This window comes from Manis pentadactyla, chromosome 1, assembly GCF_030020395.1.
Source record: "Manis pentadactyla isolate mManPen7 chromosome 1, mManPen7.hap1, whole genome shotgun sequence".
Lineage (NCBI taxonomy): Eukaryota > Metazoa > Chordata > Mammalia > Pholidota > Manidae > Manis > Manis pentadactyla.
The window spans coordinates 83,100,047-83,343,839 of NC_080019.1; the positions used below are offsets into that span (position 1 = coordinate 83,100,047).

The 243,793-nt window shown below is 42.2% G+C and overlaps 3 protein-coding genes and 1 long non-coding RNA gene across 4 annotated transcripts; 1 reads left to right on the forward strand and 3 right to left on the reverse strand.

Moving 5' to 3' along the window:
• Positions 1-17,491: 17,491 nt before the first annotated feature.
• Positions 17,492-35,413, reverse strand: SIAH2 (siah E3 ubiquitin protein ligase 2). Its single transcript, XM_036896371.2, has 2 exons — positions 34,703-35,413; positions 17,492-19,060 (listed from the first exon to the last, which is right to left on the reverse strand). The coding sequence occupies exons 1-2, from the start codon at positions 35,126-35,128 to the stop codon at positions 18,503-18,505; spliced, it is 984 nt and encodes a 327-aa protein (XP_036752266.1). The 5' UTR covers positions 35,129-35,413; the 3' UTR covers positions 17,492-18,502.
• Positions 35,414-43,135: 7,722 nt separating this feature from the next.
• LOC118917992 (uncharacterized) lies at positions 43,136-241,484 on the forward strand. The gene is made up of 7 exons (XR_008996665.1): positions 43,136-43,236; positions 64,172-64,304; positions 169,450-169,510; positions 211,720-211,827; positions 228,388-228,518; positions 231,214-231,308; positions 241,459-241,484. It is a non-coding gene; the product is annotated as an uncharacterized LOC118917992 (long non-coding RNA).
• MINDY4B (MINDY family member 4B) lies at positions 129,480-164,292 on the reverse strand. The gene is given in 13 exon segments (XM_036896372.2): positions 129,480-129,622; positions 131,173-131,353; positions 142,324-142,485; positions 143,071-143,143; positions 144,716-144,786; positions 150,311-150,376; positions 150,938-151,103; positions 153,125-153,216; positions 153,929-153,994; positions 153,996-154,045; positions 160,990-161,161; positions 162,833-162,860; positions 163,093-164,292. Coding segments are annotated over 13 exon segments (1,383 nt in total). The 5' UTR covers positions 163,206-164,292.
• On the reverse strand, positions 183,494-218,402 carry CLRN1 (clarin 1). Its single transcript, XM_036896373.2, has 3 exons — positions 217,822-218,402; positions 196,664-196,843; positions 183,494-184,475 (listed from the first exon to the last, which is right to left on the reverse strand). Exons 1-3 carry the CDS (start codon positions 218,072-218,074, stop codon positions 184,210-184,212), a joined length of 699 nt encoding a protein of 232 aa, XP_036752268.1. The 5' UTR covers positions 218,075-218,402; the 3' UTR covers positions 183,494-184,209.
• Positions 241,485-243,793: the final 2,309 nt, after the last annotated feature.

Below are 243,793 nucleotides of genomic sequence, written 5' to 3' on the forward strand. Positions count from 1 at the left end.
TGGAGGGGATACATACCCCTAAACCCTCTCTCCTCCCTCACTCTCATCTCCTGCCTGTTCCTGCCAGAGACCAATCCATTTGGAGGCTAAAGGACAAGGCAGTTAGGTGGATGCAAAGCACAGAAGTCAGCCTGCCAGAGCTCAGAGCGGGCTGGAGGGTGGGGATGGGATGGGGCAGGCAGGGGAGCCTGCCCAGCACAAATGCCGGCTAATGTGGCCTTTACTGCTGAGATTATTACAGTAAATCTTGTAACGTGAGGGCCTGACTGAGCTCCATTCCGCAGAAGCAAAACAGCCCAACACGGGAGAGCTATCAGACAGCACAAAGGTGAGACATATGGTAATCAGAATGGCTTGTCTTACACTAGCTGGTCAAAATCCTGTGCAAGTAGGGACAGAGGCTTTTTCTGCTTTGTCTCCTGGGTGCCCAGCACAGGACCAGGTACATGTCACTGAGGGCTCTGTTGGGCCATAGCTGAAGGAAACTGTGAGAAGCATCAGGCTTTTTTATTTAAACTGCGAGCTGTTTGATTCATCCTAAAGCCAATAGAGAGGATGAAAAGTCTCATAACCAATGTTTCACTGTATTTATCTATTAAGATTTATTTTACATACTCAAAAAGTGCCCTTTAAGTCCCCCCCATCCCCCAGGTAAGTTTAAAAAACGTATAACAGCAAAACTCATATAATCAACTGTGGCCATGGGGTTTTTATTCTGCTCTGTCAGAGTAGATGGCCTCCTGTCAGAACCAGCCAGTCCAGCAGATAGGTGGAAAAGCAACTTTGGGCTCAGAATGCTGAGTCATGGAGTGTGGGTGCTGGCTGCTGGCATGAGGTGATTACAGAAGCAAAAACGCTGAGTGTGTGTGAATATTGACATGCTGCACATGTCAGAGAGAGGAAGTCGAAGGTGTTGCCTGGTTTGGGTCAGAGAGGAGGCCAAGCCCAATCCTGACTCTTCCCCAGTGGCCCTGCTTGCTCAGCCCCATTTGTGCCAGGCCCTGGGCTTCCCCCATCTCACCAACTCATTACAAGGGCTCTATGGAGCTGGTGCCTGTTGTCCTGGTGAGCACACTGAGGCTGTGTTCAAAAAGCCGGTGGTCATTAGGAATGTCTGAATTGGCCCAGGTGTGTGTCTTCACAGCACTGGTTCTTAGTCACCTCTTTGGTATTTCCCAAAGTGTATTCATTGCAGGCCACCATTAACATTTTTGCCACTTATGTGTATTAAGTGAATTATCATTTCTTAATGTTTTTTTGAAATCGACTTTTTTTTTGTACTTTGATTTGAAAAGGAAATTGTATTGCTACCATAAATGGAGAGCTAGATCACATGCCATAAATAAGGTGACCGTGAACATAAATGCAAAGGAATTCCTGCCCTGCAGTCTGTGTGACTGAATTCTAGAGCTGAATGATTTCAAAATAACTCCATTCCTTTCAATTGATTGGTTGTCCTGAGAATGTCTCTCGCCTCTATTTTGCTTGTCAGTAAGATCTGTAAAAGCTGATTTGAAATTGGATTGGAACCAGAGAGCTGCTGGTAATGAGTAAATGTTTAATATCCAGCTCACCAAAAATATATGTAAACACACACAGACATAATATACTTCTTACTGATACCAATGACCTGTAGTGCACAATTTACAAATAAAAAAATATATGGCATGCTTTATTGTAAATTCTATACGGCCAATTGATTTCCTCAGAATATTTGCACTGCTTTTTGCCAAATTAACCTATCTGTACCCAATCTGTGGTTGAAATTGATGAACGAGTGTAGTTATGGCATGAATGATGTTGATACCAGTAAAGTTAAAGTGAAGCCCAAAAGACATTTGTCAAATTTCACTACTTCATCAATGTCATCAATGATATGAGTGACTTCTTTGCTAAACTGGGAAATAGTTTTCAAATACTGGAGAAATATTTCCTCACGTTTCTTGTTGTATTTGCAAAATAGTGATTCCAATTATGACACACTTTTAAGTTAAAGCTGTGCTGTTAACATTTTCTCCTTCACTTTAAGCTGAGACAAGAAATAACACAATACATTAAGCCCTACTTTGTAGCACTGGCTGATTTCTTTCGCGTAAATACTCCTCATGGCTCATGTCGACTCACCAGTGTGATCTCCCTGAGTGCTGGGGAGTTGGGAAGAGAAGTTCAGTTGTTCACCTTTCATAGTATTTCCAGCACACACATGCAATAGACAAAAGTAACCTTAACAATCTAGATAATAGTTAAAGGTAGCAAAATAGTTGGGAAGGTGGAAGCATTTGATATTTTTGTTTTTAATATAATTTCTTTAATTGTAAATTTACATAATTTAATTTTTAATAATTGTGTTTATCAACTAGATTTCCAGAGTCTTCAAAAATTCTCATGATTTGTATATTCTGAGTAAATAGATGAATGAATGAATGTCACCTCAAGTCCTGGAGGCACCAGGTTGCCAGGGGGGATTTAGTTATATATATAACAACAGCTTTATTGAGATATAATTCACATACCATACAATTCACTGATTTCAGGTATGCAATTCAGTGGTTTTTAGTGTATTGAGAGTTATGCAACCATCACTAATACAAATTTTAGAACATTTTTATCATTAACCTAACGCAAAGTCATAAAGATTTATGCCTAGGTTTTATTCTAAGAGTTTTATAGTTTTAGCTCTTACATTTAGTCTTTAATCTGTTTTGAGTTTTAATTTTAATATGTGATGTAAGGGTAGAGATCCAACTTCATTCTTTTGCATGTAAATATCAAATTATTCTAGCAACATTTTTTGAAAAAGCTGTTCTTTCCCCATTGAATTGCCTTGCATTCTTGTCTAAAATAAGGGGAGATTTATGTGATTGGAGTTGCTTCTTTGTGATTTATTTTCATGGAAACATTGAGAATTCTAGTCGAAGTCTACTCACACTAAGGCAGGAAGTCCATTCAAACTGGTTCAAGAATAAAGGGAATGCTCCTAATGCATAGACTGTGATTTTTAAATAATGTTTTAGCTGTCTTTTTATTGAAGTACTTCAGATTTACAATGTAATGTTTTGATAGTTGTATACATTGCAAAATTATCACCACTTTAAGTCTAGATAACATCCATCACCATACATAATAAAAAAATTTTTTTCTTGTAATATGAACTTTTAAGATTTACTGTTAGTAACTTTCAAATATGCGATACAGTATTACTAACTATAGTCACCATGCTGTAGATTACATCCCCATCACTTATTTATTTTACAGCTGGAAATTTGCACCCTTTGATCTCTTTTAAGCATTTGCCCATCTCCGCAATTCCTGCCTCTGGCAACTGCCAATCTGTTCTCTGTATCTATGAGCTTGGTTTTTTGTTATTTTTTTAAAAGATTCCATGTATAAATGAGATCATAGGGTATTTGTCTTTCTCTGTCTGATTTATTTAACTTGGCATAATGCCCTCAACGTCCATCCATGTTACAAATGATAAGACTTCTTTCTTTGTTGTGGCTTTTAAAAATTCCATTGTATATATGTACCCTATCTTCTTTATGCATTCACCCATCATGGGCATTTAGGTGGTTTCCATATCTTGGCTATTGTAAATAATTCTGCAATGAACATTAGACTGAGACTGAATCATTATTTCTCACTCAAATAAACCAAGTTTCCTTGGAGACATGGCTGATTCTAGATCGAGGGCAGGAAATAAACAAGATGAGCCTGGAACATCAAAGACTGTCTGTGGTCATGTCAAAAGGCCCCAGGCTGGATAAGCATTCACAGGCCAGGATGGAGTGGCACAAATATCAATGTGGAGGGTAACTACATTGGATAAAAAATGTTTAATTCCATGATTCATACTGGTATTTTTTTATTAAGGTGTCACTGATATACATTCTTATGAAGGTCACACATGAGCAACATTGTGGTTTCAACATTCACCCATGTTATCAAGTCCCCCCTGAAACCCTATTGCAGTCACTGTCCATCAGCATAGTAAGATGCTACTTTACTTGTCTTCTCTGTGCTAATACTGCCTTCCCTGTGACCCACCTATATTGTGAATGCTAATTATAATGCCGCTTAATCCCCTTCTCCCTCCCTCCTCACCCGTGCTCCCCAATCCCTTCCCTTTGGTAACAGCTAGTCCCTTCTTGGAGTTTGTGAGTCTGCTGTTGCTTTGTTCCTTTGGTTTTGCTTTGTTGTTATACTCCACAGATGGTACTTGTCTTTCTCCACCTGGCTTATTTCACTGAGCACAATACCCTCCAGCTCCATCCATGTTGTTGCAAATGGTAGGATTTGTTTTCTTCTTATGGCTGAATAATATTCCATGTGTATATGTACCACATCTTCTTTATCCATTCATCTATTGATGGACACTTAGGTTGCTTCCATTTCTTGGCTGTTGTAAATAGTGCTGCAATAAGCATAGGGGTGCATATGTCTTTCTGAATCTGGGGAATTATATTCTTTGGGTACATTCCTAGGAGTGGAATGACTGGGTCAAATGGTATTTCTATTTTTAGTTTTTTTGAGGAACCTCCACATTGCTTTCTGCAATGGTTGAACTAATTCACATTCTCACCAGCAGTGTAGGAGGGTTCCCCTTTCTCCGTGTCCTCTCCAGCATTTGTTGTTCCTTGCCATTTAAATGTTGGCCATCCTAACTAGTATGAGGTGGTATCTCAGTGTGGTTTTATTTTGCATTTCCCTGATAATTAGCAATGTGGAGCATCTTTTCATGTGCCTGTTGGCTATCTAAATTTCTTCTTTGGAGAAGTGTCTGTTCATATCCTCTGTCCATTTTTTTAATAGGATTATTTGCTTTTTGGGTGTTGAGGCATGTGAGCCTTATCAGATGAGTCATTTATGAATATATTCTTCCATACTGTAGGATGCCTTTTTGTTCTAATGATGGTGTCCTTTGCTGTACAGAAGCTTTTTAGCATGATGTAGTCCCATTTGTTCATTTTTGCTTTTGTTTCCCTTGCCTGAGGAGATGTCTTCAGGACAAAGTTGCTCATGCTTATATTCAGGATATTTTTGCCTGTGTTTTATTCTGAGTTTTGTGATTTTAGGACTTACATTCAGGTCTTTGATCCATTTTGAGTTTACTTTTGTGTATGGAGTTAGACAATAATCCAGTTTCATTCTCTTACACGTAGCTGTACAGTTTTGCCAACACCATTTGTTAAAGAGGCTGTCATTGCCCTATTGTATGTCCATGACTCCTTTATGTTTGGCCGTATATGTGTGAGTTTATATCTGGGTTCTCTATTCTTTTCCATTGATCTATGGTTCTGTTCTTGTGCCAATACCAAATTGTTTTGATTACTGTGGCTCTGTCGTAAAGCTTGAAGTTGGAGAGCATAATCCCCCCAGCTTTATTTTTCTCAGGATTGCTTTGGCTATTCAGGGTCTTTTGTGGTTCCATATGAATTTAAGAACTATTTGTCCTGTTCATTGAAGCATGCTGTTGGTATTTTGATAGGGATTGCTTTCAGTCTGTAAATTGCTTTGGGCAGGATGGCCATATTGACAATATTAATTCTTCCTATGTATGAGCACAGGATGTATTTCCATTTATTGGTGTCTTTAATTTATCTCACAAGTGCCTTGAAGCTTTCAGAGTATAGGTCTTTCACCTCTTTGGTTAGGTTTATTCCTAGGTATTTTATTCTTTTGGATGCAATTGGATTCATACTGGTATTTTAAAAAACATTACTTCATTGGTTACTTTTGGAGGATGCCAAGAAATCACCTCATTATTTTATAAACTGATGAAGGAAGATACTCAAGCATTTCTCTTACTTTGCTCTTGTAAAGTGTACCTCTGGGCAAACAAATAGTTAAAAAGTAGAAGTTTCTTACTGTGTAAGTTCACCAGCTAATAAAGAAGGAATGACATATTAAGAATATTATTCTGTAATCTCTAATAAATGAATATGGAACATCAGTGACTGGTAACATCATCAAAATAGAGGGAGACAGAGAGGGAAAGAGAGACAGAGATTTTGTCCTCCTTGTAATGGAAGCACAGAATACCCCCACCACCTATGAAGCAGCCCTCTTAAAAAAAGTCGAATCTGAATCTGATCAAGCCTCATGTCTTAACTAATTTAATAGCAATACATGGGGAAGAGAGACATACTAAATGATATTCTCAGGATGAGATGAAACTATAGGAAACTCTGTTCAAGAAACCTAGGTTCTTGAGTAAATAATTTCAAGGAAAGAAAAGAGATGGAGGGAGAATGTATGATTAAGAAAGATGTAACCATTTCATCAGTAACAGTGTAAGGATCGTACATGGATCTCATTCAAACAAACAGAATACACATCAACCAGAAAAATATGAACACTAACTGGATATTTGATTATATTAAGGAGTTATTTTTATAGGTGTGATAACAGTATTGTCATATACATTAAGTTCTAATCTTTAGATATTCTATGCTGGAATATATACAGACAAAATGATATAATGCTTGGGATTTGATTTAAAACATCCACACATGGATGCCGGTTGAGGGTATAGATGAAGCAAGATTGGCCAACCTTTGAAGTTGGTGCTGGTATCTGAAATTCATTAGGTCATTCTCCCTTCCTTCTTTTGAAAATTTACATAATAAAAGGTCTAAACATTGTAAATCCTGACAACAATAATCATAGAATTCTAATCAAAGAGAGCGAGAACGCTGAAGTGTGTTGCTTCCTTCAACTTTGATGGTGGGAGTCAATAAATAAGGTCTAAAATTGAGAAAAGGAAAAAAGTAACAAATAGAAGTTAATTGGGAAGGTACAACAGGCTGTCTCCCAGACACGTCAGAACAACAAAAGGAGTGTCGCTGGGCCTCCTGGTTGGACTGGGACGTGGGTGGGTGGGGCGTGTGGCTGCCCCCGCCCCCTCCCAGGTCCTCCTGCTCCCCGGTGACTGCCTTCCACTCTCTCGAGAGAATCCAGTCGGTCACTGCTCAGCCAGAACGGGCCAGCCTGCGTTAGGCCATATTAGCTGCGCTTTGTGAGTTTGTGGGTATGTGAATTACTGAGGATTTGAATGGAGTTTTCCAGAAATTCTCTAGAAGGAATAGGTTTCATTGTGGGCAGGGTTGGCTATGAAACTTAATCAGTATAGGGATGGGTTAGAGAAAGGAGCAACTAAAATTAGGAGAATAGACTGTTGAACTCAACGAATACTCACTTGGCACCTGGTATGTGTATGGCCTTTGGTTGGGTGCTGGGGATGTAGGGAGAAAGGAAATGTGAAAGGTGGAAAACGCTGTCTAAAGGGGATGGTGTAATGGACTAGGCTCGGTTTAGGCACTGAGTAGATTGGGGTTGGTCACGAAGAGGCTGCTCCATTCTCTTTGCACATCTTCCCAACTGCCTCAGCCTGTGAAATTGTGCCCAACTCTCAAAGCCCATGGCACACATCCTCCTCCAAAAAGCATTTTCTGATCCCTCTTTGAACTCTAGCAAATTTGTATGTCCCCTTGCCTTAATTTGCTTTGTAGTTAATATGGTTCGTGTATCTGTATTGCATATTTTGTGTTATTGTAATTTGATAACAAGGATGTAAAAGCACAGAGCAATTAATTGATGCTTATTGAATGAGGAGAATCAAGTTAGGCCTTGACAGGTGAGTAATATTAGCATAACAAAACATAAGGGAAAGAAAATTCCCTTCCCTTAGGGTTGGTGAGAGGGTGGGCTGGCTAGAGAGAGGGACAGAAAGCATACCACTCTGGAGGGTCTTCTCTTCAGGTTGTCAGCAGACGCCACTGTAATTCTAGGACTCAGGTAGCCCCATGCATCACCTGATATAGTGGAAACTGCTGTCTAAACTGCTTACTTGACATCACTGTCCCAGATGGGAGCCAGTAACTGGAGCAGCTCCCAGGGCTTGTCTCTCAGGGAGATGGAGTCGCACAGTCTTCTGGGCAGCATTCAACAGCTCACCCCTCTCCTGGAACCTGGCATTTTCTGGGGTGGGGGTGGGGGCCTGGGGGTGGAAGGGGATGTGACACTACATTCTGTAGGATTTCCCCCACGTTGACAGCCACCCCTAGAAGTCTCATTTCTGGACTTTGATTCCTCACATGACCTCTAAAAGGTTGGCAGTCCTGGGACATGGGCCTTTGTCTCACTCTCTTCTCTGTCCAGATATTCCCCAGGTTTCTCTTCCTATGCCACAGTTTAAATACCATACATACAGTGATGGCCCCAAATGACACCCCCATCCAGGCCTTCCTCCTCAGAATTCCAGACTCGACTAAACAACCATCTGCTTGCTGCCTTGGACCATGTATCTCTCTGGATTCTCCCCTAAAGCTTCTCTGCACAGTCCCTTTCTTCTCAGTCAGGGCTACTCACCTAGTTACTCAGAGTAAAAACCTAGGAGTGATCACCTTTGGTTCTTCCTCTTTTCTTATTCCTGTAACTAGCATTGCATCCTGCCTTCCTATCCAATCCTTTAGCCACTCCTGTCACCTCTACTTTTAAACATAGCGCAGTTTTGCCCACTTCTGTTAAGCTCTCCTGTACCCACCCTTGTCCAGACCATAGTCATGTTACACCTGGACTAATGCAGTAGCTTCTTCAATGCTCCCATTCTTGCCCACTACAATCATTTTTCTTCCCTGAGCAGCTACAGCTAGTTTAAAAAATTGGAATCAGATCATTTACACTCCTTGTTGAACTTCTCCAGTGGCTTCCTATTGCACCTGGAAAGAAATCCAAACCCATAGCTTTGGCCTTACGGGGCAAGAATCTTGCTCCTTCCTGACGTCCCCTGATACCATTTCCCCATGTCCACCGTACTCTGGCCGGCCACACTGGTTGGTTCTGCCTCAGGCCTTCTGTTCCCTTCCTGCTGCAAAGCTTCCCTGCAGGTGGCTTTGCATTCATTCCTATTCCCCAGCCTTCTCTGGCTACTCAATCTAAAGCAGCCACCTGGTTATTTTTAGCATATCAACCCACTTATATTCTCTGCAGAGCACTTTTTACTCTCTGGTATTTTCTTGTTTATTTTGTCTGTTGCTTGTCGTCCCCCCTTGAATGCATGTTCCTTGAGAACAGGTACCAGTCTGTTTTTGTGCATTGCTTTTTTCCTCAAGAGCCAGAATGAGGTCTGGAACACACTAGGTCTGAAATTTGATTCTACCCAGCCAACAAGCCAGTAAGTTAGCCTTTTACTATTCCATGGATGCTGCCGGAGACATGAGACTTCAGGGTCAGAAAAAAAGGACTTTATTACTCCCAGGACAGCAGGCAGCATGAGCATCAGCATGTTTGTGTCAGGTGTCCCTTGCCTCCAGTTCTCATGGGGGAGACATGAAGTTGGCCAGAGGGAGACTACAGGCATAGTGGGTTTGTGCTACAGGCGAGGAGCACTGACCTTGGGGAATCCATGACTTTTATATTAAGCAGTAAGCAAGCCTGCTCTTTGTCTCTAAGGAAGACATTACCTCATTCCTCAAGGTTGCTTGCTAATGACAACACAACCCCAAGAAATGGCCCAGGTACAGAGCAGTCAGGCCTTGTATACCCAGTGTCCTTCGCATACCCAGTAAGGTTTGTAGGAGCATGAGAGTCCCATGGAGGAAAGTCTCACCAAGAGGTATGTGGTAAATATTAGCTGAATGAATGAATGAAAGAAATCTAGTCTAGTGATTAGGTACCAGGTTGTAATGCCTGCAGATGGATTCACCTGCAGTCAACACCTGCTGGGCTCCGTGCCTATCACTTACTCTGGGATTCCCTTCTCCGTTGCTCTTCCCAGCCACCATCATGCCCAACTCCTGCCTGCACTGAGATACCGGTCTCTTTTTTTAAATGCTTGCTGAAACTGTTGCATCTTCTGTCACCGCCTGAGCTAGATAACACTTTCTGCTGCTGGGTGGGGTTTCCCCTCAGTTTCTGGGGCTGGGTTTGTCTTGTTAGAAACCGCCCCACCCACCGTCACATCATCACATCGCATTGCTGTTAAATGGTGCAAAACTGGCCCTGCCCCAACACAGGATGTGAGGAATGTTGACAATGTGCTAATGGTGGCATTTTCTGGGACACACCGGATGTGTAAGACCAGGGGTGTCTGCTGCAGTCCTCTCACCCCTTATCTAGAAAATATTCCATGGGATGGCATTAAATGGACCTTTCTCATAATCCAGAGTCCAGACTTAAGGATTTGGAGAGTTCAAACTGACAGTGTCCTGGGTTGACATAATTTAGTGATGCTGACTGACTGATAAAGCTTTTAGAGAGTGAAGAAGTAATTGGAAAACCAATCAGTTCAATTAGAAAGGTCAGATAGTTGGAACATTTACAGTGGCCTGCCCAGAACATTCTCACCCTGTAAGCCAACTGCATGGGAAGTTAATTGTGTTTGGAAAGTTGTCTGGCAGGCACAGAATCAGACCCCACACTAAGAGGAGCTGACCAGCTGGTAGGGAGGTGAAATGGCAGCCTGTTTTGGAAGCCTCATGCACCTGTCTTCAGAACAGAAACATACCTGTCAGCTTTAGCCTTATGGTTTACCCTGAAGAGTTCTTGGTTATAAGCCAGTCTTTGTCTCTTGGACTCTCCCTTTTCACTGTTTCTAGTGTTGACAATTCTCCCTTTTTGATAAACATATTCTTTTTCTTTCTCTGGATTATACTTCCAATTACTTTCTAGTCTTTTACTATACAAATATGTGAATACATTTTGTTAAAGATTCAAGCAACACGTACGTATACAGGGAAAAAAACACATGAGAGTTGTCTGCCACATCCCTCCACCATCCCCCTTCCAGCGGGACACTGTGGGAGGAAAGGTGCTGGTGTGTGGAAAGAACTGGACAAGACCTCAGTACCTATCAGTGATTTTTTTCTGGGAGAGGAGTTGGTGATTTTCATTTTTTTCTTTTCTTTTTCTGTATTAAAAAGTTTTTTTTTTTAACTCGTATTATTTCTATGACAAAAAAAAGGAAAAAAGAGCATCCCACAGACATGGTGTGGATGCTGGCTGTAGTCCCTTCTCTCTCTGGCCACATACATGCCACCTTACCTCCTCCAGCCTCAGTTTCTTCATCTGTAAAGAATGGATGTAACAACACCTCCCTTCCTTACAGGCTGTTATGAGTAAAGTATGTGAAAAAGCACCTGTCACATGATTGTCACTCACAGAGTACATTTCCTTCCAATATGGAGAAGTGCATGCTGCCCTGGGACCCCTTTGCTGGTCATTTCTAATTTTAAATGTGAGATGTTCCAAAGCCACAATGCATGTGTGTGGGCGTGTGCAAGAAGAAAAGGAAGGACATAATAAAACTCTTAAAAAGGGCACAACCATGTGAATGTACTTAATATCACTGAACTCGTACATTAAAAATGGTTAAAGTGGTAATTTTATAAGTATATTTTACCACAAAAAAAGCTTAAAGAAAAACTGCTAAAAGGAGAGTGGGAACACTGCTTTCCTTTCCCACACCCTCTGCATCCTGGACTTTCTCAGATAAAGATGCAAAGCCACATTTTGGGTGTTCTTGCAGAGCTTCAGTCATGTAAAGGCATTTCTCCAAAAGAGAATTAACAGCCTGTGTTAATTTTGCTGTTCTGGTAAATACAGGTCAAAATGCGGTGTGGAAAGTGTTTTTTGTTTGTGTGTTTGAACAACTCTAACTCAGTGATTATACATCTTGGACTGTAAGCACAAATGGTTCTTCGTCAGGGCAGCAAGTTGTCCCGGGGGAGCGGCCGGAGCTGGGCCCGGGCCAGGGCCAAGGTGGGGAGCACCTGGAAGGCAGACCTCTTGACTTCCTTCCCTGTGGACTCGCTTTCAGCTGCTGCTTCTGCCATCTCTTCATCGCAGCCGTCAGCACACTGGCTCCACATGTGGCGCATGTGCCGGGTAGTAACTATGCTTCCGCCGAGAGCCATCTGCTGCCCCAGTGAACTGACTGGGGCAGGGGCTCTGCCACTGTCAGGGCCCTACTGTGCACGAACGTTCTCTCCTCCCAGCATGACGTATGTGTCTCCACAGTGATCCTCTCTAAGGAAAGTGTTACCCTCTCCATTTTATAAATGTGCAAACTCAGGCCCAGTGAGGCTAGTATTTGCCTGAAGCCTCGCTATGAATAAGTGGCAGGATCAGGATCCAAATCTTGGTCTGTTTAATCTGTGAAGTCCACACTCTTCTCATTAGAGTTGGTTGGTCACTTCACTTGTCTCCACTGCAGTATAAAATAAGGGAAAAATAAAACAAGGCAGGGGGGGCTGGGTTCTGTGTGTTGGGCTCTCCCAGGAAGCTTTAAAAAGAACCCAGAAGGCCTGCTGCCACAGATTCTAACTCAGGTCTTGGTATGTTTTTAAACTTTCTAGGTGATTCTAAAGGTTAGGTGGGTTGACAACCCCTGGGCTACACCAATGCTTCTCAAAGTTAAATGGCATCCAAATTCCCTGAGATTGTGTTAAATGTCGATTCTGATTCTGTATGTCTGGGGTGTGTTCCTAACAGGCTCTGTAATGCTGATTCTGCTGGTCCATGCACCACACTTTGAGTAGTGAGGGGCTGAATGATCTCTAGCTTTCTGACCCCATCAAAGATGCTGACAGTGGAGCAAACAGTTCTAAAGCACAGGTGTTCTGTATCCACCAAGCATCCTGCATCCCTACGTCCTGTTCATCCTTATCTGTTACATGTAAGCAGTATTTCTGTTGGGGTCAAAATATTTGAAAGGCAAACATCAGTCATGATTCAGCATATAATCTGGTGAAAGGGGTGTGGACTCTGCAGTGTGTTCATATCACTGTTCTCTTGCTTACTGGCTGTGTGAGTTTAGGCAAATTACTTAATCTCCCTGAGCCTTAATTTCCTCTACTCCATATTGAGGATAATAAACCCATATCCCACTGGGATATGGGAAGTTTAAACAGGTTAATACAAAGCACTTTGTACCAATAGATGCTCAATAGATGGCAACTGCTGTTATCTTGGTGGACTTTGCAAGCTGATCTAATCTTATAATAAAGAGGTTAAAGGAAACTTAGTATGTGCCCTTTGCAAGATCATCAAACACAGACAGAGTCTGCCTTTGATCTGAATGTCAGGTGACATTAGGGCATAAGAAGTTTCAGAGCCTAGAGCCTCAGGCCAGTGTTTCTGTCCAAGGCTAGAGAAGGACAGGAGCAGAGAAGCCCTTCGTTGTCTCCTCCCTTCTCTGGATTGTGAGATTACCTCTCCATCTCCATTCCCTGCCTACCTGCAGCAAATTCCACAGTGGTTCTGGGTATAAACAGAGAGATCAGTAACTCTTAAGGTGTTGGCTTCAATGCTGTTATTAGACTAACCATTGGTAGTAATTTATTCAGTCAGACTGTAAGTGGGGGCCCAGGTGCTACGGAACAGAGATGAACAAGAATATAACAATTTTGTTATGTTCAAGTTTGTCAAGGGGAGGCAGACATTGAACAAGTAAAATATATATCCAGTGGCAATTGTGAAAAGTGCTATGAAGGAAAATAATATAGGGCATCCTAAAGAAAATACCAAGGATCTTGTGACATCGTCAATTTTCATTTAAAGAGCCTCTGACTGCCAACATATAGAATGGACTGGAGCAGGGCAAGAGGGAGGACAAGCAGTTAGGAGCTTTCACAGTGCTCAGGCCCAGATGGTGGCAGGGACCTGGGGAGAAATTGATGGAATCAAGAGGAGCAAATTCCCTTCCTTTGCCTTGATTATTATAAAATGTCAGCTTGTGGTTTTAATAGCTTTACAATTTTTTCCCTTTTTCTCGGTACAGAAGATACCATGTCATTATCACAGAACTTTCTAACCAGTTGTGTGGGGTTGGGACAGTGGCTTTCCCTCTGTGTCTTATTCATTCACTCATTTTTCATTCTGTATAATATTAGTGGTAGTAGCAGATGTTGATGTCAACAAGGTCGAACCTTTTTCCTTGCCTTGCCAGTTGGGGATTCCAAGATAACCCAAAGAATTCACAAATATGAAATTTTAAGCTTCAAATGAGTAGCAGAAGCAGAAGGTTTAACTATACAGAGCTACATTTCCTATTCTTTAAGAACTCTTGACTCCCTTTCTTCTAGGCCAGTACAGATCAGTGAAATTATAATCAGACTTTAAGTACAGGCTTCATTAGTGACGAAGGGTCAACACTGGAGGCCTCTCCAGCAGAACTACAAAGCCAGACTGTGCCCGGGCACCATCCCTAGCTCTAACCATGGGAATCTGAGAGGCAACTGGAGGGTGACTCACCTGCTGACGCTGACTGATGCATGCTGGGTCACAATGACCTCAGAACTGCCTCATACAAACCTGGCTACAATTACTTATACACCTGAACTTTAAATAGCTCAATTGACTTACAGAAATTAGTACTGCAGTAAAAACATTAAGAAAATAAACCTTCAAATGTTGCAGGTTGGGAAACTTGGGACCAGAGGGGTCAACTGGCCAACCTACGGTCACACTGCTGGTTATTTGGCAAGACCCAAGAACCTAAAATCAGGTTCATTTCCTTGGACTGGTATTGTAGGAGAGCTGCCTGACTTTGCTGCTGAGACGAGGTACTCAGCCATTAGTCTGAGTTTATTGGTAAAGTATGAGCTTCTACTTGGTATAATTCCAAGATGGTTGATGCCTCAGTGGCTTGTCTGAAGTTTTGCATAATTTGCACTGGGCAGTTCACTATTAAGGACTCCACACTCTTAATCCTCTAAATCTTAAGGATTCAGGGAAACCAAGACCAGCTTTTCCTCACAGAAAGGTTGGGAACCTCTGATCTTAAGTTTGGCTGGTTTTTTAAAACATTTTTCAAATATAGGATAATGCAAATACAAACGTAACATACACCCAGGTTCCTGCTACCCAGAATTAATGACTATTAACATGTTCTTCCAAGGTATCTAAAGAATCTTTTTTTCTTTAGAATAGCTTAGCCATCATAAGACAAGGCTGAATTTACCATCTTGCTTGATCAGCTAGATTTCTCTCCAAGTAGAAAATAGCACTAGGACAGGAAAGAGAAGAAAATTGTTTTTTAAAAAAGTTGTACATAAGTGGACCAAGTGATGAGTTTTGACAAATATCTATCACTGTGTATTAAATTGCATGTCGTTTGGAACTACATAAAAATACATGCTAATTTACATTATCTTTTTAGCTGTTTCACTTCCTCATAAAATGGGAATAACCTGGGGGTTTTTGTTTTCTGGCAGAAAATGCTTAGTTTCAAAAAAGAGAGTAAAAATTAAGTTTACAGGTTTCCAGTGGCAGAGATTAAAGGGAGCTAAATAACTCTGAAGAGTAATAATTCAGTTTTGTTGCCTAAAATTTGATTTTCATTTTGTTAAATTCTAGAAACATGTATGAATCAGAAGTCAGGAAGTCCGAATTCTAGAATCCGTGCTGCCACTAAGGCACCACATGGCTGCTGGCCCATCAGTTTACTGCTCGGGCCTGAAAACCTAATGTTCTATGCTTTGGGAATAGTTTGATTCCACTGTCTTCAAGGTGGCCTTTTAATTATAGCTTTGTCCTTTGATACCTTATAGTCCAATCAGTCCTGATTTCCTGCATCACATATAACAAAAACAAAAGGGTATGGACATGAGATAATGATGACAGATGAGGCTTGTTTATGCACAAAAGGCTGCTTTATACATAAAACACATCGCCTGGGTGCCATGCTTCCACTGGACGGCCTTATCTAGACCAGCTCCATCCCTGAGGGCCAGAGTCACCTGCTCCAGGATCCTAGTTTCACCTCCATGGAATCCCTTATATGTTGGCTTGAAATGTAACTTTCTTGATGTCAGGAGTTGTGGTTTTCACTCACTGACCAAATATGTGATAAGTACCTTCTTTTTGTTCGGGGCACTGTTTTTCCCCTTTATTTGAAGAACAGCCTAGAAGGTAAGTTATTTTAGCAATTCCTGAACTGTGTCCTGTATTTTCCCTGTAAGTGACTTTGCTGTAGACATCTTTACTACAAGCGTTTTCACCATAAAATTGGCCAGGAGGCAATTTTGCCATAAAAGATAAAATAACTGGTTTCATTTTTCCATTGATGAATCAGCTGCCTTCGGCAGAGTTAATATATTGAAGCTAGTTGCCCATTTGGATTCATTTCTCCATTGACAAAGTTCTCATTTTTATATTATATAAATCTTAGCTACTCCTCATGATGGTCTATGTAGTGGTGAGTAGAAATAGTGGTCTTAACAATAGTAGAGAATGACTATGTATATCGACTTCATAGAAAATTTCAGTGAGAAAACTTACTGGAAGAGTGAAATAAGAGAGTGTAAAGCCAAACCACATACTATACTAGACTAGAAAATGGTAACATGTCATTACAATGATGACAAATTTTAGTTACAAATGCAGCACAGCCTTAGCATTTTTCTACATTTGCCATAGAACACTGGAACATCCATGGACATATGACAATGTGCCAAGACAAACAGTGTAGAAAGCTGTCACAACACAATACAAAACTCAGCTACAAATGTGCATCCTAGGGTTTGGAAGCTGATACCTCTTTTAACGAAGGGAGGAATTTTAATGAAAAAGAAAAAGTGTGATGCCAAATGAAACAAATCAACAAGTAAAAAAATGTGTATTACTATGAATGACTTTGAAGATAAGTGCTTATTTTGGGTACAATTCACAAAATAAAACCAGTTATCTGCACAGTATTGCCATAAATTTATGTATGTTTAAAATATATTCAAATATTTTTTTATTTTGCAATAAAGTCTTTTAAATCATGTTATTCATTTTTCATGTTCCATTATGTCCTTTTAAATGAATGTCCCTCTTTTTTATGATTTTATCTTTTATGGAGAAATTGCCTTATGGCCAATTAGTTATGCAGTGAAAACATAGCAAAAATGCTGGTGTGGCAAAGATGTCTATGCAAACATGCTTACAAACAAAATGACCTAGAACCTTCCTTAACTGCCAGGGCTCTATCCTGTCTAAAAATTCAGCACTGTATCTCACCTAAAAAAACAAAACAACTCTAAAGGCATCATTCCAACCTGATGCTGCCCTCATGCCTTCAGGCTGCAAGGTAAGCAGTCTTCATTAGTCTCTGAGCATACAGGGCTAATAGTCTGAGTGAGAGTTTAGGGTGGGGACTGACGGAGTGGGTCACCCTGGCTGAAACCCCATACTCTGGACATTGGCTCTAGTCAAGCCTCTTCCTTTGGATTCTGGAAAACAGGAGGAACACTCTTCTTCCGCAAGTACTGGCACTGTCAGACAGGAAGGACAGCTTCAAGGAGGAGACCTGCACCTCCAAGGACAGTCCACAGCTCAGAGAAGTGAGTTGGGACCCTGACCTGTGCCATGACCTTGGACAAATGACTGTTTCTTCATGTGAAAAAGTGAGAGCTCCAAGCCCAAGGTAGTGGTGAAGCTTCATGTACCTGTACACAGTAGGTATCTAATAAATTTACACATTATTCCACCTAGAAAATGAAGCATGATATTCATTTTTGGAAAATATTTATTAAAAAACTAAAGTGAATATGGCAAAAAAAACCCAAAACAAAACAACACATACCTTTAAATAGCAAGCATATGACACTGGTTATAAAGCTTTTCCAACTCTACTGATCTAGTCTTTCCCATCATCTACGGTCAAGGAGGGCCTCCAGAGGAAGCCATGTGTAAACAGGACATCTGTACTAGTGATGAGCAAAAACTACGAGAACTATCAATGGCCATACGGCTCGCTTTCCTAGGCAGTCCACCCCAAGCACAAGAGTGACCAAATCTCAGGAGTGTGTTCATGGGGGTCTGTAGTTCTAGTTTTAATTTGGGGGTAGGGAGCTGTTGGGGGATAAAATAGTAGAAGGACAAAGAGTATCAGTAGAGGGCAATCTTAAAGCACCTTTAAAATCTGGACCCTTTTCCACAATATAGCCCAGTAATTCTCAAACCTTATTGTTGAAAAAAATCAACCGATGAGACTTAAATTCATAGGCTCCCCAAATCTGCACGTTTAAGAGAAGTACTCCAGGTGATTCTATGCATATTGGTTAGCCATCCAGTTTGAGAAACACTGTTTAAAAGGCATCAAAACAATTCCTATCCCCTAAAAACAAAACAGAAGTCAAGAAACCTGTTGAAAGTCACTGTGCTTTTGCCATCTTGGAGGACCCAGTACAGGGAGGCAGGTGGGCAGGAGCCTCCAGCTCCGAGCGTACTGGTGTGCGGGAGCCCTGAGCAGCCTGTCAAGTGCTGTTCAGGAAGTAAATAAAATTTAATAGTAAAGGTGATTTTAGATCACAGAACAGCCAGCATCCAGATGACTAACAGGCCAACCCCATTCATCCCAGTTTAATGAACTTTGTTGGGCTGATGCCAGATGGGAAGTTGCTGTTCAAAACAGAACACAGGGTGGCTGTGGGTCTTGACTTGTGAAGACATAGTGAATAAAACATCTATAAAAACCTTTATTAACCATGGAGCATGATGCCCAAATAATTTCAGGGCATCATGGACAGCATGTAGAAATAGTCACATTGATTCCAAGGTTCCCATTATCTGCAAAAAGGTGTGCTATGGCTGTGTCAAAAACAAGGCAGTCGCTGTTCATGATGGCCGCGGCCACGCCGTCATGGATGGACCGGGGCGTGGCTTCCCAGGTCAGTCTCCGCCGGTTCCCATTCAATTCCAGTCTGTAGGCAAAGTTCTCGGCTTGCTTGCGGGTGCCGATGAGCAGAACGATGGCGAAGAACTGCTGGTGGCCTTCGTACTTCTCTTGTTTCTCCAGCACCAGCATGAAGTGATGACCAAAACAGGACTGCATCATTACCCAGTCGACAGCCCCTGGCAGGTTAATGTCTGTAGCTAGAAAGACAATGTCTTCTCCCTGAAGTGTGGTAATGCTCTTGTGGGCATGCATGAGATGGGACATCACAGCTTCCAGGGACCCCTGCCACTTGCAGGAGGCACCAGGACAAGGGCAGGAGTAGGGACGGTATTCACAGATGTCTTCATGTTCTGGCTTCTCTGTGTGGTGCAGAGTGAGCGAACAGCCCGTGGTGGCGTACTGCAAGGACGGAAAGACACACGTTGAGCCACACATTGAGCACCATTCTCAAAACGTACTGGTGCAAACCTCTACAAGCATTCACCTCTTAGGGTTTCTAGGGGTTAAACTCTTACTTCAACTACTTTTGCTCAGAATGAGTTAAATATTTACAACTCCAAGTCTCAGTACCTATTCGTCACCATTATTACTGCACATAAAATCATGAACCAGAAATGGGCTGCATTCTATGTCCCCATTCCAACATTGTTAAAACACGAGAACTAACGTGTTCTTATTCTAAACATCTCAGCCAGGTTCTTTTGAACCAGCCCTATAAAACCTGGCCTTCCCCTGAATTTCTGTGAATTTAAAGAAATTTTAAAATAATTTGAAATTGCTTAGGGGTAGGGTTAGGCAAGGAACGTATATTACCTCCAGACTAGTTTTTACCTAAATACAATTTTGAAGGTGTAATTGCTCTTTGTTGTCCCCTCCACTTCTTCCTGGCTCGGGCTGGTGACTGGCAGGCCAGCTGTGCAAAGGCGGCCCTTGGTCCCTGCTCGTGCCTGCTGGGATGACCAGCGGAGGGCAGAAGAGGCTGGAAGCCCCTCACGCTGCTAGAAATGCTACCCCACCTTCTTCACCTTTTAACCCCATCTCCCAGAGGCTCTGGACTTACTTTTTGGGTGAAAGGAAGTCACCTCTGAGAAGCTGCGTATGGAACTCAGGAGACTGCTGGTTAGTTTCCTTCCAGCCAGTGGACGTTAGTTAGTTAAAGTGAGAAGGGCCTCACGCCTCTCTCCCAGCCGGCTGGGCTCTCCCAGCCCACTTCCTTGAGTCCAAGTGCACATCTTTTCCTGACCAGGTATGTGAGGTCCTCATGACAGGCCCAGGAAGAAAGGGAACTAGAGTGGGTCCACAGAAGTGTTTGTCCCAGAAGTGTTTTCTGATGTGGTCGGTCTGGCCCACAGACACTGCCTTACTAGGGCAGGAACAGAACCTTTTCTCCCCCGCACTCGGATGACATTCCTGATGGGTCAGTCACACCTATCATGGGAAAAGACCGCCCTGAAAGGAATGAGACTTCTGTTCCCAACTTCACAAGAATGGCAGTGTTGACTCCCAGGCACCAGATGGAGAAGCAGCCCACAAGCAGACGCGTGCCCACTACACTGTTGTCTTGTAAAGAAATAGGAATCCTTAACCACCTTTTCCTGTGAAACTCGTTAGCCTCATCCCCACAGGCACAGTGTAGCAGGCAAGCAGTCTGGGTTACCCCACTCGGATCCCCCCACCTCACACTGAGACAGTGAAGATGACAAATGAGGGAGGGCAGGGCTATGTCATTCTAAGACGCTGTGTCCAGTTGCTAAAAAAAATGAAGCAAAACAAACCCTCACAGCTGTTTTTGCTTCTCTCTACCCTGCCTTAGGGAATAAACTCATAAACTTTGAGTTAGTCAAATTGTAATCCATACAGCTGAGTTTATCACTAGCAACAAGCAGGCACAGGACACCCCCTCCATATAAGACCCTTATAGTGACAGAGAGGATACAGAAGCAAAGAAGGCAGTCTCCACTCTTAGGGAGATGAGTCTCCCCTAATAAGGAAGAAGAGGTGGCTTAAGGAATGAACCTGCAGCTCATGTGGATTACAGAAGTCTTCAGTAGAAATTAGTGGCCATAGTTCACTGTTCTTTACTTTGCCCATAGGAATTCCTTATTCATCTTTTTAAACCATGTGCTAACTTAAAAAGCACGGGTATAAAAAAATTTAATCAGAAGGAGAAACAAACTTACTTATCCATATATATTTTTGTGTTCCTAACAAGGTAAGGCCCTAGAAAACAAATCCCTGTTAACTGTATTTAAATCTATGGTGTGGCTAGGACCAGAGAGCCTACTGATGTTCTTCTGTGAGTGGTGGGTGGGGCATTTCTGCCCAGTTTAAAAACACACACACGTAATAAAAATAGCAAGAATTAGCCCAGAGCCTGGCAGAGTCTCTGGCTGAAACAAGCCCTTAATATTTGGATCTAAGGATGCTTCAGAATGGGCTGTTTACCACAGCTGGCCAGGAATAATTCCAGGAACGAGACGAACTCTGGCGGAAAGTGTGCAGGAAAGTACCACCTGTACCTCTTCCCCCACCCAAAGCCCAAAACCACCCCACATTCATGAACTCAAACGTACAACAAATATTTTTCATCTAGGAATAATTTCAGAACTTTTTCTTGTGAAGCTCAAGTAGGACTATTTATACTCTGAATTATTTGGTTTTCTTTGCAAATCACCCACTCTACCTTCAACCTAAATATAGAAAACAGGGAACCTCACCAAACTACACAAATAGAAAAGGTACTACTTAGCATTTGTGTGGACAGTGACCTTAGGCAAAAAGCTCTTGCTACAGCCTCTATTAATGTAAATAAATGCATTTTTAGGTGCTTACTCTGGTTTTTCTAAACAAGCTGAACTCTACTGCCAATCTATTCCTTCTCTTTTCCATCATGGGTGAGGGTGTGTCTTCACGACCACTGGTGCCACTCTTATGACGACTGGATTAGAGATGATCTCTAAAAAGAAAAGATCTAAACTTTAAATATGCGTGCACTCATGCACACACATGCACACACACTCTTATCCACGCTTCATACTTGTAACAGCCTTGTCATTGATGTGGAATGACATCCAGAGCACTACATTAGGGGCTTTCATCCGGGGGTCAGGGGGGAGGGCTTTAGAGTTGTGAATTCCCCCAGACTGTATATCACAGTGTCTCAGTGCCTCTGAACAGCAAACCCAAATTGCAATGTGCCCTTGGACTTGTGTTTTCCTTACAAGCTCCAAGGGTTTCTAAGGGTTGCCAACCTGTATCCTAGAGCACACGGAGGGCATCAGCAGATCCCGCCTTTGTGGTGGATCCTGTTGAGAGAGGACCATGCAACAAAGTACAACTCAGTACATCAGAAATACAGAAAACTATGCAAAGGAAGGCCAGTGGGGCGATAGGTGATTTAAAAGTGGGGACAGGGTGAAGAGGAAGGGGTAAGGAAAGTTTTGCTGTGGACCAAGTGGATTGAGGCTATAGAGTTGTTCCATCTAGCACAGGGTGAGTGGAGTGAACGGTTAGGATAAAACCTAAATGAGAAGGCAGATCTAGCTTCTGTTCAGGGCTTCACTGACAATTTAGTTTTTTTCAGGGTTTCTCTACAGTGGTACTACAGGCTTCCCCAAGAAGGAATTAACCATTAATCTATACAGAAAAATTTTTGAGTGTTCCCAGACCCCACAAATAACCTTTCTTAAGCTTTTTGACACTGTAGGACACAACTTGCAAATGGACACATAAAGTAAATCAAGATAAAGCGCAGATGCTTGCAGGCACAGCTCAGAGCTCTGGCGGCTTGATGCCAAGATGCCCAGTGTAGTTCCAGGGAAGGATTTGCTGCTGCTGAGGATGCGAGTTACCTCTCTCAGGGCTCGCTGCAAAACAAATGCTGAAGGCCTTTGCACTTTTTGACTTTTTTTGTAAAAGCAAAAATCTTCTTCAGATTTCTTTCAGTTAGTGAAGACAGGTGCTAATATAGGTCTTCACAAAAATGTAGTGGCAGAACTCAAATTTTTGAAAAGTGGGGGATACAAGCATTGACATATTAGACCACAGAATTCCCTGTGCTGTGCAGCATCCTGGCCTTTACCCACTAGATGCCAGGAGTAATTCCCCCACTGCCACCCCTGTGGTGACAACCAGAAATGTCACCAGGCATGGCCAAATGTCTCCTGGGGGCAACTTCCCCTGGTTAAAAGCCACTAATTTTGATGAATGACAGAACCTGGCCAGGCAGCCACAGTCATACCTGTGAGGAGGGGCCACACCAGCAAGCAGGTCGGACCGGTCAGTGTCCTGCCCAAAAGGCACCACCCGCGTCAGGTCAGGAATGCCAAGCCCGCACACAACTAGAACTTGAAGGTCTGCAAAGCACGGAGGCAGCTTAGGACGCTGGTTCTACCCGCTTGACAGATTGACAGACTCGTCATGGCCATGAGGTCATTTGCGGCCACACCAGGGGCAGAGCCCTGCATCCCTGAGCTCCTGGAGCGCTCTTTCACTGCAACAACAGCTCAGGACTTAAAGAATATTTTGAGAAAAAGAAACAATTTATATCTGCCTTGACCTCCACTCCTCAGCCTAACACTCACAAAACCCAGGGTCCACAGATAGCTTGCTTCTGGAAGTGGGTTCTCACATTACCTCCTTCCTTGGTTTGCCAGGAGAAAACCAGCCCTGAAAGCACCTCTCCCTATGGGAAGGGGAGGAGCAGGGCACAAATGAGAGCAGCAATTAGGCCCTCCCACCTTCTCTGACATCGCACACCACCATCCTGAGGTTTCACTTTTCTCACTCTGACTGGGGCTTGCCCCACTAAACCTGAGGACTTCAAAAAGGCCTGCCTGCCTTTAGAGGGTGGGTTCTTAGGGGCACACTCTTGCTCCTGAGATAAAGCACCTGGGCTGGTTCACAGAGGGCTGCCAGTGTATCATGGGACCCATCCCCAGCTATAAATGAGATTTCTCCACGGGGAAATACCTGCTCATTTCCTCTGGGGATGGGGTGAGGTGGGAATTTGCGTTAAGTAAACCTCTTTAAGGAGGAGTTGGGGTGGGGCACACAACCACACACAGAAGTCCAAAGCTAAAGAAGAATGTATGGAGGGGGAAAGTTGACCCAGCAGAATGAGAAACAAAGAAATCTTGAAATAACATTTCTGACTTCTCTTTAGGAGCTTTTCACAGTGCAGTGGCTTTAAAGGTCTTGTGCAAACATGTTCTGCCATGAAAGGCAAATGAGCGGCCTGGTGTCTCATCTTAAAAGTTTTTGTAGAAAGCAGTAAACGGTGCCAATTCTTTCCCTGGGCATAGGGCTGAAAGGTTGTATTTAAGTTGGAATTTATGCAGGGTGTTCCCCTTTTTGGCACAGAAACTCACTTCCACACAAATACAGATACATCAGAAACATAGTAAAACACTAACACCTGTAATTACCTAATAAACACAGTCATATTATATTGGTTTATGGAATGGGTATATAAACAGAATAACTCTTCTTAGCCAGGGTTAGTAGAGTTCATATATATCCTGTGACTGGAACAGAATAAGTCATTTAACCTACTGAATTAAATGTGAGTTCATGCAATTCAACAATGACTCGCTGAACTCCCAGCAGTGAACAGTCTCCTACAGCGGGAGGTGCCATGAGCTCCAGGCAGATGCACGTCCCCTCCTGGGTACTGTGAGGTACTGCCCTGCCTCCACCTGCTCCTTACTTCCTAGGAAACAGCGAAATTCATTAGCAAAAATATCATTAGCAAAAATACCTGCACCTCATGTGAGAATTCTCAAGAAAAACAAATCACAATCGCTATTTTGTTGTTGATACTCGTAAACTTTTTGTATTAAATCCAAGAAATGACCTTGTCTTGCAGTAAGCTAATGGAAACTTCACTTTCTTTCATCTAAACAAGCTGTTACCATCACAAATGACACTAATGGCATGACCCTGATTGGGAAACCAAAATTGCTACAAAGGGCATAACTGCGTCAACAGCTGAAACTTGAATATGGACCATGGATTAGATAATAGTATCTATGGCATGTCACATTTTCTGGTTTTGATAATTATACCAGAATTATGTAAGAAAATGTCCTTGCTTTCAGGAGAAACACAGTGAGGCTTGTAGGAGTAGAGAAGCAATATGCCTAAATTCTGTATTCAAACAGTTAAAAAAAAAATAGGTATGAGTGGAGAAAGCACAAACGATAAAGCAAATGGGCAAGAAGGAAATAACTGGTGAAAGTGGAGAAAGGTTACATGGGAATTTTTTTGTACTACTGCAGCTGTTGTACAGATTTGAAGTCATATAAAAATAAAAATGTGTTAAAGAATCCAGAGTCTGAGTTAGCATATTTATCTTTTATGGGATAGAGATTCCTTTTGCAGAGTTGGTTGAATGAACGAAGTTTTGTTATAATAGTTTTTTTTTAAAGAAAATACACTTTTAACTACCTATCTACATGTAAATGCAACTAAGTAAATAGTTTTTCATTTACTAGAAGCTCTTGGGACTCATTTTAGTCAGTCAATAAAATTTTGCAATGAAGACATTAATTGTTACAATAACCAACACTTCTTTGATCCTCATAGAAAACATAGCCTTCTTTATTGCTCCTCTGATCCTTCTGAAGATTTCTGGGCACCTGACATGTTTGTGGCCCTGAACTAAGTTTCCAGCCACCACAGTTTCATATCCACCATGTTCAGTAGTACCAGGTAAACTCCTATTCAGTGTCAGACTACATCTGAAAGAGGAGCTCCAGGAACTAAACTTACCATGCCCCTTTCTCTTACACAGGTAACCCCTTTTGAGCACTGGGGTGGTGAACCCAGAAATGGAATCAGAGTTATATGGGATCTGGAGGGATCAATTCCTGGCAGTTTACTGATTATGAATGATCAGCAATAATTAGGAGATGACTGGTTGAAGTCCCTATCTTCTTAACATAGTCAGATACATCTGAAACATAGTCAAACACTAGATACCCGTAATTACCTAATAAACAGTTGTATTATATTGGTTTATGGAATGGGTATATAAACCAATATAAACCAATATATAGAGTTAGACTTACTCAAATGGGAGTAGCTAAAACCTAGTATAAGACCCAAATCATGGTAAAACTTAACATTTTAACCAGTTGAACTTAAATTTCATCATTTTTTAAAAGAATTTCTAGCAATTCAAGCTAGCTCCTTTGTGACTAAAAATGTGTTTATCTGCTCCAAAAATACCAATGAGTGATCACAGGTTATTTTTCAGTTAGTTTATGGGTCTCTTAATTTTGATAATTGATTTACTGATTTTATTGCCTGATTCCCGCCCACCCAAAATATGTTGGTAAACAAATAAATATTAGGTTTATTTATTAGAAGATGATTGTTCTCCACCATGTTAATTTTACTTTAATGCAAACTCTTACTGTGGAAACTAGAATTAAAAAAAACACTCAATAGACCTTGAGATCATGTAAGGAAAAATGCTTATTTTGGACTTCAATCACTATATGTTTGTTATTTTTGATTAAGGCTTTTCACATATTTTGTTTACATACACTACCTGGGTTGGATGTGTTTATAGTTTTTCTGAAACCTTACATAGATGGGGAAACAACCACACAGTTGTCATTTTGATGGCTATATGTCCTTCTTCCTTAAATGTATTTAAAACCACTGAGTTCTTAAAAATGATAAGAACTCAAGTACGCAGTGCCCTGTGTGACCTTGAATTGAGCCTACCATGTCACTTCTGAGTAGGTCTGTCAAACTGTTTACAACTCATCCTTTGACTATTACTAACAGTGGAGAAGTTCAGACTTGGGCAACAGGAGAAAGTGAAACCTCTTCTTGTGACTTGATTATAATACTCAACCTGTACCTGTCTAGCATTTTTCCTCTGAGAACCTTCACAAATTTTCACTTAACTCAAATGACAAATTTCTCACCTCCACTATGAGGTAGGGCAAAGAGATAATAATTAACCAATAACACAGAAACGGTTTCATAGATAATATGAGAAGCGAAGCCAGTATCACTTAGAACTGTCCAACAGTGGTGAGACTAAGGAAATACTGACATTTAACTTTATAATCTTTCTTCTGGAGAAGGCAATTCTAATTCAAATTTGAGCTCAACAATTCCTCTTTTTGCCTAACAAACCCCATGTTGCAGACAGCTTTCTTACTAAAGGTCGCTTGATGGAAGAATTTGGTGTAATATTATTGCAGTAATCTGAGAACATCCTGCTACTGGGGAGGGGGTGCGTGTGGCCTTACAAAGACGCCCAGCTGGCAGGGGTTTATTTTCATCTTAGAAACTTTAACCAAATGTTATCTTTCACCAAGTTTGCTTTTTATCTGACCAGAGTTTGCAGGCAGCCACACATAACTGGTTCTTGTCTCAGAGAACCAGTTGTGTAAGGCCCTCAAAGTGAATGTTCAAGCAAACAAAAGCGTCTTGAACTAAGCCAGAGTTAAAGGCTTCATGCCGTACTACCAGGACCTTGTTCCCAAGCCCCCTTTTCAGGACCCCTCCCCTCCCATGCCAGGCTGCATAATCACCTGCATAATCATATTAACTGCCCTGACAACTCTTCAAACAGGGCTGCGGCCCCTCAGCAGTCTATTTCTTGACTAAAGCAACTGAATTCACCAGAAGACTTAAGTGGTTAGAAGATTTAACAAATAAAAATACACAATGTCTGTTTATGTCCCAGGCGATATTTGTATTATACTTACACCAAAAAAATTATCTGAAATTCAAATTTAATGTGGCATCCTGTCCTTTACCTGGCAACTGAATAAGGGGCCCTGGCCCTTTCTGGTACCATTGCCATCCCTCCGGAAGCCACTCTGTGTCTGGAATGGGAAGAGGGATGACTTCCTCAGCAGGGTGCAGTGGGTAGCAGAAGAGGCAGGATGTTGAGGTGGGAGAGACATTGTATGTGTAATTACAAGGCCCATTCTGCGCTTTCTGCTCCCTTAACTTACAAACTGTCTGACGTCTGGTAAATCCCTTGGGGGTGGGGCAGTTACTAACAGTGTCCTAGTTCCTTTACTGTGTATAGGAGGAGGATAACATGAGGTGATAAACCGAGTTCAGACAAGATAAACAACACTGTCCACAAGCAACTTCACTGGACCCCCCCATAACGCCCTTGGGATCTTCCAGCCCCTCTTCTTAAGGGGCAAAGCCACCCATGGTCCATAACACCGCTCTACCACCACCCCTGCGGGCAGGAATCCAGACTGGGTTCCGTTGCTTCAGAAGGGCTCTGTGGACACCTCCTTCTCTCCTCTTAGATTCAGAGTGTCAGAAGAATGGGGAAGGAGCCATTGGCTGGCTAGGCGGATGGTTTGAAGGAAGAAGAGAGTTTAGGGCTTCTAGAGATTCCAAAGCAAAGAGTGGGCATGATGAAAGGTTAATGGCTAATCAAGAGGAGCTGCCTTTGGCTTGAGGTTACATCAGGGAGAAAAGCAGGCAGGAGCATTAAGAAAACAAAAGGGTAACACCCATTGTTGGTGATGCTAGAGGGAAATGGGCACTCAATTGTAAATGAGTCTAAGTGAGAAAGCAATCTGGCTCTACCATCAAAAGCTTCTGATCTCTACTTATATCCTTTGGCCCTACCATCCAACTTCTAGGAATTTATCATTAGGAAATAAATGATTTTCCTATGCACAAGGATTCAGTTATAGCAGTATTTTTTAATTTAATTTTTTAAAATCACAGTAGGAAAATAGAATGGTTTGTGGTCATTTAAACAGGAGCTTGATTAAATAATTCTGGAACTGTTATGGAATTGCAATACTATATAGCCATGAAACATGACCTTGAGGACTATTTATCAATGTGGAAAAGCAGTCGATGTATTAGATGAATAAACAGGTTATGAAAGAGGGTGTGGATTCCCCATCTTACCTGCTTTATTTTGAGTGGAAAAACTACTGATACAGAAGTAAGTTTACAGAAAAATAGGTAGTGGTTATTTCTAGGTGGGGGGATTATAGAAGATTTTAATTTTATATTACTTTCAGTATGTCTACATTTTAAAATAATCATAACTTTTAAAGATGTATAATGTGTAAAATAGAATACACACATTAAAAAACGTTGCCTAATCTAACTAGGCTTTCCCTTCTAAAAGCATTGAAATTAAAAAAACACTATCATCACTGAAAAACCAATGACAGGGCCAACTTATCCAGCTCTATGAAAACCTACACGATTAGGAGTGAGGAAGAGAAGCTCAGTGGGAGAATCTATGGGAGAAAATAAAGATGATTCCTTTTTTTATTTTTAAAGTTTATGCCTGGACCTGAACTCTGACACTGGCCATTTGCTTCCTATTAGCTTCTAACTGTCCCGTTTCCTTAGTGCCTTCTCTGTGCTGGGATTGTGCTAGGACTGTGCGTGAATTATTACTATATTTGATCCTCATAACAACCCTCACTCCATTTCACCAATAAGCCACTGAGGTTTGGAAAAGTCACCAAACCTGTCACAGTGGGGATGGGATGGGGATCTGGGCCAGGAGGCTCGAGTAGGGCCTGCCCTCAAAACTACCAGAGTAAGAGGCATCCTGGGGGAGTCAGTGACCCAAAGACACTACCTTCATTGATTCAGAGTCTTAAAATAGGGCCCAGTCCCACACATTTAACACAAGTGTATCTCCCATCCATTTCTGCAGTGTCTGTGGCAACCTTTTATCTCAGAACCTACACAGTTGAAAAAATCATTACATAAAATCTTAACCCAACTGGAAATGAAAATGACAGTTTCCCAATTTTTAAGATACTAGTGGAGGAAGATGGGCATCTGTGGCAAAAGTGATCAAATTCTGTTAGGGACTTTTCAGAATCTCTCATATGCCTTAGAAAGTATACTCTTAAAATTTAATATAAAAATAACATGAGGGAAACTTTTTAGCTTTTTATTTTCCTTTTTAGGATATCTAGAGTGGAATCACATTCTAATGCCCCATGTATGATCATGTCCTTCATGACTCACCAACACACAAGGGCCCTGAATGCTCGTGTTCACTTTAGCAGTTGTGTGCCTACTATGTACCCCCTTTCAAGAAGTGGGAACCTTATGGTCTGTATGAGAAATGCCAGCATTCACAAATTTTGTCAGATGTGTAAGTCTGGCTCTTAAGACATTTTACATTGACGTCCTATTATAGTTTTGTATATAGGCACTTTATAAGGGTCTTCAAAAAAGGGCTCTCAGGCAGAACAGGAGAATGTAGTCCAGTCTCAGGCTGGGGACTTTGTGGGCCAGACTTTTGGTTGTCTGCTATGCTGGCTGTCCTAAAGATCAACTTGGACTAGCTATGAGTTACTCCAGTTCCAGGCTTTGGTTGACCTGTGAAAAATTTTTAGCCAACTATGTGTAGAATCAGCATTATACTTAAGTACTTCAACATAGCATTCTAGTGCTTCTGTTCTTAATTTTACACTCAAAAGCTATATTGTCAATTTTGTTCTTTAAAATCTTGAGCCACATGGTCAATGTATGTAGACTCTGGTATTTCCCAGAACCTGCTTTTATGAGTCAACCTGGTCAACTTCAGTGAGTAGTGAAGGCCACAGGGACAAATTCCAAAGTAAATGATTGATGTCTTCGGGGAATTTTTGAGGTTAAGAAGAGATCTTTGAAATGGTTTTGGCAAATTGACTTACCCCCTCATACTTCTGGGTGATTGACTACCCATCACCTAACAACCACCTGAATACCACCCATCTTCCATTTGCTATTGTAAAGCAAAAGGCCTCTACGGCACCTCTAACTGACCTCATAGTGCCCACCAGCTAGGTGTAATCTCTGCTCTTCTTAACTGATGAACAAATAGGCTCAGGGAAATATGTGACTGGACTGAGGTCATACAAAGCCAGGAGAACTCATTCTGCCTCCTGCCTACTTAGCTTTCCCCTTAGCTTCCTAGATGCCTACATTTTAGGGCAAAAAAGATTTAACTCTTTCTCCTAAAGATAAAGACACTCAGGTGCAAAGAAATAAACTGACTTTGTACAAAATCAAACCTCTAGTCACTAAGACAACAGTTCAGGTCTCCCAGTGGCCAGAATAGAATAATCTTTTGGCAAAGTATAGATGGAAAGAAAATACGCTATAAAATCATCTACAACTGGGACCTATCAGAGTTCCAAAGTTCACATATGTAGGAGTTAAATGAGTTGCAGGCTCACTGAATACATTCTAAACAAGAAACCAGATCAGAGGTGGAACACTGGCAGCTGGAATTTGGTCTGCAAACATGGTGGGAATTTGGCCCGCAAGTGCTGGCTTTAAATTTCAATTTGGCCAATGTTAAAAAAACAAACAAAAAAATTGAGATGTTTAACATTTTAAAAATCCAGGTTTCTGTTTTTTTCTTGAACAAATCTAAAGGTCTGGCAGGTCTGCATTCACATTCCGAACCCTGCCCATCAGCCAGAGCTGAGCAAAAGTTTCCCTCTTGGAGGTGGCAAGTGGTCTCTAGTCCCCAGACCTTTGCAATGCTCTTGGAGGCCTCCCACCCCTGGGGCCACGTGTCAGGAGACGCTCTGCCTGGCATTACCTTCCCCTGCTGGTGTGTAGCGCTCGTCTCCCCTGGACTAGATGAGTCCACACTGAGGAGGTTTTAACTTTCAATTGGATTATCTGACTTTTCTTTTTAAGGAAAGAAACCCCAACACTGTCAGAATCCAACTACAAGGAAGACTTGTCTGACCAAGGCTTTCCAGGTCAACAATTAGTTGGAGCTATGGTCCTAAAAACTTTTAGATAAGACAAAGACAAAAATGGAAAGGAAAGGTATTATAGCTTAAGTGGGCTGCAGTGGTTTGGCATTTCCCAGAGTTGTGGAGAGAAATACTTGGCTGATATTAAAATATACTGGTGACTGGGGCACAAATGTGTCAACCTTCACTTCTCCCCCTACACCCATGCTCCACGGAGGTGGTGGGTTTGAGATATGGGAACAGGATGTCAAAACTTCTCAGGCATGGAACAAGCTATAGAATGGACTAAAAATATCACAAGTGGAAGAGAGCCATATTCTGAGATCCTTTCTTTAAAAGGAGACCTGAGCTAATAATGCATGTGGTGCTCTCTATCAAAGGAGCAGGCAGCACTCTAGCCTTTAATTAAGTGGCCCAACACCTATCTAAGAAAGCCATTTGGTAACACATCCATCTTGGGGCCAACTGAAGCAGGAGCAGTTCAGAACTGTGACGAAATCCCCGCAAATACTAGGTTTGTAGGCTCTTCCTCCCCTGATCTCCCCACCCAACCTGCCCTACAAAATTCCTGCCACGTTGTTTCATTGTGTGAATATATATGTTGTCTCATTAGGATGTTCCCATCAGAGGCCCATCTGGTGAACTCATCTAGTCAGATGGTTTTGTTACTGGTGTAAACCTTAAGTTCTGATTTGGAGGCTTGGAGTGTGTGCTCAAAGTCCCTAGGTAGTGAGAGTACAAAGGATGTGTGCCTTTCAGATGCAGCGTTCATGGACTGGTCCACTATGTAACCTTGACAAGTCACTTAACACTTAACCTCTCTGTGGGCACTCGTTTCCTCAAAAAAAGGCAAATAAAAGATGACCATGCAGCACAGCTGGCACACATTCCAGTAAGCATTCCACATCGCCTCCCTTCTCTTCATGGAATGCTAGAAGCTCCTTAGCAGTCAAGCAGTGGGTCCCCACAGATGAGGAAATCAAGGCCCCCAGAGGTGGCCTCTCAGGCAGCGCAGGGCAACTCTTGAGGCCTGGGCTCTGGTACTTTACCCAACACTGGTCTTCTCACATAAGCCAGACCATGAGAGAGACTGGAGAGCAGGTAGGGACAGGGACAAGGCAGTCTCTGTGATTCCAGGAGCAAGTGTTAGCCAAAGGGCTGTGGTCAGACCTGTTTTGTTGAAGCCTGGCATAGGCGTTACACACTCTCATCCTCCCCAACTGTATTTTGGTTGTCTGCTAAACCTCTGTAGACATCCAGGTTTGGTTTATCCAAACTAACTGGCTGAGCGGGCCTGTCAATAGTTTCGATTATTGGTCAACTAAATTAAAGCATACACACTCCATCCAGCTTTATAAATCTCACCCAATTGCATACATACAGAAGTGACTCCAAGATAATTTCTAAGCTTGATTTCTGGTCCTTAGGAGAATGGTAGATAGACCCTGTTTAATATCAGCTTTCAAAGTGATGGCTTTTCCCAATTGCATTCATACAGAATAGAGACTTGTGAAATCACTGACATGTACAGAAACCCTGGGTACCTGACTCCTAAGAGAACTATTCTTTAAGAAAGACTTCTCTAGCATGTTACACATTAGGAAATATATATGCTTCAACAGGAACCAGGGTTCTAGATCCTGAAGGTGAAATTTCACATGTCATATAGTATAACTGTTTCCTTTTCTATCTTGGGAGCAACTCAGTGTTCTTATGAGATTTCTTTTTAAAAATAAATTATAGAGTACTTATTTCTATCAAATGTTCATTTGTGGTCTGAAATTCACCTAAAGATGTTTCTTCTGTTAGCCACAAAGTTGAGGGACAGTGAAGGCCTCCCAAGATGGCTTCCCAGAAATGCTGTGGGGCATCTCCCCCATGATATATCTCAAACATAGAATATTCACTGTCATGTCAACCATCACCAAATCTCTTGATCACTAGACTGCCACCTTCTTCATGACCCTAAGAAATTATGGAAATATGTTGTCTAAATTTTATGAGAAACAACTACCAGGCTGGGTGGCTTAGTAAGCATTATATGAGCTGTGACTGAAAGCAGAGTAATTTATTCAGGTTGACTGAAAACCCACAGCCCAAACATAGATTCAAACCCTTATCTGAATATGCTATTTTAAACTTGATTTGTGGCAGGGCACAGACCAAATTAAATCACTCATTTTACTGACTTGAGTCCCAAGCTTCAATTCTCTGGTGGATTATTTTTAATTTAAAAATAAGTTCTTGCCCTATAAAAATAAGCAGCACCAAGGAGAAATTCAAGATAGCCTGATCAGCCCAAGAGGCAGAACAGTTACTTTTATTAAAAAAACTCAAAAGTACTAAGGACATTATTTCCATTTCTGAGTTTAGAATATGAACTTTATGGTACAACTCTAGCTTATAATGCAGTAATATAGACAGGTATGTCTCTGAAACTGCTCCTGAAGATTTTTAAGTGATAAATGTAGGTCAACAGATGTTACAAAATGACCACACAATGCAATACTATGTAGTCATTGAAAATGCAGTGAGGTAGAGCTCAAAGGAGGTGAGAGGTCTTGGCCCTTCGCTTGACTTTCCTGGTCTTAGTGGTTCGCATTTTTGCAAGAGCATTGCTAACTTTCTAAACTGAATAAAGAAATTAAGTGATGGGCTTTAACAACAGCTCTCCTGCCTGCCCTTCCTGTTAAATTGCAGATCAACTCTTGTTTTCATGCCACTTAGTGAAAAAACACAACTCTCCAGTCCTCAGAAGGCTGGGAGGGAGTAAAGGCGTGGCTTGCAGGGTTTTCTAGTCGCTGAAGGAAAACAGGCTGTAGGCGCCCTTTTTTTTAGCTACACTCCCAAGGGCTCCCACGTGTCAGGGGTGAGCAGAAGGCAGGCGCGGGGTGAAGGAAGAATCCATACCAATCCTTCCTAGCCCAGTGCTGGTAAAGGGTGCATTTAGCTTTCCCATTTCCTCCCTCCTCAATCCCCCATAGTCAGCTTCCCGGTTTTACTTGTACCTTACCGAGCACACGTCTGCAGAGTATGCAGGCACCAGCGGGGAGAGACGTGATGTGTTCTAACAGCGATCGCGTGCCAGTTAGTCTGGGGTCAGTGCTAGGACAACTGTCAGCCTAGAGCTACTCCCAAAGTGGACAGGGGGGCAAGCGGGAGGGTGAACAAGTGTAAACAAAATTCTTTTTTATTTAAATAAGCGAGATGTCACCTGCCTCTAAGAGCCTAAGAGTGGGCCGGGGGACACAGTAGTTGCTGGAGGTTGCCTGGGAGAGATGACGTGGGTGGCACCTGGGCTTACCTTGCAAGGAAACAGGACTGCCGAAGCCACCTTCTCCATAGCCAGATTCCTGATGCTGGGCGTCAGGGCGCCCCTGCACGTCGGGCAGCAGCTCAACTTCTGGCGGCATTGGTTACACACCAGGTGCCCGGCCTGGCACTGCAGGATGGGGGGCAGGACATAGTCAAAGCAGACCGGGCATTCGAAGAGCGACGTCAGCTCGTGGTGCTGCGGGGACACCGGGCCAGCCCCGCCGCCGCCGCCGCCGCCGCCGGGGCCCGAGATCACCGCCGCCGCGGCGGGCACCGCGGACGAGCCGGGGCCCGCAGCCGAGATGGTGGCGGCAGCCGGGGGAGCAGTCGGAGACGGAGCGTGTTGGGGCTGCGGCGGCGGCTGCTTGCTGCAAGGTTTGTTAGCGCTGGGGCCGGTGGAGGACGGGCGGCTCATCGCGCTCCGAACCAACCATGGAACTGTCTGCCTGCCGCGGGGTCGCCGGGGTCAAGGCGGTGCGCGCCCCGCGGGCGGCGGGCTCCGGGGCAACGCCACCGCGCCCAGCCCGGGACCCGGCAGCGCAGACGTCCGGCGTCCGGCAGGCGGGGCGCTGGACCACACTGACGATCTCCGCGGCCCACGGCGTTCACAACACCCCTCTGCGCGCCCAGACTCCTCCTCCCGGCGTCGTCGCGGGCTGCGAGCCCGAGTGGCGGGCAGAACCCCGGCCCACCAGCGTCTGGAGCGGCAGCTGACGCAAGCCCCGGGGACGCGCGCGGACGTGACGCCTGGACACGTGTGCGACCGCCCAGGCGCGCGGGGACTGGCAGAGCCACCCTGCGCTGGGGCGCCGGCTCCGCCCGACTCCGCCCGACTCCAGCTGGCAGCGCAGCGGGCCGCCTACTGCCGGCGTTTCCTGCCGGGGCTGTGGGCCCGGCCTGCGCCAGTGAGCATGCCCGGCTCTTCGTGGCGGTGCAGGGTCTGCTTTTCTGGCTTGGGGAGGAGGCCGCCGTTCGGGAAGGCGTCGCCGAAGTCCTCAGGCCACACCCGCGAGAGCCAAGCCGAAGCGTCCCCCGGGCGCAAACCAGAAGGACCACTCAGGCGGGGCGGGGGCTTGGGTAGTGGGCGGGGTCGAGCTGTGGCGGCCCTGGACCGGTCGGAAAAAACCGAGGGGTTCTCTAACCAGGTTGAGTCACTAGCGCACGAGGTCGCGTGCTGTGAGGCCAGCCGGGCTCTTAGCCAGGAACCCGGGGTCAGGACGCGGAGCTTTGGGCTGCCGCGGGGCAAGGGGTTCGGGTTTGGTCTGCAGCCGGCACGGGACTTAGGGTTGGGCTGTTAAGGGTGGGTTAAGGCCACTTCTTGGTCCTGCTCCCCAGGGTGGGGAGGACGTATACTCTATTCCTTTACCAGCGGACCTAGCGAAAGCTTCGTGGAATTGAGCGCCTCTGACTTGGATAGCAGGCCAGAGGGAGTTCAGGGACAGAGGTGGCTGAAAGGAGAGTTTGAGATCACCTAGGAATGCCAGAAATGTGGGTTGGGTTGTGAGGCCCCAGGAAGAGAGTGGGTGACCCTCCAGTGCAACACACTGCTTCGCTATCTCGGAGATCCCGCTGAAGCCCAAGGCTTTGATACAAGTGTAGACACACCCTGCACACCCAGCAGAAGCCCTAGAAAGATGACAGCATGAGTGAACCACACGTTTTATTTATTGTATGCAGTGTGCTCAGAGTTGCTTTTCCGCGTCCTTTGAGCAGCTGATAGTGGAATTAAGGGGAAGGGGCTAGATGGGGATCAGATGATTCACTGTAGGAGAGACAGTGGTGAGGAACATGTCAAGACTGGGTGACTTCAGACAAGTTATTTAGCTTCTCTGCATCTCCATTTCCTCATCTGTAAAAGAACAAGAACAGTGTCTATCTTATAGGTGGGATAGTGAGGATTAATGAATTTGATATATGCCAAGAACCTGGTTCATCATTAGAACTACTTAGCCCTTAGATGTTATTTAAAAAAATATATATATATATATACATATATATTATTAGTGAATGTTTAATATCAATGAATATCCATGAATAAAATCTAAGAAATATACTGATAGATCCCAAAAGAAGTAAAGTTTAATCTTATAAAGGGCATCTAGGAAGACTGTATACATGGAATGGTGGGATTTGATTTAAATCTTGCAAAAAATTGATGTGATATGATGTCATTCCATCATTCACTGAATGTTTCCTGAGCATTATGTGCCGCCCACTGTTTGGGTTCTGAGAATGGTTCTCATTTAGTTTACATTCTAGTAGGGGAGCGATGCCAATAACCACTCATGGAAGAGGATTTCAGTGGAATAGGTGGGGTGAGGGCAGGCATAAAGAAAGACATTGTTGCTGGAGCCGAAGCACAGTGAGATACGGATTTGGGAGTGCACTGGGATATGGGGGAGAAAATCAGGTGATGCATGGGATCCTCAGTTAGCCTAAGACCTTTACCTCAGTGACAAGGGGTAACTACTGTACTGGGGTAACCACTGTAGATTTCTGAAAAGCAGTGTAACATTGTTGGATCTGAGTTTTGGGAAGGGTGCTCTGGGGGGATACAAAACAATAATAACTAATATTTACTGAGTGCCCACTATGTGCTAGACATGGATAGTTCTAAGGACTTTGCAATGACCCTACATGATGGGTACTATTATTATCATCTCAATTTTATAGTTGAGGAAACTGAGACAGGAAAATTCATTTGCTCAAGATCACAAAGCTGATAATGCTGGGATATGCTTCAGAGCCCTCCTTAACTACTAGTCTATATGCCTTTCCATTACGCTTGACTCCTTTTTATACTCTGGTTAAGGAGTTAAACATACTCAACACAGTCAGAAAACAGTTGCATAGCCTGTAATAAAGCACTGAATTTTGTAGGCACCCTTTACATAAATTCTTTCCTAGTTGGTCTTGAGAAGAAAAAAATTAAATCGTATTCTCTTCATCCTATTTTTACCTTTTTATAGCATAAAGATCATAACAGTGACAACAAAATCACCCACAGTTTCACTTTTATTGGAGAAAATAAAATACTTTCCCCTTTTAATTTGAAACTCAAGCAAGTGGAATTTATTACCAGAATTAATTTTCTTTCCCTCCACCTCTGGCCTCTCAATATCCCCCCTCCCCTGTCCCCCAGGGCTTACTAGCTCTCACAGGAGAAGCAGGGTCCCCACCTTGCCAAGTTGACCTGAGTTTTCAGTGTTCCAGCCAGCTAGACCCTGGTTGTTTAAAAAGCAATTTGGCTTTGGAGGTGTTGAAACAAAGAACAGAAAAGCAATTCTCTGTAGAGAGAATATGGTTTATTTTTCTAAAAATACTCCTAACTTATCTAGTCTTAACCTAGCAGATGCCTCCCACGGTATGGAGAAATTTCTCCTTGCTTGCTCCTTCATATCATTGCACTCATGGTTAGGTTGACCAGGGTAATTCAAGAACAAAAATTCTCTGGGCAGTTGCTGCTGGTAGGTGTGCTGTTGACTCACATCAGTGACCTCTCCAGGCTGCCAGGCTGGCCTTTCCAGTCTTCCTTCTTCCTTGGGAATTTCGAATCAGAAAAAAGGTGGCTTTTGCACACTGGACATCGCAAACTAGATCACTCTCTACCAGGAGGGCCTGCGAGCTGAGTTCAACTGTTTATTTGCCCTTTAGAGTTGCTGCTGTTTCTGGGCATGTGTTTAATGGAGGACTCGGTGGCCTGGGGAGCTGGGGGAGGGGACTCCAGCCTTTTGTTACGTCCTGATTCATGACTCATTTACCACAACTGCTGGATTACAGTTTGGCCTCCTTTCCCCCACACACCCGAGTCCTGAATTGTACAAAAGGGACAGACCACCGCTCCTTAACCCATCTCCCACTTTGCACTATCCTTTGAAGACTAGGGGTGTAATGAGTAACCTTTCTTTCCTTAAAATATCAGGGTGAATCTTATATTAAAAAAACCCCTCACAGGTGAGCCCCTTATTTTACTTAAACTGCTGAGCACACTGAGAAATGCTCCAGCTGGGCAGACAAGCTCTTGTCCTTCTTTCTGTAACTTACAAATTGTGTGGTTTTGCAAATTGGGTAACTTCTGCAATCAAGTGAATGGTGTGCATTTTCAGGGCTTTTTCTATTTAGATGTAGAGATGACTCAGGAGTGCACTGGAGCTTGCTGCCTGGAAATTTCTGATAAGGGGAAAGCTTGTGGGAAATTTAGAGGTGACAGTGAGGCCCCTGGTAATTATGGTAGGAACTTTTACCTTTATAAAGTACTTTTGTTTCTGGGGTAATTTCCACATGCTCAAACTTCTTTTGAGTAATCATGGGCCATTTCAGGCAAGCATTTCTTGAATAACCACTATGTACTTACCTCTGTGTATTGCAGACAGTGGGTATATGCATTCTTTTTGTACCCATACTTAGCTAATATTTCTCTAGTGCTCACCCTGTGCCAGGTACTGTTCTAAGCACTTTACATATTTTAATTCTTTGAATCCTTACAACGTCTTCTATAAGATTGGTGTTTACAGATAATAAAACATTTAGAGAGAGGTCAGGTTAATTGTAAACCTTCAAAATGGCTCTGATGATCCCTCCTCCAGGGTTCTTCCCCTTATGTAATCCTCTTACTTCAAGTGGAAGCTGGACCTATTGACTTCCTTTAAATGAATAGAATATGGCCAAAGTGATGGAGTGTCACTTCTGAGATTAGGTTACAGGAAGACTAAGGTTTCTGTCTAATTCTCTGTCTCCTTGTGTGTCTGTCACTGAGCTCTCTCTGTGGGTGAAGCCAACTGCCCCATTGCTAGGAGCGCTGTGAAAAGCCCCACACCATGAGGAACTGATGTCTGTGGCTAATAGCCAACAAAGACCCCAGGCCTGGCTACAATTTAACCGAATTTGTGAGACCCTGAGCCAGAGCACCCAGTTGAGCTGCCATACAGAAACTGCAAGATAATCAATGTGTTACCACTAAGTTTGGGGGTAATTTGTTACACAGCAACATGTAACTAATACACTGCTCAAGGCCCAAAGTCTTATATGTAAAGAGAAATGCAAAGTATGGACCTTCTATTTTGTTTCTCTTAAATTATTTTGTTATAATGCTACTTAAGTATTATAATGCTACTGAAATCTAGAAGTAAAATTTTTATGATTATTATATACAGCTATAAAAACAAATTAGAATACCAAAGAGTTGAGAATTCATCCTTTATTTCTCATTGTTATTTAAATTCTTATTTAATAAAAATTTAAAAATGATAATTTCAGGTGATGGAAGATGTACTAAAATGAAATCATTATTTAGTTTGGGAACAACCTCAATGTCCATCAACAGGAAAATGAACTATGTAAAGCCATCCTACAAAATCCTCTGCAACTTGGAAAAGGTCTCTAAGACAAATTGCTATATGAAAAAAGCAAGCTGCAACCAAGGAACCCCCAAGCAATCCCCTTTATGTAAAAAAAAAAGCAAGCAAAACGTAACTGTTTCTTTGCATCCTTAAAAGAGCACAGAAAGGTCTGGAAGGAGAAAGCAAACTGATGACAGTGATGGTTTCTGGGGAGAGGAGTATGAATGGATGTCAGGGAGCTATTTGTTTTCTCTATATTTCTGTCGTTTCTTTTTTTCTTTTTCTTCTTTTGTTTTGCAGTGAGAATGTATTCATGTGTTTCATTTGTAGTAATAATAATAAAAATAATGTTATGCTTGCCTTTCCTGGATTATTTTAGTGTAGACTTTATTTAGCTGTAGGCTTGGTGCCAAAATGAGCAATACATAGAAGATCGGCCAGCCAGCCAAGAAGGGGTGGTCCTTGCATGGAGCTTCAGTCAGACCTTTGGGAGATGGCTTGTTGAAATTGGTATTTTAATAAGAGTAACTCAAAGGCAGTGTGTGAGCAGAATTTGGAAACCCTGGAGAGAAGGAAATAGGCTGGGGGGCCTGGTACTCTAAGGGAGTGTCCCTGGGACAAATGGAAATTCAGTCTTGGTGCAAAGGTGAGGGTGGAGCTGTGAGCCAAGTAGTTGTGGCCATCAGTCAGCTAACCAAGTGCAAAGATGTATTTAGCCAATAATGTCATGTTTGGAGGCCAAGGGGGAAACAGGGGACATGGAGGCATGGAGCTCTTAAAACCTTTATTTACCCTGGAGTGTCTCCTGTCCTCTTCTTTATGTGCCACCCCAAATCAGACTCCTGTTGTCCTCGTTCTGAGCTAGCTGTTGAGGTGGGATTGCATATCAGGCTGCTCTCCCAGGGCTGTTTCTTCTTAGATCTCTCCCTTAGTGAGACAAACAACCTTTAGTCCTTGGTGAGAAGTGAAGAAAGGCAAGGGGAGGAGAGAGTCCTGAACACTCTCCCCCTTCTCCCTGCATCCCCAGGTCTGATCTAGGATTCCCCCTGAGTCTCATCCATGAAGGGCCTGATGCAGGATGTGGATCACTGAAAACCAACAAAATTGATATAACCTTGAGGCCTCAAATAATACATTCTTCTCCTTCAACATCAATTTTGTCTGATTAAAAAATCCAATAACAGGCTGTCATTGAGTCTGAGAAAAGCGATGGTAATAAAAGGGAGAACCTGACTCGATAATGGAAAGCAGGTGATTTTAAAAATTGGTTTCTCCAACTCTCTGTGCTATAGCAATTCAGAAAAGGTAGAAAAGCCTCTGCATGTGTCTTTCTCCCCAGCTCTCCTCACTTTCCCTCAGACTCACTCCCCCTGCTGTCTTCTTGGACTTGGTGAGTGGCCCCACTATTGCCCCTACTGACCTGGCTGAGACTTGGGGAGTCATCCTCATTTCTCCCTTCCATGGGCTCAGCCTAATTCTGTCTCCTCAGCATCCCACAACCTGCCCCTCCATGACATTCTTGCCGCCCTGTCTTTTCCAAGGCTTTGCCTAAGTCACGGGGGACTCTGCCCCCTCTCACCAGCCTCCCTCTACCAGCACCATCACTAAAGAACAAATATAAGAAACCCTGGCAAATAAATGGCTGGATACTGTGTAATGAGTAATAACATTTAACCTTAGCCTTCTCATCGCAGTCACCAAGTGTAAGAGCTTACTTTGTACCCTGCCTTGGGTTAGGTCTGCCTAGGTTCTGTGGCTTGCAGAAGATAGAGTTTAGTTCAGATGAATCCAGAGGATCTTACATGGAAATCAGGGTAGGCAGTGCTAGCAGGCCTTGACTGGAAATGGGAACTGGAAAGCTTCCAGGAAGAGGTAACTTGTACTCTCTAATTCTTCCTCATAAAGAGTCTATTTATTTTTCTTCCTCTTTCTACAAAATGGCTCTCACTGTTTCCTGGAGCCCAGGGTCAAAATTTGAGTCTATGGTCCTCTCTATTGCAGCTCCCTACCCTGAAGAGGAGGTACTGCCAGATCTCAGCTTCTAGCCCAGGCAATGCAAACATGGCTGCTAGTTGTCCACTCTTGTAGAGGTTGGAAAGAATTCTGAGAAGGGGAGTTTTGGGCTGGCCAGAAGCTCCAAAAGTAGTCTATTAATGTGTTGTAAGGAAAACCATGACCTCTAGCTTCTCAGCATGTAAGCCTCATTGGGGGAACTGAGTAGTAAGTTGGAGTTACTTCAAAAATAAAATCTTTGATTTTGTGAAAGAACTTGGAGTTTGTGATGGAAGTATTGATCTTAACTTTAAGGAAGCATAAGGCTTTGAGTTTTGGAGAGAATTGTTTTTTCAAATGAGAAGATGAAGGATTATTGGTTCCCAACAGGCATGAGTAAGCACAGTAAAGATTCCTTCCTAGGGCAGATTCAGTTTGGAATGGTGAGGTTGAGATTGGGTTAGTAAAATGGGAACATTCACTGAAGGGATTTAAACACCAAATAAATACGCTTAAGGACAGTGAATCGGGATGGTTAAATGGACACTGAATGTGTTCGAGAATTAGACCCTTCTGCATTTGATTCTGTCCCTTCTTGTAGTTTTATATGATTTAGGCACATTCCTTAACTGCAGAATCTCAGTGTCCTTATCTAGAAAATAGGGCTAATAGTACTGACCTGTAGTGGGCATCTGTAGGCATCATCTGTTGGTTTTGTCTGCACAAGTTCCATTCCCACCCCTGATATATGCTCCTCAGTGTCACTTCAGGGGACCACCTTGTGGTTTGGGTAGGACTGACCCCAACTCCTAGCTCAGGATGGACACATGACCCTGGCCAGGGTTTTCCATACAGCACCTTCCTCAGGGTATTTTACTTATATCTGTTGGAAATTGTTGTGATTCATATGCAGATCTGTGGCATGTGGTATGAATGGTTCCTCCTTACATGGTGCTTTGCGTGCTACATAAGCTGCTCAGCTGTGTACAGTTGCTCTGATCCTGGCCAACTAAAGCAGTCTCCGCCCTGGTCACAGCCCGTGGTCAAGGAAAGGGGGATGAGCCATGCCCAGCCAATGGGAGGTAACTGTACCACAATAAAGAATGTGTCTGAGACTAGTACCCACACAGCAGAGAAGAGAGCTGAGAGATGGAGAGAAGCATAAATGCATCACGTGAGCTCCCTGACCCAGGTATGCCTGAAGCTGTAAGTTACTCCCGTAGAGGAATTTATCAGTTACATTATCTAATAATTGCTGAGATAGACAGCCCTCCATGGCTCCCTTGCAATCCTATACACATTTTGCTGGTTGTACCAAGAACACAAGGCCCTGACCACTCTTTACTGGACCATCTCTCTTAGTTCTGTTTTCAGTGAACAACCTTGAAGGATGAGGTAATGTCTGCCTCCAGGATAAAGAGCAGCTTACTGCTTGCTAGAAAAGTGATGGATTTCTGTGCTCAGTGTTCCTCAGCTGTGATGTGAACCTACTGTGTGCAGAGCATTCATCTGAGCCAGTTCTGTCACCCCAGACTCAGGGTCAAGGCAACCAAACTAAATATGCTGATATTCATACTGCTTAGTGAGCCATGAGTAGTAAAGTCCTTTGTCTCTGATCCAGGAGCATTGTGCTTCTGCCAGCACCCATGAGATAGTAACATGTTGACTTACTTGCTTTTAAGTAGGATAAAATTAAATACCAGGCCTGACCATGATCGTAACCTCATTTTTGTTTCTAAACACAGAAAGAATTGAAATTCTGTCACTTGCAACAGAAAGTTCTAACAAATTATTTCCCTCATCAATTGAGATAATATATGTGAGAACATATATACTGGGCTCCCAAGTACATGCAGTTCTATAATAGATTGTTTTGTTAAACAACTATATTGAGGTTTAATTAAGTAAGAAGCCACACATATTTAGGAGTACATTTGATATGTTTTGACCTGTGTATGCACCATTGAAACTTCACAACTAATGTTACTGGCTGAGATGCTGGTTTTCGCAGGATTGTGTCTCAGAGGCAACAAAGAGTGAAACCAGCAGACAAGAGTTGCAGCAACCAGCAAAGTGTTTAACGAGGAGTAAAAAGGAAAGAAAAAGACTCCTGCAAATGGGAAGGGCTCCAAGGGCAGATGCCGTTAAGGCTGTCAGTGTCTAGGGTTTATAAGCACAAAAACAGAGGAATTCACGTGATTGGTTGGAGTTTGTTGCAGTGGCCAAGCGAGGATCGAAAGAAAAGAAAAGCTTCCTTTTTTTCTCAGGCTGAAGTTTCTCAGATGCCCAGTATGAGGTTTCTTATTTACTGAGAAGCCTTGAACCTAGTTTCCTTCTGCCTATGCCTTACTGGACCTTGAGTTCTATCTGCCTGCATCCTGCTAACACTTGCTTCACTAAGATAATAAACCTAAATATAGGTTATTTTTCCTTTTATCACACTTATTTTTAACACTTTATTCTGGAAATATAAAAACATACACAATATTAGAAAAACAGGATAATAAACTCCCAGGTACCCATCACCCATCATATTGACATTCTGCCATTTTTGTTTCATTTATCTCCCTCTTACTTTTTTGCTGCAGTATTTTAAAGCAACCTGCAGACATACTGTTTTACACGTAAATACTTCAGCACATATCTTTAACAGCTAAGGACTTCTTTCTTTAATATAACCACAATAGCGGTATCCCATCCAAAAAAATTAACAGTAATTTTTAATATCATCTAAAAGGCAATCTCTCATATTCAGTTTTCCCAAATGACTATAAGAAAATCTTCATACAATTAAAATTTTCAAATCCAAATTCAAACAGGGCCCGCAGACTGTGTTTGATTAATATGTTCCTCAAGAATTCTTTGCTCTATAAAAGTTTCTCCTTTTTTTCCCTTACCATTTCTTTGTTGTAGAAACTGAATCCTGCATGTAGAATTTCACAAATTCCAGATTAGCCTATTTTCTTCTTTGATGGAGAGGCGCATTCTTCTTACATATTTCCACAAGGCTGGGAGTTACTTCTAGAGCTGTACTATCCAATCAGCAACCACTAGCCAGATGTGGAGACTGGGCATTTGAAATGTTAATTAGTGAACTGAAGTGTACTGTATGTGTAAAACACATACCAGATTTAAAAAACTTACTATGGAAAAAAAAGAATGAAATATTTCATTAATATTTTAATATTGATTACATATTAAAATGACAATATTTTGGATATATTAGCTAAATAAAATATATGCAAAAATTCATTTCACCTCTTTATTGTTGCTTCTTATAATATGGCTGCCAGAAAATTTAAAATCATATATGTAGCTTGTATTATATTTCTATTGGGCAGTGATGGTCTAGAGGCTTAATTCGATTCAGGTTTGGTGGTTTTCCTTTTTGCCACGAGTACTTCTTAGGTGATGTGGTATAGCTCTTCTTGCATCACATTATCCAGCTGCCCTGCTTTTAATGATGTTAAGATAGAACAGTGGTGGGAAAGGGAAAAGCAGGTCTGAGGGGAGTAGGCCTGGCGCTCATGGTTAAAACCTTGCATCACCAATGTCACAGAATACCAACATTATGCAGGACCACTCTGTGACTGCAATGGAGTAAGAGAAAAACATGACGACTCCATGATCACACCTGAGCGTGTATAAAAAGAACAGTAGCGCGGGAGCGGGTGGGAGCCGTGTGGGCCGAGAAGCGGTAGTTCCGAGACCTCCGGAGAGCGCGGGCTCCCCGTCCGGGCGCCAGGCGTGACGGGCGGGCGCTGGAGAGACGCCTTCCCCCGCGGCGGGGCCAGGGCAGAGGGAGGGAGGCGAGAGCTGGTCCCTGCGGCCGTGCGAGCGCTTCGCGACTGGCGCCTGCGGAGGAGCCACGAGTGCAATGGAAGCACGCTAGGCCGCCGGAGGGGAGCGGCGGTCCCGCGAGGGTCCGGAAGAGGGGTCGCTCCCCTCGAGGCCTGGCGTCAGCTCGGAGGAGCCCTCCGTTAGAGGTGGGCGTGATAAACACTGTATCCACTCCAAAGGAGGAAAGGCTTCCAGACCTGGTAGAGCTCCGGGTATCAGAAGAGGTCTGTCGGATGTATTATACCCATCTTTTCAGTGAGCGGTAACTTGAGGAGAAAAATTTGACTACTCCCAGGTTGCTGCACTAAAATGAACTAGAAAAAGTGGTACCAAAGGAAACCATGGTATTATTTAACTGTAAGTTCTGGAGTGGAAATATATTACGTCTTCTATTAATCACTAAAGATTATTAGTCCATACAAGAAAAAAAGAACAATGTCAAAATCACAAATCTCCTCTCTTCATGGGCTATTATGAGTGGCTCTTGATTCTTTACCAACAACAGCTTTAGCTTCACTTTATTCCCTCTGCTTTTTGGATGAGACTTATTAAAATACCCAGTGGTAGAATCTGCCCAGTTCCTGACAGTATACAATTAAGAGCAAAGCCCAAAGCATTACCAAGCCCAGGTTTTATAAGTCCTCTCTAATACTCTCTTACTGTGACCTCCGTGGCTCCCTTTGCTGTGCATTCTCCCCTGCCACAACAAGACAATAAGCACAGCTTTGTGGACTGCAGGTGAGCTCCTGGGAGATTTTGGATAGAGCCAGTTGACTGTGGTTTTAGGTTGTGTCAATGTGGTTCTTCCACTATCAAGTTTCTTGGGTACCTTATTTTATTATTTTATTTTATTTTATTTTGATATCATTAATGTACAATTACTTGAACAACATTATGATTACTAGACTCCCCCCATCACCAAGTCCCCACCAAATGCCCCATTACGGTAACTGTCCATCAGCATAGTAAGATGCTATAGAATCATTAGTTGTCTTCTCTGTATATACTGCCTTTCCTGTGTCCCCTCCCGGTACGTTATGTGTGCTAATTGTAATGCCCCCTTTCCCCCCTTATCCCTCCCTTCTCACCCATCCTCCCCAGTCCCTTTCCCTTTGGTAACTGTTAGTCCATTCTTGAGTTCTGTGAGTCTGCTGCTGTTTTGTTCCTTCAGTTTTTGCTTTGTTCTTATACTCCACAGATGAGTGAAATCATTTGATACTTGTCTTTCTCTGCCTGGCTTATTTCAGTGAGGATAATATCCTCTAGCTCCATCCATGTTGTTGCAAATGAGGATTTGTTTTCTTCTTATGGCTGAATAATATTCCATTGTGTATATGTGCCACATCTTCTTTATCCATTCATGTACTGATGGACACTTAGGTTGTTTCCATTTCTTGGCTATTGTAAATAGTGCTGCAATAAACATAGGGATGCTTCTGTCTTTTTCAAACTGGGCTGCTGCATTCTTAGGGTAATTCCCTAGAAGTGGAATTGCTGGGTCAAATGCTATTTCTATTTTTAGTTTTTTGAGGAACCTCCACACTGCTTTCCACAATGGTTGAACTAGTTAGTTTACATTTCCACGAGCAGTGTAGGAGGGTTCCTCTTTCTCCACATCCTTGTCAACATTTGTTGTTGTTTGTCTTTTGGATGGTGGCCATATTAACCGGTGTGAGGTGATACTTCATTGTGGTTTTAATTTGCATTTCTCTGATGATTAGGGATGTGGAGCATCTTTTCATGTGCCTGTTGGCCATCTGAATTTCTTCTTTGGAGAACTGCCTGTTCAGCTCCTCTTCCCTATTTTAAATTGGATTATTTGCTTTTTGTTTGTTGAGGTGCATGAGCTCTTTATATAATTAGGGTGTCAACCCCTTATCAGATATGTCATTTATGAATATATTCTCCCATACTGTAGGATATCTTTTTGTTCTACTGATAGTGTCTTTTACTGTACAGAAGCTTTTTAGTCTGATACAGTCCCACTTGTTCATTTTTGCTTTTGTTTCCCTTGCCCAGGGAGATATGTTCATGAAGAAGTTGCTCATGTTTATGTCCAGGAGATTTTTGCTTATGTTTTTTTCTAAGTGTTTTATGGTTTCATGACTTACATTCAGCTCTTTGGTCCATTTTGAGTTTACTTTTGTATATGGGGTTAGACAGTAATCCAGTTTCATTCTCTTACATGTAGTTTACATGTAGCTGTCCAGTTTTGCCAACACCAGCTGTTGAAGAAGCTTCCATTTCCCCATTGTATATCCATGGCTCCTTTATCGTATATTAATTGACCATATATGCTTGGGTTTATATCTGGGCTCTGTATTCTGTTTCACTGGTCTATGGGTCTGTTCTTATGCCAGTACCAAATTGTCTTGATTACTGTGGCTTTGTAGTAGAGCTTGAAGTTGGGAAGCGAGATTCCCCCTGCTTTATTCTTCCTTCTCAGGATTGTTTTGGCTATTCGGGGTCTTTTGTGGTTCCATATGAATTTTAGAACTATTTGTTCCAGTTTGTTAAAGAACGCTGTCAGTATTTTGATAGGGATTACATTGAATCTGTAGATTGCTTTAGGCAGGATGGCCATTTTGACAATATTAATTCTTTCTAGCCAAGAGCATGGGATGAATTTCCATCTGTTAGTGTCCTCTTTAATTTCTCTTAAGAGTGTCTTGTAGTTTTTAGGGTATAGGTCTTTCACTTCCTTGGTAAGGTTTATTCCTAGGTATTTTATCTTTTGGATGCAATTGTGAATGTAATTGTTTTCCTGATTTCTCTTTCTGCTAGTTTATTGTTAGTGTATAGGAATGCAACAGATTTCTGTGTATTAATTTTGTATCCTTCAACTTTGCTGAATTCAGATATTAATTCTAGTAGTTTTGGGGTGGATTCTTTAGGGTTTTTTATGGACAATATCATGTCATCTGCAAACAGGGGCAGTTTGACTTCTTCCTTGCCATTCTAGCTGCCTTTTATTTCTTTGTGTTCTCTGATTGCCTCCAGAACTATGCTGAATAAAAGTGGGGAGAGTGGGCATTCTTGTCTTGTTCCTGATCTTAAAGGAAAAGCTTTCAACTTCTCGCTGTTAAGTATAATGTTGGCTGTGGGTTTGTGATATATGGCCTTTATTATGTTGAAGTACTTGCCCTTTATACCCATTTTTTTGAGAGTTTTATCATGAATGGCTGTTGAATTTTGTCAAATGCCTTTTCAGCATCTATGGAGATGATCATGTGGTTTTTGTCCTTTTTGTTGATGTAGTGGATGATGTTGATGGATTTTCATATGTTGTACCATTCTTGCATCCCTGGGATGAATCCCACTTGATCATGATAGATGATCTTTTTGATGTATTTTTGAATTCGGTTTGCTAATATTTTGTTGTGTATTTTTGCATCTATGGTCATCAGGGATATTGGTTTGTAATTTTCTTTTTTTGTGGTGTCTTTGCCTGGTTTTGGTATTAGAGTGATGTTGGCCTCATAGAATGAGTTTGGGAGTATTCCCTCCTCTTGTACTTTTTGGAAAACCTTAAGGAGGATGGGTATTATGTCTTCACTAAATGTTTGATAAAATTCCACAGTGAAACCATCCGCTCCAGAGGTTTTGTTCTTAGGTAGTTTTTTGATTACCAGTTCAATTTCGTTGCTGGTTATTGGCCTATTCAGATTTTCTGTTTCTTCCTGGGTCAGCCTTGGAAGGTTGTATTTTTCTAGAAAGTTGCCCATTTCTTCTAGATTATCCAGTTTGTTAGCATATAATTTTTCATAGTATTCTCTTATAATTCTTTGTATTTCTATGGTGTCTGTATTGATTTTTCCTTTCTCATTTCTGATTCTGTTTATGTGTGTAGACTCTCTTTTTTTTCTTGATAAGTCTGGCTAGGGGTTTACAGATTTTGTTCATTTTCTCAAAGAATCAGCTCCTGCTTTCATTGATTCTTTCTATTTGATTCTTCTCAATTTTATTTATTTCTGCTTTAATCTTTATTATGTCCCTCCTTCTACTGACTTTGGGCCTCATTTGTTCTTCCTGTTCTAGTTTCATTAATTGTGAGTTTAGACTGTTCATTTGGGATTGTTCTTCTTTCCTGAGGTAGGCTCGTATTGCAATGTATTTCCCTCTTAGCACAGCCTTCGCTGTGTCCCACAGATTTTGTGTTGTTGAGTTATTGTTGTCATTTGTCTCCATATATTGCTTGATCTCTGCTTTTATTTGGTCATTGATCCATTGATTATTTAGGAGCATGTTATTAAGCTTCCATGTGTTTGTGGGCTTTTTCATTTTCTTTGTGTAATTTATTTCTAGTTTCATACCTTTGTGATCTGAGAGGCTGGTTGGTAGAATTTTAATATTTTTGAATTTACTGAGGTTCTTTTTGTGGCCTAGTGTATGATCTATTCTTGAAGATGTTCCATGTGCACTTAAGATGAATGTGTATCCTGTTGCTTTTGGATGGAGTGTTCTGTAGATGTCCGTTAGGTCCATCTACTCTAATACACTGTTCAGTGCATCTGTGCCCTTAACTTATTTTCTGTTTGGTTGATCTGTCTTCTGAGTAAGTGGTGTGTTGAAGTCTCTTGAAATGAATGCATTGCATTCTATTTCCCCTTTTAATTCTGTTAATATTTGTTTCACATATGTAGGTGATCCTGTGTTAGGTGCACAGATATTTATAATAGTTATATCCTCTTGTTGGTCTGACCCTTTTATCATTATGTAATGCCCTTCTTTGTCTCTTGTTACTTGCTTTGTTTTGAAGTCTATTTTGTCTGACACAAGTACTGCAACTCCTGCTTTTATCTCACTATTAGTTGCATGGAATTACTTTTTCCATCCCTTTACTTTCAGTCTGTGTATGTCTTTGGGTTTGAAGTGAGTCTCTTGTAGGCAGCATATAGATGAGTCTTTTTTTTTATCCATTCAGTAACTCTATGTCTTTTGATTGGTGCATTCAGTAACTGAATTGAGGAGGTAATTGCTGAAAACTTCCCCAGTCTGGGGTAGGCGATAATCTCTCAAGCATGGAGGTGCACAAATCTCCCAACATAAGGGACCCAAGAAAGACAACATCAAGACATATAATAATTAAAATGGCAAAGATCAAGGATAAAGGCAGACTTTTAAAAGCTGCCTTTTATCCATTCAGTAACTCTATGTCTTTGATTGGTGATTATCGATCGGTATGTACTTATTGCCATTGTATGCTTTAGATTTGTGGTTGCCAAAGGTTCAGGGGTAATTCCCTTACTATCTAACAGTCTAATTTAACTCACTTCATATGCTATTACAAACACAGCCTAAAGGTTCTTTTTTTTTCTCCTCCTTTTTCTTCCTCCTCCATTCTTTGCATGTTATGAATCATATTCTGTACTCTTTGTCTATCCCTTGGGTGACATCTATTTAGCCTTAGGAACCTCCATCTATAAGAGTCCCTCCAAAATGCACTGTAGAGCTGGTTTGTGGGAGGAAATTCTCTCAGCTTTTGCTTATCTGGAAATTTTTTAATCCCTCCTTCAAATTTAAATTATAACCTTGCCAGGTAGAGTATTCTTAGTTCAAGTCCTTTCTGCTTCATTGCATTAAATATATCATGCCACTCCCTTCTAGCCTGTAAGGTTTCTGTTGAGAAGTCTGATGATGGCCTGATAGGTTTTCCTTTGTATGTGATCTTTTTTCTCTCTCAAGCTGCTTTTAAAAGTCTGCCTTTATCCTTGATCTTTGCCATTTTTTTTTTTTCTCTCTCTCTTTTTTTTTTTTTTTTTTTTTTTTTTAGCCTAATTTTTGTCAGTCTCCAATCTTCTGAGGCATAACAAACAAGTTTTTACATGTAGAACAAATTCTTACATAATGAATAAGTTACATAGTGAACAGTACAAGGGCAGTCATCACAGAAACTTTCGGTTTTGCTCATGCATTATGAACTATAAACAGTCAGTTCAAATATGAATACTCATTTGGTTTTTATACTTGATTTATATGTGGATACCACATTTCTCTCTTTATTATTATTATTTTTAATAAAATGCTGAAGTGGTAGGTAGATACAAGATAAAGGTAGAAAACATAGTTTAGTGTTGTAAGAGAGCACATGTAGATGATCAGGTGTGTGCCTGTAGACTATGTGTTAATCCAAGCTAGACAAGGGCAATAAAACATCCACGTATGCAGAAGATTTCTCTCAGAACGGGGGGGTGAGGTTCTAAGCCTCACCTCTGTTGATCCCCAATTTCTCACCTGATGGCCCCCCTGCGACTGTGCCTGTCTTAGGTTGTTCCTCCCTTGAGGAATCTTACCCGTCTCTGGCTAACCAGTCATCTTCCGGGGCCATACAGGGAAATGTGAAGTTGGTAAGTGAGAGAGAAGCCTTATTGTTTGAAAAAGTTAGCTTTTTACTTCTTTGCATATTTATGCCCTGTGGCTTCTATGCCCAGCATTTGTCTTGAGGTATCTTTACCACTTGGAAGAATTATGATACTCGGTAAATTTGATATGAGGCACGAATTCTATTTAAGGGTTGTAATTAGGAAGGAAGAAGAAAAGCTATAGAAGTAGCAGGCGGAAGAAAACATGGGAAGATTGATTATTTCTTTGATATATCTTCTTGTAGAGTAACTTCAGCATGTATAGGTTTTAAGCTACTACTTAAATTGCACACACACATTAACATAATAGGAGTATAGTTACATAACCAAAGCATATCTGTAATTACCAGCCATCTGCAGTGAAACCAAGAAAACCAGTTAGGCACCTTAGGCATTTGTGAAAACTTATCTATGATATGGTGGATATTGTCCAAATGAACTTGAACAGTCTGAGAGAAATCAGACAAATTAAAACAACCCATTCCTGGGGACTGTTCACATGCCATATGTTCTTTTAACAATAAATAGTTTGTAGTTGTAAGACTTTGGAGCGCTACAATTTGCACTTCTCCAAATTCTTGGTTGAGTTCCAACAGTATAGATCCAGTCCAATTTTGTTGTTTTACTGTATGCACAGGCCAGCTTAGATATCTCCTTCCTCATTCCCATGGCAGGTCCAGGAACTGGTGGGATGAGTGCATCTACAGCTGTAGCAGTGCATGGATCTTTGTTGGGGTTTTTTGATGATCATCTTCTGGCATGAGTCTTCCAGAGGGTGCAGATGTTGGAAGTTCTTTTTCATATCGTATCTTAGTTCATTTTCGGGGTAGCCCAATTAGGCTTTGATCCTCTGTATAAACACAAACAGACCCTTTGCCTACACTTTTATATGCCCTTTATACCCTTGTGTAGAACTCGTTGGAGGTTCCCACACAGGAACTGCCCTTTTTTTTTTTTTTTTTTTTTTTCTATCACTAATCTACACTTACATGACGAATATTATGTTTACTAGGCTCTCCCCTATACCAGGTCTCCCCTATAAACCCCTTTACAGTCACTGTCCATCAGCATAGCAAAATGTTGTAAAATCACTACTTGCCTTCTCTGTGTTGTACAGCCCTCCCTTTTCTCCTACCCCCCCATGCATGTTAGTCTTAATACCCCCCTACTTCTCCCCCCCTTATCCCTCCCTACCCACCCATCCTCCCCAGTCCCTTTCCCTTTGGTACCTGTTAGTCCATTCTTGAGTTCTGTGATTCTGCTGCTGTTTTGTTCCTTCAGTTTTTCCTTTGTTCTTATATTCCACAGATAAGTGAAATCATTTGGTATTTCTCTTTCTCCGCTTGGCTTGTTTCACTGAGCATAATACCCTCCAGCTCCATCCATGTTGCTGCAAATGATTGGATTTGCCCTTTTCTTATAGCTGAGTAGTATTCCATTGTGTATATGTACCACATCTTCTTTATCCATTCATCTATTGATGGACATTTAGGTTGCTTCCAATTCTTGGCTATTGTAAATAGTGCTGCAATAAACATAGGGGTGCATCTGTCTTTCTCAAACTTGATTGCTGCATTCTTAGGGTAAATTCCTAGGAGTGCAATTCCTGGGTCAAATGGTAAGTCTGTTTTGAGCATTTTGATGTACCTCCATACTGCTTTCCACAATGGTTGAACTAACTTACATTCCCACCAGCAGTGTAGGAGGGTTCCCCTTTCTCCACAGCCTCGCCAACATTTGTTGTTGTTTGTCTTTTGGATGGCAGCCATCCTTACTGGTGTGAGGTGATACCTCATTGTAGTTTTAATTTGCATTTCTCTGATAATTAGCGATGTGGAGCACCTTTTCATGTGTCTGTTGGCCATCTGTATTTCTTTTTTGGAGAACTGTCTGTTCAGTTCCTCTGCCCATTTTTTAATTGGGTTATTTGTTTTTTGTTTGTTGAGGCGTGAGAGCTCCTTATATATTCTGGACGTCAAGCCTTTATCGGATGTGTCATTTTCAAATATATTCTCCCATACTGTAGGGATCCTTCTTGTTCTATTGATGGTGTCTTTTGCTGTACAGAAGCTTTTCAGCTTAATATAGTCCCACTTACTCATTTTTGCTGTTGTTTTCCTTGCCCGGGGAGATATGTTCAAGAAGAGGTCACTCATGTTTATGTCTAAGAGGTTTTCGCCTATGTTTTCTTCCAGGAGTTTAATGGTTTCATGGCTTACGTTCAGGTCTTTGATCCATTTTGAGTTTACTTTTGTATATGGGGTCAGACAATGGTCCAGTTTCATTCTCCTACATGTAGCTGTCCAGTTTTGCCAGCACCACCTGTTGAAGAGACTGTCATTTCGCCATTGTATGTCCATGGCTCCTTTATCAAATATTAATTGACCATATATGTCTGGGTTAATGTCTGGATTCTCTAGTCTGTTCCATTGGTCTGTGGCTCTGCTCTTGTGCCAGTACCAAATTGTCTTGATTACTATGGCTTTATAGTAGAGCTTGAAGTTGGGGAGTGAGATCCCCCCTACTTTATTCTTCTTTCTCAGGATTGCTTTGGCTATTCGGGGTCTTTGGTGTTTCCATATGAATTTTTGAATTATTTGTTCCAGTTCATTGAAGAATGTTGCTGGTAGTTTCATAGGGATTGCATCAAATCTGTATATTGCTTTGGGCAGGATGGCCATTTTGACGATATTAATTCTTCCTAGCCACGAGCATGGGATGAGTTTCCATCTGTTAGTGTCCCCTTTAATTTCTCTTAAGAGTGACTTGTAGTTTTCAGAGTATAAGTCTTTCACTTCTTTGGTTAGGTTTATTCCTAGGTATTTTATTTTTTTTGATGCAATTGTGAATGGAGTTGTTTTCCTGATTTCTCTTTCTGTTGGTTCATTGTTAGTATATAGGAAAGCCACAGATTTCTGTGTGTTGATTTTGTATCCTGCAACTTTGCTGTATTCCGATATCAGTTCTAGTAGTTTTGGGGTGGAGTCTTTAGGGTTTTTTATGTACAGTATCATGTCATCTGCAAATAGTGACAGTTTAACTTCTTCTTTACCAATCTGGATTCCTTGTATTTCTTTATTTTGTCTGATTGCCGTGGCTAGGACCTCCAGTACTATGTTAAATAACAGTGGAGAGAGTGGGCATCCCTGTCTAGTTCCCGATCTCAGAGGAAATGCTTTCAGCTTCTCGCTGTTCAATATAATGTTGGCTGTGGGTTTATCATAGATGGCCTTTATTATGTTGAGGTACTTGCCCTCTATTCCCATTTTGCTGAGAGTTTTTAACATGAATGGATGTTGAACTTTGTCAAATGCTTTTTCAGCATCTATTGAGATGATCATGTGGTTTTTGTCTTTCTTTTTGTTGATGTGGTGGATGATGTTGATGGACTTTCGAATGTTGTACCATCCTTGCATCCCTGGAATGAATCCCACTTGGTCATGGTGTATGATCCTTTTGATGTATTTTTGAATTCGGTTTGCTAATATTTTGTTGAGTATTTTTGCATCTACGTTCATCAGGGATATTGGTCTGTAGTTTTCTTTTTTGGTGGGGTCTTTGCCTGGTTTTGCTATTAGGGTGATGTTAGCTTCATAGAATGAGTTTGGGAGTATCCCCTCCTCCTCTATTTTTTGGAAGACTTTAAGGAGAATGGGTATTATGTCTTCCCTGTATGTCTGATAAAATTCCGAGGTAAATCCATCTGGCCCGGGGGTTTTGTTCTTTGGTAGTTTTTTGATTACCTCTTCAATTTCATTGCTGGTAATTGGTCTGTTTAGATTTTCTGTTTCTTCCTGGGTCAATCTTGGAAGATTATATTTTTCTAGGAAGTTGTCCATTTCTCCTAGGTTTCCCAGCTTGTTAGCATATAGGTTTTCATAGTATTCTCCAATAATTCTTTGCATTTCCGTGGGGTCCGTCGTGATTTTTCCTTTCTCGTTTCTGATACTGTTGATTTGTGTTGACTCTCTTTTCTTCTTAATAAGTCTGGCTAGAGGCTTATCTATTTTGTTTATTTTCTCGAAGAACCAGCTCTTGGTTTCATTGATTTTTGCTATTGTTTTATTCTTCTCAATTTTATTTATTTCTTCTCTGATCTTTATTATGTCCCTCCTTCTGCTGACCTTAGGCCTCATCTGTTCTTCTTTTTCCAATTTCGATAATTGTGACATTAGACCATTCATTTGGGATTGCTCTTCCTTTTTTAAATATGCTTGGATTGCTATATACTTTCCTCTTAAGACTGCTTTTGCTGTGTCCCACAGAAGTTGGGGCTTAGTGTTGTTGTTGTCATTTGTTTCCATATATTGCTGGATCTCCATTTTGATTTGGTCATTGATCCATTGATTATTTAGGAGCATGTTGTTAAGCCTCCATGTGTTCGTGAGCCTCTTTGCTTTCTTTGTACAGTTTATTTCTAGTTTAATGCCTTTGTGGTCTGAAAAGTTGGTTGGTAGGATTTCAATCTTTTGGAATTTTCTGAGGCTCTTTTTGTGGCCTAGTATGTGGTCTATTCTGGAGAATGTTCCATGTGCACTTGAGAAGAATGTATATCCCGCTGCTTTTGGATGTAGAGTTCTATAGATGTCTATTAGGTCCATCTGCTCTACTGTGTTTTTCAGTGCTTCCGTGTCCTTACTTATTTTCTGCCCAGTGGATCTATCCTTTGGGGTGAGTGGTGTGTTGAAGTCTCCTAGAATGAATGCATTGCAGTCTATATCCCCCTTTAGTTCTGTTAGTATTTGTTTCACATATGCTGGTGCTCCTGTGTTGGGTGCATATATATTTAGAATGGTTATATCCTCTTGTTTGACTGAGCCCTTTATCATTATGTAGTGTCCTTCTTTATCTCTTGTTACTTTCTTTGTTTTGAAGTCTATTTTGTCTGATATTAGTACTGCAACCCCTGCTTTCTTCTCACTGTTGTTTGCTTGAAATATGTTTTTCCATCCCTTGACTTTTAGTCTGTACATGTCTTTGGGTTTGAGGTGAGTTTCTTGTAAGCAGCATATAGATGGGTCTTGCTTTTTTATCCATTCTGTTACTCTGTGTCTTTTGATTGGTGCATTCAACCCATTAACATTTAGGGTGACTATTGAAAGATATGTACTTATTGCCATTGCAGGCTTTAAATTCGTGGTTACCAAAGGTTCAAGGTTAGCCTCTTTAGTATCTTACTGCCTAACTTAGCTCGCTTATTGAGCTGTTATATACACTGTCTGGAGATTCTTTTCTTCTCTCCCTTCTTGTTCCTCCTCCTCGATTCTTCATATGTTGGGTGTTTTGTGCTGTGCTCCTTCTAGGAGTGCTCCCATCTAGAGCAGTCCCTGTAAGATGTTCTGTAGAGGTGGTTTGTGGAAAGCAAATTCCCTCAGCTTTTGTTTGTCTGGGAATTGTTTAATCCCACCGTCATATTTGAATGATAGTCGTGCTGGATACAGTATCCTTGGTTCAAGGCCCTTCTGTTTCATTGTATTAAATATATCATGCCATTCTCTTCTGGCCTGTAGGGTTTCTGTTGAGAAATCTGACGTTAGCCTGATGGGTTTCCCTTTATAGGTGACCTTTTTCTCTCTAGCTGCCTTTAACACTCTTTCCTTGTCCTTGATCTTTGCCATTTTAATTATTATGTGTCTTGGTGTTGCCCTTCTTGGATCCTTTCTGTTGGGGGTTCTGTGTATTTCCGTGGTCTGTTTGATTACTTCCTCCCCCAGTGTGGGGAAGTTTTCAGCAATTATTTCTTCTAAGATACTTTCCATCTCTTTGCCTCTCTCTTCTTCTTCTGGGACCCCTATAATACGGATATTGCTCCTTTTAGATTGGTCACACAGTTCTCTTAATATTGTTTCATTCCTGGAGATCCTTTTGTCTCTCTCTATGTCAGCTTCCATGCGTTCCTGTTCTCTGATTTCAATTCCATCAATGGCCTCTTGCATTCTATCCATTCTGCTTATAAACCCTTCCAGAGTTTGTTTCATTTCTGCAATCTCCTTTCTGGCATCTGTGATCTCTTTCCGGACTTCATCCCATTTTTCTTGCGTATTTCTCTGCATCTCTGTCAGCATGTTTATGATTCTTATTTTGAATTCTTTGTCAGGAAGACTGGTTAGGTCTGTCTCCTTCTCTGGTGTTGTCTCTGTGATCTTTGTCTGCCTGTAGCTTTGCCTTTTCATGGTGATAGGAATAGTCTGCAGAACTGGGACGAGTGACGGCTGGAAGGACTTCCTTTCTTGTTGGTTTGTGGCCCTCCTCTCCTGGGAGAACAGCGGCCTCTAGTGGCTTGTCCTGCGCAGCTGCGCGCAGACAGGGTTTCTGCTTCCTGCCCGGCTGCTATGGAGTTAATCTCCGCTGTTGCTGTGGGCGTGGCCTGGCTCGGGCAGCTACTCCAAAATGGTGGAGTCGCGTTGGAGCAGGAGCTGCTGGGAGGCTATTTATCTCCGTAAGGGGCCTCCCTGCTCCCTGCAGCCCAGGGGTTAGGGTGCCCAGAGGTCCCGGATTCCCTACCTCTGGATTAAGTGGCCCGCCCTGCCCCTTTAAGGGTTCCAAAAAGCACCCGCCAAAACAAAACAACGACCACAAAAAAAAACAAGAAAAAAAAATTTTTTTAATTAAAAAAAAAAAAAATTTTTTTTTTAAAAAAAAAAAAGGTGGTCGTTCGTTTTTCTTTATTCTCCGGTGCCAGCCTCAGGCCTCTGCTCACCGGTCTTTCTGCCCTGTTTCCCTAATATTGGGGTCCCTGTCCCTTTAAGACTTCCAAACAGCGCTCGCCAAAACAAAGCAGCAAAAAAGCAAAAAAAAAAAAATGGTCGCGCGCTTTTCTTATGTCCTCTGTCGCCCAGCCTCCAGTGCCTGCTCACTGTTCTTGCTGCCCTGTTTTCCCAGTATCGAGGGCCCTACACTCTGGCCCGGATGGCTGGGGCTGGGTGTTCGGCAGCCCTGGGCTCCGTCTCCCTCCCGCTCTGCCTGCTCTTCTCCCGCCGGGAGCTGGGGGGAGGGGCGCTCGGCTCCCGCGGGGCCGGGGCTTGTATCTTACCCCCTTCGCGAGGCGCTGGGTTCTCTCAGGTGTGGATGTGGTCTGGATATTGTCCTGTGTCCTCTGGTCTTTATTCTAGGAAGGGTTGTCTTTGTTATATTTTCATAGATATATGTTGTTTTGGGAGGAGATTTCCGCTGCTCTACTCACGCCGCCATCTTCCGCCCCTCCTCATCTTTGCCATTTTAATTATTATATGTCTTGATGTTGTCTTCCTTGGGTCCCTTATGTTGGGAGATTTGTGTACCTCCATGCTTGAGAGATTATCTCCTACCCCAGATTGGGGAAGTTTTCAGCAATTACCTCCTCAATGACACTTTCTGTCCATTTTTATCTCTCTTCTTCTTCTGGTACCCCTGTAATGTGAATATTGTTCTGTTTGGATTGGTGACACAGTCTCTCAATATTCTTTCATTCTTAGGATTTCTTTTTTCTCTCTGTGCCTCAGCTTTTTTGTATTCCTCTTCTCTAATTTCTATTCTATTTTCTGTCTCTTCTACTACATCTAATCTGCTTTTAAATCCCTCTATTGTATGTTTCATTTCAGATATGGAATTTCTTAATGATTGAATCTCTGACTTAAATTTGTTCCTGAGTTCTTGAATATTTTTCTGTACCTACATAAGCATGTTTATAATTTTTATTTTGAGCTCTCTTTCAGGAAGATTGGTGAGTTCAGTTTCATTTGGTCCTTTTTCTGAGGTTGTGAGATTTTGGTCTGAACCATGTTCTTTTGATGTTTCATATTCCTGTGTGGTGCTCACTAGTGCCCAGAAGCTCCAGTCTCTGGAGCTGCTCAGCCCCTAGAGTGAGGTTGGGTGTCATAGGGGAGCTGAGCGGGTACCTGGGGGGAGGAAAGATCTGTTTCCTGATTACCATCTGTGGTGTCTGTCTCCAGTGTCAGAGCCAGTGGGCCAAGCACACAGGTGTCAGCCTCTCTGCTTTGCGTCTCTAGCTTTTGTAGGCGGGGCCTCCCTCTCGCTGGCCTGATGCCAGCACAGTGACTGCTGGTTTGTGATCCGGTGCCGGCAGGCTAGGAGGAAGGCGCAGCAGGCTGCCTGTCACAGTGGGGGAGGGGGGCCTCGGACCTGAGTAGCCAGCCAGGGGGATGGGGCACCTTAAGGTCCTCAAAGTTCCCAACCAGCTGGGCAGAGTGCACCCAGACAACCTTGTCCAGCTCTCCCCTCCCACCGCAGCAAGCTCCATGCGAACCCCACCCCTTTAACAGCCCCCTTGCTACTAGGAAGCCTCTCAGACCACCTGCCTTTCTTTCCTCTGACACAGAGCCGCCGGGTGTGGATCCTCTCCTCCACAAGCGGCCGGAATCTCAGTCTAGCGGCCGGAATCTCAGTCTCTTAAGCACTCCACCTGTTTGAGTTCCCCAACGTCCAGAGCACCACACAATATAGGTTTCTGCTCCCAAAGCAGATCTCCAGGGCTAGGTTTTCAGCAGTCCCAGGCTTCCACCCACTCCCTGCTCAGTTTCTCTTCCTCCCGCCCGCGAGCTGGGGTGGGGTAAGGGCTCGGGTCCTGCCAGATTAAGGCTTTCGTACCTTACCCTGTTTCGTGAGATCTGCTCTGTTCATTAAGGTCTGTATGCAGTCTGTTTCAGCCTTCTTTCTTGTTGATGTTTTAGGGTTAGTTGTATTAATTAACTATATTTTCATACTATTTGTGATTTTGGCAGGAGTTCTCTATCTCACCTCTCACGCAGCCATCTTGAATCCTCTGTTGGGTAGCTTTTTAAGCATGAGTAGCTTTCAATGCAATTAGATATTTTTGGAATTAGTAGCTATTTGTAACCCTTGTGAAACTGGACTTAACAGTCCAAACAATTATTGAAGACTTGTTACAAATAGACCTAAGCCTATTCTGCTACTATATTAGTTTGCTAAAGCTGCTGTAAAAAGTAACACACAGGGTGACTTAAACAACAGTGTTGCAGTTGGTTCTAGAGGCTAGAAGTCTAAGTCAGGGTACCAGCAGGGCTGGTTCCTTCTGAGAGCTATAAGACAGAAGGTGTTCCTTGCCCAGGCTTCTAGTGGTTTGCTGACAATCTTTGTGTTCCCTGGTTTATAGACACATCACCCTGATCTCTGCCTTCATTTAACATGGATTCTTCCTATGTCTGTATCTGTTTCCAAATGTCCGTTTTTTATAAGGATACCAGTCATATTGGATTAGAGCCCATCCTAATGATTTTATTTTTAACTTGATTACCTCTGTGAAGATCCTGTCTCCAAATAAGGTCACATTCGGAAGTCCCGGGGGGTTAGGACTTCAACATCTGAATTTTTCAAGGATACAATTTGACTCTTAATAGTCATTCACAGCTGTTAGACTCTTTCTGGAAAGTGTCAGTAGCCACCGGTCTCAGAGGTAAGTGACAGTGGATACTTCCTAACAATCTCACTATAAGTAGTTTATATTCAAAGCTGTCTTCAGTGAAATTCTGCACACATATGGACACCCATGTAATAAATATGCATTAGTAAGTAGGCTCGGGTACAGTTCACACAATGTCTTCTGTAATTGTAGCAAGTCCCAGCTCTTCTCTTTAGTTGCTCTAACCACATCTTGTATGAAGGGACACAGATAATTCAGCTAGAGACAGGATTCAGTTACCCATATAGTGGGATCAGCCAACTAGAATTCTCTGAAAGCAGGGCTGGACACAGGGCTATTTCTGATTCTAGACCTGAGTGTCATCCTTATGGAAAAAGGTGAAGGGTTCACCTTGATTGTGAAAAGGTAAGGAGCATCTCTAAAAACATTTTATCTTGAACAGCACCAATTTTACCAATGGTAGTTCATTTATAGTATCCATTATGCTAATAAATGTGTCACTAATTTCACCAAGGAAAGGCTATGAATAGCAATTATTGTAATTAGCAAAGCCTTTGGTGTTGATTGAAGGTAGCTAAGCCTTGTGATATTCCTCTCTGGTATGTGGCATTTTGATTAAATGCTAGCTGTGAATTCTTGATTAGGGCAAGCAATTGTCCCTACAGTGTGCATTGAGACTGACAAACACACACATTTATATCACACCATCTGAGCTGAAGTATTTAAAAATGAACTGTAGACATCATAACCAGGCCACACCATTTTCAGAGTGTGCTTGAGAGGGTGTGTAATAAATGGGTGTATGTTGGGGTGTATAGACCATGGCACCAGGTTTTGTGTGCCCTTTATCAGCTATCTCTGTGAACTTTAGCAAATCATTTAAATTTTCTGGGTTTCAGTTTCTTCATCTATAAAATGAAAGGCTTGGATTGAATAATCTTGTAACTTTCCTTCAGCATTTAAATTTTACAATTCGATTCTAAGAACTAATAATTCAGCAAGTATAAAATAACATAATATAGACTGAATACTTGACTGCTCAGAGGAAATAGTATGAGAGACTGGATTAGTCAAGGAAGACTTTTTCCAGGACACAGGGCAAAACCACTTACTAGTGAGTTATTTCACTTGACAATGTGTGTGTATATGTGTATATAATTTTTAGTTATTTAATTTTACCTGTAAGCCCATTGACCTATGTAGATTAAAATGATTCTTGGTACTCTAAGACTTAAACTTGGGATATTAGATATCCTTTAAGGTGACTTCATTTATTTGTACAATTTGTGGTTGGTAAGGAACAGGGTGTTTTTTTTCAAGCAAGCAAGGGTTTTGCTTCAAACTCAAGAGTCATGTGTCTTATCAGTTAAGTTCTGTACCTCCTCTCATGAGACCTGGAGTGAAATGGATACTTACATTACTAATGTCTAAACAAAGACGCACATGCCTTTCTGGTCAGGAAGCAGAGGGAAGAACATGATGGTTCCATATACCTTGATTAAAGTAGCATTCAAATCCTCACCATTGCCACTGGCACACAATTCAAATGAACCTCACAGGCAATCAGCGGGACTTTGACAGTGTGTGTTTCACAGTGCTCCCTGGACTTCCTGCCCAGGGATGCTAGAGGAGAATGTATCAGCTTCCCTTTGGAATGAAAACACATGCTGGGCAGAAGAGGGGAGGGACAAACTGCAATGTTCACAAGGGCCAGGCAAGGGGAGTCAGCGAGCTGGCTGATATAAGTCAGTAGGATATGATGCGGCATGCCTGGCCCCTTCAAAGACGGAGAGCCACCAACCTGCCCCAGTGCACAATGCCAATGGCCCTGGACATCCAAGGTTGCCAGATATTCCAGCACATGCAGATTTGCTAGATTGTGCAATATTTTGTCTTCCCTGACAGCTAGAAATCCAGATTTTTCTGTGATGACTCTTGAATATTGAATGTTTGTAATGAATACAACCTTTTTAAAGCGTTATAGGCTGAGCAAAACATCTATCTGTGCAACATGGACATTTAGGCTATTGGTTTTTCATGGAAAAAACAAGGATTTTAGACACACCTGGGGACAAGTTTCAGCAAAACCACTTTCTGGCTATGTAGCATTGGGTAGGTATTTAAGATGTCTGAACCTTATTTTTCTCATAAGTGCAAATGAGTGTTTTTGTGTTTTTTTTTTTACCTCCTTGGTAGGGTTAATGGTGACTGTTGAATGAGAGGTCTTTAACAAGGCATGTAAATACAACTGGCATTTAATTGAATAAATGCAGTATTGTGTTAATTCTTTTCAGATACCCTTTGTACCAATCGTTACCAATGGTTGCCCACAAACCCCTTTTGAAAAATTGAGATAAAATTGACATCTAACATTATATTAATTTCAGGCATAATGGTTGATATTTGTATATACCATGAAATGATCTCCACAGTATGTCTAGCTAACATCCATCACCACACATAGTTACAATTTTTTTTCTTGTGATGAGAATTTTTAGATACAAATCCTTAAAAAAATTTTTTTTTGGTGATTTTTTTTCTCTTAGGTTTTTGGCATACCCTCCATCATTCTGCTTACTCTCAAGACTGAGCATAACCAGGGTAGCTTGCCCAGAAGAAATACAGTCTTCCCTTCTTTGATAGCTATGAACTGGCTGCATTTCCAGATGTCAATTCATTGTAAGTATAGTTAGTAATGTCACATTTGAAGGAAGTTATTATATATATATTTAATATAAAAATGTATATACTGTATTAATTATATATAATTAATACAGTATATGTAAATATATATTTATACTTGATCATATAATAATAATTATACTTGTTAGATTAATACACTGCTTCAGAAACTGTAAGCAGCTACCACAGTAGGTCTAAAACACAGGCATTGCCATGGGGCCGTTATTTTAATCCTGCCGTTGGTTATCAAAGACTTTGCTCTCAGCCTCCCTGCCTGCATGTGAATACCCTTACACTTGACTTTCTTAATTTCTTTATTACCCATCAATGTCCTCTATTTAAAGAGCAAAATTTCATGGCACTTTCATCTCTGCACTACGAAATAATTACATTGAGGGCATGTAAACTTAGCTGTTAAATGTGGGACTAGACAGTTTATCGTAACCCCTCCTTTTCAAAATTTTACAGAGCATATTTCAATACTCCCATGTCGTTTGAACTTCAAAACAACTCTATTTCTGTCCTCACGTCATGATGTGAAAAGTGAAATGCAGTAAAGAAACAAGGCTTGCCTATGGCTACAAAGCTCATAAATTCCTTTTTAGGGCAGCCTCCCAGGACTGGAATGTCAGCCTCCTTCCTTGAAATGAGGCGTAAGCTCTTCCATTGGTCACTGTCCTCACCAGTCTGCTCTGTTCAGTTTTGCTGCCTCCTTGATCCCCTAGCCATCTGAGTTTGTGACACCAGCACATAAGTATTCACCTGAATGCTGTGTGGTGGGCATCCAATCCCTACTACATCAAACTCCGTTCAGTGGTAAGAAGCTTGATAATGATGACTGTGGAGAATCAACAGACATCATCACCTATACAGAGACTGGCCAGGGCAATCAGGATAATAGCAAATTCCACAAGAGTGTCATGTTTTAGACTTTTCTGGCTTCTGCTTCCCATGATATTTAAAAATACTCTAGTAGATTTTTTGTGACTTCAGGTGGCCATGGCACCATAGGCATAAATTCCCATTTTCCCAGCATATTCTGTGCTAAAAGCATGATATAAAAAAATCCAGCAAAGAATGTTTCCTCTATTAAGTAATAATTAAAAGGATATGTCTCAGGGGTTCAGGGAATATCATAGCTTCCCTAGGAAATGTCTGTGGAAAGACTTCCCATGGTGGTGTGACAGTAGGTGGTATGGAAAGGAATGCAGCAGCTGTGAAAGTATGCGCAAGTCCCAGATCCCAGGCCTCAGTGAAATATAATGGTCGCCTGGTGGATCTTAACATTTTCAAGCCTGGAAAACTGTGATTCGGGGAGTTGTAAGTGGTTTATGCTTCCTACGGTAGAGCTTGCAATTTGTCTTTGGGGTGATATCAATTAGTGTCATTTGGTGCAAACCAAAGAAGCAGAATTTGGCTGATTTAGCAAAAGGAGTTTATTGGAAGGATATGGGGTAGCTAAGAGAACAGGAATAAAAATGGGTGAGCTACAGAACTAGGAATCAGGTGGCAAGAGCCACCAGACAGTCTCTTGGGGACTGCTTTTTTTAGTGTCACTGACCATTTTCAGCCTCAGAGTCACTCAGCTCAAAGTTTGAATTCTTGGGAAGAATGTTGGATTTTGTAATAGTACTCTAATTCAAGGAAGTGAGTGGAAGGAAATGCATTTTGATTCACAGTCCCACTGTGACTGCCTGCCAAGGGGCTGGATAGTCAAAATCAAATTCTGCTGCTGATTCCAGAGATGGGAGCAATATGCCAGGAAAGCACCTGCCCCAGGGAAGACCTTCTCTCTGTTGCAGGAGGGACAACTTCCCCAGACATATTGGTTATGCAACTCTAACACAAACATCTACTGTTTGATGGCAGGCCTCAACCAGACCTGTGTCAGATACATAGGAAAGAACATCCAATTGTCTAAGATTGTGTCAGATGTCAAGTGACCCGCTTTGTTCAGGGTCACTGCTGTAAGCAGCATGTTCCCTAAACAGGTAAATTGAGTGAGTAATTTTTGTAAGCATTTTTGTAAATGGTAATAAACTCAGCATATTTTCAATATTAATTCACTTATACGAAGGGGAGGAAAAATGAATTCTGATTGTTGAGACCGAGAAGGAGCTGGACATGCAGAGTTCAGCCTCCCCTTTCTCTCTGGAAGTCAATGGCAGGAAGGAAGCCGAAGTGAACCTCGTAGCACATTCTAGTGCAGAGGCTCTTAAAGTACAGTCCTCAGAACACTGGGGATCCCCCAGACCCTCTCAGGGGCTCACCAAGGTCACAAATATTTTCATAACAATGCTGAGATGGTATCTGCCTCTTTTCACTGTGTTGCCATTTGCAGTCGTGGTGCAAACCCGAAGGTGGGTGAAGCTGCTTTGTGCCCTAGCACGCATCAGGGCAGAGAAGAAAACCTGTACCACTGTTCCTAGTGTTCTTTCTTGCCACACACTTGGGGGAAAAGCAAGAAAAAAGAATTTTATTTAAGAACGTCTCTGATGAACATTGTTCATTTAATTACACTAACCACTGAGTACATTTCTGCTGCATTCTGGAATACAGTAGTATCTGAGGAAAAGCACTTGTGCTGTTATTTGAGTTGTGAGCTGAGCTAGATTTTTTCCCACTAGAAATGCCATTTTACTTGCCAGTCATTACTGACAAACTATGATTATTGAACTCAGACATTTGGCAAACATCTCTGATGAAGTGACCGCCACTTCAAGGTAACTGGCAGCATTTGTTGCTGATAAAATTAGTGCTTATGAGCAAGAATGAGAGTTTAAAAAAATTGTATCTACCACCATGGGCTTGACATCTGTCCAAAATGCTTAAAGTCTTTTCTGATGATATTGGTTGTGGTATTAATGAATGTGGTTTTGGATACTGTATAATGAAATGAGGCAACATGCGGAAGATCTGCTTGACTCAGTGAACCAAAACTTCCTAAATATTCAACGCATGGTGTTGAAAGATCCATCCAAACTGTGAGATAGGTTAGAGAATTTTAATGTAACAAAAGTTTGAAAAGTTCACTGATATGGTTTTGGGTTCCACATAGCAGTTAACCTTTAAGGAACTACTGCTTGTTGAATTTTGGTGTAGTGTCAAAGCACAATATCTACAATTATCTGAAAATATTAAAATATTCCTCCATTTTCCAACTGTATATCTTCAGCCCAAATGACATATTGCAAAACAAATCAAATGCCCAAGTAGCTGTGAGAATCCAACTGTAATATCCAATTGTAAAAATATATATCAGTTACACTCATAATTTTTTTAATTTTGGAAAATAATTATTTTTCACAAAACAAAGTAGTTATATTACTCTTTAATGCATTTATTATTGTTATTTTAAGTGAATTAATACTTAAATATTTAAAAATTTATCAGCTTTAACTTCTAATGTAGTAAATAGTCATAGATATAATCCAGATAAACAAAAACTTTTAGGAATCCTCAATAACTTTTCTGAATTTAAAGGGGTCCCATGACCAAAAAGTGTGAGAACTTCTGTTCTAGTGGGATTCCTTTTATCTGGGAGGAAATATCAAGAGTAGGAAAAAAGTTTTCCCTCTAACAAATAAGAAGCCTATGGCAGGAGCTGTTTTGGAGACACTGCTGATTGGCCCCTGAGAGTCAATCACATCTCACTATAGAGACTAAAAAACCAAATATATACTTTCTAAACATCCATTGTATCTAGAGGCAGCCACGTGACCTAGTTTGGGATCATAAGATTGTGGAAGATGCTGTTGGTGGCCCATCTGGCTCTCCTTTACTGGGATGGTGTACCTAGCCCCCCGCTGCTGTGACCCCCAGCCTCAGGGAGTGTCCTTGTTTGGAAATGACTGACACACTCTGGTGGCGTGCAGCCACTTACGGGCTAACATAGCGATTCGAAAGCCAGAAGTCCTTGCCTCGTTGTGGGATGGCTCTGTGGTGGGATCAGGCTGAGGTGAGATGTCAGCAGAAACCACACCTGTGCCTAGTTCTTCCTTCTGCCCTATGCTGCTTTCTTTACTTCCTTTAAAGTTTTACTCAAAACACTCCCACCATCAGTCATTCACATGAGAATCCTTATTACAGGTTCTAGAGAACTCAGCCTAAGACAGACATAAGCAGTAGTCAGTGGGAGTGCCTTTCTGGGAAAGCATTTGCTTTCTTGATTAAAAAAGGGAAAGGGGAACACAGGCAGTGGGCATGGCCCTTCTCCCTTCTTCTTGCCTGGGGAACATGGCTGTGATGTCTGGAAACAGCTCCCATCTTGTGACTAAGAGGCAATAGACAGAAAGGAAAGGTCAGGAGAGTCCTAGAGCAAGTGCCAGCAACTCCTACCTCCAGACATTTGTATGTGAGAAAAACACATCCTATTTGCTTAAGTTAGTGTTTCTCTTATTTGCAACTGAACACATTACCATCTGATTTAGTTGTTATGAGAATATAATGAGAAAATAAAAGGCCTAGGAGATAACAAACACTCAAAAAAAAATGGTAATTTTCTTTCCCCCCATCCCTTCTCAAATTAATTTCCTTGGCTGGAGTTTATGGAAGGCCAAATGAGACTGATTACACAATACCTTTGTATATTATATGTCAAGGTTAGCCCTTGCTGAACTACTTTGAACCAATGCCCTGATTAAAAGAGGGGTACCTACATATTGGGAAGGAGCCATGAATTTGTCTTTCTTGCCTTACATTGCAGCAGTGGCTGGTCTTGTGTGTTGGGAAGGTTGACCCAGCTCATTGCTTTAATAATCTCCTAAAAATCCAAGGAAAAATACCTTTAAATTTTATAAAAACATGTTATTATTTTGGGCTCATGTTAGCTAACCCTTCAATTTTATAATAAAGGCACCAATATTTGTATCAAAATAGAAGAATATGTATGGTTGAGTAGCTTGGGTGTCAGGAACAGTAGGACCTCTGTTTGGATTGTGATCCCACTTACTTATCACAGCATCTGTTTGTCCTGTGGACCACCAGTCTTGCTCTGTATATATACTTATTATTTATGGAAGTAAAGCTTGTTTTTGGTGTAATGATCTGCTGGTGACAGGGACATGTTGTTTGAAATGCACTGAATGACTCAGGTTTACATGCTGTTAAGCAATGCAATTCAGCCCAGTTTCACAAAAGTTTATTGAATGCCCACTGTGTGTTAGGCATGGTGAGAACTGCGATAATGAATCAGTCAGGGGCTGCCTTTTGGAACCAAGATCTGTGGGGTAGCAGACATATACACAGGTCACCTGGCTAAAGGGTTGGTGCTACAATAAAGATGCTAACAAGGTCCTGTGAGACTTTTGAGGGAGGGGAGGAGGGATGCCTTTCACTTTCAGGGTAGAATAAAGGCATCTAGATGTCAGTGAGAAAAGCATATAATCTCTATGCTTGTTATTTTCTTTCAACTATTTATACCTTAAGATTGTTAAAATATAAAATCTTTCATGTAGCTTAACTTAAATGAGTGTTTATACCACAACCAGGAGGTGGGTTTGTCATGAAAATTTATACATAAAGGGGTAAAGTGAGGCTCTGCAAAGTTAAAGCACTCATGAGGCTTTCAATGATGAAGAACCCAGGTATTCTAACTCCAGACCAGTGGTAGTTTACAGTCTACAGCATTGGTTCTCAAACTAGGCTGCATATTAGAATCTCCTGGGAGGCATTAAAAATCCCACATCCAAACTGTTCCAGACCAGTTAAATCAGACTCCCCAGGGGGTGGAAACCAGGCAGCAATGTTGTGATTGTTTTTTAAATCACTCACTTATTTTTATATTGTGGTAAGATATCCATGAAATTTGCCACCTTAACCGTTGTTCAGTGTACAGCTCAGTGGCATAAACACGTGGACGTGGTCGTGCCACCATCACCAGCCGTCCACCTGCACAGCTCTTTTCATGCTGCAAAGCTGAGCTTCTGTTCCCGTCGAGCAATAACTTCCCCCAGCCTCCGGCAACCACCATTCTGCTTCCTGCTTCTACGAATTTGCCTGATTTAAGTACTTCATATAATTAGAATCATCCAGTATTTATCTTTCTTGTGACTGGTTTATTTCACTTAATGTAATGTCCTGAAGGTTCATCCATGCTGTACCATGTGTCAGAATTTCCTTCTTTTTAAAGGCCAAGTAATATTGCCTTGTATTTTTATACCACATTTTGTTTATCCATCCATTGTGGATAGACACTTGGGTTGCTCTCACCTTTTGGCTATTGTATGCTGCTATGAACAAGGGTGAACCTATTTTCAATTCTTTTGGGTAAATATCCAGAAATAGAATTGCTGGATCATATGGGAATTCAAATTTTAACTTTTTGAGGAACCACCATATATTTTCCCATTGTGGTTGTATTGTGTTTACATTCCCACACACAGGGCATCCGTGTCTTTTTTTTTTAAAGCTCCGTAGTAATTTCAGTGGGCCACCCTGGCTGAGAACCCCTGCAGTGGACTGGCCTCCTTGAGGACAAGACTCTTAATTTATTCACCCTCGTAGCCACAGCAGTCTGCACCATGCCTGGCCAGTGGCACCACAGCATTCGCAGTGAGTGCCATTCCTCCACATTTGCTCATTTTTATTGCTGCATAACTTTCGCGCATCTGTGGCCAAACCAGCTTTCCCTATAAGGCAGATACATTGACAGGCCTCTGAAGCTTTCCTGTTATAAATGTATATTTCTGCCTCAGTCACATTTATCTTTGGTTTGCAAGCACCAAGCATACAGTAGAAGGAGTTGTTTTTACTAAACCAAATGGAAGAAGAGAAATAAAACAAGAGAAAGGCAGGTTTCCAGGTTTTCTTCAGGTCTGTAGCACGTGGACCCTCTGTTGTCCATGATTAACTAAAGATCTGCTAGATGTGACTTCTTAAACTTCTGCACCAGCCTCTCCCTATTGCTGGTTCTTGCAATTCAGGAAGGAGCTTTAATTACTAAAAACAAATTGTGTTTTCCTTGTTGGAAACAGATAACAATCTCTTCAAGCTAAGAGAAAGTTTGGGGACTTGATCTATAATCATCTCCATAGAGCCCCCCACCCCACACACCTCTTATTGAGAATGAGAATCTTTGAGTGTGTGTAGGAAGGAGAGGCACAGAGGAAGAGAGAGATACACAGATGGGGAGGGGAGGCCAAAAGTCATTGCATTCAGTGTCTTTGTTTTCTCTTTGGTTTGTTGTCAAGAATGATTTATCTAATCATCTTGATTTAGAAGACTTTTAGTGTCAGTAAGCAGTCTTTTTTATTACTTCTGTCTCCTGCTGGCCTTTCTTGGGCCACTTACACTTCCATTAGGCTATTGGCATTCTGTCTGAATCAATAGTAGGCAAAGGTCTCTTTCTTGGATATGCAGTGCAGTGTATTCTACCTGGGATCAGAGATGAAGAATTATAGTTGTTTAGAATTAAGAGAGACTTTGAAGATGGGCTTCTGGCCCAAACTGATTTTCATTTTGGCCACACTGCCATGTAGCTGTTTAGTGATAGAGTCGAGACAAAAATCCAGGTCTTCTGTCACTGAGCTTATTACTTTTGTCATATTCTATGCTCGTATTCACTCATTTTTGCATTCAATATTTATTGAATATCTGTTATATTTTAGACATGGTTCCAGACATATTTTCTATTCTTATGATCTTTAGTGGAGGAGACACCTCATTAATCATGCAGTACAGTACAAAGGGAGAACCACCCAGCTTTTGGTGGGGGAGATCAGGGAGGACAGCCTGGAGGGAGTGATGTTTAAACTAAAAACTGATTAGCAAGTAAGTTTGCTAGGGGGAAGGTGGAGGGGGGTCCCAGTAAGAGCAAAGAGTGCATGCAAAGACCCCAGATAGAAGAGTGCTGCATTTGAAGAACTGAAAGAAATTCCATACAAGGGAAGTAAGCAGGGCCTAGTAAGTCCTTGCAGGCCACTCAAGAGTGGGAACTGCATTCTGAGGGCAGTGGGAATCTGTTGGAAGGCTTAAGGAGGATTTTCACATGATCAATTACATTTGAGAAGGCTCCCTTTCACTGCCACATGGGAGTGGGTCAGAGGTGGGAAGGACTGGGTAGGGAGAGAGACCAATTAGGAGGCTCTTGTGATAATCCAGATGAGAGAGGGTGATGGCTTGGACCACGTTTGGTTCAGAGGGGATGGAGAGAAGGAGAGAAGAGAGCCTGTGATGGATTGACCATGGGAGGTGGTGAGCTGAATGGGTGCCATATCCTGGGGAGGTCCCATGGACAGAGGATGAGGTCTGAGAAGTGAGGATGGAGATGATGGTGGACTTGTTGATGCGGAAGTGCCTTTTGGGCTCACATACAAATCTTAAATTGATATACCAAGTAGATGCCTTTTATGGGCTGAATTGCATTCTTCCCAAATTTGTATGTTGAAGCACTAACCCCCCAGTATCTCAGAATGTGACTGTAATTGGAGACAGGGCCTTTACAGAGTGACTAAATTAAAATGAAACTGTTACGGTGGGCCCTAATACAACTTGACTGGTGTCCTTCTAAGGAAAGGAAATGCAGACCCACAAAGAGATACCAGGGGCATGCACGCCAGAGGAAAGAGCATAGGAGGACACAGGGGAGAGGTGGCTGTCTGCAAGCCAAAGAGGCCTCAGAAGAAGCCAGACCCGTTGACGCCTTGATCTTGGACTTCTGGCCTCAGAGCTGTGAGACAGAAAGTGCAGTGTTTAGGCTATCCCTTTTGTGGCATTTGTTATGGCAGCCCTAGCAAGTTGTTCTAATGTCTCAGACAAGTTAATGATTTATCTCCCCTTCCAACTAGCTCTTTTTAAATGGAGGTATCATAGGCAGTTGGATATAGGGGTCTGCAGAGAGGGCCTAAAGTTAGAGCTTGTCATTCCTCTGCATACAGACATAATTGAAGCTATGAAAGGACAGGGTCATTCACAGACATGGATAGAGAAGAGAGGAGGGTGTAGGCCTGAATGCTCAGGAAGGCCCTCATTTCAGGACCAGTCCTAGAGGGAGGGGGAAATTCAGATCCCCCAGGTTGCAGGAGCCCAGGGAAGGGAGTGGTGAAGGGTGTCAGAGGCTGAGAGGCCAGGGCAAGTGAGCAGATAAGCTTGCAGGGCCCTTTCAAGGGACAGACGGGAAGGGAGCCAGATGCCAGGGTTGAGGAGTGGGAAGTGAGGAACTGGAGATGTTGAGATAGACGAGGCTTACAAGACATGTGGCTGGGAGGGAAGACTGATATTCAGAGCAGAACCTGGAGTGGGTCTAAAAGAGGAAGAATATTTTTAAAACAAAAACAAAAAGAACACGAGACACTTGAGCAGGCCTGAAAGCTGATTAGAAAGGGGTAAGTTCACCGTTCAAGTGAGAGGGGATGATCAGTGCTGCCCAGTCTCCAGGGTCGTAGCTGAGGCTCCACCACCCTGGTAGGAGAGGCGTCAGGAGGAGGGAAGGCCCAGGCCAGGTGCAGAGGCGGCAGGCTGAGGGGCCGCCTCTGGCTGCCGCCGTTCTCTCTGCGGGTAAGGAGAGGTCATCTGCAGAGAGCAGCGGGGTGCTGGTGAGGGGACATCCTGCCACAGATGGGCAGAGTGTGGAGACCGTCTCCCTGAGTAACACGCACGGTGGAGGGAATGCAGACCCCCTTATGAGCCAAACCACTGCTGGTGTTTTACAAACACTATTGAAAATAATCTGATGGATAAGATTATCCCTATTTTGCAGATGAGAAATCAGGAGCTCTAGAGGTCAAGATCTGCCCAATGTTACATAATTTGTAAGGGCTCTAGGCAAGATTTAAACCCCAAATTCTTAAAGCCTGTGCACCTCAGGTCAGTGCCCTCTCTGCCCTGGACTGCTTCTAACTAGTGGATGCCTTGGCAAAAAATAATTTGTCTACCTTTTAAACCCATATGCATTTGAAATTTACTCCAGGTTTATTTGGAGGAAGGTTGAGTTCTGTGTGCAGGAAAAGCATCTCAAACCTGCACTCTCATCTCTGTCCAACTAAAGGCCTTGGGGTAATTGGACCCGCTCCTCCTGAGAACGCAGCTCACAGGGTCTCCTTTGGGATTTGATGCCTGGCTGGGGACGGGGGGCTGGGAGTGGATTTTAAGGGTGGGAGGGAGTGGAAGACCTTCATACTCCCTCAAAGTAGTGGCTTATCAAATTGCAGGTGCTTCTTTATTTTCAACTGGCTTAGGTTTGAAAGGTAGTTCGTAAATCCACTGGTGTGTACGTCCAGACATGCCCTAGACAAGCCACCACCACACCACCAGTGGGCTGATGGTTCTCTGACATGTAACTTTGGTTCTAGCTGCCTAGGGAAGATTTAGGGTAGCATTTGTATTTCTTCCAGCCATGCACAGTAACCCCATTGTTCCTGAAAAAATCCCATTTTTTCCACCTTATGACACTTCCAGTGATATTTTAGTGTGTTTGTGATATTTGACACTATTGGTGTGAATTGGATGTCTGTCCAAACTGCCTTCCAGGCCGGATCTGGCCATGCTTGCCTCCATTCCTCCAATTGTCAATAACCGACCTGACTTGTTATGTGTGTATAGGTGATTCATTGCTGAAATCCTGTGAATCTCATGCTGGAAGAGCTCATCAGAGCTGCCATACCCATGTTTCGAGGAATTACTCATGATTTGTCACCTTGATTGTGTTTGAGAAAGTTTTCTTTTCTTGCCAAGGCTATTTTCACTGAAGTAAAGTCCTCCCTGGTTGTGTCTTGCTGGCTTTTAGGTTGATTGTGGCAAGTAGTAAGTGTTGCAGGCCTAAAAGAAATTAGGCAGGAAACCACCAAATACCTCAGAAAGGGAAAACTAGTCCATCAGTTCACACTCCTAGTGCCTTGAGAATCTGTACTGTGCAGGGGGCTGGCATACTGTTGGGTGACCAGCCCTCTTGTGTTGCCCTCACTAACTGGTTTTCAGTGATGTCAGACTTTCAGCACTGACACTGGGAAGATCCGGGGCAAACCAGGATGAGTTGCTCACCCTTTTTTTTTCTTTAAGTAACTTTTTGTTATGGAATAGTTCTGGATCTAAAGACAAATTGCAGAGCTAGAACAGAGAGCTCTCATCTACCCAAAACAGTTTCCCCTACTATGAATATCTTATATTAGTATGGACCATTTGTCACAACTAAGGGACCAGCACAAACACATTATTATTAACTAAAGTCTGTACTTTATTCAAATTTCTTTACTTTTTATTGAATGTCCTGGATTCCATCCATGACACCACATTCCAATCAGTTGTCATGCATCTCGGGCTCCTCTTGACAGTCTTTTAACTTTCCTTGTTTTTGATGACTTTGACAAATTCGAGTAGTATTGTGCAGGTATTTTGTAGAATGCCCATCAGTTGGGATTTGTCTGATGGTTTTCTAATGATTAGTCTGAGCTTATGGGTTTGGGGGAGGAAGGAGCACAGAGGTGATGTGCCTGTCTCAGCCCATCCCTTCAAGGCTATGTTTTATCAATGTGACTTGTCACTGCTAATGCAAAGCTTAGTCACCTGCTTTAGGAGATACTTGCCAAGTTTCTTCCTTGTAAAGTCTCTTGCCAATGGGTTTCAGCCCCGGACAAGTTCGCTATGGATTCAATGTGACCAAAGAAAATGACAGCAATACATTCTCGGGTTATACCCAACTTTGTTCTCACAGTGGCAGGTCAGTCACTAAAATCCCATTCACTCAGAGCGAGTCTGCATGCAGCAAGCCAGTCTGGGCTTCTCTGCACAGCTGTCCTGCACAGCCATCCTCTGGGCCTCTGTCCTTGGCACTGCCACCACTCCAGCCTCTGCTCTGCTCTCCTGTAGCCTTGCAGCCCTGCCACCATGTCACACCCAGAGCACTGGGTGGAGCTCTTTTTATAGAGTCAACAGCCATGTATTGCCCATAGGTGTGCAGTGAGCTAGTCAACCAGGGCCAGGTGAGAATCCTGGCCATAGGAACTCTCATTTTATCCGCAAAAGTTACATATCCTTTCTCCTTCCTTTTCATGCTGTGCTCTTTGGAAGGAATTCACTATGTGCAGCTCACAGGTAAGGACTGAGAAGTTGTGTTCTATCTTCTGAATCAGGGAGTATTTACATAAATTATTTGAAATTCTTTGTCATGGAAAACTATTCTCCCCAATTTATTTATTCCATCATTTACATATATCAATATAGGTTCATAGGTATTCATTTTATACTTGGGGTTATAGTCCAATGCGACTTTATTTATTGTATTGCAATTCCCTGACAACAAATGATGTAGAGCATCTTTTCATACACTTACTTGCCATCCATCTCTTTTCTTCGGTCACATGTCTGTTCAGATCTTTTGCTCTTTTAAAAATGGGGTCATCCTACTTTTGAGAGCCATCTGGGACTTGAGGCCAGGTGTGGTGTGGTGTGTGTGTATGTGTGTGTGTGTGTGTGTGTGTGAAGACTAGGATACTCTGCTTACCCTAGCTTTTGCCAGCTATGGCTTCTGAGACCCTTCTTCTGGAGGCTCAGCCCACCCACTCCTGAGTCAGATCTGCCCAGAGCAGGGTGGGGGTTGGTGGTAGATCTGGAGTATATTCAGCTGTGGTTCCACCCCTCACCAAGCACTTCATGAATTAGATGGGACTAAAATATGTCACAATCCCACAAACTCCCATTGCCTTTCCCCACCATTTAGAACTAATTTAGGCAGTATTAGCCACAACATATGCAAGTGTTACAGGACTGTGAAAAATTCTGGTTTCTAGTCTTTCCCCTTCTCTGTTTCACCTTGAGTAAGGTGGGTTTGGATGGATGTGTGGACACAAGAATACTTTCTTATGCAATTCTTTACTCCTTTCTTAAAAGGCAGACCTCGAGGCTTTTGTATCCTGAGTTTACCGTCACAGGAGAAAATCAGTTCAGGAGAAATGCCATGCATTGCTGTCACGTGACAAAGGGTTGCTTATGTTCTTTAATGTTTAGGCCTCTCTGGCAATTTCTCTGAAGTTTACTTGTTTTGAAGACCCTCAAAAGTCAGAGGAAGTCAGAGACCCGTTACTGTGGTAATTTACAGATAGCAGTTTTTCAAAGGAAATGCTGTTTACCTGTCAGTGATTAGAATTCTGGTAAGCCGTCAAATAAAGGAAGCTCTCCTGGGCCTGCTGAAGATGCTGTGACCACTAGGGGTCAGACGATGTCCTGATAAAGGAGGCACAGTCTCGGGGAGAGAAGGGGCGTGGAGGACAGTGCCTGGTCAACTTGCCTTTTCTAAGGGAGCGGTGCACCATCCCTGGATGGGGCTGAAATGTAGGCATTCTAAGCTTTACCAATAAGGTGGCTTTTTCTCCTGGCTTGAAAGCTAATTCTCTGAATAGAATCATATATTTCATGTCTGTCATTTTGTCTACAATTTCTCTTCTCTGCAGATTTTCAAATGTCATTTAATTTCTTGTTTATCAGCCCTATCTGGCCATTTCTAGTAGATTTAGGATTTCTCACCATTTCCCATAACATTTGTATTCAGGTGAATTCTGGGTAAATGAAAATGTGTTAAAGAAGGGGATAGTCGGAGAAGGAAGGGGACCGAGGGGTGGGATTCCACTGATGCCAGTACCTCAGTGAAGAGGAAGGACCTGGGAGCGGGGAGAGGCGAGGAGGATGATGTCTTCCTCCTGCCCAGATCAAAGAGCCCGGGCATCTTGGAGCCCCTGGTACCAATTCCACGCTCTTCCCACTCGGGGCCAATATCAGGGTCCTGTAGCTGGGATCTTGGTCCTCTAGATTCCTGTTCCCATGGCACACACTGCTACTCCATCTTTCTTCTCCAGTGAGCCCTGCTCAGCCTCAGAATGCTTCTCAGTCCAGTGCTTCAGGCAGCCACGGTCAACTTCGCCTCTGTTCCAGGTCTGGCAGTACCTTGGGGTCCAAAACAAGTTCACGTTGAACTTAACATTCATGTCTTCTGCCCCTGTGGTGGTGGCTATTGTGTGCAATTTAGATGTCTCTGGAAGTTTTTTGAGTGTCTTCTTTAAAATGTGGTCAAGGTGTTATTGTACAATGGCCAAACCATGAATTTCTTTTAGGCACTAAAACTGAAACACTAGTTTCAGGTTTCTGGTTAAAATGGTGTTCCAGGTCACAGGTAAAGGTTATTTCTCTAGCGATTTAGTCCAGCTCCTCCAGTTTTCTCATGAGCATGTTGTCTCTCCAGAGTAAAAGTCTAACCTATTAACTAAAGTCTACTAAAGAGTGAGATGAATCACCTTACATTCAGAAATGTAAATTAAACAATGTGAGATACCATTTTTTCCTCATTAAGTGGCCAAAAATTAAAAAGGTTAATAACATAAAAGTGCTAGCGATAAGTAGAAAAACTATCTCCTCATATATTACAGCTAAAGATATAAATTATTACTGTCTTTGGGATGACAGCACAACAATATCTATTAAAAAATAAATATTTTTGCCTCAAATCTCATTTTGGAGAATATATTCTTCAGATATGAAAATCATAGAACCAAGAAATAAATACACAAGGATGCTTTTGGCATACTTTTTAGTGGCAAAACAAAGCATAACTGAAACATTGCCTGATGTCCATCAATAGGATGTATTTAGGTATAAATACAATTTGGTATATTCATAATTTCAATTTAAGGGAGTATAAAAAAAGGACTGGGGAGGATGGGTGGGAAAGGAGGGATAAGGGGACTAATAATTAGATCCATATGAATTATTGTAGAGAATATCCATGGTAAATTGAAAGAAAAAGGAAATTGTAAAGTTTTGACCATAGTATGATTCGGTTTCTACAAGAACAGAAGTTTAAACTCTCTAAGGAGGAATAAATGTTTGTATGCAAGCAGGATGAAAGGTTCAGAAGGATAAAAAAACTCTAAGGAATCCACTCCAAAACTACTAGAATTAATAAATGAATTCAGCAAAGTTGCAAGATACAAAATTAATGCACAGAAATCTGTTGCATTCCTATACACTAATGATGAACTAGCAGGAAGAGAAATCAGGAAAACAATTCCATTCACAACTGCATCCAAAAGAATAAAATACCTAGGAATAAACCTAACCAAAGAGGTGAAAGACCTATACCCTGAAAACTACAAGACACTCTTAAGAGAAATTAGAGAGGACACTAATAAATGGAAATTCATCCCATGCTCTTGGCTAGGAAGAATGAATATTGTCAAAATGTCCATACTGCCTAAAGCAATATACAGATTCGATGCAATCCCTATCAAAACACTGACAGCATTCTTCAACAAACTGGAACAAATAGTTCTAAAATTCATGTGGAACAACAAAAGACCACGAATAGCCAAAGCAATCCTGAGAAGGAAGAATAAAGCAGGGGGTATCCCAATTCTCAACTTCAAGCTCTACTACAAAGCGACAGTAATCAAGACAATTTGGTACTGGCACAAGAATAGACCCATAGACCAGTGGAACAGAATACAGAGCCCAAATATAAACCCAAGCATATATGGTCAATTAATATATGATAAAGGAGCCATGGATATACAATGGGGAAATGACAGCCTCTTCAACAGCTGGTGTTGGCAAAACTGGACAGCAACATGTAAGAGAATGAAACTGGATTACTGTCTAGCTCCAAACACAAAAATAAACTCAAAATGGATCAAAGAGCTGCATGTAAGTCATGAAACCATAAAACTCTTAGAAGAAAACATAGGAAAAACTCTTTTGAATATAAACACGAGCAACTTCTTTATGAACAAATCTCCCTGGGCAAGGGAAACAAAAGCAAAAATGAACAAGTGGGACTGTATCAGACTAAAACGCTTCTTTACAGCAAAGGACACCATCAGTAGAACAAAAAGACATCCTGCAGTATGGGAGAATATATTCATAAATGACATATGTGATAAGGGGTTGACATCCAAAATACATAAAGAGCTCATGCACCTCAACAAACAAAAAGCAAATAATCCAATTAAAAAATCGGCAGAGGACTTCTCCAAAGAAGAAATTTGGATGGCCAACAGACATATGAAAAGATGCTCCACATTGCTAATCATCAGAGAAATGCAAATTAAAACTATAAGGAGATATCACCTCGGGATGAACAGAAGAGGACATGGCTGTTCTGTTAGGATGGCCAATATCCAAAAGACAAACCATAACAATGTTGGTGAGGATGTGGAGAAAGGGAAACCCTCCTACACTGCTGATGGAAATGTAAATTAGTTCAACCATTGTGGAAAGCAGTATGGAGGTTCCTCAAAAACCTCAAAACAGAAATACCATTGGATCCAGGAATTCCACTCCTAGGAATTTACCCTAAGAATGCAGGAGCCCAGTTTGAAAAAGATATATGCACCCCTATGTTTATTGCAGCACTATTTACAATAGCCAAGAAATGGAAACAACCTAAGTGTCCATCAGTAGATGAATGAAGAAGAGGTGATACATATGCACAATGGAATATTATTCAGCCTTAAGAAGAAAACAGATCCTACTATTTGCAACAACAGTGGATGGAGCTAGAGGGTATTATGCTCAGTGAAGTAAGCCAGGTGGAGAAAGACAAGTACCAAATGATTTCACTCATCTGTGGAGTATAAGAACAAAGCAAAAACTGAAGGACCAAAACAGCAGCAGACTCACAGAACCCAAGAATGGACTAACAATTACCAAAGGGAAAGGGACTTGGGAGGATGGGTGGGAAAGGAGGGATAAGGGGAATAAGGGTCATTACAATTAGCACACATAATGTAGGGGGGACACGGGGAAGGCAGTATAGCACAGAGAAGACAAGTAGTGACTCTATAGCATCTTACTACGCTGATGGACAGTGACTGCAATGGGGTATGCGGTGGGGACTTGATAAAGGGGGGAATCTAGTAACCACAATGTTGCTCATGTAATTGTATATAAATGATACCAAAATAAATAAATAAATAAAAAAGAAAGGTTCAGAAGGGTACCCATTTGGCTTTTGCCATTTGGGAGGTTGGGATGAGAGGACTCTCTGTGTGTGTGTGTGTGTGTGTGTGTGTGTGTGTGTGTGTGTGTGTGTTTCCATGGGTTGGGAGTACTATGATTTTTTCTTTAATGCATTTTAAAATAAGATGCATGTGAGTACTTTTAGAGTAAAAAAGAAGTGGATGAGGAAGTGTGACCCTTAAAAAGTTAAGGCCATTGACCAATGTCTTAATAACCTGTTAATTGCCAGGCAGGGGCTATTGTGTGTATCTGCTGAGCCCAGATTCTCTTTGTTCAATCCCCTGCACAGGGTGCTATTAAAAAAAAAAATAGATGGCAAAACCCCTTACTGCTTCTTCTGTTTGATGTTTTTGCCCCTCTGCTTCCTTCTCTAATGAATAACCAAGCTAACAGAATGAGTGCTTTTAATTGTAGCCATATCCTCTTCTGTTCATCCTCAGGCAGATGCTTTCCTTTTGACTGGATAAGTTAATTTCCCTGACTGGGTTCCCTATGGAATGGCAATCTCCAGAGTTAAAAGGATTGAGGAGGTGACTGAAGAGTTATATATTTTCTCACTGTCCAGTCAAGATGTTCTCCTTGATCTGACAGTTTTTCAGAAGCTGGCATTTTATTTCATTTCTAGCTTGACATAAAAGTTATTGTGTCTTTGGGGTTATGAGAAATATAATCTCACCTGTGACCTCCCTTTCATACTGCAGGGTCTCCAAAGACTCCATGGAACCTGTGCCATTTAATGTAGGCTTTGCTCAGCCATATTTTGGTTAAAGTTAACCAGTGGACCCTTTTTAATAGTTCATCATTTAATCCAGGGAGAGATTGTTGCTCATCAAATGTAATACATTGCTGTATCCACTTAATTTTTCTTTTTATTCTTGGAAAATACTTTTTTCCTGACATTCTTGACTCTATCAACAGTTTGGAAATGTACAAGCACACTGTGTGAACTTGGGCCTGAAGAAATTGGGGCAGTGTGGTAGGCAGAGTAATGTCCTCCCCAAGCTGTCTGCCTCTAATCCCTGGGGCCTGTGACCGTGTTATCTGACATGGCAAAAAGGACTTCACAGGTGCGCTTCAGTTAAGGGCTTTGAGATCCATTAATGGGCTGAGCCCAATCTAATCACACGGGTCTTTAAAAGCAGAAGCCCTTTTCTGGCCGTAGTGAGGAGGAGATGGGCTATGGAAGAATGGTCAGAGAGGTGCCACATTGCTGGCTTTGAAGATGGAGAAAGGGGCCATGAGCCAAGGAATGCAGGAGGCCATTCGACCGTGGGAAAGAAAACAAACAGAATCCCCTCCAGAGCCCACAGAAGGAACACAGCCCTGTGGATATCTTGATTTTAGCCTGATGAGACCCAGGTCGAACTTTGAGAGCCATGGTGAACCATGTGTGCTATAGTGAGGCTTCTGACCCTATTTTCCACTCTTCTCTTGACCTTTCCCTCTGCCATGTGGAAGTGTCCTCAAGCTGACTTTCCCCTGTGGTAGCCAGATGATGATCAGCAGTGACTGGGCAGTAAACTTCCTTCTCACATCTGTGGGAAGGAAAAGAAAGCCTTTCCTTTAAGCACGAAATAAAGTCTTCCCTGCAGTCTGATGAGGCCATTTGGATCACATGCCCATCCCTGAACCAGCTACTGATGGGGTAAGCCTGGGTCCCTAAGCCGGTCCCTGGCAGGGGCAGAAGATGGCTGTGGTGCGCATGCCAGGAGGAGGGGAGAGCCACGGAGGAGTAGGAGCTATGGCTGGAATCTTTACCATGGCACATTTGACTCGCCCACCTGAGTCTCGCTGGGTGAGCTGATAGAGTTCCATGTAATTCAGGGCTGTTGAGCTGCACTGCTCTGTTGCTTGTGGCCAGAAATACTCCAGTAGCCACGTGCTGTCCATACACAGAGGCCCCTCTTGCCTACGCTGTTCTTTCATGGCACCTGCCTGCCTCCAGATCTTTCAGTTTCTGACCTTCGGAACCTGACTTCATCTGGTAAAACTCAGTTTTCCTCCTGAGAACTGGCTCCCAGGCCCAGGGCCAGCAGTGCTCTGCATGCTTGCTGCCTCTGCCCATGCCTCCGCCCACGGCTGGCATTGCCAACTGGTCCTGGCTCTCCTTCTGGCTGAGTCACCTGTGGCCTCACGACATTTGGCATCACACTCCAGGTAGCCACGACTGACTGACTGGAGTCCGCACAGGGGATGGGCCCGGTTTTGCACATTAGTGTAACTAGACTTCTTTTCTTTTTAAGTAGTTACTTTGCCTTGTCAATTCATAATGAAGTAGTGGCCAATTATAACTCTTAGTCCTCTCTCATTTGTATGTCTCCATATTTCCCTAAGCCTGAGGTTGGCACAGCCTGTAAGGCAGCCAGCCAGAGGTACCAGGACCTCAAATGTAAGTATTAAAACTTGGAACTCCACTGCTAACCATTTTAATTTAAAATATTCTTTATTTAAACTTAATTTCCCTACTCCTAGCCTCTTAAATGTTTTATATTTTTGTGGTATCATGCATTTTATAAAGAGAACATAATTCACTAGAATTCCACCTTTGGGGAGTTTTGCTCCCTTTGAGAAAAATGATCAGAACAGGAAACGTGTGGCAGGTCCTGGGCAGGGTGGTCACTTACCTAGCTGCATGGATTTGGGAAGAAGACAAGTGCATGAGCAGTGCCTCTCAGGAAAGAAGAAACAGGAGAGCAGCTTGGTGTTGCAGGAACCACATGGAGGACAGTGATGAAATTCCTAACAGCTGCTCAGAGGTAGGCTCTTTGGCAATGAGATGCATGAAAGAGGGCTTTTAGAGACCCGTCCTGCTGTCCTGTGCACGATGCTTCTCCTTATCTCCTCAGAAGACCTACAGAAAATACTTCTACTTTTTTCTTGTCCCATTTAGTGGCAAACCTTGGTTTCTTCTGCATGCATCTCCATGCTATTCGCCCTAAGGTTGGAATGGGGAGGCCCAGTTTTATTTGGGTTGTGGTTTATTTTATGGTGTATCTTTTACATATTTGAACCTTCTTATTCTATCTGTTTGTGTCTCCATAGTGGTAGCTTCTTTTTGAAGGGTACTAGAACATGCCACCCCAAAATACGCCACTTTGGCTTAAGGATTATTTTGAGCAGAAGGCAACTGAGAAGCAGCAAATAGGAGAAAAGCTCCCCTATTTGCCTAAAAGCAGAACATACATTTGTAAAGTTGACCCCCTCATCCCTATCTACCAGAAAGGACAGCAGTTTATCACTGAAGATAACTCTAGACCCTGACCGTCCGAGAGGTGGCATCAGAAGAGTCTACATAATAAACCCTACTAACTAGTCCTCATTACCATTAGTTTCCTTCATACATTTGCCTTGCCACAATTTGAAACTCCAAGTCCTTTTCCTTTGTCTTGTCACTTCTCTAAAAATGTATTGTTCTCTTGGTAATATCGTATATAAGCACAAGTTCTAGCCACATTTGAGTTACGCATCACTGAGCACTCCCACACATGTGCACAATGCACATGTTTATAAACTTCTCGTTGTTTTTCTCTTGTTAATCTATCTTTTGTCAGACTGACTTGCAGGGCCTGGCCAGATAACCTAGGAAGATAGAGGAAGAAAGTCACATTTTTCCTCCCCTACACTTTTCTTACTTTATACAACACTTTTTAAACTCAAGTTAACATAGCTTATATTTATTTCATCTCATTTTTTCTTATCACTTTTATTTTTGTTTTTCCCCCTCCATTTTATTATAGTTTTTAAAAATGATATTTAACCCTTTTTTAGATTTTTCCTACCTTTTTTTTTAAATTGTCACATTTCAACTCTCTTGGCTTGTTCAGTGGCAAGCAGGAAGGGGTGGCAACAGGGTGGCTGACCCTGAAGAATCTTTGAATTCCTCTTGGTCATCTTATCGTTTTCTCCATCAGCCTCATTTAAACTTTGGTCTGAGAATTCAGGAAACACACTAAACTCCTCCCCAACTCTGATCATGAAGACTGGTATAAACGCACATCTAATTCTGGGATGGAGTTTCCATCTCAGATCAGGCACTCTTTATCTTTTCCTGTGGAATTAACTTAGGTATTTGGAAGAAGATTGCCGTCAGAAGGTGGGAGCTCAAGTCACAAGTAAGGACACACAAGGAAGAAGTGGGGCTATGGGACTGGCCAGCTCAGTGGTACAAGAAAACAGCAGGGAGATCACCCCTGGGCCCAGGGCACATTCCAGCAATATTAGACATTTACCTTGTGGCCTGTGACCGGCTTTGGGCCCCACGGGACAGTGCACATGGAGCTGCTGTTTGTTTTCCGCTCAGACGTGGATTGGCTCAGGGCCTTGGCCAGGTTTATACTGTGGGTGAAGAAGCCAGCAGGGGGAGAGACACTTACCCCAACCCTCTCAGAGAAGGGCATATTTTTAGGGGGTAATTCTGTTCTGTCCTTTCCTACCTCATCTCGGGCTCCCTGATGCATGACAAGAAGGGAATATGGCTGCTTGCAAGTTAGACTTTGTAAATAGGAGGAATGCCTATTATAAGAAGCTGATCTCTTATAGGGACTTAACAAAGCTATAAGTAGAGGGGAAAAAAACCTTCGTTGGGAATTTTATTGTTGTTTTTTGTTGAAAAACTTTAGAAAGGCTTTCCTGCTTTGTCTGTAATCTTGACTCACAGTAATGGCACCTTCCAACTTGGTCAGTCAACAACTGCCGCCCAGTTTCCCACCACTGATAACAGACATTTTGCTATCTTCTACTTCTTAATTTTGGCAAGAAGGAATGTTGGCCAAAGGACTAGCTTATTATTCAGCTTCTTATGCCAAATATTTATTAAAAATGATGTGATCAAAATTAAATGCAGAACTTTAGTGTATCTTCATCTCCATAGTCACCCCCAGAAAGATGGCTGAATTTCAATTCCTCTGTGCTTGGAGCAATTGAAACTAACAGTGAAACTTGCAGGGACTCCCTTTGTCCTTGTTGTTAAGAGGTTTGAAACATACTGTAAATACCTTGGGCCAGCTAAGAGAACTAAAGAGAATGAAGCTCTGGAACTGCCGCTGGGTTGCTGGCTATTTGCCACCACACCCCGATTTCTCTCAGAGACTCACTTGGGTCTCAGTTAAAGCCAGCCTCTGTTTCCTCTGTTGTCACTACTGTCAAGTTTATGGAGCTAGAAAGATGTGTTTAATGCAGTAGCTCTTGGTCATTTTGGGAGTAATTCACTTTTTGAGGATTTCATGAAAGCTAACCTTTCCCCAGAAAAGTTCACAAAATGTATGAACATTCCAAATCCTGCCCACAGTTTCAGGCTCTTTCCTGACCCTTGAAACACATCCTGTGACCTCAGGTTAAGAACCATTAATAAAAGATGAGGCTGGGCATAATGTTACTTTTCTTAGGTAGTGTAGCAAGTGGGATTAACCAGAGAGACAGAGGAGTAGGATATGTGTATCAAAATGTTTATTGCATGGGTTGGCTTATGTGATTGTGAGGCTAGCTAGCAAATATATAAGCTGACTGTTTGTGTCCCTCCAGAATTCATATGCTGAAACCGCAGGTGATGGTGTTTGGAGGCGGGGCCTTTGGGAGATGATTAGGTCATGATAGTGAAGCCCTCATGAATGGGGTTAGAAACTATTAAAAAAGACCCCAGAGTGCTCTCTGGTCTCTTCTGCCATGTGAGGGCACAGCAGCAAGACAGCCTCTGGGAACCAGAAAGTGGAGTTCCACGAGACACCAAATCTACAGGTGTCTTGATTTGGACTTCCTAGACTTCAGAACTGTGAGAATTGTATGTTTGTTGTTTAAATCAGAGTCTTTGGTATTTTTGTTATAGCAGCCCAAGCTGACTAAGATAGCATGTCTGAAATTCTTAGAAAATGCTATCAGGAAGGGCAGGTTAGAATCTTGCTTGAGTAAGGGTGAGGCTAAAGTCTGTAGGTGGAATTTCTTTTTACCAGGAAGCCTTACTTCCATTCTTAAGTCCTTCCAACTGATTGACTCAAGCCCGCAGATTATCTAGGATGATCTCCCTTATTGAAAATCAGCTGACTATGAATTTTAATCATATCTACAAATTATCTTCATGGTAGCACCTAGATGAGTGTTTGATTGAATAATGGGACTGTAGCCCAGACAAGTTGACACATAAAACTGATTATCTCAAGTATGGTTATGTGGAAAAACATCTTTGTTCTTAAAAGGTGCATGTTGAAATATTTAAGGAGAAATATGATGCCTGCAACTTATGCTCACTTAGTTTTCAAAACAGGTATAGGAAGAAAGTAAATATGTCAAAAGGTTAATAATTGTACATTGTAGATGGAGGGTGTATGAGGGTTCACTGTATTATACATTCAATTTTTCTGTATGTTTGAAAGTTTTCATAGATAAATTTATGGACTAAAGAAGCCTGTGGGGCACAGTGCCTGCTGCCTGTAGCATATGTTCATTAAGTATTCTATAAATTAAATGGATAAAGGGCAGCATTTCATCCACAGCCAGAGGTCACCAAGATAATCTGGCCAGAGTTGTGATAAGAGATGTTCTCCTGCTCATTGTCTATCCTTGTTCATATAATTCCACTGATAAATAACTAATAGCTAAGGCATTTTTTGAGGTGAGTAGAGGCTGCATAATTTAGCAGAAGAAATACTAACATAGAAGCCAGGATGTCTGTGTTGAGTTATAACCGCAAGCTGTGTGACTTTGGGTAAATTGCTTACCTACTCTGAATCTATTTTCTCATCTGAAAATGGGGATAATTATTCCTGCTTTTTTTTTTCGGGTTGTTCTGAGGAAGAAATTCAATAGTGACTATAAAAATGCCCCATAAACAGCAGAGCTGCAGAGCACACATTCACTATTGCATGCAGGATCTGGACCCATATCTTTTCACATTTAACTTCTCTGAAATGGTAGGTGTTGTATAACTGATGGAGCAGCATAGTATAATTGGCAGCATTTTTTTCTTTCTTAATGATATTTAAAATAATTCTAGTATCTAATCTCTGATGAAATACTATGGTTGGGAGGTGTTAGGTAATAACTTAAAACCTTTAAAAACTCATAGTTTTCCTCTCTGCCTTGGGGATTAGGGTAATTTATATGGTTGTCATGAAGATTAAATAAGGTCAAGTATGCAAAGCACTTAGTAAGTGTTCAATAAAGAGCAGTACAACATAGTATTATTGTACAAATCTATGTTATTATCGCTTAGTGTAGAATTTATGCAGTGTCTAAAGATCTTGCCCATGGAATCTACCTTTGCCACCCTATTTCTGAAGAAAAAAAGTACAACCTTATCAAGTTTACTTTGAAAAAAATGACCCCAAATTAAATCTAGATGATTGCTTTGAGTGTTAGGGCTAAAGAAATGGATCTGAGTACAAGGTATCAGGACAGCAAACTCTTTTTGTACCTTTGGTTCCTGCTGTCTGAAGGTTGGCATTGTTTTTGCAGTTACATTTCTGGGGATTCCTTTAGACTCCGACCCGGAGGGGTTCCTACTTCTGTTCCCACAGAAGTCTTGAGAATGTTGAAATCAGCCCTCCCTTGGGCGAGCTGCACTGCAGGCTCCGCTCCACAAACCTCCCAGGGGTGGCTCCTGCTTTGCTGGAGCCGGGCTCTGAGGCCTCCAGTGTCCAGAAACCTGGGTTGGTAAACACGTTACCTGTAGTAAGGCTTTTATTTTTGTTGACTCACAGTGTGGGGGTTTAATTTGCCTGGTTCCTCCTGTGGAGGGAAATGTGTGTGTCCTGCCAGCCCCTGCAGCCTGTGTTAAGTGCTTCCGAGCAAAAGGCACAAATCAAATCCTGCTGCAAATGCTCCGGCCTTACCTTCTCAGCCAGTGTCCTGTGCACAGACTGGGGAGCAGATGGGAGGAAAAGCATCCAGCAAGAAAGCAAAGCTCGAAGGAAAAAGTTGTTCCAGGGCAGCTGTCAAGAACCACTGATTCACCTGTAGCCGCAGAGTCTTCCTTTTCGAAAAAATCTGGGGAAAGGTCAACGCAACCCTTAAAAAGGTTTTCTTCTTTATTAGTCCTTCCTGGGCCTTCCTGGTCACTTGCTTTCTACTGCTCCCCACCCCCAACTTCTCTTCCCTATTTCCTCTCTCAGCAATTGAATGGTTCATATTCATGTTATTCTTTAGGTCTTTTATTTGTTATCCTTCTAACTATATCTAAGGTTTTTAAACTTTTCTTTTTGAAGTAACTTCATCCCCCCCAAAAAAACTGCAAAAAAATAGTACAAAAAATTCTGATTTACCCCTCATGCAGATCCTCTGAATATTAATGTCTTAATAATCAGTCTTTTTAAGTTAAAAGTACTTAAACAGATAATGCATTCATCTGGCTCAAAATGAAGACAATCTAAGATCACGATCTCACTCTTACCCCTGTCCTCCTCCCTCCTGTCCTCACTGTCCCCTCCTCTCTGATAGACACCTGGAAAGCCTCTTTGGTCAGCTTTCAGTGCTTTTAGGCAAATAGTAGCAAATGGCACCTTTCTCTTCTTACCCAAGTGGCAGCATTATGTACACTGTTCTATACTGACTTTCCTCACCTAACATGACATGTCAGAGATGTTTCCATATCAGTATGTAGCATCCTCATTCCTTTTATCAGCTGTGTAGTTTTCCCTTACACAGATGTCTGGGTCTGTTCAGAACAACTGCTCTAACAAATTACCAGAGACAGAGTCACTTATGAACAGTAACAACAGAAATTTATTTCTCACAGTTCTGGAAGTTGGAAGTCCAAGATGGATGTACAGATTGGGCTGGATGAGGGTCTGGTGCCAGGTCACAGATTTCTCCTCATACTCCCATGTGGTGAAAGAGGGAAGGGAGCACTCCCAGCCTCTTTTGTAAGGCACTAATCCCATTCGTTAAGGCTTCACCCTCATAACCTAAGCACCTCCCAAAGGCCCCACCTCCTGATACCATCACCCTGGGCATTAGGATTCCAACATATGAATTTGGGGGAAACATTCAGACCACAGCACTGGCTGTATCTCAATTTACTGATGATGGTGCTGTTTGGCAGTTTATTACTTGTGATTGAATATGGGCAGGTTCAGTTCCAATCCACCACACTAAAGCAAATATTGCAATAAAACAAGTCAAATGAATTTTTTGGTTCCCTGGTATATATAAAGTTATGCTCGCAATATTGCAATATACAGTATTATAGTCTATTTAGTGTGCAATAGCATTATGTCTAAACAACAATGTACATACCTTCATTAAAAAATACTTTTATTGATTAAAAAAATGCTAGTCATCATCTGAGCTTTCAGCAGGTTGTAATCTTTTTGCTGGGGGTGGGGAGAGGGTCTTGCCTAGATGTGGATGGCTGTTGACTGATCAGAGTGCTAGTTGCTGAAGGTTGGGTAGCTGTGGCAATTTCTTAAAATAAGACAATGAAGTTTGCTGCATTGATCAACTCTTCCTTTCATGAGCAATTTCTCTGTAGCATGCATGCCATGAGGTTTAGTAGCATTTTACTCACAGAACTTGGAATTATTCCTCTCAAACCCTGCTGCTGCTTTATCAACTATGTTTACGTGATATTCTGTCTTTTGTTGTCATTTCAGTAATCTTCACCAAGAGTAGTTTCCATCTCAAGAAACCAGTTTGTTTGCTCACCCATGAGAAACAAATCCCATTCAGTAAAGTTTCATTATGACATGCAGTAACTCAGTCCCATTTTCAGGCTCCACTTCCAATTACAGTTCTCACTATTTCCACCACGTCTGTGATGGAATCAGTGACTTCTTCCACTGAAGTCTCGAACCCCTCAGAGTCATCCATGAGGGCTGGAATCAACTTCTTCCAAACTCTTGTTCATATTGATGTTCTGATCTCTTCCCAGGAATCATGAGTGTTCTCATTAGCACCTACAGTGGTAAATCCTTTCCAGAAGATGTGCAGTTTACTTTGCCTAGATCCGTCAGAGGAATCACTATCCATAGCAGCTATTGCCTTACAAAATGTTATTTCTTAAGTAGTAAGATTTGAAAGTCAAAATGGCTCCTAGATCCCTGGGCTGCAAAATGGATGCTGGATTAGCAGGCATGAAAACAGCATTAATCTCATTAATCTTCACCAGAGCTCTTGGGTGCAGGCGCATTGTCAATGAGCAGTAATATTTTGAAAGGAATCTTTTTTCTGAGCGTTAGTATCAATGTTGAATTCAAAATATTCCGTAAACTGTGTTGTGAACAGATGTAGTGTCATGCAGGCTTTGTTGTTCCATTTATAGAGCACAGGCAGAGTAGATGTAGCATAATTCCTAAGGGCCCTTGGATCTTTGCAATGATCAATGAGCACTGGCTTCAACTTAAAGTCACCAGCTGCACTAGCCCCAGCAAGAGAGCCAGCCTGCGCTTTGAAGCTTTGAAGCCAGGCATTGACTTCTCCTCTCTACTATGAAAGTCCTGGATGGCATCATCTCCCAATAGAAGGCTGTTGCATCTACACTGAAAATCTTTTATTGAGTGTAGCCGCCTCCATTACCTATCTCAGTTCCATCTTCTGGATAACTTCCTGCAGCTTCTCCATCAGCACCTGCTGCTTCTTCTTGCACTTTTATGTTATGGAGACGGCTTCTTTCCTTAAACTTCGTAAGGCAATCTCTCATAAGCCATAAGCCAAGGCTAGCTTCCAACTTTCCTTTTGCAGCTTTTCACCTCTTGGCCTTCATAGAATTGAAGAGAAGCAGAGCTTTGCTCTGAATGAGCCTTGGGATTAAGGAAGCATTGTGGCTGGTTTGATCTTCTATCCAGACCACTAAAACTTTCTCCATTATCAGCAATAGTGTTGTTCAGCTTGCTTGTCATTTGTGTGTTCACTGGAGCAGCACTTTTAATTGTCTTTAGAACCTCTCCTTAGTACTCACAAGTTGGCTAACTGTGTTTGGTGCAAGAGGCCTAGCTTTTGGCCTATCTCAGCTTTTGACATGCCTTCCTCACTAAGCTTAATCATTTCTAGCTTTGGATTTAAAGTGTGAGACATATGACTTTTTTACTTGAATACTTAGAGGGCACTTGTGGGGAAAATGGAAGTTCCTATGGCCAAGATCATGGTCGTATGCCAGGAGCCTGTCAGCTTTTTTACTGGCCACACCAGGGAATTAGAAAGGCTATGGATGGGCTGTATGATACCCACTCTCTACAGCTCTCAGAGGGTTTCTACAATCTCTGCATTTCTGCAATGGTCCTTGTGTGAGAAAACTGAAACCTTGTAACCAGATTCTACAACAGCAGCAGAGGGTAACAACAAAAAATAATAACAGTGGTCCTCAAGCCTGAGAAGATAGATTACTACCAAATAGTCGTTCTAGCTGTATTCAAACCAGTTCCAGTTCATGATTTGCACTTTCCATGGGAGGTCAGTAGCAGAACTGATAGAGAGCTCTGTGCACACCCAGCAAGCAGACGTTCTGGCAGTTTTTGCTAGGGTGTGCAGCCAATCCACAAAGACATTAGAGGAGATTAGCCTTAAGGACTAAAGACACATGTTTTAAGAATACCAACATAGGCAAATCTTGTCCATCAGGTAGGATGCATGCAAGAGAGTGGTCTTGTGATAGGCCCATGGCAGGAAGGGGGTCCCGTCCAGGGTCCTTTACCACTCTCCCTGTCGGGGTTGCTGAAGGGTCTTTGTATAGTGCTACTGGAGGTGCATGCACTAGACATAAACATAAAAATAGACTCTCCGGTAAGATGCTCCTAACTTCCGGCCTTTTAGGGTACACTACCACGATCTTTGGGGACTACTCTGCCATTACTCCAGGCCTACACAGGAGGCCAGACTCCACACCTTGTCCTCACAGTGCCAGAAGAGCCAGCCATTGCTGATCTGTGTGTCAAAATGTCCCAGGACACATCCACTGAATGTAGTCTCCTGGGTTTATTGTAGTCAGTGCTGGCAGCAAGATATTATTCTGGTGGCCAAACCTGACTTCAAGAATTCCTCCTTGGTTTGTGCTTGCAGAGGTACAGGGGAGACAGAAATGTGTGTTATCATGTCTACAGGGCTCAGTGCCCTCTTCTGGGACTTCTCGTTCAAATGCCATAGCACTTTCCATAAGTGGACTCTCCATCCCTTAGATTATTAGTATCTGACTTCAGGCCAGATTTTAATAAACCACTGTACTTCTCTATTATGCCTGCCCCAGTAGGGTTATATGATACATAAAACTTCCACTTTATCCCTAACTGTTGCACCCATTCTTGTAATGCATGTCCATCCAATAAAATGGTGCCTAGATTGCTCTCAATTACCTGTGGTTGCCCATAGTCTGTGAAGACACTCTAGGCCTCTTTTGGTCATTTGCTGGTCTGTTTAATGCACAGGAAAAGCAATCAGAAGCCTGGTAGCTGTGTCCACACCAGTCATGACATATTGGTAACCTTCTGATACAGGCAGAGGCCCAATATAGCCTATCTGCCACCTAATGAAGGGTATCATTAGGTGATAGGTGACCTTAACTATTGTCACAGGTTGCTGTGGGACTCGGTGTAAGTCCCTTTTAGAGCATACGATGCACTCCTTTTGGGCTCTGCTAACTTCTTCAAAGGTTAATGGCAGGCCCCACTGATAGGCTGTAGCCCACATTGCACATCAACGTACGTAACAAGTGTTGATGTAACCATTGGGCCACATCAGAGGCAGGCTTTCCTTCTAGCCAACATACCAGGGCCAATTCATCTGCTTCATCACTTCCTGGGGATGCCAGCAGCAAATGACCTTTCACATGATATACTGTAACCATTTTACTCTGACCACAGGCCCAAAAGTCTTGCCACAACTCTTGCCCCCAAAGGGGTTGGTGACCTACCAGCCAGTTGGCATGGTACCATGTTAGTAGCCACAGAGTGAAACCTCACTAGACAGCCCAGCTGTCAGTGCAGACAACTATAGGGGAGGGCTCCTAAAGCCACTGATCACAAGCCACATTGACCACAACTCTGTCCATTGACTGCTCTTCCCCTCACCACCTTCCATCCATATTATCTCAGTCTTATGTGGAAAGCTATAGCCCTCCATTTTGGGGGCTGCCCATGGCTTGAGCTATCTGTGTACCATGCATCTTCAGATATAGGGGTTCTTCCCTCCTGATAAGGGCTCTCTCCTCCTGCCCTTCACTGGTATATGTCACTGGCCCTAATAAGCACTGAAGTTCTCCACTCAAGGGGCTAGTAGAAAGGATGCTACACTGCTGTAGGAATAGATCCCACTTGGACAGTGTTGGCATCTGTGCCACACCATTTCATGGCTTTTGGGTCCAATGTCATACCTACCCTGTGATAGGATGGTGGTTATTACCTTTATCGGGGCTGTTCTGGTGATGGACTCCATAGCCAGCAAGGTGAGGTATCTGACAGCCAATTGTTTCTCTATCGATGTGCACTGTACCTCTGTTCCTTTCCAGAGTTGTGACCAGAATTCAATGGGTTGGTGAGTTTATTCAAGCTGCTGCCACAGACTCCAGCCATAACCGTTTTCATTCACATGAACATCCAGCTCACAGGGCCTTGATGAGTCTATCACATTCAAGGCCTGCACAGCCTTGACTGCCCATTTTGCAGTAGTAAAAGCAAATATAAATGTTTCATCTTAGTCCCACCTGGTGCCTGTTCATACCAAATAGTATAAGGGCTTCAGAATTTGTGCCAAGTGTGGGATAAACATTCTCTAGTAGCCCAAAAGACTCAAAAACTCTTGCAATAATGCCACAGTTGTAGGGGTAGGAAAGGTCTTGACGTTATGACTTCTTCTGGAATAACTTTGGTTATAGTCAACCAGATAATCCCCAAGAATCTGACTGACAAACTAGCTCCCTGAACATGGTGCTGTTCACAGCCCATCCTTTCTCCTGTAGATGTTGCAGCAGTCCAGGTGCTGCACCTTCTAGGTTTGTAAGAGAATCAGAAATAAGCATGACATCACCAATATGGTACAGCCACACTGATGGTGGTTTCCCCCATGCTGCCAATTCCTGGGCCACAATTCCCTGACAGACAGTGGGACTGTGGAAGTACCCCTGTGGAAAGACAGTGAAAGTCCTTTGCCATCCTTCCCACATGAAGGCAAACTGTTCTGGACTTTCCTGTGCTCTATCAATGGAAAAGAAGATGTTAGCTGGATCCACAACATAATATGTTCCTAGTTCATGACTGAGGGTGTCCATGAGGGCTGTAATAGATGGGACAGCAGCATGCAGAGGGGGTGTGACTTTATTCAATTCTCTGTAATCCATGGCCATATACCAGAAGCCGACTGGCTTTTTCACTGGCCACACTGGGAAATTAAAAGGGCAATAGGTGAGCTTTATAATACCCACCCTCTACAGCTTTCTGAGGGTTTCTCCAATCTCTTTATGCTTTCCAGGCAATATGTATTGCTTGGTATTAGTCACCTGCTGAGGCACAGGCAAAGCTATGAGTGGGTGCTTAGTATGTCCCCTCAGAACTACCTTCACCATATATATCCTCAGTCTGAATTCACCTGCAGTGGTCTGCAACCATAGGCCCTGCAGGATATCTATCCACAAAATATATTCAGTGGTGGGAGAGATATACACAGTATATTCCTTTAGGGATAGACACCCTATACTCAACAGGATTTGGGCTTGTTTCACTCCAATAGCTTTACCCCTGTATCCATCTATAACAGTGGGGGTCCCAGGAAACTTCTCAGGGTTGCCATAAATCAGTAAACATTTGGCTTCTGTGTCTACCAGAGTCAGGATACATTGTATCTTCACTAGAGACCAGTGAATTGATATTTAAACATGTGGCCTCCTGGTGGGTGCCTTGACCCTCCCTTCAGTCAAACCATATCACCAATCATCTTCCTGTGAGGGTCCAGGCAAGGCTGGCTCACTCTCTAGCAGGAAGGCCTGCAGGCACTTAGGCTGGACTTGTGGCTTTGTTTCTAGCTTCCATTTCTAGGTTCTCATCTTAGCCAATGGCTGAAACTGTTGCTCTGGCTTCAGTTGTAGCCACAGCTCCAGTAAAATTTTATTTGACTTCCCATCCAATTTCTCTTTGTCTGCTCCTGCCTTTATCAAATCAACGCACATCTGGGTCCTCCTGACCTTCATAGGGCCCTTTAAACCCTTCCTCTCAGTAGCTAACCTCAATCACTTCCATGCCCACATCACTTCAGCCTCCCCCAAATCTGCCACAGTATAGGTAACTTCATTTATGGGCTGCCCTAAGTGAGGAAGAAGAATGGCCACCAAGGGCCCAAAGCAGGACGAGGGAGCTGTTTGCACACTGTATCCCTCATCCCTATAGTAAACAGCTCCTCATCTGGGTCATAATTTACTGGGTTTTAAGTGACATTTTTCATGCCCATAACACCTGTTGGAGCTCAGCATATGTCTGCCGTCTAGCGGGGAAGGATGGTAACTCACCCTGATTGGGCCATACAGTGTGAATAACAGCATTCAGCCATTCAAGAAATGAATGATTTCCTGGGGTCTGGTGTGCATTCTACAGCTGCTGCTGCAAGGCAGGATGAGTTGTCAGGAAAGACAACTTTCCCTTCTCTGATCCAGACAAAATGATCCTATCCACTCCTACGTCCCAAAGGCACAGGAGCCAGGCTGATATGGACTCTGAGGAATTCTGTCAAAATGGGGAGCCCAATCCACCAGCTCCACCTGTGTATGGGACAGAATGTGGAGTCTCCACGACCTGGGGAGGGGGATGAACATCTCTTGGAAGAACCCACTGTTGCTGCATCTTTATTTTCTTGATTACAACTGGGCAATATTTCAATTGAGGAGGGGTTGATGCCTCTGGCACCACCTCCTTGTTCTTCTCCAATGTATCCTCCACCCCTTCTGGGGCTGACGGCAGCTCTCTCATCACTCCTTTGAGCATCTCCACCACTACATCCTTTCCCTTCTCTACCATGCATAACAGTGACACTATCTCAATCTTAAACAAATCTCTCATGTCCTCTACAGTACATAGTAGCTCATGTTCTCCTGCTGCCTCTTCTTGTGCTTCTGGCAGTACATCCTTCTCTTTCATAGACTTGACCTCTTCCACAGCACATTGCAGTGATGCCATCTCAGTCTTCAACAAATCTCTTACCTCTTCCACAGCACCTCGTAGTTCAGTAAAAGACTTTCAAGCGTAAGACTCATAGTTCATATTCTTGTGTTGCCTGTTCTCATGCTTCTCACAGGAGTGCATCTTTATCTGCTCCTGCCTCCTCCACAGCACCTCAAAGCTTGTGTTCTCACCATGCCTCCTCTCGCACTTCTCACAGGAGCTCATCCTTCTCATCCATACCCTTTTTTAACACTGCGAAATAGCCAACCCACAGCTCCCACATGGGCACTCTGTTTCTCCAAGGATCTCCTAATCTCATGGAGGTCTTCTGTCACTGTTCCAGGCATCACCTCCACCTCCCCCGAGTCCTGGAAAGGACCCACTCCTCTAGGAAGAAAGCCACCTCAGTCCACATGCCCACTGGGGATACCCAGATATTGCCTCCTTTATAGGGAGTTCCTGCAGTATTTCCCAAACCATAAGGGCGGCCCACTGAAGTATGCCTCCCATGAGGGCAGCTTATTTGGTTTTTTTTTCGGTCTGCAGCAAATCCTCCTGATTACTCCAAAATGTCATGCTGTTGGGTTTCAGCTCTGGGCAAATTCACTTTGGATTCAGTGAGACCAAATAACAACAGAGAGTTGGAGGTAAAAGAGTTTATACCAAACTTTATTCTTGCAGTGGTACGTTGAGTAATAGAATCATGTTTGCATCTGGGAAGTCTGTAATCCATCTCTGTCTCTGCCTCTGGGAAGAGCACTGGGCGGAGCTCTTTATATAGCAACACAGACAGTAATGGCTCATTGCCACCATGTATGTAAGCATGCGCCTATGCAGTAGGCCAATTACATCAGTGCCCACGTGCAGTGGGCAAGTAGATCAGACTCAGATGAGCATCCTGGCCATGGGAACTTCCATCTTCCCTACACCATTGACTACTTTGAAGGTGACATCTAATATTTTCATTACAGATTTATATAAAAGCAAGGATATAATTTCTGGCATGTAGTAATTATTATTTATAATTAAAACTGATGTACTGATCTTTTAAATATATCCAATGGAATCTAAATACCACACTGATTTGATGCCCACTCTTATTATTTTAAAAACACATGAATAAGCTTTTCTTTCCTGTAAAAGCTCTTCTGTAATATTTACAGTAGAACATTTTATTTCTCTACTTTTCCTTCTTGAACTTTCATTTCCATTTCACTTACCTTACAGAACTTTATTCTAGCATAAGATAGTCTTATGCTTGAAAGTCTTTTACTGATTGCTCTACTGTGTTTTCTGCAACAAATATACATATGTAAATAAAAGTTTTATAATTCGTTTTATTCCCTGTTACCTTAAGGATCTACATGTTAAAAGCATTGTTTAGATTGGGTTAACATTGTGGTTATGTTTCTGTGTACAGTTGATCATGATAATATAAATGTGTATAAATTTTAATATACATGTACTAAAGAAAAATTAAACTTGTATTAGAAATATGATTTTTGAAACAAATTCATGTATCTGGACAAATACTGTTTATTTCTAGAATAAGACCAGGTTTAGCATCACTTTCCCAATTTTATTTTTATTGATAGAAGACCTGAGAACACTCGTTCATGCATATAAGTTGATGAGGGCGAAAAGAGTCTTGCTGTAGCAATTCTTTTAACTCCACACATTTTGAGGGCTATTATGACAACTGTTGAAAAATAACTTGTAAACTAGATGGTGAAAGCAGTAAGGTCATTGTTTAAATCACAGGACCTGACAGAAGTGATTTATCCAGCCCACCTGGCCAAGAGCCATGATTAACCGAGGTGTTTGCGGAGGGCAATGGGAATATGAAAAGTAAGAACTGTAAATTCATGCCCAGGTACAAATGTGTAATCGTTATGGATATTTCTTATTTTGATATATATCAACTCAATATTTTTGGTTTTCCTCCCTTGTCCTTTTCTCATCGAACATAAAATGTCAATAGTAGTTAGCTTTGTATCTCAGTGTGTAAGTTACAGGATGGCCAAAGGGGCATGTGAATCAAATAGGAGAAGAATGATTATCACCCAAGTACAGAAAAGGGACTTCGCAGTTCCCCTTCAGGAAAGAGTGTATTCTGGGTTGTGCGTTGTATAGTTATATCATGTTAAGCAAAAAAAGCATGGCTTTGTTTCTGTCTTCATTTGGAGATTAAATGTGGTTTAAGGGCATGTCTGAGTTTCATGTTGACAAGGGGTAGGCTGCTGTGGCTTTCAAATGTGTCAGATCAGCTGGGCTGGAATATATTACCTCCTGTGTGTTTGCTGCTGGGGTGCACCACAGAGGAGATTCTTGGGCCTTTGGCCGTGGAAGTGAAACAGCAGCCATTTGTAGTTCACACAGGTGGTTATTTATCTGCTGGTTCACTTCGTTGGCAAGAGGCAGCAGCTGGGCCTACTTTAGCTTTTCTGACTCCTGGGCAGGTATGTGTGTTTAGATTTGTGATGAAAGGCTGTGGCTTCTGCAGGGCACATTAAAGTCAAAGGCAACAAGAACTGATGCAGGTTTGTCCACCCTTGGGGCCTCCAGGTGGTGCATGTGGGTTCCAGCTTGATTTTGCTCTTCCTCACTTTACATCCATCTACCCTTTCTGATTGCCTGTCAGCATCAGTCGGGAAGACTAGAGCCTTACTGTGGTGGTTAATTTTACGTGTCAACTTGACTGGGCTAGGGGATGCCCAGGTATCTGTGTGAACATTATTTCTGGGTATGTCTGTGGAGGTGTCCCAGGGAGAGATTAGCATCTGAATTGGTGAACTGAGTAAAGCAGATGGCCTCTCTAATGTGTGTGGCTTGATCCAATCCATTGAGGGCCTGAATAGAACAAAAAAGTTGACTAAGGACAAATTCACCCTCTCTTTACTTGAGCTGAGACACTCATCTTCTGCCTTGGAATATGGTGCTCTTAGTTGTCAGGCTTTTGAACTTACATTAGGACTTACACCATGAGCCCCAGGTTCTCAGGCCTTTGGACTCAGACTCAATTACACCTCTGGCTTTCTTGGTTCTCCAGCTTGGAGATGGAGAAGTCATGGCACTCACTTCACAGCCTCTGTAATTGTGTGAGCCAATGCCTATAGTAAATCTCTTTCTCAGTGTTCACGCATATGTGTGTATGTGTGTATCTGTGTATCTGGAGAACCTTGGCTAATACACTTACAGAGATTTCTTAACCAGCTCCTACAGTTGCATGAAGTCCAGTTCTGGCAACTAATCCAATCTTAGTGGTTCTTTGATAGAACCCTGACTAATTGTAGTAAATTATAAAAATAAAATCAATATGCTATTAAAAAAAATTTATAATGATGCATTGCAATTTATGGCTTGCGTTATAAGTTATTTTTCTGTTGAAGCCAGTTGTTTGATAAAGGCATGATATTCCTCCTGTAAGTGAACGTGGGAGTATATAAGAACTCTGGTGCTCTGTCTTGCAGAATAATTATATTAGAATTTAGCATAATAATCAGAAATAGCTTTAATAATTTTTTGGACACCATAGTCAACCTTTTCTAATTTATTTTATGAAAAAGAAGGGTAAATATCACTAAAAACTAATTGGTTTAACAGCTAACATATAATTTTGTTTTTTATTAATAGGAGATTAAAAGGATTAAACATTTTATAAGAGAAATGTGAGATTTTAATCTAATTAACATAAATGTTTCATGATATAATATGTTTTAACTGGACTATTAACAATATACACTGAATCTAAGAAAATAATTTCCAGAGGTTAATTCCAAATTGTCTTGGAAATCTGACCAATCTGGAAAATATTCTTATTACACTGAAAAGAATCAGCATCACTGACATCTACTGCTTTGGCTGCTTAAAGTTTTTCTCTTTCCAGCTGATGACAAGTTCTAGGTATGAATATTGAATAGCAGAAAATATTTGCTTGTGTTTAAATACGTGAAAAAAGTTATTTTTAGCATTCAGTTTCTAATTGGTGCTCTCTTTGTTTTGCTCTCATGAAATTCTCCCTCAGACGATTCATCCTTTGAAAATAAGACAGGCTGATTAAAAATAATGGACATGAGATGTGAACAAACAGTCACAGAGGGAGAATTGCAAATAGCTTATAATCACGAAGAAAAATGTTTGGCTTCCTTTAAAATAAGGGAAATGCAAGGAAAACTTCACTGAGAGAAGTGAAACCCATGGAGAGACCTGGGGTGTGTGACGAGTTAGAAGGCAATGGAGATGGGTACATGAGATTCAGAGCTGGGGCTTCAGGAAGGGGGGAGGAACACTGGCCTCAAAGTGGCAGTGCCAAATCACGAGCACACCTTCTCCAACAAAGAAAACAGCCACCACTTGAGAGGCTACAGAGAAAACTCAAAAGAAGTAAAACCTAGTAACCATTCTGCTGAGGTGTAAAACTGGCAGAGTATCAGATGTTTTGACAACTCTGTTGACAGGACTCTGGGAAACAAACTCTTTTATATTGCTGGCTGGAGTGTAAAATGGTATGGAGGGAATTTGACAAAAATCTAGCAATATTATATATGTATTTATCTACTACCCCAGCAATCCTACTTCTAGAAATCTGTTTGAAAGATTCATTGGCAGAAATATGAAAAAAAAAAATACACAAAGACTCTTCATTGTAAGGGCAAATGGAAAGAATGCAAATGTCAATAAATAAAGGACTAGTTGAATAACTGGCATACACTTATTGTGGAATACTATGTAGCTATAAAAATGAAAGGAGTTCTACAGGACAAATCTGTCCATTTCTTCCAATAAATAAGAAGCAGGAATAAACAAGAGGAAAAGGAAACAGTTGTTGGTTAATATAGACTTAATGCAGTCAAATGCAATACATGGACTTTGGGTCCTAATTATAACCAACGGGAAAAATGATATTTTGATAATTAGGAAAATTTAAATAGGGCCTAGGTATTAGATGATAGTAAGGAATCATTTTTGTTGAGTGTGGTAATGATATTGTGGCTATATTTATAGGAAGGTATAAAAAGTTGTATCTGTGGAGCTATGTACAGAAATTGTTAAAGGTAACAAGATATATAAGTGTCTTGCCAATGGGTTTCAGCTCCAGGCAAGTTCGCTATGGGTTCAATGTGACCGATGAAATTGACAGCAAAACGTTCCTTGGGGTGAAAGAGTTCATTATCAGGCTTGTTCTCCCAGTGGTAGGTCGAGCACTAGCATCTCTGCCTCTGCCCAGAGCACTGGGCCGAGCTCTCTATATAGAGCAATAATAGCTTATTGCCTAAAGGTGTGGAAGCGGTAGCCTAGCAACAGGCCAGTTACATCATCATGTGGTTCAAGTTCAGTGAGGATCCTGGCCATAGGAACCCCAACTTCCCCACACTCCACTCCTCCAGGATTCTCGCCTTATAATCTACCCGCCTTCAATCTTCTGCAATTGTCCCTTTGTGAGAAAGCTGGAGCACCGTAACAGATTCCACAACAGCAACAGAGGATAACAACAACTTAGAGATAATAACAAAAATTAAGATACAACAAGATTTTGATACAGGTAACAAAAATTATAATAATTCTCAAGTCAGGGGTGGTTCCTAATAATAAAAATTATAATCCTCAAGCCAGAGGAAGTTCCCAATCCACAAACACTTTGGGGGCAATAAGATGCATGTTTTAATGACACCAACATAGGCAAATCTTGTCTATCAGGGATGATGCATGCAAGAGAGTGGTCCTGTGATAGGACTGTAGCAGGAAGGGGGTCCCTTCCAGGTCTAGTATACCATACTTTTACTCCTTTCCCTGTGGGGGTTACTGAAGGGTCTATATATAGTGCTACTGGAGGTGCATGCACTGGCCATAATGATAAAACAAAACTCCCCAATAAGATGTTCCTACCTTCTGGTCGTACAGGATATACTACTGTGATCTTTGGGGGCCACTCTGCTGTTATTCCAGGAATACACAGGAGGCCAGCTTCCAGGCCTTGTCCCCAAGGTGCCAAGAGAGCCAGCCATCATTGGTCCATGTGTCCAAGGCCATGTCCACTCAATGGAGTCTCCGGGGTTCAGTGCAGTTGGTGCTGGCAGCAAGATATTATTCTGGTGGCCGAAACTCAGCTTCAATGATTCTTCCTTGGTTTGTACTTGCAGTTGTATAGGGGAGGCAGCAATATGTGTTAACATATTTATGGGGCTCAGGGCTCCCTTTCAGGGTCTCTCATTCAAGTGCTGTAGCATGGTCCATAAACAGACTGACCATCCCCACAGACTATTGATATCTGACTTTAGTCCAGATTTTAACAAGCTGTTGTGCCTCTCTATCATGCCTGATGCGATAGGATTGTATGGCACATGAAACTTCCACTTGATTCCCAGCTGTCGTACCCATTTTTGCAGTGTATGTCCAGTAAAATGGGTGCCCTGATCACTCTCAATTACCTGTGGTCGGCCATAGGCAGCAAAGAGATGCTCCAGGCCTCCTTTGGTCATCTGCTGGTCTGCACAATGGGTAGGAAAAGCAACCAGAAGTCCAGTAGCTGTGTCCACACAAGTCATGGCATACTGATATCCTTCTGACACAGGTAGAGTCCAAATATAGTCTATCTGCTGCCTGACAAGGGGTATAGGCCCCTTAGCTATTGTCCCATGTTGCTGTGGACCTTGGTGTTAAGTCCCTTTTGGAGCACAGGACACACTCCTGCCAAACTCTACTAACTTCTTCAAAGGTCAAAGGCAAGTCCCACCGACGGGCTACAGCCCACATTGTCTTTTGCCCCACATGCAACAAATGCTGATGTAGCCATTGGGCTACATCAGAGGCAGGCTTTCCTTCTACCAATGTATCTGGGCCAATTTATCAGCTTCAGTATTTCCTGGGGATGCCAGTGGCAAATGACCTGTCACATGGTATACTGTAATTATTTTAGTCTGACCATAGACTCATAAGTCTTGGCACAATTCTTGCCCCCAAAGCGGTTGGTGACCAACCAGCCAGTTGGCATGGTACCAAGTTGGTAGCCACAGGGTCATGCCCCAATAGACAGCCCAGCTGTCAGTGCAAACAACTATAGGGGAGGGCTCCTAGCTGATCACAAGCCACATGGCCTGCAACTCTGCCAATTGGCTGCTCTTTCCCTCACCATCTTCCATCCATATTGTCTCAGTCTTAGGATGGAAAGCTATGGCCCTCCATTTTGGGGGCTGCCCACTGCTGGAGCCATCTGTGTACCATGCAACTTCAGGTATAGGAGTTTTTTCCTCCTGATAGGGACTCTCTGCTACTAATGGTTCAAAAGCAAGTTCTTTCTGCTTTTCACTAGTATATGTCACTGGCCCCAATAAGTGTTAGAGTTCTTCACTCAAGGGGCTACTAGAGAGGACACTATACTGCTGTAGGTGAGCACCTTACTTGGCTAGTGTGGGTGTTTGTGCCAAACCACTCCTTGGCTTTTGGGTCCAGTCTTGTACCCACCCCAAGGTGGGATAGGCGGTTATTACCTTTATCAGGGCCATTCCAGTGATGGGTTCTGTATCCAGCAAGGCATGATACACAGCAGCCAGTTGTTTTTCTATCAAAGTGTATCGTACCTCTGACCCTTTCCAGAGTTGTGACCAGAATCCAATAGGTTGGCAAGGTCGTTCAAGCTGCTGCCAGAGACCCCAGCCATAACCATCTTCAGTCACATGAACGTGCAGCTCACAGGGCCTTGATGGGTCTACCACACTCAAGGCCTGCAGAGCCTTGACTGTCCATTTTGCTATAGTAAAGGCAGATGCACATGTCTCATTCTAGTCCTACCTGACGCCCTTTCATACCAATTGGTATAAGGGCTTCAGAATTTGTGCCAAGTGCAGGATGAACACTCTCCAGTAGCCTAGAAGACCCAAAAACTCCTGTAGCAATGCTACAGTTGTAGGAGTAGGAAAGGCCTGGATTTTATCTATAACTGCTTCTGGTATAACTTTGGTCTTACCCAACCAGACAACCCTCAAGAACTTGCCAGACAAACCGGGTACTGTTCACAGCCCATCTTTTCTCCTGTAGATGTTGCAGCAGTCTAGGTGCTGCACCTTCTAGATCTGAAAGAGAATCTGATGTGAGCATGACATCATCAATATAATTGTACTGTCTCACCATTGGTGGTTTCTCTCATGTAGCCAAGTCCTGGGCTACAAGTCCATGGCAGATGGTGGGGCTGTGGAGGTATCCCTGTAGAAGGAGGGTGAGAGTCCATTGCCTTCCTTCACACATGAAGGCAAACTGTTCCTGACTTTCCTGCTCAATGTCAATGGAAAAGAAGGCATTAGCAAGATCTACCACATAATGGTATGTTCCTAGTTCATGGCTGAGGGTATCCATCAGGCCTGCAATAGAGGGGACAGCAGCATGCATAGGGGGTATGACTTTATTCAGTTCTCTGTAATCCACAGTCATACGTCAGGAGCCATCTGGCTTTTTAACTGGCCACACTGGGGAATTGAAAGGACTATGGGTGGGCTTTATAATACCCACCTTTTCCAGCTCCTGGAGAGTTTCTTCAATCTCTTTATGCCCTCCAGGCAGTCTGTATTGTTTGGTATTAGTCACCCGCCGAGGTACAGGCAAAGCTATGGGTGGGTGCCTACCATGTCCCCTCAGAATAGCCTTCACCACACATACTCTCAGTCTGAACTCACCTGTGGTGGTCTGCAGCCACAGATCCTGCAGGATATCAATCCCCAAAATATACTCAGGGATAGGAGATATATACACAGTATACCTTTTTGGGGGTAGATACCCTATTCCCAAAGGGATCTGGGCTTTTTTCACTCTGATAGCCTTACCCCCCATCCATCTATGATAGTGGGGGTCCCGGGGAACTGCACAGGGTTACCACAAATGAGTGAACATTCAGCCCCTGTGTCCACCAGAGCCAGGACACATTGTATGTTCACTGGGGACCAATGGACAGCTATTTCAACATGTGGCCTCCAGTCCCCCCCATTCCCTCAGGGCTGATACCTTGACCTTCCCATCAGTCAAACCATGTTCCCCAGTCACCTTCCTGTGTGGGCTCAAGTGAGGTTGGCTCACTCCCCAGCAGAAAGTCTTGCAAACACACAGGCCTGACTCATGGCTCTGTCTCTGACCTCTGCCTCTTTGGTCTTAATGGCTGGAACTGCTGCTCTGGTTTCGTTTGTTACCATAGCTCTAGTAAGATCCTGTTTGACTTTCCATCTAATTTCCTTCCATCTGCTCCTGCCCATATTAAATCAACCCACACCTAAGTCCTCATAACCTTCATGGGGCCCTTTAAATTCTTCCTGTGTGTAGCAGACCTTATTTCTTTCCATGTTCTCTTTGGTTCAGCCTCTCCTAAGTCTGCTACCGTACATGTCACCTCATTTATGGAATGCCCTAAGTGAGGGGAAAGAATGGCCACTAGAGACCCAAAGAGGGATGTGGGAGCCATTTGAAGCACAATATTTCTCATCCCAGTAGTGAAAATCTCTTCATCTGGGCCATAATTCTCTGGACTATAGATGGCATTTCTTATGCCTAGCTCTTGTAACACCTGTTGGAACTCAGCACATGTCTGCCATCTAACAGGAGAGGATGGTAGATCACCCTGATTGGGTCACACAGCACAAAGTACAGCCATAAGCCAATCAAGGAGGGAGTGACTCCCTGGGGTCTGATGTGCATTTTGTAATCGCTGCCTCAAGGTAGCCTGCACTGTCAGGGAAGCCAGCTTTCCCATCTCTGATCCCAACAGAACAATTCCATCCACCCCTAAGTCCCACAGGCACAGGAGCCAAGCTGATATTGATGCCGAGGGCTTCTGCCTAAACCGGGAGCCCAAATCCACCAGCTCAGCCTGAGTATAGGGGCGGAAAATAGAGTGCTCCACGACCTGGGGAGGGGGCTGCTCCTCTCCTTGGGGAACTTTCAGCTGCTGGGTCTTTATTTTCTTTACACCCACTGGGCATGCTTTCAATACAGAAGGGGGTCAGTGCCTCTGGCACTACCCCTTCATCCTTCCCCAGCTCCTCCATTTCTGGGGCTGATGGCACCTTTCTCTTCCCTCCCCCCAGTGCCTCCTCTGCTACAACGTTTACCTTTTCTACCGTGCCTCGCAGCAATGCTAGCCCAGTCTTCAGCAGCTCTCTTACCTTCACCTCAATGCTAAGCTGCTGGCATTCTTGTGCCACCTCCGCCTGTGATTCCCTCAGGAGTTTGTCTTTATTCTTGATGGCTTTTTCCTCCTTCAGAACACCTGGCAATGCTGCCGTCTTGTTCTGTAAGGAATCTTTTACCTCTTCAATGGCACTTTGCTGCCAGCATTCTCATGCCACCTCCTCTCTCATTAATGCCATTCCTTTCTTCAGGGAATCCACAGAAGTTTGCAGGTGGCATTCTTGTGTCACCATTTCTTGGGTCTTTTTCATGAGCATGTCCTTCTCTTCTGTAGACTTTTTTAATACTGTGAGAAGCAGTCAACCCACAGTCCCCACTGCCTCATGGGCACTTTGTCTCTCAAAAGACCTACTTACTATACCAAGGGGTATCCATATTGCCTCAGGAATCACCTCCACCTGCCTCCAGTCCTGGGGTGGGGCCCAGTCCTCTAGGAGGCAAGCCACCTCAGGCCACATACCCATTGGGGGACAATCCACTGTCTCCCCATTCACAGGGGCAGCCGCTGAAGCACCCCTCCCATAAGGGCAGTCTGTCTTTTTCCTTGGTCAACAGTGAACCCTGCTGACTTTCGCCAATTGTCTTGCCAATGGGTTTCAGCCCCAGGAAAGTTCGCTATGGATTCAGTGTGACCAAAGAAATGGACAGCAAAATGTTCTTTGGGGTGAAAGCGTTTATTATCAGGCTTGTCCTCCCAGCAGTAGGTCGAGCACTAGCATCTCTGCCTCCGCCCATCTCTCTATATAGTGTAATAATAGCTTATTGCCTAAAGGTGTGGAAGGGGTAGGCTAGCAACAGGCCAGTTACATCATTGGGTGGTTTAAGTTCAGTGAGGGTCCTGGCCATAGGAACCCCAACTTCTCCACAGTAAGATACAGTATTTGCTTAAAAATATCCCTCCCCTACTGAAAAAAGTGTGTTTGTGTATCTGCATATATGTGTAGGGAAATAGGTGAAATAAGTCTGGCAAGATGCTGATTATTCAGGGTGATGGGTACTTGAGGGTCTATTACTATTCTGTTATTGTATGTATTTGGAAATTTCCATAGTATGTTAAATGTTTTTTAATTAAAACAAAAGAGATACAGCCTTGTTAAATAAAAATTATTATTCCCCTCACTCCATTGTACCATATGCAGTTTTACCTCATGTTCTGAGGTAATGTTCCTATGAAACCTCTTTTTCAGCTGAAATAGCATAAAGCAAAAAAAAACAATTACCATTAATTGATATGGAAAAATGTGTGGGCATTTTCAGTTCCTAGACCTAACCAGTTCCTAGACCTAACCTATCTTAGGCTTTTCTGACACCGTAGGACAGAATTTGCTAATGAATGCACAAAGTAAGTCAAGGTAAAGCCCAGATGCTCGCAGGCATAGCTCAGAGCTCTGGCGGCTTGCTGCTGAGATGCCCAGTGTAGTTCCAGGGAAGGACTCGCTGCTCTGGGGGTGAGTATTACCTCTCTCAGGGTTCACTGCAAAACAAATGCTGAAGGCTACTTTTGCTTTTTGACTTTTTCCATAAAAGCAAAAAGTCCTCTTTGGATTTCTTTCAGTTAGTGAAAACAGGTGCTGATGTATGTGTTTTGTAAAAGCAAAGCAGCGTTTAATGCAAGCTTCTGAAAAGCAGGTAATACCTGTATTTTAATTCACAACCTCTCAATACAAGCCAAAATATTCAGTTACATTTCAAAATTTTAGTTATATTTAACAGAACCTCCAATTCATCAGCTTTTACTGTTCTGAATTTAGGGTACCCCAGCACCAGCTGGCCTGTGTTAATGCTGAGTGTCACCTTTAACAGAACGATGTATAAGAAAGAAAGATTGGGTGGGTTATGGGTTCCCCTTTTATGTCCTCAGAGGCTCTTCTACTGTGAGGCAACACAGCTGCGAGATTTGGGATGGCACAGGGGTGGTGTGGAAGAGGGCTATTATGAAGGCAGTCCCCTGTCCTAGGTGGACTGGTTTTAGCAGAGCACACGTAACAAGCATAAGGTCTGGAAATCAGGTGCCTTAAAACAATCCATGCTTGCTCTAGTGCCTCTGGGGAGGTCTTTGTCTATTTGCAAAGGTCCACATACTCATGTGAAGACTGCCTGTCTATGACTGGGCATAGGTTCCAGCATCTCCCGATGTCCTGCAACTTCAGCCACTGTCAGGGTGATCTCGGGCTAGGTCTCAGCAGAGGGTGGCAGTTTGTATCCTGTACAAAAGCACCAGAGTATACAAATGGGGAGGAAGTCCACCCCAGGCTTGCTAAGTCTGTAGCCTGGCGAGGAAAAGCATCTTCATCCTTTGGGGAGTTTTCTCTAATTTACACAGAGCTCCCTGTGTACTAGTGGGGGCCCTGGCCCTGGGTGTCCATTCCTAACCTTCTTGCAGCCCCATCACCTTCCCAGTATCAGGGCTTTAGGCCTCTGCTAGTTAAGAATCAGAATCATCCACGGTTTTGGGCTTGAGTGACTTTGTGTGATTGTAGAAGTGGGGGGTCTTTCTCATATAGTCTACTCAGTCATGTTCAGAAGGCAGCAAATTTTGGAAACACAGGATGTAATGTAATCCTCCTCTTGTTCTCTCTTTTCTCCTTTAAACTCTAATGCCCTCATTGCAAACTTAGATGCTTTCAGCATCTTGAAAATTTTAGATATACAATTCTTGATACAGAAATATTTTTAGAATAACATTTTCCTGATTGTAAAAATAATACATGTTCAGTATAAAAAAAACTTGGAAATTTTGTGAATAAAGATGAAGACATTCTATTACTCAGAATAAGTATTGTTAACACTTTGGTATTTTCTCTCTTCTTTTTATGCATTGATCTCTGTGGAGCTATATTTGATAATATTGGAAATAACCTACATGGACAGTTTTACATCTTGCATTAAGACTTTGGACACATTTTCCGTTTTTATTTTTAATAGTTGAAGGGTGTAATAGAAAAGGTACTGTGCTGGGCCGTGGGTATATAACATGTGTGTGTGTGTGAATTTGCGTATGCATGATTATATTTTCCAGCTTGTTTCCAAAAGTAAAGAGGCAGTAGATGTTATCTCTGCCCTCCCAGACTTTCCAATCTAGAAGAAATAATACATGTACATAATTAACTTCAGTACAGTGGCAGTGTATAATAAATCATGAATTCCTTAGAGATAACTTGGAGATGGGATGAATCTACATATGCATATTTGGGGCATTTTCCTGTTCTAGTAGCTGACATTGAAGAACTATAACAATGATCTTGAAGCTCCCCCCAGTCTGTGAATGAACAATTTCTGCTCTTCAAATGCAGAACTCATTGAAAGCTCATGACAGAGGGATGTTGGAATCAACTGAATTTGTCTCCTTTTCATTGTTCCCCACCTCTGAAAGGTCACACTGCCAATGCTGTTTTGTCAGAGGCAATTAGAGTCCTGGGTAGCTATGCCACTGTCTCTGGAATGTTTTGAGGGTGAGGAATAGATGAGCCATTCGAAGAGTGAGAAATTTTGCTCCTCCCTTCTTGGTGTGCCATGGGAAAACCCTCATTTAGAATAATTAGATGTAAGTAATGGAGAAGCCATAATGGGACATTAGCCATACATGTGACACAACAGAGATTGCCCCGCTAATGAGGAGACAAGACCCCTTCTCCGGTAATTCAGAAACTAAACTGTGAATTCCCACATGACAAGTTAGACGTTCAGATACAAAGGGACTGGAAAATCAGAAGTGAACTTATGATGGGTGAATGTACCCTTTTCAGAGGCAGGGAATTCCCAGGTTGTGTGTGTCTCCTGGTGTGTTTCATGTCATTTTCTTCCATGCCTGATCACCATTATTTATGAATTGTAGAATCCAAAGACCAAGGGGTTTTCTTCCAGCTGAGTCTCTGCAGACCTAGGTGGTTACCCTTCCAGAAAACTGAGGCAGTATTCCACTGCTTTGTTTTGTCTTTCCTGGGAAGCTTTCACGGTTTTGGTGAATTTGCTTACACTCACTACCCATGGAGAAATCCCATTAAATCTTGGTTCCTGTTGATTTTATTATATTTCAGAAAGAAATTTCACCCCATTTTCCAGCAAGGATCTACATATGCTATTTATTCTCCCTTAGTGCAGATATCCAGATATTTTACAGGAAAGTGTGCTGACCTAATTTGGCATTCTTTATTTAAGGAAAAGTGCTACAATTTTATTGATATTCTCCATTTGTGAAAGAAGGAAGATCATTACATGACAGGGACTGGGTGGTCCAACACCAGGTGGAGATATTTCAAAGAGTTCCCCACAGGGGCAGGGTTCTCCCAGACCTCTGTCCAATATACTTGAGCTTCCAAAGGACGTAAACAAATGGGCAAAGTCCTAAGGATTTTTCTGATATGCTCGCATGGAAAAATCAGGCCAAAACTCAGGTTTCATCTGGAGAGGAACTTCCTTGAATTGACCCCTGCCTGTGAGGGAACTCTCATGTAATGGCTTAACCCCATTTAGGGGGAAAATGGTCATCTGATGAAAAGTTTTCTTAGCAGAACAGGCTGTGGATATTTAGGTTGTTACAGAATAACAAAGGCAAAAGTAGTAATAAGCTTTCCTTTTAGACAGAGACAAGGTAGTGAGGCCCCATCAGAGCCCCTGTCAAAGGTTGTGAATTGTCATTACCCAGTAGGTAATCTTACTCAGTCCACCCATTTTCATCATCTACAATTCCCACAAGAATATTTGTCTTGGGAGTGCAACATGTGTAATAATGCTTTTCTTTGTGCAAAGCCGAGATTCATCTAGAAAGAAAGCCTGCCCCCTTATGACCCATGTGTCACTCTGCTGTCAAATTGAGCTCTGGAAGGCAGAAATCTATCTGACCATGTCAGCTTTCTGCTCAGAATCCCTCAGGCTTCAGGATGAAGTACAAACTCTTTGATGATCTGGTCACAGACTATCCCCCAGCCTCATCTCTGATAACTTTTCACATTGCCCTCTGGGTTCCAGTCATGCTTTAACTACTTCTTTTCTTTTTTTAAGCTAATTTTACTGATCCTGTTCTGTACCACAAGTCAAACACTGTGCTGAGGATTTTCACATGGTTTATCTCCTTGACTCCTAATGGCAACTCTAGGAGGTAGACATGTCAAAGTTAAGTAACTCTCCTAATGACATATTGTGGATAAAATGAGAATTCCTGTGGTCAGGATTCTCACCTGGTGGTTGACTAGCTCACTGCACACCTGTGGGCAATACATGGTTGTTGACTATAAAAAGAGCTCTGCCCAGTGCTCTGAGCGTGACACAGTGGTAGGGCTGCAAGACTGCAGGTGAGCAGAGCAGAGGCTGGAGTGGTGGCAGCGCCGAGGTCAGAGGCCCAGAGGCAGAGACTGGCTTGCTGCATGCAGACTCACTCTGAGTGAACAGGATTTTAGTGACTGACCTGCCACCTGGAAATAAAGTTGGGTATAACACTTTCACCCTGAGAACATTTTGCTGTCATTTTCTTTGGTCACATTGAATCCATGGTGAACTTGCCCCAGGGCTGAAACCCATTGGCAAGACACATATAGACAGTAAATACTAAACTAGGATTTGAGCCCGTGTGGTCTGACCACAGGGCACATGCCCCCAACTGCTTGGTTCCACTGCTTCCCCATCTGCAAGCATCACGCTCTCTCATGCCTCACTGTCTCTTTATGGTTGCTTTGCTCTTCATTCCTCATTAACTCCTTTACCTTGTGTAGAAATCAGGATGGACATCACCTGTCTCCAGAAGCCCTCACCCATGAATTCCCATAGCACCTATAGTTAATTCAGTCATAGCAGTTGCTGTGTGTGTGTGTGTGTGTGTGTATGTGTGTGTGATTTTTTAATCTTTTTATCAACTCTCCTAGGGAGAGTCTTTTTATTTTTTTTAATGACTATTTTTTTGGGCAGGGACTGTATCTTTTATCTCCATATCCCTACTCTGAGTTCCTAGAACTTAAGAGCCCTAGTACAGAGTAAGACAGTCAATCCAACATTTTTCTTTTAGGTAACAAATGCATGATATGTCCCTTTTTCTTACCTAACTTTCTGGAAATAATCATCCCAGGCTGGGAAAGCAGTACTTGGGGGAAGGGCCTCAGGATCCTTCTACCTTTTTGTTCCGCCATCCCTAAGGTGCTGCCTAGGTCCATGGGAGCCTAGATGGACCACCACAACGTTCACCCACATTGACACCAGAGGGAAAGAGAAAAGCATAAGGGGACCACCCACTCTTTCCCTTTAAGGAGCCACCTTGCTATTTGCACTGCTCACTCCTACTCACATACCATTGGTCAGAACTGAGTTATGGGACCACGCCTTGCTGCAAAGGAGCTGTGGAAATGTATTCTGGAAGGCCGTGTGCCCAGAGAAAAACACTAGTACTACTGTATTGCTGCAGAAGAAAGGGAATGGATACTGGGGGGTAACCGTCAGGTTCTGCCACAGTGAACAAGAACTGCAAAATCTCTATGGTGTCTATCTTGGGTATATATTTGTGCTGTGTTACATAAAACTAACATGTGAAGTGTTGGATTTTTAGTTTACTAAACAGTAGTTTATTTTTTAGACTCTAAAGCCTTTAAATTGAGAATTTTCTGGCTGGAATAATTTGTCAGTGTATGCATTATTAAATGAATCGGTTTAGTGGAACTATGGGGCAGTGGCTTGTCAGGAAGCTTTCCAGGAGAGGAGTATCTGATTTGATTTTTGAAGCGTAGGAGTTAGCCAGGTAAAGACGAGCCCATGTCTCCAGGTCCAGTGGCTGAGGTGGTGACCGGCTACGCATGAGCCACCACCAGCTTCATGCAGGTGCCCTATGATGGCCCCTCTAGCCTTCTGCCCTGCGGCTTCCCAGAGGACGCCGGGCATGGCAAGATGTGGACTTCCCTTCACTGCCCACACATACACAACCGGAAGTGCAGGGCAGTCACCCTATGGAGCAAACCTTCAACCTGAGATGAGGGCTGGTGGATAAATTTGTATCTCTCTCTCTCTCCTAGGTGAATGGTCCTGAGACATGTTTCAAATGACTTCTCAGGAGTGGCGTAAGGTCAAGCAGTCATTTGCACTCTGTGTGTTGTACCCTTGCATGGCACGCCCTCCTTCCTCGCCTCTCTCCCCTCATCCCTCACCCCTGCTCCATGGGGTTGCCATCTCTAATAAAAGAGAAATTCAGAAGCCTTCGCCTCTCAGTCTCTGCTTTCTGGAGAACACTTGTTTCCTCAAATCCCATTTCCCATTCCATCAGCAACATAAATCCATTCTCCTCTGTGTTATCTCTGTGAAAAGGCCGAGGTGCACAATACCATCCATGTGACTATTTCCCTTCCCTTTCCCTGAAGGAGATTCTAAATTCTGCAATGACTTAGAGGCACAGGACATTTTCAGAAAGCCATTCAACCACACATTTCAATTTAGATCTCATTGATCCCATGTTAGCATGTAGAGAGAAAGTTATTAAAGTCTGCGGTTGAGTGGTTCCTGCCCTTGCCTCTGTCACACAGGAGCTTGTCACTGGCATGAGGGGGTCAGGGAGGGGGAGCTGCAGGCACCAGGCATTCCTCATGCCTTTTGGAAGTTGGAGACATCTCTCTCTCTAGAGTCAAGTTAATCTTGGGAGAAAAGTCCTCTTACCCCCAATTCATAGCCTCAAAATATTCTCCCTCAGAGACCCAGCAAGGAATAACAGCACAGGAGTCTCATCTTGACTCTGGAGCCCTACTTTAAATTATACTCAGAGGAAATCTTATTTATTTCCTGTTGACCAGTCTTGTTTTGACCTTTTACTTTTTTAATTGTAAGAACATGACATTAAAGAAATTGAAGGGAAATATACAAGGTCAGCCACAGTCCCACTCACCTAATACCATGCCAGGGGCATGCTGGGAGCAGCTGGGGTAGGAGACTGTGGATAAAATGAAGGTTCCTGTGGCCAGGATTCTCACCTGGCCCCGGCTGGCTAGCTCACTGCACATGTGTGGGCAATATGTTGTTACTGACTCTATGTAAAGAGCCCTGCCCAGTGCTCTGGGCAACACGGTGGCACGGCTGCAAGGCTGCGGGAGAGCAGAGCAGAGGCTGGAGTGGTGGTAGTGCCGAGGACAGAGGCCCAGAGGATGGCTGTGCGGGCAGAGAGGGCCAGAGGCAGAGACCGGCTTGCTGCCTGCAGACTCGCTCTGAGTGAACCAGATTCTAGTGATTGACCTGCCACTATGGAAATAAAGTTGGGTATAACCTTTTCAGCCCAAGAACGTTCTACTGTCATTTCTTTGGTCACATTGAATCCATAGTGAACTTGCCCAAGACTGAAACCCATTGGCAAGACAGTGAGCTTTGTGGTGTTGCCTGCATCTAGGATTCTGTGGATCTTGCCTGTGATTGTGCTTCTCTTCCCTGTTGTGCTGTGGCTGGTGACCACCTGTCACCTTCCCAAGTGAGCACACAGCTGAGCCCCCATGCAGCCCTTGTCCACTGTGCCTCGAGTGGCATGGATCCTGGAATGGTCTGGAGGTGCAGTCCGGTGGTTCCCCCTTGCAACCCTCTGGATCTGGGAGCAACTTCCTGCCATTAGGAGGAATTGAATGTTTTTGATGCAGTAGCAACATACATGGACTTGGGCTTTACTTTTCTTAAATAAATGTAGAAAATAAAGTGTAAGGAAGAAAGTCATCCACAATATCACCATCTCATGGTAATGATTCTTACCACTTAAATAGGTATTTCCTTCTATATATACATATAAAATGTTTTCTGCTTATCATGTGATTGCTGGAGCAACTATACTACCTCGCTAGCATGAAGTCCAGCTTCTCCCTCTTGGATTCAGTTCTGCAGGAGGCCCCTGCCCCTGCTGCAAACCTGGGATAGCGTTTAGCCTTGCTTTCAGAGGCCAGGCATGGGGAGCACCAGAGACAGGGACTGCTCCTTCACCCCTCCTCGCCTCAGAGTATTGATCTTGAAGACCAATTCTGTGCTGTTGGACACATGACTTTGGTGTTCTCTGAAGCCTTACAGAGGCACTTCACATGTTAGCTCAAGTTCATGGACTCCCAAAGTATGAAATGGCTGAGGAATGACACAGCTGGGGACTGTATAGCTCTCTCTGAAGCCCTCAAGGCCTTTGTGTTGAGTCTGGACCAGATCTAAAGTACCCCTTTTCCTCAGGGTAATTATTTATCATGACCACATCACCCTGGGCTAATCCTGGGTCTTGCAGGGAATCAAACCACAATTCCTAATAGAATCTCCCTAACTCAAATTTCAGTAAGCAGGGTTGGGCATTTCATTACCTTCTTACCCAGAAGGAGTCTGGGCTCTTTAAGCAAGTAGATGTACTTGTCCCCACAACCTTCCAGCCCTACTTCCCAAGGGGAGGGAGAGCTTGTGCTAACTAAGCTCCGCATAAGAGAGCCCCATTACAGCCTCTTGTCCAGGGCTATGGATGGCCAGCACTCATTTCTGTTATGGAAAGGATGCCTCAAGCAGTGGGGTGCACTGGCAAATGTTTACCCACCAGAAGTCTGAAAAGATGAAAAGCCCAGATATTTTGTTTTTCATTTTCTGTGATGTAAATACTCTTACCATGGCCAATTTCAACCTACCAAGCTGACGCCGCTGGACTTGGAGCTGGGAATTGAAGCACAGAGTCGGCACATCCTGCTCTGGGGACTCCAGCCAGTTCCAGGACGCCACTGCCCCAAGTGACCTCATGTGACAGAGATCCGCTCTGGGGGGACCTTTCACCTGTGCTTACCAGACAACCACTGGTAGCAAGTAACTAAAAAAAGAAATAATTAAAGCACATTCCATTCTACACTTAAAAAATGCAATCAGTTTATTGAACAATATATTATCTAAACATTATTGAAATAATGGTTCTGTGATTCAGGGTTTTTCTGTGTGTGTTCATCAAATACATTAGAGAACCAGGTTAATTTTTTTTGTGTGTTTAATTATTAGGTTAAAAAAATCGTGCCCATCACTGAAAGCACCTCTTTCCTAACCAGCTTCATCATCTTTGCCTCTTCTTGCTCCACTCCCCGCTCCTGCCTGCCTTCTTTTGTCACTGCTGGAGGGACTGACACACTGAGGAGCCAGGTCCACTGTGCAGGCAGCCCTGGACTCCATTCCTGGACTCCCAAGACTTGGACTTCACCTGTTGTTTAAAGCTGTGTGATATTTCAGTGAGGAACCTCTTGTAATTTATTAGATATTAGGCCAGAGGTTGTAATCAATATCTGGTAGCATCAGTTTCCTTTAGGGATCTCAATTATAAATTATGGTATTTGCCTTAATATCAAAACTTACAGTTTCATCACAAAACACTATTTTTTTTAAAAGAAGCAAACTAATACTAAGTTAGAGTACCGTCAACCCCTCCTCCTTACAGTGGCTGCTTTGAAGGGTGATTGTTGGCACTGTCTGGGTCCCTTCCCACCCACCACCTGTGCCCCGTAACTTAGGATGGCCTCTGGCGCAGAGAAGGGCCCCTTCTGGGGCAACTCCTTCCCACCAAATTTCCCTTATCTTTTGGGGATTTTGCTCATGGCCCTAAGCACACGTGGTGGAGATGTAACTTAGAATAGGGGAAGTTTATAGGATCTATGTATTTATTCAACATATTTTTATTCAGAGTTTGCATTGTAGCAGGCACTGTATTAAGTGTGAGATTTATCAATGAACAAGACACACAAAATTCCTGTCCTCCTGGAACATATGTCCTAGTGAGGAGGGGGCAGGCAATGAACGAATGAATGCACGAGTGACTGCTGCGTAAACAAGAATCAGTGGGCTGCTGGGGCAGTATTCACTACAAGAAACAGAGGAGTCCTGGGGTCTTTCAGAAAGTCTCCAAAACTCAGTTTTCCTGCCATGGACTCTGGAAGGTGCTCTTTGGGGTCAGGGAGATGGCAGAACAGTGCTCAGCTTTGAAATGACCCTTTGCATCACCCCTCAAGACTCTGGCTCAGAGGTTTGGGAGCATCATCTGGCACCCTGCTCCCAGGGCCCTTTGATAAGGCGGGCTGGCTTCCCCTCCTCTAAGCCCCTGCTCACCCCAGGAGCCTCACAGGTGGCACTAATGTAGCGTGTATGGGTGGCAGCGGAGGCAGGGGTAGTAGGAGCCTGGGCAGGCACCAGAATCCCCACCTTCAAGTACTGGCCTTGCGATTTACTGGAGGTAAGACTTCAGACAGCTTGCTTACCTTTTCTGAATCTATTTTCTAACTTGGAAAACAGGCTACTAAATCCAGTGTCAAGATCATAATGACACTTACAATAGCCGATATGTGGGAAAGCATGTTGCAAACCTAACACACTGTTTAAATACAGTCTTTTTACATTATTTTAATTTTGAGCTAAAAAATAGAGTGACAGAGATAAGTCAGTCTGGACATTTGTCATGTGCTTCCCTTGTGATTCTTTCTCTTGCTATATAAACAGCATTTACAGTACAAAACCAGATACTGAAGATCTACAAAATTAGATTCTTAACTGGGGATTTAAATCAAAGACTAAAGAAGCAGGTTCCATAGCTGGAGGTGGTAGTGTGAGACTTCTATTTAAGTGTGAACCTCCTCACTTGCAGCAGAGGGCTCTTGGGGTTTGACCCAATAGGAAGGTTGCAGTGGATGCTTCCTGGTTCCTGGTTGCTGAAAAGAAAGGTTGAGGGGCTCCCAGGGTGGCATGGGGCTCTGAGGGAGCTGGGGTGGGTGAGAGGACAGGATGTTCAGGTGCAGGAGGAGTGCTGGGAGAAAGACTGCCTCAGTCAATGTGGACAGTGGCCTCCTTGTATGTCTAAGCCGCTCTCTCCCATCTTGCATCAGATTCTGTTCTGCGGACTTAGTGAATTGCACACACAAGGTGACCCTTGTTGTAACTTCATAACAAACTTAATTTTTGGTCACTATTTGCCTCACGCCACAGTGCTACTGTCATTTCTTAGGCAGCCCTTTTTTGGTCACTCTTGGAATGTTAATGTTGCTTTTAAAAAATCCAGTTTATGTCAAGACATATGCATGAATGAAATGATTATGTAATAAAACGATTCTAAGAGAGAGAGAGAGAGCAAGTGTGGACCCAGGCCAAAGGCAGGAATCATTATCTGTGCTTTTTAATACCAGGTCTTTTAAGTGAGTAGACACATTGTGTTTAAAGCCTTGCCAGAATCATTAAACTTCAACTAAGGTTTGAATCAGTTTTTTCTTTCCTTGGTGATTGTTTCACTATTGTGTGAAGAAGATTAAAGTAGTTAATGAAATTGCTGTTGTTCTAATAGTTTTGGAAATAGATTTGTGGGTTGTTGTTATTTAAAAATAAAACTGAAGCTCAGGGAGGGAAGACTATTTTTCTATGATACAAATGACAAGCCAGCCTTATTACAAGAAGTCGGCTTCTCTCACCAAACAGGTATCTGTTATGACTTCCTATAACACATGTGCGTGATTACGACACGGACACGGCATTGTTCTCTCTCTTCTCAGTCCCGCACCCTGGGCAGCTGCCTCTTACCAGTCTGTCTTGAGATAATCTGGAGGTCCCTCTCTCCCTCCCTCCTTCCTTCCCTCCCCTCCGCTCTCCCTCTGTCTGTCTGTCGGTCTGTCTCTCTCTCTCTCTCACACACACACACACACACACACTAGCATCAATCCTGCTTCACTCTCTATTTTTTCCGTCAAAGAGGGGAATTGTTTGATTAGATCACTAGAAGATACATTTCTATCAACACCAAAGTACCAATTAAATTATTTCCCAGACCAAATGATGACTCACACAGCAGTTAGTGAAAAGGAATAGCAGAGAAAAATGGAAGGGAATGGATGGTTTTAATTAAGTGTTTACTCTGTAGCACACTCCATGTAAACAAAACTATCCAGAGCTCTTCTGAGGATTTCTGGGAAGAAGAATCTGTTAAAAACCAGCCAGGTGTGGCCAGTTGGTTGGAGTGGCATTTGTTCAGACCAGATTCTTTGGTTGTCCCAGGAAAGGCGTACTGCGTTGAGGCCCGAGAAAGGAGATCCATCATACCCTATACATCCTTGGATCTGTTACCTTCTTGGATAACTATTTCATCCTTTCTCTTATGTTAGCAGCCTCAACCTGAGTATGCAGGGCAAAGTGACCCAGATCATTACAAGGAGCAAAATATTTTCCATGATGTACCATTTCTTTTTGAAATAGGAAATCTCATTCCGTGGAAGAAATTCCAAATTGGCTTTTCATTTTACATGCCAATAGCTGGGGCAGCTACAAACAACTTGAAAGTAGTGATTACAGCCATGTGCTCCTAACAACTATTTGCCTTCTTATTACCCTGGAAATTTATGTTCTGGAGTATACCTGATGTTATTCTGAACTGGATTCACAATTAGGAAATGATTCATAACATGCACCCTTGCACACACCTGACACTGCTTGTGTTCTGAGACCGTCCTGTCCAGTGAACCACCCAACAGCAAGGGGTTATTTTATTTTCTACAGTGGCAGTTGAGTTCACTCAGCCAGCTCATTTGCAAACCTCCTTTCTCCCCTGTGGTTTTCATTGCTTAGTTAGTGAATCTGTCTTATTTTTAAGTGGCAGTCAAGCAGGTTGCTCACCTGCCACTTTCATTTTGCCTGTCAGGTCCTGTCTTTCTGCCCGGTCAAGTCTGATTAGTTCTTGCACAATGTGGCTGGTTGGGCTGCTGCAGAGTAACTTGCATGCTGCCTGACACACATCCTGGGTTTGGTGCTCAGCCATTCAAATACTAAGGGGAGGAAGGAAAGGAGGGCAGGGAACTTGGTGTCCTCTGGGAGAGGAAGGGGCCAGTTGCACCTCATGTGGGGTTCATGCAAACTAAAAGCTAATTAGAGGTGAAGGGACTTGATCAAGTAGGGAGGACTGGTTTCAGGGTGTAATACAGGCCAATGAGGGACAGTTATGCCTCTCAAAACATGCTGGTCAGAGGAAAACATTTTTTAGTCTTTGCAAATCTATCAGTTCTTTATTATTTTACTATGGCCCCTTTCAAATGAATGGTAAAATAGCTATTTTTTATAAACCCCTTAAAATAGCTCTTTTTTTATAAACAACTTTTTCGAGAGATAATTTACATTCCATAAAGTTCACCTGTTTAAATAATCCTTAGTATATATATACAGAGTGCATAACCATCACCATAATCTAATTTTAGAACATTCTCATCATCCTGACAAGAAACCTTGTACCCAATAGCAGCTACTGTCTATCCTTCTGCCCCACCTACCCTCTCCTTCCCCCAGCTCAGAGCAACCACTGACCTACTTTCTGCCTCTATAGATTTGCCTGTGTTGATCAGTTTTTATAAGCGGGATCATACAATATGCAGTCTTTTGTGACTAACTTCTTTAATTAGTATAATTTTTGGAACTTCATTTATGTTTTAGTCAACTATGATATAGTCATATTATGTATGCCATTCCTTTTTATGGCTGAATAATATCCACTGTGTGTGATATATATATTTTATTGATCTATTTCTCAGTAGATGGAATCTTTGGGTTGTTTCTCTTTTGACTACTGTAACATTTGTGTACAAGTTTTTGTGTGAACATATATTTTTGTTTCTCTGGAGCACATACTAGGAGTGGAATTGCTGGCTAATATGGTAACTTTATATTTAATATTTTGAGGAACTGCCAATTGTTTTCCAAAGTGACTCTCCAACTTTACATTTCCACAAGCATGGGCTCCAATTTTCAGCATTTTTACCAACACTTGTCTTTTTGAATATAATTGTCCTAGTGGATATAAAGTGATATTTCTTATGGTATTGATTTTCATTTCCCTAATGGCTAATGAGGTTGAAGACCTTTTTGTGTGCTTCTTTGGAGAAATGTCTATTCAAATCACTTGCACATTTAAAATTAGGTTGTCTTATTATTGAATTATGAGTTCTATATATATTCTAAATATACGTCTCTTTTCAGATGAATGATTTGCAAATATTTTCTCCCAGTCTGTGGGTTGCCTGTTCTTGATGGTGTCCTTTGAAGCACAAAAGTTTTTAATTTGATTAAGTCCAACTATCAATCTTCTCTTTTATTACTTGTGCTTTTGGTATTATATCTAAGACATTGCCTAATACAAAAACCACAAAGATTTATTTCTCTGTTTTCTATAACACTTCTAACAGTGTTACAGTTTAAGCTTTTCACTTAAATTGATGACCCACTTTGAAGTTAAATTTATGTGTAGTCTGTGGTAGGGGGTCCGTCTTCATTTATTGGATGTGGATATCCAGTTGTCACACCACCATTTACTGAGAAGACTTCTTTCCCTCATTTAATTTTCTTGGTCTCTGCCAAAAATCAGTTGACCCTGAGATTTAGGGTTCATTTCTGATCTCAATTCTATTCAAGTTATCTATATATCTATCTTCAAATGTCCTATTTCAGAAAATATTTTTATTAACTATAATATACATGTAGGAAAGAATATAAATTTAAACATAAAATTTTGATTAATTTTTGCAAGTGAACACGACTCCTAAACCAGCAATAGGTTTAGAAATATAACATTACTAGCGACCCACAGCCCCCTTGTGCCCCTCCTAGTCACTGCCCCCAAAGGAGCCATTCTCCTGACATTTCCACCACATAAATGGATCCATGTAGCATGTACTATTTCCTGTCTGCCTTCTTTCTTCAGCATTATGTTTGTGAGCTCCATCCATGTTATTGCATGTAGCAACAGTTTACTAAGAACCAATGTGATTTTTGTTATATTGTATTATAAATATGACATTTAATGACCTTCATAATTCAAAAAACTAGTATTTTCCAAATGATTAATGCATGGGAAAGATCCATTTAAAGTGTAGGATACACCAATGGATTTTAATGGAACAAAGTTTGGAAACTTCATTGATATGGTTTTAGTTGTCACATTGCAACTAATCCTTAAGAAATGACCACTAGTAGAGTTTTGGTGTAGTATCAAAGAAGATTAGCCACAAAGCTATTACATTTTCTCCTTTCTTTTCCAGCTAGATATCTGTATGAGGCCAGATTGTCTTGATGTATCTCAACCTAAAAACATATCACAACAGATTGAATGTAGAGGCAGATATAAGAATAGAGCTGTCTTATATTGTCTGGCCCTTAAAAAGATTTATAGAAATGTGAAATAATGCCACTCTTTAAACTAATTTTTTTCTTTGGAAAACACAGTTTTCATAAAACACTATCTTAGGTAGGTTAATATATGATAGACTTTATTTTTGTTATTTTAAATGAATTAAAAATACTTAAACAATTTTCAGTTTTAATTTCTAATAGAATAAATATTAATAGATATAACCCAGATAAACAAAAGCTCTTTGGGATCATTGATAATTTTTAAGAGCATAAAGAGGTGCTGAGACCAAAGAGTTGAAAAAACACTGGTCTAGCCAGTATTTGGGTATGAAACACATATGCATACAAATAAGTACATAATTACAAACAATGGCTAGTGATATAAAGGAGAAGAACAAGGTGCTAAGAGAAATGAACCAGGGAGACCCAATGGCCTTCCAAAAAAGTGATATTTCAGCAGAGATCTGAAGAACAAGATAAGGGTGAAGATCATTGCCGGGAGAGGGAACAGTACGTGCAAGGCCCCTTAAGTGGGGATGAGAGGAACTTGCCTTGATAGGAGCACACTGGTGAGAATGGCAGGAGACAAGTCAGGAGCTAAATCCTAGAGGCTTTTGTAGATCAAGTTAAGATTTCAGCATTTTGTCCTAGGTATGTAACAATGACTGATATGAATTATTATAATATGATCAGATCCAAATTTTAAAAACTGATTGCTGTATTGATAAAGGATTTGAAGGAGACAAGAGAGGTGAGGGGAGCACTTGGACAGCTAGTTTAATGGTCCAGGTGAGAGATAGTGGTGCCTGCACCAGGAAGGTGGTGGTTCAAATGGAGTTATTTTGGAGTTAACATTTATTGTTCTTGCTGCCCCCATTAGAGTGGAAGAGGAAGGCTCCTTGATTAGAGCAATTCTACCCATCATGCTTAGTGATACTGATTCTAAGTATCGCAAAGATAAAATATCCATTACATCAATTCTGCAATTATTTATGGATTTTTTGTGTGCATGACTAAATTGCCCACATTTACGTGATAATTATATTTGATAATGAGATTGAAAAAAGTCACTCTCATAGCACCACCATGTGGACAATAGTGAGAAGATTTTTCATTGGGTTCAATAACAAACAACAATCAACACCATATTCTCCAGGTTTATCACTTATCGGTCACCCCTAGTTCTTCTTGGAAGGAGATAGAACATGAATACTTCCAACAGAATTAAAGTTAAACTGCCTCTCCTGAAAATAGCTGGCTGGATTTATTCAACCGTGATCCTCTGGTATATTTTAACAGAGTCACTACTGAAAATATCTTTTATTTAGGTATCACTTGACAGTCACTTCCTGTATCTCCATCTGCACCTTCTCTGCCTCCTTTCCAAGCTCATTGCATCTTTAGTGGGCTGCTGGCACTGGGATTCCTCAGGGCTCTGTTTTAGGCCCGGTGCTCTTCCTGCTTCTCACCCTCCTTAAGCAGCTGTACTCCAGATCATCATGTTACTTAGCATCGGTGACTCCCAGGTGTTATTTCTCTTGTCCAACCCTCTCCTCTGAATTCCAGATCCTTATTTTTAATACACTGTTCTACCTCTGCACATGAATGTTTCATGTCCAGGACTGAACTTGTGATTTCCTCCCCTCCACTGCTCTTCTTTCCGTGTTTCCAAATTCAGTGGGACATAACCTTCCACCAATTTTCAAACTAGAGGACATTCTTGAGGCCTCCTTCTCCCTCACCTCCCTCCCCCTGCAGTCGGTCTCTTGGTCTTGTCTACTTCACCTATTGAGTGTTACCTCCTGAGTGGCCCCCTTTGGTCTACCTTTATTGTTACCACTCTGGTCTGGTCATCTCTAGCCTAGGCCATTGCTATAGCCTTGGCATCCATCTGGTCTCTCTCCAACCCATTCTCCACACAGAGGCATTTTTTCAAAATGCAAATCTTACCAGGCCACTTAAACCTTCTAAGGTTGACTGTTTCCCATAGTCTACTGTACCTGTGATGGGGCCGTACTTGACCCTCTGGTTGCTTTTCAGTCACTTTCCTCTTTGCTCTCTGCAAGGCAGACCTGGTGGCTTCTCTTTCTTAAGTGCATCCACCACAGGGATTAGCACCTGCTCATCCCTCTTCCCCACTCCTGGTTTTCTCTTCTCAGCCTTCCTATCTAAGCTTAACCACCTGTTCCTCAAAGATGCCATTTCCTGAACTTCCAGGTCTTTATTATAGGATATTACACATCAGAAAGTCCTTCCCTGTGAATACGTACCTCAGTTTTCAAGTTAATGTTCATTAAAGTGTTTTTTTTCATTAATGCCATCTCCTTAGAAGAGCCTAAGCTCCATGAGAGAAGAGGAGTGATGGCTGATTTTCCTCACTGCATTTCTCCAGCAGCCAGCGGAATGCTGGGGCACACAGGTCATGTTGAAAAAGTTCCCCTGAATGAATGAATTAACTGTTCTGTCTCCATGGCCCTGACAAGGCAATTAGAACAGTCACAGTATATATCGATAGTTTGTGTTACTTGTACATGAAATTCGGTCCAAGTGTGCCCAAAGGTTGCACACAGCTTTGGGAGTACAATACCAAATCCAGCCAGAGTGAGGTGGAGGGAGCCTCAGGCCATTGCCCCCTCGCCTGGTCCTGCCTGCTCCTGTGACGTTGGGGAGCACACACTTGAAAAAATGCTATACACATCTCCTCTAAGAAAAAGCAATCGTTTTGAGGGACATATCAGTCCAAGTCACTACTGAGGGAAAGAAGTTTTTGCTTTCTCCTCAGGGGCATGATCCCACTAAAACACAGTCAGGTCATTATCAGAAAAATTATTATTTCCATCTTCAAGCAAACAGCTTTCTCCTGCTTTATGTTTGAGAAGCTGACAAGACAAAGTCATTTATCTCAAAACAGAAAGTACAAATGAGAAATGATGGTCCCAGGAAATTTCTTACTTTTAAATAACATGTCTCCACCTTAAAAAAAAATTCAAGTATTATGGAGTGCCTGTTTATAAGAGAAAGTAAAAATTCATTTTCACTGAACATTATAAATGAAATAAGACCTTTATATATCAAAACTATTATACCTTTTGTATAAAACATAGGTTCTTAATTTTTCCTCTGTTATTTTACTTGTTTATATATTTGTTCCAGGAATAATTTAAGACAGAATACAACAACATATGAAATATGGCAAAATAACATAAATTATGAATAAATTAAAAATACAAAGGAAAAACAAGGTAGGGACAGAAAATAGATGCAGAAGTGAGGCCAATTCCAAAATGCCTTTGTAAGGACTTAATATGAATGATATGAATTCTCTGCCAGGAGAATTGCTGGTTGTCTACCCTGCTTTTGTTATAGTATCAAGTGTCCTGTGCTCAGTCCTGTAGGATGCACCGTGATTGATCTAAGAAAGTCACGGTGCTAGCTGGACCATTCTTGTTAAAAAGTAGCATCCTAATGGTTGAGGCACTGTCTGTGAGCTCTCTTGTTTGTGGCTGGGAGCTTTCTCACTAATGCATTTGCTGTGATTTCTCATTTAGCCCTAAGCTTGCCAGCAACGCACTCCAAAAAGGACCTTTAGTTAGAAATAACTCTGTGTCCATAAAACAAAAACAGGCGTGCACCTCAGGAAAAGCACAGTACTGCTAAGACTTAGACCACGTAAGACAAGGGTGTTCAGGGATCCACTCCTTTGTTCTGATGAAAAGAGCAGTGTAATCAGCAGTGCAAGCCTGATCGCCTTTCTCTTGTGAAGTAATTTATTATTCACCTTGAAGTTTCGTTTTCTATATGCTCCTTAAGTTGAAACATTGCTCTTAGCACCAAATGAAAATGCATTTAACAAATTAGTTGGACAATGGGTACAAAAAAGTTGCTGTGTACAATCTAATCTTTGGGTTCTGAATACAAAGTCCTAAGTCTATGCGTTGGCAGACCTGAGGATTGGGTAAGAAAAAGTCTGAATGCTTCTCACGGACTTCTTTTAGAAAGAATGTGTCTTACTCTGTGTAGTTTATTTCTTCAGGAAAAGTATAGGCATTAAACAGGGCAGGGAAAGATCATATTCTAAAAAAGAATTGTTTTCCTCTTTGAACAATGACATCATGTTGCTGGGCAGCTGCGTCTGGGAGGTCTTGCCCTGTGCACCAGGTGAAACCTCAGCCTAGACGGGGGAGGGTTCTTGACTCTTGACGAGAAAGAATTCTTGAGCAGGTCAGTGGAGTGTAGGTAAGGAAGGAATTCATTAGAGCGAGAGTAGAAATGAACGACAGCGGCCTTGCAGGCGGCTGAGAACAGGAAACTGCAGAGGGAAAGAGAAAGTTCGCTGAACATTTTCTTGGTGTAGGGCAGATTCCCTCGCCATCTCTTAAAGCCAGGGTCACTTGGCGTCCCATGTGTGCTTGGATCTGCACGGCGTGGGGACTAGCCCCTACCACCCCGGGATTTGGGGAGCTGCAGAGCATGGGATGGAATGAGATTATGTTCTGAGAACTTCCCAAAGAAGGGAGATTTTCAGGCGGGCTTCCGCAGCTGCAGTTCCCTCTGGGTCACAGAGGCAACTGGAACATGCAGGCCCAAATCTAGCTCTCAGCATTCCCTCCCTACTCTCAAGAGTAAAGTGGAGACTAAGTGAAGACTTAGAAATAGGGTGAAATAGTAAAGAAACAAAGACACCACCAGCAAAGTGCAGGGATGAAACGCAATAAAGTTGAGCAGTGAGAAAGCTTTATTTAAAGTTACACACTTAGAGAAAATGTCCTCCAAGAGATGTGCTAAAAGGTTAGGGGTTCCCTCTTTTAAGGATTTTCAAAGGGCCAGGGGGTATTAACTTGTAAAGTTGGTCTCAAAATGCTTATCTCTGGTGAGAGACATTAAGTCTCTTCTATTATTAGTCCTCCAGGTAATTCTGCAAAATTAACACAAGAAATTGGTCAGTTCTTCTCCAGGGATAGCTTCCCTCTGGGAACATAGTCAATCAAGACCGCCTGTCCTGCTTCAAGGTGGGCTGAGTTACTGTCTGTTCGCTAAATAATATGTTAGGAATCTTACTTCCTGGTTTTTAAAGTAGAATTTTAGCCTTAAGATGGAATTTTTCCTGTTCTTACTGTACTGTTTATATCTCACCTTGTTTTCATCATAGGCAGGAAAAGTTAACCATGATGCTTGCCTCCTGTCTCTGCCCTATGTCAGTAAGAGGAGATTTTAAATTTACATATGTTTTATCTGTTTTCTCACTTTATCTGTTTATCTATGGATTCATATTCAGCTTATAAAGAAAAGACACAATCAGAGCACTAGAGCGCTAATAGAAAGAATGTCTTCTTCTGTGTACTCAGTGACTACCTGGCCCCACAAACCAACTGCTCTAGCTTTCAGCATCCCAGGAATTGCCCTGCTTCAGGTGTGAAGAAGCCTATTTACTATTTTAATGACAAGAACTTGCTAATGTGGGCACAGGAAATGTGACCCGGGAAAGGAATGTTCTCTGTACCAGGAAGTCTTTGAGGAGGCCTGAGCACTTGCCGTAACTAAAGGTCCAATGGTGCATTAGTGGGGACTTCATCCGCAAGCGAAAGCCCGCAGACTGCACCTGGGATCCTCAGGGAGGACCACCCGGGAAGACTGACTGGGAAATTATATGCCGGTAAGAGACTTCATTTTCTCTTTTGAATAAAATAAAGGAACCAGTCTGTATGAGTGTAGAGGTTACACCTCATGGTCCCTGTGGTAAGGGCCTTTATTTCTCCTACAACACTAATAGCAACTGTGGAAGACTTAACAGACAAAACAAAACAAATCGAAACCAAAAAGAAACCAACACAAAAACTGCCAATGGGGCTTTTTGGTGGGGCTCATGAATGAGGAATATAAAGGTGAGGTGGTCTCCTGCCATATTAGGCTTTGAATCCCTTTAGAAGAAGGGAAGAGCCCTGTTCCAGCTGACGGTGGCCTCGCTCCACTTGGTCCTGATTGCCATCTCCACTGGAGAAAACCATCTTGCTGGTCTCTGCTCGTTTCCACGTTGGGCTCTTTCTCAGTGATGAGAGTGAGTATCTGAGGGAGGAATAGCCGGCATTGAGGCCCCATCCAATGGCTACTGCTCCAGAGGAAGTCAAGCAGGAAGGAAGAGAGAATGGGCAGGCAGGACTGGTTAAGCAGGGGGGATTCTAGTAGGTGGTATGTAGAAATGCCCCATACAAACCAAGTTTGTGCTGACCTGAGATGCTGTGTATCTTGGAACATGAGTATAGATGAGTCATGTAATGCACATTCCAGCACCATGATGTGATATGTGTCAGGAAAAATAAGAAAAAGGAGCACTCACCCCTTCTCAGTGCTTCTAAGAGCACGTTTTCATTTTTGGGTGAAGGGCGAGGTATTACAGTGAGGTAGTCAAGAACTGGGTTCAAAGTCCAGGTTTGTGTTGTACAACATTTGAGAAGGTACTTAACATCTCTCAGCCTCATTTATTCAATTAGCAACTATTTATTGGCCTCCTCAGTTTCTGTAGAAATAGATATCATAGTATCTACCCCATATGACTGTTGGGAGAATTTAGTAGGATAATGTATGTAAAGCTTTCAACACAGAGCCCAGAACAGAATGCTTGTGATGCATGTGATCTAATTAAAAAAAAATTATGCTTTCCTCAAAGAAGAGAGTAAAGTAGAAACAATAACATATTTTAAGGAACCTATTATCACTGTCCCACTAATTAAATGGGCTTATTATTTCTCATAATTAAAGAAAAATAATTAGGAGTACTCAGTTAAAGCAGTCACTGAGATACTTTTCCAGATTTAGTCATAATAATGAAAAGTTGCTTGATGCGAGGCCCGGGACGCTAAGTGCCAAGTCAGACATCACATCAGCGAAGTTCCATCCATGGTGCTGAGGAGCTGGGGACGGACTCCCAGCCTCACCACGTTTCACCCCTTATACAAAAGGCCAGGTTTAGAAGACATCCTAAGGTTAGTCTTTTCCCTCCTGAGTTAAAAAAAATATGGTTGTAATTGAAATGAAATGGCCTGTGCGGTTGTCTGCTTCTCCCACTGGAGTGGAACCTCTGAAGGTTTATGGGGGCTGTGCCTTACTTACCGTTGCCTTCCTAGGGTCTAGCATTTAGCCCTCAAAAATGCTTTTGAGCTAATTTGAACAGACAATGCACTGTCTATTTGGTTGCTGGTGTCACTGGTGATCACCTGATACTCAGTGGGGGTAGGATTGGCCCACTGGCTCCCCTTCCCCTGCCCCGTTGCTTTTTCAGTTCTTTCTTCAGGTATTAAATGCCTCATGTGCAAAGATAAAAGACCCTGGAGAGGGCTTTTCAGAAATTTGATTCTTCACCTTTTCTGTTTTCCCTTACCTAAAGTTGCTGCTTCTCTGTTACTCCTAACCCCCTGCTCCATGTAAAGCAGGTTTAAATTCCCAGGTTACAGTGCTCAGGCTTAGGCCTGGGGGATCATGCATGGGTTTCATTTCAGACATCAAGCCTAAGCATTTTCCTGCAGAACCAGCATGAATAGCTGCACAGCTGTTAAACATTGGCTGCCGAGTCTCTGAGCACATGAAAGCACACAGCGCTTGGAGTCTAAAATGTTCACCTATTGTAAGATACACAGGCTTTTTCTGTGAGAGCTGGCCACTGCAGAAGTAGAGATCAAAGACACGCTCCATTTTCCAGTCTGATAAGAGCTGCCTGTTTGTGCTATAAAGGACACTGTAATTTCCATTGATGTTGCACAGCCAAATAGGTAATTTGGGAGTCTTCAGCACGCTGCCCACCTGGAAGGGGAGCGGGGAATGCAAATGGATATATAGCTTTTGCCACATTGCAACAGATGCTGATACATCGTAATCATCAAAAAGCGGCTCTGAGACTTCTGCGGCACATGGAGCTGTGCAGGACATGATGCGTGTAGTCAGATGTGACATGGAGGCTTCGTCATGAATGAATTTACATTTATGAATGGTGTGGTGGTCATGCAGCAGTTTTTTATTATGAAATTTTTTTTTTTTAATTTGGGGGGTTGCATCAGGGAGGAGTTTGGTGTTGAAGTGAGGTAGAAAATAGATAAGGGGGTGGAGTAAGAGAACCTCAATTTGTTTCTGTCATTGACTAGTGTATTTATGCCTATTTCCCAGATAGGTCAATATTTCATTCAGCAGGTGATTAGACTTCTGGCAACACTAGCTATTTAGAATATATGAAAAATAATATTTAGAATGTAGAAATACAGAACATTTTGAATATAGAAAAGAGCTTCTGGGATATGAGGGAGCTCCACACACACACAGGTATAGACACATCTGCATGTTAACATGTAGATCAGTTGTGAAGATGTACTTAGAGCTGAGTGTACTAGTTGAATACTACATATAATGTGTACTTTTTCAACCAGCTTGTTATCTGGGTTTTCCAGGCAACTGTCAACTTGGCCTTGAATTCTTATAGCCAGTGAGTTGGATTCACAAAATCACTACTGTGGGAGGCTCTGTAGTAAAAGGGGTCCTGTGCACTTCAGTAACTCCTGAGGGTAGCATATTTTATAGCACATTTCTATTAATGATACTTACCATTTTATTTAAAAAAGCAGGGAAGCACATGTTTTTTAAATGCCATCAAAAGTCATTAATGTTAAACACAATTATTTTTTCTACTTAAAAAATAAACATGAGCTACATGGAAAACCCTGCAATTTCTGCACGATGCTGGAGAGAGCTCCTGGACCCGCAGTTCTGGCGTGCCTTCCCGTAACGGAAGGACCCAGTTCTGCTTCTTTTCTTCTCAGTCCTCAGACTTGTACTGTGTGTTCAGGAACAAATTCTATTTTGTGGACAAGCCAGCTTTGAAAAATTATCACGTGTTTTGTAAACCCAAGTATTAAAGGGTAATAACTAACTTGACATTTTGATTTCTCAATAGTTCTATTCAAATCTCTTTTCTTTAAATTCTTTAGTTGTGGGTGAGTGGGTGAATCAGAGATGCTTTTGTCTTTAAGCTTTTCACTTTTTTTTAGCTACCATTGAAAAATTATATTACTGTGTTAAAAAGAAGTGACCTCAGTTTTAGTGGATACGTTAAAAAGGGGTGCAAGCCTAGCACCCCAATCCAGACATGCTTCTAGCACAGGAATCGCTTATCTACTTGCACAAGAGTTGGTGCTTCTGGGCTGTATGAAATGAGCATCTCACATAGCAAAGGTGGAGCAAGTCGCCCACTGGCTACGTCCAAAATAAAACAGAGGACGTGCCATTGAAGCAGTGGCATGTGTTTACATACCAGAATCCACCCCCAAGTTCCAAATGACATGGTAACCTTCATTAGTTATAAAATAAGCACTTGCTGTCTTAGGCCTTCTGGTGAATTCCTTCTGTATTAAGGTTATATGTAACCACATATATGATCCACAGGACATGGAATTATTAAGGTCAGACAACTTTGATGAACTAATTAGGAAATTGAGGGCTGTTTATAATAAAATGCCATTCCATCTGAACTTCAGGCAGATATTCAGGCTGATTTTAAACCAATGAACATTGCTGTACATTATGTCTGGGTGGATGTATGGCACACAGACATATAGGATGCTGTGTCACAGAGTCTTTGTAATGTACGCAAAGTTCTACTGGCATTCAGAAAACACACTTTGCAGGGTGCAGACAGCACACTATTTTTACTTTATACAACATTGCAACAGTTTTCTTTCCTGAACTCAGAGCTACCCAAGATTTTATTGGAGTAGGTGGAAAAATGAGGTAGTTACCAGCACAACAACCTCCAGCCCCCAAAATGATCATACAGACACCCCACACTGCACAGGCTGAACCTTGCTCATCTTGGAAGATTCTCATAAGGAAAATGTCACATGTGACCATCATAACAATTTGGGTATTAAGCCTAAGAGGCGAACTTTAGGATTACAGGGAGAACACACCTGGTTTAAAGTGAGCTCTTTAAAAACAAAACAAAGCACCTCCCAACTGAAATCCAGTCAAATGTTATATTCTCTTCTTTTCTGGGCATACCACCTAATCTGTTTGACTGGAATTTTCAGTTAAGAGTTTGTCTTGTTTTTGGTTAGACACAGTTTATCAGCTAACCCCTGCCCCACCCTCACCACGTCCCCAGAGCAGGAGTCTAAATAATGTTTTATTGGTGAGGTTCCACTAATGCAGAATTTGTACATGTTGCCTCATGTTGCCATGGTAAAAAGGAAATAAAATTGTGGTACAGTAGTGCTATAAATAAAATACCTTTCTCCTTAAGTTCACTTACTGTGTGATAAGCTGGGTAGGCTCAGCCTTACATGCAGCCATCAAACCTTTCATAACATGTATAGTTTAAGCCAATGTACAATTTTAAGGACAGGAAGAAGGGTGGACAAATTGTAAACACTAGAAAGCAAGGACTGAGCCCATGTACTTCTTTCTTTCATACCTTCTTGAACAATAGGGCTTAGAGTGTGCCTTGCATAGCTAGTTTGACATTGCAAGTCCCAAGGCCCCAGTTCGGTATGCTGAACAGGAGAAAGGTGTTGGATACATTGCTTCTTTGCTGACTCCTGGTGATGATTTGTGTGCATGGCTGTTAAAGGGCTGGTTCTCATCTCTGCTACCTGGGACACGGGGTTGATGTAACTTCTCTCAGCCAGTCTGCCAGTGTGTTGTCACGTTTGCAAGGCGCTCCCTCAGCGACGGGGTGGTGGGGCGCGGGGGGCGGAGCTTCACTGGGTACTTATGTGATGGGACTTCTTCCTATCAGTCTCCTTACAGGGGAGATGGAGAGGGAAGAGGGGATGCCTGGGACGGTGGCGTGTTCTGCCAAAGGAGTAATTCCAGCTAGACCTAAATGATTACAGTTCCTTCTAAAAGCCAGAGTGGATTTTTCTTCTCGGAGGCAGGTGCAAAAATAACATGAGCCTCCTAAGGCTTTCCAGATGGTGTTAGACTCAAACTGCTTTATATTCTCATTGAGGTTCTGGAACCTCACACTCAAACCTGTACCTTCAAATAGAAAAGTGACAGGGGGCGTCCAAATAGTGCCTCATCTGTGGGCAGCTGGGTGTGTTCAGCAGGAACTGCCAGTCTGGTGGGCTATGGGGGGCTTGCCGTGTCATCTAATGAGAACGCCGGTTTTGTTTTAAGTCTCACCCACTGGGCTGTGACACTGGGACTGACAGACGTGGTTTTGCAGTCTCTGCAGCTTTATTGCAGAATAAGTAGAGATTTTATTTGGCAAGACAAACATAGCATTCCAGGATGGGTTTCCCCTCGACAGCAGAATCTGCCCGCAGCATGCTGGCTTTCTTCTGGACTCAGAAACCTTTCTTATGTTAGGTTTTCATTATCAATGCATATATATAATATTCCGATTTATAGCACTCTCCCTAGGCAGGACTCCTAGCTACCCACAAAACACTTTGTAGTATACCCAGTTGGCATATTCAAGGGTCCTGTATGAAATCACCATGTCTGAGAGCAGAAAAGGAGAGTAACTGTGGGGCCTTCAATGCATTGATACTGAGAATACTGTTCCAGAAACACACCCGATTCTTTCTTGAGCAAACTTCTGCTCTGCAAGGTGTTTCAGTTCTAGGGTAGAATATTGTGAAATATTAGACTTTTGGATACCCTGCAATCAGATAGGTCTTCTGGTTAGCACGTCTCTGAGTGCCACTGAGTCTGCCCTCCTAGCGTACAGCTTACAGATGCGGTCTGCCAACCATCTGGTGCAGGGCGGCAGACCCTTCAGAGAGTGCACCCCAAGCACCTGCAGTCCAGTCACCTCAGACTCTCACTGCCTTAACCTAGGAGTCAGCGGGTTAAGTTCTAGCTTGTCAAGTACAATTGTCATGCCTGCTAGAACCTAGCCATGATTTTGCCACCATCTAAATGTTACAGTCCAATATTAGTGCACCTATAATAGTAGATTATATAATACAAATCTACATCTGTGTGTAAATATATAGATATGATAGATTATAAAAGCACTTATGACAGGCTAAAATTTTAAGAACTGGCATTTGGTATTTACCACTTTATCAGAAAACAAGCAAAGAGATTAAGGACGGGCAGCATGGCTCAGTGGGCAGAATGCAGGCTTTGAATGTAGACAGTTCTGGGGTCATAATCCTGGCTCTGGCATTTACCTAGCTGGTGGCCTTGGGCAGATTCCTACACCTTTCTCAGTCTGGATTTTCTCATCTGTAAAATGAATGACCAAACAACAGATGCTGGACTTAAACTCATACTGATTATGAAGTTGAATACAAGTGAGGTTAAATAAAACATCGTTGCAAGAGGCTCAGAGAGAACCGGGCACATAGTACATGCTCCGTACAAGTGACTGTTGGCACTACAATGAGTTAATAAGCTTCAGATATAATTCTTTAACTACTATCTTCAGAGATGGTGAAAAAATAAATAAAATTCTAACATATATATGTGTATATATTTATCTATGATCAAATGAATCTATATAAAATATAGATGAGTTATGGATTGCTTTTATCCCCAAATAATGAGCTGATATAGAAAAAATTTTTTAAATTCAGGTAAAATAAACTTCATATGTACACATATATATGTCTAATGTATTCATATATCTCAGCAGTTTAAGAAAACTAACCACCAGCCTGTAGTTGCTCTTTAATACATTTGTTCTGAAAGCAAATTCCAAGTGCATGACAGAGACAGCATAATAAACATCCCCAGGGTTTCGAGCCATTAGTGTACAATTTCAGGCAGTTTTCACTGAGGACAGGATTCATAGGGGTCTCCCTGGGGACAGAACACTGAGTCCAAGAAGGCAGGATGAAAAGCCACATTAGTCACTTGATGAAAAGATGGAAGCATTGTAGACTTGATTTCTATGTAGATTTTGAAGCTAACCCAGGCAGTTTTCATCCATTGCCCTACTTCTAATTTGGAAGCGGGCATTTGGTGGTCCTATTATTTGGTAACTTTTGCCCTCTTTCCAGCAGGAAAGCTCTTATTTTTTACCTTATGCCTCGGCCATTCGACTGATTTTAAGGTCCCAGCAAACATCCACTTTATTATTGGAGGATATTTTAGGCTCTGCAGGCAATTTTCTTTAGAGCATGATGTAACGACTCTGTTGGTCTGAGCAGACTTGTGTGGGAAAAAATTTGATCCAGAAAAAAATGGAAGCCCTGGATCTCTGTGAAATCTTGATTCTCTGAGTCTCTCTCTCTCTTTTGGGGGCATATTCTTTGATACAGTCCCTTTCCTCAGAGCAGCTTAGTAGCTGTTTAGCAAATGCCTGTTTAATCTTAATTTAAGATAAGGTCTGAAACTTGTCCCCAAAGCCTTGCAAGTGTTATAAAGGAACAGAAAGCTGTCAACCTTTCTGATGCTGATTGAAAAGATACTCTTTCTTGTAATTTCAGTTGAAGTAGCTAGTTTTCCAAGTCTATACACCATGGATTTAACCAGCTAAGCCTAATGAAATTTTTCCCCCCTTCCTTTAGAGCAGTGGTTTCAACTAGGGGCAGTTTTGTCCCCAGAGGACATCTGGCAATGTCTAGAGACTTTTTGGTCGTCACACTGGAGGGTGGTGCTACTGACATCTAGTGGGTGGAGATAGATCAGAGATGGTGCTGAACATCCCAGAATGCACAGGACAGCCCCCAGTGCAAACAGTTTTCCAGTCCAAGATGTCAGTAGTGCTGAGGTTGAGCAGCCCTGCTCTAGATTAGAGCTTTCTAATCCTGCATGTTAGAATCACCCATGGGCTTTAAAATATTCTGATGCCCAGGTGTTCCCCAGACCAAGTAAGACAGAATCAATGGATAAGACTGGCTATACGACTTGTGCGGCCCAGTGCAAAATGAAAATGTGAAACTTCATTAAGCATTTTAAGGTGGTGACAGCAGAACATGAAACCTACTGCAGTTCAGGGCCTTCTAAGTGTGGGGCCCCATGTGGCTGCACAGTTCCTAACACATGAAGCAGACCCAGCTCTGGGGAATGGCCTAGGCCTGGATAGTTTTACAAGTTCTCCACGTGGGCCAAAGACTCTAACAGACACCTCACCAAAGAAGATGTACAGATGTCAAAATAAGCATATGCAAAGATGCTACACATCATGTATTATCAGAGAAATGCAAATTAGAACCACAAAAAGATACCACTAAATACCTATTAAACTGGCCCAAATCTAGAACACTGACAATACCAAATGCTGGTGAGGATGTAGAGCAATAGGCACCTCATCCATTGCTGGTAGAACTGCAAAATGGTATAACCACTGTGGGAGGCAGTGTAGCAATTTCTATAGTCACTGTGGGAGACAGTGTAGCAGTTTCTTACAGAACTAAATATTCTTATCATACAATCCAGCTATTGTCCCCCCCACTCCTTGGTGTTTATCCAAAGAAATTGAAAACTTGTGTCCACACGAGAGCCTGCACAAAGATGTTAATAGCAGCTTTATTCATAATTGCCAAAACTTAGAAGCAAGAAGACATCTTTTGTAAGTGAATGGGTACATAAACTGTGATACATCATTGGACTATTGCTTACTCAATGGAATATTATTCACAATATTCCCATGGAATGTTATTCAGTGCTATAAAGAAATGACAAACAAAAAGAGAGAGAGAAAGCTGTGAAACTACATGGAGGAAGCATAAATGATATCACTAAGTGAAAGGATCCAATCTGAAAAGGCTACATACTGTGTGATTCCAACTATATGATATTCTGTTAAAGGCCGAACTATGGAGGTAGTAAAGTGGTCAGTGGTTGCTAGGGGTTGTGGGAGAGAGAGGGTTTTTAGGGCAGTGAAACTACTCTGTATGATGCTATAATGCAAGGTACATGTCACTATATATTTGTCCAAACCCATAGAATGTACACCAGCAAGAGTGAGCTGTAATGTAAACTGTGGACTTGGGTAATGATGATGTGTCCATGTAGGTTCATCAGTTGAGTAAATATACCACTGTGGTGAGTGATGTTGATAACGGGAGAGGCTATGCATGGATCGGGGGAGAGGGTATATGAGAACTCCCTGCTTAATTTTGCTGTGAAGCTAAGACTGCTCTAAAAAATAGTTGATCAAACCGAACTCCCCAGGTGCTTTCAGTGGGTGCCCAGTATCAAGATCACTATTCTCGAGCATTTATTGCCAATATTTTTCCTATAGTGCTCAGTCTGTGTATATGTATTGGCCCATGTATGACTTATCCTTGTGTCCAGACACTGTCTCACACTTAGTAGAAGCTAAATAAAGCACTATGCTGTTATTCCTTATCATCTGTTATAAAGTCTTATATGGGTATAGGTCATTGGGGCTTTCCAACAGGCCTCGACATTTGTGATTTCATGTGCTCTTCACATCAGCCCTGTGTTTGCAGGGCAAGTGTTAGGACACTAGTCTGAGGTGAGGAAAAAGGCACAGATTGGGTAAATGACTGGCCCAAGTCACACCCTGGGAGTGTCAGGGCAAGGCCTCCAATCAGGTCTCCTGGTTTCCAGGCCAGGGTTGTTTTCTACATGCTACTGGGACCACCTCACTTTTATATCACATTTCCTAAATGTAGCAGAAGTGCCCATTGGTGGTATGTGGTATTGAGACAGGGACGGTGGATGTAGTCAGAGTAGGGTGAGGGCCTCCGGAGGGGGCAGGGCGGGATATTTGCAGTCAGAGCAATATAACTACATGCAAGGAAACCACCCTGCTAAAACTCTATGTTAAACATTGAGCTCTAGATTCATTCTTCAGTGAAATCAGTTAATGTCCCCCAGATAAAGAAGAGTAGCACATGTTTTGTTATGCTAATCATTTGTAACCATGTGTAAGATTCACTTTAGTATGCTAAAAGGCCCAGGCCTATGTACTGTCTTTCCTCCTTCATATTTGACAAGATGATTTTGCAAACTGAGCAACTAACTTAGCATGCAGACCCAGCTGTAGATGGCATGGTAAAAGGCAGGAAGAATTCCATCAAGATAAGATTGCATTTTAACACCCAGGAAGTTCCAGAGGCAGGATTCTTTAGCAAGTAGACAATACTTCGGCCCACCTTGGGAGCTGGGCAGGCAGCCTTTTGATATGCTCCTGGACCCAGGCGCTGGTGTCCCAGAGAGAAATCAAGGCAGGAAATTCCTTACAGTTAAGTTAATTTTTAATATTCAGGAACCACTTAACAAGTCACCACCCCTAAGTTTTTTCATGTTCTTGAAAAATCCTCAACTGCCTATAAAACCCCCTAGACAACGCAGGACTACGGACTCTCTCGTCCCCTCCTGGCGTGAGCCCGGAGCTCTGTCTTTTCACTTCATCTCTAAATAAAAGCCTGTGCCTTGCTCTCCTACCTTGACTGTTTGTGAAGCTCATTCTTCAGCTCCGCAAACAAGAACCCCGGCATCAGTATGAAAATCAGTTGTAAAAGGGGTGAGTTTTAAAACATGACATGTTTATTTACTTATTTAAATATGTATTAGGAAAAAAATAGCATGTCAAGGCCATGGCTTATATTACTGCAGCAGAAATGGTTAGATTCAAATTTTAAAAGTCAATTGATTTAAAGAAAAATATTAAACAAATAATAGCACAAGTGGTGTGGAGATACAAACTGAATTACCTACCCAAATGACATTGATATCTTAAATCTTTGTAGTTTATAATGAAGCTATAATGAAATAATATTGTGAAAGAGCTTTGTAATACTAGACAAAGCACTAAAATCATTGCTGTGACTTTTGTGCCCTCACTGCTTAAAAATTGCCCTGAGGATACCCCATCATTTTTCTCCCAAAACTGAGCCTTGGTATATTACTAGGCTCTGATATACACAGAGTGCTTGACCATGGACATCAGGTGACCATGCATGGTTGAAAGAAAATAAAAATATATAAATGGAAATATTTAAATCCCATATTTCTGGTTTAGATCTCCTGTTCATTATCTATATCAAATTCCAAGATGGATTATCTGGAACAAGTGATGAAGGAACTTAATAATAACAAATCCATTCTCTGTCCAGAAATATATTCAAAGTAGACTCTTTCACATTCATACAGTAGGACTCTTTGCATCCATTCAATATGATGAAGGACATGCATTCATTGATATATAAAGATATTTGTGTAAATGAGAAAATCAAGTTTCAGAAGAGAAGAACATTTATATGTGAAAGAAAAATAGGAGGAAGGATTTCTGCAAGGACTGACTCCTGTATGATAGGATTGGGTTCATGCAGGTCCGGGGAGAGGAAATCCCAGGCCAAAATACCTCTAAAAACTGAAATGAGTCAAAGGGAGAAATAAAGTTTAAAACCTGTTTATTGATTACAAACTGCAGTCTGGGGGCTTCTCTCTTTCCTGCTCCAGCAGAAGCAAATCCGCCCCCGCCCTCACCTCTCAGGTACAGATAAGCCCTCTGTTGCCCAGGTAATTACCCACTGATATGGAGATGAACTTCTCTCCACCCCTGAGGAATGCTGCAAATACACTAAAGCCATACTTCTCTCCACCCTTGAGCACCTATTGATATGCAGATGTACTAAAGCCAGGTGAGATAGTCTGGAAATAGTACAATTTTACCTACAGTTCATTTCTTTTGCTTTTAGTTAATCTATCGCATCTCATTTTTCTGTGATGGACCTAGCTTTCAAACTCAAGAGATAACAAGAAAAATTTTAGAACACATTTGTACACAAAATAAACTAGCTCTGCTATAGTCAGACACTACTTTCCTGATGCCATCAGATACATGATTTGTATGTATTGCGAGAGGCTGATTTCATGAATAACAAATTGTAGCTGGAGCCAGCATTGTAGCATGAGGACAGACAGATGAAGCTCTAGATATAAAAGGATCTTAGAGAGTGTGAAGCCCTCTACACATGAAGGGGATTTTGAGCTGAAGTGGGAGAGTGAGGACAGGGCAGGCACTGATCAGCACGGGCCTCACTCACAGGTGCTGCTGGTTGGTAGAAGTTAGGGATGGGAGGCCTAGGGGTTTTTATCACTGTTATATTGAGTTACACTACATCCCAGCTAGTTTCACGGCCACTCCAGAGAAATGTAGCTTTTCACACATCTGCCTTGCTTTCACTTGACTTTAGGATGAAAATTTATGTGAAAAGATCACAAAAGCATCATTGATTTATGGTTTGGGGTAGGTATAGTTGCTTTCTCACTCTGTCTCCTATTTGTTTTTGCAGAGTCACATCTTACTTAATTCTCTGTAGATTGTAGAACAGCACATTCTACTTTCTGGTTGTCAGAGATTGTAAATCTCTTGAGCTGGAAAGCTTTTTGAGAGGCATTTCATAAGTAAGGCCCCCTTCTTTTTTCAGTGATTTTGTTTTTTAAAACGTGAGCAATAGAGGGCACATATGCATTCATTTGCATAAACAAAGGATTGGAAAATACCCATGGGCTACTGACTATACTGATTTCTGAGATAGGGGGCCTGTAGCTAGGTGGGGATAAAAGGGGACTTTCCCTTTATCTGTGTATTTCAAATATTAAAAAAAAAATTATTTGCATATTACTTGTGTTATTTGTATTCTATATACATAAAAATATATACAATATGAAACAAGTTGACTTGAATATTTCCATTTAGACCCTGGGAGCCCTGTGTGTAGTGGGTGGGAGGTGTGCAAGAAACTGGTAAAGGAAAAACTAAGCTCAGATTTGAATTGCCTGAATAGAATGACTTTTAAAAATTCAAAATATTGACACTGCTTGTGTAATAGAGAATCGAACACACTCACCTGTGAAAGCCTGTCATCCTCTGAGGTGTCCCTACCCCACTGCAGATAGCCGACAGCACTCCGGGTCAGGACTCCGTGTAGTATTTCCTGAGACTTTCCTTTCTGACATCCATTAAAGACATTTGGACTTGCTCTTCCCATTAAAATCATGTTCAAAACTGCCTACATGATGTATTTTGCAAATAGTTTACATTTTAGGTAACAATGACATAGGTCCTAGTTTCTTATTTCTTTAAATAATCATTTAAAAACTACTATTTTTACTGAAAAGAATAAAATCACACAATACATATTTCTGGAAAGGCATAGGTCATAAATATTTGGTAGGGTTAAAACAATGGTTTGTTGACTTCTTTCTTGAGCCCCGTAGCTCCCGTGTGTCGTGCTCTGATCTTACTGCCTTTTCTCCCTTCACATTTCATTTGAACTTTGGTTTCTGTAGTTGTGATTTAAGAAGCATGGAGGTAAGATGTTTTTATAGTACTTTTCTTTAGCTATTAGGGAATTCTGGTGGCTCTTCTAATGTTTCTAGAATCTCAGGGAGGTGGGGCTCTCAGAGGTAAACTAAATAGGACTGTAATGGAAATTGGAAGGGAAGGTAGAATCTGATAAGTAACTCTAGGTAACATCTTAGTCTTTCAGAGATGACTTGATCACTCTTCACTTGAGGAGAGAGTATGCTTCATTAAAAAATAAAAAAAGCCTAATTCAGATTCTACAATAGAAAGGCAAAGTCTTCCAACCTACCTGCCTGCACAGGAAGCCTCCAGCATTTGGTTGTAGCAGATGAGTGGTGGACACATCTAGGTCCTTCTAAAGCCTGCAGAATGGGAGAAGTCCTTAGCCCTCAGCTGGAGATGGTGCTGGCCCCAAACCTGCTGCCTCCCCTTCCTCCAGCCCCAGCACAACGTATGGTTCCGTGGGCTCACCTGGTCACTGTCCCTCCCTTGTGCTTTGCATATTTCCATTTCTCACCGGGAAAGCTTCTAGGTCTGGGGCTGGAGAGGTGATTGGGAAAGCTACGAACACAGCTGGGGAAGCCACAGGCCTGACATATTAGAGTCCCTGTATGTGTTCTGTATGAATGCTGGGCTCAGTAGAGAAGCTGTTTGCTCAGAGTGACAAGCAGCAAGTGGCTGAGGGTGATGACACGCGTCCACTCCATAGAACGCAGAGCCAAGGCAGAGCTGAAGAGACCTAAGTGGAAAACACCAGCTTGGGGGTTGAGCTCATTTCTCGGCTGCAGAAGGGCAGCTTCTACTGTGCCTTCACGGAGCAGGGGTTAGGGGGTCTACCCTAAACAATATGAAGTCGAGGTGCAGTGTGCTCCTGCTATCACGCAGAGGGAGGTACTGAGTACTGGTATGTGGGCTGTGTGTGTTCTTGAAAGAACCTGTTCAGCAGACTGTTCACAGAAGGTCATGCATGCCCTTCTGTGCATAAGACCTAAAGGTGTTGGTCAAGTGCAGTGAGTGCCATGGTGGCATCAGATATAATTCAGGGCAGTGTTTCCCCAAGTATGGCATGATTTTAGGTAGTATAGATATAAGCATTTAAAAAAATTTTATACTGATGTGTTTAATACCTTTTTTTCTTTAGCACAGCAAATACATGATTTAAAGGATATTAATATTTAGGAAGAAGTTTGTATTTAAATATATGTTGTTAAGCAAATAATAATATAAGCCACCAAAATGTGATGGTGATAAGTAAAGGTTTCAGGAACACTGCTTCAGGCCTTTGTAATTCTCCCCTTCTGGGGCTCTCTATCTCTGACTCTCAGAAGGTGAACTTTCTTTCAAAGCCCAGGAAAAAAGTCTACTTCTAAGTAGCCATCCTTGCCTCCCCTGTCTACTGGGAACCCTTCCTCCTCTGGAATCTACCAAGATTTATTGTCTTTACACCTTATTTGGCACATTAGGTACCACCTGGGACTTGCCCAATATCTCTCTGTAAACCTCTTCTCTTCCCCATGTTCTGCAGGAGGTCAGGGCCATAACTTCTTTTTTTTATTGGTTATTCCCACAGGGACAAGAATAGGGCTTTGCATATCATAGAGACAAAGTAAATATTTGTGGACATGTTTGTTTTGTTCATATACATAACAAAATATTTTTATTTATTGCAATTGTCCAAATAAGCTTTGGTATTGTCTGCCAATATTTACAACCACAAGAAGGAATCTACCACTGTACTAGAAAAGCAGAGTCAAACTTTCCTGCTTCCATTAATATGCCCAAATCAGCTACAGAAAAGGATATCTCAACAGAAGAGTATCCACTAGAAAAAAAAAATTATACATATGTTTCCAGTATTTTCCAACACAAGAGTACCTTGCTTATGTGACCCCAGAATTAGAAGAGATTCCCATGCAAATATCTGTAGAATTTACCTTTCAAATGTTCGGGAGAAGATCAGGCTGTAAAGAAAGAGGATGACACCATGGCTTCCTTCTCCTTTGAACTGTTTGGAAACAAAATAAATGTGCATTTGCCTAAAAGCAGTGCCGCTGTGTGTATCTACGGGCATGAATTGAAGGACATACAGCCTGAGCCAGCTTTTTCCTAGCTGTTGAAATGACAGCTGGCACTCTCGCTGCTACCCAGGTCGTCTTTCCTCCTAAATACATTCTCCTTTCTTGTTTCTGGCCCGCGGATGGCACCATCATTCTCTTGGTGCTCAACCTATCTCCTGTCCTCCACTTTTGTCTCATGATTCTGGTCAAACCATGGCTCCTCCCACTCCAGTTTTCCTGTGTCCATTCTGGCCCAGGCCCTCAGTGCTGCTCTTGGCTGGCCCCCTGGCCAGGCCCTCCTCAGTCAGGGCATCCCTTCTCACTGCCCTTTGAACTCAGGGGGACCAGAGAGCCTTTATAGAAATAGCCTTGGGGTTACGCAGACCTAGGTTACCAGTTCTACTACTTACTTCTACTTATTAACTTCTCTGAGTGTCTATCTCCTCATCTACAATGGCAGATAAAAATACTTTCCCTGGGTTTGCTGCAAAAGTTAAATGCAGTAATGTACACTACCAACTTCAGTTCTTGGGATATGCTGGAACCACAGCAAAATTAGTGTCTGTCCCTCTTCAAGGTACTTCTTTCCTGTCTCCTTTCTTGGCCAGGTTGCTTTTCTGCTCAAAACTTTCCAAAAGTGCCCCGTGATCTCCAGGATCAAATCCAAATTGCCCAACCAGCATTCAGGGTCTCTCCTTAGTTGGCCTTATGTTAGCCTGATGTCAGAACTCTGCCTGCTGAAAGAAGCTCCTTGGCTGGCTTTCAGGGTGCCTGGGGTTAAAGCTTCTCCTTTAAAGCCCGTGTATCAGGGAGGCTTCTGCTAAAATGCATGTGCTTTTCCTTTTATGGATTAATTTGTCCCCTTTGCCATCTGTGACCCAGCGGACGCAGACACCTCAAGAGTCAAGAGAACAAATTCCAGTGCCACAGGGTCAGGCGGGAGTTCAGATGGGTGTGCAGCAGGGTGTGAGAGAAGCCAGGGAAGGGCAGCCTGGAGCAAACTGTGGAACACCTGGGTATTAGTTTCCTATTGCTGCCGTAACAAACTACCACAAATCTGGTGGCTTAAAACAACACAAATTCATTATCTCACAGTTCTGGTGGCTAGAAGTCCAACATGGATGTCACTAGGCTCCATTCAAACTGCTGTCAGGCCTGTTCCTTCTGGAGGCTTTCTGGGGGATTGTGTTTCCTTGCCTTTTCCAGCTTTGAGAAGCCATCCTTAGTCCTTGGCTGGCGCCCCCACATCATGTGGCCCCTCCTGCTTCCCCCATCACTTATCTTTCTCTCACTCTCTTGCCATTTCTTTTCCTGATAAATCCTTATTATCAATTGACCCACCTGGAAAATTCAGGACAACCCCCTCTCAAGATATTTAACTTAGTCACAACTGCAAAGCCCTTTTTAGCAAATAGGTAACGTCATTTGCCTGTCTTAGCTTGTTTAATTGGAGTTGCTTCCCCCTAGGTCAAATTACTGATGCCTTGTAAGAATATAGGCCTACTGCAGCCAGATTTTCTGATTTTATTTTGGAAAAGCTAAAAATCTAGGGTTTAATGTGGAATTTCCTGATTGTTTTTAGAGTTCACTGAGTTAAATTTTTAAAAATACGATACTTTGTGGGCTAATGCTGCAGGTAATATATGATAGGTGTACTGGTTTCCTAGAGCTGTTTCAACAAATTAATGAAATTTGAATGGCTTAAAAGAGCAGGGTTCTATTCTTTCACAGTTATGGAGGCTCGACACCTGAAATCCAGGTGTCAGAGCGAAGCTATGCTCTCTGAAGCCACAGAGGAGAATCCTCCCTTGCAGCTGCTAGTTTTTGGTGGCTGCTGGAATTCTTGGAGTTCCCTGCATTGTGAGATGTCTCCCACCAGTCTCCACCTCCATTACCACATGGTGTTCTCTCTGCATGTCTATGTCCAAATTTCCTTCTTATAAAGGTACCAGTCATTAGGTCGGGGCCCACCTTTATCCAGCATGACCTCATCTTAACTTAATCATATCTGCAAATACCTTATTTCCAAATAAGACCACATTCATGGGTACTAGGGGTTGGGGACTTGAACTTTTATACAAAAAAAAAGACTTGATATCTTTTTTTGGGGGGATGCAATTCAAACCATAAGAATATGTCTATTGCCCACATGTAGCCCTTACACCTCTAGCTTGAGATCTCTGCCTTAAGATGGGACATAGTAATCAGACCCAGGACTGGTGCACTTTGATAGTGAATAGGATTGGGGAAAGGTCTGGATGGGGACTGATCACAACATACAACCCCTGGTCTGGGAGTGTCCTAAGAGGAACATGAGGTGCTCTTGATAGAACATGCTATCAAGTTCCCCCATTACCAAGGAAATGGTACAACCCCTTCCTCACTGTGGCTGCAGTAATGGTCAGATTGGGTCTGTTTGACATGGATCACTCTGGGCCAAGCCCAAGATCCTTTGATTCCTAACTCTGGCTATACTTAAGAATCTCTTGAAGATGTGGTGTCCTTCCTATTGAAGAATGCTCTCCCGGGTCTAGAGTTGAGGAGATGGAGGACAGAGAGGGAAATGTTTGCCAGTTTTATTTGGATGGGTCATTTCTCACATGCTCCTCTCTAATGTATCCCCTTTAAACATCTACCCATAAAGAGTCCTTAAGCAGGCTTCTAGCTTAACATTTCATGTCAGGGTATTTAAAATCTATCCTATAGGTTTTGTTAGTTTCATGTTGCTGCTGTAACAAATTACCATAAATTTAGTAGCTTAGATGATACAAACTTATTATCTGATAGTTCTGGAGGTCAGAAGTCTGAAATGGGTCTTACCAGGCCAAATTCAAGGTACCGGCAGAGCTGCATTCCTTGTAAAGGCTCTAGGGGAGAATCTATTTCCTTGTCCTTTACAGCTTTGTGTGGCCATGCCCACATCCCTTGGTTCATGTCCCGTCCCCAAATTCATCTTCAAAGCCAGCCACAGTGGGTAGCACTCTTCTCACAGCACATCCCTCACTCTGACATCCTCTTCTGTCTTCCCCATCACTTTTAAGGATGCTTGTGATTATGTTAGGCCCACCTGAGGAATCCAGGATAATGTCCCTATTTTAAAATTAGCTGACTGACAACCTTAATTCCCCTTTATCATGTAACAGAACATTCTCAGGTTCCAGGGCATGGGATATGGACATCTTTGGGGGACCATTCTTCTGCCTACCACGCAGACCTCTGAGATGGTGGGAAGGTAGGCCTGGGGTCTAGTTAATCAAAATGGTATAGCTAGTGTGTTCTGAGAACTCATGCCCAAGGTTTCTGCTTCTGTAGCCTTTGAAAGTAATGGAGTAGTGACAAAGCCACAGTAATCAAGACAGTTTGGTACTGGCACAAGAACAGACCCATAGACCAATGGAACAGACTAGAAAGCCCTGATATAAACCCAATCATATATGGTCAATTAATATATGATAAAGGAGCCATGGACATACAATGGGGAAATGACAGCCTCTTCAACAGCTGGTGTTGGCAAAACTGGACAGCTACATGTAAGAGAATGAAACTAGATTATTGTTTAACTCCATACACAAAAGTAAACTCGAAATGGATTAAAGACTTGAATGTAAGTCATGAAACCATAAAACTCTTAGAAGACAACATAGGCAAACATCTCCTGAATATAAGCATGAGCAACTTCTTCCTGAACCCATCTCCTCGAGAAAGGGAAACAAAAGCACAAATGAACTCATGGGACTACATCAAACTAAAAAGTTTTTGTACGGCAAAGGACATCATCAACAAAACAGAAAGATATCCTACAGTATAGGAGAATATATTTGTAAATGACTTATCTGACAAGGGGTTAACATCCAAAATATATAAAGAACTTACACACCTCAACACCCAAAAAGCAAATAACCTGATTAACAAATGGGCAGAGGATATGAACAGACAGTTCTCCAAAGAAGAAATTCAGATGGCCAACAGACACATGAAAAGATGCTCCACATCACTAATCATCAGGGAAATGAAAATTAAAACCACAATGAGATATCACCTCACACCAGTTAGGATGGCCAGCATTGAAAAGACTAAGAACAACAAATGCTGGCGAGGATGTGGAGAAAGGGGAACCCATCTACACTGCTGGTGGGAATGTAAGCTAGTTCAACCATTGTGGAAAGCAATATGGAGGTTCCTCAAAAAACTAAAAATAGAAATACAATTTGACCCCAGAATCCCACTCCTTGGAATATACCCAAAGAGTAAAACTTCTCAGATCCAAAAAGACATATGCACCCCTATACTTATTGCAGCACTTTTTACAATAGCCAAGATATGGAACAACCTAAGTGTCCATCTGTAGATGAATGAATAAAGAAGATGTGATACATATATACAATGGAATACTATTCAGCCATAAGAAAGAAACAAATCCTACCATTTGCAACAACATGGATGGAGCTGGAGGATATTATGCTCAGTGAAATAAGCCAGGTGGAGAAAGACAAATGCCAAATGATTTCCCTCATTTGTGGAGTAAAACAATGAAGCAAAACTGAAGGAACAAAATGGCAACAGACTCACAGACTCCCAGACTCCAAGAATGAACTGGTGGTTACCAAAGGGGAGGGTGTCGGGGGGCAGGTGGGGAGAGAGGGAGAAGGGGACTGAGGGACAGTGACTGCATTGGGATATGGGTGGGGACTTGATAATATGGGTAAATGTAGTAACCACATTGTTTTTTCATGTGAAACCTTCATAAGAGTATATATCAATCATACCTTAATAAAAAATTTTAAAAAAAAGAAAGTAATGGAGTATTGGGTCTCACAGACCACAGTTCCCTTTCCCTTATGGCCTACTGTTGTATGGCTTCATGGTTATCCTGCTAATTGTTCTTTGCTTTTGCACCATAGAGTTCTGATTCTTCAGAATATCAACTTTCATTTCTTTCTCTGCAGAGGAATCTTAAAAAGCACCTTCCATTTTCCACCATCCCTAGGGGTGAGGAAGAACCATTGCAGGGGAGGACATTGTGTGGAAGGTGCTACTAGAAGCTGTGGACAGGGGCTTTCAGACCAGAAGTCTTTTCCTTGGTGTCAATGTAAGATGTCATTTTGGTAATTTAGACTAGGACCTTAATTGTCAATCATTTTTGCATTGTATCCATTAGATGAGGCAAGACTGCTTTAACATTTTCTCTTCCCACAAAAGAAGTCTTGCTATATGTCCGCTATAGTATTATTCTCTGGGTTTGATTAGCCAAGGAGAAAGAGGTATTTGTGAGTGATCTGTGTGATCTGGCCTCCTTCTAGGTTGTAGGGAGGGAGAGGTGGGCTTCTCTTCCTCTTATTCCACCCTTTCTTAGCTCTCAAAATGACCTGGTTTTCTTAACAAGCATCATTAGCAATACACTTTATAAAAGAAAGAAGATTCCTATAAGATCAGTTCAACATAAAGGAATTATCTCAACACTTAAACACTTACACATTGTAAATGATCATAGATGAATTTCTCTGTGGCTTCTTTCTCTAAAAGTTCAAACAGCCAGAGCTATATATGAGAAAAAGAAGATAAAAATGAAAAGGAAGATCAAAGTTACATCTCTAAGATGTCAACTCACTGTTTTTACCTCAAGGGAGTTTTTCATTTAATTGAAAAATTGCATTGCTAAAAAATGACATATTATCTTACATAAGGCCATCTAAAACATAATGGCAGAATTGGGTGGCTACTGGCCTCGCTTTTCATTCCTGTTTTAAGCCAATATGATTATCCTGAGCAGTAAAACTGGGCAGATTTTTTTCCCTAATGGGTAGAATTTGGCTGTGTTTAAGACAGTAGATACGCAAATGCAGTTTATGATGATTTCAGGTATGGGAAATTCTTGATTATTGTGAATTCTGGAAGGAGACATTCACATCAGGATTCCCTATTTTGGCTGCTTGAATCACTTACAACCCTTGGTCCTTGCCTCTTTGGAAGAAGCCTTTGGTCACATCAGACACTCACGGGAGCATTAACAGGGCTCCGCCTTTATTCCCATGGTGAGTCTAGTGCCTGCTCAGGCTCCACTGGCCTTTTCTACAGCAGGGTGGGCAGGAATGAACTCACCCGCTCAGTGAAGTCATCTCCAGAGTAATCAGGAGTTGAGGCAACGTAAGTATCCCCAGTGATAAGACAGATGGTGACCTTCTGAGCTTCTCCTGCAGCCCACAGGATGCCAGAAAGTGCCACAGCCAGGGCTTGCTCCTGCCCCTGCTTGCTTATGGCACATAAGCTACAATGCAGCAGGTGGGGTAGGGAAACACTGAGTGACTATGGGGGTCTCCACTTTGATGCAGGGTGAGTCTATTTGATTACTTCCTCAACATACACGATGAGGATGCCACAGAGAGCCTTGTCCTCTCCGCTGTCACTGGAACTGGCTTCACCACACAGCATACGATTTCTCTTGGGGATCTCAGCCGACCACACCCTGAACCACCCACACTGGGTCCCACCACTGTCCTCTCCCAAACTCTGGCAGGGATCGATCTGAACTCTTTATTTAACCTACCAGAGAGGCCATTGCCAAGTTCAGCTCCAAAGGATCATCTAATTTTATCTCCCACATTTCCATTTTGCAAACCCTCTGCCCCAAACAGACCAGTTCCGTGAACATATTTCCACATTCTATGCCCACGCCTTTCTCATGCTCTCTTCTGCCTTTAATGTCTGTCCTTTCCTCCTGATCTTGTCCTATGCATCTTTTGAGCCTACTCCAGATGATGCCCTTACTAACCTGTAGCCTACACTCCCATGGCACTCCCTGTGTCCAGCACAGTATTGTATTGCTTTGGGTACTGCTGCTAGTGGCTCGTTTGTTCGCCTTTCTGTGAAGAATTGGAGCCACCTTGCCCAGCAGTGACTAGGAGTTATACCTCCCTCCTGAAGGATGGCCCAAAACCAGTGTCTGACTGGGGTTGGGGGTGCAAAAGCCCTGCTCCCTTATCTGAGGATGGGGCAGTTGATGCTCCAGAGCTCCTGTGGGATCAGACTGAGGCTGGACATCACTGAAGACCAGTCTTCCCTTCGCCTCTCCTTCCCTAGTCTGCTTCCCTCACTCTCTTACAGGTTTCTCCTGAGGGCTAAAGGGGAGCAAATTTTGCCACCCCAAAATATGCCTTTTTGGCGTATTGATTATTTTAAGTGATTATTTTTAAGAAATGGGAGAGACAAGAGCTCTGAAAACTGGGTAGAAGTCACCCTTTTGTAAGGACATTCACAGGGAGAAGGGAAATCTGCCGTTGTAAGGGTGTCTCCCTCACCGAGCCAGACAAGGGGACATCTAAGATCTCTAACACTGGTATCAGTGGAGAAGACAAGGACTTCAGTCCACATGGCCAATTTACCCTGTGCTTTTCCTGGTAACCTCCCAGAATCGACTCCCCACCCCATGACTTATTCTTTTGTCTTTAGTTGGAGATGATATTTAAGGTGATGGCTTTCGCCATTTGGGGGAGCTACTCGGTTTTCCTGGGCCTCTCCCATGAATGCAGGAGGTTATTAAACTTTTGTTTTTCTCCTGTTAATCTACCTATGTCAATTGAGTTATTAGACCCTCCTGAGAACCTAGAAGGGAACAAGGGAAAATGTTTTCTCCCCAGCAGGGCATTCCCTTAATAAATCACTTGCATGAAGAATTCCCATTTCTGGCTCTGCTTGTTAGGAATCTGGCAATTCATGGTCTTAGGATAAATCATGCATTTAGTTCCTGTTTTGGGTGATAGCTTATCCTGAGCACAGATATGTGCCTTTTACTTACTTAAATTCTGTCTAACGTCAAGCGCAGAGCTTTGCACATGATAGGGATTTGTTAACTTCTAAGTAAAGTAATTTGAACAGATTTTTAAAATATGCAAATACCAAGCACTGTACTTTATCAGCCTGGTTAAGTAGGAGGATGAATCCTTCATTTATTAGGGTTTTCATCACCCCTTCTGTTCCTCCCTGGATTTGCTAGATTGGAGCTTCCCATCAAATATTGTCAAGTAAGCGCCCCTGAGACCTGCCGCTTCACTTTACAGGGTGGTCTGCAATAGAGCATAAAAGCCGTCAAGATTACTCCTGCAATTGAACACTGAGTGTGATTCCAAAAGAGGTCTCCTCAGTCCCTCTGGGAGAGCCAGAGCCATTTCTGCCTCAGAGGGCAAGTCCCCTTGCTGGGGCAACCCAGGGGATTTTCCCTTCTAATTATTTGGCATACAAAATTCTCGGGAAATGGGTAACTCTTTCAAGCACTTCTCACAGGCCTCTTACCTGTGAAAGTTACAGTCTTTTCCCTTCCTGGCAAACAACAAGTATTTGAAGATGGATCCTTGTACAGCCATCTGAATGCCTCGGGCACCTCCCTGCAGTGGGGAGGGGGAACAGCGAGGTGTGTGAAGGCTGGGAATGGGGCTCTACACTTGTGACCCAACCCTCCAGGGCAGCATTCCAAATGAGGCCTCTTGGAAATGGGTGCTGTTATCTCTGCAGCCCTTTCCCCCTGGTTCACAGCATCCCCAGGCTCAGTGAAAGGACTCGATGTGTGCCAGCCCTTCCCCCAGATAGGCTGGGATCTGCAATGACCAGTTTCTTTGTGGAGCCCTGGAGACTGGAACCTGGGGATATATGTCCTCTTCCACCTGCCTCCTCTATGCCTCTGCTTCATAGCAAACTTTTAGACTTGTAGGAGGTAAGGAACTAGTTGGCTAGCCCTTGAAATTCCCTATGACAGGTAATCAATGACATGCATTATTGAGATTTAAACAAGCCAGAAAGAAGCTCCTCGATCTCTTCCTGCCTTCTGAATCCTGAGGGATGCTTAGAACTTGGAAAGAAGAGTCAGAAAAACTAAAATTTGGAAGGACACTGGGTAGAAAAAGGAGTCTGAGACTTTGTTACAACCCAGACAGTACGTTATAATTTTAAACAGTCTGTTATCATTTAAGGTTAATTTTTAACTTATAAATATGTTTCTGTAAATGATTATACCAAAAGCATGCATTCATAAGGATGAGGATGGAAGGAAATATGGATAGGGAATATAGAATTCAGATTTTTAAAATTATTGCCTGTTACCTTTCCCACTTCCAAAGCAAAAGCCAGGTCAGAAGAAGGTTCATGGAACCTGAAACAGGCCTTTTTTCCAGTCATAGCTGAAGACATGGACTGTATTTCCAAAGAGGCTTTGCCCAGCTTCTGAAAAGGGGGGACATAGTGAGTCAAAAATAATTCTTCCTAGGCACATTCTTCATCAAATAGTCTTAAGTAATGTGGTGAAATCATGGAGTGGGCCTGACCCCTTCTTCCATGCAGGTTTTCATATTACTCCATTACCCTGTTGTAATTGTAAGGTCCTATGAAAAAGATTCACATTAGGTTCCCTTAGGATATTTTATCCTGAAGGCTTAGTGTGTCAATCCTGCACCTTGCTGTCCCATCCAGTTTTTGTCCCTTGTATCTGTCTCAGCTTCCTTTGCCAGCCGTCTCTCCTTTGCCTCTGTGTGGTCCTCTGCAGGCTGCTGCTCTGTCCATACGCCTCCCCAGCCTTTGTTGTGATGCTGTAAGCCCTGCCTCTCTCATCTTTGGGTCTTTTTCTCTTGCTCCAGAAAAAAAGGAATGGACAGACTCTAGCCTGAGTGTTTCTAGCCTGAGTACAACAGTGATTGGAATGATGCTCAAGAAACATTCTCTGTTTTCTTGCCCCATTTCTTTAAGGTTCCTGGATACTGTACGTTGAGATTGGAGAGGATTTTGTAGAACTCCTCAGGGAACCAAACATGAATAAAAGGGAATCTATTCATTATCAGAGATGTAGTGATTATTTAGTACATGCTAGGTCCTAGGTGGGATATAGATATGTAAAAAGTCTAATATCCCACAGCTGTATATAAGAAAGAATTTGTGAAGTTCTGTAAGTCAAATACAAAATACCATGAGAGAACAGAGGAAGGAAAGAGAACTGAAGTACTCTTTGACTAAAGCAGTCAGGAAAGCTTCATGGAAGAGGTTGCATTTGTACTAAGCTGTCAAATGGTATCTAGTGTTTACTGAGCATTTTCTGTGCTCCAGGGTCTGGGCTCAAGTGCTTTACATTCATGATGTTAATTTAATTCTTTGAGGTGGGTAGGTTATTACCCTCTTTTACAGAGAAGAACTTGCTGAAGGTCACCCCACTAGTAGAACCAGAGCTGGGGACTGCACCCATCCTAACAGCATCAGGCTGCCTCTTCAGCTTTAATCTTAGATGTGCCATCCTTGTGACTGCTGTCATTTTTGAGTGCCAATCATTATGTTTTTCATTAGTTTGGGCTACTTTCTAGGTTAGAAAAACATTTATTTAAAAAGGACCCTTTATATCACATCTTTAAATGGGAATCAAGATCACTTACCATACATCATTTAAAAATATAATGGAAATGAAATGGTGTTACTGAATTATGCTAGAAACTATTGCTTATGAAAGCTCTTTAATTAAAAAAAGAGATAAGAAGTGGTAAAGTGCTGTGAACGTGGGCTGTCCCCTTACTGAGTCTTTCTCCCTGGCCTGCCAGGGTGGGGAAGGCCCAACTTTCCCATGAATTAGTAACTCAGGCTATTTAATGTTATTTAATGATGTATCCCTATAAGCTCCCATGCTCCAGCAAAGACTCACATCCCACCCTTTGGGGCAGACCACACCGGGGTGTCCGGGGACAGGGGTTGTTCAGTGGCACTAGAACACTGGGTGTGTATCCTAGGATCACTAGGCAGGAAGTAGGTGGAAAGCTCCTTGGGGCTGACCCAGGAGGGCTTTGCATATCACACACAGGCATTTGGAGCCAGCGAACAGTGTGGAACTTTAATAGACACATGGAGCCCAGTTGGTCGAGAGCCACTGTACCTCTTCCTGGCAGTGCATGGATGAGGCCCTAATGGTTCCTAAGAAGGACAGATGCAGGGGAAGCAGGCAGCTGGAACTGCCTTCCTGAGTCAGACCAAGGTCTGGTTCCATGCTGGAGTTTACTTCCTGGCCATCTCAGTTCCCGCTCTCAAAGGAAAAGACCGAATCCACAGAGAAATCATGCAGATGCATTTCAGTGTGTTTAAGGGCCCAGAACTGCTCTCAAAGAAAACTGATCTGTCTGGTTTCCAAGGGCAACAGCAAGTCAAGCTGAGGGAGCAGACGGCACACAGCCTGCTACTCTTGAAGGGCACAGAATCAGTGTGCACCACAGCCAAAGAGGCCCCTAGCCCCTGGCATCCTAGCAGAGGACTAAAAATGACAGGAAAGGTTTCCCTGACATCAAAGCTCCACGGCACAGAGGAAAAACGTCACTCCAGCCTGGCCACGTAAATTTGGAGAGATTGCCCAACCTCTCGAAGACTTAATTTGCTTATCCTGAAATGGGGGTAACCCCTGCTGGGTCCACATCATACTACTGTTGAGGGAGAGGAGGTATGGAAAAGGCCTCTGGGAACAGTAAGTGCCAGGCAAATGTGGAGTGAACACACAGCCTGTCTATACCAGAACATCATGTGCTCTACAGAAGAGAGTCCCAACACAGATGAAAAAGACCAGAGACTGGCAGGAATGGGGGGAGGAGAAACCTGTGTGAATGTGAGAGATGAAGACCATCGAGACTAAGAAGGCTTCGACTTCAAATTCAGTTACAAAACTTTGCAAGCTAAAACACACTCCAATTTCTGTACCAGCTGCCATCTCCAACTTTGGGAGGGTCACTGTCCAGAAGCATCTCGGAGAGACCTTACGACAGAGGGGTTGCGGGCTTCCCAGGCCAGGTGCCCTGGCCAGTGTGGCAGCAAAGATGACTCATGTTACCTGTGCAACATTTACTTTCACATCAAATACAATTTATAACAAGATGAACTTGACACATAAGCACTGATATGCATGTGCTGTTATACTGCCTGGTAACCAGACACAAATGGTAAATGGTTCTAATGAATGACAGTAATGATCATTATTATTTAATATAATCAAGCATGGTTTATAGTTTTTCTCTTTCACTTTGTTACTTTTCCAGGATTTGTAATAAATACCTGCTTTCCTGACTGCTGTGATGATGACAATGAGGATCATTATTTTGAGTGTGGGTGCACATACATGCACACATGCACTGGAAGACAGAAGTTCTGGATTATTCTTTCCAGCAGCCTACTTCCCTTACTCAGACTGCCTTGCCCCTTGTCCCTGTGACCACCTGGCCCTGTCCAGTGCTCTCCACGACACCCACCCCCAACTTGAGGTAGAATAATTCTCTTTGAAACCCTTCCCTAAATCTTGCCTTAAAAATTACTGGCTATTGTGGAATCAAAGATTTTGGAATTAGTCCTGAGAAGACATTTCTTTCCTACTGCCGCAAATAGAGTGGTAGGCTCTTAGCTTGATCATGTTCACCACCGATTTCTCAGCATCTGGGGCAGAGCCTAATGCATAGTAGGTTCGCAATAAGTATTTGCTGAATTTTAAAAAGTCTAATTAAGCCCTTTCGTTTTACCATTAAAGGACATGAGGCCTAGAGCAGTTAAGTGGTATGCCCAAGATCATATATTTCATATATGGTACTTCCAGGACCCAAATGCAAGCCTTCCAACTTGTACCAGTCTGGGTCTCTGCAGAAAACAGATGGTACCAAGTCAGGATAATTAACTTGAGAAGAGTTTAAGACAGGGACAGCTTACTAAGATGTAGGGAAACCACAACGGCTAGTGCAGGGTCCCAGGGCTGGCAAGTAAGAAGTCATTATGTCCCCTAGACCTGAAGGAATGGTTACGTGTGAAACAGGAAGGAGAGAGTCCTGGGGAGGGGCCTGCCATCAGAGGAGAGGGATTCAGTCAGCTAAGCACAACCTGACTTTATTCTCTTCCCTCCCTCAGGCCCCCTCCGAGGATCCCACTGGTTAAACTCTCCAGGAAGCCAAAGGAGGAGGGAGTCCCTACACTTAAGTCTCCTGGGCAGAAAGCAGGGTGGAGAAGGGCAGAGCATGCATCTGAAGGGCCACACGCTTCCACAGGGGATTGTCCATAGCAGTGAATTAACTGAATGAGCATCTACTGAGGCCCATCCATCAGCCAGACTTTAGTGAAGGACTGTGTTTCCTGTTCTCCCAAAGCCATCCCATTTCCTGTTATGCTCTATTACAGCTTCATTCATCTGAGTTTCCCCAGAATATTTTGATCTCCCAGGATTACATTTTTAATATGATTCTGCTGGGTGGTATTACAAATACATCAGGGATCTATTTATTGGATGCCAATGAAAGAGGCCAGAGGAATGTATTGCAGGCTGAGTCCTGCAGAAGGACCTGGCTGTGGAAGAAGAAGAGAGCTGGCACTGGAGGAGAGCAGGCTGCTGGGAGGGGCTGTAGGCTGCCCAGAGGAGGATGCTCACCCTCACCACAGTCTCACCCAGGCCAGCAGCCCTGACCATCATTCACTACACCACACACACTAATAAGATATTAAGTTGGAGGAGGAAGAAGGCTGTAGGATTGGAGATAAAGCAACAAAATGTGAGAATGGGAGAGCTGGGGGAAGGGAAGGTGTGTGGGGTGTTTCACACACCCCCTACTTTCATAGCAGGTTCTCAGCAAGGACTGTGTGCTAATGTCAGGAAACTGCAGGCATCCCTACTCCAAACAGAAGAGGGAAAAGAGATCAGTAGAATGACAAAAAGATCCAAGTCAGTGTTAGGATTCAGTAGCTCTGGTAATTTGCCAGGTGGCCATATTGCCGAAATGTTCATTAGAATTGGTCAAGCTTTCAGATGGCCTTCCTGGACACAAGTATTTAGAGTCCCAAGGCTTATCATCTTGAAATCCCAGGGTGTGTTTAATCAAAGCTACTGACATTTAAGGGCCACATTATCATCTGGCCAACATGATGGGAATAAGTCCAAATTCATTTTTTAAGGAAATAATCAATTATCTCTACTTCTGAGACTTCCTTAACACTCCATCCACTCCATTTCAGGCTAGGGTGGTAGGCTGCTTCTTTTGTATCCCAGGCTCTCCCAAAGGGAGAGAATTACCTTGGAAAAGTCAATGGGCAGGTCTCCAGTTACATCATATCTGTGTTTGTGGGTAAGTGGGAGAATTCATATGTACTCTCCCGCCTACACAATAGAGAGACTACAAGACTTTGGAAACATCTGTGGATGCTTTTTTCTATTTTTAAAATTTGTATGTGTGTTTTTAAAAATAGGTTGTACATTTACATGATCCAAATCCAGAGAATACAAAAAGATATGCTGAGAAAATGCAGAGAATACAAAAGGTATGCTGAAAAAACTCCCTCCCACCCATGTCTCATGCTCTCCCACCCTCACTGTTGTATTTTATGGAGTTTTCTGGAATTTCTGTATGCATATACAGAAAAATACCAATATAGAATCACAGTTTTTTCTCTTTTTCATAGAAATGTTAGCCTATTTCCACATATGTGTATATTTTAAAATGACATTTGCCATAGAAGTCCATTACAGAGCTAGAAACACATTTTTATTAAAGATTGTTCATTAAAAATATTATCTTGTCCAGTAAAACATAGATAGTTGCTCTAACTTCTGGTTCTAAAGTATTGGAAATACACACTTATAAAATAAGCACTAAGGCTGGAGACTCTGCCAGGGTTATGCATCACCTGTCTTCATCACCCGGAAGGAGAGGGGTTATCTAGGTTCATGTGACATAAGTTGAGGCACCATCCAGGCACTGTGAGGCCAAGGAGCAAAGTGCAGCATCTCATGGAGCCTTGCTGGCCTATCTTCCTGTTACATTGGGCATTTGAGCAAGAGAGGAAAGGTAGATTGAGGCAAGAATATTTGCAATAAAGAGAAAGAGGGAGTGAGTCTCCTAGTACATTTGTCTGGCAAATATTACAGTGTAGAATTGCTCTCTGAAGCCTGTGAGTACATGCCTGATGAGAAAGACTATAGGGCCTAAAGTCCCTGTACGTGATGATGACCCATTTGGGAAACCTAAGGAAAGGCTATATTGAGGGTTGGCAATAGTGCAGGAGATCCAGCCTGGCTTCTGTGCTCGAGAAGCAGATGGAGACCACGTGGCGTCGGCGAAGGGGTCCCAGTCCCCACCCACTCATTCCCCTAGCAGGGCCCTGTGGACCTGGGGGCCTGACTGCTGGGTACAGAGCATTGGTCTCTGCCTAGATGAGCAGGCTGGTCCTGGGTGGCTCTGCAAGCATTCCTCAGGAAGGAAGTGCTGCCTCCAGAGCTTGTTCTTAGGGCCCCGAGGAGTGGTCTCTGCCTGAGGCTCCAGAATGTAGCGTGGAGGTTGGGAGGACAGGGTGAATGTGGGGAGAATGTCCTGAGGAGCCCTGAGTTGCACCATGATTGCAAGGGCCATAGTGGAGGCAGTCCGACTGGAGGGGTGTCTCCCCCTCGCTAGTATGTTTCCCCTGTTCCACCGCTGGCTTAGCTCCCTCAGCTCCTGATCTTGCCTCTTTGACCAGGAGAGCAGCCCTTTGCACACTTGCCAGGGTATTGCCTGCAGCACCAGCCTGTTCCACCAGTGAGACGAGGAGATGCTGCCTGCTTTGCCTCCTGTCTGGGTCTCTGCCTCCACCCCCGGCCAGCACCCTGGTCTGGTTTTGATGCGAGCACTGGGTTCCTCGGACCAGTAGCCTACAGATCACATGGATCCCCAGATACTGGGTTCTGTTCAAATCTCTGTTAGTGGGCAGCCCCAGAAAGGGCTTCTTTCCTGAGGTCAGGCCATTGTCCCAGGCCTGGCGTGGGTCCCCCTACTCTCCTGTGCACACACACAGGCTCCTGTCTCCCCTGTTGTTTTACCTATTTGCAGTGCTCACCACCTGCCTTACCCTACCTTATATAGTAAATTATTTGAATTGAACTCCCTCACCCCCTCAAATTTAACCATCAAATTGTGGAAATAAGTAAGGAAAGACTCTAGAGTTCAGGAGGAAAAGACTGTAACATTACCAGTGTCCTTGAAAAATACCATAAATAAGTCATTTTAATGATATTCTCCTTTTACCAATAACAACCGGTCTGTAGTCTGATCTTCCATAATACTCTCACATGACAGCAGATAAGATTCCCCAGCCTTGTTGTTTGGGGAAGATTGCATTTCCTTTCATGTTTAATTGACAAGCTATACTTACCATGGCCATTGCTAGGGAGATAGGAAAGCCACCTGATTGTGAAGAGATGATGGAGGGCTTGGGGATAGAGCAAAGGCTACTTGATGGCAAACGTCCATGTCCTTTGGACTGAGGTATTCCTGTTCCATCTTCAGTTTAATCAGCAGATATATGGTTGCCTTCACAATTCTGCATAAAATGCCACCACCAAAAAGCAAAACAAACAGAGACTGTGATGACCTTTTTTAATTTTTTTCCTTTTTTCTCTCTCTCTCTCTCTCTCTGAAATATCAGCGTTCAGAAAATGCTGTCTCCCTTTTAAAGATGTCTGAAAATTTTGTTAAATAGCAATAAAAGAGGCAGAAAAATCCCAGTGTCTGTGTCAAAAGGGTTTCTCCTAAGTTTTATGTGACTGGGAGAGGTTAAATGTAACTATGGAAACATAATTAATGCTATCAAGACCTTGACTTGAAATTATGTTTGAAGAAGAATGTAAATGTCACTGTCTCTTGTTTTGAGAAGACAACATTTTATAAACAATGGGTGAATCTTTCCAGTTTATACAAGGTATTTCTCATTATGTTGTTAACTGGCCAGTAAGCCAAGTCATGTTACTTCCTTTTAATTCAGATTCCTGTACCCCAAAAAGTGAGTAATAATTATTATTGAAATAATGATTCTCTTCTTTACAAATAATCCACCCTCCACCTTTAAGAAAATGATCTATTTGTACTTTTCTTGATTGATTCTTACAGCTTTGACATCAACTCTTCTTCCAATTTACTTAACTTCTATGCTAATGTCATGAAATGAGTCTGCTCTATTGGTAGCTAAAACATGAAGGAAACTGCCTTCTTTTTTCTGGATTCCTAGAGGCTAAGATGCTTCTTATCTCAGAAACACAGCATCCAAGTTACAGACTGCTGATGGAATATGATACAAAATGTATCGTATCAAATGGAAAATCTTTGTATTTGTGGCAGTGGGTTTTCCCCACCTTGTATAAAGCATAACAGTGACATTTATATATTTATTTTTCTTTTCAAAGATTGTTTTATCTGTTGAATATTCCATTCCCCAAAATGGTAGCTATCTCCATTTAATACTTCCAGGACCAAAATAGAAGCATTATCTCCCTGATTCTAATTTAGACTATGGTTAAGATAGTTTTAGCACAAATAAGACTTTTGATGACAGGTTACTTGGAGCAAGATGCTGCAGTGTTATAGTTAAAATATGAATAATTCCACTGTTTGATCATATCGTCTATTAATGCCAGGAAAATCACCTTAATATTTTGTGCTGTGTTTGTTCAGTGATTGAATTTATATCTGAAACACAAAGTCCATTACCTCTAACCTTTTCAGGTTACATGAGATAAAAGCATCTTTCATCTCACATTGTATAACAGAGTTTAAAATACCTTTTAGCACCTGAATTCAGTCATCTTCCCCTTATTTGAAAATGGTGAAGGAAAATAATTTTTCAGAAGCTGAATAAAGATGATAACTGTTTTCAAAACGACTTTTCTTCAGGGTCACTGAAGCACTTGGATGTCAGTATGTAGTGTTATTCACAAGTGTAAGAATGCTAGATTCTAAATTACTTTTTTCTAAAATAATAACCATATGGTGCTCTTAATGATGAAAAGTACTCTTAAAAGCAGGAAGAGATTTTTATGAAAAAAGAGAGTGGAAGAAAAGATCTTCAACAGGCTTTCTAGTTTTATGTCTTCACACATTAAATGCTGGGTGCCTCAGTGACATTATGTGCATAGAATAAATGCAGATTATGCCGTTAATGTGATTGTTTGAAGAAGCAGCTTGAGGAAAACACATTGGCTTTGAGAAAAGTAATTACCTGAGGAGTTGTGTTATGGGTTCCCAACCTATAAATGGAAAAGAAAACAAAGTAAATTACTCACGCTATTCAACCCTCATACCCTCAAACCTCAAACCCAACCTGGTTAGGGAAGTCTCTTTCCACACTTAGTTATACCTGAAGCATTTTAAATGTAAATCTATAATGGAGGCTTCTCATGGAGTGAGCATAAAAGCTGATTACTTAAACACCTAAAATCCCTCTGGTTCTAGAGAAATGAGAAAACGAGAACATCTTACCCATGGTAACTAAAGATTTCCCTCCATTTGTCCAGAAATGAAATTTTCCTAGTTATCTCCTCTAAATCCAGCTCATGGGAGATTTGTTTCTGGTCCGAGACTTCCATGGCCATAATGTGAGGAACTGGAAGGAAGTTAAGATGAGAGAGACGTCTGGCAGGAGAAGCAAGACGGCTGGCACAGACGGCCAGATGGAGTGCACCATTCCTGCTTTTGACCAGCAAGGAGTGATCACGCCACCCAACTGCTGCTCTGGGCTCACTGTGAGCCCCTGCTATCAGATCACGATTAAACTTTCATTAGAGACGGAATACTTCATGTGTTCATTCACTGTATAGATGCCATGAATGTTTGATCCAAGACACAGATTTACAAACAGAAGAATTGCAATTACTTATCTGTATCAAAGCAACTGAGATAATTTAATTGATGAGTGATACCACAGCGGTGGAATATAATAATACTTTATACTGTGGTGCTTCTTGGAAGTGTTTGTGGAACAGAAATATGTAGCTAAGGAGGGGTCAAAGCCATCCTGTTGATACCAAGAAATGGTATCAACTACTGTTGGGGAATGTGTAGTCCAAGAGACTGGCCAATAGATGTTTGATATAGAGTGTAGTACACAGAAATCTTGCACAGTTTGAAGAAGGACTGGTTTGATTTGTTTCAGGGAGAAGTCTGAAATTATGTCTCTTACAGTTGGCTAAATGAAATGTAGCTGCAATAACTGGTATAATAGAGAATATCCATTGTTGTGGTGGTTAATTTCATGTGTCACCTTGCTATGCTATGGTACCCAGTTTTTGGTCAAACATCAATCTAGATGTTGCTGTGAAGATATTTTTTAGATGTGATTAACATTTAAACAGTAGATTTTTAGTCAAGTGGATTATCCTCCAAATGTGGGTAAGCCTGAGTAATACCCTGAGTAATATTACGGTGTTTATCCAAAGCAAATAGTGGGTACCAGTGAAAGTTTTCTTGTCACTTCTGATTTGGTTGAATATCAAAATTGAACCTCTTTATCAGGGGATCATTTTCTCTTTGAACATTTCTGATCGTAAGTTTTGTAAACACTCCTGGGAAAGCTGAGAGGGCAGGACAAAGATGCTGTTTGGATTTATTATGAGTAGAGTGGTCAGGGCTGAGAGAACTGGCCTGTAAAATGTTGCAGAGACCTTGAAACACTGCAAGTCACTAAATAAGCCAGAGGTGAATTTAGGTGTCCACAGTTTTTTTGGGGAATTCTCTACCTCCATTTCCTTAAATTAATTTTTGGTGGTTGTTTAGTCATTTCATATTCACAGGTCCCATAAATTTTCATCAGATTTAGTTTTGTTTTTGTTTTTTTTAAATTTTCTACACAAACTGGATTTTAATTTACTAATACCCAAAATCGTTATTTTTTTTGTGAGATGTAATATGTGTTCCTTATTTTATTTATGGTGGTGGTAAAATCCAGAAGAGTAGAGTGGTTAAAACAATCCATATTGTATTATTATTTTTGAGGTACATGCAATAAAATGCACAAATATCTTAGTGTATAGCTCAATGAAGTTTGACATCTGATACATTCATGTGACCATCACCCATCAGTCTCACTGATTCTTCCCCCACAATTTAGTATTTTTACTGTAAAATATAAGAGACATAACCCATTCCTTTCTCATTTTCCTCCTCTAACCACAAATTCTCCTTTAAAAACAAAAGCTTTACTGTTTTCCTCTTCATAATAATGTTATAATAGTGTTAATGGTGGTATCAATGTTTAAAATTTATTGGGCAATCCCAGTGTAAGAAAAAACAAATTACATGATTCTTGCTCTCAAATAATATAATGGTGAGAGTGTCTTGGGATTTCCTATTTAGAAAGTCATATTAAAAAATAAATTCTGGATCTGCCATTTAAATTATTCAATAACCCAAAACCAGGAAAGGGCAGTAGCTAAGAAAACTATTTTTCTTAAGATTCACTATTAAATCTGTGTATTTTTGTCTATATCTATGTCCTAATTTCCAGAAAATTCTGTAAAGTTAGGAGCATAAATTCCAATGATTAGACAACTTACTTATGAACTGTTCTGTTAGACTCAATACACATTTTGAGTGTTTCCTATGTGCAAGGCACTTGGAAAATAAGATGTGGTTCCTGTCTTTCTAGTGAAGGAAAACAGATACACAGAGAAGGGGAAATACTGAGAACAGTGTCTTGGGGACTGTGGGCACACAGGAGATAAGCAAGAGAGTGGAGTGGTGAAGAGCATGGCCTCTGGGCCCAAACTTCTTAGTTTTGAATCATGGTTTCACCTCTTAGTAGCTTGGATAAGCTAGTAATAACATTGCATATGTAAACATGCAATGTTATTAACATTTGTATGGTTTGGACAAGTTCTTTGACCTCTCTGTGCCTCGGTTTATTCATCAGTGAAATGGGAATAATTTCATCTTTATCATTTGAAACTTCTCATCTTTGAAAATAGTATATTACTCCATTTATTTTGACCTTATTTATCTTCCCATGTTCAATCCCCAGAAATGGAATGCCTGAATCAAATGGTTGGTCATTTTAAAGGTCATTGATATATATCCCAAGTTTCATCATTGTTTATGAGCATCCCTTGCTGAGCCCTTCTTAGTCCTTTTATTCCCGAATTCATGGTCTTGCTCCTTTTGGGAAAGAAAGTGCTGTCTTCACCTCCCTACTGTTCTGTCTGTCCCTTTTCAGTTGGATGTTGGTTAGGGAGCCATAGTTGCAAAGCGGCTTGTGGTAGGAAGCCAAGGACACAAAGTTTCTGTTGAGGTTTCAGGAATATAGAGGAATCACAAGGCACTTGGGTGCTTGAGATTGAAACAATGTAACAATGTATCCCCCCAACCAGGACTCAGTGGGAGGAAACAGCTGGTTGATCGTGGTTATGGAAGCCCATTAGTTTATAATAAGTATCCGGGTAACCTTTACAGAGATAGATTAAAATATAACTAGCATCCTGAATACACCTATAGTGATCTAATAGCTCCCACTGCAATGGTTCCTGGGTGCTGACTCCTCCTTAACTTTGTAGAAAAAGTATAAAAGGCATGGCCCTGCTGTATTTGGGGCTCAGCCTTTGGATAGAAATCTGCTGAGCCGGTGTCGGCACTAATAAATGCTGCTTCTTGCCAAACGTCTCAGTGTCCCGACTCCTTGTTCGTAGTTCCTGCAACAGGCTGGTCTCTGGAATACACCAAGAGTTGAGAATGTGATTGAGCTACATCCAGAGGAAGCTACCACTCTCTTGAGCATTTTTTCAAAACTTAGTGCAGGAGGCTTGGGTCTAAGCAACTGAGTAGACACCAAAGGTGGGATGGAGGGTCCTGGGCCCAATTGGAAGGACAGGGCAGGGGAGTGGTACAGAAACATGTGGATTCTGGGACTGCCCTCTTCTACATTTTTATGCCCTTGTCCCCACCCTAGGGCATATAAAGTCACCCAAAGCACCTGTCCCAAGACTGTCTTTGAGGCAGCAAAAGACTGGGGCTGAATGTGGGTTCTAAGGCAGCAACGGGGCTGCAGCAGCAAAAGGAAAAGACCAAGACCAAAGCTGGGGCGGTAGGGAAGGAGGAGGATTTGGCAGCCATGTAGTGGGGTAGTAGGTGACAGTGAAAGGTCTGAAATCATTCACTCATAAAGGAAAGGCACTATATAAATGCAGAAATCTGCCTGAATCCATTTGCTTTCTTCATCAATAATTTTGAAAAATAATACCAATGAGGAAAGCTAGTATATATTCTAAACATTGCATATGTAAACATGCAATGTTATTAACATTTGTATGGTTTCCAGAAAAGCTATGACTGATCTTTATAATCCTTTACTCAATTCAGCCTTGTAGTCAGATTTGAAAACCTTGGGCTTATAAGCATTTTGACCAGCTTGAAAAATTATCCCCAACGTTTTTTCTTGCTGTTTTCATATGATGCTTCATATGATAAACAGAATTTAAGAGCATTTTGATTTTCTTTTTTAAACAAGATCTCGTTAGTGTTTAATTAACCTCACTCCTGCAAAGCTCTTCCTTAGGATTAAGTTAAATCCTTTATGCTTCAATTATCATTAATTTTCTTTAGTTCTACTTTCTGTAGAGATGAAAATTTCCTGATTATATTCCTTCCTAGAAGAATTCTGCCAGTCCACTAGAAGCTAGAAGATGGCTGATACATTCTCCTTTTGTCCTTTGGTGGTCTGGTAAGGAGGAGAAAGGTGGTGTCAGGCCTAGGGTCAGAGCCCAGGGCCTCCCCATGACTGTGTAACCTTGGAGAAGGAAGTCTCTCTGAGCTTCACTTTCCACGGCTCCTTTGACATACTTCATAGAATCATAATGAATGTGATTTATGTGAAAATCCTAATCTTTAACCAATGTTTTCTTGCCTCTTACAGGTTAAAAATTCTCCTTTAAACATTTTATTTTTTCATGCTTTCATATATTTTTGGGTGGCATCAAGGGCCAAGGATAAAGACCTCAAGAGAAGATGTGGGCATTGGTCCCAACTCAATTCCTCTGTCCCTGGCCATGTGGCTTTTGGTTGGTTCCTGAGTCACTGGTATGAGCCCCAGTCCTTGTCCAAAAGGCCTTGAAGACAGTGTGATGTAATGAGAAATGTGTCCTTAGTCTTTGTCTTAGTTCCTGGCACAGAACTCCTAAAACCCTTGGAACTTCCTGAGTGACAAGGAGGGTGAAAGACCATCTTTTTTATAATGAGGCACAGCTGGGTCCCTAGATGACTTCAGGATGAGGTCTGGTCACTGGAAAGACCAAGCCTGATGAGAACCCTGGGACTTTCATCCCCATCCCCAATGCCAGGGAGGGGAGATGGGCTAGAGAATGAGTTGATCACCAATAACCACTGATTTAATCAATTATGCCTATGTAATGAGACCTCCATAAAAACCCATCACTCCAAAAAAAGTGATGGGATTTGGGGAGCTTCCAAGTTGGTGAACACACCCATGGCCCAGAGGATGGCATAACCCAACTCCAGTGGGGACAGAGACTTCTGCTTCCAGGACCCTTCTGTACCTTGCCTTCTGTACTTCCTTATCTGGATATTAATTTGTATCCTTTATAATAACTGGTAAACATAAACATAATATGTTTGTATCCTTTAAAAATATTTGTATCCGTTAAAATAAACTGGCAAACATAAGTGAAGTGCTTCCTGAGTCCTGGGAGCCTTTCTAGCAAATGACTGATCCTGAGGAGGGGGTCGAAGGAAGTCCCAGTTTATAGCTGGTTGGTCAGAAGTACAGACCCAGTGCTTGTGACTAGTGTCTGAAGTGAGAACAGTCTTATGGGTCTGAACCCTTAAACCTGCAGAGTCTAAGTACAGGTATGTAGTGTCAGAATTAAATTCAGTTGTAGGACACTTAGCTGGTATTAGAGAATTAGAGAGCTGTTTGATGTGGGGGAAAAAAATCCTTTCATTTGGTGTCAAAAAGTCCCTGACAACCAGCATTGAAAGCACATGTCCTAGAGTTAGACTGCTTGGGTAGGTATCTGTGCTCTTTAACTGTATTGCTGACTAACAAATTACCACAGATTTATCAGCTTAAAAACAGCACCCATTTATTATCTGCTAGTTTCTGAGTCAGGAGTCAAGCCATGGCTTAACTGGGTCCTCTGCTTGGGGGTCTCACAAGCTGCTATCAAGGTGTTGGCCATGTTTCAGTTTTCAGCTAGGTTCAGGGTCTTCCTCTAAGCTCACATAGCTGTTGGCAGAATTCACTTCCTTGTGACTGCAGAACTTGTTTCTTCCAGACCAGCAGTAGGTAAATAGGGAGTCTCTGCTGCTTTCGGTCTCTGATTGTGGGAGAAGCTGAAACTCTCTTATTAAGAACTATTGGTCAGGCCCACCCAGAATAATATCCCTTTCGATACCTCAGTCAAACTGATTAGAGACTTCACTTATATCTGCAAAATTCCTTCACCTTTGCCATGGAAGGTGATGCAATCACAGGGGTGATACCCTATCACCTTTGCATTTCCTGTCTGCTTATTCAGATGTCTCTTTCTTTTCACGTAATGGTCGTGGGATCTGTAGTTATGTCCCCTCTTTCATTTCTGATATTAGTCATTTGTGTCCTCTCTTTTTCTTAGCCTGGCTTGAGGCTTAAGGCTTTTCTTGATCTTTTCAAAGAACCTGCTTTGAAAAGATCCAGGTTTCACTGATTTTTTTTTTCTGCTGATTTCCTGTTTTTGATTGCTGTCTTTATTACTTATTCTCTTTTCCTTTAGGTTTAATTTGCTCTTCTTTTTTGAGTTTCCTAAGGTGGAAACTTACATTATTGATTTTAGATATTTTTTTCTTTCCCAATAGATGCATTCAATGCTAGAAATTTCCCTCCAAGCACTCCTTTAGCTGCATGCCACAAGTTTTGGTATATTGTGTTTCATTTTAATTTAGTTCAAAATATTTTTAAATTTTTCTTGAAATTTTTTTTCAATCCATGGTATTATTTAGAAATGTTTTGCTCAATCTCCAAATATTTTGGAATTTTCCAGGTATCTTTCTATTACTGATCTCAGATTAATTCAATTATAGTCTGAGAGTGGATATTGTATGATTTCTATTCTTTTAAATTTATTGAGTTTTATAACAGCACTAATAGGTCAACCAGCTAACTGGGCAGTGAGCTTAATGTGGTCTCTCTTAGTGAATATTCCATATGAGCTTAAGGAGAATGTGTTTTCTGCTGTTGTTGGACAAGCAGTCTATAGATGATAATTATAGTAAGTTGATTGATGGTGGTGTTGAGTTCAACTATGTCCTTACTTATTTTATGCCTGCCGAATCTGTCCATTTCTGAAAGGGGTCTCCAACTGTGATAGTGGATTAACCTATTTTCTTTGCAGTTCTATTAGTTTTTGCCTCAAGTACTTGACACTTAATAATTGTTGTGTCTTCTTGGAGAATTGACCCCTTAGCAGGATGTAATGCCCTTCTTTATCCCATATTCTGTTGATAAGGAGCAAGTCACAGGTCCCACTAACTCTCAAGGGGAGGATATCGCAGTTGTTTGGGTGTCACTCTAGGGGGCGACCACCACATCTACATACGGCTGTGATCTTGGGTAAATCATTTCACCTCTCTGTGCCTCAGTCTATGCTCTTGTAAATGGGTATATTAACCACCTCTTTGGTTTGCTATGAGGAGTCATTAATTAATAAGAAGCATTTAGAACAGTAACATAACAAGTGTTCAATGACTCTCTCTTCAAAATAGAGGCAATTTCTGCCAACTTCTGGTACTTCTGAGCAACTGGCTAGGGTTGTTACAAAATTCAGAGGGATACAAGATCTCTGTTTACTGAAAAGCACCCAAAAGCACAGTGGGTTATTATTTTCAAGCTTGTTTTCCTCATTCTTTTAACAAATGTAGCTTTTTGCATACTTTCCTATGATCGTACGTTGACACATGATTGTCTGTCTGTATTTATGGACACAAGGAAGTGAAGGCTCTGCATTGATCCATCATGTTGGTGCTTCACCTTTGCTTGCTTTGAGGTATTTTCTGACTTGTTTTAGAGGCTACTCAGGCATCTGAAAGGTCAAAGGTCACAGGGCAGTAAGTAGTAAGAGTTTGCTGTTCAGTAAATCTGCTGTGTGATCCCACAGAAGTCACTTACCTCTCCAGGCCTGAGGAGGTAAAATAAGGAATAAACACTAGATAATCACCAGGTGATCCCTTCACTGCTTACCTTCTCTGATTTTGGCTAATCTGTCAGTTCTATCTAACTCCACCTGGAATCTCTTGAATTAAGCCCATGAGACCTTTTCTATTTATAGGCTGGTTGTGGTTCTGTAATAGTATTTTGTGCTTTCTCCCTGGACCTCAGATGGTCCAGTTTTCTATGGAACCAAGAAAGCCCCTTTAGAGACCATAGAATTCACTCCCAGGAACATAATTCTAGGAACCAGAAGCAAAGGAATGTGAACAAAGTAAAAATTCAGGCAAAATTAACAGATGCTCCAAGTAATGAACAAGGTGCAGAAAGGTTTTTCGTAATGACTGACTCCGTAGAGTATAAATAGGAATGCATCCCTTCCTTCCCCGACTTGCCTCACACCATCTGTTATTTGTGTCAAGCAGTCAGTAATTGCTGTATGTGACCCTTGTTGTTGGTAACAGGGACAACACTGTACACTGCAGCTTTCTTTGCTTTCTCCCATCTCCTGGCAGCTGTGGCTCTAAGGTCTGTGTCTATCCTAAGATGGTAGAGCAGGATTTCCCTGGTTGTTGTAACTAAATATAAACAAATCACTCACCCTCCCTATTGGGAAATAAGTTATAAATAACAAGTAGGAGCAATCTTTCATCAGAGAGGCTGTGGTTACTAGGAAACGGGCACTGCAGCCAGGCACTCTGTTGTCATTATGTATCCATATGGCATTGAGGATAATCTCTGGTTCTCTGTCTTTGACCTTTCAAATGATTCTCAAGTTTTCTGTTCTTGCATATTATTCAAGTCCTTTGTGCATTTTACGGGACAAACACTAGGGTTCTAATTTGGCTTTTGTCATCAACATGCTGTGTGACTTTGGCTGAATTAATTAACTTCTCTGGTACTCATTTTAATTCTCAGGAAAAGAGATAAGCGTGGGCTAGATCAGGGGTTGGCCAATGATGGCCAACAGGGCCACAGATCTGGTCTGCTGTCTGTTTATATTTGGCCTGTAAGCTGAGAATGGTTTTTATACTTTTATATGGTTGATAACAAACTAAAAGAGTACTTCATGACACAAAATATAATACTAGTTCATGTTGTAATATAAGAACATATAGATACAAAATATGTAATAATATATAATATTTTACAAAAATTTTTGTGAAATTCAAATTTGCATCCATAAAGTTTTATCAGAATACAGTCACACTGATTTGTTTACATGGTGTCTATGATTGCTTTTGCATTCCACAGCAGAGTTAAATAACTGCATCAGAGACCACAAGGCCTAGCAAACCTAAAAGAATTAGTATCTGTCCATTTACTGACCCCTGAGCTAGATCATCTCTTAGGTCCCCTGTAACTATTTCACAAATTGACTAGTTCTCAGTGCAGAATCTTTCTCAATTTGGGAAAGGAATTCCAGGCTTTAGGTGAACCAGTCCTGGGCTACCCTTACAGGAAATCTGATACTTCCAAATGAGTCCTGTTTGTTGGTCCTGGCTGATGAGTGGCCTGATAAAGACTAAAAATGTCTTGACCCAAGACAGGTTGGATGCTGGACTCTGGCCCTGCCCTTTCTCTGGGTTGACCGATGCCTGGGGGCTAAGGTAGTGAGCCATTGGCTGGCCCGGAGAGCCGCGACCTGCAGTGATTCTGGCCTGAGGCCCCTGCAGGGCCTAATAGAGAGACGTTAGGATGACCCTGCTGTGACAGAGACCTCAAATAACAGTAGCTTACACAAACCAGAAGCATACTGATCTTTCCCATACAAGTCTAGGTAACCTATATATTAAGGGTCAGATCAACTGATGGCAATGTCTGGAATTTATTTGGATCCTACAAAAAATATTTATGAGCTAAAGTAATTTAAATAATATATTTGATAAGAATAAAGAATTATTTATTTTATTTAGGTGTGATATGGTATGGTGATCATATTTTTAAAAAAGAGTCTTTATCCTGAAATATATACTAAAATACTTATGGATGAAATAATGTGATGTCTGGGATTTGTCTGAAAATAATCCAGCTGGAGAGGGTAGGAAGTAGATGAGGCCATATAGATGAAACAAAATTATTCGGGGGTTGGTAATTGAAAATATGCATTGAATTGAAATTGTACAGAGGTTCATTGTATTTCTTTCTCTAATTCTGTATATACTTGAAATATTCCATAATGAAAGTTTAAAAAATTTAATGTTCTTAAACAGTGATTAAAAATTTGTACTTTAAAGGAACTTGGTCTATGAAAATCTTGCACACATGCTAAAAGTATATAATTACAGTCATTGTGGCTGTGTTTATAATAGAAATACCTGAAAATAAGTTTCCCTGTGAGAGAAAAACTCCTTGGAGAGGAATGGTTGTGTTAATAGTTCCAAGCATTTAAAAATTTCAGTTGATAGAATATGCCTTATTAATATTTTTTTACTGATTATATAATCATTTAAAATTTTTAAGTAGATAAATTAAGAAGACATAGAAATTACCACTAATTCCCTAGTCAAATACATCACTTTTTTTTGTATGTTTAACCTGTATATCAATTAAGGAAACATTTAGTATTTACCATACTGTGCATGATATATGGCATTTTATTATTTCTTCAATATAATTATTATACAATTTATTTCCTGGACTTGAAAATAATTCTGGTTTGGCAGTGATTAGTATAGTGACGTCCCAGTCGTCACACACCCAGGCTTCTTCCGTTCTGTGGCTCTGCCCACTTCCTACTTGCCTGGCATCTTGTCTTCCAGTATGGCTGCTTCTCCTCCTGCCATTAACGTCCCAGAATGTAGGAAGAGGAAAAAGGTAAAGGACTTGCCCTTTAAGGGTATGACACAGAATTTGCCCTTTTCACTTCTGATCACATCCCATAGGCCAGAGTTACGTGGCCACTAGTTGGAAGGGAGGTTGGAGATGCAGCCTTTAGCTGGACAGCCATTCATTCTACTAAGAATGCTTTCACTACATAGTAAAGGAGAGCTTTTGGGGCCTGATGAATAGCCTCCAGCATGGGTGACTTACATTCATGTTTATGTGTGGACCTCAGGAGCTGCCCTCCTGATCTGAGTCTATTGTTGGCCTTTCCCTCTCCTCCATCTGTATTCTGATCCCTCCTCCTCTTTTCCTTGCTTTCTTGTAAACAGCTTGGTTTGGGAGCCCAAGTGACCACATTCCTTCAGTTCTGGTGGTTCTGATCCAGACGCCCGCGGGCCTACTGTTCATGCATTCCTACCCATGCAGTCACTACTCATTAGCCACAAACACCCACATTCACACATTTGATTTGGCAGTTCAGGAGACGGGGTTTTTAGTCCTGTCTCCTTTATCTCATCTATGTGTGACCTTGGATAAGTCAACTAAGCTCTGTAAGCCTCATCTTCCTTCCTAGAAGAAAGCAGCCTTGCATTACAGAAAGAGACCTGCCTGGTCTATCTTATGCAAAAACTGAGGATGTGAAAGGTTGTGGGGAAGTGATCGGGCTTTGTGAAGGGTAAAGCCACATGACTGGAGAGTGATGTGTGGAGGAGGTCCTGGTGCACCACGCTTTGGCTGAATCTGACCTTGCTGCTCTGCTCCCAGAGGGAGCCCCTAGGAGTGTGAGTGTACATGGGACTCTATCCTAATTGCAGCTGGTCATTCAGGCACAGAATCTTGTCCCAAAAAGGTGAGAGTGTTTCTTTTGGGAGTATGCATCTGGACTCATGGGTCATGTGGTGATGACAGAATCCTCTTAGTAGCCGAGCCCGGTAGACTGTCTGCAAACCTAGGGGTCTGTGAGTCTTTCCTGAGTCCTAGAGGTCAACAAGTCCTTGTGTTCTGTGAGATTCCTTATTCCTTCAACAAATTCCATTTCTTTGCTTAAATTTGTTAGACTAGTTTCTCTTCCTTACAAGAGCCTTGACTAAATTCTATTATTGGCAAATTTGGCAAAATTTAACATAGGGTACCCTCGTCCTAAAAATCTGTGCTTTTTCACCCTCTCCAAGCAAAAGGTAAATTGTAGTTTCTTCCTGTTTCTATGCTTTTTCTCTATCAAAATCAGCCATTAGAAAAGGCTCCAAGATAAATCACTGACACTGGAAAAAATGTAAATTTGTAAATATCTACCTCTCCCAGGGTGACCACATAAGCCTTAATTCTAATCATAATAAAGCATGTTTTCCCATAATAAATGAATTTTATATATCAGGAAAGAAAGAGAAGGTAGACTTTTTGGAGAAAGGGAAGAGTTTTCAACCCTCTCCACCTCCACTGAACACTGACTGTACCGAGGTTATCTAGTTTGCCTGTGTGCATGCCCATGTGTGTGCATTCCCACATTTGCACACATCCACAGCACACTCTGTGTAATCACAGGTGAGCTTAACTATACTGGCTGTGAAGACAGAACCCTGGGTCCTCACACGTTTACCTGGCTACTTCCCCTTGCCCTTCGTGACACCTAGCACTAAGACCTCCTGAGTGCCTCTCTGACTGCCCTTACCAAACTATGGGCCCTACTTCTGACTCCGGTCCTATGTCTGCCCTCTTACTCCTCCCACCTAACAGTTGGGTGGCTTGCCTGTGGTATAATAGAAAAAAATGTTCATTAGACACTTGATAAAAATGGCGAGAGAGATTTTATTCAAGCTATTATAGTAGAGGAGAGAGATTTCTTTGTAGGACTGAGGTCAACTTTGAATACAGCAGAGACAGCCTGTTCCTCATTCCTCACATTTGATCAATTACCACATCCAAACCATTTTGCCTTGTAAACATTTCTACATCCCTCTGCTGCTGGAATCAGACTCTCACTCATCTCCTGGGTGAAAACTGTTCATGTTGGTTGACCATTATCTGTTCTAGTTCCTCCTCAACAGGCCCTGGCAGGTTTTCTTTCTGTTATGCCATTTCCCTTCAATGATCTGGTGAAATACAGCCTCTTCCTGGGATCTGTGCTGCCCCTGCACAGCAGGCCTCCCCAGGACCCTGAACACTCTCTATGCCGCCCTGGGTAGATCAGCATTGCATATGCCTTCCTGTTCTGTCAGCTTGCTGAACCAACAGTGTCTTCTCCCCCACCCCTACACACCTCGCCTGCACCTTTAAGGGGTGCAGGATGAAATCTCAGCTGAAGGCAGTGATTTATATGACTTGAAGTCTGGAATGTTTGCAACTTATAAGGTGCTGAAGATACAGTTTTGAATTTTCTGAGCAGGGAGATTTGGAAAGTCCCAAGTACTGTACACAGAAACTTCCAATCTCTAAAGTGAGTCATTTAAAAATATGATACAAACCTTTCAATGCCTAAAGAAAAATGGGAAGTAGTGTTAATATAAAGAAAGAAGAAAACAAGGGGAGAAGAAACCTCAAAGATTAGATGAGTAAGGAATACTCAGGGCTTGAAATACTGACTGTCCACCTGCTTGCCTCTGGTCTGCGTGGCTGACCCTGCACAGAACAGACTCCTAAACGCTCATGACAAGGGGCTGCCTGAATACGACTGGCTCTGGTACCCTCTGCTCAGCCCTGCTTGACTGAAGTCAGTCCTCCCAGTGACATGCTGCACTGCCTGGCAGCCCTGTGCTCTCGAGGAAGCACTGGATTCCTTTGGCTGTTGTAGCTGTGAGGGATCATAGAGATCTTTCGGGTGGATCATCTATCATGTCTTGGGTCATACAACTGTGGACTGAGTCCTGACTCAACAGAATACGGGATGGGACCCTTCTGGATGCACTGATAAGACTTTGACAAGAGCTGATAAGCATGAGGCTTCTCTTTTTGGGTCAGAAAGGATATTCTGTAGCTGGGTACCTGGAGAGGGGAGAAAAGGGACTTGTGGCAGGAGATAGTGTAAGCATGTATGTGGCCTTTGTGTCACCATCAGCCTGTGGCTCTGGCTTTGGGCTTTCTTGGAAGATGTATGACATTCCAGACAAATACAAGGCTAGTTGTGGAACAGATGACAGAGCGGGCAACAGAGTTGGGGAGGGGTTTCTCCACCCCTGCCCTCACTCTGTCTGTGCCTTTTGGAACCATATGCTTGCAAGCAGGATGCCGTTGTTCTTTTCAGGGAACACTTCCTTTGCTTTGGGAAAGCAGTCGCCTCACAGAGGCCTTAGAGGCAGGTGGGCTGTGAGCTGCCTTGGTGTGGATAGGTTTGCTCCTGAAGAGACAGGCGGACTTAGACACTCCCAGAACAAAGTGCTCTGGACATGGGGGACAGGGCAGGGGCAGGGAGCAATGCCTGGCTTCTTCATTTGGCAAGAGGCTGAGCCATCAAAATTTGGAAATTAAATCTAGTATGATCATATTTATGTTCCTCTATTGGGGAAGTCTGTGGATATTTAGATTAGTTTCAGGCAATCAAACAAAGGTCAGGAAAAGTTAGGTGTTGCCCCAACACTGCAGAACTGGTAAGAGCGAGAGTTTGGACTCAAAACAAGTCTCTTCCCCACTTCAACAAGCTGGTTCAAGTTGAATTCATTTGCTGAGAAAATGGTCTGTATTTTAGTGGCAGCAGAGTCTCTGTGATTTTTGGAAAGCAGACTTAAGTTCTAAGAATAAGGACCATCCTCCGTCCTTATGGTTCCTGCAGGGCACATGGCTGAAGCTTAATCAATATCTTATAAGTCATTTGATTCATTCCTTAGAACCAGCATCAGCATCTTCTCTTAAACACTGTGGGAAGTTACCGGCAGAGGATTAGGAGGATGAGGCAGTACAATAGACGGTATGTCTCAGAATCCTCACCCCTTCACAGAGAAGAGGTGGGAGCCCTGTAGGTTTACAGTTAGAGGGAAACCAAGGAGAAGGATGCCCCCAGGCAGTTGGCAGGAGCTGAGTTTGGGGGTTTCAGCAACATTCAGGAGCAGTTAGGTCACTGGAAGAGGAAGAAGGGTTGAAAATTGGCCATAGGCATTCAACAAAGATTTATTAAGGGCTTAGCACATGTCAGGCATTGTTCTAGGGACCAGGGACTCAGCACTGGACAAAACAGAATTGATTTTAAGTGAAAGCATTTTGAGACTTAGGTTAAATTTTATTTCTATCTCTCCTTATGCCCTTGTAGTCCTAGGATGATGGAAAGACTTGGATTTGTAAAATTTATATCCCACCTTGTTCTAAAAAACTTGGAGCAACTTATAGTTTACAATTCATGAAAAGATCATAAAACAGAAATAGAAGAGATAGGGAAGTAAGTTAGAAATATTTTTAAAGCATTGGAACCCAAAACCCAGTCAGGAATAAGGCTAACTAGGATATAACCTGTGGTATCCTAGATGCTGCCACAAGTGAGCCACAGAGGTGACTTTAAGCTTTTTAGTGACTAAACTGTAGTGGGTGATGATACCATCCATTGAAACAACCAACCAACCACACTTCTTTGGAGGAACAATTAATCCTAATACTAAGGAGGAAATTTCCCTAAGAATCTTCTAAAAACAGGATGCTCTGTGAGTCTGCTCTAGGACTACACCACAAGCACAGTGCCACTCGGATGAGGCTGGGAGAGCTGTCACCTGCAATCCAATGGCCAAGTGTTCCTGAGTTTATGTTGCACCTCCAGGCAATAGCTAGGGGCAAGTATGCCCTTGGGAAGTCAGCCCAGCTTTATTCAGCAGGCATTAAATGCAAAGGAAAGGTGTGCAAGGGAAAGGTGTGGCTGTTGATTTTGCATGTGTTTCATGTGCTACAGAACTTTAATGTGATTCACAGAATCACTAACAGCAAAGCAGGAGGGACATATGAAGGCTTGATGTTCAAGCAATCTTGCAGAAAATACTCATTTACAAACATGATCAGAACAATCCCGGCTCAGGCCATTTTGCTCACCCAGCTCCTTATATTCTTCAGGGTTTGGTCATAGGCCAAATGCTGTGAAGTGGGTCGGGGGAGGGCCAGAGAAAGGATGGAAAGATTCTGTCATGTTAGAATACAATGAATACATCTAGAAATGAAACTGCTTTGCCTGTTGCATAGAAATCATTTGGAGTGCTCTTTTTTTTTGTTTTTTTAGAGGAAGTACTATTCAGTCAACTGGGATATCTGGGAATAAGGCACCCAGAAACAAAGTTAAGCTATTAATCTGAGTGTCCATGTCTTTCTTTCAGTGTATCTCATTGTCTTTCTCTCTGTGATTTTAGGAAACAAAATAAAATGTGAAGGAAATTTGGTCAGTCATCATAAGACAAGGAAGTAGGCTAAAAGACCCCTAGGGGTGATTAACATATAGGATGCAGAATCACATAACCAACCATGAGGGACAGTCTTGGAGAACCTGCCAAAGTCACATCCTCTTCTGTGAGAACTGCCCCCACCCCACAACACACTCCCTCCCTCTCTCATCCTGGGCACCCAGCCCCTCCCTGCAGCTGGGACTCATCCCTCTGTCACTGCAGTTGTGTGGAACAAGGGTGGGCCTCCGACCACGGGGAGCTGACCCAGAGGCTGGACTGCATCATTCTGATGCCCTCTCTCTGTCTCTGTCTCTCATTTGGAAATGGGCAGCAGAGAGATGGAGGCATTGGTCCTGGATGTAGGCAGTGATGTGGGTTACAAGCTGGAGTTTTCTCCCTTGTGCTTTGGAAAAACAAAGACAGCTAGTATGCCGGGAGCGAAAAACGTGAATCAGGGGCACAGGGAGAAACAGAGGCCAGAGACATGTGGCCTTAGACACACACACACACAGAGGAAGGGGAGGCAGGGAAGGACATGGGAGGGGAGGGAAGGGCAGGGAAAGGGAGGGGAGGGAAAGGGAACTGTGGTCTTCCTGACTTTTCAGCTTCTGAGTCTGCCCCTTCGTGGGCCTCAGTGCGCTACTGTCCTAGGGTCCCAGGGTTTGGGGGATGCTGCTGTATCTTTCAACTCTCTCTCTCTCTCTCTCTTGCTCTTTGCTTAAGATGTTTCAAGTGGGTTTTTGTTTTTCATACTAAATGTTCCTGACCAAAATATTAAGTAAGATAAGAAATTTTTCTTTCCTTTGAGGTATAACTAATATGACATAAATATATTTTATGGTTTCAGGTAGTTATGTATTTTCAGTAGGAAATAGCAAGCTATTTGGTGGGGTGGGGTTGCAGCCATAAAGTTTCCTAAAAAGTGAAAAAAAAAAAACCAAAACGGTGCATCGAAGAGCTCCCTGTGTGAACGCATGGGGTGAGATACTGTTTCACTGTCCTATTTGATGTGCTTCTGTGCCCCCTGCTCATTTCACTTCTGCCCCTGTACGCCAGAGATCTCTGCCCAGCCCAGGTAGCTATGCGTCAGCTTGGGGGAGAAAAGAGTAAGCAGGATGACTTTAAACAGTGATGTTAAGTTCCATAGTCACTAGTTTAGGTACATTATATGTATTCTTGCAGAAAACGTAGGCTATTGTTTCCAAACAAGCTAGAAAACTCCTAGGGCTGGGGAGGGGGAGGAGAGAGAGAGGAGTTACTCCTAATTAAATCCAGAATCTCTGCTGGAGCAAAGGCCATCCCCTTCCAGCACCAGAGAGCACTGGGGAAACTGCTGGTTGCCCCATTATCATCCTCATTGCTGTCCAGGTAAAGCCCGGGCTCACAGCAGGGAGCAGGCCTCCTGTCAAATGACCTGCAGGAGGGACACTATTCCGGACCCCACCACTTCACAGGACCTGGCCTGACCCAGAACTGCAGGAAATCCCCCCTCCAGAGGCCCTGGGCCCGCAGGAGGGAGAAAGGGAGAGTGCTAGTGTGGTAAGGAGAATGGCTGCCGGCCGGACCATGACCCAGGGCACAGCCCCAAACCTGGACAGGGAGGCACACCTCCAGCCCTGCTCTTTCAGATACAATTTTATGTGGCATTATTTAATTAAGCACACGGTTCTTACAACATTTTGTGAAAATTGAAACTCCAGGATAATTGTTGATTTTTTTGGTAATTTATGTAGTTAAGAAATCTCATCTGATTTGTTTGGGTTTCTTACTGGCAAACATAAAACTCTGTCTTTAATAATAAATAGAAGCATTACAAAGAAAATAAGGATGGAGAGTATTTAAGGATAGTCTTCTTTTCTCAACCAAAGATCAAGAAAATATGCTTTTCTGACTCTTTTTACATCTCATGCCCCAGTCTTCAATGCCTGCTGTACCCACAAGAGCCACAGTAGGTGCAAGATAAAACCTTTTCCAATGAATGACAGAAGGGTTATTAATCATCATTTGGAAAGGATCCTAAAGGATACCAGCATAGGCAAGAGTGTTTATTTACTCTTTAGATATTTATGTAGAAAATTCGTTCCCTGGTCTTCATCTCAGTGGGTAATGCCGCACGTGGCCAGAGGAGCACAGCTTCAGGGGCTGTGGCATAGACGGCAGCTCGGTGGTGGTGGAGCGGCCACTGGCCTTGGGCTACACCTTAAGAGACCTGGAGAAGTAGCTCCCTGGCATAAAGCAGAGGATCTTTCCTGAAGAGGTCCTGTTGGCTAGGCTAAGTCAGGCTGAGCCGCATTCACAGTTAACCACCCCAATTCAGTGGCTTTGTAGAAAGTTCATTTACCACTCTGGATATAGTCCAGTGTACCTCACGAAGCCTGCCTCTGGTGTGCAGCCTCCCCATCTGGATCCTACAGCCTCCGAGGCTGCAGTCCCAGGGGAAGAAGGAGCTAGAGGTTGGCACCGGATGTGCTGCTGGCCCAGGCCTGTGAGTGGCATGAGGCCCTTCAGCCTACATCCCACTGGCCCACTCACTCCTACTGCCCCAATTGCAGGGGAGCCTGGGCAGCGTGGTATAGCTGTGTGGCTCAGAAGAGTCTGACGGGGAGCACATACCATTGTCTGCCACAAGGAGTCTGTGGGGGATGGGTGACAGCAAGGAGTAGCACGTATGTGGTGGCAAATGAATGTCTACACCGGTTTCTTTGGAGTCTCTGGCCTGGAATGTGCAACAGATGCTGACCTTCCCTATATCAAGGCACACTCTTCATTATATTTGGCTAAATGGAAGGAGAGCAATTTAAGTGCAAATCAGTGAGCTGTGGCATCCTGGAATCCATACCGCTGAATTAGATATGATACCCTTTTGTGCGTAGGTGAGGTCCCTGACAAATTGGAAGCTGAGGAGACTGTAGTGACAGGCAGAGCAGCTTGTGTGCCCCGAAGTGGTGTGCTTCTGGTAGGGCATGGGCTTGAATTGTTTAAGGGGCCCAGGCCACGCCACCTTCCCCACGCACTCCTTCCCCACCAAAGCAGAGGAGATGGGGAACAGAGGCTGTTAGGAGCTCCCAAGTCTCTCACTCTCCTCCAGAACTAGATCGTGGCCGATGGCAGGGGAGGAGGGGGGAGTGGCCTTTTGCTGAATTACACCTTGTAATTCACTTTCAGAGTGGGTCGGAATCCCTCAGATTTCTAGCAATGAAACACAATCCTGTAAGACACGTGCCTTCTAATTGTTGGGTGGCTTTCACAGCGGCCAGAAATCCCCCTGGGGTCTTGTAACCATGGTAATGTCTGTAAAGTGGTGTGAGAGCAACCGCTCAAAGGGGCTGATGAGGTCCCAAGAGCAAAAGCTCTTTGATGAGCACAGACATCCTAGCAGCTGAGGGCGTGGCCTTGTGTCTGCTGACCTTTAGCCAGCAGAGGGCCTCGTGTTCACAGGAGAATGTGACCTTGCTGGCTGTCACCGGGGGAGGGAGGGAGGACAGCAGGATGAATGGCATCCCCGGGGGCCCTCTGTCCCCAGTGAGAGAGCCACAAAGAGCGTCCTGGCCAGATCCCTCTGCTAAGGGTTGCTCATAGGCCACCTGGGACCACACATTTCACCTCAGAAAAGAGGGAGACAGCTTCAGTGCACACTCCTGAGGGCCCGAATGGCATCTTGTTTTGTGTTTGGGTGTGATACAGCTCTGCCTCTACTTTGCACGGAGGAAATATTGGTAGTTTGCCTATTAGGATCTCATGAACTTTTCAGCTGCTACTCTGTTTCCTCTTTATACAGAACAGAGAACAGCCAGGGACTTGTTTTCTAAAGAAGAAAGCTTGGCATTAATTTTTCAAACCTCTGAGGACTGAGAGAAAGAGAGAGAGAGAGGCCGCATGAGAGTGTGAGGGAGCCTGGCCCCCCTGCGCCTCCAGCAGGCACCCACATGGCGCTGGGCCTTGCATGTCCCTGCTTTCCCCCAGCTCCCAGTGCTTCTGCACTGAACCATTTCATGAGGATGCCCAGAACTGGGCTGTACTAGCCCATTACTGAAATGCATATCTGCGTCATCACCAGACTGCCTTCTGGCCTTCTGGTCTATTTCCCAAATGAAGGTGGAGGGGTTAGTCTCTGGAAGGTGAGGCAGTGCCCTGTTGTCAGTCTCTGGGATGCAAATCACCATCAGAGCAAGTGATTTCTCGTGCATGTGAACAGTTGTTTGTTTCTTGTCAATTGTTACAAAAGGGAAAAATAATTTTTTAAAGGAGTGCTTTCAAAACCTCCGGTTTGGGGGCTGAGTACCCAGCAGCTGTGACAAAAGGGCTGGTGATGAGTCCTCTGTCATCCTCAGCTTTCTCAGGAGCACCTTCTTGAGGGCAGCGGGCAGCAGGCAACAGGCAGGGAATAGAGGAGGGGTCAGTTCCAGCCTCAGCTCCGGCCTTTGGTCAGCTGCGGATCAAGTTCATGGGTAATTCAGGAAAAAAAATGGACTTGGGTCACACTTGGGCCAGCCAGACCAACAGCCAAGACGACACAGCGACACCATCGAAATCCCAGAATGTAATGTAATTTTCATAATTGGGAATTTAGTGCTTGAAGACACTAAAGTTGGAAACAACAGCCCTAGTGAATCATTTTACATCAAGTTTACTAGGAAGAATTTTTCATGATTCCTCAGTGGTCTCAGGAATTATGTCTGTTGAAAGTACTGTGTTTCTTTTTTTCCTTTTAGAGGTTTTCAGATTTTAACCAGTCGGAATGGATAGTAAGAGTGTGCTTTAAACAGACTTTTAAAATAAAGTAAGTTGATACATTTTATTAATACTCATTTAATGTACTATCATTTTAGGAAGTGATTCCAGCTCTGTTTTCTGGTATCTGTGGCAACAGATGTGTGGATAGATCAGAAATAGTACTTGTTTGTATTAAAATTTATTCCCTGTGCCTTTCGATTCCTCCATGAAGGAGCAGGGAGTTTGCCCTTAGGTATGTATGTGGAGTGACAATTTGTCCATTCTAGTCAACTACCTTGATTACCTGGGCGCAGAAGTTCCCACCAGGTAAAACAACCTTCAAAAGGCTTCCTTCTGCTCCCCTTAATTTCCAGCCTGTATGCTTAGTACGTATATAGTTTGTAAACATTACCATGGAGGGTTTGGATGGTTTAATTTGTGCAAGGAAAAGAATGGACAAAATTAACCATATCCATGTGACCAAAGCTAGTCCACTCCCTTATTTGGAAAATTACAGAAACTTGTCTTTCAGTACATTAAATCTGCAGCTACATTAGTTGTCTCTGTGTCCTTAGATTTTGCAAAAGGGAACTGAAATCCAGCAAGTCGTATTAGGAGCCCATTCAAAAAATGAACAAAAAAGCAAATGAAAACAACCCAGAATGAGGTGGTGTATTTTTCACTTTGTGTTTTGTAGGCATAAGTCCCTTCTTTATAATTTGCAATTTTTTCTGAGAGGTGGTGGATTTTCACTTCAGAGGCAAACAATATCATGACAAGACAGCCACAGGAGCCTGCAACAGAAGGAACAAACGTGTTGGGACAAATATTTCCTGATTATAAGGGACAGGGAAAGTGTCAATGTGCAAACTAAAGAAAGCTTTCTACCATCATCCTCATTTGCATTTTTCTGCAAAAAATGTATCATTTCAGATTTGTAATCATGAGCCTGAATCTCCCACCTATTTGGGTGTCATGTCTGGGTTATGTTTCTGAGTGAAGAAGACTTGTGGGGGGTAGAATCAAGCTGATCTTGAAAAGACTAGGCGATGTCCATCTGTGTAATGAGAAGGCTGGATCAGGGCACCTGAAGAGCTCAATGGTGGAATCAGGCTGCAAAGCAGCCAGAGCTGTGATGTGGCTTTGAGGAACAGACTTCTCTGTACCTCACAGGCCATGCAGGGAAATTGCCAGTCATACAGCCCTCATGTGAAGGGGTCTAGGGTTGCTTTCAGAAGGCTTATATGACTTCTCTCCCTCCTGCAGTATGCAGCTGGCCACAGCTGCTCAGAGGAGTCCCTGAGCAAAGTGAGCCATGGGTAGAGTGTTCAGGCAGAGAGTATCTGTTTTCTTTGTTGGTAACAGAACTCAGGATTTTTACCTGGCATGTGGCTGCCTTGAATAAAGGCTACATTCTTTGGCTAAGGGGTCTGGAATGTAGAGGAATGAGTTTCCTTGAAGTATGCATGTTTTAAGGGCCTGCCCTTTCTTTCTCCCTTCTTCGTTCCTGTAACTGAAATATGGATGTGATGGCTGGAGCTCCAGTAGACATTTTGGACCAGGTGGTCTCAGAAATGGAAACCATGTACTGTGGGAAAACAAGGAGGGAGGAATCTAGATTCCAGACACCTGGAGCTACCAGAACAGCCCTAAACTTCAACCTCTAAGTTTTTATGTGAGAGAAAAATACTCCTATTTTGCTTAAGCCACTATTTTATTGTTCCCTAATTTGTCACTCACTGGTAGCCTAATCTAATCTTAATTGGTGCAGCTGTGGTCTAGATGAGCTCTCTGCAGGGCAGGCGCACTCCACACTGAGTGGTGCCTGGAAACTGATAGGCCCTTTCCCCCTGAGGCTGGAGAATGGGAGACTCTCAGATGGATGGAGACAGGGGGCAGGAGCAGGTGGCAAGAGGGGCAGACCAGGAGCATAATGGATGGCCAGGACTCCAAGAGCTTCCATAGCTAGTGTGTGTCCCAGGCCACCACAATGGAGTTCCTGTTAATAGGAGGCTTGCTGAGATGCTTTCTGACTATGTCAAACCAGTTTAGGTTCAAGCCCTGATTCCTCCATGTACTCTGTGAAATTAGGCAGTTTTGATCTCCAGGTCTCAATTTCCTCATCTGAAAAATGTGGACAGTAGAGATGATACATGATTAGCATTTGGCATTAGAATTGACACATATAAATGTTACTTATTGGTACCTATTTCTATGGTTTTTCCCTATTCCTTTCACCTTGCAAGTCCTTACCATAATCCCTTACCCCACCACATCACACACTTCAACACCTGACTACATCAGATAGTCAACCCAAAAGAGTGTATTACAATGGCTTATCCCTCCAGATCCTCTACCATTAGGTCTATGACCCCTTTAGGAGGGGTAAATGTTTTTTGTTCTTCAATTACAGTTAATTCAAATATCTTGGGAGCAGCAACATAGCAGCTTGAGTTCCCATTCATTAATTCCTCATTCATTTATTCAGTTAGACTTACTACATGCCAAACACAGGTATGGTGGTGGAGATTTAAACATTAAAGAAAATCTATATGGTTTCTGCACTAGCAGAGAGTATAATTGAGTGGGGAACACAGATCAGACCATTATAAACCACTTGCAGTGAGTGAAACAGTTGGGTGGTCCAGGTGGCTATTACTGAGAGGGTGGGTGGCATCATGGAAGGTTCCTTGCAAGTAGCTGTAGGAAAAGTTAGCTGAGCAAAGGTAGACTGGACTGTGTGAGGGGAACATTCCAGACACAAGGGCCTACAATGCTAATGAAATCCCCATTCCTTTTCCAAAGGCCAGGTTTGGGTTGGGGTGGAGGTAGAGACTGATCTTGCAGGTTTAGGGAAAATGAAACTCCTATGGCCCACATCCTCACGTGACCCTAAACTAGTTGATGATGTAATTGGCTTGCTGCTAGGCTAATACTTCCACATTTGTTGGCAATGAGCTGTTATTGTTGGTGTTACTATATAAAGAGCCCTACCCAGGGCTCTGCCCTGAGGCAGACGGGCTTGCTGCATGTAGACTGCCCCAGAGGTAGATATGATCCCAGCACTAGACCTGCCCCTGTGAAAATAAAGCTTGGTATAAACCCTTTTACCCCTAATGTTCTGTTGTTATTTGGTCTCACCAAATCCAGAATGAACTTGCCCAGGGCAATCCCCCTCAGGTAAGACAATAGGTTAGGGGGTGAAGAGTTCAGGTGAGCAGGAAAGGTGAAATCACCCTTCTTCTAATTGAGAATTTTGCATAGGCCTGGCCCTGTCAGCTTGCTCAGCATCATAATACACCTCCAAATAATCACATGCTATACTTTTCTTGAAACTTCACTTCCTGCCAGCCTCAGAGCAGTAGTTGAGAATATTCTTTTGTAAAATTTGTCAGCCTATTTTTGTATTCTGAGCTTAAAACCAGAGCTCACCCCTGGCAAAACCGTATTATTCCTTTATTATTAAATCCAACAAAAAGGCCACAGTGCTGTTTTCTCTTTATCTTTCATTTGAAAATTGTGGAGAAAATGCCATTGCTTTTGCCATAAGAGCCTTCTTTGTCTGAGGAGATGGTGAGTTTCACACAGAAGTGAAATGCTTTTTCCTTAGTGCTTGAAAGGAAAATTCAAGCTTGGTTTCTTTTTCAAGCTGTTAATATTTTAAAGGTACTACTTTGTTAAGGAGACAGCATCATAGTGAGACTGTATTTAGAATTTGATAAGTAAAAGTTGCTTGGGGTATCTTAAGACTCACAGCCTTTTGCCATCGTGAATCCTTCAAGTGAGCAAGCTCCTGAAATGGAGCACATGGTCCAGTAGTTGAGAGGATGGTCTGAGATTCTGCTCTGGATTCTGGGGTTGAGCATGAGGTCAGCTTTGTCATTTCAGAGTCGGAGCATAGAAACCCAGCTTGATGCTCTGCCAGCCCAGTGGCTGCTAAGAGATCTGAAGGGGAACAACTCAGTGTGAATTTAGATATTTTTGCTTCTCTCTTTCCAGGCTCTAAAAGAGATGTGGGGCCAAGGATAATTATTTATGACTTGCAGAACAAAAGAGGCACGAGAAGGGTTTCTCTTTGTAGCTGGGCTGCTCTGGACATGAAGAAAGATGTGTAAGGGATGGGAGTGACGTGATGGTGGAACAGAGCTTAGCATATTTCTGGTATGGCCCTTAGCCTCTGTCATGGGTCCCACATTTAGAAGGCCCTGCTCTCATTTCTAGAAAGACCTCTCCCCAGAGGGTGACTTCAGGAAGTCAATGGGATGAACCCACCTGGGGTTCCTGACCCACATTCTACCCTACACTTCTGGGACCTGGGAATTCTCTCCCAGACCACCCTGAGTGCATTTGTGGGCCTGCATGGGCATTTTACTTGGTCAGTCCTTCCAAGGGCAGACTCTGAGGCTGAGGCTGAGGCTGGCCAAGGGGCAGCTGTTCTGGGGGCTTGGTCAGTGCTGGGGTACACACTGGAATGTTCATACTCAAGTGCTCGAGGCCCTGTGTAGTGCTGATGGGAGCAGGCATGGGAAGGGAAGAGATTCTCACCACCTTCAGGTGCAGAGTTCTCAAGGCTCAGAATTCTAACTTTGAATCCACCTTCCAAGTCCTTATGGAGAGGTGTTTTTCAGGGTAGAGCATATAACATGTTTCATTGAATAGCTTATTAGCTTATAACGTGGAAACGTTGAGATATGTGGTATGTGGGCTTTCCTTCATGCTCTTGCCTGAGACTTCCCAAATGTTAGGGTCAGACCAGCATGCCTACCTCTTCCTTCTCCCAGTTACCCGTGTTCACCAAGACCCCAAACTCGGCTGGGGCCATTTGGACAGATTCCCAACGTGTCTGTCTCACAAGAAAGGTTCGAGTACTCTAGATGTAGGGAAGCCTGCCAAGCCTTTGCTCAGCTACAGGACCCAGGGTTTGCGGCCGTGTGTCTTACTCAAAGACCAGCCATTTTCCTTTTATGTGTTTGATTTCCTCTACCATCTGGCTGGTACTGTAGTGGTTTCTTTTTTTCCTTTTAATGACTTTGATTACTGAGTTAGTTTCTGACTGAATAGGATAGCTGAGTTATAAGGCTGTCACACCATGAATTATCAGTCAATTAACCAACATATGTAATGTGCTAGACACCGCACTCCCATGACTCCCCTCTGGCAGCCGTCTGGGACTGCAGAATTGGGCACCAATTTCCACCAGTCCTTACAATAGAAGGACCAAAGGTCACAGCCAATGAGAAAGCTTTCTCCTTGGCTGACCCTGAGAGTGACTATGCTTTTGTGGGTAGGAACATCTTGCCGGTATCTGTGGGAGTCCAGGGACAGTGGGTTTCGATGGAAATAGGTCCTCAAAAATAAAAAAAAAACAAAACTCCAAAATGTTCTCTTATTATCACTAAGATTGTACTTTGGGAAATATTAAATTAGACTTTCAATTCCATTTAAAGTAATGGCCAACATTTCCAGAAAGCTAACACGTCATCTTTAAACTATTTTACAGGTGACAAATATCAGAGGCATTCCATTTCCTCTACAGAAGGATAAATTCATAATTTCCTTCTTTAAAGAGTCTTGAAAGATGACAAATGAGGGTGGGAAAGCCTCAACTTTTCAGGTGTGGTGCTAAATTTCTGTGAAATTATGCAGCCTCACTGGAAAGTCAGTCATTGAAGGAGAGGTGGCAAGCAATGATTTCTTCCCCAAATGGAAGCAATTCTAGCTTTGCACCACTTTCGAGACCAGGGGCTACCATCTAGAAAAGGAATGGAGGGACAAGCAGAGCAAGTTACTGCCTAAGAGTCAGTCTGGAAGCTGTGATGGGGAGCTTTGGTCATGCATTTCCATAGAGCAGCTGTGGATGAAGGAACACCAGTTGGGTTCAGCTTTTCTCTTTGTCCTCTGGAATGGAAAGCTGAAGAGCCCATATCTAGTTTGTTTTACACATGTCATGTTAGTGAGAAGGGGTATTGGTGCAAAGAAGAAATGGTCTAAAAGCTAGATCTTCCTCTAAGCTGTATTGATTTTCAGAAAAGGAAAATATCATTTGTTGCCAGGAAATACGCAGAGCACTTCTGTTTTATTCATGTATTCAACAAATATTTACTGGGTGCTCACTGCAGTGTTCTGGGCACAGGGGTGCAGCATTGAGCAAGGCAGACAAAACTCCTGTGTCTGTGGAGTGCTCAGTGGTGGAGGCAGTGGAGGTAATAATACGATATGTCAGTACACTGTGTAGTTTTCAGAGTGTGATGTGTACTAAGGAGAATAAAGAAGAGCAGGGGAGGTGGGAGGCCAGGGATGCCTCAGAGAGTAGATGACACTGTAGTGACTCTTGAAGGAAGTCAGGGAGTGAGAAGGTAGATAATTGAGATTTCAGGCTGAAGGAACAGTGAGTGCAAAGAAACCAGGTGTTTTGAGTGGAGAGAGGAAGAAAGCCAGACAGAGAGGAGGAGGAGGTGAACTGCGTGGGGGTTTCTGCAGTGGGCATAGCCAGTGGTGCTTTGGAGGTCGGAGCAAGGACTTGGGCTTGGACTCTAAATAAAACAGAAGGAAGACACACATGCACATTCTGAATAGGGCAGGAGTCTTTTCACAAGATGGAGCATCTCCTTGCACAAGGTCATGGCTGGGTCCTGTGCAGAGTGAGTTAAAGGGTCCTTCCACTGTACCCTTGACCTGCATAACCTGGTGTGCAAAGCTCGCTACGGTCTGCCCCTCAGCTGCTGCCTGCAGATGGAAACAAAGTTCCTTGTCCATTACCATTACGGGCTGGCTAATGTTACTTCTTCCTTCCTTCTGTGCCCTCCTTTCTAAAGTCTATGCTGAGAAACTAGTAGATTATTTTCATTGCTGATTTTTCCTACCACCAATCCTGTCCTTCCTCAGGCTCCATGGCTTTGATGCCTAGACATCACTGTATCTCTTCCTGGGATTCTGAGCAACAGTTCCTTCATAAGGATTGAGGCAGAAACGAGACACAGTTTTTTACCACCAGTGGCAGAATAATATACCCTAGACATACTACAGAGGCCAGGATATTATTAGTACTGAAACTGATATATAATGTAAGCATTCTTCTATTTTTGTGCTGCTTTTTATTTTCCTGTTTCCATGTTGTGTACATGACTGTGCCTATTTATGCTCCATGCCATGGTTGTAATTATCTCAACTAATCAGGCCCCATATTATGGACATTCCCCTTTTTAAAGAAAGGCAGTCACGTTGTTTTCCTTCAGTGGTATAATTCGTAACATGATGCTATATATAAGAGAAGACATAATAAATATAACTGGCAATCAGCCCACCTTTTGGAGGTTTTCATCACTTCTAAAAAGGCTGAGTCAATACATTCCATATCACCCTCAGAGAGTATTCACTGAACTATCTAGAATGTTCTACCATCCATCCATCCATCCATGGGAAGTCTTCCACCTAGCCTGCTCTCTTTTATGTGCAGATCTGGGACTCTGCCATCAACTGGGAAACTTTAGAATGAAGTATTTTAAGGCATACAGTCATATATCAATGTTCCAATGTAAAACCATGGGTCCAGTTGCTTCTAGACTCAGCCTTCTCCCACTCCCACCTTTTTTTCGTTTCTCCATCTCCTTAGTTTGTGTACATCTCTCTCTCCTACTGTAGTATAACCCTTTAGGGAAGTTCTTTTCACCTTAGTTTCCTCAGTCTGCCTTCCCCTGCCACCTTTCCTCCCCTTCGATTTACTCTCCCATTCAGTCTTTCACAAGGCTCAGTATTCACCAGTATTCTTGAAACGTCCCCCTCTTCTAATCTCTGGGACCCCACAGTCTCCCGGTTTCCCTTCCTACTCTCTGGACACACCTAGTCAGTGTTCTTTGCTGGCTCCTACTCAATCCAAAAATTGGCTGATGGTGTTCTTCAGGGGTTGGCCCCAGGCCAGTTTTTCTTTATCTACATTCTCTCCCTAGATGATCTCATCCATTTTCATTGCTTTAAATAATATCTACATCCTGACAACATCCAAATTTATGTCTTTTGTCTAGACCTCTTCTCTGAGCTCCCAGCTCATATATCCAACTGTCTGCTTGACAACTCCACTTGGATATCTCATAGGATCTTAACCTTGACATGCTCCAAGTAGAATACTTGATTTCTAGTGTTAAGATTCTCTCTCCGCCTCTTTTTTGCCCTAAATTCTCAGCCTGTTCTTCCCTTTATCTTACTCATCTTGGCTAATGCCACCACCATCCACTAATTGCTTAAGCTACCTGCAAAACGTTTTGGATTTATTTTTTTTAATGTTTTTCGCATCTGTTCATCTCTCCAGCTTCAGTACAATAGCCTAGTCTTTCAGCAGACATTTCTTCAAAGGCAAATTAGCTATCCAACATCTTTTTAAAGTCTTTCACAAGCTTCTCATTGCAATTAGAATCAATTCTAAAAGACTTACCATGGCTTTTGAGGTCCAACATTAACTGGCATCAACTGATCTCTCTCATCTTTTTGGTTTTTTTTCCATTTCCCCCTCACTGCCTGCCCCCTAGCCACATGAGCCTTTCAGTTCCCACAGCCAGGTGACCCTCTTTGTCCTGAGTCCTCATGTGTGCCTCCGCCCCTCTCCGGGAAGTTCCCCGAGGGCCCTCAGCTCCTTCGTATCTTTAGAACTCAGCTGCGTGGAGTCCCCTTTGCTGACCGCCGCATCCAAGCCTGATCTCCCCTCCCCCTCGTTCTATATCAGAGCAGCCTATTCATCACCCTTATTATAATGACTGGGATCTTTAATGAGTCATGCACACTTCTGGGGGGACTCCCACTGAACTGCAGGCTCCGCGAAGGCAGGACTGTGTGCCTTATTCGTTGTGGTATCGCCAGCGCCTGTCATCGGGGCTGGCACACGGTGGGCCCTCAGTCAGGGTCTGCTGGATAAATGAAGTGTGTGCACCTGCATCAGTGGTTCTTGACACTGGTCACATGTTAAGATTAGCTGAGAGAACTTTAAAAAAGGAAAGGAACTGCCCAGCCTCCACCCCAAGAGACTCCAATTTAATTAGTGTGCTGTGGGACCTGGCATCGTGGTTTTAGAAAGCTTTCCAGGTGATTCTAATGTGCAGGCCAGGATGAGAATCGCTGCTCAGAATGAACTATGGGGGACCATTAAGACATCACTAAAATCCTAATTTGGGGAAAAATTTCTCAGACCTCATTTGTAATTGAGATGATGAGAAAGAGCAAATTAAGTGACTTGCGTGGGTTTCCTGGAACAATGATAGGGTCAGAAGTGCTACACAAAGGAGGGTGAAGGATAGGATGGGCCAAACTGGGGACCACGAGGAGAGGAAGGAGCGGGTGGTCTGGAGGGCAGCAGGATAGGAGGCCGGGACATGAGCAGAACTGTGGGCGGCCTGCTCCAGAGGTTGGCTGCCTTTCCTTTTCGGTCTCCGGGGCCTGGCCCGCACCACACAGGAAGCACGAGGAGACGCTCATAGCACTGTTCCTCTGGGCAGTGGGCAAGGGCCCCAGGAGGTCACCAGGAAGACTCCTTTTCCCTTCCCTTCTCCCCTGTCTCCGTGATTCCGGATGTCAAGCCTTGGGTCCCCAACCAGGAGGGAAGGGGACAGCTGAAGGACATTGGCACCAGGAAAGGGGGAATCTTGGGAAACCCAGGGGTGAGGGAGAAGATAGGAGAAGAGAGGTCCAGGGAGAAGGCGTTCTCTCTGCTGACTATGAGGGAGGCCACCTGGGCAGAGAAACAGGGCAGGAGAGTCAGTGTGGGAGAGCCGTTCCCTAGGGGTCTCCAGCGGAATGGGACTTGCCCTGGAACTAAGGGATCTCCTGATACAGGCTCTGGCCTGTGTGTGGGATTTATTGGCTCACATTTAGAGTGTTTGTGATAAGGGCTGTAAAACCCCTACTCTCCCACGATTGAGGTTTAGAGTTGGGGATTATTATGTAATATTCATAAATATTATTTAATATTTCTAAAACCCCAGGGGTTCCTGGGTACTGTATGTACATGAAAGGGGAATGAGGCAGTCTCTGATTCAAGAGTGACCTGTTTACCCCCAGAGGTCACAAAATATCTGTCCATCTGATCCTCAAATATGTTTTGTTGTCAAACACAGGTTTTAAAAATATTGAAAATTTGGTATTCAAATATGAGGATTTGGGGCTTAAAATAAAATGGATGATCTGGAAACACTAGACCTTTATCCTCTGAAAGAGATGGTTCTGGATCTGGCTCCTTCTTTCCCCACTTCCTCCTTCCCTCATCCACAAACCTTTACTGAGCACCTGCTTTTGCAACAAGTTCAAAGATAAATAAGATACAATTTAAGCACAGGATCTGTGTCTTCCCGCATGTATTTCTGTGTTCAGGTTTTCTTTGCATTACACTTGGCTAAGGCCAAGATAAGATCTGGGACTTGAATTAAATTCTGCATTCTCTGAGTCATCTTGCTTTTCAAATACTGTTAGTTTGGTCGTCCATTTGAACTGTCAAATAATTTGTCTTCTAAATGAGCTATTCTTCTGAATTTCATTCCGAAGCTGGACTGCAAGATGGCCATGCCAGTTACTAAGGTTTGTATCTCGGCTTCAAACCAAGTCTTCTTTTCTCTGCTTTGTGACCCCAGGCCCTGATTCTGCCCTGTCAGCCACTTCCCATGAGGCTCTGCTGATGGGGAGCACGGGAGACCGCAAGATGGGAGGGTCTATTCCTAACCCAGGAGAAGCCCTTCCCAGCAGCAGCAGGTGGGGGGTTCCCATGCCCTTCTACACCCCCAGAGATGCCTCTTGGTGTCCCTCAACAGTGCCATCACCTCAGAGGTTTGAGACCCAGCGCTCCTGCTTTTCTCCTCAAGCCTCTAGGTTCTGGTAACCCCAAACTCTTCCCTCGGTTCTCTAAGCCCTTGGGAAGGTGGCTGCTTTCTGGAATTACCATGTCTGAGTTACCCCGGAGTCTCCTTTGTGCGTTTTTTGGCCTCTGATACCTGTTTTCATCAATTTGAGGAAGCTCTGGCTCTCACACAGGAGCATGCATCACAATCACGTGAAAGGCTTGCTAAAGGGGCTGCACCCCAAAGTTTCTGATTCAGTAGGTCTGGGGTAGGGCCTGAGAATTTGCTTTTCTGTGAAGTTTCAAGTTCCCAAGTGAGGCAGATGCTGCTGGTCTGGGTGCCCTACGTGAAGAACTACTGAACCCCACTTTAAGAATTATATTCTCTCCATAAAAATAGTGTATATTCTCTTTTCTAGTTGGTCCCTGATTGATTCAATGGCTTTCACTAAAATAGCACACCACCCAGATTTCCCAGGGTGCTTTGGTATGTTGGGTGGGGGGAGGTAATGCAACACGCACTTCTAACCTGGACCTTCCCATGAAACTGAATGATGTCTTGGTCTGTCCATCCACTCCCTGTACCTGTGCTTGCTCCTCTGCCCTCACTGCAAAGCCCTTGACCTTCCTTCATGATATTCCATCCCATATTTATTTGGCTTATATCCTATTGCCTCTATGGGCCTGCTTGGATTCCATCCCATTCATATTCTGATTTCTCTAACCTGTAATAAGTGACCAAGTTAACATCTCTTTCTGGGCTTGCTTTTTCCACGAATATGTGTTGAATTGTTCACTGTGTGCAGAGCCTCATGCCAGATGCTTTTACTAGAGATACAGAGATGAGAGAGACTTAGACTCTGCCCTCATAGGGTAATCATTTTTATACAATTTAAAGCTGTATTAGTTGCTTGTGAAAGATATGGAGGAAATCCTAGCAGAACCCCCACTAGAGAGAGAATTACTTTGGTTGGGTTAATTGTTTTATTAGCAAAATGTGGATGGGGTAAGACTCTAAGAAGTGCTCAAGTAATAATGGATAGAGGCTGTATGAGGAGTGAGCCCCTGTTAACTACAAGGCTTTGTTTTACAGACAGGGAGCTATGCCAGTTTGTGGCTAGTGTTGAATTCTGCAGGGGGAAGGGAGTAGTGTCAGGTGAAGGCAGGGGCCTGGGCCTGCTTGGCAGCTAAGGAGCTGCTTCAGAAGGGAAGCAAACAGTCTAACAGGGATTTTCAGTACCCTGTCTGCTGGTGTGAGTTGTAAGCTGTCTCATCTCTCCCTGAAATCAAAACTGTTTGCATCCTGAGAATATGACAAAGTATTGGGTCTTATGCAAGTTTGGAGCAGGGTGAAATGAGAGACCCAGTACAGAAGACTGGCTCCATAGGAGTTATTTATGTATTTCTGGTTTTCTCATCTTTCTTTTCCCCTCCTTGTAAATACATCCTAAGCACCAGATGGTACTAACTGGATTTTATATTCTTTTCCATCAGCCCCAGTTATTGAGGAGGACATATATACTGATGAACTAATTTCTGGATTTAGAGTTGCTCTTGCCCAGATACACCTACCATTAGACTACACAAAGTACCTACAGACCAGAATATGACAACTCACTGTGGGGAGAACACAGGCCCTTAAGTCTTTTTTGAGTGGTTTTTACTTGTTTATCTGATTATGAATAAATGCACATTATTGAACATTTGGAAATATTAAGTATGAGAAAAGGTGAAAATCACCTGTAATTTCACTGCTCAGAGGTAACTTATGAACAGAATGGTATCTCTATTATATATGTACATATGTACTCATATATATATATTTATATATATATGGAGTTTATATATATAGAATATATAGAGAGAGTCAAACTGGGTTCCTATTTATAAAATCTTATATACTGCTTTTTTAACTTAACTTCTGATACAATTTATCTTTTTGATTATATCTTCTTTATAAACATAATTTAATGTCAGCATCATATTCATTCATATAGACTGCCATAATATGTTTATCAAATTCCCTATTGTTGGATAATTATATTTTTCTCTACTTTTTGCTATTATATATGATGCTACAGTGACTATCTGTGTAACTTTACATTGGGCAGACCTGTCTTTTAACACTAAAAAGAACACTTGTCTCCAGAGGTAGAATTTTGCACTCACCTGAGATGAAGCTCAGAAGATACAACCCAGGTGGACCATGCAGAGCTTCAAAGGGCTTGCCAAATGCATTGTACATGAAGAAGGCTGTCCCCACCATAGTTAGAACAATAAGGATCATGGAGAAGAGAATGACATTGACGTGGATGCTCACTGGGATCGCTTTGAGCAAATCTGGGAAAACTGAAGATAAAACAAAGAATAAAAGAAATTTCATTCGTGGCAGTCTAGAAATTTAATTTCAAAAGGAAAATTCTTCCTTTTTTTTTAACTTCAAAAACCAGAAAAACCCTTCAGATGAATACATTTTCACTTATTAATTTACAAGGGATTTATTGAAAGGTTTAAACATGAGATTATTTCATAGAACTCGGTAAAAATTAGCAAAGGGGAGGTGTGAGAGGATGTTTCTTCTGGCCTTGGTCATATGTAATTAAACAAACAAGCGCTTCATAACCAAAAGCTGTGTATGCTGATGCACAAACATTTAATGATATTTCTCAGTAGTTATCTCTTTTTTTTAATTCTATCTTAACTTGTAATGTCATTTTCAGTTTAGCGATATCTGGGGGAGTTTATACATCAGGAGGTTACCTTATTTCCTTTGCTACAAGAAAAAAAAATGGTTTCTAGCCCACACCAAGATTAAAGAATGAGTTATTCAGTCAACTTCAATATTTTGATGTAGCAAAAGCTATGGGAAAATAATTTCTGGTGATACAAGAAATGTTCTCCATTTAGAAAACACACCAAATCTATTTCTAGGTTTTGTGTTCAGGGAAAGTTTTTCTTGTTTGCAGAGGAAAGGAAATGCCTCATAAATGTAGGGTTTCCCTTACCTGGTGAGGCCTCAGAGAGTTCAGCATCAGCAAACCTGGGAAGACCCAGCTGGGGAGTTCCATCCATTTTAGTTTCCCAAACATTTATCAAGTGCTTAGCTTATTAATTGAGCACTTATTGTATGCCCGACATTGTTCTAGGTGCTAGAAATAGAGCCATGAAACAAGATAGACAAGGACCCTGCTTTCTCATGGAGCTTATAACCTAATGGAGTAAATAGGCAGTTAAGAAGTAAACAAAAGTAGTAGCTTATTTCCAAAGATGGCCACCATCAATTCCTTCCCTCCTTTTGCATACACATCACTTTCCCCGTAAGTGGTAGAATTTACTTCTCAATCCTCTTGAACCTGGGCTGGCCTATGACTGCTTTGACCTCCAGAATATGGCGGCAGAAGTGCACCAAGCCATTTCAGGCCTTGCCAGTAAGATGACCAGCCATTCCTACTTCTCTCCTCTTGGAGGTTTGAGCTGCCATGCAGGAAGCCCAGGTGACTCTGTTGGAGAGAGAGGCCCCTGGAGGAGCACCGGACCTGATGGGAAAGAGTCGTGGATGGCCAGCCCAGGAAAGCCTCTGGATGATTCCAACTTCAGCAGCTTTTTAACTGCAACATTAGGAAAGACCCGATCAAGAACTGTCCAGCTGAAGGAATGCATTTTTGGTTTTAAGCCCCTGAGCTTTGGGGAGCTATCATGCAGTGGTAACAGACTAATGATAATGCTATGGAAAAATAAAACAGAACAATAGGATTTTGAGTAATTGGGGTAATGGTTGGGATGGTCAGGAAAGTGATATCTGAAAGTTGAGAAGGAAGTGGCCAAATAAAGATCTGGGGAGGGAGCATTCCAGGGAAAAAGAACACAGCCTGGGTGGGAGAGAGCCAGTGAGCCTGGTGAACGAGAGCAGGTGGAAGTGGGGTGGTTATCCTGGGTAGCAGATCGTTGCACCCACTGTACACTGGCCTACTGACCATGGTATGGAGTCTGCTTTTGATTATGAATTCATTTGCAAGCCACTGGAGAGTTTTAAGTAGGAAAGTGACACAATCCTCTTCATGATGGTAAAAGATCACTGGCTGCTGATTAGAAAGTAGAAGGAGAAGGAGGAAGGAAGGAGGCAGGCGTGGAACCAGGGAGACCCGGTGGGCTGGGAGAGCATATTTAAGGTAGCAAAAGACGGGGCCTGGTGTAAGGTGGTAGCAGAAGAGGTGCTTCTGAGCGGTTGTCGGAATATATCTTGGAGACAGAAGAAAGGACTTGTTGAAAGAAAGGAATCAAGGATAATCCTCGATTTTTGGCCTGAGCACCTAAATAAATGGTGATCCTATGAAGTGAAATAGACACGTAGAAGGGGCAAGTTCAGGTATGGGAATGGGAAGTAATGCAAGAGTGCTATTTTAGCTATTTTAAGTTTGAGTTGCATTTAAGATCTCCAAAGAGAGATGGAAGAAATGATTTATGTGTCTGCAAGTCCAGGCAGAACGAGGTATTTAAGGAGGTGGAACTAGGGTGAGGCAAGCAAGGTGCCTCGGACATAAAGTTTAAGGAGACAGTCACTCTCTGGGGCTGACCCTGTGCTTGCACAAGCCTGAAAGTGAGTGTCTCCTTACATTTTATAACCTAGGTGTCTCAGAGGCCTCACCCGAGTCCTGGCCCTGGTATTTAAAGCCAGGGGAATGGCTATCCCCTAAGGAGAAGCTATAGTTAGAGGAAAGAAGGAGCCAGGCTCCTCCACATTTGCCCACACAGAAGACAGGAGAAGCCAGCCAAGAAAATGGAGAAAGAGAGCTTGTGCCTTAGGAGCAGATCTGTGATGAGATGGCAGAGAAGCCAAGGGGAGAAAATGTCCCAAGGAGGAGGAAGTGGTCTGCTGTGCAAACGCATGGTACAGGGCCACAGGGCTGCTCCTGACCATGTGCCAAAAAGTGACCAGCTGAGGGAGTCGCATTGGGTCAGAACAAACCCTTCACCACTGCTAGAAAAAAATAAACAATTATACATGTATACACACAAGATGTGCTTAGTGCTATCGGGTAGGGTGCACCCTCTTCATGAGTACAGAGAAGGTCATGTATGTTGATGGTGTTCACTCAGCGTCCTCACTGAGGAGTCGTGGGTGGGTCATTAGACTGCTGAGGTATAGTCGCACTATATTCCATTTTTCTTTTCACAATAAGAAATGTATGCATGAACACTATGAGGTACTGTTTTCCATATTTACAAAGATATTTACAAAACTTCTATTTACAAAGATCAAAATATTTACAAATATCCCAAGGAAAAATGCACAAGGGTCCCCACTTCCCTACACCTGAGCTAACACAGGATATTTGTAAATATTTTGAATCTTTGTAAATAGCAGTTTTGTACCATTTCACTTTCTCACCAGCAACATAAATGGGTTCCAGTTATTCCTCATTCTTGCCAGCACTTGGCAGGTTTTTAAAAAAGTTGTAGCCATTTAATAGATGTGTAGTTTATCTCATTGCAGTTTTAATCTGCATTTACCAAATGACTAATGCTGAGGATCTTTTTTTACTTTCTATGTGTCTTTTTCAGATGAAGTGTCTGTTCATATCTTTTGTGTGTGTTTTATTACCGAGTTTTGAGAATCTTTATGCATGCTGGACATAGCCCTTTTTCAGAGGAGTAATGCACAAATATCTTCTAGTACGTGGTTTATCCTTTCATTCTCTTATCAGTATCTTTTGAAAAGCAGTTCTTATTTTTATGAATTCCAGTTTATCATTTTTTCTTTTATTATGTTTTGGATGTCAAATCGAAGGGGTCTTTATCTAATGTACAAGTATTCTATGTTTTTCTTCCAGAATTTTTTTTTCCAGTTTTAAGTTTAATTTTAAGTCTGTGATCCAGTTTGGAGTTACTTTCTGAATAGAGGCAAGGTTAATTCATTTTTCTGTTTTTTTCATATGGATATCCAATTGTTTCCACACTTAAAAGGCTGAACATGGACTTAACATCTGACCCAGCAAGCTCATTCCTAGATACTTGCCTAAGAGAATTACAGATATATGATCGATACAAAAATCTATATGCAAATGTTTACAGTGGCTTTATATTCATACTCACCAAAACCTGGAAACATCTGAATATCCATCAGTTGGATGGGAGTATTCCTTATCTTGATTGTGGTGGTATTCACGTGCCTCTGTGCATTAGTCAAAATTTATAGACCTGAACCCATAGGGTGGATTTCCTCTGTTACTACACCTCAATGAAACTGACTATTAAAAAAAAGTAGGTAGAAACTTTACATTTCCCTGTGGGGCCCCAGAAGACGGCTGGTTAGCCAGAGACGGGTAAAATTCCTCGAGGGAGGAACAACCTAAGACAGGCACAGTCGCAGGGGGGCCATCAGGTGAGAAATTGGGGATCAACAGAGGTGAGGCTTAGAACCTCACCCCCCCTGTTCTGAGAGAAATCTTCTGCATACGTGGATGTTTTGTTGCCCTTGTCTAGCTTGGATTAATACTTAGTCTATAGGCACACACCTGATCATCTACATTTGCCCTCTTATAGCACTAAATTATGTTTTCTACCTTTATCTTGCATCTACCTACCACTTCAGCATTTTATTAAAAAAAAAATAAGGGAGAAATGTGGGATTCACATATAAATCAAGTATAAAAATCAAATGAATAATCATATCTGACTTGATTGTTTATAGTTTATGATGCGTGATCAAAACCGAAAGTCTCTGTGATGACTGCCCTTGTACTGTTCAACATGTAAGAACTTATTCACTATGTAAGAATTTGTTCACCATGTAAGAACTTGTTCGTTATGCTTCAGAAGATTGGAGACTGTTGAGAATTAGGTTTGGGGTTGATTAATGATTGTGCATTGAATCCCCTATACAAAATTTTATTGTTGTTAACAACCATTTGATCAATAAATATGAGAGATGCCCTCTCAAACAAAAAAAAAAGTAGGTAGGAGGAACAAGGTCTGGAATGAGGGGGGTCTTCTAGATGGGAGGGAGAGCTCAGCCAAAGTGACCACTTGGCATGGAGGAAGGAAGAGCTTAGTAAAAGAGAAGAAAAGGAGCACTGGGCCAAGTAGGCACTCTAGTCCACCGTGAGTCCGTAAGCAGGTTTAATTATCCCTGTTTCTCTCTGGAAAATGAGGGTGTTCCATGGGGCAGCCTGGGCAAGAACCAGGCATTTGAGATTAGAGGAGGTTCACCTTTCAGCTTATTTCCTAACTCTGAAATTCCTAGACTTTGATTTCCTTATCCGAAAAATCAAACTAATTCTACCTTTGTGAGGATTCAATGACATCGGTGTATGGAGTACCTAGCACACAGTAGGTGTCCAGCAGAGGTTCACGGTGGAGTGCCCCTAAGGCCAGTTCCGCCTCTGTTCACGATCTATCCCTTCTCACCTTCTCAAAGACACCGCTGAGGAGTGCTCTCCTCACCAGCAATTGCCTCCTCTCTGTTGGATCAGGCCCATCAGCGCCCAAACACACTGTCACTTTCTCACCTTAAAAAAAAAATCTCACTGAGTCCTCCTCCAGCTATTACCCCCTTTGGCGATTTGCCTTAGGGCAAAACCTCTCAGGGGGTTGCCTGTACTCTCAGGGGCTCATTCTTCTCTCGGCTTTCCTGAGCCCACTGCACTGATATTACATTTCCCACAGCCAAAGAGATGCAGGCTGCCAAATCCAGGGGTCAGTCTTTATCCTCCTCTTACCTGGTGTACATTTGGCAAGAGGCTCACTCCCTCCTCCCTGAAACCTTTCTTCCTCAGGCTTCGGCGCACCGCACTCCCCTGGCTTTGTCAGCTCACTGGCTGCTGCCTCCATCTGCTTTGTTGGTTCATTCTCACCTCCTGAGTCATCACAGGCCTGTACCTTTTCTCTCCTCCCTCTTCGCTCACTCCCGTGGTGCTCCATCCAGTGTCATGGCCTTTGCCCGAAGCCCTCTCAAACAGACATTTCCAGCCCAGACTTCTTGAATTCCACACTTGTATGTCCTCCAATTACTTATTGAACATCTGGACTGAGATACTGAACAGGCAACTCAGTGTGCCCCAACCTGAACCCATCATTTTCCCCTCCTCACACTCACTTTCTTTAGCCTCCCTCATCTCAGTTGCTGGCTGCTCCATTCTTCCCTAGCATTGTTCTCGATTCTTCGCGTACTCTCACATTTCATGTTTAACCCTTCAGGAAAGCCTGTTGGCACTACCTACAGAGTCTGACTACTTCTCCCCGTCTTACTCCTCCACCCTAGTCTAAGTTGCTATTGGCTCACCTGGTTGAGTACAAGGGTTACTAACTGGTCTCCCTGCTTCCACCCCTCCTTCCTACAGTCAGCTCTCAACCCAGCAGCTGGACAGCTCTTTGAAAATGAATTGGTTTATGTTATTCCTCTGCTTAAACCCTTCCAGGGGATTCTGCTCTCACCCAGACTGGACTCCTTGCCAGACCTCTGACTTCATCTGATGGCTGTTTCCTCACTCAGTGAGCTCCAGACACAGGACTCTTTACTGTACTCCAAACATGCCTGGAACACCTCTGCCCCAGGGCCTTTGCACTTACTGTTCCCTCTGCCTAGGTATTCCCCTAGATATCCTCACGGCTTGCTCCCTCACCTCCATGTCTCTATTTAGGTGTCACTTTCTCAGAGCAGCCTTTTTTATTTTTTTATTAAGGTGTCATTGATATACACTCTTATGAAGGCTTCACAAGAAATACAATGTGGTTATTACATTCACTCAGAGGGGCCTTTTTTTAACCACCTTATTTAAAGTTGCACCCCCCTGCCTAGTCCCACCCCTACTCTCCAACCCCTTTCCTTGTTTTTATTTTTCTCTATAGCAATTATCACTATCTAACCAATTCTATATATTTTTGCTTGTGTGTTTATTGTTTGTTTCCTCCATGACCTGAGGGCAGGTGCATTGGTCAGTATTATTCACTGCTATATTCCTAGCGCCTAACAATACCTGACATGGTGTAGGTCAGTATTTCTCAGCTTATTTTTCATTGTTTCTCTTCACCCCAGGAGTCATTTTAGACATTTCTTCTAATTACCCTACCCCATGACATGTTAATACTGCATATATATTGTATCTCAGGGTGTTATATTTCTATCTGTGCTTTATACACATATGCACTTTTTAAGAAGTGTTTTTTCTTTCCCCCAAAACCAATTTTCACCCCCTTAGGGAGATTATTGCTGCCACTGAGGATGCACAATGTAGCTGTTGGACACATATATGTTGGGTGGATACATTTTGTTTGGAATAGGATGCCGGGATGGGGTCTGATGTGGTTAGCAGGTGCGGAGTTTCTTGGTGGAAGCCAGTGGTTCAGACTGAAGGAAGTTAGCCCCACACTGGTGCAGAGAGAAGGAAGAAGAGGAGCAGACAGTCTACTTAGTGACCCCAGGCCCAAAGGAGAGGGAGAGGGAGTTGGCAGGTACATGTGATGGGAGTTTCTGAAGACCTTGACGGAAGCTGTTTCTGGCAGCTGGTGGTAACAAAAGCTGGATTGAAAGTGTTTAGAAAGAATCTGGGGAAATGGAGACAAAATAGAATAATCACCAGAGGGAGGATAGGAGCCAGTTCTGCAGGGGTTTTTTTTTTTTAAGAAGTTGAAAGACCTTGTTAGTAAGTGGAATGGAATTTCAAATCTCTTTATTAAAAGAAAAAATTTAATCCAACATACTTGGGTGGCTGTCAATATGTTACATGGAAACTAACAGCTGTTTAATAACAAGGTTTAAAGTTCGAGATTTGCAAAAGAATCCATCTCAAACCTGAACATGACAAAGCTCTTTTCTGGTAGCAGGGCAGGAGGATTGGGGCAACAGGCTTGTTCCTCACCATCTTTCTGTTAGTGTCTCCAAAGGGCCAACTCTTCATGGAGGCACTTTTTTAAAATAAATGAATATTATAACAAGGAAATGGAAATTAGGATAAAAATGTCACCCACCCACAATTCTACAATATAAAAAGCAACATTTTCCTTTATTTTTGCTCCTTTCAAATCTTTGTCCATCTTAATATTTATTTCCTATGTTACTATGATCATAATGCAGTTTTGAGGTTACATTCTGTTCTTTTGACTCAGATAATCAAATGTAAGCATTTTCCATGTCATATGCATTCTCTTCATAACTATCATTTAGGTAACTATGTGAATTTTTGCATCACATAATGTACTGTTCTCCTAATATTAGTCTTGCAGTGTTTTAGTATTATAGCTAATGTTTCCAAGAACATCTTCAAGCACATACCTTTTTCTTGCTTAGTATGGTGGTGGGTGATGAGGGGGAATAACTTTTTTGGATGAATTTCCAGTAAAGGAATTACTTGGATCAGAGTACTTTCTAGAAGAATGCTATACATGTATAGATACAAGGTAACCTAAATGTTGTGAGTTATAGTTGATAATGTACACATTAAACTTCTGATTGAAAGCTCAATTTCCCCTCCTCACAGTCAGGAAAGCAGAGATTTCTGACAAGGTATCTAGACAGAAATAGAAAGCAAGGAGAAACTGGTCACCAGGTTCCCTCCCCTGATTGCAGAGTAGAAGGCACCCAAGGCACAGGAGGGAGTGGGGGTAACAACAGGGGGACCCACGTTGCATCATGTGCTCAGTGTGCAGAGAAAGGCTGTCCCACCCTCACTCCTGTAGTCGGCTGTCAGGAAACACAGCTGCCCAAATAGGAAGTCAAAGACTTGGAGTGAAAATGCAGCCACAGGGAGGCTCTCTAGGAAATTTGCCTGTCTGCAGTCATTTGGTGGGGGTTCTGTTCTTCAAGCTATCTGCCTGCCTCTACACCCTCATTCTCCTTGAGCCTCTGGTTCTTGGTCCTCCTGCCCCATCTGCAAAGCTTGTTCAAGTCTTTCCCTCTTCTGTCCATCGTCAGATATTCCAAACCTCCCCCTCTCTTAAGCCCCTATCACACCTCACCTCTGTTTCCCTTAGTCTAGGTACCTGGCTTACAAAAGGCTCAAAAATATCTAGTGAGCTGAACCCTTCTGTTTCACAGAGAAAATAGAGGCGGTCAGGGGAATTCCTGCAACTTTTCAGTCCCCCATACCACCCTTCTCTTTGGTCCATGCCCAACCTTCCCTCCATTCTTAGTGAAAAATGTTTTCTCTTGTCCAAGGCTCGGCCTTCTCCCTGTGCTCCCACACTCCTGCTTTCCCACCTATGTGGAGTCCTTTCTGTCTATTGCCTACCCCTCCTGTCTGCAGCCCTTTCCTCCCCACTGCTCCATCGCCTCAGAATAGAATCTTACTCAAGCCCCTCCCGCTGACTGCTGCCTGCCAGCCGCCTCTCTCTGGGTCCTTGTCTCCCCCTCCCTCCTCAGCTCCCTCAAGGCCTGCCTTCCCCATCTCTCCATCAGGACTGCTTTAGGAAAGGTCCCCTTTTATCCCCTTCTGGTATAAAACTCAGATGACTGCTTTCCTGGTCTCATTCGACACTCCGTGCATGTAGGACTGCTGGCCATCCCGTCCTTGCTGCGGGCTACTCCTCCCGTGACCCGCCTCCAGCCCACTGGCCCTCGCCTCTCAGTCCCCTCTGCAAGTCCTTCCTCCGCTACCCATAAATATTGGTGTTTTCTAGGACACTTCTTTGATCGCCTTCTCATTTGATTCCCTCCCCGGGGGACCTCATCTCAGTTGTAGCTCCAACTTCCACCTCTAATCAGCTGATGCCCGCTTTTCCCCTTCTACCCCAGGTCTCTCTCCTGATCTCCAAATCTGTGTAACTGGTGGACATCTCTTGTTGCTGACCCTTAAGTGGAGCCTCATTAAACATGACCCAAAATAATTTCATCTTCTTTCTAAACTTTCTCCTTCTGTATTTCTTCTCTTGGTGAATTGTTACAACTATCTTTCCAACAGAAATCTGGGTTTCATATGATGTCACCAGGTTCTGTTGACTTTTGCTTCTGATTATTTTGGAAATATCCTCCCTCCTCTCCAGCCCTCTGACAGTGCTTTGCTTTGGACCCCCAAATACTGGAGGAGCCTCTTACCTGGGCTATTTTCCTCTTTTAGTCTTCTTCTAGTCCATCTTCTGTCCTGTTAACTACCAGTTTAACATCCCTAAATGGCTTCCTATGGCCTACCAGGTACAATTAACTGCCTCAGGGCAACAAACAGAAGTCCTGCACATTCTGGTCACTGTCTTCCTCTCCAGCCTTACCTTCCTCCTCCTCCTTTTCTCACACATTCTCTGTACTGTGGCTGCAATAGGCTCTCCATACCTTTATTCATGCTGTTGCTTTGCTCAGAATGGCTTCTACAGAGCCATCTAGTGAAGTCTAACTCTAATCCTTAAGAACTTTCCATTGATTTCCCTGGGCCTTGACCTGACAGAGAGTAACTCTCCTTTTTGGAGCTTCTGAACAAAAACAATGATTGTGATAGTAATTAGTGTTATTCAACCATCTATGGTTCTGGTTCTTCCCCATTCGGGGATCATGATAGGATTACATATATTGGCCCCTTTGAAGTTAGATGTGGCTGTGTAACAATAAAATATAAGTGGCCAATAAAATATAAGTGGAAATGGCATGTGTCAGTTCTGGGTCAAAGGATTTAGTTGCCAGTCCAAGAGCCTCCATGTTTTCTCTCTGATAGAACAACTGGCGACTGTTCAGATGGTGGCTGCATCCTGCAATGGAACTACAGCTCTGATGAATATGTACCATGAGCAAGAAATCAATCTTTGTTGATTTAAGCCTATGATGTTTGGATTTACTAGTTATTATGACATAACCCGGCCCACCTTGACTGATGTACCTGATCAACTCTTACAAGTGGTTGGCTATTTAAAAACACTTCTGCTAGATTCTTAGTTATTTGTAAACAAGTACCTTTTCTCATTCTCTACATATCCTCAGAGTTTGGAAGAATGCTTAGGCACATAATAGGCACCTAGTGATCTTTTGGGGTATGTGTGTGTGAGAGCACATATACTCTAACTTACAAAGACTTTGTGGCTCACATGTAGTCATGCTGTTTTCAATAGATCACTGGAGGGTAATAAGAATAAGATAAAAAACTACTTGTTTTCACTAATTACGTATGTTCCTTTATTGCTTGCCATTAATCCATGTTTTATTTGATATCTTGAAATGTATGGCTTTCATTTCAGTTGCCTTAAAATTTATCTTATTTCTATCTGCTGGGTTCTCTTATATTTTATCCTGAACCTTTGTTCTCCTTTTATCTGTTATTGCTTCCAGTCTAACAGTCATATCTTTGTCCTATTGCTTTTAAAACAGGAATTAGCAAATCCAATTTAAACCTGTATTAAGGCATTGAACAATAATTCTAGGTGGTTAAAATATCACATACCACCAAAGGAAGAAAGGTGGAAGAGCTGGTGGGAAGAAAGACAAATTGTCAGGCATTAACGGAAAGGCAACATGGCAGTTGGGAAAAACAGAGCTTTCAGATTTAGAAAAGTTTGGGATTCATCTGTTTTTGTCATTTGCTGCTCATGTGAGTCTCTGTGTACTTTGTCTTCCTTATCTGTAAATGTGGGTGGTAACTAAGTACATCCCGGAACTTTGGGAGTCGTAGGTGAGATTATGTATGTGGAAGCTCTTTGTAAATTTTAATTGCTTAATTATTTCTTTAACATGATGAGAATGGCAGGAGAGTTGTATTTCTACCAAGAGGAGTGGGAGATATAAGAACACAGTGCAGTAAGATTGTCTGCATTTTCAAATCTCAGGATCAATCATTGTGGGTAGGTGGGAGTTATTTGGCCCACAGGTGATCAGAGTGGGCCAAATATCTGTACATTGGGACCAAATGTTTCCCCCCACAGTCCTTAAATTACATGGAATTCAGGCAACTTTCTATCTTGTAGTACAGATTTTTTTTTCTTGACTAGGTGGGTGACTATTTTTGTAAATAACCTGGGAATTTTGGATTGGCATTTAATTACTTGATGCCAGTCACTTTCCATGGTGTCAGATACATTGTTCTCCTCCTTGTTCCCTTGTACAATTTCTTGGGCATTTTCTGTAATGGCTTGTCTAAAATGCTGTTTGGGCTGATGACACACCTCTAAAAAGGACCCCTAGTAGTCTCCTCAGAAGGAGTAGAGCCCTTCCACAGGAAACAGGCAGATAGAGGTCAAAATGTTAGTTTTATTTCTGATAAAGCTCTGGATAATGTGACTTAGATCTTCCCCCACCTTCTGTTGAATTGACAGCCTCACCATCCAGTTCCAGGCGGGGCTGCACAGCTGAAGCCTCCCTATGCAGGGCAGAGCTGGCTCCTTTCTCCTGACCAGGCGGAGAATCGGCTACTGTAACTAGGGGGGCAGATTTGGAAAGAGGGAAGCCTCTAGGGCTGAGAGCCAAGTGTGCTCAGTTTCTTCCTGCAAACTCCTCAATCAGCTCGTCCATTCCCTCTGAGGCCAAGTGAGCGTGGGAAAAGTGTGAGACCCTTCACAGAAATATGCAGCTAAAAGAATGGAAGCCAAGGATCCCAGAAAACCATCCACTTTATGGAAACAACGTTAGCTACTGCTTCTCCCCAGACCTCCTTCTGGTGGCTGCACCCATCCTAAACACTGAGGGCTTCTGACTTGTGGCCTCAGCTGGTGTCACCTGTCTTGTCTACCATCCACCTCAGTAGTTCTCAACTTTGGGTGTACATTGGAATTACCCGGGTAGCTTCTAGGCCATTCCAGAGATCCCGATTCAATTGGTCTGCGGTGGAGCCCCGGAATCATAATTTGAAAGACTCCCCTGCTGGTTCTAAAGCACAGACAGGGTGACAGACCTCTGCTCTAACGGTGTACATCTCATCCACCCTTTTCGCCTTCATCTGGCCAGATGTAAAATGCAGGTAACACCACTTACGGAGCTCACAGCCTCTGATAATGATGTCAGCAGTAGTGCAGCAACTTCTTCCTAGATTAAAGCCATAAAGGTAGCTTCAGAGGTCCTGTTTTCCTTCACAATCTGTCCTTCTCCACATAAAGGGTGTGTAAAAAAAGAAGTTGTATTTGGTCCCTTGATGCTCAGCTATTCATTTCCTTGAAAGGGAATAAGAGGGAAGATTTCTTTCTTACAGAAATGCTCTTGATCTGGCTTTCCCCTTAGCCCATCTGCAGCCAGTCATTATGAAAATCCAGCAAAAGACATTCCCTGACTCAGTGCATTCATCTCCTTTAATATCACCCATAATCTCACACCCAGGTATTGAGCCAGGCTTCTGACGGCTGCATGGTCAGGGAGAATGAAATCCATGACCTCAGTGCTTAAAGGAAGGAGAATTGATGGTGTGATAGAACCGTTTAAAATACGATTTTCTCAGTACAGCACCTGAATTTCTCTCAGTTCAAGTGTATCTACCTGACTCAAGCGTATTCGGAGGCAGCCCCATCAGTGAGTCTTAATCACCCATGGTGGCTTAGGAACGACAGCTGCTTTGGCGCAGATGTGTATCTGATAACAGAACCCATTTAACTGCTCCTAATCCACAGGGTATGATTATGTGGGGGTAATAACTCCTGAGAATGGTGCCCCAGTTATAACATGCTGAGAGGGAGTGAAATACGAATCCTGCATAAATTAGCCTGCCAGGTATAGCTTGCTATTAGTCACTTCTCTCATACCTGTAATAAAAGTGTATCATATCACAATCAGGCTGGGTATTTAGCTGCATGACTAGATGAAAGGCAAGCTTGTCAGTGTTTAATTTAAATGAGTTTTGTTTTTAAAAAATATGCCCTTCACTCTATTAAATCCCTGATGTATTTCAGAGATTAAAATGGGCTCGTATTTTTCAGTTTTTAAAAATGAGAATTTAGATTGTGTTCAGTATAGCTCTGATGTAAAGAATATTTTATTGCAATCTTTTTTTTTTAACTGGACAGATATTTACTGTACTTCTCTTATCCAGAATAGTCAAGTAATCAGAATACCATATTCTCCAACCATTCTGTATAAATGGCAGGTTAGTGGTCATTTTAATAGCATATAATTTCAATAAGGACAAATGAGTATAACAAAAAAAATGAGATTTTAATTTATGCTCTAATTTTATTCCATTGGCTCTTAATAAAAGAGCAGTTTTTAAAGTAAAGCAGATATTATGTATTTGCTTTTCTTTATGTCCCTACCTCTATTTTGAAACTGTTCATGTCACCTCAGGAAAGAACCCACCACTTTGGTCAATGCTGTGGTGAAATAATTGTGTGGTCAGAGTAACTAATTTTGAAGGTCATGTCATGTAGGTTTTCATTGGCAGAGGTCTGAAGTCAGCTAACTGCATGTACAATCAGATATCTCTGCTTTCAACATAAACTATCAACATCAAGGTAACAAACACAATTACATAACTCAAAGATTAGCCATAAGCATGTGACCTTCTCAACCTAGATTATTCCAGTAGGCCCTTGAGCAACATGGGTTTGAATGGTATGGGTCCACTATACACAGATCCTTTTCAATAAATGTATTGGAAAAATTGTCAATATTTGCAAAAATTTGAAAAAACATTTCCTCTTCCCTAGCTTACTTTATTGTAAGAACACAGTATATAATACTTATACAAAACGTGTTAATCGGCCATGTTATCAGTAAGGCTTCTGGTCAACAGTAGGCTATTGGTTATGTTCTGTAGTACTCAAAAGTTATCTGTGGATTTTTGACTGTGCAGGGGGTCAGTGCCCCTAATCCTTGTGTTGTTTAAGGGTCAACTGTATATAGGCTTAATTATTTTACCTTCCAAAGGTCAGGGATTGCAGCTTAGACATCAAGGACACTGAAATGTGAAATAAAGAGGCAATGAATGAATTTAAGTCTTAAAGCCAAGTAACATTACATGCATATATGAGAACTAGCTCTTGTGAAGTAATTTGTTAAAAGAGGTAGTAAAACTGAAGGTTATGCTTACATTTTCTTCATCTCTTTTTATCCTCTTTGCCTATTGTAGGCAGACAGAATGTAGCAGAGGAACGAGCATGGTCTCTCATATGCACCTGAATTTTAGTCCCAAGTCTGCTGCCGACTTACTGGCTCTGTGACTGTATCTTTCTGACCTCTCTGAGTTACCAGTTTACATATTTGTTCAAGAGGAACAGCATCCTAACACCTCCCATGTAAGGGCTGGAGATAATGGTTGGAACATTCCTGACACCTGTGAGGCACCCAATAAGTGGGAGGCTAAAATAACTATTTTTTCTTCTAGGTTGTCTCAAAGTCCTTGGAGAAGATGTGTCTCCCTCAGAGATTAGAAGAGGAGCAAAGCAGCAAATTGTAAGAACAATTTTGGAGTCATCCTCCAACACAGCAAGTTCACACAGCAGGGGTGAGTTCCAGAAGCCACACTTAGGGTCTGCCACGCAGAGCTTCACAAATGGCCCTGTCATCCTCTACTTCATCTCAAGGAAGCCCAGGCCAGTGGCTTTGCTGGCTGCCAGGGCAGAGAGTAATGTATAGGGAAGGAAGGGGTGTGTGTGTGTGTGCATGGGTGCAAGCATGTGTGCATGTATATATGCAAAATTCTCAAGGCTCATTCTGTGGATTTTTTTTTTCTACTGAGAGTATTGGAGGTAGTTGTTAGGGGAAAGGGGGAAATAAATGTTCTTTTCCTGGACTCAGTAAGGAGAACCAGAAATCCCTTTCCTCCAATACATTTTCCCAATATTTCTCACTAATCTGAGGATAATTTCTGCCTAAGTTCCTCCTTTGTGTAAAGAATACTCTTGGAGTGTTAAACATACTAAGTAAAACAAAACAGGAACATCAAAAACACACAAAGTCCTTCCTAATTTTCTGCCATTCGTAGTTTATGAAATCAGAGTCAGGAAAGAGGAGTTAGAAAAATGAAGAAAGGAAAAATCAGAGGAAGTAGGAAGTCAGCCTCTCACTGTCTTTGGCTTTCTTCCTTTTTTGCGTTTTCAGTAACATCATCTAAATTGTTTGGGTGTTGATTGCAGCCCCTGCTCTCTAGAACCCACTGACCCAGCTCCCCAGAGCTCCAAAACATCTCATTCTTCATTTTCTCCTTCTTTACCCAGAAACTTTCTACTCAAAACGTAAAAGGTTATGGCAGGAGAAAAAGAAACATTCACTGTGATAATGAAATTCATTTGGGTCCTGATAAATGGGAGGTATTTCAAAATCCTTTACTTCAAAAATCATGAGCTTTGAGGACCAAAGACTAAAGGCACACAAAAGTCACCACTTCTGATGACGGCGGTTGAGACCTGTCAGTGCAGGCTTCAAGCGGCTGTGTGTAGAAGGGTCATGCAATTTTAAAGCTGGAAGGGCCTTGTCTGGAACAGCCAGCCCCTCATTATATAGATCACAAAGCCTTTGAACTGGAAGAGATGTTAGACATCACCTTGTTTCACCTCCCATTTTACAGATGCAAGAACTGAAAACCTATGAAGTGGTGTGATTCGCTCGCCATCTAATCCCCAGTGAGTGGCAGAGGCCAGCCCCAAACCCAGGTTGCCTCATCTCAGTAGTGTCAGTTCACCAAGCATTTATTAAGTCCCTCTGTGTGACATGCACTGTGCTTCGGCCATGGTTTGAGAGAGGAACAGGATGAATATACAGCCTCTGCCTTCGCGGGGCTCAGGATCTCCTTACAGAGAAATAACACCTCAAATACGTATAAGATAAGGTAATTTGTAATAACAGAGTGAACATCAAGGTCTGGGAAAGCCAAAGGAGGAAAAAATTCCTTGGCCAAGACAATTTGGAGGTTTTCCCTTCACACTACTGCTTCGTAAACATTACTATCTTCTGTCATATTAATTGCTTTTCTTTTTTTCAATAGAAAGAAACAAAATCTCTATTTGCCAAGCTGTTTTACTGGGTGACTGGGCCTAGATAATAGGGCCCTGAGGTACAAGGCAGGAGGGTGTGTGTATGCTAGGTGAAAGGGCACGAGCTGCTTCCATCCCCCTTCCCTCACGCCAGGTAGTCGCCCCTGCTGACTCCGCAGGCTGCCCTCTCACACCAGCACACCTGCTTCCATGCTGGCCATGCACTAGGAGGGAGGAGAGACAGCAGTGCTGTCAGAAGGAGGGACCTCAAAGGTCTTTACAGCTCTGCCGTGGGTGGGCAGGGTGACGGGAGAGATACAGCATGCGCAGGGTGGTGACCAGTCAATCACCGGCAGGGGGTAGTCAGCAGGAGACAGGAGCCATGCTTGCTGGAGACCGCGGGGACAGCGTGCCAGCCCCGAGCAGTGGTCACAGAGGCCTTGAGCCCTGACTGTTCTACCACCAAAATATCTTTGGGAAGCCACTGCTTGCTCCCACACATAGCTGCCAACATCTCCTCCGAAACCTGGGTGACACGCCTCAGTTAGCAAAGGCACTCTGTATTTCTAAAATATGAAGTCAGTTAAATCTCTGTTAAGCTTTTTACAAGTTTTTAATCATAAGGTCCAAATTAAAAAGCTTCTCAAAGTATGACTAAAGTTGCAAGCTGTGATACATGATTGGTTAATTTTTGTTTTTCACATCTCAAAAAAGAAAATATTCCATGTTTTACCAGCTCATTGAACTGTCTTGGCAATGAATAGATCAGCATATCTAGGAATGATTGATACCATATGATTCTTGGGTATCATATTTTGATGATGATCGGTGGTGTTTCAACCCACCAAAACAGAAACCTTCCCACACACATTGAGCTCAAAACTGTCAGTTTTTGTCTTTATGGCTACATTTAGAGTTTAAACATCATCATTAAAATCTTACAGATGACATAGCAGGAAAAACTAAGCCCACCGGTTGTGTTACCTTGTAAGGAAAACAATCCTTCATTATAATGAATGGAATTGCATTAGGTATGAGTGCCAGTGACCTCTAGAAAATGAACTACTGACCCATAAATGGATGGGAATCACCCAGAGTAAACGAGGCAGAAATTTTCCCAGCATAACAGTGCATGTTGGCAGGGAAGATCCTCATTATAATTAAAAGAGATAGCGTGGTCAATAGGGAACATTAAATGGGAACAAACAGGACAACATTGCCTAACTATTTTCCTGATCCATCCTTCATCCTCATGTTATTCTATATATCTGGGTTTTAAAAGTGACACGTGCATTATACATAAAAATAACACACATAAACTTGTACAGCACAACCAAGCAAAAAGTTCTTTTAGAATATGGACACCATCAATGCTCAATTTATTCAGAATAAATATCCTTCTAAATTTGTACTGTCCAGTGTGACAGCTACGAGGCACATCAAAACTGCCAGTGAGCACTTGACATGTGGCTAGCCTGGATTCAGATGTCCTGTAAGTGTAAAATACAGACTAGATTTCAAAGATTTAGCATTAAAGAAATAATGTAAAGTATCCCAATAATTTTTTTATATTGACCACATGTTAAAATGACAATATTCTGGGTATCTCGGGTTAAAGAAAATGTCATTATAATTAATTTTAAAATTAACTAAATCTGTTGCCTTTACTATTTTTTTCTAATGTGGCCACTAGAACTTTTAAAATTCCATATGTGGCTTGCGTTATATTTCTGTTGAACAATGCCAGTTGACATGTGACGTTTGGTAAGCAAGGGAGCGGTTCGTAATCCAACAGAATTGAAATGTAAATTCACAATAACTGATAATATGACAACATGAGGAAAACTGGCCACAGAGTGACTGATCTTTTGATGTTACCTTTTCCATTCCTCTTACCCTAAAAAGGTTCTGAAAAGCCAAGTGTTTGCTTAATGTTAACTTCCTGAAGGGAAAATGAGAAAGAGGGAAGCTCTGGGAAATAAGCTGTGCTCTAATCGTAAGTTGAGCTCTGTAAGAAACAGAAAAGAATCATTCAGCCTGAGTTCTTTGGAGGCTGTAGGTTTTGCTAGAAGGAAGCCATTACTGGGAAGACAGGGCTAGTTTCTTTTCTTTTGTACTAATAGGGTTATACTTTCCTATCAGAGGACTCTCTTCCTTCAAGAATACATTGATGGAACATAACTGACAGCATGACAGCCTTTTGAATGGGAAGGTGTGGATCCCGAAGCTGTATTGCAATGTGGGTGTCGATTTAGAGGGTGCAGTGTCCTGAGGGCACACTGATTGGGAATTTCTCATCACTGAGAGGAATCCTTGGATAAATGAGCATTACACTTTTTAGGGAATTTATTTGATCTATTTATTCTACAGTTTCCCCAACTTTCTCTCATGTTCCAATGGACGAGACAGTTTTATGCTTAGGAAGAAGAAAGGTATATTGTAAGTATATTTTACTGGGCCTCATAGAAATGAATGCAGTTTTAATATGTCTAGGATAGTATATAGAGAGCAGTGTCACCACCAAACAAATAAGCAAATGTAAGCTTTCCTGCACCAGCTGGGGGTATGTTCAGATTATCATCAGTATTAGTGATGCAGAGTATCACTAATGTGGTTCTGAGAGAGGGCTGAGTGTGTTGTTGAAACCCACCAGCTGTGAGTCCTCCTGGAAGGCAAAGGGAGGGACTCCTGATTAGAACATCATAGACAGGGCCAGCATGGGACACAGCCATACAAAACCAGTAATTGAAATTCTGTAACATCTTTCTGTGTTGAAAGATAGTAACCGCACTAGCTGGGGGGGGGGGGGGGCGGATTTAATAATATGGGTAACTGTTGAACCACTGTGTTGTATATTTGAAACCAATATAAGATTTTATTCAGTGATACTTTAATAAAAAATCAAACAAACAATGATTGAACACAGAAATGTGGCTGTGTGAGGATTAAATAAGACAAAACATGAATAATGCTTGGTGCCTAGTAAGTGCTCAGAAAACATATTATTGTTTTGAAACATGTCCTATGCCATGAGTAAAGTTTATCACTGTTTTGTTGTGGAAAATGCAAAGTCTCCAGAAAATTCAGTGAACACTCCCTGCTTTTGTCCAAGTTCATTTGTGAGGAGCTTTACTCATGCTTTTAGCTGCCTGGGAATCATGATTAAATCATTTCACTCATCTTTTCTTCCTTTTTAAATTTTTTAACACAGTTGCCAGTCATGTGATATTCTGCGTTGTTCTTTTTTCTCCCCTAAGGAAAGCTAAGCAACTCCAGCTGCCCCATTACCCTAATGAACTAAAGCCATTCAGTGAAAAGAGTTGGTATCCACTTCATCAAATGTAGTGGGTGATAATTTCTTGAAAAGCTAAAACTAATTCTTGGGGATTTTCTGGAGTCCTGTGACAATTCCTATCACTTAATAACCTATGTGAGTTGAACGTTGGTGTCCAATGACTGTTAAGAAGATACAAGGAATGTTACAGAAATAAAAATAGGCTAGCACTGAAATCTAATTAGACACTGCATATGTTAATAATAAATTCAATTAATTTAGCTTTCTACCTATGCTAGAGAAAAAAAATATCCAGGCAAAATAATAATTCATTTTAAATGCCTCAATTGGTAACCTCCTTTCCTGAAGAGTGATTTATGCAGTAATTTACTGGCTGTGTCTTCATAAGATTGTTCCAAACCAGCCCTTTTGAAATAATAATAATTTCCGAATGTGTGTTATAAGACATATAATGAATGACTTCTTATTAATTTTCATTTAATGAGTTGCCTATTCACATGGTAATTTTTAAAAAATTCTCTTCAGGTAAACCGGTTACTACTACTGTAGGTAACCCTTCCGTTTCACAAAAATCGCCAACAGGAAAATCTGTCTCATATTCTCGACATGATTTGAAGGTTAATCAGCTGCAAACCTTCTATACTAAATAGGCATCTATTTCTTTCCCAGTTAGCACAGCAGATTATTTTCAATCTCTATAGCCAAGTGAATCCAAATTGCTTTTTTAAAAAAAGAATATTTATCAGCAGGAAAGGTCTTAGGAGGGAGTCATAGAGGGTAGACAGGAAACAGCCCTGGGCAGGGTGGGAAAGCAGCTGGAGTTGGTTAAGGAGCCCATAAACTGATCCTTTTTTCTAAGAACAAAATGAAGATCACTTCCCATACCTTTCCTATTTCTTCACCCCCCTTTTAAAAAGATCCCATAATTTCTTACATGAATATTAATATTTAAGAAGAATTTTTTTAACAGCTTGTTTTTTCAAAAAGCTTAATTACACAATTCACTAACTCTATGTTATAATAACAGTAGCAAGGATGAGATAATAAAATAAAAACAAAAGAATAAAAACTAGGAAGAAGTTGCTCAGAAGAGTCCTAGGTATTTCAAATGGTTCACACCTGTTTGAAAAGTCCTGTCATAAAGAGGGAAAGGCTCTTAAAAGTAATTCCTTGCAACACTTGGGAGTGTGTGCCTAAAATATTAAATAATTCAAATGTCATTGTTACTTACATGAGAACCGAAAGGGCCTGGCTCCCAACCCGCACTGCCTCATGCCTTCTCCGTGGAAAAGCCCATACTGCATCTCACCCGTAAACTTGTCCAGCTCCTGTCCTGAGGCGTTGACGAGAAGAGCCCCCGTTTTGCAGAGAAAGGTGGCTTTGATCCACAGCGGTGTTCCCAGGGCTGTGACACCTCCGAGGGCACATGCAAAGCTTAACACCCCAGCCATGCAAAAAATGACTTTCTTCTGCTGGTTTGGCATGTTGAGAAACGGCTTTTGTGAGGGCGACGTTCAAAAACAAGACCCTTGTGACCAATGAGAAGTGACTGCCCCTTTGACTGCATTTATTATAGAAGCTGATCGGACAGATCCAGCTGAAAAGGCCCCCTCACCATCGGCCGTGGGTCTCACCAGGTTCAATGTCAGTACAATGTCAGGGCGAAGGCTTCCTCCTCACATGAACTTGGCTTTTCTCCTTTGCAGCTGCTGCTTCCATCTAATTTGAACTCTTTAAGAATCTGTAAAATAAAACTCTTTCAAACTGCCTTGGAAGATCTCTTCTTGTGTCACTTGGTAACGAAGGTCTAAGATAACAAATGGAGTCCTCCGTGTAACTTGATAAATGCCTCCCCTTTCCTCAGCCTTTTGCCTGATTGGGTGAGTTGAAACTTTCAGAAACAGGCTTGGCTCCTATGCTAAATTTCAGCAATTTGAGAAGTTCATGTGTTGATTTATTAATAAAAAAATGTTAAGTTTTTGTTTGTTTTTGGTGGGGGGAGATGAGGTTTGCCAGAGGTAGGAAGCACATGTATATTTATTGGTAATTAATTGATTTTGAAAAATATTAATCATAGGATAAAATATTGAACTGAATTGGGTTCTGCACCCTAGGCCAACTACCAGGGCTTGTCCCCCTAACTCCATTTCTCCAGATCCACAAATTAAAACCAGTTTATCAATAGAGAATTTGACTCAAATTCTTCCTGGCACACAAAAATGTGGAGAAGCAGGTGCAGACACCTAGACTTCTAAATGTTTTAAAACATTCAGCTGCTTCAGGACAATAGCAAGGGAATGTGGTCCTGGGTCTGAGAAGCACCAGAATCTATAATGAAGACAAGGGCATGGTCATAGAAGGAAGGGCTTGTGTTTGGATAGGTGGCTGGCTCTAAGAATCACCACAGAAAAACAAGGGTCCCAGCAGAGGTAATCAGTTAGGGAGGCAAGAGACAAAGTCATGAGCAAGATAACATAGCAAAGTGAGTTGGGTTAAATTGTCAAGATCTGAAATCTAAAGTTTAAAATTCAGCAACAGCTTTTTAACTGCAGTTCCAATGAGATTCCTCATTCTAAAAGCAGATACAGGACTGGTGTGTGTGTGTGTGTGTGTATGTTTACTAAATATCAGATCTATCCCACATTATTGTGTAAGGCTCTGACATACAAAGTTAACTTGTCTTTTAGTAAGAACTTAGCATGTCTGGCACATTGTTAAATATTTTACCATATTATCGTATGTAATTCTCACAACTATAATATAAGCTGATGATGAAGATCCCCATTTTATAGATAAGGAAACTGAGGCTCAGAGAGGTCAAGCAACTTGCCCTAGAGAGTAGTGGATTTGGGATTCAAATCCGGTCTTCTAACTTTGAGGTTTATGTGCTATTCTGAGTGAAACCCTTGACCTTGAAGAGGTAACAAGCTCTTCAGTTTGGGTCGGGTTGGGCTGCAAGTAACAGGGACAGAGTCACCCACTATACATCTTGGGTACTCGGACAACACAGACATCTGCAAATAGAACTTTCCCAGTTGGTCAGAAGCGCATATCTATGCTAGCTTCTATTCTTTGATCTACCTTTAAGCATGGAAGCTTAAAATAAACAAATAAATGAAGATTTATTTCATGTCCTTGTCAGCATAAGTTAGTCTTAGGTTACAGGCACTTTGAGGGGAACTTTGAGGTACAGTTTTGGACTTCCTGGCACAGCTACCTTCTCTTAGTAGTTGCCAAAGCCTGTCTTGTTAAAGATCAGTAACTACGTATAGAACTAATTCAAGAACGCCAAAGTCCCTTCAAGGGAAGAAGGGGACAACATAAACTATGATCTCAGAAGAAAAGGGCATACACAAAATTCCAAAGAAACACTCAGAATTAGGTTTACAATATAAGTATGTCTTTTTATTTCATGTAACTTGACACACAATCAACAACTCATCACAGGTATTTGACCTCCCTGTGAATTCTCCATTGAATTTAAAGTATTTCCATCATGTACACTAGCCAAACAAGGGGGCAGCAGTGTCCCCACTAAGCAGTCATCTGGAGGTATGTGTGCTACACCCATTCCAGAAACCTTAGTTTAAGCTATCTAAGAAGAACTGAGCCCATTAAATCACCATATTCTGTAATTGGAAAGGACAGAACATTTCCAAGCCTGGGAGCAGAAATTACCTACAACATAATCAATACTATTAATACCTCTTAAAGAAAGGATATGGTAAGTGGAGGGTAGTTAGCACAGGACATTGGTTTAATGAACCAAATCCAGCCAAATGTATCTAAAGCTGTCCAAGAAGAAAAACCCTCACTGTAGATGTAGAAACCAATTAGATCATACCAGTTCTTAAGTTTGTATCAGTCAAGTTTTCCCTGAAAGAAACATGAGAAAAATAAATACAACATAGTGAGTTGATCTTTTGTCCTGAAATTGTGTCCTTCCTAATTTTTGTTGTTAGAATTTTCTTTCCTTAATGACATCATGGTAATTGAATTTTCAATATCGTTACTTGGCAAATTAAAAAATTGACAAACATATCTGTTCCCAGCTTAACTACCCATCCACCCACTGGTCTATAATGTGCAAAAGTATGCATCCCTGTGTGGAAAGAATGAGGCCTCAGGCTCATGGTGGCTGGGGTGGATGGCCTCTTGGCTCTAAGCCAGTGGTTCTCAACTGTGGCTGCTCACTGGAATCACTTAAAAAGATTTTTAAAATACTGATGTCTGGGTTCTAATCTTTGAGATTCAGATTTATTTGATTTTGGAGTATGTCTTAGTGTTAAAGCATCCCAGATAATTGCAATGTACAACCAAGGCTGAGAACCAGGGCTCTGCCCCCATTCTCATACAGCTGCCTTACAATTACTTTCTAGGTTTTGAAGGTGTCTCAGGGCAGAACACATGCAGACATGAACATCTGGTCACTAGAGAGGAATATTCTTATTGTAAATTAATAAACTGGCACTTCCATGAATAGTTCAAACTTCCTGAATTCTATTCAGCGCCAAGAGCATGACCTTGTCAAAATGTGCTGGTGGGGTCAAGCTGTAATCTATCCACGAGCAAAGACCAGGTCCTGGATCATAGATTCACCCCAAGTCACCATGTGAATGTCAATGGTGATGTCTCTTGGTTGTGAAGCAGCCCCCTGTGGGTCCGACGCCCACCCCACCTCATCTCTGTGCAGCTTCCTTTCAAACTTCAATATCAACCACCCACAGACTGCATAGTATTGTGTGTGATCCACCCTCTGAGAATGATATAATAGAACCTGGCAGTCATTATGTCTGACAGCCTTCTTTTGAAATTTCATTTTAAATGTCTTGAATGACAGTGATGACACCATTTTCCTTGCACTTTCTCTGAGAATTTGAGTCATTAATGTCAGCAAGTTTTCACCAAGTATCCTCCTGATAGCTTTACTTCTCTCAATCCCAACAGCAATACAGTTGGCAACGTAAGAAAACGGAATTAGGCCATTCCACCCTCCCTCATGACCCCTTTCAGGTGCTCAGAGATGGTATAATTCTTTAGAGTGACTAGAAACGATATAGAGACAGGAGTACAACTGCAGACTCTGCTTTTACTTCCAGTATAACAGTTATACCTCTTTTTACACTAACTTGGCTTCTTTAGTTTTTCACGTGGTCATTCAAACACAAAAGCAAACAAAAGACCCAAATCCAGGGGCATGGGAATTCTCACCTGATTTTCTCCCTAAGAATGAAAGACAGAATGTCATGGTGTGGAAAGAGCACTGGGGAGAAAGATGTTACCCAGGGTCTGGTTCCACATCTATCACTAAATTAAGAATTCCATAATTTCTGTGGCATTCATGTTACTCCATTGTGAAAAAAGTGGTCTTGGCTACATAAGCAATTCTCAAATTATTTTTAACCAGAGAAACCATTCCCTTAACTGAACTCTTGGGTAGAATAAGAGATAAATGTTGAGCTTCTACCCAAGGCGGGGTGGGGATTAAGGAGCTCTCCCCGCTTACCCCGCTTACCCCTTATACTGTAAGAGCCCCTGCTCCCAACCCTGCCCTGAAGTCAGCTCAGAGAAGCACAGTGACAGACATGGATCAGATGATCCTTCAGATCCCTTATAACTACAAAGGTTTTTTTTTTACAAGTTATAGAATTAAAATTTATCCATTTGCTGAATTATTTCTCTTTCTTTCTTTCTTTTCTGTACTAACCCATTAGCTATTATAGGATATTGGATTGCCTGGAGATACTAGATGGTTGATTATTCCAATTATTAATTTTTAGATTTTTTAAATAAGAGTTTCTGGGTTTTGTCTGCTTTGTCACTGGTACTACTGATTTCAGTTTTCTTCCAAATGGATCATTATACTCCAAGGCCTTTTTAAGAGAGATTCAACAAGGGTTTATCAAGCTTCCTATTCTAAGATAAGAGCCCTTTGTGAATCCATCCCATTTTTTCTCATATTTAAAGCAAAATCTGGCAAATTTGATTGACACTTCTTGACTAATTCAAGTTGCTGGTGATCCTGAAGTAGCATTGTAATTCTCTAATGACTGTAAGGGGGGGAAAAACACTCCTCAGAAAGAATTGATTGATTTATTAGGGGGAAAATTACCACATGTGCTAGACCTTGATTGCAGCTAATATTTGTAGAGCTAATTGCTTGAACTAGAGGATTAAAAGGGTTGAGGTAAGGGAAGAAAAAGAAAACAAAGTTCTCTTGGAAAACAGATGAAGCCACAGTGGATTTGGACCAGGAGGGAAAGTTCTGTGCCAGAATTTTCAGGGCTGATGATGATGAGGGGACATTCAGAGTAGGTGCAAGACTTGGGTTTCTTTGACAGAGTAGCCACAAAGCTGGAAGTGGGAAACTCCCCCCAAAACCCATCAAATAAGGTGTATGATACCCTCTGATTTTTCTGAGTTTCTTGTTGGTATTGCACACCAAGGCTATGTTTATACTTAAACCTCAACCCAGCAGAATGCCTCTGCTATGACAGGAAAGAAAAAAAAGTTACTTAAGCTAAAGAGGAAAAGAGCATGATTTGAGACACCCCCTTTAACCATAATAGATGAATGAGATTCCTAGTACAGGGAAACTGATAATTTTCCGCATAGAAATAACATGGGGTAGATGTGTTGAGATGGTAAACTTTGAAGTAGTTTGATTCTGTCATTACTACTATTATAGCATAAATGTTTTCCTTTGCGTGGGTGTGATACACTTAAAATGCTGACATTTTCCTTGATGACTCGCATCAAAATAATAGTAACAATATTAACAAAAATGTAATACCTATGGGGGCTTACTCTATGTCGGCTCTATTCTAAGTGCTTTCCATCTATCAATTCATCTCTTTTTATACACACTGGGGCAATTATTAGATTTCCTACCCATCCTCTGTTAAGATATTCCAGGTAGTAGAGTATCTTAATATTTGGTCAGACATATCACAATCTCCTAAGATATTCCCATGGGGAAAGAACTGGATAATAGTACAATTAGGTGGATTTATATCTTGTCAAATCCACAAAAACAAGGAGTGTTGACTTACAGAGCTAAGCTAGCTACAAAGATCTTTCGACTAAATCACCCATACGTTTTTATCAGTGACTTGCATAAAAACATAGACTATATCTCATCCAAAATTTTAGTTTCATAAAGGTTTAGCACACTTTTATCTGAGCACTGACTATAGGGAAGAAACAGCTAAAAATAAGAGACGACCCAATGGAGATTCAAAATTATCTCAGTTTCTACGGATGGGATCAAAGCAATAAGATTAAGGTTTAAAAATGGTTTAAGTGTTCAGGTTTAAAAATACAATTGCCTGGGGAAGCCTGGGTTGGCAGGCCTTCTTGTGAAAAGACAGTTAACTAGACAAAATGAGCTTGACAGGCGCCAACACTGTGAAATGACTATTGCAAGTGCTACTACAATGTAACATACACCTTGGTGCGTCAGTCCTTCCACCCAGACCCCAGTCCTTCGTTTGAGAAATTCCTTTAGTACTCTCAGATACAGACTCTGTGGCAGCCACATTACATCCTATGACCCACCCTTTCTAGCCTACTTTGATTAGGAATAGTCATCTGGACCCATCAGAATCCATCTCCTGAAAATTCAGGCATGGTATTGCCAAAGTATTGGCAGCCAGTCTGCCGAAAGGAGGCAGCAGAGCCTTTTCCCACGAAGAAGGCCTTGACTTGCCCTCTGCTGTCCAAACGATTGTTCAGGTTTTCTGCCAGCTGTCACCTTTCCCCTCAGAAGTCAAATGTTGGCCTCTGATTTTAGAGTTTTCTTAGACTTTTAACTGTCTGTTGCTCTCAAAAGAAAGCTCCTTGGAAGCACAGATCTCAGCTCTTCTCACCATCTGGTTCCTGGTGCAGAGCACCAGGTGGAACGGCTGGGACAGTCTCCTGAGCGAAGGATGTGTGATGGCTGCATTCCACCCCACGTGTGGTTACATGAACACATTTGTGCTAGTGCCGCCCATCCCCAGTCACGGGGGCTCTGTGCCAACATCACCCTGGCTCACTGGGAGCTTTCAGTCAGGCTAGTCTTGTCTGGTCCCTCCTTCATCAGGGATAAACACTTCCCTTTCATGCTGTCATAGGTGTCCAGGGCCCCACCTTCCAATCCTGGAGGGACCACAAGAGTCCTGGGCTGCTGGACTGCCTGGGATTGATGTCATGGAGAGGAACTGAGGGATGGGAGGGCTGAACTGAGTCCTGGAGCACAGAGAGGCAACCCTGCTGTGGGTCTGCTGCTGGAGACCTGCTGGCTGCTGCCCCCTGGGGTGCCTCACTAGCTGGCCATGAGAGGGACTGGAGGTACGATGATCTGGAACATGACTTCTACTCCAGGCTCTAGTTGCAGCTCAGTCTCCTAACACATCCCTTCCTGAATACTGGTTTCTTCCTCTTCATTTTCTCAGACAACAATGCCTCCTGGCAAATCTGCAAACAGCAATGCATGCCCTACTCAGATCTGACTCTTTCTGCCCAGTCAGGGTGGATAACATGAATCAATCTTTCTGATATCTTCACTTCTACCATAACTCTTCTTCCCATTGCCCCCACCTCGCTCTTTTTCTCCCTATCTCATACTCTGTTTAATGAGCAAAAATAAATATTTTGCCCACCCATGAGAAGATCTTAAACGAAGTGCACATTTATGCACCTTAGAAAAACAATACTGTCCCCATGGATGGTAAAACATTGGCTTGTCATTAGGGCAGTGAGTGTCAAAATGAAACATTTTAAACCTGGTGGCCAAGACAGTTTCATTAAGCACTTGTAAAGCAAGGCAAACATTTCTAGGTTAAGAGTCCATGTCTGGGAAGTCCAGATGGAAATGAATATAAGATCTTTATTTTCTCACTTCCCTGTGTATGTTCTCTGTGCATAGTCCTTATATGAAAGAATACTAAAAGCAAACTGTAGACAGAGCAACCTAGAGGGCTACGAATGTCTTATCGTTAACGTCTCTTTCTGAGGTGAGCAGCCCCAGAGGGGTAAAAGGGTGTTGAGCACTGTGGAACCCAAGGTGAACTGGGAACAGCCTGTGGAATCACCATACTGGGAGCCAAAACCCTTTGACTTGTCTTGCGTTGAAGATCACCAACAAGCCAGATCAGACATCACACTGTGTCTTTAAATGATGTAAAATGCCTGGACACTGAGCCGTGGGCACTACTGAGAACAGATACAAATTGAATGAATCTGGGGTCCTTATGAAGCTGAACCAAGTTCCATGCCTTTACTTCTATTGGAATGAAACCTAGTCCTGCCAATGACTTTTTCATGTTAATGACATAAGAAACGTTTTATTACGAGAAAGATTAACAAAAGTATTTAGAAAGGAAAACTATACCATATTCAAAAATTAATTTGAAATGTATTATAGATTTAAATGTAAAGCCTAAAATATAAAACTTTTAGAAGAAAACAACAGGAGAAAATCTTTGTGACCTTGGCTTAGGTAAAGAGTTCTTAGAGTGAGAACAATAAAATTAAAAACAAATTGATAAATTTAAAATTTTCTGCTCTTTGAGAAGCATTGTAAAAAACCTGAAAAAAGTAAGCTACAGACTGGGAGAAAATATGTAGAAAATACATATCCAGTAAGGGACTTGAATACAGAATGTATTTCTAAAAAACTCGCAAAACTCAATAGTAAGAAACAAACACCCCAATTCTAAAAAGTGGACAAAATATTTTAATAGACACTTCATCAAAGAAGAGATATGGGTGGCAAACATGTCCATGAAAATGTGATATCTTTACTCAAAACCACAATGGAATATCACAACCCACTTATTAAAATGACTACAATTTAAAAAAAGAAACTGACAATACCAAGTCCTGACAAGAATGCAGAGCAACTGGAACTTTTATGTATGATAGTAGGATTGAAAAATAACACGGCCATTTTGGGAACATGTAGTTGTTCCTTAAAAAGTTAAATTTATTAATAATATGACCCAATAATCCTACTCCAGATATTTACTGAAGAGAAATGAAAGTATATGGCCACGTACAAACTTATACATAAATGTTTATAGTGGTTTTATTCATAATTGTCCCCAAATGGAAACTACCCAAATATCCAACTGTAAATGGATATATCTATATATAAACTACATATATCTATATGTTGGAATACTACTCAGGAGTGAAAAGGAGCAAACTACTTACATATGCACCAAATCCCAAATGTTTTATACCAAATGAAAGAGGATAGACTCAATAGTTTGATTTCATAAGTATAAGATGTAGAAAAGGCAAAATGATTGGGATGAAAATCCTATCAGTATTGTCAGGGGCTGGAAGTGGGGGAAGGTGTTGACTATTAAGGGGCAGGAGGGAACTTTGTGGGATGATGATAGAGGTAGGGTTACATACTTGACAAATCTGTCAAAATTTCTAGAACTGTACACCTAAAAAGGAATAATTCTACTGTATGTGATTATACCTTATAAAAAGGAAAACAATTAAAATGTCTTGGAATGCCACCACTCAGATATAGCTCTTCAGATATTTTCTCATGCAAGAAGTCGAACATGAATTAACCTCTTTTTCAGAGTAGAAAAACAGGATATTCTAGTCAATGCAATATTTTGTTTAACAGAGTTGTCACATATATTCTTACACATGGGGACCATTGCTTCCAAAATAATTATAATTCAAGAAATACTTTTTTCAATATTTGTTCTTCTATAAACATTCAGTATGTTTTGAAAGAAGTGGCATAGTCAGGAGACCTGGGTTTGATTATATAGGCCCAGACACTACCTTACCTGTGACCATGGGCAGGTAACTTTCCTCTTTGGCTTTTTTTTTTTTTTCCTATTTGACATGAGTAGACCTGGTATGGTTCATGGTTCTCAATCTTTCCTCTGCCTATAAGGAAACAGGTGCAAATCGGGAACCTGTCATTGGGAAGAGAAGTGGTTTTCTGTGGGGTTAGGAAAGTAGCCAAAGAGAAAATAAACCTAAAAAATCATTTTAGGATCTTTGAGGGTAGAGAAGCATTTAATAAGCCCACACCCACCTGAAATTTCCCATTTTGTTTTTGAAAATGTTTTGGGTTGAATCGTGTCCATGAAACATTCTAGTTCAATTCTGTGATTCTGCTGAGGGAGTAACAGGTGTAAGGCAGTAGATACTCCAATACTCTGCCATGTCCCAAGACCATCACCTTCCAATAGCTGGCCCCTTCTGTCTATGCAGATCTCAGCTCAGATACTAACTTCTCAAGGGCTCTTTCTGAACCACCCTACCCAAATAACTGCATGCCCTGACCGGCCACTCTTGATCCCATTGCTGTTTTATTTTCTTCATATTGTTACCTAAAATTGTATTATACAATTTATTTGTTTTGGTCAGTTTGACTGTTTCTCCCACTAGAATGTGAATTCTGTAATGACAGGGAACTTTTCTTACTCCCTATTGTATCTCTAGGTCAGGGAACAAATGTCTTCTGACACAGGGTGGATGCTTAATACTATTAACTGCCAAGATAAATGGGTATATGTGTATGCAAATTCAACCCTAACAGCAAACTGTTTCTCCAAATCAGAAGTGGGAAGAGCAAGCAGTCTGGCTATAATAGTCTGTTTAAAGCCTCTGCAGAATAAATGGTATTAACATGTCTAAAGAGAAAATGTGCCAATCAGAAGAATCAGCAAAGAAAATTTGAAAGAGATTATCAGAGAGAAAAAAGTTAGTGTACCTCCAGCTTCTGGGAGAGGAAGCTTTCATTCATTACACCTGATGTATTGTTTTCCTGATACAGGGAAATCCTGGCTTTTCGAGGCTTGGAAGACTCACCTAACCCCACTGCTCTGATCCTAGTTGTCTGCTCCCAGTTATAATTTGGTTTGTATGTGGACTTCTCTGGCGAGAGGAAGAGGCTCTCCAGTGCAGGTGAGTGGCTGGTTCCTTTGGAAGTTCTAGTTTTTGCTTTAAATGAGGAAACTGGTCTACTGATTTATGTTTCAGTCTTCTGTAACCCTAATTAGTAGGAGACTATCCCCATTCTCAGAGCCCCAGCAAAATCAAGTTTATGCATTTGTAATGCTGAGGGCCAAGTTCTGCAACACAGTGCCCAGGCAAAGCAGTAGCTCTAGTCCACTGCCTTTCAAATGGATTTTCTTCTAGTTATTATTTTTCCTCCCTCCCTCCCTCCCTCCCTCCCTTCCTTCCTTCCTTCCTTCCTTCCTTCCTCCCTTCCTTCCTTCCTTCCTTCCTTCCTTCCTTCCTTCCTTCCTTCCTTCCTTCCTCTCTTCCTTCCTTCCTTTACCTCTTTCTCTTGTTTCTTTCCTTTCTCTCTTCCTCCCTACCTCTCTCTCCCCTTTTTTCCCCTTTCTTCCTTTCCCTTCCCTCCTCTCTCTTCCCTTCCCTCCCCTTTCCATTTTCTCTATCTTTCCATCTAGCTGTCATCTATCTACCTGAAATAGTAATGCATACACATGGTTTACAAAATTTAAACATTATAAAAAGGTAAACAGTGAAAACCAAGTCTTCTCCTGTCCCTGATCTTCACTATCCCAGGTTCCCTCCTCTAAGGTAATTTCTTGTGCAATTTTTCTGTTATATCCTCCGATCGTCTCAGCATAGATCTAAATACATTTTCCCTTCACCATCTGCTTTCTAAACACATGATAATATAACATGGCTGGCTCTTTTTCTTAATAAAATATCTTTGGGATGAGCATTCTAGTAGGAACATACATATGATTGTTTGGGTTATTTGGTCCATCTGATTGTTTTGATAGCAGCAAATTCAGCTTTTAGTAACTCAGCAGAGTGGATCTCACTGACGATGCACATGCCTTTATCCATGTATGTATCCACAGCCACCCACTGCAGCTTCCTAGGACATACACACTTTGCCCTTGATTCAGGATCTGGAAGCAGTTCTCCTTTGCATCCATGTTGGCTACCTTGTCTTGGCAACAACCACTGCCCCAGGATGCAAAAGGGTCATGTTTCTGAGCTTGGACTCTCTATATGCCAGAGGTGGGACCAAAAGCTGAAGGGCCACTTTATGCTGTAACCAACCTGAGTGATTTACTCTCAGCCATAAAGCAGCTCCAACTCTCTGATTTGGACAGGGGTTCCTTGCACAAATGTTTTTGAAACTATTGAATGCATTGTCACTCCACAGCAGCACCCTGGTTAAGCAGCCTTTGAAGCCATACTACCCAAAATTAGGAGTCAGGATGGTCCTATGTTTAAGATGGGGGATAATAATGGATTAGGAGGATGAAATGGATTATAATTTAAATACCTCAAAATAGTGCCTGGCACATAATAAATCCTCAATAAATGTTAAGTATTCTTTAGTTAATAATTATTGTTTGTATTGCAATTACTTTCTGAACTGAGGAGAATGCCTTCCTGGAAATGGTTAAAATAAACACATTTTAAGAAAACCAGTCGACCAAAAAATTAACACTTGTTGCATATTAGTTTGTGTTTTTATGTCAAGTTAAAAATATTAATCATAAGACTTAAATTTTTAACAAATTTAGTCTTAAATTTTTCTCGCCCAGTATCCTCGTATGTTTAGTTACCATTCCAATATATCTTTTAATACATGTTTTCTCTGAAATGTAATTTTAGAAAGATTTAGAGTTCTTAAATGGGCTATTTTATTCCATTTTAGTCCTTGATAGCAGCTCCCAACCAGTAAACTTCCTGTGGGAATATGCACAACTTAGTGTGTGCAGTATGATTTATCTGAGCTCCATAAAAGAGGTCGACTTTGTTTTTCCATTAAAAATCTGAGTGACTTTTTTATATTCTGTGTAGTGTGTGTGTTAGCCCATTCAAGTGCAGTTGCATATGCCATCAGAGTCATCTCTTTGAATCCTTATGACATTTGCCTAATTTTTAATTTGTCAAAGTAATATTATCCAAATCACAGGAGAAAGAAAAATTTCCATAGCTCATTCTCCAATTGAAAGTACATACAAACAATCCTGTTGGCATTTCCAAGGCATTGAATACCAAAGAGAATCTATTTAACTTTAGAGATGAACATAGCTATATTACAAGAGAATTGTGAATAAAAAAGGTTTATCAATTCCATTTCTAGTGCATTATCCTTGGGCATGTGCAGCACATTTTTGGTTCTATAAATGAGTGTGCTGTACCAAGGGGTGAGTCTATGACACAGCCCTCAATGAACTCCAGAGATGCGGTTCCTGGAAGAAGTCTCAGCACTGAAAAGTTCCCCCTTCCTGAAATTTTGCCCACCACCGTGATAGGCATGGTTGACTACAAACATCCTCTCCAGAAACTTCAATAATTTGGCAAGATGTCTTTGTAGCAGAAGTGCTCTTTGTGTTTAAAAATTAACTGCCTTCAGCATGGGTATAGAAAAACACCCAAAGGAACACCCCAAAATATTAACAGCAACTTTGCCTTGGGAAATGGCATTGGGGGTGACAGAGGAAAAGAAGGGAATTTTCACTTGTTACTTCTTCCACGTCCACATTATTGAGTTGTTTACAACATGTGTGTATCACAGATAAGAAGCAGGAGGCTTTACCATGAACTCTGTTTCCCAGCTCAGAAACCAGGGATGCAGACATGCCTTTTTTCTCTCTTTCAGTCCCCATTCCTGATCAGTGACCAAGCCCTGTGTGTGTGCTCCCTGATTATCTCCCCCATGCACCTCTGCTCCCCATCTCTACAGCCCTGCCTAAGGTGAGTGCTCATGTGCTCTTGTCTGACTAATGCAGTGGCCTCTGAACCCCATGCCCTGCAATGCCATCCATTTTCCTCTCAGCTCCTCAGAGGCACCCCCCAACCCCAGCCCCAAGAGCAAATCTGACCAGATTGATGCTTAAAATCCCCCACCCAGCCCTCCTACCCAGCTCCTACCCCTTCCCCACTGACTTCTAAATTTTTGGTTTTTTAATTGCAAGTCTGATCAAGAACAACTGTGACACCTCCCAAAAGAATTATTCCTTATCCTGGCAATAAGAAATCCTCATGCCCCTGGTCTGCCCATCTTCCTGGCCTCACCGCCTGCAACCAGGCTCCTGCAGTTCTCCAGACACTTCCACCTGCCTTCTCACACCTTGTCTGTCTTCTCCCTTGTCAGCAGTAGCCTCTCCCTAATGACCCTTTCCTAGTTTGGCTTCTGTTGAAGGTTCCTGCTCTTTCTCCCCTGTCAAGTCTTCCTGGTACCTCCAGGCAGAGTTTGCTTCTTGCTCTCTAAGTGGCTAATCAAGGCATTATCACACTTTTTGGCAATGATTAAAGACCTTTTCCCCCAAACTATTGTGTCTTTGAGAGCAAGAGCTTATTTATTTACTTTGCTATATGTTTAAATTTAAAATTTTGGCATCCCCAACATTTTCCATATGCAGTAAATAAACATCTTCTATGGAATTTTTATGCTAAATAAATGAATGAATGGGTAAATGAAATGAATGAATGAATGCAAAGTCCACAGACTGGGAAGTATGTGGTCCAGTTTTACTTCTGATAGTCCAGCTGGATCTCATTTTTCTTTCATTTTAATGGCACATTGCCACTTCCAAGTTCTGCAGTTCTAAAATAATAATTTTTTAGTTCTTGATTTCATTAGCTATGTTATGATTCCTGAGGGCTTAGGAGGAGCCCTGGAGGCCATTTCCACACTAGTGACTCTAATAGATTTTTGCTCCATAGTTTTTCTTCTGCTTAGTAACCACGCCACTTTGGAGTTGCCTGACTTCTCTTCACCTTAATTGCCTTGGCTGTAATATGAGATTCATAATGTAGTTACCTCAAGGAGTATCAGTGAGGATTAAATCAGATAATGTATGTACAGTTCTTAGAACAATGCCTAGCATATGGAACACCAAATAAGTGTTCAGTAAATATTGATGATGGTGATGATGTTTCTTTGATGTTACCAAGGGCACTTGGTACTTTTCTATATAGGAAGAGGCTAAGCTAGAAGGCCTGCTGTGAATTGCTATGTTCTGTGATGACTAATAAAGCACTGTATCATTGTGTTACATAATCAGTACAGAGCTGCAGAGGCATAGACAAATTCATTTTTCTGCAATGAGTTTGGCTTCAAAAACAGTACAGTGAACCAAGGCAATTGAAAATTGTTTTGAAGTGACTACTCTCATGTGTCTGAAAAAATTCCATCACTAGAAATTTTGTTTGTTACTAAAATACTTTGCTCCCTTTTGAAATGTAGATGTTCTAACAAGTAGGAACAAGTGAGTCATGTAAACTTTAGAGTGAATGAATTAACTAACTCTTTCCCTGAGATCAGTGTTGATGGGAGGAAGAGAATTGGAGCAGGGAGCCTAAGGGATGGAGGGGGAGGAAGAGAAAAGTCAGTCACCTGCAGGTATCTGCCAGAAGTGATGGGTTTCGGGACTGCAGCTGTTCTTACAAGGTTGGTAAACTGGGCCAACATTCTGAATTGCAGACTGGCTTCAACCAGGGATTAGGTTCTGGTCAAGGGCAGCATCGTTCTGGTTGCTGAAATTGCTCAGGCCTGCTGGTCTGGGTTTGGCTGCTTGGCCACCCACTTTTGAACCAGCTGTCTAGTTTTCTAAGTCAGCAAAGACCTTCATTGCAAGTGACAGAAATGCCAACCAAAAACTGGTTTAGGCATAAAGGCAATTGTTAAGATTGGGAGTAGTGATGGCTTCAAAGCTCAAAGGAAATCATCCAGGCTCAGTATCATTCCATCTCTAATCTTAGCCTTTTATTGTGCTGACACCCATCTCAGGCTTCATGACTTGATGGTGACAATAGCCTCAATCTCATGTACACTCAGGTTTAAGGCACATGGGAATGGAGCTTGCTCTTGCTTCAGAAATCCCAAGAAAATTCTCCTTGCATCTCATTGGCTCTGAAGGGGCAGTGTGCTCATGCTCAAGAAATTACTGTGGCCAGGTGAAATGCCAGCTTTCATGGGCCACAAATAAATGGAAAGACATCCTGCGTTCATGGGTTGAAAGAGTTGATATTATTAAGATGCCCGTAGCATTCAAAATAATCTACATATTTAATATAATTTCTATCAAAATCCCACTGGAATTTTTTTTCTAAAATAGAAAAATTCATCCAAAAGTTTATATGGAATCTAAAGGGACCTCAAATAACCAAAACTGTTTTGAAGAAGAAGAATGAAGTTGGAGGACTCACACTTCCTGATTTTCAAAATATATTAAAAAGCTGTAGTAATTCAAACAGTGTGAAACTGGCATAAAGGCAGATATATAGGCCAGTGGGGAAGAATAGAGAGCTCAGAAATAAACCCTTGCTTTCTGGTCAAATGATTTGACAAGGGTACCAAGACCACACAATGGAAAAAGGAAAGCTCTTCAACAAATGTTGTGAAAATTGGATATCTGTATGTGAAAAAATGAAGTCGGCCCCTTATCTTATATCATATACAAAAATCAACTCAAAATGAATTAAAGATCTAAGTAAATGTAAGAACCAAAACTATAAAACTCCTAAAAGAAAACATAGGGGAAGACTTTCATGACATTGGGTTTGGCATTAATTTCTTGGATATGACATCAAAAGCAAAAAGAAACATATAGGAATACAATAAACTTAAAATTTTTGTGCATCAAAGGACATAATCAACAGAGTGAAAAAGTAACTTATGGGATGGTAAAAAATATTTGCAACTCATATATCTGATAAGGATTAATATCCAGAATATATAAAGAACTCCTACAACTCAACAACAACAAAAAGAAATATAAAATAACATGTTTAAAATGGCAAAAGGACTTGAATAGGTATTTCTCCAAAGATGATATACAAATGGCCAGTGGGTATATGAAAAGATGCTTAGCATCACTAATCATCAGAGAGATTAAAATCAAAACCACATTGAGATATCATCATCATTCCTCCCACCCATTATGATGGCTGTTATTTTTTGAAGATCTAGAAAATAGCAAGTATTGGCAAGGTTGTGGAGAAATTAGAACCCTGTACACTACTGATGGGAATGTAAAATGATGCAGCCATACTGGAAAACAGTATAGAGGTTCCTAAAAAAATTAATAGAACTATCATATGATCCAGCAATTGTACTTCTGGGTGTATATCCAAAAGAATCCAAAGCAGGATCTTGAAGAGATATTTGCACACTCATGTTCATAGCAGTGTTATTCACAATAGCCAAGAAATAGAACAACCCAGATGTCCATCACAGATAAATGCATAAACAAAACGTGGTATATACATACAATGGAATATTGCCTTTAAAAGGGAGGAAATCCTGTCATATATGACAAAATGGATGAACCTTGAGGACATTATGCTAAATGAAATAAGACAGTAACAAAAAGGCAAATACTGTATGATTTCACTTACATGATATATCTAAAGTTGTTGACTTCATAGAGACAAAAAAGTAGTATGTAGTTACCAGAGTCTCAGGGGATGGAAAAAAGGGGAATTGTTGTTTAATGGGTACAAAGTTTCAGTCTGCCAAGACGAACACATTCTGAGGATCTGTTACACAACAATGTAAATATACTTAACACTACTGAAATGTAAACTTAAAAATTAGTTATGATGGTATTTTTTGTTATGTATTTTTTACCATAATTAAAAAAAAAACTATCCTAAGTCCCATATCAGATCAATTGACTCAGGTAGAGTGGGGCTAGGACTTAAATTTAATTAATTAATTGATTTAATTTGATTCAATTGATATTTATTGAACATTCTATTAAACAATAGACATTCTTTTCTTCTTTTTTAATTTTTTTATTGGAATAAAGTTGATACACAATATTATGTTGGTTCACAACATAGTGACTCTATAATTATATACATTACAATGTTTGCCATGGTAAGTATAGTTACCCCATTCCATATGAAGATATTACAATATTAATGGTTATATTCTCTATGTTGTACTTTTATTTCTATGACTAACTTACAATTTGCAGTTTGTACCTCTATCCCCTTCACCTATTTCAACCATCCCCTACCCCCCTCCCTATGGTAACCAATAGCCTGTTCTCTATATTTGTGAGTCTATTTCTTTTTTGTTTGGTTGGTTTTTTTTAGATTCCACACATAAGTGAAATCATATGGTGTTTGTATTTCACTGCCTGGTGTATTTTCACTTAGTATGATACCCTCTAGGTCTATCTATGTTGTTACAAATGGCAAGATTTCCTTGTTTTTATAGCTGAGTTATATTCCATTGTGTATATTTACCACATCTTCTTTATTCATTCATCTATTGATGGATGCTTAGGTTGCTTCCATATCTTGGCTATTGTAAATAATGCTGCACTAACCATAGGTGTGCACAGTCCTTTGGAATTAGTAATTTTCTTTTCTCTGGGTAAATTCCTAGAAGTGGAATTGCTGTGTGGTAGGGTTATTTGTATTTTTAGTTATTTGAGGAACCCCCATATTGTTTTCCACATTGCCTGGACTGATTTACACTCCCACCAGCAGTGTAGGAGGGTTCCCTTTTCTCCACATCCTCTCCAGGCCTTGTTAATTCTTGTCTTATGAATAATAGCCATTTTGACTGGTGAGAGGTGATAACTCACTGTGGGATTTTTTAATTGAAGTATAGTTGGTACACGATATTTTATTGATTTCAGGTACACAACAGTGGTTACTGTTACCCATATTATTAAATCCTCACATCCACTAGTGCGATTACCATCTGTCAACATAGGAAGATGTTACAGAATCATTGGCTATATTCCCCATGCTGTACTACCATCCCAGTGACCAACTTACATTATGATTGAGAATTTTTGTACCCTTTTATCCCCCTCACTCTCTCCTACCCCAACCCCCGCCCCATGAGCCTCCCTAGTGTCTATGAGTCTACTGCTATCTTATTCTGTTTTGCTTTGTTTTTATATGTCACAAATAAGTGAAATCATATGGTATTTGTCTTTCTCCACCTGACTTATTTCATTGAGCATAATACCCTCTAGATCCATCCATGTTGTTGCAAATGGCAGGATTTCTTTCTTTTTTCTGGCTGAATAATATTTCATTGTGTATATGTACCACATCTTCTTTATCCATTCATCTCTTGATGGACACATAGGTTGCTTCCATATCTTGACTGTTGTAAATAATGTGGTGATAAACACAGTGGTGCATTTATCTTTTTTAATCAGGGATTTGTTTTTTTTGGGTAAATTTCTAGAAATGGAATTACTGGGATGTACTATATTTCTATTTTTAGTTTTTTGAGGAACTTCCATATTGCTTTCCGCAGCGGCTGCACCAATTGACATTCCCACCAACAGGTTAGGAGGGTTCCCCTTTCTCCACATCCTCACCAGCATTTGTTGTTATTAGTCTTTTCGATGCTGGCCTTCCTAACTGGTGTGAGGTGATATCTCATTGTGTTTTTAATTTGCATTTCCCTGATAATTAGCGATGTGGAGCATCTTTTCATGTGCCTGTTGGCCATCTGAATTTCTTCTAATGTCCATTTAGGTACTCTGCCCATTTTTTAATTGGGTTATTTGGGGTTATTTTGGTGTTGATTCATATGAGTTCTTTATATATTTTGGATGTTAACCCCTTATCAGATAAATTATTTATGAATATATTCTCCCATACTGTAGGTTGCCTTTTTGTTCCACTGATGGTGACCTTTGCTGTACAGAGGCTTTTTAGTTTGATGTAGTCCCACTTGTTCATTTTTTATTTTATTTTCCTTGGCCAAGGAAATGTGTCCAGGAAAAAATTGCTCATGCTTATGTTTAAGAGATTTTTCCTGTTTTTTCCTAGGCATTTTATAGTTTCATGGCTGACATTTAGGTCACTAATCCATTTCAAGTTTACTTTTGTGTATGGAGTTAGGCAGTAATCCAGTTTCCTTCTCTTGCATGTAGCTGTCTGATTTTCCCAACATCAGTTTCTTGAAGAGACTGTCTTTTCTCCATTGTATATTCATGGCTCCTTTATTGTATATTAATCAACCATGTATGTGTTGTTTTTTATCTGGGTACTTCATTGTGATTTTGATTTGCATTTCCCTGATGATTGGTGATGTGGAGTATCTTTTCATGTGTCTTTGGCCATCTGTATATCTTCTTTGGAGAAATGTCTGTTCAGGTCCTCTTTCCATTTTCTAATTGGATTATTTTGTTTTTTGTTTTTGAGTTGTATGAGTTCTTTATATATTTTGGGTATTAGCCCCTTATTAGATATATCACTTGCAAATATATTCTTCCATATGGTAGGTTGCTTTTTGTTTTGTTAAAGGTTTCCTTTGCTATGCAGAAACTTCTTAGTTTGATGTAGTCACACTTGTTTATTTTTGCTTTTGTTTCCCTTCAGTATTATTTAAAAACTCCCTGGATTATTTAACATACATCAGGTTTGCAAGTAACTGCCCTGATCTCTAACCCTGAATGTAATTTGTCTATCCAGTTCTTCCTTCTTAGCCAATTAGTGCAAGGGGCAGTCCCCTACCATTTTGTACTGAGCACTATGGAGTCAGAGGTTATGAAGCACCTTCATTGAGAACTGGCTTGGTGTGCAGATTTTATATAGGCCACCAAATCACCCAATAGACCAGAAGCAGGGCATCCATTAACTCAGCTTTGCATACACAACCCTTTGCATAACTTCTGGGCAGGCAAAAATAGGAGGTGGCTAGTGTAGCTCAGAGTGAAGTCCCAGGGAAAGCCAAGCTTTTCCGTAGGGATAGTTAGCAGAATATAGAAAGCAGGCAGAGAAGAAAGAGACTCTAGTAGCCCAGAGTGCTGCCCAAGGAATAGAAAGTCACAGCCGTCAGCAGGAGGTAGCCTGCCTAGAATGGGAAAGTTGGGGTGAGGACAGAGAGAAAGTCCTAGAAGCCAAAAACAGAGTCGAAAGAAGAGATAGGGAGAAACAATATAATTCCTTTTTTGTCTAGAATTGGAACTATTTTAAAATTTGTTTTTAATAAAAACTGCATGAATGAGGATGGGGCAAACATCATTCTTTATTGGGGAGAGAGTGTGGAGCAGGTAATAGAGTTTTTATGCAGGGAACAGTAATCAATATTCAAAATCTTACTTCTTAGTACACCAGCAGATTGAATTCAGGCTTTAGCATAATTTAATTAAATGGACTATTGTTTTTCTTTCTCACCAGTTTTAGTAAGAGCTTTACAAGTATGAGGTGAGCAGGATTAGGTTCTAATTGAAGCAGATCTATCTGCCTCAAAGCCAAGGAGGCCTGGATAAACAGACTAAGAAGGTTTTCCTATGCATTTCCTATTCAGAAAGGTGTGGGTGCACAGATGGGTACATGTTGCCTCCCTGGCTTCCAGTTTTAGAAAGCAGGGCAAAAACACTGGGCGAGTTCAACACTTTTTTGAAATTACAGTTGGGTTTCTTCATAAAACACATTATCTAGGTGATGTTGGAACAGGACTGTGTAATTTGTGCTTCTGCAACATTTCCCTGCAGAAAAATGTGTTTAGATTTTATTTTCATCTAAAAAGGGAACCAGTATTTAAGTGCCTGTCATGTAGTAACAGTCTAGGAGCTTTAAATGTCTGTCTGAGGTTAATTCCCACAATGATGCCCATTTTACAGTTGAGGAAACTGAGGCTCAGGGAGATTCTATAAATTTTTCCAGGTCACTTTGCTAATAAAAGGCAGGACAGGGATTTGAAGCCAGTTAATCCTGTCTCCAAAGTCAATGTCAATGTTCTGTCAGCTAACCCAGAGTTTTCCCTTTGGGACTGCATGACTGCATGCAGCTGTTTCCATACCAGGTTTTGGCCTTGCTGATCCTTGACACAACCTGGCGACAGCCTGGGGCCCAGCCACTGAGATCTGTTCCAGTCCCTGGGGGTTTACTTGGAGAAAAGCCCTTCTTTAATCATGCCTCCCAGAAAAGTACTCATCTCTCACTTCAAATTTGGTCTCCACAAGGGGTTTAGGCTTTGAAAATACAAGCCAGAAAGAGGTTAACAGTGATACCTACTCCAAAAGTCGTTGTAAAGACTAGATGGATTATCTATAAAGTGCTTAGCACAGTGCCAGATATATAGTATATGCTCTGTAAATATTAGTTATTATTACATTATTTTAGAATGTATTTACATGTAATTCTCTACATATATGGCTTACAAAATACATTAAAATATGTAGAATTTCTAGCAACTTGCATATGCACAGTGCTGATACTGGCTTATGCCCTGCTGATACAGAATTCTACTATTCTGTTTCACACAATTCCCATCCAAGAAGGGAGAAAGCAAACAATGCTGTTACAATTGAATGTGCTGAAATACACAGTATATTCTTGCCAAGAGAGAACTTCCATTTTGCCTCGGCTTCCATGAGAATTTACTCTTCCCCTTACAGTTTTACATGTCTGATGATTGGAAGAATTTTCTAGAGACTAGCTTCTGGCTCTGTTACCTTCAAATCTTGTTTCTCCTCCACAACCACATATCCAGTAGAGGTGCTATAGGTGATTTTCAGATCATGATGTGACTGACCTCTGGCCCTGAAGCTTTGTTTCATGATGAATCAGCATAATGGACAGAAGGAGCACTCCTGGAAACCATTCCTAAACTGGGATGACTGTAAACCACCCAAAAATATCCCACTGAACACAAATTAAGTGTAATCCCAACTCAACTTACCATTAGCCAGATCCAAAAAATGCCCACAGATACTCAGTGTCACGTGACAAGAAGGGCCACGTGACTGCAGGGAAGTCTGAATGGAAAGGCACAGTAATTTTAATTAAGGTAAACATATCTTACATTTACAAGTTTTCCAAAAATGTGACTGTCTAAACTCATTTTTAGGGTCCCTTTAAGGACCTTGAAAGATGTCTGTGAAAGTGAGGGGGCCCTGAAGCTTCGATTTGGTTAGTTTTGTGGAGCCCAAAATCTGAAGTGACAGATGAATACTTCTCTGGGCAGCATGATTAAAGAAGGACTTTTCTTTAAACCTCCAGGGACTAAAACAGACCTCAGTGGCTGGGCCCCAGGCTGTAGCCGAGATGTGCCAAGGATCGGCAAGGCCGAAGCCTGGTATGGAAACAGCTGCCTGCAGTCCGGAAGGACTGAGGGACCTGACCTGTCCGTGGCCCTGTAACTAGTCCCTTAACTAAATCTTTCAGGCAGGCCTTTGGAGTAGGCTGTTTCCTGCTGGATCCCCAACTGATACACTGTTCTGACCCCAAATACTAGGCCCTGTGGTCATTTATGGCTATATTACTTTTTCTTTCTCCTGGTATATCCTGAGATAAAAGGTGTTGCTTATTTTCTCCTTAGAGTCACAAAAAAATGTGTACCTGAAGTCATTTCCTCCCCCCATAGGGCAGTCATAAAACAGTACACGATCCACGTGTGACTTGGAGGAGAGTTCTGCTTGGTGACCCAGCTGTTAATTTCCCCTGGGGGGTGAAATGTCTTTCAGAGCATTTAGTCTCTCTTTAAAATTTCTAAGTTTCCATATGTGTTTACGTAACCGCTTAGCTCTGTCCTATGTAGCTCAAGGGAAATTTGCTACACTCGTTGGAATTTGAATTGTCCCATCATATTACATAAGATGAAAACCTGACCCCATTCAGCTGCCAGAGCAATAGCTAGAGAAGACATTAAGTGAGAACTGATTTTTGGCCCTGAGATTCCCTTCCGTTCATGAGTCTTTTAGGGTTTCTCCAAGTCTGCACAGATGGTCGTTTTTCAAAAGGAATATGGCTTTTTCTACCTCTTAGGAAATACTTAACTGGACATTAGAAATGTTTCAGAGAGTGGGGAGGAACATAGGAAAAACTCACTGGCACCATGTTTATCTTAAGTAAGAGAAAGGGAAAGGAATGAGCAGATACAGAACATTCTTATGGTTGCTTCTGTGCACAGCTGCAGGTGAGATCTCCAGAGACTGTGGAAGGAATCTCTATGACGATACTGCCTTTGAAAAGCACTGAAGCTCCTGCCCCACCTGAGAGTCATGGGCACTGGTGAGGGAGTTGTACTCCCAAATGTTCCAAGGAAGTTCACACCTGAATCTGCTCTTTCACTCCTTCAGCCAGTATTTATTTGCTGAATGCCTCTGCTGGGGGAGGCCCTCTGGGAGGTGCTAATGTTGCAGTCGATATGACTAAGTCCTTATCCTCCTGAGCTTGTATTCCAGTAGGAAAGGCAGAAAATAAATAAGGGAGCAAAAAATACATACAGATCTATATGATATATTATCACTGTAGTTAGTGAAAGTGCTCCTAGGCAGTATTGCAAAGTTGGTCTATTATAACCAATAAATATCTTAATGTTGGTGTGCAGAACATAATTAGCATAGCAGGCCTGGGGCCACTGTACTTCCAACGGCTGCTTGCAAGGTTGGCCTTTGGCTAGTATCTGGGAACTTGAATGGTAAGCTGTTTTCTGCACAGAAAATGAATAGGAGTGGCTGACCATGCCTCAACTGTCTGAATACCTCTTTCCTTGGGGGAGCCTGGAATTTTGGTATGTGCTTGGCACAGGCTGTCTACATGACCAGCCCGCACTAAAACCCCTGGCCACTGTGTATTTAATAAGCTTCCCTGGTAGACAATGTTTCATATGTGTTGTCACAGTTCATAATGGGTGGAATAAAGTACATCTGGTGTGTCCCCACTGGCGGACGACTCTTCTGTGCCTGGAGTTTTGCACCTGTTTTCTCCCAGGGCTCATTCCATGTGCCTTTTCCCTCTGCTAACTTTGCTTGGTACCCTTTCACCATAATCACTCAGTGGGTACGATTATTTGCTGAGTCCAGTGAGTTCTTCTAGTGAATCACTAGCTGGTCTTTGGAATCATCAAACCTGGGACCCCCCCCCATCCCCCCGACATAGTTGGGAACTCCAGAATTTCTAGAACCTAGGGGATTAAGGAGACAATCTAGTTGGATGACTGGGGGGGAGGGGTAATCTAGAGCACCACATAAAAACCTAGGGTGGGTCTCAACAAAGCTACTATTTAAAACAAACTAACAACAATAAACTGGGGTAATGCCTAAGGGATATTTAGGGGAAGCTAACACCACCCCCACCCCAGCTAAAGGATACCCTGGCATTGGCATAACCAGAAAAACTGTGGCCACACATGTGCTCTCGCTCTACTAGTCCGAACGTTCCCGAAGATGGTCATGACCAGGGCGTTGTGTCCTCCCACTCAGGGGAGGTCGTTTTGCAGGCTGCTGAGATGAATGGGTCCTTATTTATTAGTTCACAGGGACTGAGGTGGCTTAAGCGGAAGACCCATGGTCACATAACCAGCCAATGGTTAAAAAAAGTTTTAACCCTCTCTATTTGTTTTAACTTTTGTCTGTCTGCAAAGTAGACCTGGTTTTGAGGCTTTGGGGCGGCTTATTATGTTCACATGGAGGTTAAACACTAAAAAGAGAAGAAATTTCAGTGGAGTTACATTCTTGTAGCTTCTTTGTTGATTTAGTTGACATTGATCTTTTTTTTAAAAAAAAGCCTGGACTTCCAGTAGCAGGGTGGATGGTGTGGGGGATGGGGTACCTCCCAGTGTTTGTGGTACCAACAAGGAGAGGTTTACAAGGGTGGGGGGTTCCAGACTCAACTCTCAAGGCAGAAAGAGGAGAGAGTCTGATTTGCAGGCCTGCTCCTTGGTTTCAGAGTTGGGATTATCCTCTTCCTTTTTGCTTTATTCCTCACTTTTCTAATGTTTCTCCCTCTCCTTCTGTATACTTTCAAACTTCTTTCTCTCCTTTTTTACTTGCCTTCCTTTTGTTTTCTCTGTCCCAGACTCCTACCCTACCCCCACTTAATTCTTACCGCCTTCTCTCTGACTCCTTCTCTCTGTAGCATTTTCTCTATTCAAATTTTAGCCTTCCCCTTGGCTAGGCTTTGGACTGTACTTCTGCCTTATTCTTTGAACTTCCCTGAAACATAGTCAACTTACCCAGGAACAGAAAGAGCACTTTCAGTCAGCTGAAAACTAGAAAAGCCAATTGTGGTGACAGCCTTCTAGAACCACGTATTGTCTTCCTCCTGTGCTAAAACTTGGGGAACGTATAAAAATGATGCCAAAAGTTCATTGTCAACAGTGATACATGCTTTTTCACTCAGTGCATATTTTTAGCTGTAGTATTTGCCACCCCTAAAGATAGTTTTGCCATGTGCTATAGTAAATACACTGCATAGCTAAGTAAATCACTCAGCTAGAGAATAAAAGCATTCAACCACACAGA

Coding starts and splice junctions, on each gene's coding strand:
- SIAH2 (XM_036896371.2), bottom strand. CDS start 35,128: ATGAGCCGCCCGTCCTCCACCGGCCCCAGCGCTAACAAACCTTGCAGC. Junction 19,061..34,702: donor CAGTCCTGTTTCCTTGCAAG/GTAAGCCCAGGT, acceptor CCGTCCTTGCAG/TACGCCACCACGGGCTGTTC.
- CLRN1 (XM_036896373.2), bottom strand. CDS start 218,074: ATGCCAAACCAGCAGAAGAAAGTCATTTTTTGCATGGCTGGGGTGTTA. Junction 196,844..217,821: donor CAGGCCCTTTCGGTTCTCAT/GTAAGTAACAAT, acceptor TTTTATCTTCAG/TTTTCCCAGATTTGCTCAAA. Junction 184,476..196,663: donor TCTTCTGAGCTTCATCTCAG/GTGAGTGCAAAA, acceptor CTTCTGTTGCAG/GCTCCTGTGGCTGTCTTGTC.